Source organism: Nematostella vectensis, chromosome 9, assembly GCF_932526225.1.
Source record: "Nematostella vectensis chromosome 9, jaNemVect1.1, whole genome shotgun sequence".
Lineage (NCBI taxonomy): Eukaryota > Metazoa > Cnidaria > Anthozoa > Actiniaria > Edwardsiidae > Nematostella > Nematostella vectensis.
Genome location: NC_064042.1, coordinates 3,033,782 through 3,278,472, shown reverse-complemented (window position 1 = coordinate 3,278,472; position 244,691 = coordinate 3,033,782). Strand labels below are relative to the sequence as shown.

Below are 244,691 nucleotides of genomic sequence, written 5' to 3'. Positions count from 1 at the left end.
CCCCTACCCTGGCGCTGTTTGTACAATGCTTTGCATTCGAGGACAATTGTAACTAGCAATGGATATCAAGAACACTAAAAAAAACGGAATATGTAAAAAAATACTTTTGATGAAAAAAAAAACGCTCCTGCTCGCGCTCTGTCATGGTATCCCTGTGGACTTCCATATATGGATCTAATTACAAATTAGCATATCACGTGTGTGATCTGTGTCGGGGTAGTCGTCTTGTTTCGCCGTTTTAGACACGTGTTTTTCCAGTCCTTCCAGTAGCTCAGGTTGATCTGAAAACCGAGTCTGTAAGGCTATAACACGCTCTGGAAAAACTATGTGACCCAGCAAAAACAAGAACATTAACTCTGTCGTCGAGAAAGATAAGCGAATGACGAAAGTCCATTCCCACTTTTAAATAGATACTTCTTTTACGTGAATTACTCCCTGCTTATCATTAATGATTCTAATGGATTTTGACAGTTGCTATTTCCTACTTCTTGATTTCTTACTTCATTTACACTCTCAGCTCTCAGACAGTTTTCCTTATTCGTATTTGCGAGACTTTCATTTCGCGATTCACCAACGAATTAAAAAAATCGCGAGATTTTTTCCATTATTGTTCGCCCTATTTTCGAGTGTTTGATATTGTTGGGCGGATAGCAGTCACTAGTGGACATGGAATTCCCTGAATCCATATTTATATTGCTTAGGGATTGTGAATACAAATGTTTCAGGTGCTGTTAGGAATTAAATATTGCTCTTTCTACAAAAAAAAAGAGCAGTGCGTCGCCATGACAGATTCACTAGTCTCGCTGAGAAACCAAAGACTTCAGCAACGACTTGTAGATGTTTTATAAGATCAGCAAGGATCCATCCCGATCCCTCATGAAAAGACACGCAGAAACAATAAAACAAATTAGAGTGTTTGCGTTTGCAATGTCTCATTCTTTCTCCGAACAATGCTTGGCACGCTTTGCCTTCTTCGGTTGTAAGCCAAGGAAGCATTGAAGTCTTCTAACACAACCCCCCTCCCACCCCCCCCCCCCTTCCCAGAGTGGAGGAAGGTGCCCCTCTCCTCATCACACAATAAGCTTGGCTAAGGTGTAATCATTTAGATTATAGATTTAAAAAAAGATCAAAAGACAAAGTTTATTTTAGTGAATGCTCTAATACTCTATTCGGACGAGACGTGACGATCTCTATATGGATGGGAGCACAAGCCACAACAAGCGCACACCAAGACACGCGGCTCAGCAGGGAGTTAGATTATTCACAACAAGGAATCATCCATCATTTATATCAAACTTGGATTTGATTTATAGTGTAGTCGAGGCTAACTTTTTAGAGTGTTTTGAACCATTTCCAACAAGTTCGAGGTGGGGGGGGGGGGGGGGGGGGTAGAAAAAGCCATGACACTTTGAATAGTGTTATGCTTGACAACTGGATCACCAAACATTAAGTAAGGTTATCATGTAATTTAGTTTAAATTAAGATGACGCAATCTTCTACCTACTTTGATTTTCTTAATAATCCTCATATAACATGTGAGCGTGCTTTCAGTTAGTGCGCAGTTGTTCATTCACCCCTTTGTTTTTGTTGCTCTTGTTGAATAGCTACTCCATTTAGCGCTGTATATAATATGCACCTTTTTTTCAAAAAAACTTCCGTGCAAATGGCAAATGGCAGTTCTGGGACTGGCAGTTGCTTTTTTTTATTTATTGGCAAGAATAAAGAGAGGACAGTAACTAGAGGAGGGGTGCGAAGTTAAGACATTTTTTTTAGTTAAGACTTTTTTGCGAGTCTAATATCAATACAGATAATATACATGTGGCTCTCGGAAAATTATGAAATTATTACAAATATACATAATGATATCATCATGATTTACAATTTTGAGGAGGAACAGTATTTTATGTTTATAAAGCCTTAGTTATTGCAATGTTTATCTAGTCCATCTTCATTGCCGTTGTGATTTTAGCAAGGAAAGAAATAAAAATATACTTTGTCCCATATTTTTGCTTGTAGAACACCCATTTGCTATTCGGCATTTGCACTGGCCTCCAGTATAAAATATTGGTGTATGTTATCCATAATGCAATGCGCGTAAGGACTTATAGATCAAAGTGCAAATGTATTTGAATTAGGAGTTTACTAGAAACAAGTCTCCAAGGGTCATCATTTATCATGCTGGAATGACTGAAATTTCACCCATGAAATTGAGGGTGATAATAATACCCATACCAATTTGCTGTCGTTGAATTTCCATTTCCATGCGGAAAATAAAGTAGAAACAAACAAAAACCAGATTCGCAGAAACAGTTAACAATAAGTATTCGCAATAGATCCCATTAGTCCATCCAAGCGGACGAAATTTGACTGCGGGGGTTATTGTTCTGCATGATATGCTTCCTGCTATGTAATACAAGAGGGAACAAGCAGCATTCAGTCATACTGCAGCTAATGCAAAGACAAAACCTCCGCTGTTGCAAGTAAGTTACCCATACTCCAAACTCCAACACTTTTAATTTTTTCTCATGGTGCAACACTCACGATAGATTAACTGACATTTTATTTACAAATGACACTTAGACTATACAAGTAGTGCTTTTACACTCCATAGAGTTAATTTTGTGATTTTAACAAGTACTGCTACACACAGTTCATCACAAAGTTTATTCATTGATTTGTTAAGTACTGAGGTTTTCAAGCAAATTAAGCTTGAGCTTTTGCTTAAAATTGAGCTTGAGAATTTTCTTAAGATTGAGCAATCTTAAAGCTGCAAAGACTTTCCTCCCCATTTATTGTGAAGTATTACTTCATATTTCTCTTCAATTCAGATTTTCTGTTCACAGACGCCTTTATTAATTGCATTTTTTTACAATCCAGCAATGTAAACATTTTCCATACATAGTGTAACGATGATATGGCCCAGCGAGGCGTGAGGGAAAACGAGTAATTTAGACATCACGGAACATCTCAGTATGTGTAGATGTGAATTGTTCTCTTAAAGCGGAATTTATTAAGGTCACACGAGCTAGATTCATTTGAGCGACAGCTTGACTCAATTGTATATAGGAATGCACGTAAATTTTGTTCTGCACAGAAACTGCTATTGCTGTAGCTTGCTTGTAGGCGGTGTTATCATCGCGGTGTTATCATCGCGGTGTTATCATCGCGGAAAACCCTCTCCGTTCGATGATCGGGCGCCGGTACTCGGTTATCATCGCGGAAAACCCTCTCCGGTCGGTGATCGGGCGCCGGTACTCGGTTATCATCGCGGAAAACACTCTCCCGTCGGTGATCGGGCGCCATCTTGTATTTTGTAAGAAGACTACTATTGCTGTAAATTACTGAAAATTTGACATTAACAAGCTAATTTGGTTATGTGGGTTACGCACTTGCGACATAGGCGCGCGCTGTGTTAAGATCTTTATGTTCAAGTGTGTACATCGGCGATAGAACAACATAACATCAATATAAGACATGGACATTATGACATAACATCGACATAACACATAGACATAATGACAAAACATGCTTGTTCTGTCGCCAGTGTGCACCGCGCTTGGCAAATTCACTCGCAAAATGACCCAAAATGTACGGATCGCTCGTCCGTGAATTTGTAAACAGGCATTATTTGTGTCGACTTTAGTTCAATGTACTTTAGCCTTTTAAAGGATTGAAATATGTTATGCAAAGGGGAAATAAGGCAATTGTTTCTTATTTATTCTTCAAGAATTTATGACAAGCGATTAATAAGTTGCTTATTGTTGTTGTTTAGCCGCTAAAAGCAAATACTGAATTATTATATGTCCTTCCAAGAACTCTGGAAACACTGTATGGTATTTCTTGCATATAACACTTCCCCAAGGCATCCCAAGAGGGGGATGTAAGCCCCTAAACCCTCCCCCTAGATCCGCTAGTGTTGTGGTATGCAAAAGGCTATGTGAACATTTTAGGCTTTGGCTAATAGAGCCATTTGATTCGTTTATTTCAGGTCCGCACGATGTTGCCGTCTCACCATGCGCGCGTACCCATTACCGTACACCCGAGGTTCGTCGTGAAATACGTAGGCTGCGAAAACGTCAGCGAAACCGACAGTGACGCCGCCTACCGCGACAAGCTGACGAAAATCCACCAGAAAAACGCCGCAAAAGTTCACCACTCGCGTAAAATGCTCCTTTGCGTAAAGGACGCAGGCGTGTCCCTTAAATGCGTGAAAACTGGAAGAGATCAGTTTTTCGCGGTTAGCAATATCAGCAATTGCGTAACCGATTCTCATTTTCCTAATTTTGTATTGATGACGTATAAGCGAATTGTTGAGGTCCCGGATCTGGAGTGTCACGTGTTCATGTGTGGTTCTGGCGCCAAGGCGAAGGAGCTCCGGGAGGCGATGTTTAGTCTGTTCTCTTCGGCAGAGTATACAGCGAGGCATTACCAAAAGAGTATGGAAAATCTGGAACAGATCGGGGACTCGGAAAATAAGCCAAAACGGACACTGTCACGATCATACTCGGCAAATGACTAGATTCGCGTTCTTGAGATATGAGGTAGTGTTAGAGAAGTACAGATGGCACTCAAAAGGCAGTGGTTGCAGATTCAAGAACCTTTGTCAGCCGGCATTTTGTCAGCAAAGTCCAAGTGAGAGAAAGCGTTTATCTCCATCAGCTGAGGAGAGGTTGCGATATTTTCGTTTGAATTCGGTAAATAAAGCATAAGATTTTATTTAGTGATGATATAATTATAATAAATAAAAAAATGGTACCCAATTGAGGCTCATCCCACTCTAACTTTCCTTTATTGTAAGCAGCGACCGCAGAAAATGGAGGAATGGGGCAGCCGCCCCCAAAAAAGTTATGGCAATTTTAGACAAGATTTTGGTTTTATGGTGTGAATAAGCCAAGACCTTTAAATTTAAGTCATTTTTTGGGGCTCTAAACTTTACATTGTCCATAGTTGTCCAACATGGTTCCAGGCATCTGGTGGATAAAACAAGGCTCTTGGCCATGCATCATGGGAAGACTGGGATGGTCTTGTAAGTCTATCATTTTTTCCAACTGTGCTCTTCATGGGCATCATTGTAGAGATGGCTTTCACGCACGCAATGGATAAGATAGAGAGTGGGGAGGGAGCGGGGGTACTCAGTCATAGGTATCATATGGAAAAAGTATAGTATTTGAAGATTTCTTGTAGTCCGTGAATCCGACTTGCGTGACACTGTTGTTTTGTTTTTGTTTTGAATGTTTAGAACTCCCACCATTTTGAAAAATATAACTTACCCAGCATTGTTTGATATCGTAGAAATATAATCGAGTCGATTTTATTGTAGGATGGATTGAATTTCAGCATGATTCAAACGGATTTAATTCATCTGCATGGGGTTTTCATAGCCTACAAAACCACGCGTCACACAAATCGGATCGACTGGCTTTAATAAGAAATGGCCCACTTTTTGGCCGCCAAGGGGTAGAGGTGTATGCCCCCATGTTTATGCGGCTAAGACGTTGAGTACGCATTTTATTGTGATTGGGGGATTTGGGTCATGTGACGAAATTATGGAGTCTCAAATATTGTCCATAAATCTGGTTAATCCTGATCCTCAAGGAAAACAATCTTAAAAATTCGTTAGCTCCCGTTTAAAAAGAAAAAAAAAATAAACACACATATGTACATATATACATGGCTTTATTTATACACGGTATATCTACAGTTATTCACAAATAAGTAATTGCAACAAATTATTTATTTTGAGATACATTGTAGCACTTATTGGCTATATAATTTATAAACATCAGCAGTGCAGGGGGCCACTTTTGATGGCCGACTTGATATTAAACACCTAGAGGGATTTGGCACTTGCTATTTCTGAATTTCTTGACAATTTCGAGGTTGTTTCGCCTCAATTTATCTCAGACTGTTCAACATTATTTTTCTCCTTGTAAGAACCTGTAAGAACATATCACTATATCGTGGAATTTTCACAAAAAAGTGTTTAGGCTGTAAAGTCTTTCAGTATTTTATTATACTTTTTTACTCTAAACCCCCTAGAGACTAAATCTCTTCGCTGTTAGTTGGCAGTCATCTTATTTATTCTTTGCAAGGACACCAAGATGATTTAGGGCAGTTCTGAAAATAGCTTTTGCGTTATTTACAATCACATATACCAAAAAAGTATTTCGCATGATATTTGCATTGGTCTTGGCAGTAGGAATCATCGTATCCTAGGGATTTCCCCTGCTCATTTGTAGTACACTCGGCTTCCCAGAATATCGCTGGCATCCCCATGCCAGGGATGGAGCAATCGCACTCGCTCAAGTAACAATGTTTCATACTTGTTACTCCGTCAGCACTGCACATCCTCTTGCAATACTCATCGCTTTCGATTCCTCCAGGCTTAGCAGTGCAGACGATGTTATCGCTGATTGTTGCAAGTGACGACGTCTGAATAGGGCCTTGGGAGAAGGTAGATGGTTCAATGGGTGATTCGATGGAAGAGACGTCGCTTGTTGTCGAGATCGGAAGAGAAGGCAAAATAGTTGTCGATGTAATATCTTCTTCGTCTGATTTTTTTGCGTAGTGTTTATTCACATTTTCCATCTCTTTCCAACCAGCAAAATTGAACTCGTTTTTACCAATGCTGTAGTGCTCTGTTCCGGGGAAGTCTTCATTTTCGGCGCAGAAGCAGTAATGAGAGATGGAGTCGCCGTCGTTTCTCTGTCCGATGTACGGACAGTAGAAAGTCTTACACGGTCCGCTGCACAAAATTCGCAAAGCTCCTGTCTTGACGTCTTCGCATCGAACTAATCTTTCGTCAGCAGCAGCACAGGAAAGCACGAGAAAATTTAAAACGATGGTAACACGCAAACATCGCTTTGCTCTTGGTACAGGCATGTTCATGGCTTAAGTATTCTAGCTCTGGAGCCTTGCTTAACTGTTTTCAAAATGGGCAGATGTTACACGTGCCTCTGTTTATATATAATTAATATTTAATATTATTCGTTAAATCTTATTTTTATTTGGCTTTTTTATTAACTACACAGCAAGTCTTGTTGCCCAATGTATTATTGTTTTAATTTAATGATTACAAGACAACATTGTTTGATGCAAAAATTTCAGTATTTAATGTGTTTCACTGCATGGTCAAAAGTCAATTAGTTTTTTTTATAAGAAGTTATAAGGTGTGTTCAAAATATAAAACAATAATAAGATAACATCGAGTCTATTTCAGCTGCGTACACAGCACCAGTTTTAAAAAGTTTATTAAAAATTCTCGATAGTTCTCCCCAAAATTTAACTATAATATAATGAAAGCCAATAATAAATATATCGAGTCCATTCCAACTATGTGCACAGCACCAGTTCATGCTTATTGAAAATTATTGGCGAATCTCTACAATTAAAATGTTATTATAAAAATATTAATTTTCACCTGATTTTATTCCTTCAAACCTCAATGTTCTATAATCAAGGGCACAAAATGGACCTGTTCCGCAAAATTTCTGTTCCACAGCCCGTTTTTTTTTGCTGGCTGGCAAGATGTTAGACCCCTCGGATGCTGGGATAAATATCGTCCCGAATGGTTCTGCTGGCAAATTTGTGGAGTCGAACTAGTTGTGCTGGGAATAATTTTTAGGGCGCTGAAGCAGTTTCTTGGGGGAAAAAATCGTTGATACGGGCAATTATTGATGTGTTAAAATGCCTAAGCACTGCGGGCTGGGAAAAAAAAATCCTAAACAATGCTGGCTGGGAATGGTCCCTCCTGGAAAAAAGGAACAGATATATTTCCCAGCAACTCAGAACGTATTCAAACGACGAAATGCCATTTTAACGTGTTTCGGGAAGGGGGGTTCGTTGTATGCCCTTGTATTGCTCATCTCTCCCTTCTCCACATTCTCCAAATCAAAGACTTGAACTATTGAACTACTTTGATTGGAAAGCATGTAAGTGGAAAGGTCCACGTATCGAGCAAAAAGAATTAAAATTTTAAACGACTGCGTGCTCCCTGGGCATCTTTTTTGAAGAAATATGGCTTCCACGCGACGGATAAGATAATATGGATAAAAGAGAGTGTTTGGAAAAGTAGCACATCAAGTATTCATATTGTCGTAAAAGACAGTAAAATTTATTTGGGTCATGCTACGTGAAAAAAGGTTCGAAGGCGGAGGTTGAGACACAAATATTGTCCACAAATTTTGTTAACTTCAGACTTAACCTGTTAACTGCCGTAAAGACAGTTTCTCCGCTGGTAAGATCCGTCAACAGCTCCGAAAGGTGAAAAAAACCGATCCAGCGAAAACAATGCACGAAATCTCTTTGAAGTCCCACCATGGCCGACTGACAAACAATAACCTCAAACGTGACGTCATTGCAGACGTTATACAAAAGAGCATCAAAGCTGTAGGCGGGAAAAATTAGAATTTTACACAAATTTATTCTGGCTGGCAGAAACCAAAACGAACCTAGTTGGGCGCCAAGCTTTTATGTGTTCATTTTTTGTTTAAAGAGTAGACGCGCCGTAGGAGGTGAGAAATAATGCTGATTGGGCCCTCAGGCCAGGCGATCACGCGGGCGCGCGCAAAGAGTGAGTATTAATAGAAGCTGTTTATTTTTCGATGGCGCTTTTGATTTAAAAAATAATGACCTATCGAACAAAATCGTGCTTAAATCCAAAATACGCTAGCTTGAAACCGCATTACCTAAAATACGCTAAGAATTTATGTATTACATCTGCCATGGTATTTCAATACCATTTGGTCTTTTTGTCGTTATCCCAATCTTAATCGAACCCTGAGTTCTAATGGATAATTTAAAAAGAGCGAATTATTGAGTGTATAGGTGCTCTAGGTGTTTGCTTTACTGACTTTGTTGTTCTTGTTGATAATAGCTGTTGTTGATGGCGATTTTCTCATCATGGATTGTGCTGCAACCATTGTTCTAAGTGATCGCTTTTTTTGGTCAACGGTATAGAGAAAAATATAGATGATCTTGAAATAAGAGGTTGAACGAGACTTTTAAAAATTATCCCTCTCTATTATTAATAAGATGATGTTGGTGATGATGATAATGATGATGATGTTGCTTCTACTGTTTTGTTGGTGGGATGAATGGTTGGGATGATGTTGTTGTTATAATGTTGGTGATAATGGCGATGTGGTATTGCTGCTCAATTATTGCTCATAGATAACAGTTGAAAAAATAACCTTCAACGGGACCTTGCGTAAATATTGATTTTAATCAAAATAATCCCACCCACTCAATTGCTCACATTTCAAGAATCCTCCCTTGCTGTGCTAGTTTTTGCGATAGGGCTCGTTGCGTGACAATCTACACGCGCTAATAGTCGTTAATCGGTTATTGTTCAAGAACATGCTTCAGTTTATTTTCCCACGATCAGGCTTGCTGTGTTCACGAAAAGGCGTATATCAAAGGCTACAGTAAGGGTATTAAGTTTTACAATAACCGTACACTTTGTTTAAATTATTGTAATCCTTTGAATGGACTACTCTCACTTACGATAGTGTTCTATAAGTTTAACACCTTACCAATGAATTAACTTGCTGGCATCTAAACTATCTTTTCGTTAACTATTTAATAAATGATGTTTGTTAATCGTACACGACCTAATTTATGAGCATACCAAAAACAATGCATGCCAATTTCGCTCAGTTGCCTAGCAACGGTGTATGTCATGCACGGCACGCAGCTATGGGTCAGCGGTTTTAGGGGCTTGCTTGATAAGTTCTTTTGTCTTTGTGTGACGTGTTTTGTATTAGTAGAAAGAATGGAGTCTTCTGGAAGTCACGAATGGTTGCAATTATAGGCCTGGGCGAAGATTAGTGCCGGCAGTACATTTTTGTCTCTCGTCTTTGCACCTATCAAGATACACTTATAACACAGCGTTAGAATAGTCATACCGGCAAAGGATCCAACTCAAAAAGGTATGTTGTGGTTATGTTACTGTATACACAAGAGTTAGGGTTTTTTCATGGGTGTTCACATAACACCAGTGGACAATCGAGATATGAACAACTTAAACACCAGTGAATAACTTCATATTCTTTGTTCTAGTCCTTCAAAATCCTCTAAAATAAATAAGCTTGGTACTAAATTGTTTGAGGTAGTTTTAGCAGTTGTTTAAGTTTATAGGAATCGGATTTTAGGCGACCAATGTAGGGTATAATGGCACGGTATCAGGGGTCTGGGCACGAGAGCTCTCGCCGCCACCCATATGGGAACTTCATTGTCACGCACTCGAAATTGTCACCAAAATCAGCCAGAAATAGACTTAATTCGTAGTGGCTGAAAGGACTACAATAACCAGAACAATGTCCTCTTGTGGTTTAAAACAACTTTACTTTTATACCTACCCTGGGTACCAGAGGCTCCGAGCTTTGCGGCGAATCGTTCTCGCCGCGAAGCTCGTATTTTATACCCTAAAATAATGCAAATCATTTCCTCATGCTATTAAAAGAATATAGTACTACAGGTTAATATATGCAATATATACTAACAGATCGAATGGGGTACTACTCGGCCCTTTTTATATCATTACTCCTATTTGGTCTGGGGTATTCGTTACAAAAAGCAGCAGACCTGTTTACAATCTTTTGAGTATTTTAAAATAATTTCAAATATATGCGTCCCATTTTTCATTTCTCCATACTTCCCGCTGTGATGAAATTACGTCAACTGTAGAGAATATATGGAAACATTTTATGTTAGGGAATTCATGGAATTTATCAATAGCACTGCAAAGCAGAATGTAAAGTTTTCTTCATCCATAAACTTTTTTAGAACAATCATTTACTAACCAATAAAAGATTATATTTGTTTAAATGTACCCTGATATTGTAGATAAGTCCTTGATGATATTTTGATTAAATAAAACAACCTGCCGCACTTTGACATAATTACAGTGACACTGTTTTTAATGTAGCATTAGTCACGCAATTTGTGTGACAACAGTCTCATTGCGTGACATCCTATTATGGTAATCATAACATAGCGAAGTGGGTCAATAGTGCTTTAGAACTATCGAAGCAAAGAAATAAATGGAGCGAGTTAGATGGCTCGTATCTTCCCAAGCTTTAAATTTACATTCTAATGTGCTTTCCACTTGGTCAAAAATGCATAGGGGTGTGTTCGCTTGGAGCCAAGACGACTTGAGAATCTAGGATAAACTCACGGGCACCGAAGAGGGACAGTAGTTACACGAAATGTCTGTTCAGATGCGAGAGCGGACACACAGTGGAGGTTCTAGCTCCTCTGTGAAAAGATCGAGTATCAACCTTCGCAGTTCTCAGTATATTGCCCACGAAGAGAAAGACTGGATTGAAATCCAGAAAAATACCTTCACAAATTGGTGCAACGAGCAAATCCGTGAGTCAGGAATTGTGATCACCGATCTCGCAATTGCGTTTAATGATGGAGTTACTATCGTCTATTTGGTTGAGTCCGTGGCTGAGAAAAAGTGTAAAAACTGCAAGATGAATCCGAAATTTGTACAGGACAAGTTAGAAAATACAACACAAGCTCTCAAGCTACTGGAAAATGATGGGATTCAACTTGTGAATATTGGTGAGTTTTAGTACTTGTGAAAGTGTGGATTGATTAAGGGCTAATCTTTCGAGTTATTAACATGTTGATCTACTCAATCGACAGAGGACTCAACCTCCATTTATCGCCAAAAGCGAATAAATACCACCGACGTCTCTGTTTATAATATCCCTATCTCAAAACCTCCCTTAGCAGTAAATTCATAACGCGAAATTTACAGTTGAGAACTGAGTAGTTTACACATACGTTATCAAAGTTTACATAAGAATTTGATCCAAATATTAGATCAAGTAGTTCTGTAAACTTTACAATGAAATACATTGCAAATATTGATTATACTAGTGCTACTCTCGATCAACGCTTATTTGCTATCATTAGATAAAGACTCCCGCTTTTTGTGAGGTTAAAAGAATAAAAAATAAGCGAATTTGTCATTTACGATAATAATACTATTTAAGTTCCTTTACATTCAACATTTTGTCCTGAAATCATTTTTCCCACCTAGGAAACCCTTGCGATTATTGGTAGAATTTTATTCATTTCATAGAACGCTCTGCTATGCATTTTTTATTAACATAGAGTTTAAACGGCCAAAATGCTTTCATAATTTTCAATTTTCACATTCCTCAAAGCAGGCTCAAACAAAGCGCAAATATAAAACGGAGGTTATCTGGTAGAATACTTGAATACTCTTACTCTATACTCTAATACTCTATACTCTGATAGAATACTATGAGAGTGTTTTATTTACAGCCAGAAACGGTTCTCTTCATAAACTATGAAAATAGACCTTAAGTGGGCAATTTTTGTCTAGTGATATCATTTCTCAATTTAGATTTGAGTTTTGAAAATTTCATGAAGATCGTATTCAAGAACCTTTCGAGGACTCGCTTAATCATTTAAATTAGGGTAAAGTTGTAAAGCTAATAATTAAAAAAATGTTTTAGTCGACGTTTTTTTTTTACATAACTCCTTCTTGGCCATAGCCGTCGAAATACATTGTTATTCAAACGCTTCAGTGCATTCTAAAAATTATACTATAAATATATTATATTGATCTAAAGATCAATTAGCGTCAATTATGACAAAATGGCTGTCCGAGCCAGTCAAATGATTAATGTTCTGTCAGTTCCGACAAACTGCAAAATCAATATTTTTAGTGTAATTGCAACAAACCCCATTAAATACATTGGATATTTGTGTTTCGTGCAATCCTGTGTTTCGTTTACCGAAATCCAGCTAAAAGCTTGCGCGAGTTATATTTATCGATGACACAAGAAAGCCCTTCTTTTTAGTTGTTGCTGTCTTATTTATATTTTTATGTGTATTATTTATGTTTTTGTTTTCATATTTTTTTTGGTTTTAATTTATGCATTTTATTTATCATTATTTGATATTATTCTTTTCTTTTTTGTTTTTGCATTTGTCTTTTATTTGTCTGATTATAACTTGTATTCTCTTGACGTCCTATCCAGAAACACCCTTAACACAGGGTTCCCGGTCTTATGCTTAACGCACTGTTTCGGATCTTCCTTATTAGATAATCAAGACATCGTGAATGGTAACTTAAAGCTGATCATGGGTCTGATTTGGCGCCTTATCCTGCACTATCAAATCAGCTCAAGCGCTAGTGCATCTGGAAAGCAGCTACTTCTGCTATGGCTAAAGAACGCACTACCTGAGCTAAAGATTGGGGTAAGGCCAATTTCGATTATTCAGGGAGGCAAAGGTCCTTAACTTTTGGGGGCACAATCCTGGGCTGCGGAGTGGGGTAAGATATAGGTCCTTAAGTGAGGGTGGGATGAGGAGAGGAGGGCCTAAAGAAAGTAATCTGCGGATGTTGTTTGTGTAAGGAGCATTTCAGGGAAGATGAGGTCTTGCTGTGGTAGGTGCGCGTAATGAGTGGACTACTCGAATTTTAATTAGGGTGAGGCTGGGTTAGGAAAGCCGAAAATAATTTTTTACAATCCACTTGATGAGCAAACCACAACACTTTATCTGTTTGAAAGGATTACATTAATATAATCTCACTCATTCTGAGTTTTCCAAAATAACGCTAAGAACCCTTTTTCACAGTGCGCGTGAGTCAGCTCTTTATATTAAATCCTTCCGTTTTTCTTAGAATGTGACAACAGACCTTTCGTTTTTCTTAAAATGTGACAACGGACCTTTCGTTTTTATTAAAATTTGACAACGGACCTTTCGTTTTTCTTAGAATGTGACAACGGATTGGAACAGCGGTATCGCACTTGCTGCCCTCATCAACTTCTGCGATCCGCGATTGATGACCGACTGGCGGGAAATGAACCCGGATAATAGCATTGCCAACGTGAAAAAGGCCATGAAATGTGCAGAGGATAACTTCCGCATCCCTCAGATTCTTTCTCCCGAGTTGTTTGCCAGCCCCTACGTGGATGAGCTTAGTATGATGACGTACTTGTCGTTTTTCACCCAACCCGGGTCCCCTGGGGAGAGGAAGACCCTTGAGATTGTGAACAAGAGCGCACCAGGAATACACGTCAGGAATTTCAACACTGACTGGAATGACGGCCGTGCTATTGTAAAGTACTTGGAAGAGCAGTGTCCAGGAATGATTTCAGAAAATGTCGATGAGATGACACCAGTAGAAAGAGGTCAGTTTAAATACTAGTGGGGGGGGGGGGGGGGTGAAGATTACTGAGATTACATTGCCAGACACTGATGATCATCTTGCACCAATATAAAGAACTTTCAAAACTAAAAAACTACTAATGAGAGTTGAGTTGAAAAGCTACTGGAAAATTATACAATAAAATAGTTCAGGTACAAGTTTGTATAGTATGTAGCACATTTATCAGGGACCTGAAGATTTAAAAGGTTGGCTCAATTTTTGAAACTATGCCAAAGTTTCCCAAGTTCCCAAGCCCTTTAGCACACAATAATCATTTAGCTTAAAAATTATGGTTCTGTCAAAGCCCCAGATCCTCCCTCTGAGTACGCTGTACGCAGCGCTTGTTTCCATGTTTCTCTTAGCGCGTGGATAATCTACTCTAAACCAATCACTTGTTAAATCCTTTATATCGATTGTGCTTGGTCTGTTTTAACTCTAAATTGATGTGAACAATGTTTTCAGTTGAGGTCGCTGTAACAAATGCTGAGGAAAAGCTTGGTGTCAAGAAAGTCGTCACCGCCAAGGAGATGACGAGCCCTGATGTCGATGAACTTAGCGTCATGGCCTACATGCTATCTTTCCAAAACTGCGAGAAGCTTCGCAGCCACGCCAGCTCCTTCACCGCCGAGGGGACTGGTATCCGGCGTGCATTGCGCGGGAGGAGTTCGGACTTTCAAGTGTTCGGGCGACGTGACTTGGGAATCGAAAATGCGCGAGTTGAGGTACAGGGACCTCACGGTGAGAAGATCCCAGTCACCGTCAAACAGACATTAGGTGAGTTGGTTAAAGGAACTTGGACGTTAACATAAGACGATCTTAAATATATTGTATGCCATGTCCCTTATTAGGTATATGACCATTTGAATTGGAAAATTAAAAAGATGGTGATTCTAACTAGATAAACATATAAAATATATAACAAAATAATATAAATATAACAAAATAAATACGTAATCATATCAAGCGATGTACTTAATCAATAGTACACCCTAGAGCTCAAAACCGGGTTACGATCACTTCTGTTTAAATTTTGTACTCCTCATTGACCATTAAAACAATTATCGAAAGAGGTACTTAAAGGATAACCATAGTTAAAGCCTGGTCTTTTATCCTCAGAATCGATGTATTTTAACAATGGTATACCCTAGAGCTCAACCCTTGCTCCTTCCGATCATGTATTTTATCAATGATTCTATTTACCACTCAAACCAAGCAACTGGCTAAGGTGTTACCCTTGGTTCAGAACTTGGTCCTCATTTATTTCATGTTTGTACAGATGGCCTGAAGTGCTCGTGGACCCCTCAAACAGCGGGTCGACACAAGGTAAGCATTACCCATGTTGGAGAACACTTGCCAGACAGCCCATTCTACGTGGACGTACTCGAGGATGTCAGCGATACACAGGTCAGCGGTCAAGGCTTGAAGAACGCCGTGATTTTGAAGCCAGCGGAGTTCATCATCAGAGTACACGGGTCAAGTGACGCCAATGTGACGGCCACAGCTGAAGGGCCGTCAAAGTAAGTAATTTAATATAACAAAAGCGAGGCAACAACGGTTGCGAAAGACCGCTCAGAATGGCGTCACCGTGTCGCGGCCCTATTTCCCACTAGAAAATATACAATCAAAGTTGAGGGATTCCGCGTTACTTGATACCTATAAAAAGACTTCTTTTTATTGGTATCAAGTAACGCGGAATCCCTCAACTGCTCAAGCGTTATAAATACCGCTTATTCTGAATAAATGCACATCACAAAGCAATTAGAGTTTATTGTGACCTTTATTTCTAGGATATAAGACAATTATAGGACAATTACAGGTGGTGATCAATCGTGAAAATGTTCGAGCTAGTTTCTGGGATTGACTGAAGACTGACTGAGAGGTTGGTAAGCCTGTGCTCCGCCTCGGCCTTTTTTCTCTGCAGCTCGTTATGCAAATATTTTTTAGTTCTAACAACTTCCGATGGACACATGTGATTCCGAAAGAAGAAGAGAATCAATAACAGCGAAGATAAGTTTGGATAAGTTTTGTGTTTTTTTTTTTTTTTTGTTTTGTATGCAATTTTGAAAAGTGTCCAGGGATGGTGTCTCATGCATTTTATCGCTCTATAGACAAAGCAAAAAAATGGCATGAAATTTTCCAATTCTCAATATATAAGCTCAAGATTGCACATACAAGGAGTTTCTATGACCAAAAGCTTAATTCCAAATTTTAAAGAAATTTAGAAGATATGAAATTTAGATATTAGCGAGCAAAGTTGGCTTAATTTTTGATCAGAGGCCGACTTCTCCCTAAAAATGAGGAGAATTTATACTTTGAACATATGAAAATTGAACTTCAAGCCTCATATCTCGAAGACGAATCTATTAGTAAAAAATACTTTTTAATATGTTGGTTTACATAGCATAAGAAACCTCTATGCAAAAATTCAAGCTTACAGAAGTTAACCAGACCTTATTTTGGGAAAACTTGTCATTTTTTTGCTCTGTCCGCTCGCTATCAGTAGCGAGCGTGTCTTATCCCAATAAAGAGTCATAAATAAGATGCCGGTCTCGTTATGCTAAATCACATACGTAAAGCCCCGTGCATACTGCGCCAGCACAAGCCAGCATTGCTGGCGAATTCTTGCTCGACTGACCACAAGACAAAGGAAATGTCAGAAAGTCAATTTCCCGTAAATTCGCCAGCAATGCTGGCTGGTGCTCGCGCAGTTTACACGGGGCTTTTAAGTGTACGAGCCCCCGAGAAAACAGCTCACCAGCAGGTACAAAATGCAGACTACATTTTTCGGTGATTCATTTTGTAGCCCGAGTTGACGCTAGTGCAGCGTCTAGTTTTATTTTAAAATATACTATAAACACTTAAAAAAATCGAAACCGAGTAGTTTTTTATGAATAGTGACATTTGGCAAAATACCACCACAGGCTGTTTGGAATTATCGGCCTTTTTCTATTTCTAAAGCATGCTTCCCCGCATCGCGTGGTAAGCAGGTCTTAACTGAAAAGTTACAAAAAAAGAAAAGAAAATAGTAGTTGCGCATCAATTGAGTTACAGAGCAGTGTAAATAACCACCTCCGATGCGTGCCCTCGTGCGAATACATTCGAATGTGCGCGCATGGCGGGAGGCACGTGTATACACACCTGGTTTTAAAGTATAGGTTGGATTGGTATCTCAAAATACATTCAGCCAGAAGTTGCTACCTCTTTGTCAGGTTGCTTTTAGGTATTGGAAGAGACCCCGAAATGTTTGTGAAATCGATCTGTTTTAGTGCTAATTACCAATTACATTTATTATATCACACTCCTGATACCATTTTATAATTATCAGAATTAACGTATATATACCTTATAATTGACCCAAACAAAGAGAAAGATTCCCTTGAGTGATCGATGGCTCGACCAATTTAAAACAATTCTTTTTTTAGCGCTGTCCCGGTCAATATTGTCCGCAACCGCTCAGATGGGAGTTATGTGGCTCGTTTCACGCCCAGGGAGGTAGGAGAGCACAGGATAACCGTGATGGTGGGTGCCACGCCCCTTCCCGGCACGCCTTTCGTCACCAAGGTCGGCGATCCCTCCAAAGTCATCGTGACACCAGCAGGTATGTATCATAAGTCATTTACTGGTGTATATTAGTTTTTTAACTGTTTTATATAAGTTATTGACCAGTGAATATCAGGGTGGTATTGATGTATTTAGTTATATATTAACTGATGTGTATCAGTTCAGTAGTGTATGTTGGTTATTTAATTGCATCTAACTTAATACTTGCACCGACAAATCGAGGATTTAAAGAGTTTACTTGGAATGAGGTCAAGTGACCATGTGACCATTTTCTAATAAAAGCCCCATATATTGAAATAGCATATCATTTTTATCTTATATCAATTTTTTAACTTGATAAAAAAATACTACTGTTTCTTAGTGAAAAGTAACACAGCATAATAATACCTCAACTGAACAGGCTGTTAAATACGCATCCCGTCACCAGTTCACTTCTGGAGGTCCAAGCAAACCTCAACCGTTAAAAGACAATAGAATCTATTAGAATCCGAGATATTTAACATGCCATCCGCTCTAAATTATCAATCACATCCTCGCAGAAACTTGCAATATACACACTGCTTTCAATATTTTGAAAGCAGTGTGTTTATTTTTCGCGTTTTCCGTTAAAAATCATCGGAGATTGTAACGTAATCGACCGGAAGTAAATGTTGACAATGCGGCTTTAAATGTTTATCCCTAGAGAGCATGCGCAGTCCTGTACTTGGCGAACCAGTCAAGTTTGAAGTTGACACAACAAGCGCTGGTCTCGGAGAACTCGCCATCAAATGCAAAGGACCGACGGGTGGGATCCCTGTGGATGTACGCGCAACAGCTCGTGGCAAGTACCAAGTGTCGTACCTACCCAACACTCCTGGGGATTATGTGACACACTGCACATTTAACGGGGAGGATGTTCCCGAAAGCCCTTTGAGGTCCGTGGCCGGGGATCCGGACAAGATCGTTGCCCATGGCGACGGGCTGTATCAGGTAAGCACGTGATATTACACAAGCAGTGTGGGAGTCATTGGTTACTACATCAGGTAGTGTTATCCAAGAGGCATGATGGTCGAGGGGAATAAAAGATGGCGTCCTTACCCGAAACATGTGTTGCGGTCTTACTTACAGGCAGACGCGGCGGCTAATATATGCAGCTAGGCGCTTCAGTGGTTTTTACCCATGCTCTCATGCGGGCCTGTCGCGTAGTCGCAAAGCCGGTTGACGAAAACGTTTTGTCAATTGACTGTATGTTTATCACACATCGCCTCTAGCTAAAACATAACAATTACTACACGCGTTTTAAAATAAGGATGACTACAGCTCTCAGACTTGGAAGGACTTAGTGTTACAATAAGTCGAACGCTACGGCGGAGCAAGCACAAGTGCAATGCAAGAAATTATTCATCACCTAAACACACACGCAAGAGCACACGCAAGAACACACGCAAGAACACACGCAATATCACACGCAAGAGCACACGCAAGAGCACACACATGAACACACGCAAAAGCACACGTAAGGGCCCACACATGAACGCACGCAAGATCACACGCAAGAGCACGCGCAAGGGCCCACGCAAGATCACACGCAAGAGCACACGCAAGAGCACACGCAAGAACACACGCATGGACACGCGAAAAAGCACACGCAAGAACACACGCAAGGGCCCACGCAAGAGCACACACTAGAATACACTCTAACTTTGTTTGCCTTGAGCTTGAAGGCTAGCTTGAACCCTACCGGGGTTATGTTTATTTTATTTTTTAATAATAATAATGATGGCGGCAGTGGGGGGTGATAATGATGATGATGCATAGTCTAGAATCGCTATGGCAAACAGGACATTCCTAAGACTGTTTTTCTATAAACAAAATCAAGGCCGGTGATTACTCCGTTGAGACTCCAATAGCCGCGAACTTTGCGAAGATAATAACATTCATTCTTACCTATTGTATGAACCTTAATGATTTTCTTGTCCTGCCAGGTGGAGGTTGGTAGCCCTGGCGAATTTTTCATCACCCTTCATGGCGCCGCACGAGGTGGCCTAGAAGTGTCCGGTGACGGGCCTAATGGACACTTCCCCGTAGAGCTGGTCGAGTCCTCCAGGGACAATGACACCTATACCGTCCGGTTTATGCCCCAAGGTGTCGGCATTCACAAGATACATATCCGGTATAATGGCCGCCCTGTCCGGGGTAGTCCATTCTTGGTCAAGGTGTCCGATGCATCCAAGGTTCGGCTTTCTAAGAACGTGCACACAAGTGGTAGAGGTGAGGCAGAAAAAAATGACAGCGTTTAACTCTTTTTTTTTTCACGGTTTACAGGTTCACAAAAAGGACATTAGTTTTTTATTTATTTATTATTCTTTTGCCATTCAATAACTACATGGAATAAGATAAAAAAACGTGTTTGAAAATGGCGAGGAAACCTAGAGAAATTTAAAAGCTAATTAATATCAGGTTTCCTCGTCTAGGGTTGTAAATATTTTCATAAAGCAAATATCACGAGATTACCTCGTACCAAGGGCCATTGTCCCCAATTGTTTTTTTCATTTCACCCATTACAGTTTGATAAAATTAATTGATTGATGAGAGCTCACGTTCCAAGTTAACGAGGGTCCCCATGTAGAGAACCAGGTTTTTAGACTGGAAAAAAAATCCTAGCCGACGAGATTATATAATGAACTCGAGTCCCCTGACTTGAGAGACGAAGCTTCGGTTGCTTATCATTTGAATAAAAAAAGAACAAACGTGACGTATGTCATGTGATTGACAGGTCACGTGATCCGTCATGAGGTGGATGTGCCCTTGGAGGTACCGCGGGAAGCTGGGGAGGGAGAGCTTAGTGCTACGTGTGTTGGTCCCGACATGGAGTCCGTGGCCACCTCCGTGACCAAAGAGCGGGATGGGAATCATCACATCAGATTCATGCCAAACCGCTCGGGTATCTATACACTGAGTGTGTTTTACGGAGGCAGGGAGGTCACTAACAGCCCATTGAGACTTAGGGTCGGGGACCCGTCAAGTGTTCGCCTGAGGGAGTCGGTGCGACAGAGCACTGTGTACAACACTATGACCGAGGTAAGACGAGCACTTATGCCGCATTCACACTAGCCACATTTCACCGTCTTACACCTAAAGCGTGTACAGTACTATGAATGAGGTAAGTCGAGCACTTATGCCGCATTCACACTAGCCACATTTCACCGTCTTACACCTAAAGCGTGTACAGTACTATGACCGAGGTAAGACGAGCACTTATGCCGCATTCACACTAGCCACATTTCACCGTCTTACACTTAAAGCGTGTACAGTACTATGAATGAGGTAAGACGAGCACTTATGCAACATTCACACTATGACCGAGTTAAGACGAGCACTTATTCCGCATTCACACACTAGCCACATGATACAGTCTTAATGCTAAAGCGTGTACAACACACTATGACCGAGTTAAGACGAGAACACTTATGCTGCATTCACACTAGCCACATGTCCCATTCCTAAATCCTACATCCTAATCCTGAAGCGTGTACAACACGTACACTTGACACTCATGTCGCTTTTACACAACGTGAAACGACGTGATAAAAAGCTCTTCACAAAAATACACTCGTAAACCTTCTTCATTGTCCAATCCTTTTTTATCATTATCGTAAGAAGAAAATGTTATACTGTAAATAGCTGTTCATAAAATACTCTAGTTTAGGGTGAATAATAATATGCTCAAAGAGCTGACTATATTCAAGAAGAAAAACGTGGAAGGCTTTTTTTAAATCTGCCTATCTCTCCTCTTTTACATCCATAACCATGACATTTAAAGGATCACATTTAAATCAATTGATATTACTTCGTGCCTCAGGTGGACGTGCCGATCACATTTAAATCAATCGATATTTCTTCGTGCCACAGGTGGACGTGCCGATTGACGTTGAAGATGATGTCGAGGAGATTACGGCTGCCGTTCATGGCCCGAATGATCAGTTCGTCAAGTCTACGCTGTCCAAGGAAAATGACGGGCTATACCATATAAGGTTCATGCCTGAGCAGCCAGGCCGGTACACCGTTGATGTTCTTTGTGAAGGGTATCACATTGCCAATAGTCCGCTGATCATGAGCATCGAGGACTCCAAGCCTGTACAGGTCAAGCTGAGGGAGTTTGAGAAACAGGTAACAGCTTTTGTGTCAACGTTGATTGAATCGTAAATTCTTCTTAGTGTGCAAGCTAAATACTCAGGATAAGAAATTTCATTCAGAAAAAGAAAGGATTTCATTATCGCATTTTCTGTCGCAATAATGACCCTTTTGATATACTGTGTGTAATGTGTCCGAGATTCCTTTTCTAATGACAAGCCAGGGAGGTCAGCTGCCTCAACTTGTCATGGTTTCGAGAGAGTAGAAATAAATCAAAATATGAACCTATCTCAAATAGGCTTTTGATTAAATCATCTTTCTAAGAGTCACATTGTTAACTATATCCCAACATTGCTTACTTGACCACAAGACGGGATAAATGGGTCGAACTAATTCACAGTAGTATCTATTATGGTGCACAAATAAGACTAAAATTGCTTGGCCCAGAAATGCTGGCTTATTTGAACTGCAATGCTGGCTTTGTCTTAGCGTGGTTTAACCCTTTTCGGTTGCCAGGAGACCATCCGCTACCGCGTTCGTCAAGAAGTTGATGTTCCCATGGAGATCCCTTCCCAAGTGACCGAGGTATCGGCGGAGGTCCGAGGTCCTTCCAATGAGCACGTTCTGTCCACGTTCCGTAAAGAGCCCGATGGCTACCACCACCTCCGATTTGTGCCCTACAGCAAGGGCACTTATAAGGTGGACGTGAGATGCAAGGGGAAGTCTGTAGAAGGGAGCCCATTCAGGTGAGCCCCTTTGAATTATGTACAATTGTTTTTTAGCTTCTTTGAATTATGTACCATGAACTATGTACCATGTACCATTGTTTTTGAGCCCCTTTGAATTATGTACACTTGGTTTTGCGCCCCTTTGAATAATGTACCATGCACCATGAATTATTTACCATGTACCATTATTTTTGAGCCCCTTTGAATTATGTACCATTGGTTTTGAACCCCTTTGAATTATGTACCATTATTTTTGAGCCCCTGAATCATGCATTGTTTTATAGCCATAAAATGCTACATGTTTCAAGTCTTTCCCGAGTCTCCGAGAAAATAAGTTGCCCAACTTCCCCATGATTTATTGTTCTAGTGACCAATTTAAGAAAAAAGTTGTAAACTTGCTCCCAACCAAATCAAACCATCTACGACCAAAGGAAGACTCTGTATTATACACATAACGGGGTAGGCAGAAGAGCTCAAGAGTTTTCTCCAATTATACACTGACAAAAAGGGATGATTGACACCACTTAGATTTGAGAATGGATGACGTGACACAACTTAAATTTGAGAATGAATGACGCGAATATAACTTGAATTTGAGAATTAATGAAGCGAACACCACTTAAATTTGTAAATGAATGACGCGAACACGTCTGGTAAACATGAGTGACCGACTGGCCGTTCTTTCTAGCATGAATGTTGGCGACCCCAGCAGCACCCTAGTTCGCCTGCGCGAGGCTGATCCAATCGAGAGCCAGTACATGGTCAGCCGTGAGCTCGATATTGCCATGGATATCCCGGATGATCACTGGGAAGTGACGTCAGAGGTCCGTGGCCCGGATGAAGAGATCTTCCCGTCAAGCATCGGGAAGGGAGAAGAGGGCTGTTATCACGTGAAGTTCATCCCGAACAGACCAGGAACGTACAAGGTAAGACGGAATGGCCTCAACGGTCTCCATCTATTTTCAATATCCGTTTTATCACCTTGTATCCCTGATGTCCCAGCACCTTTGGTTTCGGCTGTGAGTCTTTCTTAAAGTGAGTCATTCTTAATGTAGTATTTCTTGAAGTGAAAGTTTCTTTAAGTGAACATTTCGTTTAGAGAGTTTTTCTGAAAGTGTGTCTTTCTTGAAGTAAGTCTTTCTTTAAGTTAGTCTTTCTAAAAATGTGTTTTTCTTAAAGTGAGTTTTTGTATAAATAAATCTAATTTAAAATCCTTATACGATGTCTTGTTGGACTGGGGAACACAATTTTCTAGTAATCCCACATATCCAATCCCACACGTTCAACAACATAACAAATCCCACACGTTCAACAAGTCAAATTCAGATCAAGAAACAGAAGGAAACTCGCTATATCTGGACCGGTAATCGAACCCGTTTCAGCAAGGTGAAAGGCCCTCAATACTCCGTTAGTCCTCCGTCTTATTCCCCATACCATATCCCCATACATGATACATCATCTAGGCGACTATTTAAACCCTTCCTTCTTTGCCAAGGTCCACGTGAGGTGCGACGGTGAACCCGTGGAGAACAGTCCATTTCTCATCAAAGTGGGTGAACCGGAACCCGTGCAGGTGGCTCATGTGCGCAGCGAGGAGCTTTTCGCTGAGCGCATCATCCAGAATGAGGTCGATCTGACTGTGGAGACGACGTCCGGTGCAGAGGGGGGCTACTTCACGGCCAACGTGACAGGGCCTGACGAGAGTGACGTACCGTGTGAACTCAGTCGCGATTCACAGGGACATAACCACGTGAAATTCATGCCATATAGGCACGGGCAATACAAGGTGGGCACCCAGAAGACCTAAAGGGTACACCCCGTCCACCCCGAGAGGCTGGGGGGGGGGGGGGCGTGGGGCGGCCCTACCACTTTTTGCAGAAAGAAGTCAAATACAATGATTTATTCCTTTTTCGTTTTTCATTATAATAGTCTTCAATTGTCAGCCCACCCACTTTTAAACATGCTCCGCGGTCCCAGCCCTTCTTCCACCGATATTATCTTATCTACTGGTTGACTGCCTCTCCTGTACATCTATAGCCCGCTAAACGTATTATATGTAAGCGGGGACCCTGCTTCCACCCATCACCCTTCGAGAAATCCTTAATTACTGGAGCCCCTTGTGAGAATATATCATGCCCAATTTCCCTTTATTTTAGCATGTCTTTAATTAATAGCACAAACTGATAAAAGATTCTCCCTAGGTGTTCGTGCGTTACCAAAACCAATTAGTAGAAGGAGCGCCCTTCCTCGTAAACGTCACCGAGCAGACCAGGGCTGTCATGACCATCGACAGGAACGAGAAGTTCTACCAGTACAGCGAGGTCGAGTGCCCCATGGATGTTCCTGTAGGAACACATCCTAATGAGCTCAATGTGCAACTGTACGACCCTGAGAGCAAGCCCATGAAGTGCACAGTTGTACGAGGCCGAGACAGCTCTCAGTGCTTTATAAGGTATTGTGATGACAAGGGTGATGATGATGATGATGGTGATGATGGTGATGATGGTGATGATGGTGATGATGGTGATGATGGTGATGGTGATGATGATGATGATGATGATGATGATGATGATGATGATGATGATGATGATGATGATGATGATGAAGAGGATGATGAAGAGGATGCTGATGATGATGATGATGATGATGAGGATGATGATGATGATGAAGATAACGTTGATAATTATGATTTTGATGGTGATGGTGATAGTAGGTATGTACTTATTATGGTAAGAATTGTGGGGGAGGGGCTAGTGATGGTAGTATGGTGATTCTGCTGCTGGGGCGGTGATGGTGATGACGATGATTTGATGATAATTATGATAATGTTCATAACTAACTTATGATGCTGATGCTTATGGTAATGGTGGTGATAATGTTGATGATAATGATGATGATAGTGATGACGATGATAATGATGATGATGGTGATGACGATGATGATGATGACATAACACCACGTGAAACATAAACTAACATGACAGTGTCCCATTTTTTTTATTTATAAGTTCTTTAGTTGAGGCAGTATCCATTTAATAACTCTACTGACCCCATCTGTACGCTTTACAGGTTTGTGCCACATATGGTTGGCACCTATGAGATGTACGTTCATTACAACGAGGAGGCCGTCGAGGGTTCCCCTTTCCAAATCCATGTGTACGCCCCTGAGGAAAGAGTGGACCCGAGAAAGGTTTTCGCTTCAGGTCCCGGGCTTGTGGGAGGTAAGATGCCCGCTATATGAAAGTATGTGTATTTATGATATCTATAGAGTATAAACTTATTAGTCTTTTAGCATGAGAAAGGACATAGCTTTAGTATGAAGTGTGGTGTCGAGACTAAGGTGTTCGCTTTATCAAGGTTCAATAAAGTATTATCATTTTATACAAGCGGTCAATGGTGTCCAATCTAAAGAGGGTTAAAGGAGTGTATTAGTAATCGAAAGGGATAAACCAAAATCTTGAGACTATTTTCGCTTATATAAAGACTTTGTCAGTGCAGAAAGTAAAAATGGGCATAGCCATTGACCCAGGTCAAACGGTCACAATGCCCAGTTTATGAATCATCAAATGTATTAGCTATTAGTATATCACCCATGTAGACCCGATATATGACAACTTTTTTTAAATATGTTTGCTTGAATCTCGCAGTTCCCTAACACGCGCGTAGCCCGGAGATCATATATTAAAGTCTATGAGTAAGCTGTGCTTCGACAGGAAAGTGCAGTGAAGGAAAGACAGTGACGGGAGTGCGCCTAACCCTAGATATGTGTTTGCGTAATCCTCTCTTTTTAATCCTTAGGTCTGGTTAACGAGCGCACCGAGTTTAACGTGGACGCACGCAAGGGCGGCGATGGTGTGCTGACCGCCACTCTATCCGGCGTCAAACACAAGAGCGATGTGGAGATCCAGGAGCGGAACGATAGCCACTATAACTGCCACTACACAGCGCCCTATGCCGGCGCTTATATACTACACGTCAGATGGGATGGGAGAGACATTAAAGATAGGTAGGTGTAGCGGAGGGGACGTCGGATGGGATGGGAGAGACATTAAAGATAGGTAGGTGTGGCGGAGGGGACGTCAGATGGGATGGGAGAGACATTAAAGATAGGTAGGTGTAACGGGCGGGCGTCAGATGGGATGAGAGAGACATTAAAGATAGGTAGGTGTAGCGGAGGGGGGACCTCAGATGGGATGAGAGATACATTAAAGATAGGTAGGTGTAACGGGTGGGCGTCAAATGGGATGAGAGAGACATTAAAGATGGGTAGGTGTAGCGGAGGGTGGGACGTCAGATGGGATGGGAAAGACAATGAAGATAGGTAGGTGTAACGGGCGGGCGTCAGATGGGATGAGGGAAACATTAAAGATAGGTATGTGTAACGGAGGGGGGACCTCGGATGGGATAGGAAAAACATTAAAGATAGGTTGTTGTAACGGGGGGGACGTCAGATGGAATAGGAAAGACATTGAAGATAGTAAGTGCATAAGAGTGATGCTCTTATGCAAAACACGTCAATTATTATTATGGATCCATTAGTGGTAACAGGACGGTAGTTATGGGAATTCGATAGGGAGGAGGAGGTGAATTCGCAGTATGGAGACGATTGGTGGTTTTTTTGCTTGATGTACGCTATAGAATGGTACAGGCATTAGAGATAGTGCGTTTGGACTGGTGGCAAGTAGTGTCGTTCCAATGGGGTGGAGGTTTGGAGAAGGGGGGGGGGGGGGGCAGGAAAGGGGCCCGGTCTCCCCAGGTCTCGAAGAAATTTATTGAATTTGCCACTTTCAAAATGTTTTTATTTATTATACATGGATTTGCTTTTAGATATAGAAAAAAAAATATGCTTAGCAAATGTTGTAACATATTCAAAAATTTTATTTTAATCTTGTCGTTTGTAGTTTCTCTGAACATATACATACAACTCTCTTTTTTTCGGACCATATAGGTGACCTTTTCTTCAGCCCATTTAAGCTATCTCCCTCTATTTCAGCCCATATAAGGTCACCATCCGCGATCGTCAATCCGACCAGGTTGCTGTGGACGGACCGCTGACCAGGAGTGATTACGTCACCTACACAAACACCGTCACTACCTTCACCATCAGGGCTCTTGAAGGCAGTGGACCGCTGTACGTACGGTGTGCGGGCCCGACTCAAGACTGTGACGTCAATGTAAGTAGTCGATCTAGAAACTAGAGACCAAAGTTTTCGGATGATCTCAAGCCAATTTTCACATATAGTTATTTGACTAAAATGTGCCCTGGAAATGGTCCCTTTTTTACCAGGTGCAAGACAACCAGGATGGTACCTACGCAATAAAGGTCTACCCTACCGAGGTAGGCACTCATCTTGTGTACGTAGAGTGGGGAGGTCGGTCCGTGGAAGGAAGTCCCTTCATGTTCCGCGTGGGACAGACAGGAGACCCCAGCAAGGTGCGAGTGTATGGGCCAGGCATCGAGAATGGTCTCAGGTACAACTTCAAGGGACATTTCCTGGTCGATACCAAGGGTGCAGGACCAGGGACTCTCAAGATTCGCATCCACGGACCTAAAGGTAGCAGTCACAATGGAGTACTCTCTACATCTTTCCTACATTTTCGGTTAACGGGTTGGTGTTTTTACGAAGGCCGCTTATTTTATATATTACGTCTCGGGGCTCAAATTCAAGAGTGGGTGCTAATCTTAGCTGGGAAAGGAGGGCATAAACGAGTATTGATGACCTCAGAAATGTTTTGAGGAGATAAAAGACAATATGTGGAGTCCCCATGCTCAGTTCTTGGTCCTTACATTTATCTAATTATATGCGCTTCGTAACCCGATTTCACGTGGAACTTGTGGTGTTTGCAAAAGTGCGGTTTTCACCCTGTAAACTATTCTTTTATTTCTCTCTCAGGCGCATTTAAGGTCGAGATGTACCGAGACACGACCAAGGACCGAACAATTGGCGTCCGCTACAACCCAACAGAGGCCGGTCGCTACACCGTGAACATCCGATGGGGTGACGAGCCGATCCTCGGGAGTCCATTCGAGGTGAACATCGTAGAAACTCAACAGGAGCTGGACCAGTTGAACGAGCTGCAAGACAATCACGTGACCAATCGCCGTCTCTCAGACACGGCCCACCTTTAGAAAGGAATGACGTCATACAGGAAGCAGGGTCACAGTGGCAAGTGCCTGAGAACGGAAGTGACGTCATTCAGGTAGACTGGTGCAGACAGGTGTAGATTTCCAAAGGAATAAAGCGCGTAGGGTAATATCGTTAGAGACGTCACAGAGGCCGAAATGACGTCATTTATTAGAGTTTTATATTATTGGACAAATAATGATGAGGATTTTTTTAAAGAAATAATCACGCCTTAAGGATTAAAATATAAGCAAAGCTTCAGAAGGTAACGAATGGAAAAGAAATTCGATACTCAATAGCCAACTGAAAAACAGATGACATCCAAGGTCACAATTATTCAATTTAGTACAGTTTTGACGCGAATTAATGTGATGTCGTCTGTTTTGAAGGACTTTTAAGAGTCATTGTTGCATAAAATGTAAAAGGATGACCAAAGGATTAGATTTCATTTCGACACATTCGTCATGTGCACAATAATCAAAGCTATAGATTTGATTTGTAAACCAGTTGTGTTCACCACAAAAATATGCGTAGAGCTCAGGAAATTAGCTAGATATAACAAGGTAATAGATTGTCATAACTGCGATTTTAGCATTAACATACTAACAGGCTAACATACTAACAAATTGTACTAACATTGTAATGTAACCATGTAGTTTCATCATTTATTGTAAGACTGCAGCATATTATTAATACATGCATAACCAAACTAACCGTTCTGTGTGTTCTCTGTTCTTGTGAGGGGGGAGGGGGGGTCAACACACCGATACTTTTTTACGGGGCCAGCTTTTAAGGGAGATGTCCTAACGCATTGTACTATTACAATTTATATCCCAAGGAAGATCGCAACATAGATTAGTGTTCGACTCCTTTAATAACGTAATATGTGTTTTTTTATAATGAAAATCAACAAGCAAATGCTTCCATTAGGGCTTTTTTCATGCTATTTAATAGCGGTGTTTCAGCCCAAATGATATAGTTAATTTAACCACCTACTAACCATACCTATTTATTCGTATTTGTCTTCAAATGGGTATCTATTTAACGCATATTCTGTATTTATATACACTTATTGAGATTTGTATTAAAGTTTTAATACACAATATTTGCTGGGTTTGTCTATTTACAAATGGAAATTACAAAAATTAAGTATTCCATAAACTACATAAAGCTCTCTTTTTTGTTTATAATCAAAGCTCTCGTAAGGGGACAACTTTTAGTACGGAAATTTTAGACTACGAGAACAGTGACTTTTAAAGTAGAGTCAATAAGGATGTTATGTGCTACGTGGCTACCTTGTCAGTTTAGGAAGTGAGCCAATAAGGATGCGATGAATGTGATATCTGATTGACATGAACTTGTGGAAACCTAGTTGTAAAGTTTTTTCTTAACATGCTCATTTAGCATTTTTCAACAGATTTTGAGAGAATTTGCATGAAAATAAATGCGTGTGCGAAAAATCGTCAAACTGGACAAAGGGGTACTAGGGGAATGATCGTCTAGAAATTCTCCTAACCCATGCTCTTTTGGAGATGAACCATCTGGGCCTGACTACAATGCATTACGAGTTGTCCGATCACGGAAGATGCATAAGAGCTATAATCTAATCTAAGATTATACATTCATATAAAATCGCTGCATGTTGGTTCTCAGTATATCACCTTCCTAGGAAAGCTGAAAAATTGCCCCGTTCTATGTAAGGCATTTTACAAAAAAAAATGCCATGCAAAGAAACAAACGTTCGAAAATTTAACGTGTTTTTTTTTCACAGATTTCTTCCCTAAAAGGTTTCGTTTCTGTAAATAAGTCTCTTTTTCTGTAAAAGACTCGGCTGATATCATTAGTCTTTCTATGAATCTGTCGATAGCTTGACAGACGGTTTTGGCTTGATGCTCGGCTTTGGTCTCACCGAAGGTTTCACTGACTGACGACTTGTCGGTAATGTAAGCGACTGATATTCCGAGGGCCGCGGTGTATCTAGGGATTGGTACGTATCATCACTAGGTTTCTGAGAACCACTCGTATTATGTCCCTGCAATGATGCATAGTGGCACTCCTCCATTCCCGTCCCTGAAGATCCCTTCTCATCAGATTTACTTTCCTCTAAATCATACCCGCAATTTAAACTAGAAAGTCTTTTACAGTCGTCCTCTGTGTTGATATTTGCTCGCCTTCGCTCCTCAGCCGCCAAAATGTCCGAAACTTTCTTAGAGCCTAAATTCTGGATAATATACCGCTGGTCAAACGGCGGCTCTGTTGGGTTACCGTGCTGACCACATGCGGGCTCAGTTGGTGTGACTACAGGGCTATTTGCGTATATGACGTCATCGTTGTCGTTACTGTCTTTTTGAATTGTTATTTCTTGAGAGGCGGGGTTACACACTCCGTGAATGCTTTCCGATACGGGTCCCTCAAGTACGGCGTAAAACGGCTCCTCGGTAGATTGACCTGTGCAAAAAACAGAAGATGTATTAACAACATGTGGACATGTTGGACATTACCTTTCGTACCCTACAGACAGACAGACAGACAGACAGACATATTAATAAAAATATGCGGCCGGAACACTCACTTGGCTCAGATTGCATATTTGGGGATTCCTGTGGAACGAGGTTTTTTATATTCTCATATAACACTTCCGGTCTCATATCTACGAACATGCTGTTATCGCTGGTCAGCGTCGTTTGCTTGATGAAGCCAGGTAGGTCATTTAAACGAGGAGCAGTAGGGATCACGTGACCTGGTGACGAAATCTTGATGGACAAGTCTTTGCCACGCCCATATCCTGGATTGCTATGACCTGGGGATAGTAAGATGTTTAGAATATGTTAATTCAAAATTTAAAGAGCCCATGCCAGCCGTTATTTTGTCGCCGTCTTCGTCGTTGTAATGATCGTCTATTGTCTATTGATTGTGAACTTACTCATCATTGTGTCTGTCTTGCAGGCCTTCACACTTGGACCATTCGCCGTCTCGTAGATCCGCGCCTGACTGTCATCGCATTCCTGTAAGTCAATGAAGGTCAAGTTATGATACAATAAGAAAAGAGCGATAGAGAGAATAATACTCGCCTATGTGACAAAATACTCCTACAAAAATATCTAAGTCTTGTAAGACACAATAAAAAATTGAAATGATGCAAAAATCGATGCACAACTGAACTTCGCAATAGTCCTACAAAAATACACAGCCTCTTTTGTTCCGAAGAAGGGTTGCCGCTCGAAACAAAACTACTCTGAGGATGAAAAGATATCACACCAACCTTGTGTTGATGTAAACGTTATTGTAAGAAGTATGGCGCAGGTGCTGACCTCATATAGGGGGTGGGTGGGTTAGAGGGTCCGGACAAAGAAACATCACTATTACTACTCAAAGGGTATCTACACAAAGCATCCCCCTGTAGCAAGAGGGAAAACTTGCAAAAGCCTATCTTACCTCGTGTTCTGAGTTGTTATACAGAGACGAGCTGTATTTCACACCACCACGTCTGAAAAAAAATATTTTGATTTTGATTTGATAACAAAAATTTATCTGAATCTTTTGTATCTCCCAAATACAGATCAGTGCAGTGATCAGTTGACAAATTCGAATCCGGGGCATTTGGCGTTCCAAGGGTGTTCTTAGAAGGGGAATCCTCTTAGCCTTTCTCTTACTTTCCTATGACTAAAATGGGAGAAGCCCTGAATCTATAGCTAGGTACGACCCTGGCTTGTGCCACTAAACAATCCGTATTTTAATTACCTTTTTCTACGGCGTCTCCAGAACACCAGACATAAAATAAATATGACTAATACCAGTCCTCCTCCGCCTGAAGCGGCGGTGATTGCAATCATAGCAAGAGGACTTCCAAAACCTGCTTGGTCTCCCTGTGTCTTGTAAGGCGTTGGGGACTGGTCAGTCTGTCAACACACAACATACATTCAAGTGATGCTTTGGCAGATAGTTTTAAACGCTCAGCTGGATATTTACAACCATGGCCAGGGATTTGAATCCCAGCACTGTATTGCAGCACAATATAGCTGCACTGTATAGCAGAAACAAATCAAGCTAGTGGCCAGGGCAGGGGTTGAACTCGGCATCGCCGGATCGCAACTCCTACGCTCTAACCACTACGCTACACTGCCATCTTCAATGTTTGAAAAGTGCAGCCTGAAAAAAGATGGTTAATTTTTAACTGCGGTAAAGCTGGTACGACTTCAGGATTTAAAATCCATTTTGCTAACCATCGAGCTACAAGAGTCGACCTCGACCCCGAGACAAGCGAGCCGTTCTCGATCTGATATTGACAGAACAGTCTTTTTTGAAACAAATTGACCAATGAGAGATAATTGCTAATGGTGCATGCTTACCGCTAGTGGGATATGTGCAGGTTGTGTGGCTTGAGTGACAGTGGGTCCCGGATGTAACTTGAGGGTGGGCTCAATGGTGGCAAATTGATCAATAGACGATGACGTCGTGGGAGATGATGGGATAGCAGTGGTGGGGTCGGTTACAACACCTGGAATGTGATTAAGATCAGAAGTTGAGTAACATATCATGAAACCCTGATACATGAAAAAGCGCAATCGACAACAACTTTCCTTCAATATGAATTGACATACTTTATGGCGGCCAAGAGGCCTACCTATAACTAAAAAAGGGATCGGTGCATCACAAAAACACAGTGCGCGAGAACACGTTGAATAAAAGAAATACTTTACTCACTGGCTACTTACATTTTTCGGGATATGAGACGTATCTCTCTTTAAGCAGAAGGCAGCTTTTGATAGGTGGAGCCCCAGGTTTTGTACACTTGATATCGATGCGTATAAGTCGGCTTTCAAGAGGAGCCGCCCCTGTGTTGTCGACCTATAAGTAGATCAAAGCGTCAGAAACACGTTTCTCTCTGTTCTCAAGAGCAGCTGTAAGAGAATAACACATAGATACATGCGTGTCAGAGAACATGTTTCTATTTTTTCTCTACCATTGTAGAAAGGGTATATAGATAGAAAAAGAAATAGACAAGAAATTAAAAGCAGAGATAGAGAAGAATGAGAGTATTAAAAAGATATAACAAAAACTGTTCTTATGAACTGTCTGATTTTTAACAACATTTTAGAGCACGAGCACTAGCTACCAGACCCCCTCTCCCCTCCCATAGCGCCCAGCCTACGGGCTTGTATAGGGCTTTCTCTAAATACTGACTTCGAACCCGTGGTAGTACATCCGTTTCTGATAAAAAAAACTTGATGTGACGCAGTGTCAGCAAAGACAGAATCAAGAATAGACAAATAGAAGTAAAAGTAGAGAATAAGATATTAGAATAATAATAAAAGAAGAAAAAGGAATAAGAATGAAAAGAAAGAGAAAGGTAGGAATCAAAATATAGGAATAGCAGTAACATTATTAATAGCAATTATTAAATACTTACGCCTAACGCGTGATAGTAGGTCTGCCTTTCGTACGATTTATATCTATATCTCGGAGAAGGTCTAACAGAGCTCGCCCCTGACCAGGTCCCATTGCAGGCTCGTATAGAGGTATCCCGTGAATATGTGTACTCGCACGGCCTATCGTTGGGGAGGTCTAGGCGGTAGCTGACCCTAGATTTCACTATCTTGACTGGACTGGTTTGGGATTGATAGGCGAACAGGAAGTTACAGCCTGAGGAGAATAATGGAAATCAGTTTAATCGTGAGATAAGAAAGCCACGCGAAGTAGCGAGAATGTGGCATTAAGTGAACAATTATTACACAAAAATCTGAAGGAAAAATGGCCTCTAAAACGGGTTTTTCGTCAATATTTTAACATTTCCTATGTTAGTAGAATCACTCTCACTGCATTTACTTCGACAATTAATGAAAATAAATGACCGGTCAAACATGTCTAACCTGTTTGTTGGCGCAGGTCAGAGTTCCCAATACAGCGCCATTTGCCGCCATGAAAACCGAACGTCGCCTTGTCGATCGGACATGTGCATTTATAGCACGCGGTGGGACTGGCGAGAGCGCCAAAATCCGAGCAGCGCCAGCTAGACCCAGCTCTCTCGCACAACTCTCGAGGGGCCTGGGGAACATACAAGGTTATCAGTACACGCCATGTATTTCCGTCTGTCAACATTGCTCGGCGAGTCATTATGATTCCGTATCATTTCTGATGCGCAATGGTTGGTGATTGTTCAAGTGTCAATCATAACGTGTTCTGATGATTTCTTAAAACTGTTAATTTGACCGCGCGTCGCACTCTGGTCTAAGTGTTCATGTAAGGTGAGAGGCTAGAACAACTGAAATTAACAAGTTTGTTTTGTGGTTCGTGTTGTTTTTTACGAGTAAGGAGTGCCCTACTCCCCTCACCCCCGGCCCCCATACCCCCTCCCCCTTCTCAAGCACCCAACGAGGGCAAGGATCTATGAGCCTAGTGTCGTTTCTAGCTAGACTATCCCCATCCTACCCCACCAAAATCACATCATCTATTTCCATCCCTTTGTGTCGTCAAAAAGAAGCTTTTTTAAAATCCAATTCACCTGAAACCAATCCTGGGCCTTTCCATGCTCTCCGCGGAAAACATTGAACTCGTAGCCGCTGACCATTCGAGCTGTGACTCCCAGTAACCATAGTAACCAGATCACGTGGGGGCTGCCGTTGGACATTGTGTCTGTGCTTATGAGTGTGTGGCTAACAACACGATGCTGGTAGGATCAAAATGATTCAGTACTTCACGAGGAACTCACCAGAACTGAAACGATAAACAATGCGAGATAGTAATTTATTTTATTTTTTGTTTTTGTTTTTTATTATGAAAGAATTAATATATATCTAAAATGAGTATAAAACAATTGAAAGAAAGAAAAGAGAGGAGAAAATGTTTCTAATCTAGAAAGTATTATTCTTCCGCGAATTCATTTGGCTTTGGTGTAAACAGTTATATTAGCGATGTCGCTATTATTTTTTATCATGTAGTCCCCTTTTTCACTGATCTGGAGTGGAGAATGGCCATTTAGAGAAAAAAGAAGTAGGATTAAAAAACACATTGAAACCGCTGAGCTTGTAGAACTATACGAAAACATCGGTGAAACACATTTGAAATAAATAAAACTCGCTTTTCCTGGTCATTAGATTCTAATACTCTTGAGATTATTTCGCCACTTCTTTTCTTCTCTCCGTATAAATAACTAATTAGTAACACATTTCTTAACAGCCAGTCATTAAACTGAAACACGGTTAGGCTGTTTGAGCAAGGAGTGCAACATTTCAATAAAGAAATATATTACAAAAAAGGTTTAAGCTTTGAAAGAGTAATGGAATTTCATTTAGATTCTTTCGTCTCAGCACAGAATCTCTCGATAATTGAAAAAAAGAATTATTCCAGACCAAATTAAAATTTACCAAACTCTGACCTCTTTAGTATTTACCCTTTCAACCTACCTTTTTTGTACACAGTAATACAGCTTAGTTCTCGGTCAGAACTTCTTTGTAGCGGAAAAGATTTGCGAATCTGCCTCGATCTGTCTGAGGTTCAACAATCGACAACGTGTTATCAGTGAAAATACCAAATATATCTGCCAAAGCCTAGCCAACCAAAAAACGTGTCTCCGACAACCACGGAAAAATATATTCCTCTAAGTCTCAAGATCTTATTTGTAAGAATATACAAATGAGCTAACCGACCGTTTGTATTGTCATGTGTTGGCGCGTTTAGAGTGAAGATGTTTGAGGGCTTAGGTTTCACGATCGTGCCATTAATTCTCCTCCCCTCCCCCCACTGTGTGACGTATTTTGATACCTTCTGCTGACAGAATCTTTCGTTTTCGATGATTCTCGCTTCAACTGTGCAACCTCGGGAATTTTCTTGTCTGCTGAGATAAAATTCCGCGAAATAGTAAAGATGATCGAGTGTGAAGAGAGTTATTCCTTAATTTGCGTGCTTGCTTTATGACCAAGATTGCTTATGATTTTAAAATGCATCGCTTTTAATCACTGAACAGGAAAGCCCCACATCCCTCCGGTACGAAAGTGGCGAGAAACGCCTAGGATTTTGTAAACAAGCGCAGCCTGTGGAATGAGCTTTCGCAGCAAAGATATGAGCCGCGTGGGTCGAACAATAAAACACAGCTGAAAATTAAACTTCTGAGCTATATTGATAACAACTAAAATGTCAGTAAATAATATCAAACACTTTTAAGCCAAAACATAGGCATATATCTCACATGTCTGTAGAAAACGGGAGCTGTGTTTTATTTCCGGTAATGGCGCCGTCATTCCCGCCGGAAGTGGAGTGTAAGAATGCTGGGCCAATCGACGGGCGACATTCCTCCGATTGTTTGCTGTAGAATTTGTTTTTGTTTGTTTTAAGGCAAATTCCTTTACGTATTTAGGTTTGAACCATTTAAATTTTCGTGTGTGTGTTTTTGTGTCTGTGAAGGAGATTTTCTAAACGGTATTTTGTTCTGAGCGTATATCATCTTGCCAGGATCTGCCAAGACCAGTTTAGAAGGCCACCCATTCAAGTATTGATAGGCTTCCATGGGGGCTTGACTTGCTGCAAGACTAGTAGGTAGGACCGAACGCTCATAGCAAGGCATGTGTCCTAACAAAACAACTGCTAACCAAGATTTCCGGGTACAAGAGTGATTGGAGGTAAACTAAACATTGGGACCGGTGGTTAACGGGCGGGAGCGAAAAACAGGACGGGGCGAGACCTACCTTAGCCAGCATCAAGAGAGGTGACGAGAAAACAAAATACTACAGTCCAAAAACGTTGAAGCTTATCCCAGATAGATAAATGGAGCACTTTGAAGTCTCGTATATCATTTCAGATCCGGCGGGAGCTTCCTAACCCCCATCACGCCTCCAAGGGCATGCCCTCTCAAGCGTTGCTTAAATGTTCACGTATGGGCTCCCTTTGTGTCTTTGACGTCATTTGAAAAGCCCTTCCCAGTTCCCCGGATTGTCACGGTCACGTACTGATATTGGTTCGTCTGTTGTGCGTTTATACCTAGAGCTCATTTTGTGGTGAATACATAAGAGTATAACGGAGACAGTTTTCCTTAATTTGCCCCTGCCCGCTGCACTAATAACACATGATACACTATGGCCACAGGAAATCATGGGGTTTATAGTTTGTTGCTGTCACTTTGATGGCCGTTGGGCAATGCGCGATGACTTCATCAAAGGCTGTGAGGCAGACAGCGACTACGGGTCACTTAATGTCATTAAGCAAATTGACAATTCCGTTTTATTTCTCATCACATTGGATTTCTAGCTGTTATACATTCTGGTCAGATATACTTGTTGGATTTCATGATATACGTAAGACCCAATGTAGCATCTATTACACATAGTGTAACGCACATCTATCATACAAACAGATAGGAATCTGCATTCGTAACATAGCGGTCGTGATCGGTGATATAAAATGAGAGATTATTGGCTGTTTGTGTTACTCGAGCATTCTCGAATATTCTGACAAACGTCGAGGAATCCTCGACAAATCTTCGATGAATGTTTGAGCGCGATCTTTTAGGAACCCGAGAATGAGATCACATCTCTCTTATCAGCCGCCCTAAAGTCAAGATAGATAAGTAGATAAAAAATACTTAAGCTGATTCCTAAAAGCACACTTAAAAAAAAAATAAACTACTCGGAAGAATCGGACGCATCGCCAGTCTTTTTTTTCTCTTTCTTCTTTTTCTTCTTTTTTTTCTTTTCTTTCTTCTCTTCGCCGTCATCTTCCTCCTAAAAAAAAATAGTAAATGCTGTGAAATTGAAAAAGTTTGTCTCTTTTGCAAGCTGCATTTCTTTGTTTGTCTTTCTACGAAGCTTTTCCGAAAGCGATCTAAGCGAAAATTCTCCTTACTTTATCAACAAGTGACAAAGTGATGCATTTAAACAGTCAGGTGATAAGAATTCGCACAACATACAGTTTGGCAGATCAGCTGATGAGAATTTTTACACCTTTTGCCTGATCAGACAGACGCCTAAGTGAGAGGTGATAAAAAATGTTTCCAACATTATATTAAGAAAAGATAAAGTGAATGTCGGTGTCTACTTAGCGATAATAGGCGTTCATTTGGATGGCCGCCATCTTGGATTACAGTCGCACTTGTGTAATCAATAAAGAAGCTGATTTTCGGGCCAAACAACAGCCAGTAAACGCCTATAAGAAGGTTAGCGCGTGTACTCACCGTAGCTTCTTTAGCCTTTTTCTTGTCCTTTTTTGACTTTTTGAGCTTGGATGGCGTGGTCTCCTCTTTTTCACTTTCATCATCTGAGGTGCGCTTACGCTAAAAAAGATACATAAATCAGGGGGTGACCCGGGGCCATTTTCACTTGCCACCCAAATTTTGCTATTATATTTTTATTCTGGTGTATTTGGATACAATATCTCTTTCTCTTTTAAAAAGTTAAAAACTTGGTTAACTAGGCAGGTATGCTCATGGAATTTAAACAATGAAAAATGAAAGTCATCAATGTCATCATACCATGTTTTAGTAGCTTGGTGCTGTTTTTACGAGGATTGGGTTGTAACGAAGTAGGATTCAATCACAAAGCTTTAAACAAATAAATGATCGCCTTCTTCTTTTCTTTACTTAGTACCTTTTTCTTTTCAGATTTTGGTTCTTTCTCCTCTTCCTCTTCTGCTTCCTTTTTAATTTCTACGACGAGCGCTGGCTTCTTTGGTGTACTAAATGATGAAACATTGTCAGAATAAAATACTTTTTTAAGACTTTACATGTGAAATAATTCTACAGCCTGTTACCTTAAGTCTGGGTGTTCTTTGTTCCAGTCTTGAGGAGTGCTATCATTTGGTTTGCCAAACTTGTCAAGTTTGCCTTCAGATATTAGTTTCTTTTTCTTGAGAGCCTGGTATAACAATATGGATTTTAGCAAGATGCGTCTCTGTGTATACCGGTACTTGTTGTTATACTTGTTGGTATAATGTGTGTCCATGCAGAATTTTCCGTTGAAAGTCAATATAAAAATAAGGTTTGTCAGGTTATAAACAGGGAGAGACCCATGGGTCTCCTTTGAGGGGGGGGGGGGGGGAGGGGGTTCAAGAGGTCATGAAAGGAAAGAGGGAGATTCATTGTTCTTTCCTGAATTCCCTTATATTTCTTTATATTTTTTTACCAAAATCTCGGAGAAAAGCGAGGGTGTGGCCCATCCCCAGATCTGGCTACGCAAATCCACAAAATAGAGTATAATACCTTGGGTCCAAGCCCCCATTTCCTTGGGTACGTATCCCTCTCCATGATTACCCTCTTGATCTTAGCAACAATGCCGTGATCACAGGCTGCCATTACAGCTGTTGTCATCAGGGCAATACCTGTCAAGAGAGATATTAACTATGACTGCTGTGTAACTACAGTGGAATCGTGGTGTCAGTCTGGACAGCTTTGAGTAGACCATCCTCTACAGATGCAAGCGATAAAAAGGAATAGTTGATGGAAATTAATGGGAAGTTCACTGTGAAGAGGGACATACCTAGTGCAATAGCTTCCCCTTTAGTTGTCATGATGACAATCTGTTCATTAATCTCGATGCCTGATTCATATCTGAGTAGACCGGGGATCATCAACTTAGCCCCATAGCAGATGGCATTTACCTACGATAATAATACAGTGTAAAACAAAAAAAAGTTGATACAATCCAAAGAGGTAACAGTTCTTGCCCCTCTAGTGTTGAGTACTCACTGCACTGTCTTTGACAACAAGTCTCTTGTGGGAGGTGAGGAGAGCTTCTAGCGGTTTGATACATCTTCTCAGATATGTCTCTGCAAGAGAAGTATACGAAATTAGCCACATAGTACTAATCTCAGACACATTAATTAAATAGCACTATTGCAAAAAATATAATTTTAACCACATGAAAAGACTCAGAAAGAAACATATATTGCAATAACATCCCTTGTCCCCCCACCCTCAGATAAAAGACTTGTAGAGAGAATTAACTATTTTGAGAAAGACAGAGACACCGTACAAATCTCACCATCTTTAGAGTTGTCATAGACCCACTGGGCGTCTAACACATCATGCATAGTTGCCATATTATCCTGGGAAGATACATCAAAAAAATTAACTATTGATTTATCACTGAATAAAGCTGCATGACACAGACTGTGCAGTGAAAGAAACGTATAACAATCAGCTCAATTTAGGCCTTTCAGCATTGTTCAGTATTTTCAAACCTCCTAGCTGATAAACAACATAAATGTAATACAACCAAAAAATCATATAGCACCTTGAAATTCGAGCAATCAGCACCTATGTAGTTGAAATGGAAGCAACTGATCTTGAAGATGTGTAAAATAAAATTAATTCCTCTATTTCATTGCCAAAATATTCTTTTTCAAGAATGTACTCAGTACGGTGCCACTTTTCTCGGTTCCAAGAGTGGCTGTATATTTGAACTTGACTTACATTTTCAGACTGGATTCCAGACCGCACTCTTCTCAGCTCTTGCATGTGCGCACCAATACCCATCAGCAGCCCAATGTGGACACACAATGTCCGAATGTAGGTGCCAGCTTCGCAGCTCACCCAGAACACACCCAAGTGGCGTTCATCATCATACTCCAGCAGCTTGCTCTCATAGATGGTTCTGATACGAAGCTGCCTTTTGACGGCAGAGATGAGGGGTGGTCTTTGGAACAATGCTCCTGTCAAGGTCTCTATAGTCTGGATAATTAAAAGAATGGGTCTTCAGGGCTTGGGGTTTCCCATATGTTGTGGGCATACATAAATGCTGATCAATTTATTGCAATTGCTACAATGTAATTTGTATAGTTTTACAAAGATCAGGATAAATTATTGTATACACTTACCTTAGCTAGCTCAGCCTGGCCTTCAATAGCATTATGGAGTCGTACAATGCAAACATACTCTTTTCCTGTAAAAAAAGAGCAGAGTAGGATGAAAAAAATGGTAATCATAACAGTATGATAAAATTAAACCTTAGAATTGAGTTAAAGATAAACTGTGGTAAATATTACTGATAAAATCCAAGACAATAGTACCTGCTCCTTGCTGGGATTTAACCAGCCTAGTAGCTTTGTCAATACAGACGATAAGACAACCAGTGACCTTAGGATCCAAGGTACCGCTATGCCCAGTCTTCTCAACACGCAAGATTCTACGAAGCCATGCTACAACCTACGCAAACAAGTCAGAATAAAGGTTAAGAACCTTCCATACAACTAACATGAGCAAGATCATAAGTGAGTCACAAACCTCGTGAGAAGATGGATTTGCAGGTTTATCAAGATTGATAAATCCACTCCTAAACAGAAAATCAAAAGATCATGTTAGATCATATTAGTTTTGGGGCCTTAATAAGGGAATAGCATTACAGAAAGGCATGGATGAAACAGAGGGCAGGATCTGAGCAGATGGAACTTAGGGATTTTAGCTTTGCATTACATTTTAACAGGGATTTTATTAACTTTCAGAGTAGGTGGTGGAGATCGATAAGTAGGGGGTGGAAGTTATTTTATCTTTTTAGTTTAAATAAAACTATCTGGTAAATAAAAGTATCTGGTGCTCAGTGGAAAGTAGCTGGTACTTTCACAGGCTGCCGGGGCCTAATGAAACCCCTGTTTTAGCTCCACTATCACAACATAACGTACAATGCTTGGATATTTCTCTTTATGGGAGAACTTACGAGATATAGTCCTTGATTTCCCTCTTGAGAGGAGAGCAGCCATTAGGTAGAGGGGTGAAGTGTCCAGTTCTGATATTCAGCTTGTCATAGTTCTAGATGTAGACAACAAACAAAATACTGTAAGTGATCTAATAAATGCCTGGGGCTTGTCATAGTTTGTCATAGATGTGGACAACAAACAAAATATCATAAATGATCTAATAAACGCCCAGGGCGTTTATAAAATTTCAATGGTCCAAGAGGGGGGGTTCAATAGATAGGAGGCGTTTATTAGAGAGGGGTGTTCCTTACAAGCTATAAAAATATAACAAACCAAAGTGCAGTAGGGTTCTTGTTTCAGTCAGGATCAAGTTAAATGAAAGCCTGCATTTCTTGCCATTAATCAAGTCTCACCAAGTAGAAAACAACTTCAGATTAATTAAATTTGATTTATTTTACCAAAATTCCTATGTGGTTTGTTTTTTTAAGCTGGGAGGGAGGGTAGGGGTGTTTAATAGAGGGGGGCGCTTATTAGAGAGGAGTGTTCATTTTAAACTTGACCATTTTCAGAAGGCTGCCAGGGCCTACTTCAGAGCCTACAGAAAGCTCATAAGTGAACTCCAATCTCAAGTGCATTTTATAAGGGCTCTATATTTCTGAAGTATTGGGCTAAACTATGAAAAATAATTTGGTATTTCAAATAGTTCTTGACAATTGGAAGAAACCTGTAACATATACATTCTACTCCTGAAATTATACATCATTTTCTTTTTTATAAATCCTAAAAACCAGGGATTTACTTTTCAAAATTATGAATATGGTTTGCAACCCTATACAGTTCTTTAAAATATATGTAGGGCAGATCACTATTGCTGTTACCTTGAGCAATAATGGCCACTGAGAAGTGTCGAGAACTCCTGTCTCTTTTGTTGGCTTCAGATGAAAATCTCCATTCTCTTGACTTTCCTAAATAAAAGTTAGGGTAATTTTTATGAAGCTTCTAAGAAATACTTTATAACAACTTCATAGATGGCAAATTTCATATTGTAGTGCTCTAAACAATACAACAGTTTTGAATTCCACTGGAAAGATAGACAACCTCAACTTTGGAAACTCCATGCACATACCAACGAAAATCACCAGGAACTGAGAATAAATGAATGCAAAAACATTTTTATGATCTCACTGTTATTTTTGTGAACAGTTTCCATGAAAATAGGGCTTACATTGTATCCATGAATCCTTATAGCCTAATTCCAGCAGACAGTGGAATTCAAACTAAGATTATAGGCAAATAAATAAAATTTGAAATCAATGTAAGAGTGAGGTACAAGTCTGCAGCCCACTAACCCCGGGTTGACTTTCGCCTCCCTCACTCTTTCGCTTCTTGGATTTCTTTGAGGAGCCTGTCAATCAACACAAGATCGTTACATTTCATACCCACAGCACTGAACATATTCTACGAACTAATGCTGTGTCCATATTTTACAACATAGCAATAATAATTTATATCTTTTTAAATTGCTTATACAGCAAATACTTATCAGCCACAATTATAGTCAAACAGGGTAAGGTATTGCTACAATGACTAGTAGAGACGAAGCAGTATTACAAACAAATCCACATGGATTCAGATAAAAGAGCATAAAGCTATTGAAATCAGATTGAAAGCTTTTCAGGTTTTCAGCCAGAAAAACATCTAGACTTTACAATTCAGCATATATTTGGATTACAAGGGTTTGAATGAATGCTTTGGTTCCTCGAAAACATTCCCAAAACTTCTATAAGTAAATCAAACAATATCAATGTGCATTTTGTTTACAAGATAAAAAACAGAGTTTGTTTATGCCGAAAAAATGCAACATTCTAGGCTAGATTTGTGTGCCTAACAAACGAAGTTGGAAAAATATTATAAAAGCAAATAGAATATATTTATGTGTAAAAAAGGACGAATTGAAGGAGTATTATTGCGCAAAACAAAGTCTATTGCAGCGTGTTGTAACACGAACACTGAAGGTAGACGCGTTACCCTTTGCACATTTAGATCTATATTACCTGGTTCACTCTCGTCGGTCTTGGTCTTATCTTTCTTGTGTTTCTTCTTCGGTGTTATTTCTACAAAACAAAGCCATGTTGTGAGGAATTATAGGCGTATTTAGTTTGCAAGCGAGGTTTAATTTGAGCGTTGTGTTCCGTACCTACGTCCGCCATTTTTGGAAACACGTGCAGCGAGACCTTCGTGGACGCCGTACGCATGCGCGCGTTTACCACAGTCAAACCATAGGAGGAGGACTGTAGGAGGACCCTTGTAAAAGCAGAAAAAAAAACTCCTTGGTTGTTTGCGGCAGAATGAAGATTGTCAGTGGAAACGGGTTTTTAGAAGGCTGCAGCAACCCGATAATAAAGTCCAAAGTAACTGTGCTCAGATTCCATATTATTCACTGGTGCTTCACTAAAAGAAGTCATATCAAGTGTATGACGCTTCATGCCTCCTTTTTTTGTTGCAACTCCCGACTTTAGCCCCCGACGAAAAAACCCTGTATCACCTCAAGTCTAGAAGCCTCCCTCGCAGGCGATTTTAGGCGGGCGTCGCTCGCTCGTGAAGCCTAAAAACGCCCAGAGGGAGGCTACGGTTAGCGAAATTTTTTTTTCATCTTTCCGCAACTATCTCGAACCTTTGCGAATGATTTGAATGATATTTGGGATGATTTTATAAGCTTTTCTTCTTTTTATCGCTTATATCCTTATAGCTTTTTATTGAGCGAAGATTCGGGCACGTTTCGGAGTCTGTTCGCGCGGGGGTTACCAGCTCAGAATACGTAATTCGGCCAAATAAGAGAGGACTTCGTACTTTTATTATTCACAGCTAACGAGCATCATCTTTTTTTTTTCGGCAAAGGCACAGGACCCTGAGAAGCGAAAAAAGAGCCCATTTTTGCGCCTCACAGTTCAATAAACTCATTTGTATTTTCATTTTATGCAAACAATTTACGGCGTGACAACACAGTGTAATAACCAAGCTAATTTACATTTTGAACAAGACCCAAAAAAATGCTTTGAGACGACCGGTTTGTTTTCCTTCTTCCGCATTCTATTCCAATTCCAAGATTTTGTTCTCCCATATAAGGCAGTCGTTAATTGAACATGCTAATAAAGTAAGTTGCTTACAATAGGCACAGCTATCATCAATCTAAACGTTGCTACAAATCATGTGAAAGGAAACCCGATAAATGGGACACAAAAGAGATCGTATTAAGGAGCTCCAAATGGTTCTTTAACCTCTTAAATCTAACACCTCATGGGAGGTAAGAAATCCAAAGCTACCCAAGAACAAAATCAGACCTCTGGGCCAAAAATGAGATCGTTTCGACCAAGTTTAAAGCTGAGGTCTACTCAGAAAACCTACAATATCGAGCCGTTGAAGACGTTCTTCGTGAATTCTATTGGGACTGTAGAAAGGGAAAAACCTGGAGGAGAGGGGATGGATAAATGTCTGAAGGAACTTTACCGGAGTGCCAAGAAATTGGGTAAATTCTCGCGAGTTATGATGACAATTTCTTCTGACAGCGTGTCTCTACAGGGTGATGGCATCGAGAAAACTATACCAATTACACGGATCTCGTATGTTGTAGCTGACAAGAAGCATCAACTGTTTGCCTTCAACGATCACATTTCTAGTAGGCCCAAAAAAGTTGTATGCCATGCTTTTATTTGCAACGAATCAGAAAGTTCCGCTACGATAGCGAGTACACTATCAAGTGCCTTTCAAGAAACTTATCAAAAACGACCTTCTAGAAGTAGAACGATGTAGAGAAATAAAACAACGCGTTTACCAGAGAAATAACAAATCCTACAAAAAATCCTAACGTCGCGATCGACGCAGTGAAGTTTTCGTAGAACCAAATTATAAATTAATTATAGTTATTGCTTTTATCTTATCAAAACATAATCTTTAGGGGATTAATAATAAATTGAGTACATATTAAAATACATACAACATTATGAACGTTTTGTAATTTTGTCTCGGCCTACAGCGAATAGACCTTTTTGACCGTAATTTGTTTTTTATAAACGCGGAAACGTTTTGCTTTCTAAAACCCCCCTGCGGCCTTTGTTAATGAGGAATGGTAATTATTCGGCGATTGAATAATAGAAAGTAGAAAGAAAGATAGAAAGAAATTACCATAGCTTCACCTTTTTTCTCCATTAAATGCAGAGGAAATACCTTTATTTTAATTTTGAATAATCGCCTTAGTAACTTATCAATGTGTAGGTCCTTGATTAGACATTATTCCTTTGTACTTTTGCATTACGTTTATTGACTTATTCATCATAAGTAAACATTCCCTAGTTTTGGGGGTAACCCGGTGCCACTGGGGAGAAGAACCATTCTCTCGACGCTCGATATACACAAGTAACCTTAGAAACCGTAGTCCAGTAGCTTTCTAGGCTCTATTTCCAGCCGACGTCGAGCGTTGCGGTCCTCCGCCCCATGCCCCAGCAACAGCCGGTAATCGAGCATAGTAGTCCACGGCACGTTTAAGCCCTCTGGGCCCCTGTTACCTTCTGTTCTCGTCCCCTCCGATTTTAATGCGCCTCGTTTCCGCGCCACTCGCGCCTCCAAGCGGCGCTGGCTCGGCGTTGTCATGCATCTTGTTTTGTTACTGTCGAATCCGTTGTATCGCGACCCGCGTTTTCAAAACACCATTTGTTTTGGTTTTCTGTTCCGCCAGTCAAATTATTCTAAGCCAATCAGATTCTTCCATCTCTCGCCTAGTGCAGTTGCCCGGCTTTCTGTCGCGACACTGTCTGGTTTTCGTCCAGAGGATAGCCAGGGAAGTGCACAAAGCGAGACTCTGATTGGCTCAGAATGGTTTTACTGACGGAACAAAAAACCAAGAAAATCCCAAAAGACAAAAACAAATCTGCATTTCTCCCGGGAGAATTGCAGGAAAATTCAAGGGAATCTCCAGATTCCAACAGATTTGTGAAGTACCGGGGTTGACGTCCTTGTGAGCGTCTTGGGGCCACATGATAACGGTTGCTCGGCCATAGGACTATTCTAACCATTTGGTGTCTCTGAAGTGCTGAGCGCGTATTGCGTAGCGAATATATTGCTGTTCTACTTTCCAATAAAACCAAAAATCTTCGAGCTGTTTCTGGAATAAAGACTAGGGCATCTTACCAACGAAAAGAAAGGAGTGATAATGTTACAGAGAAGCGCTACTGAATGCAGAGTTCAACAAATTCCCGGGCTGTTACCATCTTTGCGCGCCCAGTTACTCAAATAAAACAGACACGCAGGGCAAATAATAACTATAGGAAACTGCATCTCATGACATAATGTGAACATTTATCTGTGCTTACATTATATTTTCGATTGTTCAATTGGTAAATTGGTGTAATTCCCGCATACCCTTCGGGACTTATAATTCTTCCTGCATCGTTTGGTCCAAAGAAAATTTCCACAAATCCGGTACGCCAATAACAATATGCTAAGAGCCCCCCTTCGCCCTATCAAAAGTAAAATGGTCTACATTTAAAAAATTTAAATCAAATTGATAATAGAAGAACGACAACTGTTATTATTCAATTCTCGATATTCCAAAAATATATATTGCTCAGGTTATTCAGTGCGTGCGACACATAAAACTCACAAGGCATGATAACAAAGGAGTTCTTAACACTTCACTCTCAGATGCTATACAACTCATCCCAGGCGAATATGGGCAGTTTAGTGGTATAAAGGAAAGTATGGGAAAATCTATGTTGATGAAAAAATATTTTTAGTAAAAAAAATAAAAGAGAACTTAAAATATTGTGTTTGAGTCTTTTTCTCATTTTATTTTTCCCTGATAGAATGCTTAAATAGCGATTTTGAAGTTTGTTGTGAGTTTTGTTTCTATCAGTTTTTATCGATACATTCCTTTATGGAACCACTCACCGAAGCCTTTGGCTGTGTATAAAGATGTTGTTTCTGGAAAACATGATTCTAAAGTGCCGTCGGATGATGGTTTTATGTCTGTACATCATGTTGCGTTATGCTATATAAGGTTAGCAAGTGCACTTGGATATTACAGGGGCGTGTCTAGAGAATAACGGATCAATTGAGTTCAAATGGGCATCCTTAGCTCTGGTCATAAGCCACTAGATATGCGCACAAAATTAACCATCTTCCAACTAACAACAAAGGTGTCAACCGGGGCGAACTCATCTCGTCACATTGGCAGGGTGGGGTCCGGGTCAGTATCTCATTAATTAATTTATTTTCTTTGTGGTTTTTCTGTCATATTAAAATTAAAAATCAAAACGGCCAAGGCAAGTCTAAGAAAACATATTTTCACACTTTTTGCACTAAGAAATCACGTGACTTCGGTGGCAAACAGGTAAATAACAGCACCAAAAAAAATGTTAAGCGCTAAGGAATCAGCCAGAAAGGTCTTATTTTTTAATTAAAGATTTTATCTTTTCGTCGCCTATAGAATCGGCGGCCGCAGCGATTTCTGAGAGTATTTAGGCGTGAGTTTGGCACCCAAATATTCATGTGATTTAGTGCTAGACTTATTCCGTAACTACATCGTGAATTGGCGGGTGTAGTCGTACTCTATTGTTGGAATAACGGCCTGTACGAACTTTAAAAAGATCAGCAGATACCTATTGAAGGTGTTAAGGTTTAACGATACCTCATTTAAACGTACATAACATCAACAATACAACCACCTTAAATGCAAATAAAGAATTTTGACGTAAATTGACATCTTTGATGTACTGGTATTTTTACCACCAACCCCATCGTTATCATCATTATTACCATAAAAAATATCATCATTTTCTTTGCAATATTGATTTTTACCAACACCATCACACACATAATAAAATCAACCAATTCATTATTTAAGATGATCATCGTCACCACAGTCACACTACAATCGCTAACATAACAATTACCACCACCACCAGCACCGTATGATCATCATCATTATCACTGACCACCAACCTTATCATTATCATAATCACTATGACCACCACATTATCATCATCATAATTATATAACCACCACTTTATCATCATCATAATCACTACGACCACCACATTATCATCATCATCATCATCGCTACGACCACCAACCTATCATCATCATCATAATCACTTTGAACACAACTGTATCATCATCATCATCATAATCGCTACGACCACCACCTTATCATCATCATCATCATAATCGCTACGACCACCACCTTATCATCATCATCATCATCATCATCGCTACGACCACCACCTTATCATCATCATCATCATAATCGCTACGACCACCACCTTATCATCATCATCATCATCATCATCATAATCACTACGACCACTAACCTTATCATCATCATACAACTACCATCTTATCATCATTATCATAATCACAATAAAAACCAACTGATCTCCATCAAAAACACTGCAACCACCTAGTAATCACCATCATCATTATCGCTATGATCACTACCTTCTCCTCACCATTATAAATCCCACCATCATCAACAAAATGAGAACTATTATGGCCATGTGTCAATACACCTAACCACCTTCCCACCATCATCAACAAAATGAGAACTATTATGGCCATGTGTCAATACACCTAAACACCTTCCCACCATCATCAACAAAATGAGAACTATTATGGCCATGTGTCAATACACCTAACCACCTTCCCACCAAAGCCTCGCTGTGACTGTATCAAAGGATACATATAAACACTCAGCTCTCCGCCTCCATCAGCCACTGTCTGGATAATTTTCTTCATCACATCAGCATGGCTAAAAGATTAAAACATAGGTTACTCAAATATGAGTCCTATTGTACAATGCATCACCGCATATGAAGCTTTAAGCTATGCGCATGACTCTTACTTAAAGCATTTAAAAATGGCATGGAAAGCAAAGCATACCCAGGCGCTAACAAAAATGTTTTTGTCACTTATTGTCTATTTTTTTCTGCTGTCTCAAAAGCAATGGGAGCACAACCAACCATCCCTTATGCTTTGCGTGCAAAGAGGAGGTCATAAGAGGAAAAGCAGTAAATTTGTGTATTCTAGCATGGACGATGAGCCATAAACATGATGGAGGATATTGCAATGTGCAGACAAGGGAGAGGGTGGAAAAACTCATATTCATTTGCTAGTAATATACACCTATTTCAATAAAGGTTGTCAGTGCGAATAGCAAATGGCAATTGCCAAATGGCAGTTCTACGACCGAAAGGTGTCTATGGGTAGTAATTGTTTGTAAAAATAAAGGTGATAAATTAACTCAAGCGATGTCAGAACCATAATTACATTGAATAGACAGTCGTATGTTTTATTTATATTTTTCTGAATCTGGAACAAACATTTTGGGATCCATGGGTCCTTTTGGTCGTAGAAGTGCCATTTAACAATCGCCATTTGCTGCTTGCAATGACAACGTTTTTTGAAATAGGTGTATATCTATACCCACCGACAAGGGTGAACAGAGGCCATAGTCATGGGAAGATGAGGATGAGCTTCTATTGTCACTGTCTTCTTTGCATGGTCCTGATACATAACAAAAAGCATCATTCAATTCGACGAAAACGCCATTCATAAAATCAAAGGCTAATTACTTTAAGTTTCCTATAGGTTAGGCCTGAAATTTTTCAATGGATCAGGCAAACAACAAAGAGAGCTATAAAGAGCCATGTGACATCAGTCAGCTTTTTACCTGACTCATATCTTCATACATCTCCTCCACCGATAATGGCTTTCTATTCTGCAAAAGACAAACAAACCAACAAGGTTAAAAGGATGTTCTTTTACATGTTATTGGTTTCTAGAATAGATATTTCTCTAAAAGATATTTTTGCATAAATCAGGGCTGGAAAATTCTCCTGTGAGAAATTTTATCTTTTAAAACTTATAAAACTTTATATACTAAATAAGCGAATAATTTTTTTATGCCTTGCAATTTGGAAATACAAGAGAACTTTGGAGTCTTGTTTTCCATTTTTATTTCATGCAATTCAGGTTATATATTAAACTTCTGATAGTACTTGTTGTTTAAGCTTGTTAGCCATAATCAGTGTCCGATAGTCAGTACTTGTTGCAAGTACTATGTAAGTCATATGTGCAGATCTATAGGATTACACCTTACCTCATTATATCCATACAGCCATAGTCTTGGGGTCTGATAGTACTTGTCGTAAGTGATATACATATCATATGTGCGGGTCTGTAGGATTCCCTCACCACTAGTTGCATCAGTACCACCATCTGATGACTCTGACTGACTCACTGGAGCAACTGGCACTGCAAGTGTTGCCTAAGATTACAATCAAAGATATCAACATAACTAGTGTCAACATTGAAAAATAAGATTTTAAAATAAAACCTCTTTCTACCCCTCCCCTCTCCCCTTCTCACTTAGAGAAAAAAAAAACACCCAGAGGCATATTAGAACTTTTGCGGTATTTCTCAAAATAAGAAGTGCCCATATGGCCACCCATTTTATCCTTGTGCATTAACACACACCAAAGGCTCATATCTACTGGTTTCTGGTGTTTTTTTTAGGTTTCCCGAAGTTAATACCTAAAATATATTCGAATTCTTTTTTACTTCTCACCTCATCATTTTCGAGCATTCCACTTTCTTCAAAAGCTATTTTGAAATAAAAAGGGCATTACTTTAAAGAAATAAAAATATTTCAAACAGCAAAGAATATTTCATTGTGTAAAACAGATGAAATTTACCTTCCATGTCTTCAGCTTCTTCTTCATCGTCTTCATCATCATCATCATTTTCCTGAGTGACAACTGGTGCACATGGCTTAGTGTTCTGCAGCAAATATGAATAATAAGGGAGTACAATCAATACAGTAGCCATCATGAATTTAGATCTTCTGCACTGTCATCAGTGCCAATTTTTTCAGCTTGAATATTGGGAACCCCATTGTGTTTACAAAAATAACAGATGAAAAGACACTTCCTGGCAAAGTAAAATTATATGACAGGGCCAGAGCAGCCCTTGAAATATTGGGGGACCACAATACACAGACAATAGATAAACAGTGGGGCCTTGAAATTTTGGTGTCGAGCTAGCCCCCATCCCCCAACCCCAGTCCTAGGCCTTCGTGGTTTAGCAAAGAATGCCTAGTCATTTTATTTGTTTTCAAAATTCAGTTCGAAATATCGCACTCTTACGAAGAATATCTGTCTCTTTTTTTTTACGAGAAATAGAGGTAAGAACCCTAAAAGAACACATCAGCTGTGCACTAAAATGTCTCTCAAAATTTAGCCGGATTACGCGGAGAAAGCCAAATTAAACGCTTCCTCACAAGCGCGTAATTCCAGAAGTCCTGTCTATGGCTTTCAAAATTATTAGGGGAGGGGATCCAATGCACCCAGTACCCCACCCCCTCCTTTGACCCTGATTAGAAAGTCATCCAGTGCAGGACAGTGTAGTAATGGTACCTTATCGGAGTCAAGCTTCATTTCTGAGAACTGTTCTTGTACACCTGCTGTGACCTTCTCTCCACTTGGGTCCACCTTGTGATGGGTGTCGACCCAACCTCCATCCTCATCTGGCTCGACGATGGCTTCATTCTCTTCTTGGTGTTCCATTTGCTTGCAGCGCTTGTAACAGGGGACTGTATGATTTAAAAGATAAGTAAGGAATCATAAAACAGCCTAATCTTTTCATGAATGAGTTCAACGCAGCCTTTGCTGAACTGGGTCTGGGTCTTCATAGACACCCAAGCTTCTTAAACTCTTCCGTAAATCAAATGTGTTGGCTTGAATATCAGCCAGGTAATATTGAAACTTAACGGACAAAATGCTGTCAGACCAGTGTCTCAAGTATAATATCAGCAAAATGTGCACAGAGTTGGTGCCTATTTGCGTAACACCTAGTGAAAATTGCCCTCAGGCCCTGAGCATTGCCCTAAGTGCTGACCTTAGCATTTCTTTCAGCTAATTTTGCTTGTATGGGAAACAACTATATATCAGATATCCAAACCCTTGACTCACACAATAAAATTTTGGCACATTTTTGAAAACACACATGAAGCTTACCATTCCTAGTGTACAAGTACTGCTTATCCTTTGGAAGATAAGGCTTGACTCTTGATTCTTCCCCCATTGACCTGTAAAAAAAAAATAATGTAGAGACTTCACAAGGCAATGTTAGATTGGAAAATGTGTTTGATAAATAATCAGCTACGTCAATGACAGAGAATTGTGCATCCAAAACAAAATTAAGGTATTTGTACAATTTATGAAGTTTGGGATCATTTTTATTCTTCAGAGAATCAGAGAGGTAGTCAACCACAGATCATGAGAAATTATTTGTCTCTTCTGTGCTTACGTGCTGGTTCATGAGGTTCCACTATAAAAGGGAAAGCTCCTCCCACCCCAGGCTCGATTTTGCAATTATAATCAGAACACTGCCACACTAGCAGTCACAAATTATAAGTCTCCTAAAAAGTTGCATATCTCTGAGCCTAAGTCGGTTGGGATAAAACTATTTTTGCACAGGTAACAAGATAATCTAATGTATCTGGAGGAATTATTCTCATGCTGTGATGGAAATGCTCGAATTTTAGAGTGCACACAGATAGAAACATTTTAGGTGGACAACTCTAGGAATAATATTTGATTTGGTTAAGAATTTAAATATTTGAATTTAGCGCCTAGAAGCATGTTGACTTATTGACAGCTAATTGATACTGATTGTTCTTGAGCCCGGGGGTGAGTGGACCTTTCCCTTTTATAGCGGAACCTTGTGTTTAAAAGGAGGGGGAATTTCATATTTATGATTAGAGGGGGTTTAAGTCTATCCCGTTTCCTGAATTTTGTCCTGACCATGTAGCAGGCCAGTAGTCGGTCTTTGGCAGAACTAACTCAACTGGAAGGTTGGCTATAGTGAAAAAAAATTAAGTACCAACTGCGAGTTAGAATGAGCTACACAAGAGATAATGGTCCACTAAATGGGTAACACCTATCCCCCTATTTGCTAAATACACTGGCAACAGGCCTGTGTAGAAAAACTATGTCAGGACCACCATGCCTACATAATGTTCCATAATTTCTGAATCCACCCCTTCATATTTGGAGTGAGATTTCCAATAGAGTATGTTACATGAAGTGCAATACACCATAAATCATCATACCATTGCCAGGTTGGACAATGATGAACTAAGTGATCACCAGCAGCAACAAACTAGAAAATAAGAAAATAAAAAAAGGTCATGCACAGAGTTAGATTGAGGGGGCATCCACTAAATACATTAATTTTATTTTGTGGATTTTTGCTCCAATTAATTTCTTCTAATTTTTTTTCATTAATCATGCTGTATCCGCCTGTGAAAAACGATATGGAGAGTATTCATTACATACTTCCAGGGTGGGGAGGAGCAGCAGGGAAGATATTGAGGGGTGGGAGCTCTGAAAATTTTTAACCACCCAAAGGAGGCTCCAGGAAAAAATGGGGACTCTAAGGGACTTATCAGAAATTAGCAGGGAGGAGGGAGGTGGAATCAGGGGGAGGGTCATATTTTTTTCAGCTATCAAAAAGGGGAGGGTCAGAAAAAAATAAGAACACTTAAGAGGGGGAGGGGGGGTCAGAAAAAAATGGACCAAATCTTTTTATATAACTCTATATAACTGTTATAGCAACCCTAGGGCACAGTTGAGGACATTTCACAAAGAGAAGGCAATTGATGTTAACGATGCTGCAAGTATTGAGACTTTCAGCAAGAAATATATTGTTGAAGAAAGTCATGTAAAGGATTACCTAACTCGTCTAAATCATATAGAAATGATAAGTACAAAAAAACAACAACAAGACAGAATGTCTTGCGACGACTTTAATTGGTACAAGATGCTTGAGGATGGAACATTAAAAAAAACAGCTTGTAGGGGCGTACACAGCCTATAGGCCTGCAGTCACTGGACTGCAAAATTTTTAATCATGGGTAGTCTACAGATGATTTCCAAACATATTGTTACGTCCTTCAGTGCCACGAGACGACTGAAGTCCTATTTCAGATCGAGTATGACAGAGGATCATGTAATATTCTCAAAAGTCTGACGTATTGATGCCAATTTCAAATCCAAAAGCGGGAGCTATGAAGTCTTCACGGGGATGCGGGATGAGGGGCCACACCCTTTTTCAGCTTCTGGATGCTTTGACTGAAACTTGTTAAAATCCTGCGTACGCTCCTGGCGTGTAGCTATACTAGATAAATACATTGACCACTATCAATTGCTGTCAGTACGGAACAAAAACAAACCAGAGAAATTGAGGGCTATCATCAAACACTTTACAGAACAGAGAAACAGTGAAGACGGAAGTGATAAACATAAAGTCCTAAATGAAATTGGAGAATCTTACATTGAACAATTGAGCTTTTTGAAGTAAATTTAGATTTTAAATAGGGGGTCATAATATTTCGGGAAGGAACCTGGGGGAGGGTCAAGAAATTTCAACCCTTTTGCTAGAGAAGGGTCATTAAATTTCCATCACTGCATTCAAAATTTGCACCCCCCTCCCCCCTACTAATTTCTAACAAGTCCCTAAGTAGGGGCTCTGATTTTTTATTAGTTCTAATGAAGTTCTGGGGTTTGTTTGAGAGGGGGATCTCCAGATTTTTATACAATGAAGGGGAGGAATCGGGGCTCTGACATTTTAAGGCATCAAATAATCACGAAAACAAATTTCAGACATATTGATGACCTGATCTCAGTTCCCCCTACCTATCGTTCTGGACAATTTAATGACCAATATAGTTAATAGGAAATAGGAAACAAGGGAAACACTTTAACATTCACAGAACAATTCCTTTTGATATAAAGCGACATCGGACTATAACTGACCTCCTCTGGTGTAATAACGCCCGTTTCTTGGAATTTAGACTCCTTGAAAAAAAAATAAGAATTAGTTAACCGCAAAAGATAAGAGGCAAAGACAAACAAAAGACTTACTTGCGTACGATAAAATAAACATTTGCAACAATAACATATAGATACGGAAATAGAAACTGACGCTCGTACGCAAAATCAGCTGTGGAAATCGAGACGATTTACCTTCAATACTGGCGTGAGATACTCTGCAACTCCTAATGCTGTGCCTTTGACTTTATTGAAGACGTCCTGCATCGCCATAACTGAAAATTTAAGTTATCAGTAACTACAAAATACCTGGTGTTTTCGATCCGATCATATGACTAGAAATTTCACTCAAAAAACGCATGTGTGATGTGCCGCTGAACGAAGATCGCAGGCTCGAGTAAAAATTAACTGCTGAAACATGGATACATAGAATTTCTTTGTAAATAAATTGTTTATAAATTTTTAAATCATGTTTAAAAAAGGAGTAATTGTATTTGGTAGTAAAAACCCTTAATTTCCTGGTGGTAGTAGAAGGAGACCCATAAAACATGGGAGCCCTGTGTATTAGGTCCTAGGCCCTCTCTATCCAGATATTCCAATATGGCGGCCGAAGAATCGTCTTTATGCAAAATTTCCACAGATTTGGGAAGTTATTATTTGCTAACTAAGCTACATAATGGGGGCAGAGATGGACTAGAAATGACAATATGCAATGGAGAGAACATTTGGCGTGGCAAGGGTAGGTAAATCCGCGATGAGGGATATATGTGGCAATTTTTTGGTTGTGAAAATTGAATTTCTGTCACAAAATAATTTAATGTAAGTACTTAATAGGTATATGTCCATGAGAACTATCGATTGAACCGCTATTCAATATCACTAAGTAGATAAGGTCAATTACAAACCAATAATATAGCCAATTACAATGTAGCCTTGACCTTTCAATGAAATTATTATGATACCGACCTTACAAACATATACTTAAATAAACTAACAGCCTTTTTGGTTGTGCAGTGTTTTGACAAATATGGTTAATGGATCAGTAGGTACTAAAGGTACTAAAGAAAAATTGAGCTCTAGGAGGCACGACCTCCTGGGGGGACTCTCCCTAAAAAATGTTCATATATGCTCGTCCTATCCCTTAGGGTATAAAATTTGCCCCAAGTGCTATCCCTTAGGGTCTTCTGTAAATCTGCTATCCCTTAGGGTGTCTACCAGGGGACCTGATCCCAAAAAATACAAATCACACTTCCTGTTATGGTTTGTAAGACTTTCTGTTTTATAAAATTTCAGTCAGTCGATCTCATGTCAACTGTCAACTAAAGACAACAAACATCAATTGGCAAATCAAAATGGCCATTATCCTTTAGATTGCTACAATAACAAACAGACTTCAAGAATAGATAACAGCGCCCTTTAAAGTCATCACAACAGAGGCGTACTTGATAGGAGAGCCAGTTAATAAAACTCAGAAACCTGATCATTCTTTTGTTTTCTCTGCTATCCCTTAGGGTTAAAAAATCCAGAAACCACACCCATTTTGCACAAGCATATGTACATATTTTAGGGAGAGTCCCCCCGGGCACGACTTTGCACCCCTATACAGCTGAGCAGGGCCCCAAAATGTTTGGCATGTAGGCATAATACAGAAACATAAAGAAAACCCGAGCTGCCTTGTATGGAACCTGGAAACCAGGCCTTGCCCCTACTTAGATCCTGATTTTGTGCCAATTTTAAACTTATATTTCAGTATTACATCAGCAGTTATGCCAAGCTATAAAAATTCATAAAATTTAAATATTTATTTTAGTTTCACCAGAAGAGATCAGTTCTATGGCAGAAGCAATTGACACAGAACTAGAATCGTACACACAGCAAATGGTGAAGGCTTTTACTGGCAAGAGGACGGATACTGAAAATTTTGTCTATCAGACAACAATAGAAAATAACAAACTGAAGGTATCACCCTATCCATGATGCATTTATTGTAGCAGTTTTTGTTGACAACAAGCTGATTAAGGAGGCTCATTAGTAATTCTTTAAAGCATTTTTTTTTAATTTGCTCATTATAAAATTGACATCTAGTGGTCTAAAATCTCGTCCGATTTCATTCCTGTTTTCTGAGGATCAAAAAAAGTTAGAAAATGGAGTATGCAAACAAAAAATATTTACATGGTCAGTTTAGAATTGACACTATGATCTCTATCATGCCTTAATATAGTTGTGTCTCTCCGCAGGCGCTTTCCCAGGATTGGCTGAGGGGTGAAAATTCAAAGAAAAAGCATCAGTTATTTTGGGAAATATATTGGATGGTTCATAAAATACTGGTCTTCCATATGTTAAATAACTTTAAATCGGTTACTGATAAATAAAATAAAACAATAGCACATCAAATATGGATGATTAAATATTATCCTCTGAAAACATGAATGAACTCTGTCGAGATTTCAGACTACTAATTTATAACGAGTAAATTATGGAAAATGCTATAAAGAATTACTAACTAGCTGCCTCAAACAACAATTTGCCAATATTGCCTTTTACAATGTACAAGATTGTCAAAGAAGCATACAACTATTTCTATTGTGTTACAGATTATACTAGATAGGGAAAGGTGTGAAGATCCCTGATCAGTGAATGAATTTTTGTGAAAACCTTTTTTTGCAGTTTTATTGGAAGAAGCAGCTTGCTGATGGGGTCAAGGTATGGGATATGTGTTTTAATTATTGGTTAAAAGGGCAATAGTGTAATCTGAGGGCCCTGTAGCAAATTTTTTCCTTTCCATATATTGATATTCAAAGTATTTTTTTAGTTTCAGCTAGGATGTGTTGACTTCTCCACTGTTGACACACCACGACCGATGAACATGATTCTTGACTTTGCCGTCAGTGAGATGACAACTCTTAAGGTGGGCTGTACTGTAGGGACTGGTATTTCAAATTAACTTTGTTATCAATCCTGACTGTTTATTGAAAGACAGAGTGACCATCCAAATGACTGATTGATACATTGATCTACCTAATTTTAATCCATTTATTTATTTATTGGGATATCTGACTGTTGCTACAAATATTTTATGCATGTAACATACTATGTAAAACATCTTTATGTGTTGTTTTGCCAGAGAGAAATAGTGCAAAAAACAGAAGACAATGGCAGACTTGCAAATGAAAGAAGAAAAGCTGTCAAGGTACACCTGTAATTACTGTGCCAACAATTTCCAACACTTAAATCATCCTCTGGCTCCAGTCATTCAAAGTGTTTCCATTGGTCAGCACTGAAATGGCTTCCAGTCACCTCATCTCACCACAAGGTGCTGACCAGTCAAAATGTACCAAATGGGATTCCATTAGTTTGAAGAATGGAAGCCACAAAGGGGTTCAGCAGTGTGAAATTATTAACAAGGGCTAGCAGAAGACTGAAAATCCCAGTTATTCAAATGTACAACGAAGCATTGTGTTTATTTTTTTTTTCATTTCCTAGCTTTTGGATGAGTGTGTAAAAGGCAAAGCGGAGCTAGAATCAGATCTATATCAGAAGGTAGAACTTTATTTAAAAAAAAAGATTATTGTATGAGGATACAATTTTAAGACCTTTGATTATTTCATGCTTATCACAAAGCATACACTTTTTCTGACATTTCAAAAAATACCCCAAGAAAGCATATATACTGTTAAGTGGCCATTCTTACATTGCATATGCTTGGACTATAATAGGGGCTACAATTAAACATGGAGTCATAAACATGTTGATGTGATACTAAATGAAAGCAAAAAAAATGGTAGGTTTTGGCAATTCTGCTTCAAGAATATCTTTGTTAGCCGGATTAACAACATCATCATTGGCATTGTTCAATGTCATGTTGAATTTCATCCCCTAAAAACATCCAGCATGTTCATCAATTTGACCCAATCCCCCACACAATGTAAGAGTGAGCAATAGAATCAGACACTGCTATTTATTAGATTGTAATTCGATTAAAAAAAGTTGAAAAATTTAAGTATTTGTTCCTAGATATCTGGAATGATCTGATTATTTTGTGTTTTAGTTTGCAATAGTACTGAATGAGAAAAAAGCAAAGATACGACAGTTGAAATCCCAAGGTACAGTACTCAACAATTTTTCTGTCCTCATTTATGGTTGGGCGCACCAAAACGCATCCAAAGAACCCCCCTCCCTCATTAAAGCTGCCCCTCCTGTCTCTGTTAAGCCATTACAGGGCCATAGCAGGGATTGGGGCACTGGGGATACATGCCCCCCCCCCCCAAATAGTTTTAAAAATTATAAGGAAATGACCATTAGGGGCATGGCTGTGCCCCCCCATTGTTTTCTTCATTTGAGGCCTGCTACAGCTTTGCATTACATTATCGCCCCTCCTCATCAAAAGCACAAAACATGTCATCAAAAATCAAATCAGTTGTCTCTTAGACTCTATTTCAAGCAAACGATAAGTGCTAATATGCCAGTAAAGGAGGGGTCATTCTAACACTCATACAATGTATATAAAATTCCTGCAGATTTTATAATAAGCAGCCTCCCTCTAGTCCCCTTCTTCATTTCCTATGAATAAATTGACTGTCCTTGAAATGTGGCTGGTAGCAAGATGATTACCTTCAATTCAAAGAGGGATGTTCTCTGTGTTTGTTTTGTCATTTTTTAGTTGAAGATTCCAGTTCTGGTGTAACCGGACATGACAGGTAGGGCTAGTGGGTTGGTCCATCAGTATAATATTCAAAAGCCCAATCACATTCAATTTCATTCTCAAAGGACCTCTTTGTTTGTTTCTGTAACCTGATTAAATTCACTTTTTACCTGCACCATGATGAGGCACCCCAAAGAGGCAACATAACAGGGATGCCCTGGGGGGGGACACTCCCTGAAATAATGTATAGTCGTTGTCATCAACTGGCTTTGCGACTACGCGACAAGCCCGCATGTAAGCATGGGTAAAAACCACTGAAGCGCCTAGTTGCATATGTTAGCCAATATCATCATAGTCAGTTCGCTGTGCAGTAAACGCCGCTCATTAAGAAAATCGCGTCAGAATAACGATACTTTCTGAACAAACCATTGGATAAAATAATCAGGATTTATATGTCAGGAACGGTTAATAGTTCTGTATCATTTAGGTAGTTTTGGATTGTGCAAATCTACAATATTCGAGGCAAAAATATGAAACCAAATTTTGAGTGATACTGGTTATCGTACTGTACGGTAAGACTGCCATGCTTACATGCGGGCTTGTCGCGTAGTCGCGAAGCCGGTTGAGGACAACCTTTTGTCAATCGACTGTGTGCTTAGGTCCCCTGGTAGACACCCTAAGGGACTGCAGATTTCCAGAAGACTCTAAGGGATGACATGACATGATGCTAAAAGATTTTTTCTCTATGCCCTGCCAGGCCTGCACAAAAATTTCTAATTAGAAATACTTATTTTCAGGCAAGAACAAGCTGAAGAAACTGGTTCAAATAAGTCATCTATGTGTAATGAGAATGCCACAACAGACATGACCGACTTTAGCCCGTCCTTGGCTGAGAAAGAGCCCATAAAGCCTGCCGCAAAAAGGTGAACATTTATATTTTTGTCTCAGCCATGCATTAGTGTGGCTACTCATCTCGCAGAGCTTTCCTTGTATCAGATGTAAATGACGTATAAGGTTTTTTTGGATGGCTATTTCTTCCAATCAATCATAGGTTAATTTTGTGCACATGTTATGATAGGAGAAAAAGACGAGAACCCAAACCCGTCGCTACTCCAAAAGGGAAAGTCGTTCTTCCTAATGTGCCTTTGACAAAAACGCCAAGCACCTCTTCCGAAGATAGGTAAAATCAAATTGCTGATATTTTTACGAAATTGGAATAGTTTTTTTTCCACTTTATGACCTTTCCCAATAACAATATTAGATTTGATTTTTATCAATAATTATTACTGTACACGGTTTTCAAACTATTTATAGATTTTTATTTTATTTTAGTGTCCACACTCCTCGACAACGAAGACTGCGATCAGAAAAGCCCTCCGTTGATTATGATGAATTGATGAATGATATGTGAGAAATAGAAGCCACATGATTTGAGATCTTATAAGAAGAAATTGTGTTGCTCTAAAAAACAAGAGAAAAGAAACAGAGGTTCCCGTGGCGATGCGACGAGTTGTATTGTCCCCTCCCCCCATGTCGTTCTAATTTGCTCACCACAGGAAGCTTTCATAATTATTTTAGGTAGTGTACGTAAAACCCATCGCTCACACACATCGCTGAATTCTCCCACCGCAACTTATGTGACCTGGAGACAATGTTGTTTTGTTTTTGGAAAATAAAGCTAACCTTAGAATGGCTTTGATTCCATAGTGGTAGCTAGTGATTGAGGTGGGTTGAGTTAGCTGCTGAGATGAGCATATAACTACACCCTTTTTACATATGAGCGTCTTATTTTAACTTGTCCTGTTTTTATTTGTTGATATGGAAGCCTAGAAGTTGGTCGCAGAGATAGTATACAAGGGTTTCTTTATTTTGTCATTGATGCTGGTAAGATGTATCTGTGAAAAGGGTTCTTTTAAAAGCAAACATTGTACTTCTTGCAGATTGTTAAAAATTCTAATTCTTACTACTTTGTTCTTTGTCAAACAGTTATTAAAGTTGAGCAACGAACTTATACTAAAACTATTACTCGATAGCTAGCCTGCGTAGCAATCGTAACCCGGGGGGATACTCCCTATAAATTGGGGATACGGGTGACCGTCGTATTTTTAGGGTCTACAAACGCGAGGCACTTTTTTTTCTAAAGTCGCGACCCTACAGTTTTGCTTTGTGATAATATTATTCTCTGGTATACGCACAAGCAATACGTTTGCGTAAATACAAAGACAGGATCCGGATGAACGGAATGAATGGAATGTGTCTAACAAGAATGATTGGTGATCTCAAGTCAATTATTTGCGTTTGTTATTCCTACGCATGAAATCACTTCCCACAAAAAAGTATTTCCGACCGATGACTCACCGCAGTCCTTTTGCGTTTCCGGCGCCTTGTAACCTACTTCCGGTCGTTGCCGGGCAACACTGGAGTGCCCGACGCTCCACCCACGTACCGCGCGGTCCTGGAAATGATTGTCGTTGGAATCTTTCTACAATCGAAGCGGAACGGGGTTCGTTTGTGGAGGCGATTCAACTGGCAACTGGACCAAGTCCAAAAGTTCGAAGAAACTTTGAAAAACCTCGATAACTTTGAACTTCTGGGGCCTTAAACATACAACTGGTAGCCATGAGGTTCCGATCGTGTCCATTGCTGTTAATTTTATTGACGATTTTCGTCAACAATGTTTGTAAGTAAGAATTTGAGGCGAGCTTGTTATCAAGGCGCTCTCCCCCAACTCACTAACTTGAAGACATCGTTTAGACTTTATGCAATCATACTAATTTGTTGTCCGTTTTGTAGCTGGTGTTTTATGGACAAAAGAACCTCCAAAGCCAACGATAGTCTTTCTAGGGCATAATAGCACTGGTGTAGAGCTAAGATGGGACTTCGATCTGCAATTAACAAACTTTGTATTTGGAAAGTTAGAGGTCTACAACGAGAAGGAGGGAGGTTCAGAAGTAATGATAAAAAATGCGATCCAGCCGGGGAATGCAGGGAGTATTCCGCTAAACACTAACTACTACTACGTTGATGCCAACATCCCAGCGACTGGTGCTTCAGACAAGAAGGGATATTTAAAACTCACGATAAAAAACGTCGTGGAGCAAGGAAATGATGGAGATGGACACAAAATCGACCCTGAGAAAGAGGACGTCTACGTGTACAGATTTGAATTTACTGACTCGGGTGGTACCGAATATAAAAGCGAAGTTCCCCTACGAACATACCGTAAGTACTTACTCTTATTACTTGCAAAATGCACGGGTGTGCTTATCGCTCGAATCCTTTCTCACAGCCTCTTACGCGCTTCAGTTAACCTTTTCTATCTATTCGATGATCTTAAGTTGAAGCGTCGGTTTGGTATTCTCACTATTTGGGGTTTGTTAACGGTCGAAAGATATTCCACAAAGCATAGTATTTGAAACGTTTTGTTTACCGCAAAGAGCCGAACTTCTAACGTATGTCTGACCAAAGAAGATTTGGGAATTGTAAACAACTAAGGCAAGCCAAGCGAAGACGCCATGTTATGCAAAGTTCTGACGATCCATTTGCAATCCGCAATTTCTATATACACTTAAGCTTAAATCCAAGACTCCGAATACAGATACATATTTTCATGAAAATTTCGTTATACTTAAATGGACTCCCCTAATGAAGTTTAGGAAATTAGATAAAATGTCGTTTATATCCTGTTTGCTTACAATTAAGCTAATACTAGCTGAACTAAGCTTTCCAGGGGATGATTTCACTGTTCGTCTTACTATTCAAGGTTTTTTGTTCGTTCCTCAAAGATATTCTATTAATTGTTGTTTTTGTTGGTCATATGTGCATGATTCCTTTTGTCCTCGTATAGCCATACGGAAAAATGTCAAATATTTTCAAATCCGATCCTGTTGGTAGTATATTGAACATGCAAAATATGCAAATGACTTACATAACAAATGTATTCTTTATTTTTAATTTCCCTACAGCACAGCCTTCCCACCCGCGTCAGTGAAGGATTTCTAAGGAAATACAAATTCACCCATTAAACATCTATGGGTTATATCTCCATGCTCTAATTCATGAAATAAACTTAGTTTGGAAGTAAATGTATCTGTTCCATCCCTCTCCCATCCTATACCAGTGTCAGTGTACACGATTTTCTGCAGGATTTTTACGAAAACATGGAGACTGGTATAGGATGGGAGAGGGATGGAACTATCCCGAATAAATTTTCAAAGCAATCCGCTTAAAAACCTGCAAGCGATGATTTTTTGAACATCAATTTTAGCTTTCCGTCGATGATCGGGACATAGCCCCACAGTACCCGAGTATTGACGTAAGCAAAAATTGACATTTAAAAAATCATTTCTCGCAGATTGCTTTAAAAATCGATTTGGGGACAGTTCCATCCCTCTCCCATCCTATACCAGTGTCAGTTTTTACGTAGTGGTTAAAATCCGCTGAAGCTGAAGTAATAATTAAGTTGCCAGCCTTGTATCATTAACATGCTTAGTATCGAAACAAAATACAAGACAAACTTTATCACTCTAAACTTGTAAAATTGAGCCTCTTGGAAAGAAAAAACACAACAGACAATACATTTACTTCCCAACTAAGTTTATTTCATGAATTGAAGCATGGTGATATAACTCATATTTGGGTGAATTAGTATGTCCTTAGAAATCTTTCACTGATGAGGGTGGGGAGCCTGTTCCTACAGTAGATGATTATTTCACCACCAACAACAAATAAATTCTATTATGGACTAGAAGTTCTCATGGAGAATTGAAATGCTCAAGTTTAAAGATTGGCTGGTCATTCAATCTCATTTCCAAAATGATGCCAATGAAAGAATTATATAAAGATATTCCAACATCAATATGTGTATGCCATTTTCCCCATTATTCAAATTATATAAAGGCCCTAGCAACCCAGGAAGATTTTTTAACCTATCCATTACTATTACGCCCCAGAAGCCAGTAAAATAAAGGCCCAACAAAAAAACGTCATAAGTGCAAATTAAACATCACCAGACCCAGATACTCAAGGATTCATCCAAGGCAGAGACAAACTTCAAAAGCGCATCCAAGGGTTTTGTCACTCCAAAGCTTCCTTTTCGTGTTCTCTACACCCATGAAAAATTTGCCTCTGCAGTTGGTATCACTTTTATAATTCTATTGTTCTATTTCTCACCAGGCACCCCTTCCTTTGTGTCATACCCTGCTAACTCCAGCGAGTCAGCTGGTGTGAGTGTGAAATTGACATGTGAGGTGATTGGGAAGCCAACACCAAGCGTCACTTGGACCAAACTTGGTGACCCAAACTGGCGCAGGGTAGAGGCCATCACCAGTATAAATAATTTCCAGATTGCTGATAGGGGTGTCTATATATGTACTGCATCAAATGGGTTTGGGTCGAATATCACCGCTGTCTCTGTTGTGCAGTATTCAGGATGTGAGTACAGTGTCATCAAGTCCCAAATACACATATATAATTTTTAAATTCTGTCACATCAAAATTCTTTTATTAACAAATAATTTATTAAATCAATTGAATTTTTTACTACAAAATGTATATGTTGTTTTTCACCATTATAAACCCCAAAGAAGAGCAGACGGTTTGGTTACTACATTAATGGGCCTCATTAATTGGCTATGCTGTTAGTGGTGTCCCAGTCTATTTTCATATTTTGTAAAAGTAAACAAAGCTAAATAAATAGGTAGTTGGTAGGCTTCATATCTGTTCTGAAGACAGTGCTTCCCCCTTGTCTTTTCTAAGATTATCTGCTCTCTTCACTGTACAACTTATCACTTTTGCATTAGTACTTGCAATATGAGAGTTTAAGGTGCCCAGTAACCTTCATAGGCTGTAGATCTGTGCCGAGTGTCCCCTGGCTATTACAGTAATCTATGCTAATGAATATAATTTCCACGTTATTTGATTATGCCCATTATAAAGATTGTTGCCTACTTTGATCTACTTAAATTTTTTTTTTTTAGTGTTACCATTTTAAATTTTCCTTGTCAGGTACTAGTGGGTGTGCTAAACAGACTGTGGGGATTCAGATGACAGACTTGACATGGACTGGAAGTTATCAAGTTAAACAAGTATACACCAAAGAAATAAAAGATCTAGAGAGCAGAATTGTGTATGAGGTATGTATATTATTTTTCTACAGAGCTCTTCTTCTGTAAGATCACAAAGACCTTCTAAAGGTTTTTGTACCTTTTATTTTTGAAGTTCATGGTATTCCATCATCAATCAGGTTTCCATTAATCATTAACCACTAAAATGAAGATCTCATTTGTTTATTGCTGTTAAAGATGTGTGTGATGCAAGACTTTCAGTCACTATGTTATTTTCTTTTTTGTTAGATTGCAGAGCAGTACCAAAAGCAAAATAAAAACCTCTATCTGGTTGAAGTTGAACGTTTCAGGTAAGGGCCATACTAACATCTCTTTAGAGAAGGAACAAATCCCCATCAGGGCTGAATAAGCTCATGACGAGAGGTGGCAAAGCCACTCCCCTACAGGTCATTTCCTTATCATTTAGAAGAAACAGGAAACACAGTCCCCAAGCCCCTAAAGGTGGGACATGACTGCTCGCCTGTATGCGTAAGGGCAGGCATTGATTTGAATTTGTGTCACAAGTGATTTGAAGTTTTTCTCCCATGTTTCCAGACTTCTCGGGTAAGGACGCCAAACTGAATGTCCTGTCTCTTTAAGCTGCACTACACTAACCCGACCAGAAGGGATGTAAAAGAACCACTGGGGACACAATAAACCCTCTGGCAGTGACCACCCCCAGTGACAGTGCTTACAATGCTTACTAACAATACACTCAAGAGGGTACTTGATTTGGAGCCTAGTTCCGTTGTACCTTCCGCACTAGTAAACTGGTGGAAATTGAATAGATATGCAATGTATTGTCAACTGGCTAGAGGGGTTGCCACTGAAATAATAACAAAAAAAAGGCAAGGAAGACAGGTTTTATAAGAATCTTGAAATAATCTAAAAGATTAATCTACCAATTTCAATAAAAAAATATTTCAAAATATTTGCTTCCTAAAAAAGCAATTTCTAAATGAACTTGATATTCCACAGACTTGATATTTTGTTGGAGGACTATATATATAGCAGCTTTTTTTATTTAACACTTCACACAAATAGATAATTGTTTAGGAGACTTCGTTGCTCTGACCTTTCCTTTGTCTATTTGCTTATTACAGGTCTGGCAGTGTTACTGCGATTGTTTCTCTTCAGCAGCCTGGAAACACTGTGGACTTAAAACCTCTTGAAGACATGATAGCAACAGGAAGCCTGGCTGGACAAACTGTAAATAGGAACTTTGTCAGCACAACAGATGGTAAGATTTGTTATAGTACCTTTGTCAGCACAACAGATGGTAAGATTTGTTATACAGTTGAAGCTCTCTGAGACCAGCTCTGATAACGACCACGATCACGAATCACTGATTGAATTGTCACACAAACTCTGTAATTCTTAGCTCTCGTAAGGGACCAACTTAATGGTGCAACTAGCTCCGTTAACGACCAAAATTTCAAACCACCAACTGAGATTTTCTTTTATTTTTAAGCTCTCGTAAGCGACCACAATTATTTTTGGCTTTACAACATCAGTCAACACCTGATAAACATCATATCCAATGCATGCTGAAATCACATATAAAGCGATAATGTTGTGATGTTTCACAAAAGCTCCCTTTCCAGTAGTCAACCATTAAAGAATTTCGTAACTACAATTTTCTAACTTTGATTTCAACCATGGGATTGACATTTCTTTGTCTCCAAAAAATGTATAAATGCACTAGTCCATTGCCAGCTCCACGATTTGTCCTTTTTCAAGTTACAATAGCCATCCCCTTGTTTGTTGCCACTTTAGAAATCGCTAACAAAATACGTTATGCTATCATCGTAGACGCAGAAGAAATTCTCATGACGAAATGTCGTCGATATAAACGAGCATAACGAGCTACTTTGCGTAGAACCAATTGCTAATAAAACAACTTACTCATAATAAGTTAAATACTTAGTTTTACGAACATTTTGCCAACATGGTTCAATGTTATTTTAAGTTTGTTTTGTTCACAGTTACAGTTATTAGGGATTGATAAATATTCGGAAAAAGAAAAAATGAATCGTAGAAAAGTGGTTGCGTGCCGTTGAAATGCACCTTTTTTGTAGATGTTTTCAGTCAAATTTTTTAAATTTATTTAAAATTAACAATAAACCAAAATATTACAGCGTTGTTATTATCACGACGATAACTTTTAGATTCCATTTTAATTAAGTTCCCGTAAGCGACCAACACCTATTGTTCAAGTTTTTGGCGCCCAGTGGTCGCTTATGAGAGCAACCTCTCGTAAAAGACCAGCTCCGTTAACAACCACAATTCTCAGTTCCAAAGGTGGTCGCTTACAAGAGCTTCAACTGTAGTACCTTTGTCAGCACAACAGATGGTTAGATTTGTTATAGTACCTTTGTCAGCACAACAGATGGTTAGATTTGTTATAGTACCTTTGTCAGCACAACAGATGGTAAGATTTGTTATAGTACCTTTGTCAGCACAACAGATGGTAAGATTTGTTATAGTACCTTTGTCAGCACAACAGATGGTAAGATTTGTTATAGTACCTTTGTCAGCACAACAGATGGAAAGATTTGTTATAGTACCTTTGTCAGCACAACAGATGGAAAGATTTGTTATAGTACCTTTGTCAGCACAACAGATGGAAAGATTTGCTGTAGTTTGCCGTACTCTGTATTTTGAATCTAGAAACTTTGTTACTAGCACAACAGACAATAAGATTCATATTTAGTTGTCCTACTCATAATTTGCTGGCTAGCTTCCTTGCTTACTTTATCTAGCATACTGTTGCTTGTTGTTATCATTACTTCATTTTTGGACCATTTTCTTGAATAGCACCATCACCCTCAACCTCACCAACACCAAGCCCGTCCTCTGAGACAACAACCAAGCCTGTCCCTCCGCCAGATACAGGTGGAATCTCAGACACTGCACTGTATGCTATTATTGGAGTAATTGCGGCAGTTGTGGTAATTGCCGTCATCATTCTTATAGTCTGCTTTGTGCAGAGGAAAAAAAGAGGAGGTATGAGAAACAGAATTTATCCACAGATATTTTGATATTATAGAGAAATTGATGGGTAAAGTCTATATTGAATTACTTTATATAATTATAGACAGATGATAGTTATTTTGAGCTTCAAAGAGCTTCAAATTATTATTATTATTTATTTCAATAAGTAGTTCCAGAAAATATCCATACCCTCCTTAATTTGCTTCTAATGAAGTAGGAGGTAAAGATAGGGAAAATATTTTGATGTGAATTCAGAAGAGGGGAGGAACAATTCATCCTCTTTTTCAAAAATATTTATTGGGAACGATTCTTCCTTTTTCCAAAATAGTACAGGGCTTTCATTAACTTTCAGAGTAGGCGGTGGAGATTGATAAGTAGGAGGTGGAAGATATTTTATCTTAAGTCTTAAGTCGACTTTAAAAAAAAGCTTGCGCTTCCGCCGGCCGCCGGGGCATAATAAAACCCCTGTAGTGAATGGTCTTATAAGGAGTTGTTTAATGAAATGTATTGGAGTTGATAAGAAATGTTGTTTTCTGTATGTTTTGGGTGTATATTTAGACACACGTAAAGGTGACAAATATCAGCAAGATGGGAAACAGTACAAACCACCCCCGCCTGCGAGCCAACCCCTCACCAAGCTAGATGACTACCCTTACGACGATGCTAATTCACAGGTACTTATATTTGTTAACCCCAAGCTGACCAGAATCTGTTAAATTTCGCACCCTTTGCTTTCTAAAAGGAATGGTGAAATACATTGCTTTTCAACTGTTTGTCATAAAGTATTCGTCCATTAGTTACGTTAAAATATATGGCTTTGTCTTCATAGGAATTTGAATTTAAAATAATAAACCCTACAGATAATTATTTTGCTTGCAAAGACTCCTTTTGCTCGTGTAAAAGCTTGTCATTAAAGAAAATCTAGCTTCTATCCTATAGCTAAAGACATTTGCGCCTATTCCGGTCACCTTGAAGGGACTTATATTTTATTTTATTTTATTTTACGATACAATTTGTGCTCAGACACCTAAAGAGTTGGATTATGCTGAACTGAATTTCCAGAACCGCTACCCGAACGGGGAAGAGCACTACCCGCCACCACAGTACGAACCTACAGCTTATGCAGAGGTCGGTCACGCAAAACCCAACAAGGACGACAGCGAAGTGGAATGGGACAAGTCAGTTAACGATGGAATGTGGATTTAAGTCTTCTTGCAACCCTGTAAGATATTACGATCTGCTGTTGATATACGCTAAAGCACCAGCTCCATTAATGTATCAGTGAATGAGCTCACGGGAACGAGTTTACATTCCTGGCAGCCATCTTGAATTAGTCAAGCAGCACTGAGATGGCAGTCATTAAGGTTATGACACACTAGAGATAAAGATAGAAAAATTCTAGAAACCCTTGTCAAAAAGGTTCAGTAGCAAAATTGATGTGTTTCTACGGTTGCCAAAAATATCATTAGCTCATAATGCTAACAAATCGTCCGTTCATAGAGCAAGGAAAGTATTTTCATAAGAAATAATGCAGGCTTGAACTTCGTCTAGACGACTTTTCACGCTAGATACACGCTGGAATACAAGTTAGGGTAGTATCTAATAATATAAGCTTATTCACTCGATGTAATATAATTTTATAGAAGCTTATATCTGCTGATTTTTTTGGTAAACGATTTTGTCCTCACCAAACAAGGAACTCATTTTGTACACTTGTGATAGGGTATCGCGTTTTATCCAATCAACGCACGAATTGCAAGTCAACAAACTTCGATGTCGGTATTTTAAGGCCTAGACTAGACGCCGTTCTTTTCATATACCGTCCAAAAAAAAAATTCAATTATCTTGTCTTTTTTGCATTCATTTGCATTTGGAACGAAACATAAAAATGACGACGTCTACATCTGAGACTCCCAGTCTCTTAAAATGCAAAAGTTCAAAGACGGACAAAAGCGTTATTTGCCAGTTGCAGTTTTAAGAATATTTTATTTTCAAAAAGGTAATCGTGGAATCGGTTGGATGATGTATTAAAACATGGTTCCCAGCCAACGAAAAGAACGAGTTTCTTTTTTTCATTTAGAAAAAAAAAATGCTGAAAATATTAAGAAAAAGTTATGGCATTGACAACAACAAAAAATCAACAAGATTTGTTTGTTTGTTTTTGCCACGAATATTCACGTCTCATAACCGTCGAGGACCTTCAAATTGCAAATAGTTAAAAAAAATTAAAAAAATATTTTGAGGCTGTGTACCCTTAAAAATTTCTGAACTTTGTTATGGTTGAAATTCTTCTCATGCCTGCATAGCGATAGCAAACGTTTCTGGGATGAGCGTGATGGGAGTAAAAAAATTTTCGCTCAGAAACGCTTGTTAGACAGGCTTTTCACGTGTACCGAAGCTCCTCGATAGTTTCTTTTCATTACCATGCACATATTTTGTACTGTAAAATAGTTCAAGCAATGTATACTTTTTTTTATTTCTAGTGTTTGAAGTCCTAATAAAGCTGATATAATCGATTTTTTATCGACTCCCTAAACCTATGTGGTTAGCACGAAGAAGGTGTGTGTGTGTGTGCGGGGGGGGGGGGGGGGTCGAGAGGAACCTTGGACAAGGGCGATGATGGGCGTAGTCTCCTGTGTGTGCAAATATGCAGTGGCCTACGATAACCCATTGCAAATAAGAGATTTGATCACGTGGTGTAGGGTCGTCGTGAGAATAATGTTATTGGCCCTAGTCTGCTTCCTGGCGTTCTTACCGGGTTTCCTGTGCTAGCGCGGGATCTGGGAAGCACTTCCACCACAGGGAGCTCGATAAGAACATCAGTCCATTCTCGTTCTCAGAGCCTTCGCTGTTTCTTATTTGTCAGCATGACCGATGACCTTTGAGAACGGTTAGGGGACTAGGCAGTTACCCCTAAATGAACGCCGCCTACGCTTGTTGCTTGAAACTCAATCAGAAGCAATGAAATAACCACGAACAGGGGATACATGATACCGAAAGAGTGTGGAGAACTGCTGAATTAATCAGACAGCGTCCTTCGCGCATGCGCAATTGGGTACAAGTCTGACACTTGAGTGTTTGTATCAAGCCATTACATAGCATTTGAACTTGTTCACTACCATCCCCTGTCTCACCCAGCCTTAACTCTTGTACCGGTAAGGTCGACTTGTCTGTCAGCCTTAACTCTTGTACCGGTAAGGTTGACTTGTCTGTCAGCCTTAACTCTTGTACCGGTAAGGTTGACTTGTCTGTCAGCCTTAACTCTTGTACCGGTAAGGTTGACTTGTCTGTCAGCAGACCGCTGTCTCTAGTTATTGTCGAACCTTTGTTTTTGTTGCTGCGGTTGCATACTTGCGCATCTTTGCACGTGTTCGTCAACCACAGGCATTTACCACTTCCAGGAATGGCCCCACCCCATTAGACTACATGTCACTACACGTGGCACCCACCAAACAGCATGGCCGTTAGACACCGGCCAATCGATGGAGGTGAGAAGAGTGCTACAACATTGGCACTTGATATTGTCGCTCCATTAAAGCGAACCACCCTTCGGTATGATCCTCGAGCCTCATATCAATTCGCCACGCTGTCATGACTGGCAACCGTCACCCCCACACCTCCCACCTCCCCTTTCAATCATATCACAGTAAACTCTGAAATTTGACAGACTGCAAGCCCCGTCTGGGTCGATGACGTAATGCTCCGAGGGTGTGGCAGGTTTATTGGTCTTCAAGTTGTGACACGGATGACTCAACACGTGTACCTGAATCGACGCTTTTATTTTAAGCTTTACGTTTCTGGCTATGCAAGTGTATGTCCCACTCTCTCTATGTGACGCATTGAGTATCAGTAGTGTTCCATTTTGTAGTGTGCGCGCATTTTTGGGCATTGCATCGTTCTCTCTTTGCCATGATGTGCAAATGCTTCCTTTGGCCTGGCAGTCAAGTTTAATCATTTCTAAATAACCAAATGTCTTCTGTTTAGGAATGCTTATAGTAAATGAAAGTCTGTCCCAAACGATGATAACAGCCCTCGTTGTAACCCGCTCCTAGGAGGTTACTTGCCCTGCACCGGTAGTCACCCCTTTCGTCTTTCCCGATATTTATGGCAAGTATACCGTCTCACCCAAAGTCATTGATTGCAGAGGGCCTCTGCTGGAGGTCCATGATATGACAGGGGCTGGTTTAGCAGAGGCCCTGCATTCCAGCGTTATATTGGTCCCTTGCTCTGCTATGATAGAACTTGGTGGTTTGTGCTAAAAGCGAGGGGGGAAGGCTGGAGAAAATCAATATATTTTCTGGATTTCATGGGAAGGGTAGGACGGTAGGAAGAAGGGGAACTTGAATGGAAATAGAATGACAACTTTGCATACCCCACCCATGATCACGTCACGTGACTATACGATGAGCTTCGCCCATGCTACCACCACCCCCACAATACTATTTGACTCGCATCCATACTCCCCCTGATCACCCGTCGTCACGTGGCTGATAGTGATGCCACTTATTTCAGCTTTGCCTCGTCTTGGTAAAAGAAAACCCTTCGCTGCCACGTGACCACAGGATGAAGGTTACCAATAGCAACACATGGTAGCCACGCCTTACCACTCACATTCACTCTTAGAACCTTTGGGGGTCCTCTTAGGTTCTGTGAGATGGGGGCCTGGTTCTCCTTTAACCCCTATCACCCTTTTGACCAACTGCCCTTTAAAGCCCTGGCGGGTCATGTTTGCCGACAGGTCCTCCGTACCCTGTGTGACATTTTGTTCCTCTTTTCCATGGGATCACTCCCTTCCCTCTAGGGCCTCTTCGGCCCCTGTCTCCCTTAGGCCCTTGGACGCACATCTTTCGGTTCTTGACGCAAACGTCTGTTTTGAGAATGTTCTGTAGTTCATCTTTTATAAGTTGTCGAGTTGCGTGTAGTGTAATACGTGTATAGTGCACGCTTTGTGTGCGTGTAGCGAATACGTGTATAGTGCACGCTTAGTGTGCGTGTAGTGTAATACGTGTAGTGCAGGCTTAGTGTGCGTGTAGTGTAATTCGTGTAGTGCACGCTTAGTGTGCGTGTAGTTTAATACTTGTAGTGCACGCTTAGTGTGCGTGTAGTGTAATACGTGTAGTGTACGCTTAGTGTGCGTGTAGTGTAATACGTGTAGTGCACGCTTAGTGTGCGTGTAGTGTAATACATGTAATGCACGCTTAGTGTGCGTGTAGTTTAATACTTGTAGTGCACGCTTAGTGTGCGTGTAGTGTAATACGTGTAGTGCACGCTAGGTGTGCGTGTACTGTAATTCGTGTAATGCACGCTTATTGTGCGTGTAGTGTAATACGTGAAGTGCACGCTTTTTGTGCGTGTAGTGTAATACGTGAAGTGCACGCTTAGTGTGTGTGTAGTGTAATACATGTAGTACACGCTTAGTGTGTGTGTAGTGTAATACGTGTAGTGCACGCTTAGTGTGCGTGTAGTGTTATACGTGTAATTTTCGCTTAGTGCGCGAGTAGTGTAGTACGTGTAATTCGCGCTTAGTGTGCGTGTAGTGTAATACGTGTAGTGTGGCGTAGTGAATACGTGAAGTGCACGGTTAGTGTGCGTGTAGTGTAATACGTGTATTGAACGCTTAGTGTGCGTGTAGTGTAATAGGTGTATAGTGCACGCTTAGTGTGCGTGTAGTTTAATACTTGTAGTGCACGCTTAGTGTGCGTGTTGTGTAATACGTGTAGTGCACGCTTAGTATGCGTGTAGTGTAATTCGTGTAATGCACGCTTAGTGTGCGTGTAGTGTAATACGTGTAGTGCACGCTTAGTGTGCGTGTAGTGTAATACGTGTAGTGTACGCTTAGTGTGCGTGTAGTGTAATACGTGTAGTGCACGCTTAGTGTGCGTGTAGTGTAATACATGTAATGCACGCTTAGTGTGCGTGTAGTTTAATACTTGTAGTGCACGCTTAGTGTGCGTGTAGTGTAATACGTGTAGTGCACGCTAGGTGTGCGTGTACTGTAATTCGTGTAATGCACGCTTATTGTGCGTGTAGTGTAATACGTGAAGTGCACGCTTTTTGTGCGTGTAGTGTAATACGTGAAGTGCACGCTTAGTGTGTGTGTAGTGTAATACATGTAGTACACGCTTAGTGTGTGTGTAGTGTAATACGTGTAGTGCACGCTTAGTGTGCGTGTAGTGTTATACGTGTAATTTTCGCTTAGTGCGCGAGTAGTGTAGTACGTGTAATTCGCGCTTAGTGTGCGTGTAGTGTAATACGTGTAGTGTGGCGTAGTGAATACGTGAAGTGCACGGTTAGTGTGCGTGTAGTGTAATACGTGTATTGAACGCTTAGTGTGCGTGTAGTGTAATAGGTGTATAGTGCACGCTTAGTGTGCGTGTAGTTTAATACTTGTAGTGCACGCTTAGTGTGCGTGTTGTGTAATACGTGTAGTGCACGCTTAGTATGCGTGTAGTGTAATTCGTGTAATGCACGCTTAGTGTGCGTGTAGTGTAATACGTGTAGTGCACGCTTAGTGTGTGTTAGTGTAATACGTGTAGTGCACGCTTAGTGTGCGTGTAGTGTTATACGTGTAGTGCACGCTTAGTGTGTGTTAGTGTAATACGTGTAGTGCACGCTTAGTGTGCGTGTAGTGTAATACGTGTAATTTGCGTTCAGTGTGCGTGTGGTGTAAAACGTGTTAGTGCACGCTTAGTGCGCGTGTAGTGTAATACGTGTAGTGCACGCTTAGTGTGTGTGTAGTGTAATACGTGTAGTGCACGCTTAGTGTGCGTGTAGTGTAATACGTATAGTGCACGCTTTTTGTGCGTGTAGTGTAATACGTGAAGTGCACGCTTAGTGTGTGTGTAGTGTAATACGTGTAGTGCACGCTTAGTGTGCGTGTAGTGCACGCTTAGTGTGCGTGTAGTGTAATACGTGTAGTGCACGCTTAGTGTGCGTGTAGTGTAATACGTATTGTGCACGCTTTTTGTGCGTGTAGTGTAATACGTGAAGTGCACGCTTAGTGTGCGTGAAGTTTAATACGCGTAGTGCACGCTTAGTGTGCGTTTAGTGTAATACGTGTAGTGCGCGCTTGGCGTGTGTGTAGTGTAATACGTGTAGTGCACGCTTAGTGTGCGTGTAGTGTAATACGTGTAGTGCACGCTTAGTGTGCGTGTAGTGTAATACGTATTGTGAACGCTTTTTGTGCGTGTAGTGTAATTTGTGAAGTGCACGCTTAGTGTGCGTGAAGTTTAATACGCGTAGTGCACGCTTAGTGTGCGTTTAGTGTAATACGTGTAGTGCGCGCTTGGCGTGTGTGTAGTGTAATACGTGTAGTGCACGCTTAGTGTGCGTGTAGTGTAGTACGTGTAGTGCACACTGGCGACGTGTAACGGAATAAGCTTAATGCACGTATAGTGTAATGTAATAGGTATATTATTTGTTCATTTTTAGTCGGCAAGTTTGTTAGCTAGGGCGCGCCACGGGGTACTAGCTAAAGATGACGCAACCTAACTTGTCGAGGTTTTTTAGGAGGACGTCGCAAAGTCGCAAAACAAGGCACAGAATTACAGCCAATTTAGAGAGTAATTAGTGTTTTTTGTTTGTTTATTTGTTGTTGTTTTTTTAAACAAATTCTGCTCCTCCTGCACTTGCTTATGGCTGCAAGCCTTGCATTCGGTCAATTTTCTTGGTGGTGGTGTGTATAGGGGGCAGGGCTTTTCTAGGCATTTTTTTTTATTCGCGCATTAGGCCTGGTAACGAGCAAAATGTGTTTGCGCGGTTTGGGTATCTCCGCTGGCATGAGCCTTCGGTATTATTTTCGACTTCTCTCAAGCAAAAATGGTACGATATCCCTTGTCTTTCTGCGGCTTTTACTACGGTTTGTTTCATCTTATCCTTTTTTCATATCTTTCAGTTTCAATTCATGCTCCTGTTCAGCCGACAAGGCAAAATTCGACTTCAAAAATGGTACACAGCTATCTCTCAGAAGGAAAAGAAGAAAATCACTCGAGACTTGGTGACCACAGTGTTGTCGAGAAAACCCAAGATGTGCAGCTTTTTAGAGTATAAAGATATGAAAGTCTGCTATAAACGGTAGGCGTACAGTCTTTGTAAGTGTTAGGGCTAAGGCTTTTCGTAGATATGTGAGTTCTAGATAGATTTTTCGATTGCGATTTGCCTAAACTGGGTTGCTATCTTTTGGGGTAAAGATTTTCTAAAGGGTTAACTAAGGGAGAAATTTTAAATTTCACAGTAGTCTCAAGTTTAGGAAAATTGACTAGCCCTTGGAAGATCTGTAATAAATAATGGAGTTTTGTTTGATTCTCAGCATAAAATTTACACTGTAAATGTATAACAAAGTATGATACATTATAAATTAAAATTGAGGTGGTGGTACCTATTATCGGACAGTGCCCTACTATCGGACACAAAAAAATCGTAGATATCTCAAACAATAGGAAAACACACCAAAAAATCGTGATGAAAGTCGCTCGGCGAGTCCACCATTTTGTTGTTGATCTCCCAGGATGCCATTTGGCCTCTGTTTCCGTAGAGGGATAGCTGGAATTGTTCGTACCTAACCTCGATGCCCTATTATCGGACAGTCGAGCCATCATCCAACGATTAAATGTAAATTTGAGCATGCACATGTCGCTGTACAGTTTGTCCGATGCGCGATGCATGTGTTTTGCTTGCTATAGAGAAGAAAGAGTCTCAAGCTAAAATCTATCGTGAGTTTTGCAAAGTACATATGTCAACAATTATTATCTGCATTATTTTTTGAAAATGAAGCATGATTTTCCCATTGTTTTTTTAAAAGAAATCTGCTGTTCGATAATAGGGCTAGGGTGTCCAAAACATGTTTTACGAACGATTGTTTTCTCCCAAATTTAACCATCGAATTATTGTTAAATTGGTCAAATTATTACATTTAATAGTCAGTGATTTCTAGCTGTAAAACCTAAGACTCAATTGTATTTTGTACACGAGATATTTTAGCATAAATCTAAAGTGTCCGATAATAGGTACCATTACCCTATAAACGATGTGAAGACATAGAAACAAAGATTCCAAAACCATAAATGTCAATTTTCCAATGTTTTTCTCCGTCTCCCAATTTATAAAGCAAGTCACTTAGTGTTTAATACAAATGAAAGACTTCGCAAGGACTTCTGCATGCAACTTATGCTGGCTTTAATATGTGTTTTTAAAGGGGGTTTTACTTTACTATCCCCTATATCCCCTAGATATGTTGGCTAGAAATATTAAGTTTGTTACTGCTGAGTATCTATTTCTATTTGTTGATAGTCAAACTGAGTTCACATCACTAACTAACACCTAAAGATTGTTACTGTTAGCAGCTGTTTCTGTTGGGAATGTCTTAGTGCCGTAAGAATGTTGACTGACACATTGTGTTTTTTCCAGTTATGCCAGTTTGTATTTCTGTGTTGGTATTGAAAATGATGACAATGAGCTGCTTACGCTCGAGGTCATCCATAGATATGTGGAATTATTGGACAAGTACTTTGGAAGTGTAAGTTTTTATGACTTTAGAGCTAGTGGTAGTCCATCATTTACTTCACTGATCTAACTAATGGGACGTTTTCAAGACTATAAAGTTTGAATGCAAAAGCCAGACTGTAGAAAATACAAAAGGAAATTTTAAGACATGTCTTCTCAGTTTTGATGGCACAAGAGTGTTTCTTGTTTCCCACTCTTTTGCAATAATTCAATAATCTAAAAGATTTTTGTGCATAAGAGAAAGTGACATACATTCCTACATTCAAGATCTCAGCCTGATAGACTCCCTGTATAAACTTGTGCTTGGTTAATTTTTAGATATTACTAAATACAAATCCATATATTCTTTTGTTTTAGGTATGCGAGCTAGATATCATTTTCAACTTTGAAAAGGCATACTTTATGCTGGATGAGCTACTTATAGGTGGAGAAGTGCAGGAGACTAGCAAAAAGAACGTACTTAAAGCTATATCAGCACAGGATTTGCTACAAGAGGTAAAAATCCCAGAAAGTGCTTCACAGTAAAACTTCACATGTGTATTGCAGGGGCCAATTGATTGTCAGAGTTGTTTTGTTCTTCATATTATAAAACTTAAAAGAAAAATGGCTGAAGCAAAGCCAAGCTAAGCTGTGCTAGGTTATAAGCCTTAGAACAGAGTATACATATTCAGTGCAAAATATAGCATACCTTTAAAAAGGATAAACATTTCTTAGTTGTTTGTGTTTCCAAATCAGTTACACTGGAAAGTCCATATTTATTTGTGTCAAGTAAATGAGCAAATATATAAAACTTAACAAATCCAGTTATTAAATTTTGAAGTATTTTTTTTAGTTTATGTGAATCGTAATACCATTGGTTTTCAAAGACTTGCATCTTGTCATTTATATATTACCCATGATGATACACATGTTATGACATTTGGATCCTCACATTGCAAGCTTACTTGGAATAGGAAGTGTATGTATATGTATTGAGAAATATAGACATTTTATTTATGGCTATGGATTAGTTTCAGATATCAATAACAGGTTTGCTAGCTAAGCCGCTAAGCTAGTTTTGCATCGGTTTGGTATAAGGCACCAAGACTATTACTTAAGGCTCCTAAGGGGAAGTTTGTGTTTTTCCACCCGTGATTATTAAATTTCTGTTACAGGAAGGAGAGCTGAGGACGGCCCTGGAAGAAATGGGACTTTCTTAATTCCCACTTGCCCTTTTTTCTGTCTCACTTTTTCTCTCTTGCTCTTCACCAAGTCCATATCGACCTTTTTTGGGTGTGGGGCATTTGACAGGGACCTTTCTCTCTCACCTTAAGTAGTGCACTTTACTTTTTTCTACAGGAGGGGGAATTACAACGAACTCTGGAGGAGATGGGGCTTGCTTAAGGAATCCATAGTCCCTATTGCACCAAGGCATTTAACCCTTAAACAAGCATGCATGCGCTTTGCTGATCTTTAAAACCTGTTAATTCCTTATCCTTGACTTCCTGATATTAGAGTGATTCTAATTCCTTCCAACCAAATTAAAACATCTTTCATCTTTTTTCTATGCCCACTTTTGCTCGCTCTTTATTTTCTATTTCATTTCTAATTGTTCTACAGCAACTGGAACTGCAACAGACTCTGGAAGAACTTGGCTTATCGTGAGGAGCCTTAACCTGGTTTTGCTGTAACTATAATACTAACAGCAGAAGCCTTAATACCATAGCCTTTCAATGATAATTACAAACCAGCTGTTAATCTTCTTAGCGAAACTAACAACAGTCCTTGAAATATATGGTCAGAAGAGTGCAGAGTAAATCGCATTAGTTTTAAGACTGATTATGTGCAACCGTTTTATAACTTGGATCTAATATAAGGAGACAAAAGGGTATAAAGAAGCATTGTGCATTATCATTTATTAGCATTTATTATACCTTCATTGTTACATTAAACTATTACAGCTATATTTGTAATTTTGAAAAACTGAGAATTTGACATCTGTGTGTGGCAGCTAGGATTTGTTTTACCATGAGAAATGTCTTATCTGTTAGACCATAAATCATTGACTGCTCAGAGGAAGGTTTTTTGTTATTGGTGATGCACTAGAAGAAATTATGAATTTGGCTGTAAGAACCACTAAGCTGAGCTGAAACAAGAATCCTAATAATGCCTTTCAAGTGCAAACTTGTTCAACAGAACTCACATCAGTGGGAATGATTTCTGCCAGAAATTCCTTATACACAAGTTTTATTGGAATTCTTAGAAGCAGAAACCATTACAAGTCCCTGGCGAGTTTTGCTGTAGTTTTGTACACACCTTCCCCCTTCTCTGCAATACTTTATTGCAAGCATTTAAACCTGTTCGGCCAGTTGCTAAGGCACCCTCATAACCTCCCAAGTACACAATGAGACTACCCCATCCCCTATATCTTGACCCTGCCCTAGGGAAGTTGTGATTATTATTAAATCATAATATTTTGTTCTTATTCTATTGCATGATCTGGGTATCGTCGCTATGTAGGCTAGACTACATGCATGTTCTCTATCATCTTTGTCTTGTTTTCAATGAACCCACACACCTATTGTTGGTTCGGGAGTCAAGTCTATGTAATCTGTTTAGGGGAATAGAGCACTTTCCATCAGGCATCGTCCAGACTTGTCCGGTTCTTATGTGATAAACACAAATACCTAAAAATTCAAGGAGTAAAAATCTACCTTTCTTGCAAAATGGGCATTGTTTATAACACAAACAGTAGACAGGTAGGCTAGAAGGAAAGTACCCTAAAAACCGATGGAGTAGATTTGAATTAAAGGATTCTAGACATTTGAAACACTAGCACCAAAACATTTTTATTTTAAACTCACATGTCACAAAGATAACAAAATTGAGTTAGATTACATTGACAAAGGACATACAACAATCAATCAGTAATTTATAACATTTTTAAATTTACAAAAATGTTTCGATGCTAGTGTGTACACAGCAAAAGTGATCCTATTAATTGTAGTGAAGTCGATAATTACACTATAATTTCATTTCTCGCTGAAATAAAAAAGTGAAATAGATACAAATGAAAATACGTGTGTTTTCTGGGTTGACGAAGATGGGGAACTGGGAAAAAGGCGCGCGCACCCCTTCTCAATCAAGGTGACTGTGGCAAATAAAATTCTATTTTAGCGTATTTCATGCCCACATCTCAAGGCCGTAGCATCCCAAGAATGATAACAAAATATAAGGGGGTTGCGGTCCTCCCACCCACGCTTTCCAGATAAAAAAACGGCAGTAGCTAACGTAGTTTTACGTCCTCGTTCTAAATTGACCGTGAAATTCTTCCTGGTTTGGTGTGAAAAGTTGAAATGTATCTATCAAAACGTATTTCCACATACCGCTTTTTGAATGCTCATCGTTCCCGTGGTTGTCATTACGTCAGATCCCTAATGACTGACGTCATCGATGACGTTATCTTGTTGTTTAACCCCCGACACGGGGCCGGGTTTACAAATAGGAGGTGGTCCGAAATGCCGACCGCCCACATAATTATTAATACTAATCCTAGTAAGTATTGTCTAATAATGGAAATGTCTCACCTGTCAACTATTAACCTGTAGACAGCGTGTTTATTATAAACCTGGTGACCGTTCTGTGTTGATTTTTTTTTTCTGAGAACGCTCAGCAGAAAGAAAGAAGAGTGGGGGGTATTACGCGATCGGATTACTAGTGAGATTTTGTGCGGTGTCCAACAAAACGTATGGAGTCGATCTTATGGCTATCTTCAGTCAGATACTCATATACTTTCACTGTTTAACTAATTTTTGGAACCTGAAGTCTGCTTATATTTATGACGTCATATACGCATGGTCGAGGTATTTATGAATGTGACACATTCCGGGAGAGGCGAACAGTATCACCAATGATCACATGAGACATTATTCTGAGATCGATCGACTGAGAACGAAACAAAACACAGAATTGTTGTATCGTTACTTATTTGGATTGCGTTTATAGTGAACTTCCACCCTTACCACGAACCAAATTACTCTTGGATGCTACTCATAGTTACTCATTATTTGCATTTCCGGTGTGGTTATAAATAGCACTAAGCAATATCAAGAGAACAAGCAGCACGTCATAAATATATTAGGGATTTATTAGACCATCTTGTAAAAAAGATACAACAAATCCGGTTAGAAAACTATGAGCGAAAAACGGCAATTTTATATAATTCAAGATTTTATCAGAATATTTTTTGATAATAGTAAAAAAGCCCTTATTAAATTCTCAATATCTCAAAAACTGTGAGACCCATTATTATTGTTTTCTGCTAACAAATACCTTTTTTTTTCTTTGTGTGTCACTGAGCTAGCCCTAGCAAGGAAAAAAAACTTGCAAATACTTGAAGGGATCTGTAAGTAGAGAGCAATTTAGCAAAATATTATTTTAATACACGACTGAGGTAAGCACCAAGACAAGCTTGGTATTGCCGGGGTACTAACATTTCGCAGATATCAAGTAGCAAACGTTTGAATTTCGTTTAAGACAATTAAACAATCGCGATAGCGAGTAAATGTTGCTGTGATTAGTCAAGTGTAATCAAGGAAAATAATTAGCACTCATAACAAAACACATTAACAATTCACATATCCAAACCCCTTCCTACGCAGAGTGGGTCAGATTTGCACTGTTGAGGTAATAAAAATCACGAGTCTGATAAGTAGATAATCAATAATGAAAGTATTTTACGAAACACAGCACTTTTGATAAAATTTTCGCATTCCTTACGACATTGCTCTTTGACGATTGTTAATCCTTCATACAATTATGCTATTTGCGCTATTGCTTTCAAGACGCACATGAGTAAGGGGAACGAGACCTCTTTCTTGGTCAGCTTAGGATTAGGCTTCAATTCATCTCGTGGATTTCCTTCATGCCCTCTTTGTGTGTTTCCATCTCTTTCAGCAACTTTAAGCGCTAATACGTAATCAATCTTTATATCAACCTGCTTTATTAAATATTTGCTCTCATGGAAAATTCCGGTATCGCTGTTTTGTTATCGCTTCTTTTTTCCTTTCTTTTTCTTGCCCTTTTTATTGGTATCTTCGCTGTCGGCTCTGAGTGCGTGGCCTTGTTCTTTAATGTGCTGGAAGAGCTTGTTTCTAGTGCCAAAGCCGGCATGGCACACATTACAAACGTGATCCCGTCCCAGGGGCTTATCGTCTTCGTTTTGTTTTGACTCCATCGTAACAAGACCGTCTTGCAAGCCATTCGCGTCAGCAGATTCACCCGCTACCAAGTCCTCGGCAGTAACCTCCACGAATCCGTCCTCGTTTTCCGCATTACCCTTCATTGTATCCTTGCCTTTATCCTTGTCATTAACTACGTCTTCTATGCTGTCTTGCCTGCATAACCTGCTATTGCTACGGCTACGGCCCCCTTCTATGCTGTCTCCACTATCATTAAGCGCGCTTTCGTCCAACTCTGTCAGACCAGAGAGCTTCCGTCTCTGCTTCTCTTTAACTTTGTACTTTTTCGTCGTCTTTATTCTCAACTCGTTCAAATCCAAAGAGTCCTGAAGTTCAAGCTCCCCGACACTCACAAAATCATTGTCTTGGTCTGACTTGTCCGGGTTCCCCTGAGGGTCTCGTTTATCGATGCTATTTTGCCTGTCCTTAAAGTAGCTCTGTTCCACATATTGTGCGTCATCAGCATTGGATATGACTTCTTCAACATCGCCAGTTGTGTCTTCGTCTCCAAGGTCCATCTTCGCGAGCTCCTCCTTGATCAGCGCTACGTTCTCTTTGTGTTTTCGCGATTTCTCGTGGTTAGCCAGTGCCTTGGTGGATTTAAATGACTTGTCACATGCTACACAGTAGAACTGTTCCACATCCTCCTCATCTGATTGGCTTCCGGTGACGTCATCGACGCGACCGAACTCACTATCAAGATGGTTATCCATCTCGTCCAAGTCCCTCTCCAGATCGGCTAGCGAGGCCCATTCCTGTTCTTGGTACTCCTGAAACATTTTCTCCCGCTCTTTCTTTGCCTCAAGTTTGAGCTGCTCGACCTGCCTCTTGCGCTCCTCTTCCTTCTCCTTCAATCTCTCCATGTATACCTTAACTCGTTTATCTCTCTTCTTCACGAATTTCACCAGTGCTCGAACCTCCTCGTTCCGTTCTTTCTTTGCCGCGTCTCGTAGCTTTTTGTTGTCTTTTTCCATCAATCTAAGCACTCGTCTGTTTGGGGCTTCGCGGATGTCGTATTTATCATGCCAAACGTAGCTCTTCTTAGTAAAATAACTCTGCCAGTACGCATAGAACTGTTCGACCCCTTCTTCGTAAATACAATCACTCTTACCAAACTCGGGTACTTCTTTTAAGAACTCTTCCTTATTATCGACAAACTCTGCGTCCTCCTCGGTTATAGTCTTAAAAACCCATGAATAAATACCATAAAATTCTTTATCGTCATCACCAAAGCCAGCGTACACAGAGGAGCTGAAATATTTCATGAGATTTAAACTGTTATCTACATAGTCGTCTCCACCACGAAGTATTTGCTCCCTGTGTTTATCGTAGAAAGCTCGTTCTTGAGGGTCCGATAAAACATCATAGGCTTGCTGGATTTCTCTGAAAACTCTTGTGCTTTCTTCCGCGTTGTCCAAGTTTTTGTCTGGGTGCCATTTGAGTGCAAGTTTTCGATAAGTCTTCTTCAAAGCAGAGTCGTCGACATCCCTTTCCACACCGAGAACTTCGTAATGGCATCGCCTCATGATGGAATAGCACTAAACTTACTTAGTTTAAGTAGGCTAAATGAAAGACTTTACATACTATCAAATTAATAACAATAAACAGCTAAATATTCTTTTACAGTTACGGGAATCGTGGTCAATAAAATAGATTTTTAAAATGGCGGCAAGCGTAACACCGCTGACTTGCAAAGAACGTCGTTCTGCGTTGTTATGGCAATGTCAAATAGAGGGATCAAATACTGCTGGTTTCGTGACGTCTGTTACCTAGCAACAAGTCACGCTAAGTTTGAAGAAGAAAGGAAACTCTTGAGTTGAAGTTGGTCTTGATTGAGCAAGGGTTAGTAAAAGACAGACAAAAATCTAAAATGCATCGGGCCTATCAACCAATTACCCCTGCTAACAACAAGCTTTTGAAGCAAAGATGGGACATGAGCCGATATGATACACACAGAAGAAAGGTGAGACCATTTTTGTGAAGGAATTCGCCTCAGTTGCGGCTCATTGCGGAATCCTATAAACACCATCCCGTCTAGAATTACTAATAGTTACTTTGATTTCTCTTTCTAATAATTTAGGTTCGATCGGCTGCAGCAGTGATAGATAATAAAGCCCCACAGACTTACATGCATCTTCACCTGAAGCTGAAGAAACTGCAGGTAAAAATTTGATCGCTAAGTGAGGTTCTTGCTGATTTGTTTAGCTACGGCTTTTGTTTGTTTGTGACTGTACTCGCGTTTATCGGTAAACATAAGTGAAGAACTTTCCTATTCCAGTAATTGAATGAGATAGAGCATAACAGCTCTTAATAATAAAAAAATAAACCTCTTTCTTCTTTAAAAAAAGTATATATTATTTTAGTCAATTTACCAGAAAACATATGTTAGAAACTTTCAAAATCTTCGTTTATAAATGTAAAATAAAAGCGAAATCGATTTCTGTACAAGTTGAGAATTCTAAGCCGCTATCCAAGTTTAAATGATTCAAATTTGCTGTTATCTATGAATTATTCTTGGCATCTTTGGCGTTAAACTCTGCAGGCCTCTTTAACATTTGTAAAATAAATCCAAACCTTAGACACTAAAAGGCATGTGTATATTTGGATATCGTCCAGGCAATAAAACAAATGTTACTTCTAAAGCCTTAGGCGATTTTTCAGGAATTAAAAGCAATTTTTTTCTCAATGTTTTGGGCAATTAACAGTTGGGCTCCTTGGCGACCGGGAGCCAGTCTAATGCAGATCTGTCACAGAAACCATTCTAGTGTCGGATGTGGCTGCGTCTTCTGATAAGACTATGATTGATGGGTAAAAACATCAAAATTAAATCTTCAGAGGGGTTTCTAGAAGAAGAAAAAAGGAACATAGGTATAAAACTCCTCTCTCCAAGTATATAAAAGTATAATAAATGTTTTATCACAATGAATTGCTAATTTTGTTTTAATAATTTAGTCTTTAGTCATTTAAATAAAGTTGATCACAGAAGCCAGTAATATTGAGTAATAAGTAGTGACAATATCAGTTTTACATCATACACTCTTGATGATCATAGCTGAATAAGAGTCATTAGTTGATAACTAAAACTATTCTAAAAATGTGCTCTGTAAAAACATTATACTTTACTTACCTTTGAAACTCTATTTGCAAACAGGTTGAGGAAGAGCGAAATGCAACAATTGAAAGAGATAACCGTATCCTTCTTGAGAAGATGTCTTACACAATGCGAACTAAGGGAAGAGTAGACAACAGGAATGACTATGAACACAAAAGTCTAAATAAAACCAAGAGGCAAAGAGAGCTGCTCAGAGTCACCCACGAAAATCAGGTACAGAGACAGAGAAAACTTATTCTCTACAGGTTCACATGTCAAAGAAAGTCAAATATCTAGAAAATCACATTGGTGACCATTGGCCAGGGGGTGGTCCAATTTATTAAAAACTATGCTGTGCTGTTTTCCCCTAAGGGGGGGGGGGGGGTGGTCAGGTAATAACATGAAAAGAAATCGTATTAAAGAAGAAAAAAGTTGTTCCAAAATGTAACACCTGGGTCTGCCACTGTTACCAGAAGATATTTTATTAATAATGTAACTTCCTGTTTTTTTCAGGCAATATTGAAAAGAATAGCTTCTAAAGAACCACATTACAACCATCTGCAATGGGTAAGTGACTTGAAATTTATATCAAGCACATGTTTTTAGTTGGCTAAGCAGTAATATATGTTTTATACAACATGAGTTTGCTCAGTTTTTTTCATTGTATTTGCATGGGAGAAGTGAAGTGACATCATAGGAATTTTGAACTTTTATTAGACAAAATCAGTACGCAAGTGTGCAAAATTTTGTTTGATAACTGTAGGGATTATCTCTTGGTGTTTCCTTTTATCAGAATGTTTAGGAGCTCATTTTATGATCCTCATATTTTTCTTAGCAATGATAAGAGGGTTTGGTGGGTGTACCTTCTACATGCATTGTTACTGATGACCATATTTTAATATTGTATCATAGGAGGATGAGTGGCAGATCAACGAGACTTACATGGATAACATTGCCAAGTACCCCAAGGACTGGTACAAACAAATGACCCGGAAACACAGGTCACGAACCCAGTCAGAACCAGCCAGGACAACCACAAGTGAGAATGAGAACTCAACTGGAACTAAGGAGGAACCTGCACCAGAAGAAGAGACAGCCGAAGTCCCGCCTACTGAGGAGCCAGAGGCCGAAGCCGAGTTATGATTAGGATTTGGATTCTACAAAAAATACAAATTAGAATTTATTGTGGATAATTAAACTGCTGTTAAGTGTGTGGTAATGGGACTCTTTCAGTTGCTATATTAGTTATGAAACAATTTGTAAAATATTTTTTAAAAGCTTTTTATTTTACCGAATGAGTTATTTGCAAGCATTTGTGTTTGCTCAGCAAACTTCTAAAAAAACTCATTACTTCTGGATAACGTGTGAGAACATTGTATTCTGTCAATTTTGACCATGTACTTGCCTCCAGTGCATGTAAATTATTATTTAACATATAAACAACAAATGAATAAAAAAGACTTCACTTTTACAAAGGCTGTTATTTTTGCTGTTTTTGAGTTTCATAAGATGAAGTTAGACAAAAAAGACAATTGAAAAATGATGAGAAGCAGTGTCTGTTCTCAGCAACTTAGGCTTTACTTATAGATTGTTCTGGTACACAGCAGCCAAGCAGACATTTGTAGGAAGGCACGGGAGGATCTATAAAGGGGGGGTTTGGCTCAGTGACAAATGATACATATGGCTTTCTGGCAGCCCAAAGGGGGGGGGGGGGTGGTTAAACCCCCTAAATCCTCCCCCTAGATCCGCTACTGGTAGGGATTCCAGACTGAGACTAAGGACGGCTGCGTAGCAGATTACCAAGCTACATTAGAAAAAAACATGCATCAATTGCATTTAATAGAGAGCTTGAATAATAACGCTTTTTGATTGAGGTCTTCACTGAACATCTAAAGACAAAAGTAAATGTGGCCACAATCCAGACAAAAAATTATCTCTTTTGTTTTAAATTGTTTATTTTCCGATAAAAGGTATGGCAATGCATATTTTAAGGTTAGTTGTTTGGCTTCAATGTCAATTCACCATCTTAAACTTGTGGGAAGACAACTGAAAAACACCAAATAACCTTGAATTATCATACACCTTGATTACCTTGTAATTTTTCCTTAAAATCTATGCAAAAAATATGATAGAATGTATGGAAAGTTACATAGAGTTAATACCTCACAATTAATTATAGACTGAATTTTCTTCCACAAAGCATATCTGAAACCAAGTTCCATAGTATTTGTTGTGTTTCCTGTTCCGGCCACCCCATTCTACCTCCAATGCATTCACTACCACTTAGCAGTCAACCCAACTTGGACAGAAATTGGGTGTGATACAGAAAATTTGTGGAAAAAACCCATGAGAGCCTAATGCAGGTTAATACAGAGATGAGTGGTGATATTAAAATAAAAACAGATTCCACCAGGTGGATTCACCACATTGGATATAGAAGATGCAGATACTTAATGTGTTTTCTGTTTGCTTCTTTGAGGTATCACATAAGAAGTAAAGCAAAATGGAAAGTTTAGCCTGCGCTATAGCTTTCTCATTCAGAATTTTGTTTTTCAATTGGATGATATAAAAAGTTAGTAAGGAACTTGGTAAAACAAATGAGAAATAAATAACTTCTAAATGTGCAAAATGTTAATTTTGTTGGTGCGTGGAATGGTTTATAATACACCAGTGTGTCCAGTCTGTATACTTTTGAAATCACAGGGGCTGGGCTCCTTGAAATGCATCTTTGGAGGTTTGAGATGGCCTCTTTAACTTCTACTGCAAAAGTGGAAATTTTAGGCTGCAGATTTTTGCACCTATAATTAACTTTTCATTCATTACTTCACATTTTGTACCACATTCAATTCGAGTCATCTTTATGCAATTCCATCAAGTACAAAAGTAATCAAAACTACCACGTTTACAGTGTCTCCAGAGAAGTATATGTACACTACTTACACTCTGAATTCAGCCTTATAAGACCACCCTTTTCTCTTTTTGTTAAAAAGATCTGACAAACTTAGTTTTTCGCAAATCAGCAAAATAAAATTATATTTATTATCTTTTGGATTTACCATTAAAAAACATAATACAAAGTTGCAAAACAAAAAAAAAATAAAAAGGTGGCCTTGTAGCTTTTTTGTGAAATGAAGAACTTTAGCCAAAAAAATGTTTTCATCATTCACTGACAAACAAAATGACTGGAACTTAAACACTAATTCCAAGAAACAAATATTAATATCTACAATATTAGTTTTAATTAAAAATAGTTCACAGCTTGATATATCTAAAAAAAACTGAAGATATATATATGATGCATATATTACATAGTTCTGCAATACCTGTTAACAAAATTATGTTTTCTTAGTCAGATATTGTAGTAAATTTACAATATTAAAATATATAATTTTGATGGATTTGTTGTATATGATGTTGGGTTGTAGATACAGAAAAATGTCACATTTCTGAAGTGTGCTTGCCATCTAATGACAAACAGAAAGCTTAATTCTTTTTTTCTCCAATCTACACACCAAAAGACTCGCTAAATGCTCCTAACAATTTTTTTCACAAACCAACATTTATGAAAAATAAAAGTTTTGTTATCGCTACAGCATTTATCCTCCATGATTAAAGAGTAAAATTTGAAGTTTTTTTTCTTCTTAGAAACAAAAAAAAAATTACCAGATGACAGATACATATAAAGGTAAATTGCTCTACCTTCCTACATGCTCAAAACTCTGAAGTACATACAACTCACACAAAGACCACCCTTTCAGACTCATTCAAAATCTTCCCATATTTTTCTCTCCAAGCCTGGTTTTCACTAGTGACGCAAGCACAGATGCAAGCAAAAACACAAGGGCTTTTTTAATGGGTTTGTTTCTAATTGAAAAGAGTTGCTAATAAGTGAACTACCTCACTAAACCTCTCCTAATGCTTAATTGCCATCTTGAAAGACGACAAGGCTTGAGGGCGGAATAATCTGAATGATCAGTCATGGTCACCTGACATAAATAACCAATCACTGCGTTGTTTTATCTTCATTGTGTTTCGTTTACACTTTGAACAACCAGACCCAAGCATGAGCACAAGGAAAATGAACATTGTTGATATCTTGCACTTTAGTACTTGTGTTGATATAAAGGGCACCCTCAGGCTGAAAAATTTGTTTGTTTTATGTAGGTTACAGCTCAATGGATGTTTTATTTAAAGAGTTTGTATAAAGTATACTAAGTTTCTGTTTGTTATAAAAAGGTTTTCCACACAACAGGAGTCTCTTATATGGAGGCTCCACTGGCCTTCATTTTGAGCCATTATTGAATGGCCTCATTTGAAAACTTTGTGTAGTACATTTAACTTATATTCTACATTACTGTGAGTATGTACAGGGGTTGCTTCTACAAGCTCGTGCCAGCAATATCTTGTTGCTTGGTTAGTGGGCGTGGCTTCTTGGCTGGTGATACATGGCACTAATAAAAGAACACACGACATTTAAATTAACATTACACAGGGAAAAAGCAGGCTAGAATCGCAGAGCTCCAAACAGTGTCAGGAAAGTGGACAAAAACCTCAAGCATAAAAGAAAGCTTAGTTATTGCTTATCTTAGGGATGTAATATTAAACAAAAGGGCACTTTATCATCTCATTTTATTTGTGGATAAGCATTTGTCCTATTTTTTTAATATTCTAACCATTGAATTTTCAGTGTGCTTTATTTTGAGAGGAGTAGGGATTCGACTCTCAGATAAAATAACCCATCCTATATGTCAGGACCGTGAACTAGTGATGATGGGTTATAAAGTCGTTTGACAAAAGGTTGTCATCGACCGGCTTGGCGACTCTGCGACAAGCCCACATGTAAGCATGGGTAAAGAATACTGCAGGGCCCAGCTGCATATATTAGCCACTGCTATCGGCACTATGTGCAGCTAAGCGCTTCAGTGGTTTTTACCCATGCATACATGCGGGCTTGTCACGTAGTCACAAAGCTGGTTGACGACAACAAAGCCCCCTCTCCAATATACTTGGGGCTTAAAGAGTTTTTACAGTAGTAGATATTACTTTAGGTTGAAAGTAATTACCTTTTCCCATCTCTCCAACATCTTGGCATACTCAATCTCATAAAATCTGAACACCTCATCACAGTCCTGAATGAATGAAAAAAGCAGTTCATAAGCAATCTTTTTATGCTCTAATGTCATAAATGTAGTTTTGAAGTTTTCATTATCTTTGTATTTGGTGTATTTTTTCTTCCCCCAAACAAAATCCTCAGTTTTCATACAGTGGCAGGATGAAAGTACACAAAGGATGTTTTATTAGTAAGTTAAGATACATAGGATTTGTTAATTGAAGCCCTTTGCAGCCTAGACCTGGGTTATATTTAGTGTACTTGGGAACAATGTTGGATAGCATGATTGTATTGCAATCTATAAGGTTAACTATATAATTATCAACTATATAATTATCCAAAGACAACACACCCTTGTGCAGCAGATGTTCTCCACTAGCATCAAGGGAATGCAAATCAAATCAATTCCAAGGCAGATTAATTCGAACTTCAAGCAGTATGTGCGAGCAGTGGTAAAACTGTTGCTACTTTAAAGTAAAAGCCTTTTCATTTGGCTTTGTTGTATTTTCGTACAAAGATAGGTGGAAAGATCAGTTCTGTACAACCTAACAGGGTCGGGCCCCCATACTTTTTTCCTAAAATGATAAGGAAATGTCCAGTAGGGGCGGCTGTGCAACTGCCTTAACCCTTTTTCGAAATATCATTGATTTTTCTTACGTTTCTGACATCATGTCCTTGAGGGTTGTAGCAGAAACAGTTGTTCTTCACCAGCATCATATCATCATGGAAAGCACTATAGTCGTCATACATGCCCGACTGAACACAAAACAAAAGTGCACACAGTAGCAGATTGAGACACATTTCATGACTTTAAATCAGGGTTAACTAGGACAAAAGATACCTGGTCTTTTAATATTTCTAATGAATGCAGGAGAATTTGAATAAATAACACAATTATTCTGTTTCCATATGGTACCTAGGACTGAGCACTCCCCTTAAGCAAATCCTGGGTACAAGCCTACACTCTGAGCAGAAAAAAAATGAGTGAGAATTTATTTTATCTTTCAAGTATAAAATTTGAAAAGAATTTAAATAGGAAACTGGAAATAAGGGAAGTGTCTGTTATATAGAGGTTATCCAGTCAATGAAAGTTATATGAAGGTTCCACACTAAAAGAAAATGATTGATTGTGTTCTTCAAAGAAAATTGGGACTGTCTCTAGCAGAAATACCATTTTCACATTAATTCTACATAACTTGTTTTCCAGCAGCAATACTATTCCACATTACCTCTAGCTTGTGCTTGACGGTCCCAAAGTCCATTGGTGTCCGTATAACTTTGTAGTACCCTGGCGCATCATTGGGGTCAACTGATTGGGGTCAAAAGAAAGGATGCACAGTTTGTATGATAGACTTGAAAAGTGATGGACAGAAATGTACCAAGGGAGTGTAGGGGTGTGCACACTCAATCCTGCCAACTCACCCGGTTTTTGTGGGAGACTCCTAGTTTTTAATCTCCTTGGGAAAACAATCAAAACATCCTATACATTTACTGTAATCTGCTGGGAAAATTCATCAAGAATTTCTTATGCAGCTCTTGTATTTAAAGCACAATCTCCCCGTTTTTAGCTTTCAAGGATGGCAAGTATGACGCATCCCCACATATGTGAATATGGCAGACAGCAATAAACATGCTTGGTAGCTACCCCACTAGTGGGTGGTTTAGTGTGAACAAATACATTCTGAAACTCCAGCACCCTTTTAATACTACTGTTTAGAATTCATTTTAATGAATTTGGGGACACTTGACATATCAAAGTAAAACATTGCCGAAACTAATGTAAATAAATGCATGCTGCAGTCTTGGTTAGTAGCAACATCCACGCTATTTTGAACCTATTTATTTCTGCTATTTGCTACCTGGTCTGAGGAACCATGATGCTGCACTAACATCTCCTTTTCTCCTGCCAATGCCCCGGTATCCACACACCTTCTGTAGGAGACTAAGAGTAATTGCAGATAAGTGAGCTTTATAAGTAAAGCATTTAATCTGTATAAGTTGTGGAACGAAATTTTGTAATCATTTTTGCTGCATAAGGCAGACAAAGCTAGGATGATGCATCGCAAAATGGTAATGTTATGCAATTTGGGGACAGTTGTAATGTAATAGTAAGGGGTGGCTGATCAACATACTTTAATATCAAGAACATTTCTTTAAAACTACGTCACACTTGTAAAAATCCTACGCTCTTATTCCTCACCTTAACGCCCCCCGCACCCAACCAGAGCTCTGTCTGGGTGGCGAAACATTTAGTGGCATGGGCGCCTTCCGCTTTCTTCCACTTGTCCTGACATTGGCTATCGCCTCAAGGGCAAGCCGCTCCCTCTCAGTCAACTCATCATCTGCAACATTGACTTCCAAAGTATCTGCCGCTTGTGTATGAAGTTCTTGAGAAGCTTCTAAGCTGTGTTCACTGCTAGAGGTGTTTGGATCTAGTGCAAAGGGTATATCTCCCAGCTCAGAACTACTTGAGCTGGTTATCCTTAGACTTTCCTGTGACTCCAGACTTTCTTGTGACTCTCTGTTCATCTCCAGAATGTTATCATCCTTTACAGCTGCATCATTCTCCTCAAATAAGTTATGGAATCCAAATGTGCTGATATTTGGGTTATTACCTTGTTTTTCTGTTTCAGGTGTTGTAACCTTTTGAAATTGTTCCGTGCCAAAGGATTGCAAAAATGAACTTACAACTGAGAGGTCTGGAGCATTATCTGTATCCTCAGTTAAATCATTCTTTATTTCTCCCGAGATGCCAATGTTTTCTTCCAATTTAGATCCTTCATTTAAATCTTTATTATCCTTGAAAGTCTCTTCATCAGAATTTTGAAGGCTGTCTGCTGAACATTGTGCTAAAGGGTGTTTGGAAGATTCTGAGTCACAAAGTGTTTGCACTATAACCTTTGGGGAATGATTCTTGTTGTGATTTAATGGGTTAGCAAATGCTTTGGTGTCTTCCCCATGTGCGGCACTCCTCTGATTCAAAACCCTACTACCAGTGGTAGAAACAACAGAGGCAGTTGGCTCAAAAGGAGGCTTTGTACTGATCAAGAGGTCTTCCTGAAAGGGGGGTGATTGATTTTGTGTGATTGGGGTATCAAGTGTTTCTGAGCACATCAAATCTATGCCATCTTCTTCAGATAACACTGCGTCTATGTTACCCACTTTTGACAGTGTCTTCTCCCCTCTTTTCTCTGTGGAACTTTGTGCTTTTGATCCTTGGCTTTCAACCTGTGTTTGCACTGCACTTCTAGCCACATCTTCAAGTGATTTGCCCTTCACCTCTTTTACTGTTTCTTTTACCAGATGTACATCTTTACTGGGCTGTGGCATAAGCAGAGGAGCTGCATTTGGAATAGACACCGCCACAGATGTCTCAGGCGTTGGAAGAGCTGCTACTGCTGTTGTCACCACAATGGGCTTGGAAGGCTTCAATGAGGCAGCTGAAGCAACTGCTGTTGTCACAACTGGCGATGACAAAGTTTTAACTGGCAGCACAACAGTTGAGGCTGGCAGGGTGACTTTAGACGGAGCTGGAAGGATCTGTGTGAGTCTACGAGTTCCTCCTGTAGTAATAGTTGTAAGAGGTGGGTTTGAAGTGTGCTTTGGTGGGGCAGGAAGGATTGTCGGCAGTGGCCGGGACCTCACTTGTGTGGTAGTAGTAGGAGCAGTTGCTGGTTTAGGTGTTATAGAAGCTTGAAGTACTGAGCTAGGCTCAGTGCATTCCAGAGGTGGATACACCTTCTTGGCACCAACAGGTGCTGTCTCGGACTTGCCTGGCAGGATCTTGGTAGGGGAAGAAGCTGCTAATGTTACGACAACTTTACTTAGACCTGTAGGCAAAGATGAATTGTTTGGATTGGATTCCCTTTTACCAAGTTTTCGTTGGACACTCAAGCAAATCACATGACAAAACCAAGAATAAAAATACATCACATGCCATTCTCACCTTGACATATAGGCACACTAGACAGCAGTGTGCAAATCACATGGCATTCTCACCTTGGCATATAGGCACACTAGACAGCAGTGTGCAAATCACATGCCATTCTCACCTTGGCATATACGCACACTAGACAGCAGTGTGCAAATCACATGGCATTCTCACCTTGGCATATAGGCACACTAGACAGCAGTGTGCAAATCACATGGCATTCTAACCTTGGCATATAGGCACACTAGACAGCAGTGTGCAAATCACATGCCATTCTCACCTTGGCATATACGCACACTAGACAGCTGTGTGCAAATCACATGGCATTCTCACCTTGACATATAGGCTCACTAGGCAGCTGTGCGCCACCAGCAGGTTTCCCTTGCAATGGTAGCACAGGGGCTGGCACTGTGAGAACAACCTTCTTGCTCCCTTCAACAACTGCAGTTGTCACAACAACTGTCTTGAGTGCTGTGGATGGTAGCTGCGGCGCTGTTGCAGCAGGCTTGGTTGGTTGTGTAGCCAGGGCAATAAGAGGAGGTACAGCAGTTGTTGCTGGTGTCAAGCTGGAAGCCACTTTTAGAGAAACCTGAAATGTGTGTAGAATGGTGTTAGGATCATTTTTTACATGTTATTTACAAATACAGTAACACCTAGACATTTATCATTAACTCTTTGAGACCTTTTTTTTTCCAAATAATGGATACATATACAGATGGGCATGCCTTATTTAACTAATTATTTAGCAGCCGATTAGACAAAAATAACAGTGGAGCCTGGATTTTAGGATACTTATGATAACCTCGATTTTACGATGACGTTCCTTTCTCCCGGCGGGAATACAGTTAAATTTATAAGAAATTAACTCGATCTTACGATATTGGGTACAACAATGTTCTTGATTTTACGATACAAATCTGTTCTCCCAAGCGTAATTTGACCTTGATACAACGATATTACTGATTCTGTCTATCAACAAAGAGTGAAAAACTCAAGACAGACTTGACAGATCTTATTTAATGCAGATTTACAGTCTTAAAAAGAGTAACTGTACATTCTTACACAGAGTAGAGTTACAATATTATTATTTTGTAAAAGCTGATAATTAACCCGACCTTTCTACAACGATATTTTCAATGGATTTTCCTTGATATCCTAAAATCAAGGACCACTTTGCAATGATACCTCAATTTTACGATACATTTTCTTTCTCCCGCGGCATAATGTAAAATCCAGGTTTCACTGTAATTTGTTTGTAATCTTTTCTATAAAAAGTGAAATTAATTCACTTTTAATGTATTATCAAAATTTCACATCCAGTTCATGATAATAAAAAACAATGACTCATGCTGTTCATCATTTTGTGGGAGAGGGGGCAAACATATGATAACCATGTGTGCCCTACATCAACTTACCCCTGGCTGAACCACAGGCTGACCAAACTTAGATGTGACATTGGTAGATAGCACACCAGGTACTGAAGGCTTGCTTGGTCCGGCAGTCATCACAACCACTGGTTTGGAGATGGAGAGACCAGCAGACCCAGGGACCTGAATGATCTTTACCACCGGCTGGTTGCTACTGACTGGTGCCGCCGCAGATGGTGTTGTCACTTTAAGATATAAAGATGATTATCATAGTTATTAATAAATATGCTAGAGAGTTTTCTGAAGAATTTTCCAACTTTGTCTCCAAGAAAAATCCAACTTACCTGGAGTGACATGGGGTCCAGGACTAGGAGAAACCATAGTAACAGTAGATGCTGTTCCCATGGTAACTGGTGTGACAGACTTGAATTTGACAGTTCCTGGGAGGGGCTTGAAACGGGCTGCTTGCTTGCCTCTCTGTTTGGCTAATAGTTGTGCAGTGGTAATGCCAGTCTTGGGTAGCGTCAGCCCTACTGCAGGTTTACCAGGGCTGGTTGATACATGAGTTTTAGGAACCATGAATGTCTTTGTTTGGGATGGACCTGGTGTAATGCCCACCTTTCCCTGGGTTTTGGGTGCAGTGTTACTCATGACCGTTTGCACCTTGACGGCAGCAGGGCTTGTCGCAGACACAGTCTTGTAGTTGAGCATGCTTTTTGATTGGCACACTGTTTGCGAGATAGCGACAGTCTTGGTCAGAAGCTTGACTTGTGATGCCGACGCAGGCAGCGACACCTTAGGTGGGGGTCTCATGATGACACCAGTTCCTGGCTTGTTCCCTTTGGTCATGGTACTCACAGAAGTTCCGGTTGTTTTCATGTTTGGTTTGTTAAGGGTTGGTGTTGCCGTTGTCACAATAATTTTCTGGACTGGCTTGGCATTAGGTAGGGTTTGACTGAGACGCCGCCTTTTCCGGGCCTTACTCTCCTCTCCCTCTGTATCTCCATCCATTTGGGAGTCGGGTGGGTTAGTTGGAAGCTTGAGCGCCATTGCTTTGGCTGCACCAGGGGAAACACTGGTGCTTGGTCCAGCAAGACCATTAGAAACACTAACAGAACTTGCTGCTGTGATGAATAACACAAATAAATAACTGTTAGGTATTTGTACAATAACATGTTTTCTACATTGCATAAAAGGTTACATGCACTTTTACTTCTATATACAGATTAACAAACTGTGTAGGGAGTACGGAGAGAAGGCAGGAACTATGGCTTACTATAGATACTATAAAAAACCAGTGCCATAGCAGACAGCTGGCTAAGTGAACAATATCCATTGCCTGTGTAGGTTTGTGTTGGTCAAGAACAGATCTAGAAATAACCTAAGGAATACATAAGCTTCTTCTTTATAGGCATGTTTTTCACTTTATATTTTGTTCAAATGTTTGTTTACAGCGCTAATAATGTTGTAAAAATACAGACGCTTCGAAGCCACTGCCTCTTTATCAGTTTCTTGCTTTTAGACACTGATGAAGAGGCAGTAGCCTCAAAAATGCTGTATTTTTACAACATTATTAGCGCTGTAAACAAACATTTGAACAAAATATAACGTGAATTTCCTAGCGCTACCAGCCCTAATCAACAACACGTTGAATTTTAACCATGTTGTACACTAGCTAATTTTTACTGGAAAATTGAGAAAAAACTACAGAACATATGCTTCAAAGACTTCAACTAAAAGTTTGATAGCATAATGAAACTAAAAACCCAATGAATGATTTAAATCATACCATACACCATTCGCACAAACCTTGAGAGGTTGCTGGTAGAACCTTGGCATTGAGAGCAGCAGCAGAGTTAGCTGCTGCCATTGCTGTAGCAGTAAGGACAGTTTGTGGTACAAGGCGTGGCATGAGAGGCACAAGCCTACGCCCCTCAGCGGCCCACTCAGCACACGTACTGGGCCCATAAATACTGAGAGGGAAAATTCCCTTATTAGTGTCTTTCTTGTATTGCAAACAGAGGGATTGCAAAATTAAGCTTACCAGTCAGCTACGGCTCCTAGTCTATCATCGCTATAAGCTCTTCTTATCTCAGCTCTATGGCGTTCAGTTGAAATGCTGCAAAAGAGTGTTTAATCAACTGAAGGAAAAGTGCTCTATGGGCATGTTGAGTGATTTACTGTATATGTACAAGAGTTGCCCAAAAACATCCTAGTGTCAGAGGAGTCAGATGGTATCAAAAAGGTTTTAGAAAAATGTGGTGAATCCTAGAAATAATTCTTGGATGCTTTTGGAAATGCTTGATTTCTCACTTTTTTCACTTTCTCATCTGTATCTCTTTTTTTCAACAATGTAAATGCAACAATGCAAATCAGAATAAAAAATACACTTTGGAAGAAGCATTTCTCTCTGTGTCCCTTTATGTGCTTTGAGTCAACCTGTGTACCTTATCAATTTATACTTAACACATAATTCAAGAAGGGTAATTGGATTAACATACCTAAGTTGCAATCCCAAATCAGTCAATATCTTCTTCTTGTCTCTATAAAAGATAACAATTAAATCAATAAGATTTATCTCTTTTTTTCACAGATATGCAGAACTCAGTTTTGGTCACAAAAATGTTTTCATAGAATGCAAAGTAACATACACTGTGTCATTTGTTTAGACTGTCTGACAGAAACTGAGTTTTAAAGTCGCATTGTCACCAGTTTACTTCCGGTCGATTACATAACAATCTTCGATGATTTTTAGCGGAAAACGCGAAAAATATTTCAAAATATTGAAAGCAGTGTGTCTATTGGTAGTTTCTTTGAGGATGTGATCGGTAATTTAGAGCGGATGGCCTGTTAAATATCTCGGATTTTAATAGATTCTTTTGTCTTTTAACGGTTGAGGTTTCCGTCGGATCTCCGGAAGTAAACTGGTGGCAATGCGGCTTTAAGTTCAACAATTTCACATTTTCTTTTTTTTGTTTTTGATATAGATTTTTCTTTTTGAACTCAAATTTTAATGTTGACCTAACAAAAGGAAAAGTTAAGACATGTGATATATCAGTTCAATACATTTTTATCTCACCTGCTAAGATCCCCTTGTGCCCGGAACACACTTACTATAGAGGAGTAAGCTTCAAGCTCTGCAAAATGATCAATCAAATATTATCAGCTTTGTTAACAATAAGAGAACTTAGATTTGGGGAAAAAGATAAGGGGACTTTAGGTGTAGCTCTTAAACAAAACTCTGGAGACATCATATCATCATCTTTATTGGCAGTTTTAAATTTAAGCATAAGCTCAAAGATTATACTTTTTTCATTATTGCCATACCTAAAGCAACTTATGATCCTGGAAGAATTTATCCTTATCCTTGCATAAAAGTGTGCTTGTCATTATGATAACAAAGTTAGTTATCCCTTACCAAGTCTCCTAAGAATGCGCTTTGCCTCATCTCGACTGACTTCCATCTTCTTGGAACACATTACCTTTCCATGGTTAAACAGCTGGGGAATCAAGCACATCTATCAGATCTTATTTTCTTTTAGTATCAGTTTCCTGGGGTGACTTAGACAATAAATTCTAAAAATAGTTGATGATATTTTATGGCTTTTTTTCTGTTTTTATTATTTTGACTAAAAATAACATGATTACTTTTTGGTCTTAATAAAGCAGTCACAATAATTTGTTTTTAGACACAAGTTTTCTGAAAAATAACAAATATATTTTTACATTCACTTTGACTAAAGATAATGAAACAAATTTAGAATTGATGAGCAAGAAATGACATTTAAAAGCAGCATTTGAAAAACACTTGAATTACAGGTAGACTTTTGTAGACTATATTCAATCTCGGTCAGACTTCGACACATTAAAGTGCATTTATAAAATTCGCGCATCGTAGGTCTACACATGACCCACAAAGAATGTTACGTAAAATTTTGCAATCAAAATTTATTTGTGAGACAAAGATCCTGAAGTTACGAGATCGGCTGATTTGTTACCGTGTGCCCTCCTTAGCGCAAAATACGACGAACCAGAAAAGGGCGTTGAACGTGAAGCACGATTTAACAAAGACGGTAAACAAAACTCTATCGCTCTATCGGCTAACGGCGAACACTGTTTTTAAACACTCGGTGATCAATTGCAACAAATAAAACAGAAATACCGTTGCTCGTGTGCAAAAGAATTCATATACAGTTAAGGTAAAGCATAGTTGCAGCATGCGTGTTTTGAGCCATTCGCACGGGAAACTTCTTGCGAATTGGATCACAGTTTGTACACATATACTCGACACAAGAAACGCTTTACTATAAAAACGCCACCAAAATAAATAACGAGGATCCTTTGAGCTTATTAAAATCCTTAAAATCGTAGTATTCGTTGGTTTTGAAAAATCCTATTTGTTGACTTACTCGAAGAAGCAGAAATTTAGTTGTAAAGGACTTTCCAACACAGAATGCCCCCAAACGCTCGCTCGTCCGCCATCTTGGATTTGCTGACCCTTCATCTGCGCATGCGTTCTGTGTCATGGCGCTGGGTTGTGATGCGGACGCGGGCAAGTTTTCACTCCTCTTTTTGAGTCGCTTCTTATGAACCGTCTGAAGATTCCTATAAAACTGAGGTAAGAAAAACGACCACCAAAACCCTACATGAAACCAACAAATACTTGAAGTCATTTCCTTTGATCCTCCCCCCAAAACCTGCGTTCTTTTTTTGGCCGTGAAACCCCGTCGATCGCCAGGAATCCCTTATTATTTTTGTCCTAGTATTTGTCACAATGTCAATGACACTTGCTGTACGCGGTCCGCGATACTCCGAAAAGTTTGCTCTATTTTGTATTTTAACAATTTTGTTCTTGGTACCTTCCAACAGTATCGCACAGACAATGTCCAGTAAGAGTTCCTGGCCTCTGTTTTTCTTGCGATCGCACCAAAAAGAGATATATTTTCGGTAATTCGGGAACGTCTGAATTCTGCCTAGCTTACACTTCCATGCTTGGCGCGTTATTCTCAGCTCTGTGTTTACCTATCTTACTTTGATTCCCCAGCACTGTATCGTGAAGTATTTCTTTGACCTTTGCATCTTTGCCTACACTGGGGTTTATCACCCCCTCGTAGAACTAAAGAAATAATGGAAAAAAAAATGCTGCTTCGTGTAAGGAGCGTGCGAAAACGCCTCCTCGAATGTCGTAAAGTGATTCCTACTTTCGGCATTATTGATAGTAAAGCTTAATCTTATATCCAGTCGTTGGATTTCTTGGTTTGAAACCCAAGGATATCGTTATATTTTACGCGTTTAAACTGTTTATTCAAAATTTTAGTAGTAATTAATCAAAACTGTCTAGGTGTTGTTGCCAAAAAAAAAAGAGACCCGAAAAGAAGACTCATAAGTGGGGTTCGAGGTTTTCTAAATACCGTTTCCATTCGTCAGTATTTTTAACAATATCAGACATTTCCCCATAGTATAGATGTTATTGTTTCGATGTGAAATACCCAAGACTATTGCGATAATAAGATTGATGCAATGACCGAAATATTCATTCTAAGAGCTCTTTTGAAATACAGATTACATATAGGCGATAATACCGAGATAAAAATCCAAGTTACACCATATCCCATATTTTACATATCCCTATTCAAAGGAGCCAGACGTTATAACTCAGCTATTAAAGGCCATATAAACTGTTGACTTGTTATTGGTACGTTTGCTTTGATATACCTTCAGGCTTATTATGGCCCCAACTTCTGATAAATTTAGAGTAGGGCCTTGTATAGAATGTTATTTATTTTGACATCCCTAACAGTATTTCTCTAAAAGTCCTTAGAGATGCCTTGTTCAAGAGTTACGCTATCTCAAAAATAAGGATTGATGATTTGACTTATCATTCAAAATAATCCAAGTGTTGAAGCAAACCTTGACACTATTGTACTTTGTTGTTGTATATGTCTAAATCATTGAAACTGCATAGCTAAAAGCCTTTTTCATCCCTCAGGCTACAATCTGCAAATTCTTTTTACTGTTTAATTGAGTTTGTTTATATTTTCAATGGATGGATTAGAGATTCTTCAAAGTTTTCTTTTACAAAGAGAGAAGACAAAGACCTATAATTAATTATCATTTTATTTTCAGTTGTTTTTCGTGTTTATTTATTTCAGACTACTCTTTTTAGGAACCATGATTTTCATAATGATTTGCCTATTAAGTGTATTAAGCCTTTTTAATTTTTTTTGTGTGTATTTGTTGTTTTCCAAATTATTGGAAAATCTGTAATATGCTCTTTATATTAATACAAGATAATTACTGAGGGATTTTCAAAACATAATCTTAAAAGATTGGTGATCTGCCCTTTTGTGTTGTGACCTGCAATCAAGAACCCTAACTCTATGTCGGAACTGAGTTAGATTGATCTCTAAGTTGACCTTCATACTCTTTGGAGCTGTTTTACTGACTTTTACTGATCTAATCCTGATCATTAACACATTTCACATATCAGAAAAGTGAATGCTAAAAACCTAGAAAGTTGGCTTTGCTTTGGTTCTTGAAGCAAACCAGAAGATTTTCACACAAAATCTGCAATATATCTAGCCTTTCAGGCGCGTACCCAATTGGTTGAGGGGGGTGCCCAGTCGTAGGTATCATATGGAAAAGGCGTAGTATTTGAAGATTCCTTAATAAGAAATGGCCAACGTTTTGGCCGCCAAGGGGGGGGGGTGCGCACCCTGTGCACCCCCCCCCCCCCCCTGTATACCCACCTGATTTTTTTTGTTAATTTGTTTTTATTTCTTGACAGGCTTGGCTCAGCAGCCAACTGAGGTCATGGGCTCCTCTTCCTCTCAGCCCAAGAATGATTTCAACGTTATCATTGTGGGCGGGGGCTATGCCGGCATCACCCTTGCTGGAAAGCTAGATGATTACTGCAATGTCACACTCATAGACCCAAAAGACTGCTTTCACCATTCAATTGGTGCCTTGAGATGTGTTGTAGAGCCTGGGTTTATTAAGAAGACCCTTATTCCATACCAGGGGTTTCTCAAATATGGTACATTTATCCAAGCCAAGTGTGTATCTGTGCACGTGTCTCTAAGGACTGTGACGTTGTCAAATGGGCAGGAGTTGCGCTATGACTATCTGGTCTTTGCTTGTGGATCTTCAGTACCCTTTCCAGGTAATTACACTACAAGAATGTCATATTTATTTGTGTCGACTCCACCCTTTAATAGAGGCCGCATGGGTGAATCCATGGGTTGAGCTTATAGGATATCCACCTCTCATTTTGATGAATTTCTGATATGTATTTCGAATTATTATTCCGTGTAATCCTGTGTAATTTGGCTAAATTTTGAAAGACAAAACATTTAATTGCACAGCTGATGTGTTCTTTTAGGGTCCTTACCTCTATTTCTCATAAAAAAATAGAATCAAAAAGCCCAAACTGTCGCGATCTCGTACCAGAACAATGAATACAATACACCAAAAACTAGAAATCGACTCTGCCAAATTTCCGTCTTTAATAAGACTTCTTCAGGGCTTCAGGTCTGCCCTGAAGAAGTCTTATTAAAGACGAAAATTTGGCAGAGTCGATTCCCAGTTTTTGGTGTCTTGTAAAAAAAAGATATTCTTCGTAAGAGTGCGATATTTCGAACTAAATTTCGAAAACAAATAAAATGACTAGGCGTTCTTTGCTAAACCGCGAAGGCCTAGGACTAATAATAAAATACCTTTTTTAATTGTCTGGTGGCTAGGAGCCAATGAAAACTTGCCTAAGATATTTTCACGCAAAAAAATAACCATTTCAAGTTATTTGGTGCTTTCCTTCGGTACAAAATGTAGTTTGAACATAACAGTTGATATTCCGTGTAATTTAGAGCGTAATTTAGCAAAGAATCCCATGTAATTTTGAGTTTTTTTCCGCATAATTCCAGAAGCCCTGCCTTGTCGTGTTTATTTTGTAGTTTTTCTACCCTACTTTATTCATTCTAGATCCCAGAGACCCATCCACTGATATACCAGATCAGACAACAGATCCTCAATATTATTTTTCTAGTTCAAAATCTGGTTTGATTTTTTTAGTCAAGGTTCTCCATGCAGACATCTTTATTTTTTGTGCAATATTGTACTCAAGAGAGTTATTATAACTATATTACATCTGTTATAGGAAAAGTTCCACAGGGAGTTACCAGAGAGGATGCACATAAATTGTATGAGGAACTGGCTCTGCAGGTGAGTCCATCTCTACCCATTTGTGTCCATCAATTAATCTTGAACATTGTTTGCGCTAGTTTATGATTAAAACATGCATGTTTGTTGAGAATTATTTACAGGTAATAAACCTGAAACAGTAAGTTCTTTCAAAAATGTTTCAAACATAGACTAGCATGATAAAGTGTTTCTGGTTAATATATTAATGGTTATAATGGTTATAAAAAGGTCAAATATATATTCTTAAAAGGGTTATGTTTCTGAAGGCCTGCCCTCTTCTCCTTACTGCTAACAGGTTAAGAACAGTGAAAAGATAGTGATCATTGGTGGAGGTCCTGTTGGCGTGGAGCTTGCTGGCGAGATCGCAAATGACTACCCAAGCAAGAAGGTCACCATTGTAAATGCAAAAGAACAGCTGATCAGCAATAAAATGTCAGAGAAATTTCAGAAAAAGATCAACAAGGGATTGAAGGATTTGAAAGTCAACCTTGTTCTTGGAGAGAAAATTGCTATGGATGAGTTGGATGTAAGTTGATGTTTGTTATGGCTGCTATTATAATTGTCTATTCTCTGTTTTTATTTTTCACTTACTGTACAGTACATTTCAATAATTAATGGTGCAAATAAAGCCCACATTACAACAACAACAAAATACCCAAACTAAAAATTTATACTTAAACAACTGACTGTAACACTTTTCTTTGTAAGAGTGCGATATTTCGAACTGAATTTCGAAAACAAATAAAATGACTAGGCATTCTTTGCTAAACTGCCAAGGCCTAGGACTAATAATAAAATACCTTTTTTAATTGGCTGGTGGCTAGTAGCCAATGAAAACTCGCCTAAGATATTTTCGCGCAAAAAATAAACCCCTTCAAGTTATTTGTGCTTTACCCTGGGTTCCAGAGGCTGAATATCGGCTTTTCCCAGCATGCTAGGGAGCAGGGGTTCCAATGGGCTGGCGGCGTCAGCCTCTGGTGTAATGCGGTCGTCTATTGTTTAGTTAATCCCTTTCGAGTCAGATCTTGACCCTAGCACTCTGATTGGCTATCAAAATAACAAATTGTTTGTTTAGGCATTTTTCTCACGTGATACAGAAACCGGTTTCTTCAGTTAGGGGAAACGGGAGAGACTCGGTCTTGTTTTGAGTTCACTGCAACAATCCAAATATATTTTTACTACAGATCGCTATTGCTTTGGCAGAAACTCTTTGAAGCAAGTTCCTGGACCTCCTTTCCTTCATTCTGAGTGTAAACATGTAATTTTGGCAGCTCGATGTGCCAAGTGACGAGAAACCGTTGTGACCGGGATTATAAATTTAAATTGTAACTGACATATTAATCGATTAGTGAACCCTGAATAGGACCGCGTTCGCCCAGAGGCTCCTTGCTTCGCTCGTCTCCAAAAATCTCTCGCTTCAATCAAAAAATCTCTCTTTTCGCTCGAAAAATCTCGGTTCGCTTGAAAAACTCTCGGAGCCTCTGGTCTCCAGGGTATTTGTGCTTTCCTTCAGTACAAAATGTAGTTTGGGGGTAATGATTGATTTCCGTGTAATTTAGCGCGCAATGATTGATTTTCCACATAATTTTGAGTTTTTTCCGCGGAATTCCAGAAGCCCTGTTATTAGAGCTACAGTTGTTTCTCAACAAGCATGTCATGGGGGAGATACCCCCTCTTTCCCACTCTACCAGAAACTTTGAATTCTGCATTTTTAGGCAGAAATAAATTCACAAAAATGAGAAGGTTGAGATGTAGCATGACTTTCAAATCAAGTAGTGCCATTTGATTATCAATATGTATCGGCATGACGGAAAAACCTGGAAAACGTGCAATTCCAGATAGAGAGAGAAGACACAATTTTTCACAATGGCTATAGGTTCCTTGTATTACAGACTGATTTTTAAAACAAATAATGTGAGGCCGAAGTACTCATAACCAGATTTTGGCTTTTTAAGATAATTTTTCTTTGATCATCTTAGCTCTATGTTAAGCTTATGGACGAAAAGCTCAAATTTCAAGGACACTTTACAAAAAGTTGCATCAATTTAAAAAAGTCCCACTTGATATTTTGATTGCTATAAGTTACTAAGCACTCAGAAAAATTTTCCGCCTTATTCGATATGAAATGGGCTTTTTTGAAGTGCCATGTCATGTTTTTCAGTCATGTCATATGTATCATTTATCTTTTGCAGTTAGGTGGAGAGAAGCCTTGGGTACAAGGACCAATCACGATCACAACAGATAAAGGCACCTCCATTGAAGCAGATCTTGTCTTCAGATGCACTGGTTTTAAAGTTAATGCTGATGCCTATCGCTCAAAATTGTCCGACAAAATGGACCACAATACAGGCAGTCTTAAAGTGGATGCCTTTCTCCAGGTTGAAGAAATGAGAGATGTATTTGCCATTGGTGACTGCAATAATACTCCAGAGATAAAGCTTGCATATGGGGCAACTTTACAAGCAGGTAAGTTAGATTCTTAAGATAAACAATTTACATTAATATTCCCAGTAACTCAAACCTTCTAAGGAAAATCAGAAATAGTAAAGGTACCAGGAGGGTGAGGTATTAGAGGATTACTAATGCATTACTTTTATTACATGTATTATGCATTACAATACCTTCTAAGAAAAATCCAAAAAAGGTACCAGAAGTGTGAGGTACTGTATCAGAGGAATACTAATGCATTACTGGTGGTACTGTCCTGACCCCTTATGAAATGACAGCGTGCCTAAATATTTTTTAGTTCATAGAGTGTGGAAAATGCTGCAAGGTAATTTGATTTTGGTGTGAGTAAGCTGTGAATTATTGATGGCTTGTTTTTGTGATTCAACTGTATCCATGCACTAGATTTTTAGCAAGTTTCTATATATGCAAAACCAGTGTGTGTTTTTAGCTAAAACTTTTAAGTTTTAAAAAACTTTAGGATATAGCCTTGGGAGGCAAAACAGGCTGTAAGAAAATATAATTTGGCTTGTGATAATGTCTGATAATAGAGAAAGGACCATTAACTTATCATTTTATTTTGTAGAAACTGTGGCATTCAATATAAAGCAACTGAATGAGAGCAAGCGAATGAAGGAATACAAATTGCTGAATGCACTCATGGTGGTTCCTATGGGAAGGAATCGTGGTGCTGCTCAACTCCCAAATGGAATGGTGTTTGGTAACATGTTCGCCAAGGGAATCAAAGGCAAAGATATGATGACAGGAAAAATCTGGAAACAGATGAACCAGAAAAAGCCATCATAGTTACTTAATGTATTATATTTTTAGGAAAAGGTTGTTTGAGCATTCTTAAAGAGCTTGGTTTTGTTGATTTGGTGTCCAGGTAGCCCCAAAGAGAGGGTCAAAATATTAACTTAAGAAAAATTATTTTCTCTTTATAATCTAAGTTATCTTTAGTAAAGCTTATCCAGTCTAAATTACATTTTGAATTGTTGGACAAGCCTTTCCCATGAGTAACTTGTTCTTCTAAGGCCTTTCTTAGTCTAAAGGGAAAGTAGCCAAAACCCCTTTTCATGTGTGCAACGCCTAAGACGGCAGTTCGATGTACTGCAACAAACCTTAAAAATGAGGTGAGAGAAGAGGTCTACATCAATTCCATTATTGAATTGTTTGTAACCCCTTGTGTGAAAGTACTCCTATACATTTGGAGCGGCACATCTGTATGTGGTTTTGCTATGACAACTGTTAGTGGTATTTGATTAATGAAGTGAATTTACCATACAGAGGATTTGTCATTTCGTATTTGCCAGCATGTTCCATTTATTTTAGTAGTTTATCTGCCATATATAATAGAATACTATTATATTGTCAAAAGACATAATATATAGTCTGGAGAGTGATCTTTTAATTAAGAGTGTTAAAGTAAGAATTACGAAAAAGATATAGTGACATTTTTCAATGGCTGCAAGATCATCGTCGTGCTTGGTGTCTGTAGTCATCTCAGTATGTTTTAGTGTGCAGTAGAGCTGTAAGCTGGGACTTATATTTTTATTTTTTATTTTATAGGAAACCCCTACATGTGTGGTAATTTAATTATGTGTTTATAGAAGTAGGGACTTGAAGGTCAGCCCTATACATAGCTGTTTTTTGAGTTCTTATAGCCTACCTGTAGGCTTTGATAGTCGAAAACCGGCACGAAAACCCCGAAAACACGGAGTTCGCGGTAGGCTAGAGTTCTTATATATTTGTGGGTCTCTTTTAGGCAGGCTCTTCTACGTTTTGATCTCCTTAAAACATAATTTTATTTTAGACGTTTTCAAGGAACTATAGATGGCTTCTCCATTAACCGTTCTCTAAACTTCAAGGTATAACAATTCGGTATAACATCACAAATATATATGGTGTGATTTTTTTAGTTAATATGATTTTATTTTTATTGAATTTTACAGAATCATGATTCCATCAGCTAATGGTGTAGGTTTTTCTATCAAGTTATTGTAGTTAAGAATACAAACTATAAGGAAGTGTGATTTCCCCGTGTTGTTATAGCGAAAAAACAGCTTCGAGCGATTCGTAGCTGCCATCTTGGATTTTGAGCAAAAATGAAAAACGCGTTTTTTTGCTATAAAAGCACCGGGTAAAAGCCTGCATTGTAGGCTAGAAGTGTGACTAATATTGAGTTGTGTTTTTACGAACTCAAAGATATAATATCATAAAGGTTTTTATTAGGTGATGTTACGTGATAACTTATCTTGAGGATACTGAGATAATTATCCTCTCGTCATTTTTGCGTTTTATTGTGACAATCAAATAAACAGTTGATACACAATTCAACCCCTTTCCCATTCAACCCAGCAGTCCTATAGTATACTCTAGTATCTGTATCTGAACACTCCTACGACCTGTGGTCTCATAGGTTGACCGAGCCGCGTAGAAGACTTCAGACATTGCGGGCTGATCAACTACAAGCACGGGACGTTGTAACCGAAATAATCTCTTCATCTTATCCACATTACAAAACTTAACGGAAAACCTGTATATCGTGGACGCTTTGGCCAACGTTATATTTGTTTGCCAGTCAATTATATCTCACTGGACGGAGGCGGATGTGCATTTTCACAGTCGAGAGGTTTTTAATTCCCTTCCCCCACCCTCATGGACGCATTTTATGTTAGCGCCAGCTCCATCCTCGGGGACCCAGGGCGTCGCGGAGATCGGGCACACAGGGAGCGCGGCGCGAGAAAGAAACTTTCTTTCTCGCACCGCGCTCCCTGTGTGCCCGATCTCCGCGACGCCCTGGGTCCCCGGGGATGCGCCAGCTCTTGCGTACGGTGTGCCTCTACGCGCATATATTCGCACGTGGGCACGCATCGGAGGTGATTATTTAAACTGCTTTGTAACTCAATTGAATACTAACGAAGTTCTATATGCGCAATAACTGTCTTTTTTTCTAACGTTACCGCGTACCGTATGATTTCTACAGGTAATGCAATATTGTCTAGCTTGCGCGCGCGTCCCCTTCATATTCGGCGAAGCTCGCGCTAGAAACAAAAAGATTCCTGGAAATTAAATTGTCGATAATTCAAAACAGACTCTGGTGTAATGTTATACAGTGTGACTGCACTTAAGAAACTACTCGGTTTGGAATTTTTTTTGATATGTTTTATTTATGTTATTTCTAAATGAAATCCTGTAATTGAGTAATTCTGGTGAGAGCTCGAGGATGATTACGTATTGTTTGACGTCATAATCAGCATTCCCCCAAACTGATCAAAACGTTCATGAAGCGAAACGATAAACAAGTATTCATGGAGCGTACCAAGTTTTCAAAATGATAGAGTTTTTTAAGGACCACCCCGTCCTCACCGGACTAGCAGTCTGCACAGCAGGAGCCGCAGCGTTCTGCTATTGCAGAAGTAAATCGAGTGCCGAGGTACGTAGCGTCGTTTTGTGAGAAGAAGTGCGTGCGGTGGCGTGTTACTGTCAGTGTACAGCATGGTGTTTCTTTAACACTTTTATTTCCTTCGGCTTATTATTTGTTTTGTTGTGATTTTCTAGAGTGATGGTCAAGGAGAAGAGACCAAAGAAGAAGTACCCGTCGCGGTACAAGACGCCGTCGAAGATGATTCCGGTGAGTCCCGCCTTTTCGGGTGTTATAGGAATGCAACAAAATAGTAATAGTTAAAAATGATAATAACTTTGTTCACAAATATCTGCTACAAATTAACAAATGTTTTGTTTGTATTTTTCTAAATACAGTTCGTTTCTGAATTTAATTTTATCAGCTTCTTATGTATAAGGGCGTTTTATTTTTGTTATACAGCCGACCTTGTGCAAGCGGAGAAGTCTTCACAATGTCGAGAGTTGGTTATTCACCAAGGTATGTGGTTGACTTAATTTATCGATAACATGTAAACGGAGCTAGAGCACAATTTATTGATTTTTTGGGGGTAGGGGCTTAAGTACATCCATGAATCTTTGTATATTCCAGGAATATTTCCTAACAGACGTACTATGCGTGCTATTATTTGGCTTTTTTTTATTGTTATAATCTTTATAATCACTTATAGAGATGATGCTTCACTGTTTTCTCGAATTTGTAGCCCGTTCTTGGGAGCTTTTGCTGCCCAGCTACAAGCAAGTGTACTCAGAGCTTCACCCCCGGAACCTGCTTAAGATCTTCATCAAGCCACGACTGCTGATGCCAAGTAAGTGCAATAATGATTATACACTCAATTATTTTAAAACATTTAGCCATCGAACGATAAAGCCTTACTAAAATGATAAATAAATACCTACTCATATGATAAATGCATTTATCATTTTACGCCAGACTATATAAATGGTTCTTTTTCTTTGTCTCTTTAGTTGTAGTCTTTCCCGTGGCTGCTCCAAGGCAAGCAATCGTTGTCTTTGAGTGTCCCGCTCCCACCGTCGTGCTGGGGGATATCCTGTACCTGGTGTCAGCGGTTACCTTCGCCGCTCTTATATGCTTCGTTGTTAACTTCGTCATGAAGATGCATATCCAGTCGAAGGTCAAATCACTCCAGGTGAGCGTTTATTAAAGTAGGAAAATCTAAGAACCACACCCCTACACCAACACGACGGGCAGAACAGCATCTCCATGTGTATTGTTATACTTGACTATTTTTATAACATTCTATTTCCATGAAAAGCTGATGGATTTTAGGGCTGCTTCCGGCATCTGTATTTATTGTGTTGTATACCATTAGACCATTTGTATGGACCTAAAACGTGTATACTTACCCCTACACTATTCACAGTTGCGTTTATTGTTCTCTTCTTTCATAGGGATGCCGTCTTGCCAGCATCACAGAGGTGCACCAGATCCAAGAGGAGACTAGCGCTTGTCCATCTATTGCGTCAACAGACCGCCGAGAGAGTGATGCTCTCGTAACCACCGAGGTGAACGTCCAGCCGTCCTCATCCGTAAAGTCGATTGTGACTGCATCCTCTACAGGACTCAAGGAGCTCCGCCCTTTTGATCTGCGTGCATCATGGGACACACAAAACCTCGAGAGCCTAGCAGCTTGTGCATCGCGCCAGGGGCGTCAGGTCACACCCCATCCCCTACTCGCCGAGTTTCTGAATACGCTAATGAGACCCCTCAGCTTAGAGCTTGAGCAAATGGAGCCTCCGTCATCAGCTACAAGACCTGTGCTTGTTACCATGCATGGTAGACATGCAATCATTCGACATCGCGTCAAGGTTCATCTGATGGATTACTGCGCAACAGAACCAGACAACATGTCTACCCTCCTATCTTCTGTCAGCCAGGTGTCACATGATGAGCATGAGTGGATGGTGGCAGAGATGTCTGAGCACCTTAAAGCTAACACAGTCAGTGTAACCACTCTGCAACTAGGCCTTGAGGGAATTGGCATGGGCTTCATTGATACAACAGCCCGCCCTCTTTCAGTGTCTGTATTTGGATGCTTGGAGGGGGAAGCTCAGGTCGAGACTAAACAAGACCAAGCTTGCATCATGGCGATTGAAGAAATGTTCAAGCCGTCCTCGCGAGTGAAACAGATGGTGACGGAATTGCTTTCCGGTTTCAAGAAGCCTTACCGTCCTCACATTTGTGGATCATTGAAAACTCAAAGTATTGAGGTGAGTATTTATTTAATTGGTAAAATTTAAGAAATACCACACCCTTACACAAACACGACGGACTAGCATCGCCATAAGTAAGGATTAAAAACGTTTTACTCGTATATTTTCATCTTTTCGAGTTTCCATAAAATCTGTTGGATTTAAGTGCAACCAATCGAACACTTTTAGTCTTCGGATTAGGTGCGCTAAACAAACCATTTCCTATGTTTACATCACACAAATGCCACGATATATTTAAAACGTATTCACAATTTTTTTATTGTTCTTATCTTTCAAAGGAATGCCGTCTTGCCAGCATCACCGAGGTGCACCATTTCCAAGAGAAGACTAGCGCTTGTCCATCTATTGCGTCGACAGACCGCCAAGAGAGTGATGCTATCGTAACCACCGAGGTGAACGTCCAGCCGTCCTCATCCGTAAAGTCGATTGTGACTGCATCCTCTGCAGGACTCAAGGAGCTCCGCCCTTTTGATCTGAGTGCATCATGGGACACACAAAGCCTCGAGAGACTTGCCGCTTGTGCATCGCGCCAGGGGCGTCAGGTCACACTCCATCCCCTACTCGCCGAGTTTCTAAATACGCTGATGAGACCCCTCAGCTTAAAGTTTGAGCTAATTGAGCCTCGGTCATCAGCTAAAAGACCTGTGCTTGTTACCATGCATGGTAGACATGCAATCATTCGACGTTGCGTCAAGGTTCATCTGATGGATTACTGCGCAACAAATCCAGACAACATGTCTACTCTCCTATCTTCTGTCAGCCAGGTGTCACATGATGAGCATGAGTGGATGGTGGCAGAGATGTCTGAGCACCTTAAAGCTAACACAGTCAGTGTAACCACTCTGCAACTAGGCCTTGAGGGAATTGGCATGGGTTTCATTGATACAACAGCCCGCCCTCTATCAGTGTCTGTATTTGGATGCTTGGAGGGGGAAGCTCAGGTCGAGACTAAACAAGACCAAGCTTGCATCATGGCGATTGAAGAAATGTTCAAGCCGTCCTCGCGAGTGAAACAGATGGTGACGGAATTACTTTCCGGTTTCAAGAAGCCTTACCGTCCTCACATTTGTGGATCATTGAAAACTCAAAGTGTTGAGGTAAGTGTTTATTTAATTGGGAAGATTGAATACCACATCCATAAACAAACACGGCGGACAAAATAGCATCTCCATTAGTATAGATTCAAACAGTTATACTCGAATATTTTCATGTTATCATGTTTCCGCTAAAGCCTGTTGGAATTTATAGTAACTAATCGAACATTATAAGTCTTTGGACTAGGAGCGCTAAATAAACTATTAATTATTTTTACATCAAACAAACGATGCCACGAAAGCGGTTTAAAACGTATTCACAGTTGCGTTTATTGCTCGTACCTTTATCAGGGAGGCCGTCTTGCCAGCATCACAGAGGTGCACCAGTTCCAAGAGAAGACTGGTGCTTGTCCATCTATTGCGTCGACAGATCGCCGAGAGAGCGATGCTCTCGTAACCACCGAGGTGAACGTCCAGCCGTCCTCATCCGTAAAGTCGATTGTGACTGCATCCTCTATAGGACTCAAGGAGCTCCGCCCTTTTGATCTGAGTGTATCATGGGACACACAAAGCCTCGAGAGACTTGCAGCTTGTGCATCGCGCCAGGGGCGTCAGGTCAGACTCCATCCCTCACTTGCCGAGTCTTTGACCAGGTTGATGAGACCTCTAAGTTTAGAGTATGAGCTAATTGAGCCTCTGTCATCGTCAGCTAAACGATCTGTGTTGGTTAGCTTTAATGGAAGATACGCGACCATTCGACGTCGCGTTAAGGTTCATCTGATGGATTACTGCGCAACAGAACAAGACCACATGTCAGCGATCCTATCTTCCCTCAGCCAGGTGTCACATAATGAGCATGAGTGGATGGCGGCAGAGATATCTGAGCACCTTAAAGCTAACACAATCAGAGTTACAACTCTGCAACTAGGCCTTGAAGGATTTGGCATGGGTTTCATGGATAGAGCAGCCCGTCCTCTATCAGTGTCTGTATTTGGTTGCGTGAAGGAGGAAGCTCAGGACGAGGAGACAAAACAAGACCAAGCTTGCATCATGGCGATTGAAGACATGTTCAAGCCGTCCTCGCCAGTAAGACAGATGGTGACGGAATTGCCTTTCGGTCTCAAGGAGCCTTACCTTCCGCACATTTGTGGATCATGGAAAACTCAAAGTGTTGAGGTGAGTATTTATTTAGTTGGTAAAATTTAAGAAATACCACACCCTTACACAAACACGGCGGACTAGCATCGCCATAAGTATGGATTCAAAAAGTTTTACTCGTATATTTTCATCTTTTCAAGTTTCCATAAAATCTGTTGTATTTAAGTGCAACCAATCGAACACTTTTAGTCTTCGGATTAGGTGCGCTAAACAAACCATTTCCTATGTTTACATCACACAAATGCCACGATATATTTAAAACGTATTCACAATTGTTTCTATTGTTCTTATCTTTCAAAGGAATGCCGTCTTGCCAGCATCACCGAGGTGCACCATTTCCAAGAGAAGACTGGTGCTTGTTCCTCTATTGCGTCGACAGACCGCCAAGAGAATGATGCTATCGTAACCACCGAGGTAAACGTCCAGCCGTCCTCGCCCGTAAAGTCGATTGTGACTGCATCCTCTACAGGACTCAAGGAGCTCCGCCCTTTTGACCTGCGTGCATCATGGGACACACAAAGCCTCGAGAGACTTGCCGCTTGTGCATCGCGCCAGGGGCGTCAGGTCACACTCCATCCCTCACTCGCCGAGTTTCTGAATACGCTGATGAGACCCCTCAGCTTAGAGCTTGAGCAAATGGAGCCTCCGTCATCAGCTAAAAGACCTGTGCTTGTTACCATGCATGGTAGACATGCAATCATTCGACATCGCGTCAAGGTTCATCTGATGGATTACTGCGCAACAAATCCAGACAACATGTCTACTCTCCTATCTTCTGTCAGCCAGGTGTCACATGATGAGCATGAGTGGATGGTGGCAGAGATGTCTGAGCACCTTAAGGCTAACACAGTCAGTGTATCCACACTGCAAATAGACCTTGAGGGAATTGGCATGGGTTTCATGGATACAACAGCCCGCCCTCTATCAGTGTCTGTATTTGGTTTCGTGAAGGAGGAAGCTCAGGACGAGGAGACAAAACAAGACCAAGCTTGCATCATGGCGATTGAAGAGATGTTCTCGCTGTTGAGACAAATGGTTGTTGAATTACCTTCGGGTTTCATGGAGCCCTACCTTCCTGGCATTCGTGGATCACGGAAAACTCATCTAATCGATGACTTTGCCACAGCGCCAGAGCATATGGCAGCGCTTCCATCGTCTGCCATCCAGCTGTCACAGGATGAGCATCAGGATTGCCTCGATGCAAACAAAATCCGTGCTACCAGTGTGCAAGTACATCTTGAGGTACTCGACTTGGTTTTACCGAATACATCAGTCCCTGATCCAGTGTCTGTGTCCAAGTCAGCTTCGTTGGGAGAGGAAAGTCAAAGCGAAGATATTGATCTAAAGCAACATGGATGTTGTTTAGAAAAGCCTCAGTGTCGAATCACAGAGACGTTATCCGAAGGTTACACAGACGGTGTTACTACTCTGGCTACAGACTTTGCAGGAGGTTTACCCAATACACCAGTTCCTGATCCAGTGTATGAGTCTAAGTCGGCTTCGCTGGGAAAGAAAAGTCAAGACGAAGACACTGTGCTAAAGCAGCATGAATCTTGTGAAGAAGAGCCTCAGTGCTTAAAGTCAGAAACGTTACCCAAAGGTAGCACTGACGGTGTTACAACTATGACAACAGACCCTGATCCAGTGGCTGAGTCTGAGACAGCTCACCTTGAAGAAGAAGGTGAGCCACATGAATATTGTTCAGTAGATGGTGGCAAACAATTGGCTTCGACATTCATATATGTGGAACAAACACAAATAATCCACAGGGACGCAACACGAATGTATCTCAAAAAAGACGAAGATTCATCAAGTGTAGAAGAACCACAGCTGGAGATCAGGGGCGGAGATGATCGAGTATCAAAGAATGACAACGATGCTAACCTAGCAACTGATGCAGGTGTTGTGCATACTCCTAATGAAGGCGTTGATCGGGAGCTTCCCTCGGATCGCACAACTCCGATGTCTACTAATGATGGGGACACTAGCAAAGAAAACCAGCAGCTCCTTCATAAATGCGCCCAAGCACAGAAGAAGAAGGCGAAGCGCAAAAACCAAAGACCGAAAACATCTAAACGCAGATCACGGAAAGACAAAAATGACTGCCCACAGGAAGAAAACGATCAGGAATTATCGGTAATAGGAAAGGAATCCATCCTTTATAAATTAAAGACAGAAGCTATAGTCGAACAAGACGTTGTACCTCCTAAGCACTACCCCGTGACAGAGTCATCAGACGTGAGACGTGATGAAATCGGCCATCAGGCTGAAGAGATGACTCCTCATAAGACAGCTTCCGAACTTGCCGCAAGTATTACCGATGCACAAGAAGGAAAGCTCAAGGGGAGTAATAAGCTCAACGTGCAGACAAAGCAGAACAAGTCGAGAAAGACGGCAAACAAAATGGACGTAGAGGCTGAACAATTGTCTGTGCAAGGAGCTAAAATCAATCTCCGAGAGAGCAAAAAACAAAAGAGCAAGGAAAGCGTGTCCGTCAAGAAGCCAGTTACTCCAAAAGGACAAGAAGATGCATCGAAGAAGGAGCCTCGTGTAGAGTCGCGCGATGACGCGCATGTGACGAAACATCACAGTCAGAGTAAGATCGAAGCAGAAAAAAGTAAGTCATTCCTTACATATCGTTAGTTAAGTTGTCTTACGAGAAGGTAGTTTAATCATATCGTTCTCTAGGATCAACCAAAAAAGGAAAGCATCTGAACAATCATGGAGTTGATTACCCCAGAAAGGGCCACGCCTGTGGAGTAATGGGTAGACCTTCCACGCCTTCCACCACCAAGAGGAGTTCATACGACACAGCGACCCAAAAGGGAAACAGCATAGGGAGAGAAAACCACAGAGAATCATACCAGACGAATGGTATGGTACAAGATGGCGCAAGATCAAATAGTAGGTAAGAGGCTAAGCAAGTTGAAAATGCTAAGAAAGTAACGGAAAATTGATCGGTGGAAGACGGGTGGAGGTTGTCTTTGAAATGTTGCTCTTTCATCCTGTATTGCCGTTTTGGAACTTCTTGCGCTATAAAGGTTAAATTGGTTAAGTGGGGAGGGGGGGGGGGCTAGGGGTATATAAAGAAGATGCTAAATTGTTCAAAGGTGGTAAACTAGATGTGTTTTTTTTTGTGTATTTCTGTTCATAGTTACGATTCACGTGATAGCAAGAGCAGCTCGCGTCTTCTCGTCAAGGCAAATATGCACCAAGGGGACGGAAGACTTATCATCCCAGGAGTACAGTGTTGTTCTATTGCTCTCTGCGCAATCCTCAGAGCGACTAGCAAAAGTCCATTGCTCTGGACGCCTGCAGATATGGATGATATAATCTTCACCGGGGACAGAAAACACAGGGAGACTCAAGAGAAAATGAATCGCCCTAAAACCGCCTTTCTCCACATTGATGAGATAGAGCTAGATATCAAACTACGGGGTCGGCACTTCCACTTAAAGAGAAGTGATGTAATGTGTGGTGACATTATGAACGATGGCACAGACAAGAACAACCCACTACCAGGCTTTGAGAGTAGTGTAGATTCTCTAAACGAATATGACATGTTCATTGTTAGATATCTACTTTATACAATCGCTTTATTTAAGACATCTCAAACCTGGTTGTTGTTTGATTCGCATAATCGCGATCAGAATGGATTTAGACATCCTGACGGGAAGGCCGTTCTTCTAGAGTTCAAGACCCTGCGAAGTGTTGGCTGTTACATCAGGCGGTTTGTGAGTTTCAACGGCTTCAGTGACGAGACGAGTCCACGCCCGCTAGATGATTCGCAATTGAGCTATGAACTGGCCGGCGTAAAGGTAGCAGTCCTTAGCTGAGCTAGGATCCTTTGCGCGTGACATTGATAATACATCGCTGGCGAACCTTTGCTTATCTTTCGAAATTTAATTTTGAAAATATTGTATATTTTGTATATAGCTAATAAATTACGTTCAATATCATCTGTTCTTCCTTTTTACTCCGTCTGCGGAAAAACCGGAGGCTCGCTGGGTAACAAAAGGGTAACTTTTCGCCTCTTATTGCATCCCCTCCCCCTGTTTTTGAAACCAGTCATTTCGCCCCTACAAGTACAGAATTCCTCAATTATAAAAGTATCCAAAATGTATGGACGGACTCTTACAAAATGAAGGCGAGGGGGTGGATAAGGAAAAAAAATCATATTCGATAAGAAAACGTTTTGAAGACAAGAAAAATAACATACACGACGGAAACCTCCACCCCCCTCCACGTTTGCAATGTTCCTTTCGTCCCTTGATTGTTCTAGCCTTATATTTGTTGACGACTTCGTGGGTTGTCTGTGGTTTCTCGGTCCACGCTACCTCTGAAGCTGCAAGGAACGCCTGGAAGTTTAGTAGCAAAACACCGAAAAACATAACAGGAATGAGTTTTACTTACCGCTCATTTGGAACTTGCGTAAAAAAAATGGCCGATCTTGTCCCTTATGTCCCCCCGTCATGGGTTCGTAATCTAAGAAAAATTCCCTCGCATTACGTAGAGGTACGTTTCTGAAGAGTAAATGAAGATAAATGGGCAGCGTCATGGTACTGCGCATGTCTGGAGTCAGTGTTTATTGTAGGCTTTTAATTGTCTGCAAACAGTTGAACTTTAAGTTGTTAATGCCTTGTTTAAATTATATGCAATATTTTATTGAAAACTATGTTTATTGCTTATTTCCTTTGAATTTTAAGTCTCCCACATGCATACCTGTCACCCTCAGAAAATCTCAAGGCTTGAGAATTTTTTGGGAGAGCGGTGGGGTATACCCTCAAAGGGGCGAGCAAGCTAAAGCAGATAAATGGCTTTCCTGCTTTTACTGAGCCAGTCAGCAGACGTTTGCCCTTCAGAAAGCTCTCAAGCACAAAATAGATCTCACATGTTTGGTGCTACAAAAAATAGAAAAAAAAGGAAAAATGTCGATTTTCTATTAAAGGATTTTTCTTAGCAATTAAAATGGCTAAAAAGTGGGGGGTTGGTGCTCCACGCAGAAAAGCGGGAGAAGAGGTCCAAAATTTTGAGACTCCTGCCTAATGCGGGAGAGTCGACAGGTATGCATATGTACCAAAGGCTCATAAAGTCAATATTAGAATTTGACAGAAATCCATTGTGTCGGGCCGGATAGCTATTGCAAAGCTGTTACCATGACACTGCCCCTAAGCCATCAACTTCAGTTACACGGTGTATATATCCTTCAATGAATTATCAGACAGAACAATAAATCAATATCAGTCAATACAATAGAACCTTGTTTTATCAATATCGATTGGTATTTGCCAATCAATTAATAATCAAAATACCATACCAAAATACCAAAAGAGAACTGTCAGCTAGTGACATCGATTGGTATCGATACTTATCTAAATATATAATTAATCAATATATGAAAGCTACATTCCATTATTGATTACCATTCAACTATTTATCAACCAATTGAATGTTATTGGTTGCTACTGACTGGTATTGATTGTGATTGATTATTAATTGATTATTTAAAGATTATGTCTTGTATTTCTAACCCTTCTATAGTTAGCAAGGAGAAACACCCCTATTCATCCCTGGCATCCACCTGGACTTCCTGGTGACTTTAAGCTGTGCATTAAACGAGATGATCTTACTGGTTCTACACTTTCTGGTAACAAGGTAAACCGGCCCATTAAATGATGTAGTTGTTGCTGTTGTATTTTTATTGTTGATAGCCAAGTTTTTGCCACAAAGTTGTACAACCCTTAATAAATGATTCAGTATATACTAATCTGCCAACCTTGAGATATAAAAAATCATGAGAAAGTACAAAATATTAAGAAATTTAACTGGAAGAGTACAGTAAATATTAGTAAACATAAAGGAAGTTTGGAGTAAAGGGTAAAAAGGGTGTCTTCTGCCAAACCAGTAGATTTGGCAGTGACGAGTAAACCAATATTCCTCTCTTGTCAGATAAGTATATCCTCCCTAAGAATATCCTTCACTGCTATGTGAAAACACACCATCTATTGACCACAGTTCATAGTTTTACTTTTAATGGGGAGCCCTAATAAAGCAAATCAAAATCAAATCCACCTAACAAGCCTGTAGGCATTGATAGTGGAGCAAACCAAATAAAAATGGATAATACTAATGGATAAAGGATAATACTTAACATTTAGATGGAAGACAAGGTTGGAAACTGAAAACCTTTTGAAACATTTTCGATGTAGGATCCAGTCAAGTTTCCCTTACTCATTTCAGGTTCGCAAACTAGAGTTTCTTATGGCAGATGCAATAAAAAAGAAATGTGATACAGTCATTACTTGTGGAGGAATTCAGTCTAATCACTGCAGAGCAACAGCTGTTGCTGCAAGAGAACTGAATATGGATTGTTACCTGCTTCTTAGACACAAAGATAAGGTGCGTATGACTTGGTATCAGGGTTAGGTGTTGAAGGAGAGATGGATGTATTCATCTAAATACCAGAAAGCAACACGTTTAAGATGACTGGACATTGACTTTCTTCCTTCCCTCTACACATTCAAATCAAAAGTTTAACATTTACATTGGTATAAAAGCACCATGCACTGATTGCAGATTTTCTATTATGCAAATTGTCTTGTCTTCTAGAGACTGGGTTGGAAAATCATCTATAACACAACTTTTTTTATTCCTTAGAAAGATATTGCTCTAAAACTTTTTTATCCAGGACCCCCCTGCTGGTTACCATGGCAACTTATTGTTGAATCGACTGGTAGGCAGTCATCTGATGCTGGTGCCGTATGAGGGATATGAATCAGGGCTCAAAATGAGAATGGAAAATCTGGCAGAAAAACTCAGGTTTATGCTCATTCATTACACCAAGTTTTAACAACATTCTTTGAAGTGCAATTCCAAATGGAAATACCCTGGGTACCAGTGCCTCCAGACTTCTCTTGCCCAGTGACGCATGGAATTTTAAAAAAATGGCTTCGTTCATTTTGTATTTGCGCACCAAAAGAGTGGCAAACTTTTACCAAGCTTTTGGGGGCCGTGACTAGGAGCGTAGCCAGGGGGGTGGCCCAGGGGGCCCGGGCCCCCCCTTCTAGCAGCCAAAAATACAGTAAATGTATGAGACATTATCTAAAATACAGAAGAAAATGCCTTGAAAGTCCCTTTTGGGCCCCCTCCTGATAAAAATCCTGGCCACGCCGCTGGTGACAAGGGGTGGGGCACTGGGGGTATGTACCTTCTACCCCCCTCAAGTGTTACGAGCCTCATATTATTTCATTCCACCAAAAGCAAACAATGGTTTACCGCTCTCCAATGATAATTACTGTGTTATGGCACTACTTTGCCAGTGCATGTTTAAAGACAGATTGTTATAGAAGTGTAAAGTCACAGAGGGAGGTGGGGACTCCCATGAATAATTTTATACCCTAAAAGATAGGATGACCCTTTCTACTTTTATATAGAGTTATGTCCTGGGTGTGGAGTGTTTGAACACCTTAAAAGGTACATATTCTCTTCTATTCACAGGCAACAGGGGAAGTCACCATATGTCATCCCTTTGGGTGGATCTAATGAGATTGGTTTGTTTGGTTACATCACAGCTTTTCATGAACTGACCAAACAGGTATTGTTATATGGCTTATGTAAGGGAGCTTCATAATAAAAACAACGTAATACTGGCCATTACACTTTTATATTTTCTTTTTGGATGAACCAGCTAACAGCAGTATGTATCTCTGGATCCTGGGAGATTTATACTTGTTGAACAGTGGCGAATGCAGAGGAATATATACTTTGCCCCCTGTGGCATAGCCAAAGAGAGGGCCCTGGGCCCCCCTCCTTCTAGCAGTCAAAAATACGTATGAGACATTACTTACAATAGAGGAGAAAATGTCTTAAATGGGACTTTTATATGAAGGAGTTTTATATGAAGTTTAAAGGTGGCAAATGCAGGGGTGGTTTCCTATGTCCAATTATCTTTTTTACCCAATAAAGCTAAGGGAAGCTAAGATATTGTTTCCATAAGTTGGCCCACCCTTTCAAAGATCCTTGGTGCACCACAGTTAAAAAATTTAGTATAAGAAACAAATAAAGAAAACTGCCAACGATTTACAATTTGATAAAAGAAGCTTTCTGTTTCTCTTTCTAGAATGTCCTGGATGAGTTTGATGATATGGTTATGTGTGTTGGCAGTTCTGGTACAGCAGCAGGTATAGCTATCGGGAACTACTTGACTGGTAACAAACTTAAGTGAGTATTAAATGAGGCCTTGCGTCAGATGGTTTGATGATTAAGGTGCAGTGAAGGTGTTGGAAAATCAATGGGACCTGACCCATTGCAGCATAATAGATTGGTTATTAAATTAATTATAACGATTAAAGTAATGCGTGTTGGCTAATCATGCTGCCATTGTACACTCCTGCGCAATGTGAGCCATCCATTTCCAACATCTAAATTCCATCAAGTAACTTAGGCACTCATCAAATGTTGTTACTCAGGTAACAAACTTCAATCGTGGATGATTGATTATTTTTTAAATGTAAATAATAACAAAGAGCAACTGATTGATATCCTATATAAATGCACAAATACACCATTAGTAGGATGAGCCATGGGGAAGACTCTCCCTAAAAAACTGTACAAATGCTTGTCCTATCCCTTAGGGTATTAATTTCGCCCCAAGTGCTATCCCTTAGGGTATGAATTTCGCCCTAAGTGCTATCCTCTAGGGTATTAATTTCGCCCCAAGTGCTATCCCTTAGGGTATTAATTTCGCCCCAAGTGCTATCCCTTAGGGTATTAATTTCGCCCCAAGTGCTATCCCTTAGGGTATTAATTTCGCCCCAAGTGCTATCCTTTAGGGTATTAATTTCGCCCCAAGTGCTATCCCTTAGGGTATTAATTTCGCCCCAAGTGCTATCCTCTAGGGTATTAATTTCGCCCCAAGTGCTATCCCTTAGGGTATTAATTTCGCCCCAAGTGCTATCCTCTAGGGTATTAATTTCGCCCCAAGTGCTATCCCTTAGGGTATTAATTTCGCCCCAAGTGCTATCCCTTAGGGTATTAATTTCGCCCCAAGTGCTATCCTTTAGGGTATTAATTTCGCCCCAAGTGCTATCCTTTAGGGTATTAATTTCGCCCCAAGTGCTATCCTTTAGGGTATTAATTTCGCCCCAAGTGCTATCCCTTAGGGTATTAATTTCGCCCCAAGTGCTATCCTTTAGGGTATTAATTTCGCCCCAAGTGCTATCCTTTAGGGTATTAATTTCGCCCCAAGTGCTATCCCTTAGGGTATTAATTTCGCCCCAAGTGCTATCCTCTAGGGTATTAATTTCGCCCCAAGTGCTATCCCTTAGGGTATTAATTTCGCCCCAAGTGCTATCCCTTAGGGTATTAATTTCGCCCCAAGTGCTATCCTCTAGGGTATTTATTTCGCCCCAAGTGCTATCCCTTAGGGTATTAATTTCGCCCCAAGTGCTATCCTCTAGGGTATTAATTTCGCCCCAAGTGCTATCCTCTAGGGTATTAATTTCGCCCCAAGTGCTATCCTCTAGGGTATTAATTTTGCCCCAAGTGCTATCCCTTAGGGTATTAATTTCGCCCCAAGTGCTATCCCTTAGGGTATTAATTTCGCCCCAAGTGCTATCCTTTAGGGTATTAATTTCGCCCCAAGTGCTATCCCTTAGGGTATTAATTTCGCCCCAAGTGCTATCCCTTAGGGTATTAATTTCGCCCCAAGTGCTATCCTTTAGGGTATTAATTTCGCCCCAAGTGCTATCCCTTAGGGTATTAATTTTGCCCCAAGTGCTATCCTCTAGGGTATTAATTTCGCCCCAAGTGCTATCCCTTAGGGTATTAATTTCGCCCCAAGTGCTATCCTCTAGGGTATTAATTTCGCCCCAAGTGCTATCCCTTAGGGTATTAATTTCGCCCCAAGTGCTATCCTCTAGGGTATTAATTTCGCCCCAAGTGCTATCCCTTAGGGTATTAATTTCGCCCCAAGTGCTATCCCTTAGGGTATTAATTTCGCCCCAAGTGCTATCCTTTAGGGTATTAATTTCGCCCCAAGTGCTATCCCTTAGGGTATTAATTTCGCCCCAAGTGCTATCCTCTAGGGTATTAATTTCGCCCCAAGTGCTATCCCTTAGGGTATTAATTTCGCCCCAAGTGCTATCCCTTAGGGTATTAATTTCGCCCCAAGTGCTATCCCTTAGGGTATTAATTTCGCCCCAAGTGCTATCCTTTAGGTTCTTCTGGTTCCGGGAGGATGAGCTGACCTGTACAGGCCCGCAAATGACCCTCCAAAAAGCACAGCAGGCCCGCAAATGACCCTCCAAAAAGCACAGCAGGCCCGCAAATGACCCTCCAAAAAGCACAGCAGGCCCGCATATGATCCCCGGCCCGCAAATGACCCTCCAAAAAGCACAGCAGGCCCGCAAATGATCCCGGCCCGCAAATGACCCCAAAACAATTAATCTTGTGATAGAAGTCTAATCTTTCCACATAAATACTGAGAGTTAAGAGAAAATATATTGCTTTATTTTTTTAATTTCTTTTTATTTTTTTAATTAGATGTATAATTTCCTTTAACAGAAAGAAAGTGTTCTTTTTATATCTAGTATAGAGTCGAGCACTTTATTCCACGTTCCATTCCGTAAATTATTACGGGATCATTTGCGGGCCTGGATCATTTGCGGGCCACCGTATGCTTTTTTGGGGTTCGTTTGCGGGCCTGGATCATTTGCGGGCCACCGTATGCTTTTTGGTGGTTCGTTTGCGGGCCGGGGATCATTTGCGGGCCACCGTATGCTTTTTGGGGGTTCGTTTGCGGGCCGGCGATCATTTGCGGGCCACCGTATGCTTTTTGGTGGTTCGTTTGCGGGCAGGGGATCATTTGCGGGCCACCGTATGCTTTTTGGGGGTTCGTTTGCGGGCCGGGGATCATTTGCGGGCCTGTACAGTCCTCATAAAGCATAAATATCCAGATTTGTATTTGTTACATTCTTGTGCAGATGTCACGCGGTAAACGTATGCGATGATGCGGCGTTCTTCTACAAGTGTGTGAATGAGGAGCTTGTATCTGTCGGTCTTACGGACGTACATGCGGAAGATATCTTAGACATCATAGAGGGCTACAAGGGAAAGGGTTATGCTGTTTCTACAACCGAGGAGCTAGGTCAGTACATTGTGCTCCCTGACTTTCTAGGCGGGACCCAGCTTATTTCTTAGAAAGGATTTGGGCTACATGAAAAAGGGTGGATAAATATATTATATATAAGTTTTACTTTCAAGCAGACTTAAATTCCTCTCTTTTAGGATCCGTCCATTTAAGGGGGGGAGGGTTTTTTTAAGCGCTACTTTACGGTTCATCTCCAAGCACAGGATACCACAAGCAAGGTCTGGGACTAAGCTGGAAGATCGGCTACTGGGTTTTGTGAGTTTGTCTAACTAGCAGTTTAGCTCGAAAAGTTGGAGGAGGAATTACATTTCAATTGACATGTCATCTCTCAATTTTAGGGTCACAGATAAATTTTCTGCAACTCTTTGTCTCAATCAAGAATTCAATCGCTTCTTAAACAATTCTTTAAATTTGCAAGAATAACGATATTCAACCCAAAGCAAGGAATTTACCGGTTCACCGTTGAAAATTGCTTTTATTCTCTTTGCAGAGGATATTGTCCGAATTTCATCAACCACGGGAATAATGCTTGACCCAGTTTATACGATCAAGTCAGTCCGTGGAATGCTGGCGGAGATGAAAAATAATCCTTCGCGATTCAAGGGCAAACGCGTACTTTACATTCACACCGGTAAGTGCATGGGATATCTCTGCCCGCCGCCATTTTGTCGTGATAGCAACAAACAACTTGTGAGAAAGCCTCCATTTTTATCCGCTGATTTCTAAAAGCTGCTGCGATATTTTGTTATTATTTATTATTGATATTTTGGATTTAGTAAATAAAGTGTAATGCTTATTTTATACTTTATTGGTTAATTTTAGATGATTATTTGGATTCTTTAGTATCTTGTCTTCCTAACACTGAACGTAAACAAAAAGAGAGGTGTGGCCGTCTAGGGCTTTTTAAGGAAATCACGAAGACTGACTCGAATTGTTCCAAAAATGTACCAATCTAAAGGCTAAACAGACAAATGTGCATTGCCCTTGACGTGTGTATGTCATCATTCCAATTCGGATTTCTGCTCTCATAGGTGGTGTCTTTGGTTTGTTTGATGGAAGAATAGAGCCGGTCTTGGAAGCTATGGGCGTTAGCAATCACGTGACTATGTGGAAGGACGCAGCCAACCATGTGCCCGCGTTATGACGTGTGATCATGTGAAAGGAAGCAGTGCCAAGCTATAAATCAACACATCATTAAAAAAGTATGTTGAACGCCCCTGTGGAACAGAGTAGTTGAGCTGACGTTTCGGGCGTTAGCCCTTCGTCGGAGCAAAAAGACAGTTTCTTGCTCGCGTTGCTGTTGATTCCTAGCTTGTCTACACCACGCCTTCACAGGCCATTTATTTTTTTTACAGCTTATCTGTAAGTCTTTCTAGTTATACCAATCATATGCCAGCCATATGACGAGCGCAAGGATCACGTGGCAAAATCCATGAGCTGGTGTGAACTTTCCACGTGCTTTATCTAACTGGTCACGTGAGAGCGAGTATACCAGTACATGCATCGCCGTAGCACTGGGAGCACGTGGCCCCTCCCCCCATTATTTTCAAAAAATTAAAAGGAACTGGCCAGTAGGGGCGTGGCTTTGCCCCCATTGTTTTCAAAAATTAAAAGGAACTGGCCAGTAGGGGCGTGACTGTGCCCCGATTGTTTTGAAAAATTAAAAGGAATTGGCCAGTAGGGGCGTGACTGTGCCCCCATTGTTTTCTTTTTGTTATCGTGCCCCTCCAATAATTCGAGGCCTGCTACGACTATGACGTGCTCTCGTTGAGGAGCATGGTGGAGCATGGTCATGTCAATCATGACAATAAAAATAACCACGTTATCAAGAAATAGTTATTTTCAAATACTCTCTAGGACTGCCAGGAATTTAATTTTCTGGTTTACATTCATCTAATTTTATGATCAATTAATTACTTTAGCATGCTACGCGGGCAGTACGGGTAGTTAACTGGTCATTTCAATATCCAGGTGTCGGCGTAGTCATACGGCGCCATTATCTGATAGTCCCCTCCACGTGTTGCCCATGTGAGACGAGTCACGTGACCAAGCCATGCGGCGCTTTTATCTGATAATCCCCTCCACGTATTACCCATGTGACTAGCCACGTGACCAAGTCATGCGGCGCCTTTATCTGATAATCCCCTCCACGTATTACCCATGTGACTAGCCACGTGACCAAGTCATGCGGCGCCTTTATCTGATAGTCCTCTCCACGTGTTACCCGGATGTACCGGCTGACGCCAGCTTTCCCCGTACCAATCCCTTAGCTCGGTTTCCGCGTCCTTTACCGTCACGTACTCGCGCCCGTTGATCGTCACCTTAGACGCGTTTTTCCACCATACCTCGGGGCCAAGATTAAAGTCCATATAGCCTCTCGCTCGCCAGTCCGTATCCAGCTTCAGTTTCCTTACTGCACCCATTACATTCGCACTAAAAAACTTCTCTCCCTCAAGGTCCTCAGGGCCATAAAATAATGAGCGGTTAAAGGTCGCGTAAGGCGGGTATAAGGCGATTGCTCGTCTCATATGCGCGTGAAACCCGATATAGTATCTCCCTCTGAAATGTCTTTGTAAAGTCACAAAGATCGTCTTGTTGTCATAGTCGCGTTTGCGAATGGCAAGGTCAAGGTCGTGGGTCCAGGGAATGATTGCCCCGCTCCGGACCGCCCCAAGGAGGGTACCAAATACCACCCTGTATTCAAGCCCTATGGCATTTAGTCCCTTCACAATGTCCCTAAGCATGATCGCTAGCATGGAGCTACAGCATATTGGCATGGCAACGACCGGGAAGTCCTGGGACGGGGTGTACGGCTGCTCCTTGCATAGCTCGCCATGCGCGGCGCAAACAGTCCATTCCACTCGATTCTCCTGAATAATTCTAAGGACTCCATGGACCAAACCAAGTTCGGCATAATCCGGGAAGTCCCCAAGTCCCTCGTTCATTCCACGGTCTGCGATGTAAAGCTGTTCGCTCATGAAGCATCCGGTTACTTTGGCAATGTTAAGTTTGCCTTTTGATCGGAGGAAAAAGTCTAACACTGCGGCTCTGCCAAAGTTTGAGCGCCATCCCTTCAATTGCAAGAACTTCTCTTTCTTCATTAAAAATGGCCCCTCGACGATATTACACCTTTGTGCTGCCACTGCATGCTCGATCAGATCACTACCAGGAACATTCCTCACGCTTATTGACTCGATTGGTCCAGTATTGCGAATAATCAAACTCCAGCCTCGTCTTTTAAATCGACACCAGGATTTACTAACTGCACTTTCGAGCCTCCGCTTTGTCTCCCCCTCACCTGCCTGCATTTGCGAGGAGTCCGGTTTCTCAGAAAACAATTCTTGTAATGAGTACGAGAGACAGGACGCGCCGTCTAGCCCAGGGGTCGTTTCCAATATCTTTTTCAGATACTGAATACTCTTTAAATCCGTCTTTTCAAAGAAATGAAGCCCTAGTCTTTGCTGACTTTGTGAAAGACCTTGCGATAACACTACCACAAACTTGATTAAGTCAGATCTCGGGATGTCGCCTGTGTAGCGCGAATGGACGAGAAATGTGTCCGACGGTTTGTTTCGTCTTCTGGGTAGGTGTAATGGTCTCAAGGTGTACAGCACATCTTCATCTTCAGGTGAAAAAGAAAGGAATACGATTATCTGGACACATAGTAGGAACACAGTTGAGGCGGCAATTAGCCACACAAACTTCTTAGCCAATCTCCCACAGCACGTGGCGCATCTTCCAAAACATGCGACTGGCACTTGACGCATCCTCCGTAGCACGTGTTGCGTCTTCCGTAGCACGTGTTGCGTCTTCTGTAGCACGTGGCACATCTCCCGTATCACGTGTTGTCTTCTATATCACGTGTTATGTCTTATGTCTTATGTAGCACGTGACTATTACGTGTTGTCTTCTGTAGCACGTGACTAGCATGTGTTGTGTCTTCCGTAGCACGTAACTAGCACGCGTTGTGTCTTCTAAAGCACGTGACTAGCACATGGCACATCTACCGTTGAACGTGATTATCTTGTTGTCTCTCTGTGTCGTCTGGTCTTGCTAGTTTTTGTTGGTAGAAGAGTGTCTCGGTGTTCTGTGTGATAACAAACACAATTTAACTATTTTTTAGGGCAAATCATTATCTCGAGACATGCCCAAAGCGTGTCCTGAAAAGTACGCACGAGACGCTATAGACTAATGTTTGAGTGTATATATGTTTTCTAACGTGAGCTAAGCCAAAGAAGATGGTTCCACGGGCCAGTGATCCAAGTCGTTCTTTTACTTCCCCGATAATACAAGCTAATACTAGCTAATGAAGCTCGGTAAGAGACGCTAACGACCTTATCCAAAAAGACGGTATACACGGCCCTTATTATGGCGGGCTAGGTTTTAACATATCTTTTTTTATTCGAATTTTGAAAATAGAGCTAAAGTTTAATGTTGAGTGATTATCTAGGGGTTTCTTCTAATAAATTGTCTTCTAATATTGATGGAAACAATAACAAAAGTGTGGCTGAAAAGGGCTCTTTCACATTTTCCCAAACATCTGAGTGTTGTCGCATCCAGCAATATCTTTGTAGTCATATGATCGACATCATGAGAACCAAGCCCGTGCTCTTTGACTTACTAAGTATTTGGTTCAGTAAGACTCTAGTAAACGCATTATTCTCGAACACTTACCTAGCAAGTCAGCGGATACAAGATGTCAAGCATGCGCAGAGAAGCGTAACAAAATATGTTATTTTTGAATGTTTTAAAGTTACTCAAAATAAAATCAACTAACTTCATTTCATCTACAAAGGCCACAACCATAGAAACAATCATACTTGGCTTTACTAAAAGTTTTGATAATTTAATAAAGACTTTGAGACTTAACTAGTTTATAAATTAGACTATGAATACATTATCTATATAATTGTGTTTGAAAATAACTTTCACGAAATGTTCATTTCCTTCATTCGTAGAAACCGTAAGAGTGAATTTTCAAAATCTGAGTGACTTGAAAATCCACGATTCAACTTAAGCCAATTCATATCCCTTTGCATCAAGCTGTATCATCAACTCACATCAATTAATTTTGGCTCAAAATATAATCCTGCAAAATGAACATGACTTTAGCTGATAGTTGTTAGCCCAAATTTGGCGAGACAAGCGAGATGTGTACCTACGAACTCGGTATCATTGTCATCTTCTGATGGCAGCGTTATGTTGTGACATGGTGGTTCATCTCGATTTCATGGTCCATGTGTTTATGTGTGCATTTGTTGTGTGACGACAGTTTTGCAGCTTGCGTGACATGATTGACAGTACACAATTAGAAGAGACAATAAACAGGTTAGGGGGTGGTGTGCGCATATATCGCAAAGAGATATCATATGCAAAGTGTCTAAGATTTTGCGATTCTTTGATAAGAAAACACGAAATTTAGCGGTCGATGGCTAAGTAAGCAACGCGCCCAAAATGCTCATGGGAACCCAAGAACAGTTGGGATAATTAACGAATTAAAAAGGCAGACATGATCTAGCTTGAATTGCGTAATAAGATTTATAATTTTAGGCACATTTTTTTTCAGAATCAATAGCATATTCTATTACTCCGTGATTTGCATATCTGGATTTGCCCAGTTATGGCTTTATCTCCTGGGTAATGGTAATATAAAGGCTGACGGCTTTTCGTTATCAGGATCAGATGGCATAATAGCTTACATTTTTCGCGCATAAGTTTAAATCATTTCGGCTTTTTGGCATATACATACATTATATTTTAAAAGGCAGATTTGATCTTTTTGCAGTTAGAAGTAAAACTCAGTTAACTGCCTGGATCGAAATTTCTGCGTGTTGGTTAAACAAGTGAACCATTGTTTGTTAAGCTGATAGGCTGTTATCAAAAGTTATACAAGCATGACTGTTTACGGCAAGATTCTATAGACTTATACCTTTGTTTATTTATTTTGATCGTGACATAAAATACGAAATTCGTTTATGTCTGGAGAGTGATTTGCCATTTTTTTCTGTAAACAAGATGCAACGGCACAACCACTGCTTATGTCTTCCCCTTCTCCATTTGCACCTGGAAAATCTAACATAACCATCGCCTTTTGTAAAATGGATTGACTACCCTCTTATGTATCGTTGATTTTCTACTTGTTTTTCCAAAGAGATCTTGGCGTACAAATAAGTCGTTTCTTCTGAGGCTTTTAAACTCAAGGAAACTTTTGGGCCAAAGATACGGGACCCTACAAGTGTCAAGTCCGGACCTCGGTAGAACCAGTCTACATCTGAACATCATAGACGCAACAAGACCAGAGTTCAAGGAAAAGTTGACCAAGGTCGAAGTTACCGAAGGTGACCGCGCGAAGTTCGAGTGGCGAGTTGAGGGCTACCTATACTCGTAGAATGGTACCACGGAAGCAACCTCGAACCATCTTCAAATAGCAGTTGCTGACTCTTTTCTACTCAAAAGTTTGACAAGCGACCGTTTACTTTCTCGTATAAGTGTCATAGGTTTCATTTGCGAACCATTGTCGTCAGTATCTTGTTCTTCGCTTTGAATATTCTTGTTGACATCCAAATCTTCCTCGCTTTCTGCTCCAACCGATTCTCGGCTGCATGAAAATTCACAAAACAACAGCATGATAATAAGACCAGATAGAAGCCCAAGCATCAAGTAAAACATAGGAAGAAGCAACATTCTGGTAAAACGTAGTTGTGATGAAAGCCAGAGCCTTGAGTTTCTTACATCATAAAGAAGGCTTCGGAGCGCCCCTTTAGCTAACTATGCAACATGTTCATGTCTGGTAATGGTAGCATGTGTTTTGCGTGAATGTACTTAGAAGCCTTTGTTCTTGCTCCTTGTATTGTGCTGTAATGATGTGTAGTAAAATTTTAGCATATAGGAACCATTAGCACTTTTTGAATGGCCAAAGCAATCGACATGAAAATAGAAAGAGGTAATATTTCATATAACGATTGCTACATTTTCGATTATTTCATCATTTGCCCTTAGAAAAAAGGGTTTATGCTTGCTAAATCCTGTCGAAACCGGGCTTAACAGGTATTTGAAAACGCTTATAACATATTTGCTTTAATAAAGTGATATCCTTTCCACAAAAAGTATTTTTTAAGAATGCAAAATTTGCTGCATCATATGGACAACAATTGATAAAAAAATCTTCAAAGACTGTAGGTGCTTTTAGACTACAAGCAGGCGACAACATTCCAAACCTAGACTTTTTTCAATGGGCGGGTAAATACTAGAGTCAAAATCTCCAACTTGTCGCCAATCATGTCCGGTACATCTATGTTGCTCGTTTTTCACCCCGCGCTACAACTTGTCACGCTACAAAAACATTTGTTCAAGGTTTTGAGAATTCTGCATGCTGATTGGTCAAGCTTTTTCAAGATGGCGTCCGCTGTTGCAAAACAAACGACGGATGCTTCCATATCAATTCAAAATTTTTCTTATGGGTAACCCTGTGGTATGCGTTGCCATGTTAACGTCAAGACTACATACATGGCACACCCCGTGGGCAAATCCTGGCTATGCGCTGCAATATAGTTACTGCGTAAAGGCGACAATAAAAAATGATAACGCCATAAAAAGTGATGATAGTAAATGTAAAAAAAAATCGAGGACATGGCCGAGAATCGAACCTCGTCCATATTCGGTAAAATGAGAAAAAAATAGACCATACTTCCAGACAAGCGCTAAAACACCGTATGGCAGCATAAAGCTTTACGGCTAAGCTTAAGATTTCGGCCCCAGCGCCGCTTACTAGCGAACTGTACAACACAAAGGAACCCGAGGTACCCGCGCATTAATGGGGATGCAATAACCAGGATCCCAGGCCTGTCTTAGTCGGTTACGCCACGCACAGCTCGCTGAGATGTACACTAAAAAAATATCGGGATCTGTGTTGCTATAGTAATGTAGTGATGTTGTCATCATGTGCAGCACACTACGACCTAGGTCTACATTGCTTCCTTTACCCTTTGTTATTTTTTTGTCCAGTCATGCACGTGCATATGAAATATTTTGTGCCCAGAACAACAAAAGCAAGCTACATTGAAATGCATTCAATCTAAAAATAATTTGTGTTCTAAGGTTTTATAAAATACTGTGATTAAATCTCTCGTAAGCTACTCTTCTTCAATTTCTTTGGAGCAGTTCAGATTCTAGAGTTCATATTTTCTTTTGTAAATCCATCGGGTGTGGAGGTATCAAACAAAAATATAGAATCCAAAAATCATAAATTATGCGACTCGAAGTGTTGAGTATCACACTGAAGCTTTGATTAAACGGAAATTCTAGTTCATTACAAAGTCTGTCAGACATTTTACGTTGTCAGTTTTCGGTCAAGTTCATATTCTTTGCTAACCCTCGCTCCCCATTGCTCATCCCTTTTCGGATATCCTAATTTAATCAATACAGGTATAACGTTTACTACGATATTCTTGAGAATTCTAAAGGAATATAGTGAAATACCGAGCACAGGCTAACCGTTTTAAACCATAGGTGCACCCCCCCCCCCCCCCCCCGAAAGTAAAAAAATGCAACCCCGTTCCTATTCCAGGCAGCTTATGAAGAGGAAGCAGAGGATTTTGGATACTAAGATGTCTCGTTAAAACGAATATGACTGAAAATCATGCGAGAAAATGATTTTAAAAATATAACTCCCTAGCAAAATTATATGTAATTCTTTTTACCTTTTTGATAATGGGCGAAAGGTGAAATTGGAGGACGACCCTAACCCTACACTTTTGTCTCTAGGCAACTTCCACTGATTGAACCAATGTTTATGTCCCTAAAGAAGACGATTGATGCCCCATATGATGAAACTGTTCTCCGCCAAAATACGCATTTATCGCTCCAATGTCCCCGCGTAGCTTCTTAAAGTGCATTAAATTCCAATCACATGGGACATCAGAATAAAACCTTCGCAACATTAAACCCAAGTATGGCAGCTCTTCATTCCGAAAGAATTTCCCTATGAAACCCCAAAAACTAAATTGCAAGAAAGTCCATTTGAATTGCTTGTTTCTCTCAATAACTCTCTTTATGGTGGCGATAAATCGGGGTTCAGATTCGACATCGTCTTCCAATTGCATGTAGTACCGCGACATTCCCTCGCAGTACCCTAATAGAAACACGTAATCAATACTCTGCTTAGAGCGCCAGAACATTCTCTCCGGTTTATCATTGAAGGTGCGAATCAGACCGTTTAGCCTTGGATAGAACTCTCGTGGTGCCTCTATGACGTGGATGAGGTTAGACTCGATGTGCTTCTTGTATTGAGTCTCAAGCTTATGGAGGATGCGATGCCGAGAGGCGGGATTAAAGTCAGCGAGAAAAATTACGAGAAGGACTTCTTTCATTTCTTCCTCCGTCATGTGGGAGATGAGGGAGTTCAGAGTGCCTTCGATGTAAGAGACAGACATGTTTTTGTAGACTCGTTCCACCGTTGGGATCCCTATAGTTAAGAATCCTGGGTGAAAAAGAGACACGAACTCGTTAATTCATTCATCTATAACAACACATATATTCACATATATATCTAATTAGCAAGTGGGTTTAGTACCTAGCAAAGGATAGTGCGTCGTGCGCAACTCTGGTGCACAAAATGTATGCAAAAATGCATAAAAAGTACAAAAAAAATGCACGCATTGTAAAAACCGCTACAAAATACTGTAGTCACGCATTGTAAAACCCGCTACAAAATACTGTAGTCACGCATTGTAAAACCCGCTACAAAATACTGTAGTCACGCATTGTAAAACCCGCTACAAAATACTGTAGTCACGTGATTATGTTGTTTATGCTGCTGCTGCTGCTGATGATGATGATGATGATGATGATGATGATAGTGGTGGTGGTGGTGGTGGTGGTGGTGGTGGTGGGGATGATGATGATGATGATAGTGATGACGATAGTGATGATGATGATGTTGATGACGTTTTTCCATACAAAATGTCTTACTTGTTGAATCGAGAGGTCGCCCAAGCAGCCTGACATCCTTCTTATAGATAATCTCACTGCTGTCCGATGTGCACCCGACAACAGAAGCGTCGTCTGCTACCGGTGTCTGTACTCTGGTGGCATTGCCGCAGGAGTAGCTCGGCGCTTTCGTAAGGTGAACCCCAGTGTCTGACTCAGTGTCTTTGTCGTACACACACAGGTCTTCCCCTAAAAGAAGGAGAATGTTGATTCTGTTGCTGATTTTGGGTGCTACAAAGACACTACCATCACCGTCTAGGTTTCATAAGATGATGACATTAGTCAGGCCCATACCCAGGATTTTTCTTAGGGGGTGCGAAATCCAAAAGGTGAATCCAATTTTCCGGGGGAGGGGAAAAGTTCTGGGTAGGGTTTCTGATTTATGATCTGACCTCCCCAGAAAGAACAAAAAGGGATTTTTTTTTATGCCATTGCAGTATCTCCATGGAACGTTATCGGATTTGGCTGCAAAAATGTCTGACTTATAGATTTATGACATACCAGAGTTATCTAGAATGCCTTTTCTATTTTATTCGCTTATGTTTGATAGATTTGTCTACAAATAGCCCGTCTATTGCGAACCGAAAGAGACTTTCGGCCGTTGTGGGGGGGGGGGGGGGGAGAGCAAACGCACCCCTTGTACCCCATCTGTTGATCATGACCATCTGATAAATGGGTTATCATCATAATAATGGTGATTGTGATTATGAGAAAGATGACGAAAAACCGCTAATAATGCTGATGGTGATGATGATGGTGATGGTGATGGTGATGGTGATGGTGATGGTGATGGTGATGGTGATGGTGATGGTGATGGTGATGGTGATGGTGGTGGTGGTGGTGATGGTGATGGTGATGGTGATGGTGATGGTGATGGTGATGGTGATGGTGATGGTGGTGGTGGTGATGGTGGTGATGGTGATGGTGATGGTGGTGGTGATGGTGATGGTGATGGTGATGGTGATGGTAATAGTGGTGGTGGTGGTGATGGTGGTGGTGGTGGTGATGGTGATGGTGATGGTGATGGTGATGGTGATGGTGATGGTGATGGTGGTGGTGATGGTGATGGTGATGGTGATGGTGATGGTGATGGTGATGGTAATAGTGGTGGTGGTGGTGATGATGGTGGTGGTGATGGTGATGGTAATAGTGGTGGTGGTGGTGATGATGGTGGTGGTGATGGTGATGGTGATGGTGATGATGGTGGTGGTGATGGTGATGGTGATGGTGATGATGGTGGTGGTGATGGTGATGGTGATGGTGATGATGGTGGTGGTGGTGATGATGGTGGTGGTGATGATGGTGGTGGTGATGGTGATGGTGATGGTGATGGTGATGGTGATGGTGATGGTGATGGTGGTGGTGATGGTGATGGTGATGGTGATGGTGATGGTAATAGTGGTGGTGGTGGTGATGATGCTGATGATGATGCTGATGCTGATGATGCTGCTGCTGACGACGACGACGATGATGATGATGATACTGCTGATAATAATAATGATGCAATAGCGGTGATACTTCTGCTGCTTTGATGTGCTTACCCCCGTTTCTGGTGAGATTCCAGTGTAGGCTGGTCGATAAACATGCAATAAGAAACAGAAGAAGAACTCTTCTCTGTCCACGACCACGGCATATAGCAGTCGTTAGCTAAAAATAGAACACATACTAGTTTCTAGCTAAAACATACGGTATATCGCACGTATCACTTCCTATCTAAGACACATCACTAATATACTATCGCTCTCTAGAACAAATAAACTCAAAGGGCAGTCGCCAGTTAGAGAATAATACATAGAAGTCACTAACTAAGCAAATTAGAAACAAAAACATTCAGCAGTCGCAAACAAAGGGGCATCATCCATATACGAATCTCTATCTAGTCTACTCCATAACACTGACAGCGTGGTCGCCACATAGAGAAATATACAAAGTCAATAAGAAGATTGGACACAGCTGTATAGTATAACGCATATGACAATCATTATCTAGTAGTCGCTATTCACTTTGGAAATGTATAATAGAACAAGGGAGATAAACAATATGAAAATACTTACATAACGTAAGTATAAACGTATCGAAAAGAATTAATCGTATAAATAAGGTATAAATTCGTTTGAAACTCGTTTGAGACACAAACAAGATATTTCTTGGAGTTTGTGAGGCTTACGATTTTTGCTTTCACTCTCCGCATAATAAATTTGAGTCGGTAAAGGCAACAATATTGACAAATAAAAACAATTTTGAATCCCTTTAGATCAAGCAAAGTGCTGAAGTGAGCGATTCCTCCAAGAAAACGTTTCGCTACGTGTGCTTCATCCAGCCCTTCAATAATTACACAGTATATAAATATCTCATACATTAACCCGTTTAATTATTTCTCCCTTTTGTAGTCTCGTTGAATGCCTTGAAGGCTGCAAACGTTTAAATCTTACCATTTCTTTTTCGACTGTGCCCACAGCAGTCCTTTAAAACGTTTTGCATATTGACATGCGGACAATAACTTTTTTCTCATAGATCCAAAGACGGGGGCGGATACTATGGTAACGAGGCGACGAGAGCCACGTGGGGCACACAGGTAGCCCACCTAAAAAGTTTAAATTGCTTCCAAGCTTTGCAGTATTGTAGACTTACAGCTCCCTGTGTGGGGTGCTAGATATTTTTCTCTCTTCTTAAATGATCCACCAAGACTCTTTAACGACTTAAAGGGGCTTGCGTTTAGTGACGTCCCTGTCAGCCGACATTTCACCCTAGCAAAATAACAAGTGGAGAAAGCATCCATTTCCATCGGCTGATTTGGAAAAGCTAATTGCTTTTTTTGTTTCGATTAAATTTGATGAATAAAGCATATTCATTGTTTTAAGATATAATCAGTCACATAGGTTATGTATTATAAAACGCTCCTTAATTTCTCCATATTTATCCATTTGATAATACTCAAGACGCACTCAATTTGTCAGATTGAATGAAACTTTATTTAGAGAGTGACATTTTAACGTAATAATTTTTTTGTAGCAAATGGCCATCTGCATAAGTTTAAGAACATCTCATATATTTCAAGCCACAATTATTTCAACCTTCTTCCCAAAGTCCCGAATTATTGGTCATTCATACTTCAGTGACCGGATGGCGCCAATAAATAAAATAGAATTTGTAGAATTTAAAAGAATTTGTAAAATAGAATTTGTACAATTTAGCTCCCATACATTTCTTCTAATAATCCACCCTAACGGGTGCAATTCCTGCCTTCCCCTGGATCACTGCCCCCCTGGATCGCAGCAACTGACGGACATGGTTATTTCGAACGTCTTTTGGTGCAATCTGGAACGCATAAAAGGTCCTATACGCCATGTAATACCCAAGGGTCAGTACTTCATGTAGGGGAAGAGGTTGAAAGAGTGCCAGGTCATACTTTCCCGCATAAAAAAACTAATTCAGAACTGCACTGCACTTACATGGCAGCCCGACGGGAAAAGAAAAGTAGGAAGACCTAAGACAACTTGGGGGCGGTCGGTTGAAAAGGAGAGAGCAGAGGCAGGATGGAACTCTTGGGAGGAGGCAAGGGTGGTAGCTCGAGATTGGCGCAAATGGAGGGGAAGTATTAAGGTCTTATGCGCAACTGAGCGCAAAGAGGATAGGTAGATAGACAAGTGCGATCTAATTTGCATAGCGTGCTTATCGCCTAACACTCCGACTTTACGCCCAACACTCGGACGACGAGATATCAGAAGTTATTCTTATTGATTTAAATTCCGTCAAAAAAGTCAAAACAAAAAGCAAAAACGCCGCGGAATAGGACCACTCTGACAAATTACTAATCACGTGACTGACATATCCGGGATCTTCAGGTCCCCAATGCAGCTTGGCGAGAAAATGATAATTAGGACGCACTCGGTCCCAGTCCCAATGTGACTTTGCTTGGAATCCAAGAAATATTATAAATGTCAAGGTCATAATTGTTGAGAGCATGGTCCTAGTGTGGCAGACCGCTGTACTGTTGATGACACCGTGGTCGCGTAGCCTGTAGGACATGAGTGTCTGGAGCCAGCAGTAGACGAGAGCTCCTGAGAAACCGCTGACCGCGCCAACATCGTGAAAGGAGACAGTCTGTGTGGATATGAAACCTATCCATATTAGTGTTCTTCTGTCATGGCTTTTTGCTGTGGTGATGGAGAGGGGAAGGGGGGACTTTCTGTGGTGAAAGGGGAGGGGCAAGGGGATATTTGGTAACCGGACCAATTCAAAAAAGGGGACAGTTTCAGTAGAGCCTGTTTAGGCTGCTAAAAACTGTCTTATTGAAAGTGTTTCCTTTTCAAACAAGAATAGGGCGAGGCTCAATGGACAACATGATGTTCGAGAATAAGACAATATCCCAAATAAGAGCCGACTAGTCAAGTTAAAAGCTCAACATGTTTCGGTGCTGATGTAAATAGGCATTTTTCTCACTCATCACTCACCTTTTGAATCTCAAAATTGGCCACAAATGTCATAGACACACCAGACAATGTCCCTATACCAAAAGTCAACTTGTTCAAACGCGATAACTTGACGCTCTCTTCTCTACACTGCTCTGCCACTATTTGATATTGCATATACCGCACGAAGCAAGTCGCAATGAATAGAAATGAAGCCAAATTATTCAGCTCCCGGAAAATGTACTTCTCGGGTGACAGCACGCCTGTATCGCTAACGGCAGGCATGAACGGGTACACGTGACCATGGATGAAAGCTACAATGTATGACGTCAACATGCTGCCGAGTGTAAGCACTACAAATAGAAGGCAGACCCAACCCAGACCCAGGTTAGGTAGCATGACAGAGCATGCGCGTGAAAGATGACCGCTGAGCAATGGAATTTTGGGACACATTCAATGATGGCGATATGTCGGGTGAGCACCGAATCGCCTTTGCTATGCTCTTGTGTTGGACAGAGCATGCGCCTTGCAAAATACCGCTGTGTAGTGAATATCCAGGACTAGTAGAATGTCAGCTTGTAACTAACATCTTGCTGTTTCACCAAGTAGCTGGTTTACTGATTGATTATCTTCATAAGGTGACTTGTCACAAGACATCGACTAGCATGCAGACATTGCGCTGGTATGCAAAGCATGGACACGCATGCGCTATGAGATCAGCCGCTGTACCGTGTTGCCGGTTTTATGTATCAAGGGTCAGCACCACCAGCAGAATGACGAAACAGTGTTCTAATCTAGTGAAAGTCTTGATTTAGGACGATTTGTTCCACAAATAAAACCTGGAAATAAAGGACAAGAAATTCAGTTCTTTCATTTGTAATCAGACTTACGAAGACTTGACCGTCGGTGAATCGTTACAGTGGAACCTTCATATAGAGGGGCAGCCCCAGGAACACAAATGGTGTCCCTTATAAGTAGGTCACCACTTGATGGATGTTTTTACACGCAGAGTTGAAAAGTTTTAAATTAGGACTTTGGGAAGAGTACGTTATATGAAGGTTCCACTGGTATGTTCTACCCATACTCAATTCTAGCTCTCAACTTCAAATAAACTCCCTATTCCGAATAAGCGCCCTTTAAGTCACCAAATATTGAATAAGATTCACCCTCAAATAAGCGTCTGCACTCCATATGAAAAAAAATATAGAGTGTTTACAATGAAATAGTCGTTTGTTGTTGGACTTATCGTGTTGGAAGACTGAATCTGTAACATTTTCGCTCTGTGACTTTAATTGTGATAAGCGTCGCACTCTGACAGATGTAAAATGGCAGTTCAATGACCAAAAGAAACTTAAGGCATCCGTACGAAAGAATAAAATGATGAATCTAAGCCATACATCGATGGCCTTTAATGGATTATCGTGAATGATTTATCCATACTCCCCTGCATTCGTTAGAAGTATAATGAAACCCATAAAACTTTTCTGTCGTAAAACTGTCATTTGCCAAACAACAGTTGCTGTTTGCGCTTTCATCGCTTTGAGCCAGATGTATAGCAAAAATGTGATCAGAAATAAAGAACCGGTCGTCTGGCTACTAAACGAAGATTACGGTAATCTGTCGACTTTCAACACGACCAACAATTTCGAGGCTGCTCATCTTAAACCAATCAATAATGATATATATGAAACAAAGTGTCCGTTATTGACTTATACCTAACTATACGCAAAGCTCCACAATGAAATTAGCGAATTATTTTATTTTAATTAGCGTTTTCATTTACATACCTGAATTTTGTGAAAGCCAATGTAACACCATGTAAGCGTCTGGTATTTCTAACACAACTATTGTTTTCTTTTTTTGTTTTTCAAATGTGAATCGTAATTGTTCTTAATTGTGAGTTAGCCACTCCAACAAGCACATAGCCGTCTGACTACCCCTAAAATTTCGGAATTTCTTTGATCAACGGTCTATTGACAGTTCGCGTCTGGCTAACGTTATTCGGTCACAATACTGTTGTGCTTGAATAATTCACCCGGTACCAGCTATGTTTGTAATACACGCTAATGACCACTGTCAGTAAATGTCACCATGGCAACCACCCCTAAAGCCATCCTTAATGGTCTCCACGGCAACCAAAGCAGACCTGCAACAATTTTTCAACTACATATAATCCTTTTCTATTGTAATTTCTATTCCCTCAATTATTAATTTTATTTACTTTTTTTTTCTATCAGTGTTTTATTTGTCCTTGTTTATTATCCATGTGGGTTTTTTTTATTTGTGTAGGCTAACTGCGTCAGGGACATTCATATTATTTTTTTTAACCTCTGCATGATATCTAGTCTGATTCGATATCGTGTTTCGATAACATTATGATAACGCTGTGCAGATAAATCAGAAATGAAATAAAATTCTTATCTTTTTTAGATATACTTATCGTATATTTTGTTATATTCTATGCATATCTAACCATTTCTAGCCACTGTAAGAAGTTAGAAAAATGCCTGTGATATAAGATTAACGTTTGCCATTATCAAAATATATAGCTGATGATTTGTATAATGTTTCAAACACGTAGCTTTGTTTGAAAAGTTTACCAAATCATGCTATTTTTAGAAAATAAATTAGATCCATTAAAAACAATTATTTCTAAGTTTCTTTTCCTCTCACAAGTCTAAGGAGACATGAACCAAACATTATGCCTTCATTTTTTATTTTTTTTATTATTGTTTTTATCATTTTTCAATATACGAGCCTCTGCGATCCAATTGGCTCTTCAAATTTTTTGAACCTGCCTTCTCTTCCATTCACACAAAACCCCCGGGGCAAAAATGTATAGATAATTTCTGAGAGCCTATTAAAACACAGCAGATCCCCACAGTTTATAAAACGTGTTTCCCGACGAATGAAGAGTGGTTTCTAGAATGGAAATTGCATTTATCGTCGTTTATCATATTCGTGAGTTCTGCGTCTCTTAACGCTAGAATAATTTTGCGTCTTTGTGAAAGCGTCATAAAAGTAAGAGAAGATCAAACAAGATATGAAGTCAGTTAGGAGAAAACTGGGATTAGAAGGTGCTTCAAAAGAACTAGAGAAAGACAATGCTCTCCCAGTTCGTTATATAGGATGTGTTTTAAACACACACGGAGTGAGAGGAATTGACGATTCCATAGCGAAAATTATGAATTTGCAACATAGCGAAAGCGGGAAAAAGAACTCGCGTAATGTTCGCCTCAAGATATCAGAAGAAAGAATTTCTTTGCTTTCGGAAGGAAAAAAAGACCGTTTCCGGGAAATTGTTCGAATTTCCCTGGCGAGCACTTCGTATGCTGTCTTTCCACGAAACGGATGTAATGTTTTTGTTTTTAATAATCATCTTTCGAAAGAGGAAATTCACTGCCATGCTGTTATTTGTGACTCGGTTGTGAGAACAGAAGCGATCAATGAGGCATTGTTCGCTGCTTTTCGCAGCGCATATTTCTCTACGCTACGTCAAAAAAGAGCAAAACATTCGACAAGATTTGAGCATGAAAGAGAGTCAACGATCTAGACGGAATTCACAGAGAACTCAGGCATTGTCTAGTAGTTCTACGCAGACTGATAATACTGAAACGGTTGCTAGAACCGTTGTGGAAATTCACCATTCATCAAAGCATCCTACAGTGCCGATAGCAACAACAAACGGCAGGCCAACCGCGCAAAGTATTACGGACGTCAAACATGACTTGGTACCAGACAAAGCAAAAAACAACGTGCAGAACTACACGGGCGGTATTATACATCATAGGGTATTGATGGCAAGAACTCAAGGCAGGCCAACCGCGCAAAGAATCATGGATGGTAACAGAAACCACGAAGTGCCGATGACAGAAACAAACAGCAGGCCACCCGCGCAAAGTATCATGGATGGCAACATGCAACAGAGAGCGCAGATAACAGCAACGGACTACAGGGCTCCATCGCAGAGCATCATGGATGTCAACAGAAACAACGAGGTGCCGATAATAGAAACAAACAGCAGGCCAGTCGCGCAAAGCATCATGGATGGCAACAGACAACAGAGAGCGCAGATAACAGCAACGGACTACAAGGCTCCATTGCAGAGCATCATGGATGTCAACAGAAACAACGAGGTGCCGATGATAGAAACAAACAGCAGGCCAGCCGCGCAAAGCATCATGGATGGTGACAGGCATTTCGCAGAGCCAGCAATAACATCAAACGACAAACCACCCGCGCAGAGCACCATGGATGATAACAGATACCACAGAGTAACGAAAGCAACATCAAACGACAAACAACCCGCGCAGAGCATCATGGATGATGGCAGATACCACAGAGTAACGAAAGCAACATCAAATGACAAACCACCCGCGCAGGGCATCATGGACGCTAACAGCTTAGCTGGTGGTAAACGCACCCGGAGAGCGAACAAGTCGCAAATTTTTGAAGAAATTATGAAAGACGAGACCTTGGTGGCTTACGATGTTTAGGTGTTGGACAATCATAACCATAAACGGAAGATAAGAAGGACACTAAGAATTAAATCAGTAAAAAGAAATAAAAAGTGATAACTAATTAAGATAAGCATAAACCTATTTTATATAAGGCTGTACTCGAGAATCTGTGTCGTAACCCGCAGTGTAAATAAAAACAAACACAGGGTTATAAAGCTTTGGCATTCTTGTTTATTTACCTCTAAACGTTCATACGGCGTCAAGAGACCAAGATTCATCCATTTATACCTTACCCATGGACCACTGTGGGTAACGATACACTGATTCGCGGGTGCAACCTTATTTGGAATAGATGTACTCCTTTTTTGCTCGTTACTCTTGCTTGACGCCTTGCTTTCAGGAGATGGCGTGGCAACGACGAGGAGAAAGTGAAAGATGATAACGATAATGATAAAAGTGATGGTACTATTGTTGCTCATTTTAGTGTTTGTTGAATTAAAAGCCGTTTTAAAAATAATAACATACCAATGGACTTGGGACATTACTCTAAAAAAAACAACAACCGGAAAAAGTCTTTTCCGCCTATGTAAATCTGATCAGGGAGTTGAAGTCGTGAGAGTTCTCTCACATTCTGATCTGATTAGCGTCTCTTTTTGGCTTATATAGGACCTTCAGTATTTAAAAAAAAGAGCAGTATCATAGGATTTATGCCTAAAGACCATAATTTGTCTTTATCATTTTGCGATGAACACTTTGATCCACATTTTGACGTTTCTGGTAAATCCCACACCTAAATCGGCTTTTATAATCTTTGGCCAGCACTGAAATGGCTTCCAATCACGCGAGGCGCTGACCAATCAAATCAGTTTGAAAGACGGAAGCCATAGAAAGCGGTTTCGCAGCCGTAGAGAGCGGTTTCGCAGTTGGAAATTATTGGCAAGGAGTTCGCAGAAAATTGTAAATTTGCAGTAAAGCATTACGTGATTCTATTTCTAGGGATAATCCATCAATTGCTTGCGGGGCTTTATTAAGATCTATAGAACACGATAAAATCAAAGGGACCCGCTCTATCGCAAAATTATCAAATCCCTATATATCGGAGAAATTATCACAAACGTTCCTTAAGTGCTAGTGAATTAACTGCAATAGCCTTCTATTCGCGTCACTAAGTCACGATAAACAAGTTAATAAAAATGCGTTATCAATAATTCATCTGGCGGTAGCGATTATGTGGCTTTTAGTCACGCGAGCCCGCGATTTGGTTTGTGTGGTAACAGGTGGATCGCCGCTTTCAAGTTGTCAATATCTCTCGGTCGACCAATCAAAAACGACCTCAGACAATTGGTTCAGCATATAAATGGCTTCCATAAAGTTAAACTATGCTTCTACAAAAAGAAAGAAGTTAGAATGACAATATGGAAAGGTGATGAAACTGTGGTTTCCTAACTTTCGTATTACTGAAATATTGTATGAATTATAAGCCAGCGATTTATTTATGATAGGAAAGATGATCAAGGTAAAGCATCGTAAAGCAGATTTGGCCGCTGAGAAGATTTTCCAAGCGAAGTATTTGGGTTTTGTGAGCACAAATGAACCAGGGGTAGCTGGAATTGAACAAGCGGTGCGTAAAATCTACGACAATGTCAAGCTGGAGGAAAAGTCATGCCCGAAAATCACTCTCGAAGTCTGCAAAGAAGGCTTAAAGATAACCGAAGCAAAACGCCATCAAGACTGTCGATTCTATCCTATTAAAGACATGTCTTATTGCACTTTGAACCGCTACGAGACTTGTATTTTTGCTTTTAATCATCACGTCTCTAAATCACCAAGGAAAGTTGAGTGTCACGCTGTTATGTGCAACTCAGAAGAGAAGGCGAAAGACATCGCTCTCGCCTTGTACTCGGCATTTCGCGAGGGACATTTCGAAGAGCTCCGTAAAGAGAGGAAAAGTGGTACTTTGCCAAGGAAAGAGGATACGGGGAGCGAGGGAAAAGACGTCTGCGAAACGTATTCCTCAAATGGAGACACGACTAGCGTGGAGACTACCAAAGTCGGGGTGATCGATGGAGAGGAGAAAGAACTTGATAACATAGTTAAGGATATGTTAGCGACTGTTGAACGTGAGTCGGCCACTTTGAAAAACAAAACGTAATGCCAGACGGCAGACGCACTTGAGTTTCAATAAAAACCGCTATATACCGGTAACTGGTGTAAAATATAATTAAAAAGTAATTGTCAGAGATTTATTTTATTTCTTTTTGTATTTGACTTTTTATTCAAGGGTAGCTGAAAGCAAGACCTTAGTTTTTAAAACCTTGAAAACATAATGAAAACTTAATTTCAAGTTGTGATAAACAAGAGAGTCGCTCAACAGAGATTCCTTATTTTAGGTTGATGTTTAATAATGAGGGATGTACAAATTAGAAGGAAAATAAAAATAACGGTTTCATATTACAGGTAATTGAAATATGAAGTTTTCGCATCACTTTCGTCACGCGAATCCAGTATAGCTTTGACATGAAAATTGTGCCATTCATATCACTAGACTCCTCGACATTGACATAACATTTTTGAAATTATAGTAGCATTATTTAATAACGATCATTTGATGTAATTAAATTTTACCAGTGAATCCATTAAAAGCAAATCGAATATCATGCAAAGAAAATAGAAGAAGTCTTCCAGTAAGATATTAAATGGTATAATGTTACTGAAACTCGAAAATTCTTTCAATATATCAAGCGGATGATCAAGACCTAGTTTAGACGCCGTTCTTTTCATGTACCGTTCCAAATGCAGATGACCCAATTCGATAATTCTTGTTCATTTGCATTTGAAACGGCACATGAAAAGAACGGCGCTTGTGCTAGGCCTAAGAGAGCCAAGAAGCCTTACATAGGATTGTGTAGTTCCAGAAAATATCCATACCCTTCCCCCCATGGATGTATGGATATTTTCTGGAACTACACATTCCCCAGGCTAGTTGCCGTTTCTCCTCTCGTGTGAGGCTGGTGAGTAAATAGTGGCACACGGAAAATTTGTGACAGAACCCTTTACTTTACACCCGAGCAGACGTCACGTACAGGAGGCGGTTCCTAGAAAGCAGGTTAGCGCTAAAGCAGGGATATAGACGGCTATCTTTACCTTTGATTGGATAAAAAGAGCATTTATCCCTGGGTTAGCGTAAACCTGCTTTCTAGGAACCCGGCCCAGATGTTTCCGAGATAGGAGCGCCGAGAAGGGTGAAGCTGGGGCGAGAGATTTTTTTAATATACCGAGTGTTAACCTGCGTTTTGGGTAAGGAAGCACTGCGCTTGTTTAGAGGGTGAGGCAGGTGAGGCAAAGAAAAGGTGATCCCCGCGCATATAGGGGAATGGTTCGCTAATCATCCAATGAGAGCGCGCGTAGTATTATCGTAGCTGTACAATCAAGACGGGAATGTACAGTGCGCTAACCAACCAATGAGAGCGCACGTTTTATAGTAGCTGTATACTCAAGACGGGAATGTACATTGCACTGATCAACCAATAAGAGCGCGAGTGGAATCGTAGCTATATAAGTTAAGTGGTATAACTGGAAAGACTACAGGCAAGCTGTAGAAAAACTAGATGGTCTGCGTAGGCGTGGTGTAGGCAAGGTTTGAATCAACACAAGGTTGAAAAGGTATGTTAAACGCCTCGGTGGAACCGAGTGGTTGCGCTGACGTTTCGACGTTAGCCCTTTGTCGGAGCAAAAGAGAACAATACAATCAAGGCGGGAATGTACAGTGCGCTAATAAGCCAATAAGAGCGCGCGTAGTATCGAAGAAGGAAGGTACGGTGCGCTGATCAGCCAATGAGAGCGCGTGTAGTATCGTAGTGATATCACAAAGTGTAAGCCTTTGGAACTGCTATTTTGTAACCACGAGCTTCATAAACCTAAATCATAACCTTATAAGCAATTGACTTTACACATACATGCAGTATTTTTTTTTTTAATTTACCAAAATCTACATACACTTTGGTACTCAAAACAGGCTAAATGTGACTGAAACTTATGTACAACGGTCTCAAGGAACGCGAGCGTTCAGAACTTACTAAAACAAAGTGGTCACCCATGGATTCACCCCATCCCCTCGAGTAAAAATTTAAAAGCTATCTCATCCCAGTCTCTCCAGAACCTTACACGCCGTGAGAGACAAGGGCGAGTTATTGCTTACCGTGCAATTAGCATCGACTAAAAAATTAAAGGTAGATACTTTATGTATGATAAAGACTATCGACATCAACGTAGATACAAAAAGGTCGATTGCAAAATACTTTCATAAAGTAACTACCGAAATAATGTGCGCAGTAGTCCAACGAGTCTCGACTGCCAACGGGAGCGCGCGTAACGCAATTTCATACTGCGTAACGCAATGTCACGACTGCGTAACGTAATGTCACGACGAACAGCCGAGACTGAAAGATACTACGCTTTTCCTTAACATTTAAAAATGAGACCGATTTACCGGTTTTAATAATAACCCTTAAAATTTATGGGAAAATGACGTCGATACGTAGGCGAGCGCTCAAGCCGCATTTATTAAAAATTTGCCGTTACATCTAAAGGTGAAAATGCTCTACTAAGTCGGGTTCACACTTTAAGAATGAACATTACCATTAGAAAAGAAAAAGAAATAAAGAAATCTAATTTAAAAGCTAAATCAGTGTTCCTTCCCCATTAAGTAAGTTGACCTATTTAGTTCAAATTTGAAAACTGAGTTCTTGGGAAAACGTAAAAAAAAAGACAAAGTCAACAGGATTATCAAATCGAAATAAAAACAGACCAAAGTGGATCCAAAAGATAAAATACTTAGGGAGAGATGATTAAAAAGAACAATATAGACTAAATATAAAAGCAAATATTAAAAACGAAAGTTAAAAAAGGATAACTAAATAGTTAAAACGAGATAATACATATATTCCATGCAGGTTTTTGAAGATTAAATTCTAAATTGCATAAAGCCTAGGAGTGTTTAAGGAGAAACATTGCAAGCAAGGGAAAGCAAACGATAAATAAAATACCGAACAAAAAGCACTCCTTTTCCCCAGATTTTTTCTTTCGGACAAATGCATAGCGAATAAATATTCGAGACAAATCTTTCAATTTTACAACTGCCTCCTGTAATTCTCTGGTACTTTCTCTCTAATCTTTGCATTCCCTTTTAGCGTAGCGCAATGCGAAGTTAAAGAGAGCAAGTCAGTGGAAGAAAGTGTAATCTAGTAGATCCCTTTTATATTTTTCGCCTTCGCCGTGGAATTTTGACAATAAAAAGTAATGCAATATTTGGAAATACATAAAAATATAAACGCTTCCGAACAAAATAATAATAAAATAAAAATAATAATGATGTAAAACAGGGTGACAGACGCTTGCCACAAAATACTTAATTGAAGGAGAGTAAACAAGATGAAGGGTGGTATAGGTGACTAACACTCTACGTGACTTGTCAAGAAAAGAAGGGATATATTGTACACTTTCTCTCAGTGACTTCAGCTAATTAATGGCTGCATTGAAGCTAACAGTAAAGAGAAGGCGCTGCTGCAATAACTAGCTAAACCATACTAACCAAATTCAATGTTGAAAACAACTCGAATCTCCCTTGTACGCCTCCTTCTATATCTCTTCTCTATTGAGTCAAGGAAGCGGAAAGGCGCACTAGATACCATATTTGGCACTGGATACCATATTTGGTACTAGGATCCTAAGCACGTCGCACTGCTCGATTTCCACTGACAAGAGGGACTTGACAGTAGCAGACATTTAGATCAAGTGGCAGAGTCACGGACACTTCATGTGTTACACCATAGATACGGGATACTGTCTAACATTGCGTCTTGTGACGTCACACTTTGTAGCAAAACACAACAGCATGACAAAATGGATCACGCAACGCAATCGTGATGTTTCGATGGACAACATCCACATCTTGACTTCATGACCAAGTCACGAAACGCCGTCGTTAAAGCGTGTCAATTGTATACCATCCCGTGTAACACAAATCTTCGCGTAACGCAATCTTCTCGTGACACAATATAACGCCGTCCTTTGGCGCAATGCCTCCCGGGATCGCTTTCTCCCGCTCCGAATAAAGACACCTGTGGGGCAGCTCCCCACATGGCGCAAAAATAATCACTCCCAACCAACATGTTATGGCGCACGGTAACCAACACAATACAAACTGCACCCATCTTTTGAATCCTTTTTACACTTCTTTTGAATCCTAATAACTTAGGTTTTTTTTAAGCCCTCAATGTGTGAAATAATAGCGTTAAAAGGGTGGTTAATATACTGTGGTAACTAGCGTCCAAAAGGTGAATATGCAGTGGGTGTATTCTAGTGGTGACCGTACGCCAATGTGCGGTTAGTTGCTGACGACTGGGTTTTGCTGTACGCATACTCCAACCATGGGCGAGTCTTCCCCGGTAGAGTGTTGTTGTACGATGTCCCGTCGGTGCGTAGTAGCGCCTATTGAGCGCGGGTGCTGCGGATTCGAGCCAGCATTATAATACTCATAACTATTATTGCCCGTGTAATTTGCGTCCGGGGGTGCCGCAGCGCTCAAGATCGGCCCTGCATAATTCGCATTAGTAGCCACGTCAGCCGCGTTTACGGCGTTAGCAGGCTGATCCATGTTCATTGAGTTACACGAGCTTGAAGACGAGTAATTCGACATAGTCTCGGAGCTGTAATAGACCCCAGGCGCGTGCGCGAAGCCGCGGCCTTGCCCGCGACTAGCCTCGCTACTGTGCAAAGAAGTTGACGCAGAGCTATAAGACGAAGAGCCTTCACTACACGTGTGAGGCGCGTTGATGTGAATAGCCTGTGCGGCAACGCGAGAGTCCGATTCATTAGAAGGAGTCCGTTCCACACTGCGTTTGTAGCTGCTAGCAGAGTTCCCCCATTGCGTCTTGTTCCCAGGGCTGTCGCATTCCATGGCTGATGACGTCACGTGGGCTGTAGGATCTGAGCATGCGCGAGTATTAGAAACCGTGCTATTGGTTGTGCTAGTGGTAGAGTTCGTTGTGCTCCCCATTGCGGGGGAATTCGTCGCTGAATGTGTGGTGTTGGTGCCTTCCTCTGCGGTCTTTTTAAAAAAGCAGTGATGGAGAGCAGCGTATGGCACAATGCGCGTCTTGCGATCGTAGTCAAGCATGCGCAGTATTAGGTCTTTGAATTTGAGGTAGTCTTGTAGCGTGTGGCCGGCCTCGCCTAGCCTTCGCCCGCCCGGGCCGCCAGTCTCGCAGCCTAGAATGTCGTGAAGCTTACGGCTCCCAGGTGAGAGATACTCCTGCAGACGTAAAGAAAGTATAATTATCATATCACAAAGCCATTATGCTAGCTCAACATGGAAGATTGAGGGGTAGTGGTGGTTGGGTGGGGGACTCACCCAGTAGGCGACTCGCACTAACAAATTACGTGACTTTTTGGGTGACAAACACGAACACTCCAGCTTTTGGCGGCAAAATAATAAACAACAAAAAGCAAAATATTCAGAAGTTACGGTTTTATTTTTAAAAGGTTTCATTATTGCGTCGCTCTCTGGCGTAAAACACGAAAAATAACTTCTCCACTATGATAACTTATTACTTATAACTTAATAAATTTTTCAGCAGATTCCTCACCTTGACCTTCACTCCATCCTTGACCTTGAGACATTGGTACGATCCGTCCGGTAACCGGTCAAAGAATTTTCTGGCCTTAGGTGCGTTGTCCAAAATATCTTTTGGTGGCATCCCTAGAACTTCAACTATCTTCATCATCTGGTCGAACTGAAAATTCCAATATTATTAAGATTAAATATAAATAACTTCTCATCACCATGCTTCACCGATTTTAAAATTTGTTGCAGTTCACTCTGATAACAAAGCATAAACCCGTATTGTACCCACCTCGTTAGCCCCACTGAACAGAGGTTCTCCCGTGTGCATCTCCACCAGTATACACCCCAGACTCCACATGTCTATAGCCAGGTTATATGGGATACCAAGTAAGACTTCCGGCGATCTGTAAAACCTACTCTGGATGTACTGGTAAATCTGGAATGCAAAAGTGGTTGGCAGAGCATAAGTATGACTCGTAAAAGGATATTCTTATGTTTTATTGGTATTTTATTGGTATTATATACTTTGCGGGCAAAATATACCTCGAAATGTTCTAAGTGAAGCACACAGGAGTACCAACCCGCTATACGGGACCTAAAAAAGGGTGCTATTCCAGCCTTTGAATATATATATTTTTATATTTAATGATAACGTTTGATGACAACATCTTAGCACGGGTCGCCCTCATATTCAATCATGTGTAACCAGTTATGTACGTATTGCTAAGATATCACTGAAAACTTGCGAATTGCGTTGCGTATTTCAGCGGTTCTACATAATGAGCGTGCGCAGAAAATAAAAACATGGCGTGGGAACACTTTCGCCACTTTTTAGAGCGTTGTTTCGCGACCTCGGTCAATCCAAAATCCTTGTCTCGTTGGGATAACGCGTCAATCAACCGTCTAAACCAATCGATGGCCCTCATGTTTTCACTGTCGCGTCATAAACCATTTGACTGCACACAGCGAGAGAAATTAATTGATCACGGTGTTATGACTGACTTCGCGCTATTACCAGACGAGCAAAGGATCTGAATTCGGTGGTCGCGCAACAACAAATTCGGCTATAATCTGTTTTACTTGTATTCTTCGAGGGTTTTTTTTGATGGAGCGACAGGAAATGGAAGAAGTGGCAGTCTTTTTGGGGCGGATAATCAATTAAAATGTATTACTCTTTGTATAGCCATGAATTAGTTTTGTGGTATGTTGTATTGTTTTTATTGGACATGACTTAAGCTGGTGTGCAGTATTGGCCATTATCCCCAGGAGACCCCAGTGAAACGTCATGTTTTGTCAAAAAATGCGACAAGTTGCAAAAGTTTACGAGCATGTTTGAAATGTAAAAGACATCGCACGAGAAAAATTACAGCAGATCGCGCGAATTTGCACCTAGTTTATAACTACTGATTGTGTGCTAGCGCGTACGCTAGCACATAATCTCACTACGCAACATAATACGAAACAGGCCTGTACCCAGGATTTTTCTTGGGGGGGGGGGGGGGGGGGGTTGCGAAATCCGAAAAACTGGACCTAATTTTTTCCGAGTGGGGGAGGGGAATGGAGGGAGTTCTCTGATAAAAATCTAACCACCTCCGAAAAAACAAAAAGGGATTTTTTTATGCCTTTGCAGTATCTGCACGGGACGTTTGCACCCCCTTCACCGCCCCTGTGAAACGCAATTCGCACGTTTTCAGCGAGAAAAACCGCCATCATTCGCGCGAAAAAATTTGAAGCAAACCTGAAAGTGTAAAGGGGCCTTACGCAGCAGGTTAATATTTGGTAATAGAAATTTGGCATATCTGCAACAAGGCCTCAGACAAAGATATTTGAGCACATTCTCAAAGTGGTAGACTAAATGTTTAATTAAAACAATATAAAATGGTCCGTTTGTCTTTTTTGTTTAGTCTTGGAAAATTTGAGAATTGTCCGAGCGCCAAAATAACACTTGAAACTTGAAAAGAAATCACTTTTTTAACCAGTCATATTTCTCGTGACAGCAACCTTATTAATTTTCAGACCGAATGCAGGAATAAGCGGTCAGAAACTTGATACGAATTATGGACCAAAACACTAACTAAAACAATTGGATATCAAGCGAAGTGCTGGAAAACTAGCACGTCTGATAAATTATTCAAAATAACTGCTCCAACTTCTCAAAACGCTGTAAATTTGCATGAATTGTAGACGGCATTGAATTGACAGCGTAGGTCTCAGCTGTCACTATGAGTCAGACTCATGTTGTGTGACGGGGGCGGTATTTACTCGCTTATGATTGGTCGAGGGAGACAAACTGTCATTTCAAGTCCCTTGAGGTCCCGTATGATTGATCGCGCCGACCTTCGCCCACGCATGACGGGGCTGTACGGAGAATTTTTACTTTGATAGTTGTTTAAATCGACCGCGTAAAAGAACAACCATTATTTTCAAGACATTTCGAGAATCTTTTAAGCTAAAGCAACATGAACGCAATTTAATACTAAAATTAAAGACAACAATACCGATAAGAGTCCAGTTTTAGCGTCTTTTGTTCTGATTCAGGCAAAATATATATTATAAACAAAATAAGCTCGAATTAATAAGAATTGTAGACATGTTTAATCTGTAGGCTGCTTGAAAACTTTTAAACATCTAACTCAAATAAATCGCTTGATGTCCTTTGACCTCAATAAAACCCACTTAAACATGCATTCAATTCAACTAACATCGTAATAAACTCGACCCGGTAAACAGTAAGCCAACCGAATGATTGCCGACTAAAAACGAAGAGTCATTGATTGGTGAAGCGTAAAAAGGCGCCAAAGTTTCGCGCTACTTTCCAAATCACGCGGATCATGGTAAACAACTAGTAGTCATTTTTGGTATCAAATTACCCTTGGCAATGCGGTAAGCAATAGTGATAAAAGTAAAAAAACCCACGGTGTCTGTGTATAGCACCAGGTCTACCACCAAGGATAACTCGAGCTCGAAAGTCACAGCAACCCAGTTAACTCAAACTCAGAGGTCACAGCAACCCAGTTAACTCGAACTCGAATGTCACAGCAACCCAGTTAACTCGAACTCAGAGGTCACAGCAACCCAGTTAACTCGAACTCAAAGGTCACAGCAACCCAGTTAACTCGAACTCGAAGGTCACAGCAACCCAGTTAACTCGAAAGTCATAGCAACTCGGATAACTCGAAAGTCACAGCAACCCAGTTAACTCGAACTCGGAGGTCACAGCAATCCAGTTAACTCGAAAGTCACAGCAACTCGGAAGGAAGTATATTGGCGCCGAGGTAATTCGAAGCATCAAGGAAAACGAACATAAATTTTAGTTATCAGCGAGTTCGAGTTATCGAGTAGATATGACTCATAAATATAATAAAGGAAATTCATGTTCAAGTTAGCAAGTTGCTCGGGTAGCTTGAATTCGAGTTTTTGGTGCTTCATTGTTTTATTTCTGTTGACTATATTAGGAATTAAATATTCACTTACCCTTTGGCCAATTTGACAAGAACTCCCAAAGTCCACAATTTTGATAGCGCTGCGTTTAGGATTGCATAACAAAATGTTCTCCGGTTTCAAATCACAGTGAATAATGCTCAGCTCGGGCGAACACAAGAACAGCAGCGCTGTGCACATTTGCTGAGCGAATTTGCGAGTGAGATTCAAGGAAACCCCGCGAAAGTTTGTATTCCGTAACAGATCATATAAGTTGTAAGAAAGGAGCTCGAAGACTAGGCAGAGATGGTTTCGCCACATAAAGTGTCTTTTTAGCCGCACTGAAAAAAAAAATGAATAGGTTATTATTATTATTATTATTATATTTTTTGCTTTGGTGTGTCTCTTTGGTGTGTCTCTTCGATGAAAAAGATGAAAAAGAAAAGTAAAGAGATTCAAGGAAACCCCGCGAAAGTTTGTATTCCGTAACAGATCATATAAAAAAAAAATGAATAGGTTATTATTATTATTATTATATTTTTTGCTTTGGTGTGTCTCTTTGGTGTGTCTCTTCGATGAAAAAGATGAAAAAGAAAAGTAAGAGATTCAAGGAAACCCCGCGAAAGTTTGTATTCCGTAACAGATCATATAAGTTGTAAGAAAGGAGCTCGAAGACTAGGCAGAGATGGTTTCGCCACATAAAGTGTCTTTTTATTTTTTGCTTTGGTGTGTCTCTTTGGTGTGTCTCTTCGATGAAAAAGATGAAAAAGAAAAGTAAAATTGGTTTCTACTTTTAAGGTTCTACTTTTAAAACCTACCTATGTAGTATTTGCCGTCAGGGTCATTTTTGTTCATAAGTTCTAATAGCTTGACTTCTATCTGAGCTTGGTTAAGGAAAGGTTTCTTGTTTTTGATAATTTTGACTGCTATATGTTCTTTCTCCTGGTGGTCGTAGGCTTTACAAACCTGTGAACGAGCGAAAAAAAAATACGAAGAGTAAGAATGTGAAGAATACAATTGTACAAACACAAAACGCATGTCGACATTTAATAATTTCTACGTTTTTTTTTTCGTTGTTGCTTGGTTTGCTATGACGAATATTTTTGTCTGCTAAGTACCGAACAACGTTTACCAAAAGAGGAGCAAAACCATAGAAAGCGATCGAGTGGCCCAATCGGTATCCCTGTGGTCTTGGTTGGACATAACGGTACAAACGGCCAGCGTATCACGAAACATGAGCGAAAAAGTAAGAGGAGTCAGGTAGGTTTTATATTATGTCTGTGGTCTGGGCGCGAAATAATGAGTAACAGGTGAATGGCACATACCTGGCCAAACGAGCCCTTTCCAATGAGGGATTCAATCTCATATCGGTCAAACCACTTTTCTCCTGCTTTTACGATGTAATCATAATTCTCATCATCATATCCATCGTTGTACTGAGGCGGTCGTTTCTTCGGCCGGACAGGGTCTGGTTCTTCGGGCTTGGGTCTTTTCTTATTGGCGTAGTAAACCTAGAGGAATGAACAAAAAAACTGGATTAAGGTACAGGAACATTGAAGATAAGTGGGTTGGGGAGTTATCATTAATTAATGGGGGAGGGACATTTTTGAAATCCAGCAGGCGCACAAAAAGGCAAACTTTAATTACAAATGCAACAGAAAAATCTGGCAAGTATACTAAAGGACAACCAATCGCATTTGAAAAATAACAGTAAGCAAATACCAAGTACCAAATTATAGTATGATGATGCATTGGGTTGATATTTTCCCTTTTTTAGGAAAAGTAAAAATTGTAACTGAATTCTCAAACAGGCCTGGACCCCGTGGCCGCCGTTAAAAAATCATGGATACCGTAATGAGTAGAATAAGCGCCTGGGGCACTTATTTAATTTGTCGGGTCTTTGGGGGGTGCTTATCAGGAAGGGATGCTTATTTTATTTTGGCAGTAAATACCAGCTTTAAAATGGACTGAAACAAAAAATTGTGCACATAGGTATAAATAAGGGAAGATAAGTAGACCGTGTTGTAATGTGATGTCAATGCAAGCTAAATGAAATTAAGATATTGGGGAGAGGGCACTTATTCGAATCATTACGGTATGCCACTCATTTCTGCTGTTACCTCATTAATGTGCTTATAAGTCTTGATCAAATCTACACTCAGCTTGCGAAGCGGGGCACCACAAGGGTCACGAAACTTAGTAGGAATTCTGCTATAAAAATTCTGTGCTCCAACATAGTCTACTTCATCAGCCTGTTCGTCTGACCCACTATTTTGTATCACACAGTTCATGATGGGGAGTGTGGAGGGGACTGGTGCTGCACCTTCATATTTCCCTAAAAGATAAATATCATCATGTAATCACGGCAGTTGAAGGACTAAAAGTACATTTTTGCATAATTATTTGGCTGTTACGGCAGTTAATTAAGATGCAGTTATGTTTAATATGATAACAAGAAACGTGTTTTGCTATTTGTGCAAGTGCAAATGAGATTTAGATTTAGTATGACTTAGTATAATGTGTTTATCAAGGTGAGAAAAAGTGACATTGTGCAATTGAAATAATAACATTGTCACCAAGTTGCAATGATTTAGCATGTTAGCTTAGGTATTTCAAACTGTTACAAGCCTAAGAACTGATAAAGCTTCATCCTTATAAGTAGAGATATCACTTCCATTTTTTTCTTTTTTCTTTTCTTTAACAACAAATTAGGTTATAAGAGATTTAAATGCACATGTGGAGAGCGTCGTATGTACACAGTTGAGAACAAGGGGTTTTACTGCAATTTTTGAAAATTCTGAAAGCTCACATTCCAAGGGACAAAAAAAATTTTTGGCTTCCACAAGTCAAAAGCCTTGAACTGTTCTTATTGGCATACACTTATATTGGCTTCCAGTTATGCCACCTGAGAGCCATTTTTGGACCAAGCATACAAAATGTGTTTTGTGAGAAGCAGTATTAGCATTCAAAAATCTCAGTGGGGGTTTTCAGAATACTTAAAAACACAGCAAAGAGTAAAACAATTAGAAGAAAGACACTCCTTTGCAACAGTGTTCACAGAGACTGGGCTAGGTGTTTGTTTAGGGCTAGGATTCTAGATGGGTATTTAACATGAACCAGTTCCAATTCAACCATTAGTACTACGGCTTCAATGAAATTCAGTTTTTCTCCTAAGGAAGACAAACACCAAGCCCAGTTGGACGCGGCATGTGTTGTTATAGCAATTATTAAGTTAAATTTAAATCATTTTTTATCATTTATGCCTGTGATTTACAGCGAAGGCAATTGTCTTTTAAATTACTTGCAGTTACGTGTCCAGAGATTTAATATGAGTGCATCTGAAGTGTTAAACATGCATAAGGACATCTGGGATGTCAAGAATAAATGGCCACTCAACTCCATCTTGTCGACATAGTGTGATATCATCCATGCATCTGTAACAAAACAGATGCCCTGTTACATACAGTACAGTAACACAACAAAGATGTTCATTGTCAACACGATTTATAAAAGTCATGTACAAGTCAGTTCTTAGTTCAATCAAATTAATTATAACTCGACAAGTTTCACTGACAAATATTAGTAATTGTTTAGACTTACAGTGAAAATTATTATAAAATTATAACTATGGTCATTTTATTTATCAACTTCTTTTGTAATTAAAAATAATCAAATGATTTATTGCAGTCAGTCAATGCACTTATGGCACTTCGTTATGCAACAATGAACAGAATGACAAAATGAGAACAAAATCAGACCAACTCTAAGTTTTATGATATCTTTGAAAGATTATGTGATATCATTTGAAATTTGTAAACGTATTTACAGCTTCAGGACATTATTTAAAGCACCAGTCGTTTAAGTGGTAATTAATTAAATTAAGTAGTACAGTATGGCTCTTAGGATCTAAGGCTTATATATCTACAGTTAATATAAAATTAACTCAATGATAACAATTGTAGAATAAGGTGATTGATATGCTTTAGTTATGGGTGGTTTTCCCTCCTAAAACCCCTGTGTCTATAGGCTTGGGTTGTAAGGTTGGGCTCATTCCTCTTGCCTCTCCAAAATTACAAATCAAATAAAAATGTGGAAGTATTCAGACTTGCTATTTCTTGATGACCATGTGGTCTTACATCGGGACAAGAATAAAAAAGTAAAAAAAAATTGTCAGGTTACGCTCGGTACCAAACACAACTGAGCAGGATTTGATTTTTGTACTTGTGGACTAACCCAAGGTTACTTTGAATGCTGTTGGGTAAGTAGAAACAAGCAATTTGGAAAACACCCCTAAGTTACCTGTTTTTGAGAAAAAAAAGACAGTTTTTCTTCTTATTTTTTAATTTTATTTGAACTTGGGTAAGTTTGCATAAATTTTAATATCAAGCCCTGCTGATATTTGATTGAAATTTGGAGAGCTTTGATGTTCAGTGATCATTACGCTTTATTGAATGGTGGAATAATCTTTACCTTGTCCAATACTGCCACTCCCAGCTCCTGACTTGTCCATCATGTTATAAAAAGCATCTTAGCAGCTGAAAAGATGTAAACAAGCTTAAAAACAAACAAACAAGCAAACAAACAAACAAAAGTAAAACAAGCAAACAAATGAAAAACAAGCAAGTAAACAATAGAAAAACAAGCAAACAAACATGGGAAAACACCAAGCAAACTAATGAGCAAGCAAACAAAAGTAAAACAAGCAAACAAAATAAAAACAAGCAAGTAAACAAGAGAAAAACAAGCAAACAAACAAGCAAGCAAAAAAAACACACATTGCAAGCACCCTGGGCCAAATTCCTAACACATTTTCCTAGTATGCAAAAAACATTTTTGTAACTTTTCAAGACTATTTTTTCACTAAAAGTATAAAAGTAAAAGCCAAAGTTTTGCTGGCATAAAAAAATGAGAGACTATACCAGAGTTTGCTTTTTTCAGGAAAGGGTATTAAAATCATGAAAATACAGCTATATTTTGTTTGCTATAAAACATATGTATATAGTGACTTTTATCATGAATTGGAACCTGGTTATGGTTTATAGAAGAAAGCTATTCATTTGGTGGTCACAGGAATCAAGATCTAGTCTACTTTATAAAACTGAAACTGTAGAAACGTTATTGGAGTTGTTGCTATCGTAACACAATGAGTTACGATCCCTATATGGTGCGTCAGGATGACCTTATTGGAAGAAAGCGATAACCCTTGCCAGCAGATGTACAGGGACAAGAGAGTTTTGAATGTTTTATTTAAAATAACTTTTAAAATTGGAGTGCTGCTCAAACACCTTAGAAGTTCCAGATACATCTTACACAGAGTAGCGTATAAAATATGGTAAAAAAAAATTGCAAAAAGAAATAAAAAAAGGTTAAAAAGTCCAATAACTGGAATCATTCGAACTACAACTCATATTTAATTGTTGAAATAGTGATGAATATTTATTCAGGTTTCTAAAGTATCTCATATCAAAGACTTCAAAAATAAACATTCTATTATAAAAATAGAATACTGAAAAGGATCTGCAATCTTTAAAATTGCAAGAAAGTGTTATTGAACAGTTGTTCACCATCACATTTTTTACCTAAAGGAAACCAAATGGAATTTTTTTCTTGGAAACACTTTAAAACTGTCAGTGCAGACAGTCTAAATTTCTATTAAGATCAAGACCCTATTTACTACAGCAGAAGGTTGCGCATAAATGCTCAATATATTCCGCTATAAATTAGCTGGCCAGGGGGCTACTTAAATTCTGCTAAAAATACCATTCATAATATGTCTGACCCATATGTGGTGTCTGCAACCTTCATAAACTCAACAGTTATTAAAATCTAGAGGGTTGGTTAATTATGGTATTTATGAGTCCTACACAGTTATAATAAACTTTTTTCTAAATATATCAATCAAAACAAAATAGGCTACAATCGTGATGACCTTGACATAGGCAGAAAGGAAGAATCACTAAGTATTAAAAAATATTTATGGGACTGTTTTCTTAATATAGTCTATTTGATATACATGGAATTAAAAAAAAATTTTTAGCAATTTAAGCTTGCCAATTATCCATCAATACTTTAGAAAATACATTATAAAAAGAATGTATGTTAGTTAAATCATAATTCATTAGACAGTCTAGACAGGAAATTCAGGTTGATATAAAGGAAGTGAGGAAATTAATAATATTCTTTTTATAATTCGACTGCAAGTTCAGTCTTTTTTAATTATTTTTGACATATGGTTTCAGTAAATATTGAGATTACAGAAGGTTTCCACACGGTAGAGTGAAACAAAAAGAGATAATACTAACTCGACTAGAGAAATGTGGGTACTATTCGCATTTTCGCAAAGTTAATTCGAGTTTACCTTTGAATCCACTTGGTGCTCAAAGTGCCTCATTCCCACTTGGATTTTTGGTTCAACGTCATGAATTTGATAAATTTTAATGTCTTTTCACAAGCTGGCATGCAAGAATTACCAACGATTTTGATTAGAACAAGTGATCAGAAATCTTATGAACATTTTAAACGCGTCTATGACAAGGAGCTCACAGTTAACCGCTGAAAACGACAGGATACTCAACTTGAAATGGACACACTAAACAAGAATATAGGCAGGGAATTTCGCCCGATGCTAAGCTGCATTTGATCTAAAAATTGATCAGCTAAAGCCAATAAGGCCACAGTTCTAGCTAATCAACATTATATACGCTTCTCTAGACCACAAACTCAATAAATATACTACATGAATATGGAACAAACGGGGGACGAAAATATCGAAGAATGAATGAAATTTTAGCTGTACCATTGGCACCGCGGATGGATTTATTTGATCTATAGACTGTTTTAGTAAATTTAGATTATATACAAACATCTAAGGCTAGTGAGATTTAAAAACGTGCTATTCGTGAATTTCTCTGAGAAAAATCGTACTGATTACATGCATTAAAAGGAAGCGAGCACGATTGTATGGCCGTGGTTTCTGCAACCGTGAGCAAATTACGCAAGAAATGTCACGGATTGTGTTAAGTTTCTCTGTAGAATATACAAACGTATTATAAACTGGCGGCTTCTGACTATATAATGTCCATTCAGTAAGTAGATCGCGGATATTGCGTTCAAACAAAAAAACTTAAAAAATAGAACCGAAAAGTTGAATTTAATTTCGACAGCAAGCACACGAGTTTGTAGCCAAGATAAACCAAGCGATCGCAGGATAAAACCAATTTGGAGGGATTTCCAACGTTGAAGGAGATACCACACATAGGTAAACCTTCTATAGAAGAGAAAATTTTATACTTTTAGAACGCTAAAAGGATTCTAGAATACATGATCGAACGTTATTTGGGAAGCCACCATTTTGGACGGATTGCCATGAAATCGAAATCCAAGCTCCGTGCTAGAAAACGATTGCCCAAGACTAAAACTTTGACGATTGATTCCTAATTTCACGCTTCTATCAAGAAGTTTGTCTTGAAACCCTTTAACAAGAATGAATTATAAGAGTAGAAACTTTGCAAACAAGGCAGACAATGCGATTTCTCGGGTCGCTCTGACATTCACTTGCTCATTAACATTTCAGGAAAAATAAACCGCACGATGTTTTGACAGATTTCGCGTTCAATTTTCTCTGCATCCACACAGTCTAAACAGAAACCAAACCCACCAAGAAGCAGTTCAGAAGATCAAGGTATAATATCAGTTTAGTTTCTGGTATTATTAGGCGATCAAGCGGGGAAAACTTGGCCTTCTATTCGCGCGCCAAAAGGAACGATCAATCACAAAGCGAAGGTTGTTGTGAAGATATAAACTTTTCATATCAATCCTTACTTACCGGCGCATGGCAAATCTCGCTATCCCTTCCACTGACATTACAAATCGCGTAAATCCATTCCTTGGTTATCTGTGTGGAGCTGTGGCCCAAATCAATGCGTGTTCCGGCAAACTTGACAAGCCAGGAAAATTTTTCTTCGCACAAAAAAACAAAACTCGCGCGCTGATTCAGCAATCACGTTGCAGTTGAATAAAACGAACCGCTCCCCTCGCAATATTCCAAGTTTCCTGCCCGTTCTCGCATCAATTATTCAACCCAGAGCCCCTCCAGAAGTCGAAGAATTGCTTTTCCAAGCCAAGGGATGCCTTCCGCTACCAGATCGCTTTACCCGCTTTAAAAAATTCAAAATTCGAACGAAATATGGCCGAAGAAAACCGTTGAAAGGATGACGGTCGTGAGAAAATCGATGACGCGACGCCCTGTTGCTATGACGATGTCAATTATATCGAGCCGTCGCTAGTGAGAATTGATACATCGATCAAGTTTTTCACGGAATATGGCGCGCTTTTTTGTTGCTCAATTCGAAATCAAAACAAATCGACATTTTTTCAGCGAAACGCATTTAAAAGTGGTATGGTATTTATAGGAAACATAATAACTAATTTTTTTGGCATTATTTTCTTATAAAAACGAAGAACAATAGGACAAAAAGTAACCCCAAAGAAACAAGGAAAAGCTTGCGAACAGGAAGCAGAATAAAGTTTACACAAGAGGCGGGAAAGACAATTCAAAACAAACCACAAATACGGAAATTCAAGCAAGTTATTCAAGCAGTAATTTTGCAGTCTGACGTTAGAACGCCAGAAAAAGGGGGTTATTGCGTGGTTAAGTAAATGGAAGGTTTTATTTTTTTTCGCGTGGGACGAGTGTTTGTTTTTGTTATGGAAGTCTGCACTTAGGAAGAAACGGAGTCCCTGAGAGGGGGGGAGGGAGGGGAGGGGAGGGCAAGGGAAGAAAACAAATATCACAGAAACACTCAAATTTATTCAAAATTTATATATACAAGTTTCCCTATTTTTGAATTTTCTCCTGACCAAAAAAAAAAAAAAAAGCCACACACACAAATCTACTTTATTGACAACCAACGCGTATATTTGTCTGGAGTGGAAGTGGGTCTGTAACATCCCACTTGTAGAACTTTCTGTTTACTTATATTAACAACGGAAAGTAGAAACAAAGAAAGGAAGTCGAAACGTTCAGAAGACAGAAAAAAAAACTAAAAAAAATTGTAGCGATGAAGCAGTTAAGATGTCCGTGTTACGAATTAAAGCTAAAAGAGAGGGGGCGTAAGGTTTGCGGTGATGTGGTTTTGTCTCAAATCTGGCGCGGTTTTTGATATTTTATTTCGCGGTTTGCGGTTTTCTCTAGACTGCGCGGTTTACGGTTATTGACTTATTTTGACGGTTTTTGTGCGGTTTTCGCACCCCCTCACGCCCCCTCCTAAAACTGTAGGATGTTCTCTGTAAAGCACCGACCATTCAATTAAATAAAAATGTCTGACAGAAAGGGGGTATTTTCTTAGCAGGTTAATGTTTGGATTTTTTGCTCAATATTTATTCGTATTTGCGGATAACTGGCTTGTTAAATGTTTTTTTTATGGAATGTCGATATGCCAGGGATTGCTCTGTCGATATTTTTCTCTTCTTTTACGGAATGGATTAGTAAAGTTATGTTTATGAAAATCAGCTAGAACGTTCCTCGCAATCCTCTAGCTCTCAAATTATCAAGGTGGCCACGGTAACGTGCGTCTCATTGTAACAGGGCCTTTTTTCTTCTAAAAAATCACGTAAAATTGTTCTTACAAATCAGTTTGTGCTGCAAGGTTAACATACCCATAGTACACCCTCAACTAAAACATCGATCTATTTTATCAAATAAAAACTGCAAATAACTCGAGACTATTTTCTATGATGAACAGATGCTGTGTATGTCGTCCAACCCCGGAGAAAATAGCCCCATTCCTAAACCGTCGCCTCGTTCTCAGGTTCTACAGATCTGTGGACGTTGTTGCTATGTCGCTTTTATACAGGCTTCACCTGTTTGGGACACTATATCTACACTGAAGGCATATCAGAAAGGCAGCCATGTTCGGTTGAGGAGTTTAACATCCAAGAGTCTCGAGCACTGCCAAAGCCCTGCTATGCTAGCAGCAAACAGCAAGGTCGACAAAGTACGGTGTAGTATCTACAAGAAAGGAGATGAGATTAATAGTACATTAAATACAGTAAATAATAGTTTAAGGTTAGTGTCTTTTATACTGGTCATTCCTCCAAAAATTTTAGAAAAAAAATGCTATTGACGACCAAGTTCCACTTACATTATCTTGTAACTTTGATCTCTTTATCACAGTATGATAGGGAATTCGTGAGAATGTCACCTGTAAGCAAAGCATGCATCAAACTCAGTTCCTATTTTAAGAATAGAAATATTCTAACCAAGCAACATACCATTGTGTAAAGTGGAATAACTGTTTTTGGCATCAACCAATGGAGAAAACTGAAGAAATATTTCTTGACCAGAAATAGAGTAGAGTTGACAGAGGAACGCATCTGGAACCAGACGAACGTAAATAATGACTTAACAACTGTATTGATTTAACGACAACAACAACAACAATAATATTGTCATCGCCGTTGTCGTCATCGTCATCATCATCACCACCATTGTCATTGTCCTTCCCACTTTTTAAATTGTTCAAAAACAGCATGTTAAACAAGGAGCCGCACCATTAAAGGGCTTAGCTCAGCCCCCTTTCAGCTGAATAAAATTCAAACTTCAAGATGACAACACGCTGTAACATTGCGTCGGTGGTAAGATATTTTAGTTATGTTTAGGGAAAACAAACCGAGCAGACGAAAGGAAAAGTGCTTCAAAAGTTGATTTTGGGTTTCGCTCCTTGTGAGCAAACAAGACACGCTTGACTGAACTCCGGAGCTCTGCACCGCATGGCAGTTTACTGACAACTGAGCCTTTCGTGGACCTGGTCCAGGCCCTTTTATAGTGCGGGTCCTTGTTTAATCATCATCAACATTATACTTACCTCTATATAGTTGTACATGGCAAGATCACACATGGCCTCAGCATCAGGGTTACGCACCATGGAGTATTCCTCTAAAGCAGCACCTAGAGAAAGCAAGTCTGAATTGAGATAGCCTGAGATGAGATAAGGATGAACTTACTTCCTCAGACTTGTTACACTTATTGTCTTAAAACACTTACCCAAGTTGTCATTGTGCTTATCTAGTATCTCATTTAACACAAGACAGTCTTCAAAGCCCTAAAAACAATACAAAAGTCTTTGTGTTAGATGGGACAAGATGCTTAAGAGGACACATTTATAGGGTGATGAACGCTACCAGGGCAACCTAACAATGACATGATGTAAAAACTTGCACATGAGCACTGCAAAGCCAATATTTTGTACAATGGCTGAAATGCAAATTTGATACTGAGGCAGAAATGCACATTTTCATGATTTTGGCCCCTCTTGCCCTAGTCAATTATTGTTTTCTTTGAATATTGAATGAAACATTTTGTGAAGAATCTAACCATAGAAAAAAAAAACATCTAAAACCTTTTTTTTACCCAATTCAATACTGCAATAGCCTCGCAAATAAGCTGATGGAAATGGATACTTTCTTGCACTTGGTATTTTGATTACAGAACGGCGTCTGACAGACACTACTTACACAGTTCATTCCTTGTCCATAAAAGGGCACCATAGCATGCGCAGCATCGCCAAGTATCACCACTTTGTCAGCCACATGGTAGGGCTTGCACTGTAAGGAGAAATGAAAATGAATCAGACTGTTCAGGGCATGGTAGGGCTTGCACTGTAAGGAGAAATGAAAATGAATCAGACTGTTCAGGGCATGGTAGGGCTTGCATTGTAAGGAGAAATGAAAATGAATCAGACTGTTCAGGGCATGGTAGGGATTGCACTGTAAGGAGAAATGAAAATGAATCAGACTGTTCAGGGCATGGTAGGGCTTGCACTGTAAGGAGAAATGAAAATGAATCAGACTGTTCAGGGCATGGTAGGGCTTGCACTGTAAGGAGAAATGAAAATGAATCAGACTGTTCAGGGCATGGTAGCGGGCTTGCACTGTAAGAAGAAATGAAAATGAATCAGACTGTTCAGGGCATGGTAGGGCTTGCACTGTAAGAAGAAATGAAAATGAATCAGACTGTTCAGGGCATGGTAGGGCTTGCACTGTAAGGAGAAATGAAAATGAATCAGACTGTTCAGGGCATGGTAGGGCTTGCACTGTAAGCAGAAATGAAAATGAATCAGACTGTTCAGGGCATGGTAGGGCTTGCACTGTAAGAAGAAATGAAAATGAATCAGACTGTTCAGGGCATGGTAAGGCTTGCACTGTAAGGAGAAATGAAAATGAATCAGACTGTTCAGGGCAAACATCAAATAAAAAATCATAAACTTACTGTGCCTGAACATGTAAAAATAAGTTGTAAAAGTCTTATCAATATTTTTTTAAATACAGTCGGCAGCATCAGCAATGCTTAACAGAGCAGAAATACAGTCACACAGCCTCTGGCACTTAGTATGTGATGAGCCTGTCTATATTGGCGAGTTGTTCTGAAAACTTTGCTTACATAAAAAAAATGTTTGGTTGAGCTAGCTACATCAAAAGCATTTTGCTAGTCAAAAAGAGCCTTCGTAAGCCACAGGTTTGTTGTTGTTTTATCCAAATATAGAAGACAAATGATTCTAAGAAATCTCAAGATTACCACTTAAAATTAAAGTTTTTCCCCTTCTTAGAGCAGTTCCACCTTAAAGGTGCCAATTGTTTTTTTCGTTTTTTTTTTTGGGGGGGGGGGGAGGGGGAGTTTGGTGGCAGAGAAATTTTCGTTTTCATTGAGGCAAAGAAACTTCTCTCTTAGCCAAACATACAAGCAGTGTCTCTTGGATTTTGTTGTTGTTGTCACAGTTGGGGAATTAATTATATCATAAACCAATTTGGATAAGCCAATAAAAAAAAAATAAATGCTGTCTGACACAGACAGTTTTAGTTACCATGTTCCTACCTTGACAGATACCATTGCTCCTACAGGGTTTGTAAACCAGTCAGAGAGTAGCTTCTCCCTTTGAAAACAAAAATAAGTCAGCAATGTTATGAGTAGTCCTTATATGGTAGTCACGCCATCACTTGACTAACAAGCAACCCTGTAAGCCTGCCATGTGATTTGAATAAATTAGTCTGAATGTGATCTTGTCGTAGCCTGTAGTCCTGTTACTATTACAGCCATAACTCAAATTATTACATGGTACCAGGAGTCGGAGGTCCAGGGCGACAATAATCATAGATATGGAGAAAATCAAGCCACCGCCAGAACTAGACATGGATAGTCGGAATTTAGCGGAAGCATGGAGAGAGTTTGAAGAGAGCTGGGAGCTGTACGAGATATCGAGTGGGCTAACAACAAAGGAGGAGAAGGTCCAAGTGGCCACACTTTACAGTATAGTGGGGCTGAAAGCCCGAAGAGTTTTAAAGACGCTACCAGGAATACCAGAGGCGATAGCAGAGAGAAAGGTCAAAGACACCCTGAAGGTCCTAAAGGATTATTGTATGCCGCGCACGAATGTAACCTATGAGAGGTACATTTTCCGAAAAACCACTCAAGGGTAACGGCAGTTCGATACATTTCTAACCGAGTTGAGACGCAAGGCCGCGCTGTGCGACTTTGGTGTAATAAAGGACTCGCTCATACGTGATCAAATCGTTATTGGAACCAACAGCCCTACGCTGAGGGAGCAACTCCTCCGTGAACCGGATTTAACCCTCACGACAGCCATAAATCTGTGCCGAGCTTCAGAGCAGGCGATTGAGCAATCGAAGTTGATCACGAGGCCAGAGCAGTCACAGGAAATCAAGGAAATTGATTCGCTAAACGCAAGAGCTCCGACACAGAATCAGAACAAGGGACAGAGCTTCAAATGCAGATTTTGTGGGCTGCAACACGATCGGGGGAATTGCACAGCATACAACGCAACCTGCCATCGGTGCAAGGAGAAAAAATCACTTCGTCCGCTGTTGCACGAGGAAACTCCCCCAACCGCAAGCACATCAACAACAGCGTGGTGCTTCTAGAGCTATCCGCGAGGTCGAGTTACAAGAGCAGCAAGACCCATATTTTTATATTAATTTGTTTTGTTATTTATTTATATGTTGCTAGTTTGTTTGTTTGTTTGTTCTTGTGTCTATTTGTATACACATGTCTGTTTACTTGTATCTACGCCTGTGATAGTTCGTCTATATAGTGTTTGTGTGTATATAATATATTATATTAATATGTATAATACGTTTAGTTTTCTATAATATTTTTAATATTTTAAATATAGCTAGATTAGATTCTAAATCATATTATTTACTAATTATCTGATTATTTATTTTTTATAGTGTCCACAATTAGCTTTTTTAGCTAAACACTTTTGACACTTAAATAAAGTTTATGTATGTATGTATGTAAACAACCTGTACAAAGAAATCGAGAGCCTTTACATCGAAGAGATCAAAAGTAGCAACAAGATAAAGTGTGTGGAACAGTGCCTGAGTTTGAATGGGAAGAACGTGACTTTCAAATTAGACAGCGGCGCAGAATGTAACGTGATCCCGGAAGCGGTTGCGAAAGAACTTGACTGCACGATCGAACAAACAGCACTCAAACTACGAGCTTTCGGAGGAAACCCCCTAAAAACTGTAGGCAAATGCTATATAGACACACTTGTCCAAGGGCAAGAGAGCCCAATCGCAGTTGAGTATTATATAGTAGAGCACAATGTTAGACCCATTTTAGGCGTAGAAACGTGTCTGAAGTTAGGTTTAATCACATTTAGTGGTGGTGCGCGAGCGCAAGGTCTTAGCATAGATGCGCTAGAGCAGCCACGCAACCTCCTGGATCAGTTTGAGGATGTTTTCACAGGTCTGGGATGTGTTGAGGGTGAGTATGATATCTGCCTCAAAGAGGGCGCAAGACCTACAATTCAGCACCAACGAAATGTTCCACTGCGTTTGATAGAGCAGTTAAAAACCACCATCAATGACCTTGAGCAACGGGAGGTAATCAAAAAGGTCAACGAGCCAGTTGAATGGGTGAGTAACCTTGTTATTGTGGAGAAGAAAGATAAATCCCTTAGACTATGCCTAGACCCCTGATTTAAATGAAGCCATTGTAAGGGAAGATTATAAACCGCCTTCAATCGAGAAAATATCAAGCACCCTTAATGGGTGTACGGTATTTACAGTTGTAGATATGTCCAGTTGCTATTGGCATAAGAAGCTGAGTGATGCAGCATCATTACTCTGCACATTTAACACGCCCTTTGGTAGGTTCCGGTTTTGTAGAATGCCATTTGGAATTTCATGTGCTAGTGAAGTGGCACAAAAAATGGTATAGGAGCATTTTGGTGACATAGAAGGTGTGCTTCCTGTTTATGATGACATTATTATTGCAGGAAAAACGACAGCCGAGCATGACAGAGCCCTACACAAGGTGCTTGAGAGAGCCAGGGAACGCAACATCAGATTCAACAAATCCAAGATACAGTACCGGCTAGACAAGGTAAGCTATATGGGGGAGGTGGTCAGTAATAACGGGTTCACACCAGATCCTGCTAAAGTATCAGCCATTTTGAAGATGCCTGTCCCACAGTGCAAAAAGGATTTACAGAGATTGCTGGGAATGATCAACTATTTATCAAAGTACATAACCAGCATGGCTGAATTGACTGCCCCATTGAGAATGCTACTGAGGAAGGAGGCAGCCTGGGCCTGGCACCCAGAGCATGATGCAGCATTAGCTAAGCTAAAGACAGCACTCACAAGCAAACCAGTACTTAGATTCTATGATATACACTTACCTACCACCTTGCAGGTTGACGCCTCAAAGAGTGGACTTGGAGCCTGTTTGCTCCAGAATGGTCAACCTGTAGCATATGCCTCCAGGGCCCTGACTAGTGCAGAGCAAAACTATGCACAAATAGAGAAGGAGTTGCTGGCAATTGTATTTGGATGCGAGAGATTCAATATGTATACCTATGGGGCAGATATTGATGTTATGACTGACCATAAACCTTTAGAGTCCATCTTTAGGAAACCGCTGCACAAAGTGCCTCCCCGTCTACAGCGAATGAGGCTGAGACTCCAAAAATACCACACTTCTGTCCGTTACGTGCCAGGCAAGTACCTATACATAGCCGACACCTTATCCAGAGCATATGACACAGAAGCCCAAACCCAGACTAATGACATGCATGACGAAATGGAGCACATGGTCCATTGTATTATGACAGACCTGCCTGTCTCAGACACGAAGCTCTCACAGCTCCAAGAAATAACAGGCAAGGACCAAGACATGTTACTTCTTGGTAAGTATATAAGGGAAGGGTGGCCGCAAAACAGACAAAGTGTTCCAGTGCAACTTAGACCCTACTGGAATGTGCATCATGACCTACACCTGTTAGATGGGCTTGTCATGAAGGACCAGCGAATAGTTATTCCAGTCACATGGAGACCGCAAATTCTCCAACAAATACACAAGGGCCATTTTGGTATAGAGAAAAGTAAGGCTAGAGCACGGGCCGCGGTATACTGGCCGGGTCTTAGTGCCGACATCTCCGAAATGATAACAAAATGTGACAAGTGTTTAAGTTTACAGAGAAAACAGCAGAAAGAGCCAATGCAGCTCAGGGAGGTACCACTGTTGCCATGGCAACACATTGCATCAGACATTGGTGAGTATCAAGGGAAGCTCTACCTAGTGGTCATTGACTACTATTCCAAGTATATAGAAGCAGTGAACATGAGTGGGAAAAAAGCTGGACATGTTATCAAGGCGCTGACCGAAATTTTTTCTAGACATGGATACCCTGAAACGCTCACAGCTGATAACAACCCTTTTAATGCAGAAGAAATGCACGAATACGCCAGTCGATGTGGATTTAGAGTTATTCCTACTAATCCTTTATACAGCCAGTCCAATGGCCTGGCAGAGAAAGCAGTAGGGATTGTAAAGGGAATCCTAGGTAAGGGATGCAATCTACATGAAGGTCTAATGGTCTATCGCAACACTCAGGTAAGTAATTTTCCATACTCTCCTAACCAGATGCTTTTCAGTCGTCAGGTACGTACAACCCTCCCCATGCACCCTAGAGCACTTCTCCCCACTGTGCATGATGACATCCGCATACAGCTACAGGATCGGCAATTGAAAACAAAAGAGTACTATGATAAGGGATCAAAGCCCATACCCCCATCGAAGGAGGGGGATATGATAAGGTTTCAGAAACCTGGGGAGAAGAATTACAGTCCTGGTTGTGTCAGTGGAGTTCACAACACTCCCAGGTCCTATGTGATAACAGATCAAACTGGGAGGGAGTATCGCAGAAATAGGCGCGCACTTAATGCATCTAGGGAACCACCACTGTATGTCAGTAAGGATGATATGCTAGATAGCACCTTCGAAAGTGAAAATGTAGTAATCACTCCAGAAGAGCCACGTAGATCTAGCCGTGCCAAATCTGCACCAGTCTGGCACAAGGACTATATCATGGACTCATAGCACATCATATCTTATCCTTATTATGCTATTGATTAATTATGATTATTCATAGATTATTAATTATTGTATAGCTTAACTTGAGAGGGGGATGTTATGAGTAGTCCTTATATGGTAGTCACGCCATCACGTGACTAACAAGCAACCCTGTAAGCCTGCGATGTGATTTGAATAAATTAGTCTGAATGTGATCTTGTCGTAGCCTGTAGTCCTGTTACTATTACAGCCATAACTCAAATCATTACAAGCAACATAGCATTGTTAGACATGACAAAATACATTAGGGATAGTCAAATGTTTGTTTATCATGGAAATTAAAAAAACAGTTTAATTATCAAATTATGGGGATCTTTTCAAGTCCCTATTTTAACTTCTATAACATCATCTAAATACTCTTATCTAATGTATCAATCAGCAAACAAATTCTGCTAACAAAACGTTTTGGTTACTAGAAAATAGTTAACTATGTAACAATGTTTGGAAGCAATCCCAATAACATCAGATGGGTCCAATCATTGTCAACAACTTGGCCTTTTTTTAATGAAAATGTTGAACACTTACTCGCCAATCAATGGTATGAAATCCAGAAACTCCTTGTTGAAAAAGTTTAGGACATCATCCTAAAAAAGAAGGGCATCAAAAATTTAAGGTGATTCCTCATGTAAGGGATCGACATAGTGGTGTCAGAGTTATATTACTGAATGTCATGTATGTGGGGGAACTTTTACTGCATGCACAAGTTTAAGGACCAACACCTAGAAATGAACTTTAAATTAGACTAGTAATACCCAAATGCCTAGGCATATATTTTCTCATCCATGAAGCTTTCTTGAGTTAATTAATTAAAAAAGGTTAGAGGAGCTTTAAATACCTACTTACATTTGTTTTTATTTCATCAAATGTATCAAATGGTGCAAACAGAGTACAAGTGAATGTACCATCCTAGAACATCAAAATAGAAAGAAATAATCAGTATTTAAATAAAATGACATTATCATGTCCAAAAATAATCAAAACTAATTGCACACATGCATCTAGAAAAATTGACAAACTTTGAGATCTGTCCGTCATGATGTGATAATCTGTAGGAAACCCCATACAATTGCAAACACTTTTATTTTAATTTTCATTTTTTTTTATGGAAAATCCTAAGCTGAACGTATCCTGCATTGAAGGCAGGTCCACTGGCTTAAGGAATAAATTCTTTGCGACTTGGTTTTTGCAGCTGTCTTTTGGGGGCTAAGAGTTTGTCAGTGATGTACCTGGTTTGGTAATGCAATCATCATGAATGTGTTGCGGGGCCATATGTGAAGGTAGTTTAGCTCCATGATGTGCTGAAAAAGTGATATAAACAACTTGAAGATAGACCAGTGCAAAAAAAAACCCAAAAGATATGGGCAAAATCATAAAGTAGGGAATAGGGTCACATACATTCATTAGTGCAGAAGTATGAATGAGCATTTTGAATTGTGAATTATTGAATACTTTCTTCAGCTTGCAATTAAAATGGAGAGTCACAGGTAGCAGGGTTTGGATTTTACTAAAAATGTGGGGACCCAATGGGATGGAAGGGTGCATACATGCTCCCCCCATTTTTCTTTCATTACACAGCCAAGGGGGAGGATGAAGAGACGCAGGGGATCACAACAGCTCACCTTGCCGTTAGCATCAGGTGGCAGACAAATCTCTTTGTATCCATGTGGGATGTACTCTTGACTGTAGTCAAACCTGACCAAGGGAGAGATAGGGTAACATAGATATGCAGAGTGGGGAGAGGGTAACATAGATAAGCAGAGTGGGGAGAAACTGTTTAGCCCTGAATAGGGGAGTACTTTTCAAGCATTTCTGTAGATTTTGTGTTAAATGGACAATAGAAAGACGTATGATATACTTGGAAGCAGGGAGTAGATGGGGTAAAAAGAAACAGAAAAGACTGTTTGAGAATGAAATATTTACCGTGGTCTTCGCATGATCTCTTTTCTGACAGCAGAGTATGCTCCATCACAACCAACTAAAAGATCTGCATCAACATCCACCACTTCACCAGCAGAGCTGAAACATAGGAACCGAAGGTCACAGAGTAAGCAGTCATACTAATGAAATCAGAGTAAACTTCCCCTTTTCTGATGGGTTCTTGTCAGCATACAAGCTCCATGCTTTTAGCATTTTAGTTTTAACATTTGAGCAGCAAGCTCATTGTTTTTTTCTCTTGGCCAGCAATAAAAGATTCTTAAGGGTTTGAGCAACAATGATGGGTGTAGTTGGGGTTACTGAGCCCTTAGCACTTGTGGGTGTGGCAGGGGCGACTAAGTCCCTTGGCCCTGATGGGTGTGGCAGCGGCGACTAAGTATCTTAGCCCTATTGAGTGTGGTGGGGGTTACTGAGTCTCTTAGCCCTGATGGGTGTGGTGGGGGTAACTAAGTTCCTTAGCCCTGATGGGTGTGGTGGGGGTAACTAAATTCCTTAGCCCTGATGTGTGTGGTGGGGGTTACTGAACTCCTTAGCCCTGATGTGTGTGGTGGTGTTACTAAGTCCCATAGCCCTGATGGGCATGGAAGGCTCACCTTGTTTTGTAGGTCATGTGAGCCTTCTCCACATCAACCTTTTTCAGCTTGTGCCCAAAGTGAAGGGTGACGTTGGGGTGACTTTCAGCGACTACATAATGATAACAGTTGAACGAATTCGAAATAGCCTATAATCAAGATGTGGCCAAGGGCCCAAATGTCCTCATTTATTAAACATAGATGTGGATTCTGGTTATGTTATCTAGGCTGATGTATTGTTCAATCACATCCTGTGTTTCCAGAAAGCTTTGTACTCAAAACATCAAGGGTGGATGCAAGATTGGGGCGGTGGGATTGGGTGGATATCCATCCACCCTTTTTGAGTCAAAAGTAAAATGTCATGTCTTTTTGTCCATATAAAAAAAACAAATAGGGTCTAAACTCATGCCCCGTCTAAACTCATGCCCCAACCATGTAACCACCCCCCCCCCCTTTATAAAATTTTGATTCCGCTTCTGAACAGAATATTAATTAAGTTGGGTCTATTATCTTACAGACTTGTAACAATTTTACCTGTCAGGAGATGTTCATTCATCTTACGTCTCTCGACAGACATGATGTACTAATAATGCAAGTTATCGTGTGTTAGTACGATGCTTATACAAAGCAATAAGAGAAACACAGACATGTAAACAAAGAGCTCAAAGCAAAGGTGGAACCATTACTAATGTTCCCTAAAGCCTGCCAACCTGTTTTTTTAAAAGTAAAAAAAAATCTAAGGTTGGTTACAGGACTAAGAAATCTGTAAGCACTGCGATTGCTTATAATAAGAGTAAGTGTTTATCACTTTTTTTCCTGCTCAATGCAAGGGGACTATTCAATATAAAATGCAAATATCATGCATGGATGTTGCCTGCTTGGACATGCTCACATGGCATAGGGGACAAGGGGTATAGAGGGGGGGGAGGTTGCATGCAGGCGCGTACCCAGGATTGGCTGAGGGGGGATGCGCAGTCATCATATGGAAAAAGCATAGTATTTGAAGATTCCCTTATAAGGAATGACCCACTTTTTGGCCACCAAGTTGGAGTGCTCGTGCAGCCTGGCACCCCCCTGTGTACATGCCTGGTAAGTGCACATACATACCTGCCCTTTTTTGCCATAAGGTATTGCATACTTGGACCCTTTTAGAGTGTGAATCATGCGGGCGTGCATGGGGATACCACTTTCCACCATCTGAAAGACCAAAGAAACAACATACATGTAATATCATAGTAGAGCTGTTTGTCTGGTGGACAACTATTAATTCAAAAAATAGATGGTGGATTCTGAAAGCTACCAAACACATTTTATGCTAATGACCAAAATATACAATATCTCTTGAGAGCTGAGAGATTCCCACCAAAGCAGTTGTGTGTAGTCCAACAATGACCATCCATAAAGGACTTTAGATTCAAAATTCAGCTAGGTAAATATCTCATTTCTTCCTCCCTTAGAGACAACTTTTCAGCTCTTCTGCTGCAATTTAGATTGGGATCTAAATTCTCAACAAGTGTTTCTTATAAGATATGTAGGTTGTATTTTTCAGAATACAATACTAATGTTTGGTTATTTTAGCAGCATGGATCCCACTATCACCACAGTAAAACAAAACAGTAGAGCTGTAAATAGCTGAGTTCCACATCACTCACAGGTCGCTCACAACCAACAGCTGCTAAAGCGGAGATGCCACGGACAGAAAGGGCCAAATTGATGCTCCTTAGACTGACAAACTGCAGCTTTCTGGGATCTAAAACATGAGACAATCAGCTGTTTATGCCCAGTTATTTTTGCATCACTTTACCTCCTAAAGCCTGCTAGAAACAGGCTGAGTACATCTGATGAATGAAGATTGAAGGGTTTGCCCATCGTGGTACTTGAGGCTTGATATCATGGAGGTGGCTACCATCTTGTTTTTTCTATCAACTGGATATTTTGCATTTATGGATTTTTTGGCTCGTGGGGACTTCTCATACAGGCTGGTTAAGAGGGGTCAATGGGTTGAATCATAGTGAATGCCTTTATGAATTCATTCAGTCAAAGTCTTCACTCTGACAAACACTCCCCTAAAACCAAAGGAGATACTAGCTAAGCAAGCTATGATAGGCAGATATAACCTTGTCTTGATTCATAGAGGTCCACTTTGTAACCGCGCTTTGCAAAGAACACTGCACTTAGAGCACCAACCTATGAATCAACAAAAGACATAAACACATTAATAAACTGATTAATAATTCACCTAATGGGCTTTTGCCAAAGTTACATCTTGATTGGCTGATCTACAAGCATGATCATTATAATTTATAGTGTAAAGAAAAAGAAACAAGTTTCTTCATAGCTAACCATATGGGTATTTCAAATACCCATTCAATGCTTATTTTGTATCAGCTATTTACAAGTTTGTTTTAGCTTGATTAGGGAGTGTTCATTATTTATGCCCGAGGGGGGTCGGTATTCAGCGCCACTGCACTTGCGTTTTCTGTACAACTCCCCCCTTTGTAAACATCAAAACTTTGTTAAACCCCCCAGGAGAAACCCAAAACCTTTTTTTACCCCCCTCCTCTTTAAAAATCCACAAAACTACATCTATAACACGAAATATAGATACATATAAACAAATCATGCATTAAAAAACAACCAAGAAATAATATTTCTTATTGTAATAAGTCAAATGTGATCTTGTTGCGTTTTGAAACAGTAAAACATATAGTATGTATAACTATATTTAACTTTGCATACCATATCATTAGTCCATATCACGCAGGACAATTTTATATTTTACTGCATGGGACTGTCCTAATAAAAGATAAAATCATCCTGTGCCCTTGGTCTGATTGATCTCCCAGATCTGGTACTTGCAGGGGTGTCCAAAGGAAAGGTATCCGAGTCAGACTTTTTACACATTGACATTATCTAATAACCTGCCGTACTGCATTCTAAGTATATTTTACAAATGCATATATTTTGGGTTTTTTTATTAATCCTATAGGTCAAGCTTAAATGAACTGCTACCGAGTAATAAATATTGTTGAATTTGTCATTTGTGGGAAAGCGTTCATGGCTCAACAGCACTAAATGTAGCCTAAATTATTGGCAACTCTAGGAAACATGCTTTTCTTGCATTTTGATTACTCATTTCAATAACAATAAATAAAAAAAGTTTTCTTCTTTTAAGGGATGAAACTTTTTTGACCCCCCCTTCAACCACATTGAAACTTTTATGACCTCCCCATCAAGTTACCCAAAACTTGTTTAGCCCCCCCCATGTGGGAACTGACCCCCCCTTGGCCATAAATAATGAACACTCCCTTAATTACTATGAAATTATTTATTATGTTTCTAATAATTACCATTATCCTCATTTTAAGCCCCGAGATACACCCAACTATCCAAACCACCCACTCTCCCTCTGGACTGGACAAACATAAAGATCAGTAAAAAACATTACATGAAAGTCAGATTATTTGCAAGGAGTGTCAGTTGCATACCTGTCAACCTCCGAAAATCTCAAGGCTTGAGAATTTTTGGGAGGAGGGTGGGGTATATTCATTTTTTAGAGGGAGGGGTGGGTTTAACCTTGCCGGCGTTTGCCGTATAGAAAGCTCTCGTGATCAAATCCACATTTAGATCATGAGGGTGTTAGATAAATTGCAAGGAAATTACTGTTTCAAATATTTTAATAGAAAATATGCAAAATAACGATTTTCTATAGAATAATTTTTTGGAAGCGATAAAAATCGCTATAAAGCGGGAGATTTGGTGCTCAACGCGTGAGAAGGGGTACAAAATCTTGAGACTCCCGCCTAATGCGGGAGAGTTGACAGGTATGCAGTTGTGTTATTTCGACTAGGCACTTCAAAATAAACGGGCTCTCAAACAAATATATCAGACGAACAGTGCTGTCTGGGAAAAACGGCGCAAGAAAATCGCACGTGTAACAAGCTTGCATAACAACCAACATCCCGAGCTCTCTTTCCAGTCAACGATCAAAAAACTGCTTCTAAAAGTTTATGAGCATTAAGGCAAGATTGATACAAATAAAAACTTACCAGTCCACCACCAACAATAGCGACTTCTCGCCTGGATTTCTCGTCTTCGCTCATGTTTGCCATGTCCTTTTTACAGCAAAGGTCTGAAAACTACAGTGGGACCCAGTCTACCCCGACTACTTCTTAAGCTCCAGCCCCACCCCACCCCTGACCGAAACAAATACAAAGAAATAGAAAAAAAATTACAAAAAGAACCAAACAAAATGTACAAAGCTTGAATAGAAACTAATTATTAGTATGTAAATATAAGGCATAGCATCTTGCAAGCTATCTTTAGACCCGGTCTGAATATTTAAGATCAGCCACCAGTAACATCTCCTACGTCATCACGCGCCACGCATATTAAAACAGTAAGGGGTCTAGGATATGAAAGGAGCGCACCGAATCATGACCAGATAAATCATAGGATTTCTAGCACTATAAAACGCAACAAGGGTGAAATATTTACGATCACTGATTTTCCTTGGATCCGCTATGATCATCTATAGGAATCGCTTGATTCATTTTTGATGACGGATCACTAAATGGGATCTAAGATTACTGAGAATTGCAGGGCATAGGGTCACTACCCCCCACCGACACACACACATAAAAAAGGAAACGCAAAACACAATTCATTTAATTCCATTACGCAAGTATTAAAAATAGATATTTTACAAATTTTAAAAATTGCGAATAGTACTTCGCACAAGATGCCATGCTTGTGAAAACAGGATTGAACACAACGCTAAAATAGGGATTATTTACGTCTGTGACATTCGCATTAAGCGTTTCAAATATTTGATTTATAGTTCACTGTGGTTAGAGGCCGCTTGATTACATTAAAAAGAAACGCTGGATGGTTCTTGGTCTCCCCGCAAACTCAGGGACCCTGGTCGCGAGGTTGTTGGGAAGTTCACAGAATTCGGGCCATTTAGAAAGCCTGGGTTTCCAAACAGAGAAACTTTCCCACTTAATTGTGTGTGCTTTTGACGTTATTTTCAAACAACACACATTTATTAACTGTCATGTGCATTTTTACAAAATTTTAATATATCTAACCTAATATTAACAGCATTTTCTGGTACCAGAAGAGGAGGGGCAAGGGAGGGAGGTGAGGGTAAGTCGTCCATCCTCTCTTCGAGCCCCGCCCTTTTACCCTTGTGGGCCGGAGTCCTCCCCCGGAGTCCTCCCCCACCCCCCCTCCCACCTTCCCCAAGATGTAAGATGGGGGTGGATGGGGGCGGAGTTGTTGGGGGGAGAACACTCGCACGCAAGGACGCTATCTTTTACTAAGAAAAGTGATACCAGGTGCTTCCTAGTGCACGCTTATTGCATTTGTTATAATATTTTCCTTTTGATCGAATTGGTTTTATAGTTCCCTGGGTACCAGAGGCTCGTCGTTCCTAGGCTCCATATAATAGGCCTAGCGTTAAGTCGAAACAAGCATTCGTTCGTAGCGCTCTCGGCAGTGCGAGGACTCTTGGAACCCAGGGCATCTGAACGGTCCCCTTCATAAAGGAATGTTTCGTATGCGTGTTAGTAAAAAAAAACGGTCCGCTTTTGATTCGAAACACAGCCGTGATTATCCTAACTAGACTACTTGGCGTAGCGCTGTTGACTGACCGGCCGAAACAGCACTGCTCACGTGATCGTACATTCCACTTCCTATTGGCTTGCAGATCCTTTCATGGAAGGTACTCGACAAGTCAGAATCCATGTGTCTGTCAAGGAACGTCACGTGGAGCCCGTCAATCAATCGCATTAGCCGATACCTCGTCGCCTGACTCGTCGAATGAAAACTGTAAAAAAAAATACCTATCCCCTCCCCTGACAGTTATCCAGGTGCTGAGCCAGGCGACGTGCGCACATGGTCACGTGATACTAGCCTAGTGCACAGGCCTCACACTAAGAACCCGCTACTGACATAGCCGACTTCGTGATTTCTATCGTCTGGAACTCCGGGACTCGCTCGGCGAGGTTCCGGCTCGGGTTCGGGCTCGTTGCGGTTGAGGTCAGATCCTTGGGAACCTGGCCGCACCAGTTGACCGTGGATATTGACGTAAGGCTGTGGAAGGAATGAGTACGAGTGTCGTATTAGCCGAGTGCAGTAATTTTATTTTTGGATGATTACGTACGGTTGGCTTATTCTCTTATTTGCTAGTGCAGATTATCTAGTGCAGTTTATCTATTACAGCAAGCTCTCAAAGTGCTGGGAGATTAAAAACATTAGAGAACCTCGGCTAGAAACGGATTGGGTTTGCACGCTACAATGTTTATTGCACCTAAAAAAATATCAGGGAACTGGGTCGACTTTGTAATTTTTTTTTTGTAGTAAAACCTTTATTTATTTTTATATTCAAGCACATGCAGGACAGAAAAGGGGAAACAATATGACTAACAACAATAGCAACTAAAGACATGCCAAAGGTTAGAAATAATGAGCCCGGTATTGTGCGAGTGCTCCAAAGGGTTGAAACGTTAGTTACAAAATTCGCTGTATTAGATAGGGTAAGTGATTCAGCTTCATGTTTATTTTAGAATAAAGCTAGACAAAATATTTTCAAATACGAAGTTGAATTTATTTTTTATTGGGAAAAGCAAGTTTACTGGGCATTATATTAGCGATTTTTACGATGACATATATAACGGGAAACATTAAACAATTTTAAGAGCTTGGCAATGCGGGTGTTTAACGGGGTACTAAGCAGAACTGGGGCCATCAGTTCCATGCAACAGATTTTCCTTTTACAGGAGGACCAGCGTGTTAGGGCGTCAGCGTATGGGAACTCTCACTTCTGATAAAATGGGTTCGATTCCCGGTCGAGAAATGGAGAGTATTTTTCAGTCTCTCGGCCCTATAGGTTAAACTTCTTCGATTCCTAGATGGGTCATTTTTAACACGCATTAGGATTTTAAATATGGAGCGCTAAAAACATAGTGTTTAGGGTTAGAAGATATCATGCTCAGAACATTCAACGGTTAGCCCCCTGGAAGCCATCGCAACAAGAACTTTTACTATTTGGCATGGCAGCGTTTAGTCACCTGTCTACTGCGACCGGTCGGAGTACGCGGTTCGGTGAAAGATCGAGACGACGGTGGGACATATTCATCGTCGGATTCTACGAAGTCTCGTAAAAACGAGGGCGGTTCTGGCAGCGGGCTGTCGTTAACTACGGGAGTGAATAGCATTTATTTGTTTATTCCGGTGCTTATTTGTGACGATCTAACGGGACACTAAGCATGTGCAGTTTCATCTAGCAATAATACACGTAAGATTCCTCCTAAATTAGTAAAGCGCAACTTATTTATACATTTCTGGCTTGTTTAAACCAGTAAATTCACGGACGGCACGTCATTAGATGAAATTGACCGTTGTACAGTGAAGATCAAGGTGCAGTGTTTTTCAGTGCGTGTTTAGCGGTATATTGAGCTGCTCAACGAAGTTCAGTTTTAGGTCAAGCGATAATTTTAATGTGGTTAGTTAGCAATTAGTTCGGTTAGTATATTAGTAATGTTCATGATGATTACGGGTGATGATGATGATAATGATAATGGCGATGATTATGACGGTTGATGATGATGATGATAATTGATGGCGATGATGAAGATTTACGATAATGATGATAATGGTTACAGGTATGAGATCAGGTAAGAGTAATGATAAGGATGATGATGATGACGGTTGATGATGATGATAATTGATGGCGATGATGATGATTGACGATAATGATGATAATGGTTACAAGTATAGATCAGGTAAGAATAATTATAATGATGATGATAATGGCAATGATGATGATGCTTATGATAATGGCGATGATGATGACGGTTGATGATGATAATGATGATAATAACGGCAATGATGATGACGGTTGATGATGATGATAATGATAATGATGATGACAGTTGATGATGATGATATTGATAATGGCAATGATGATGACGGTTGATGATGATGATAATGGCGATTATGATGACGGTTGATGATAATGATGATGGCGATAATGATGATTTACGATAATGATGATAATGGCTACAGGTATGAGATCAGGTAAGACTTATGATGAGGATGATGATGAGGGTGATGATGATAATGACGACCAGAATGATGATTATGATGATAATAATTACGGTGACGGGTATAAGATCATGATTTTTAAGGCCAGAGTAATAATGATGATAACAATGATGATGACGATAGTGATAACACTGCGAAAGATAATTTTGGTGATGACAATGGTAATGGAGTCAAAAATAACAAGTATAATGCTATGTCAACTTCATAACATGCAATTTATTTTATTCTTTTAGATTATTGGATCACTAACAATCGCGATAGCTTGGTGGCGACTGCCAAGCCGTGCTTAGAAGAGCCCGCCGACTCGCTAATTAAAACCATAAAATATGTCATTCGTCGAATGCCACCATGAACACGCGGCCATTATGGAAAAGGGCCTATACAGCGTGGCCATTAGGGAAAAGGGGCCTATACAGCGTGGTCATTAGGGAAAAGGGCCTATACAGCGTGGTCATTATGGAAAAGGGGCCTATACAGCGTGGTCATTATGGAAAAGGGCCTATACAGCCCGGCCATTATGGAAAAGGGGCCTATACAGCGTGGCCATTATGGAAAAGGGCCTATACAGCGTGGTCATTAGGGAAAAGGGCCTATACAGCGTGGTCATTAGGGAAAAGGGGCCTATACAGCGTGGTCATTAGGGAAAAGGGCCTATACAGCGTGGTCATTATGGAAAAGGGGCCTATACAGCGTGGTCATTATGGAAAAGGGCCTATACAGCCCAGCCATTATGGAAAAGGGGCCTATACAGCGTGGCCATTATGGAAAAGGGCCTACACAGCGTGGTCATTAGGGAAAAGGGGCCTATACAGCGTGGTCATTAGGGAAAAGGGCCTATACAGCGTGGTCATTATGGAAAAGGGGCCTATACAGCGTGGTCATTATGGAAAAGGGCCTATACAGCCCGGCCATTATGGAAAAGGGGCCTATACAGCGTGGCCATTATGGAAAAGGGCCTATACAGCGTGGTCATTAGGGAAAAGGGCCTATACAGCGTGGTCATTAGGGAAAAGGGGCCTATACAGCCCGGCCATTATGGAAAAGGGGCCTATACAGCGTGGTCATTAGGGAAAAGGGCCTATACAGCGTGGTCATTAGGGAAAAGGGGCCTATACAGCGTGGTCATTAGGGAAAAGGGCCTATAAAGCGTGGTCATTATGGAAAAGGGCCTATACAGCGTGGTCATTAGGGAAAAGGGGCCTATACAGCCCGGCCATTAGGGAAAAGGGGCCTATACAGCGTGGCCATTATGGAAAAGGGGCCTATACAGCGTGGTCATTAGGGAAAAGGGGCCTATACAGCGTGGCCATTATGGAAAAGGGGCCTATACAGCGTGGCCATTATGGAAAAGGGGCCTATACAGCGTGGCCATTATGGAAAAGGGGCCTATACAGCGTGGCCATTATGGAAAAGGGGCCTATACAGCGTGGCCATTATGGAAAAGGGGCCTATACAGCGTGGTCATTAGGGAAAAGGGCCTATACAGCGTGGTCATTAGGGAAAAGGGCCTATACAGCCCGGCCATTATGGAAAAGGGGCCTATACAGCCCGGCCATTATGGAAAAGGGCCTATACAGCATGGCCATTATGGAAAAGGGCCTATACAGCGTGGTCATTAGGGAAAAGGGCCTATACAGCGTGGCCATTATGGAAGAGGGGCCTATACAGCGTGGTCATTAGGGAAAAGGGCCTATACAGCGTGGCCATTATGGAAAAGGGGCCTATACAGCACGGCCATTATGGAAAAGGGGCCTATACAGCACGGCCATTATGGAAAAGGGCCTATACAGCGTGGTCATTAGGGAAAAGGGGCCTATACAGCACGGCCATTATGGAAAAGGGCCTATACAGCGTGGTCATTAGGGAAAAGGGCCTATACAGCGTGGTCATTATGGAAAAGGGCCTATACAGCGTGGCCATTAGGGAAAAGGGGCCTATACAGCGTGGCCATTAGGGAAAAGGGCCTATACAGCGTGGCCATTAGGGAAAAGGGCCTATACAGCGTGGTCATTAGGGAAAAGGGCCTATACAGCGTGGTCATTATGGAAAAGGGCCTATACAGCGTGGTCATTATGGAAAAGGGCCTATACAGCGTGGTCATTAGGGAAAAGGGCCTATACAGCGTGGTCATTAGGGAAAAGGGCCTATACAGCGTGGTCATTAGGGAAAAGGGCCTATACAGCGTGGTCATTAGGGAAAAGGGCCTATACAGCGTGGTCATTATGGAAAAGGGCCTATACAGCGTGGTCATTATGGAAAAGGGCCTATACAGCGTGGTCATTATGGAAAAGGGCCTATACAGCGTGGTCATTATGGAAAAGGGCCTATACAGCGTGGTCATTATGGAAAAGGGCCTATACAGCGTGGTCATTATGGAAAAGGGCCTATACAGCGTGGTCATTATGGAAAAGGGCCTATACAGCGTGGCCATTAGGGAAAAGGGCCTATACAGCGTGGTCATTAGGGAAAAGGGCCTATACAGCACGGCCATTATGGAAAAGGGCCTATACAACGTGGCCATTAGGGAAAAGGGCCTATACAGCGTGGTCATTAGGGAAAAGGGCCTATACAGCACGGCCATTATGGAAAAGGGCCTATACAGCGTGGTCATTAGGGAAAAGGGCCTATACAGCGTGGTCATTAGGGAAAAGGGCCTATACAGCGTGGTCATTAGGGAAAAGGGGCCTATACAGCGTGGCCATTAGGGAAAAGGGCCTATACAGCGTGGCCATTAGGGAAAAGGGCCTATACAGCGTGGCCATTATGGAAAAGGGGCCTATACAGCGTGGTCATTATGGAAAAGGGCCTATACAGCGTGGCCATTAGGGAAAAGGGGCCTATACAGCACGGCCATTATGGAAAAGGGCCTATAAAGAGCGACCATTATGGAGACGGTTCTATGAAGCGCGGCCATTATAGAAAAGGGCCTATACAACGCGGCCATTATAGGAAAGGGCCTATACAACGCGGCCATTATAGGAAAGGGCCTATACAACGCGGCCAATATGGAAAAGGGCCTATACAACGCGGCCAATATGGAAAAGGGCCTATACAACGCGGCCAATATGGAAAAGGGCCTATACAACGCGGCCAATATGGAGAAGGGCCTACACAGCGCGGCAATTACTATGTTAAATGGTTTATTCCCGCGCGGACACTATTGATTCACACGACCAAAATAGGTTATTCATTAGTCGCTGAATATAACTTACGTGGTTCCTTCATAAGGCCTCTGCTACCGTGAAGCTCGGGCATGCGCGGTGGGAGATCAGGGAGACGGTCGTTACGGTAATCTGGCTCAAGCTCCAGCATGTTACCGCTGATCGGGCGTCGTCGAGAGTCGCGCGGCTCATAGTCATCCTCGATCCCAGGAATGGACGCGCGGTCTTCAGCAGTGTACTGTGGGGGTGGCCCTGGGGGGGAGAGGAACAGTGCAAAGGTCTCTTTCTGGATTATTGATAGAATTTCGCAAACGACGGGACAAAGAGAAAGTGCGAGTGGGAGAGGAGAGATTCACAGAGAGACAGACAGACACACAGACAGAAAAAAGATTGATAAACGGACGGACGGACAGTTATACAAAAGGAGGGAGTGTTAGAAAGATGTAATAGTTATTCATTCAAACAGACAATCAAACAGAAAAACTGGATGTGGAGAGTTAAACGAACGGAAAGGTAGACATTAGGCAGAAAGATAAGATGGACAGTCAGATGGACGCTTGGAAAGACAAACACAATGATTGGACAGTTAGAAAGAGACACGATGGACGGATATACTAAGATAACGAGACATGTGCACCTGTGCATTTTTCATGTGGTTATAACAAGTTATCAATGTCGGCTACACGACTTTACCTTCACGTTTGTGCAACATTACATTATCATGATTCACCACTTTTATTTATTTACCAACATTAAAGAAACGCCATTGTAGTGGAACCTCATAAAAGCATCAATTTCAAAAGGTCAACAGAGTTTAACAGACTGCATTCTGATACAAATGCTAGTTCATAGTACCTAAGTGCCTTGACTTAAACGTTCGACATGGGTCAGGGCAGGGTTGGATTTAGCACTCGCCCGCTTACCCCCAGGTAGCATAAAAAACTTAATCAGTATTAGAAGGAAAAAAAAAACACAAAACAGGTTCAGGTTTAGCTTACAGGTTGAGAAATGACTTTTTACTTGTCTACTCAAAGAGGGGTGGATATCCACCCAATCTGCCCCTGAGGTTATTAAAAATGATATTATGTTTTTAATGTGCAATTGTTGTTTGCAATCGGGTAAGTTAAAAAAAAAAACGTTTAAATAGCGGCCTGTAGAGGTTCCATTACAAGGAATTTTACCTTGCGTTTATGAAAAGTTGTTTAATTGAGTTTACTCGGTTTACTAACATGAGTCGTATTCATCGTGATAGCCACCCGGCCATGCTGGCTCATCAACGAACGGGTCAGCGGGCGGAGGTCGATAATCTGTAAACATTACAATAACCTCAATAACAACACAGTCAACTCTTGTCTTGCGGACCACCACACTATGACGAAAACCTTGTTACAATCAACTCTCGCCTTACGGACAATCCGATATTACGGAAACCTCGTTATTCTGGACATACGATCCCTGACAAGAACGAAATACAAAGAAATGACTGACAGACCGTTATCACGGACTTTCGTATAACGGACACAAAGCTACGGACCGGAAACTGTCTGTTACAGAGAGAGTTGACAGTACCCTCACAAATAAGCCACATAAAGACAGTAGAGCAACAATGGACAAAGGACAGCGGACGGGTGCTCGCAATCACACTAGACCAGCCCTTAGTTTTACTTGGTAAATCAACCAATAAGAACTTGTAGGCGGAGCTCTTCCTTGAGCAAGGTACTCTAAGAAGATGAGACAATATACACATCACCATGCCACATAAGACAGTATACCCATAACGATCCCATAAACGCTGTCCATTGAAGAGATAGAAGAATTCATGCATTAAAAGCTCGTTTTATGGCTCGGATTATGGCACCTCTGTGCAGAAATGAGGTACGCGAATTTCGTTTTTTTTCCTTGGACAACGACCATGGGACCGACTGCATATAACCTAGGAAGGACATCTTTCAACAAGACCCTAGCCTAATAACCACACAAGGCAATTCAATAGACATATTAGACAGGTTAGGTGTTAGAGGGCATGTGGCGTCTGGTCACAAAAATGCAATAATTTACCTCAACAAGGCATAACGTTAAGCTGGTTATAGTTTACCTCAACAAGGAATAACGTTAAACTGGATATAATTTACCTCAACAAGGCATAACGTTAAGCTGGGTATAGAGATTCACACCATTTAGCAGCAGTGAACGCTATTTTAGTAGCTTTTAAAAGCAGAATTTCGCATAAACGTTTTTATTATAACAACACCGAGATGTTTACAAAGTAACTACACAGATGCAGATGGTTATGATGACAATGATGTATAATTTTTATTTTGTGCGCGTTAAGTTGATACTTTATTTCTTACTTTTATTCTTTATATCAAAGTCAGTGCTCGAGAAAGACCGGCAATAGTAAAGCTGTATCTTCTTCTGAATTTTTGTGTGATGCTTTTTGTGTATTGATATGCTCGGCGACTTTTTAGGCGACTTTTTTCAATTACTTTTTGTATTTTTTAAAAATGTTTAATTATCTCAAAACAGCTCTGAAGGCAGAGGAGAGAAAATACACCATGAGAGAGAAAATACACAATGTTTTAAAAAGAAACGTGTAAGTTTAAGAACACACGAGAACTCTTTTAACTTTACTGTTGTTATTGAATTTGAATATTTTATAGCATAGGCCTTTTTTTATCGCATTACAGATTTACTGCATTTTACAAGCTTGAGGCATAAACAACAAGATCAGAGACACATAAAACCTGGCACAGCCTACCCCTGACAGAATCGCTCGTCGTGGATGAAGGAGGGCCACGTTTGCCTTTGGGCGGCTTCATGGGACGAGCATAGGGCCCTGACCGATCCAGGAGTCCTTGATCTGCTAGCCTGGCAGCGTCCGGGACAGAGCGGCGATTCCCGTTACTGAGCACATCCACGGATGAGTACCCTGGGTCTTCATCCGAGCTCGGTGGGCGGAGCTTGAGCTTGGACGGGGGACGGTAATAACGGTCCGTATCACTAGACTCATCAGAGTCATCCATTAGTCTGCCAGGAGGGTCCATCAAATCCCCCGTTGAGCGGTTCTTGTTCTTGGATTTCCGCCCCGACTGCCGGATGGCTTCCTCAAAGGAGGGCGGCTCGTGGTAGGCCGGGAGGGTGGTGGCGCCGTCCCGTTGGGGCCCGGCGGCAGAGTAGCTGGAGCGGGGTGAGCCCTCCAGCTGCCCCATGCTACGGCTCATGCCTCGCAGACCTGCACGGGATCCAGGGTTAAGAAGCATTTCTTGTGGCCGGAAAGAGTCTAGTCAAAAGCACCACAAACCGGGTTGGTGAATGGATCAGCCAATCATGGCACGTCTCTTACACCATAAGACGTAACGGCCGATGTGATTGGTCCAAAACAGATACCAAACGAAAACATGACACGTAATAAAACGAGTGATGTGATTGGTGATTTTAGTACGTTAGTGCTGACAGATTTGTGGAAAGACACATGTGCAGCATGCCGAACGGAACATGCGGTCTGACACGACGAAACAAAAGGCGTCACGCGATGATGCATGCGAATCACGTGATCGTACATGCGGTATCACGTGATAATACATTCAGTGCCACGTGGTGATACATGCAGCATCACGTGATAATACGTGCAGTGCCACGCGATGATACCTGCCGTATCACGTGATAATACATGCAGTACCACGTGATGATACACGTGATAATACATGCAGTGCCACGTGACGATGCATGTGGCTTCATTGGACAAATAAAGCGATCTCATGTGAGCATGCATATGACGTTACACAAGACGTCACGTGACGATACGTGTAGGCCACGTTTCATGACATGTAACATCACGCAGCAATGACCAATTTCGTGGTGGTTGATTGGTGGTGATTGGTTAGTCTGCCGGGTTAGTATTTGTCTTTCGATTAAGTGTTAGTGAGACAAAATACATCAACATCAAAATAATAACAGTGATAAGCCAAATTATTTCGGATAAGAGGCATGTCATATCACAGTAACCTGTTAAATTCTGCGCTAGTTAGCTAGAGGAAATCGGTGACTGTTTTGATGTTATCCGTCTCTAGCCATGTATCTTTCCATTCAAATCTCCCACGCATTTTTTCAGATCCATTCACGTAATAATGCTTTTTCATTTATCTTTCCATTCAATCTCTCACCCATGTATTTAGATCCATCAACGTACAAATTCTCTTTCATTTCGGCAAGGCTTTACACAACAATGGAATTTGTGAGCAGCAATAAATGGAGAATCGAACAAACAAAAATCAACAGTAGTTGCTACAAATAGTAATATTGTGACTTGAATGGGGAAATGCTAGGGCTGACTCAAAATACCGTTCTTTTTATGTGACGTTAATGAACGTGCAATGACACCTAAGGGTACCCCTTAGTCTGGGGTGGTCAAAAGGGACACGCCCTATCTCGTTAATAGACGAGCAATGACACCACAGGGTACCACTATATTTTGGGGGTGGTCAAAAGGGACAAGCCCTATCTCGTTAATAGACGAGCAATGACACCACAGGGTACCCCTATATATTGGGGTGGTTAAAAGGGACACGCCCTAATAGACGAGCAATGACACCACAGGGTACCACTATATTCTGGGGGTGGTCAAAAGGGACACGCCCTATCTCGTTAATAGACGAGCAATGACACCACAGGGTACCACTATATTCTGGGGGTGGTCAAAAGGGACACGCCCTATTTCGTTAATAGACGAGCAATGACACCACAGGGTACCACTATATTCTGGGGTGGTCAAAAGGGACACGCCCTATCTAGTCACCTTGTGAAGCGTAGCCGTAATTCACCGGGGGTTCGGGCTTTTTCTTCTTTTTGCCGTCCACAGCTTGCAGAGTTGCGATGTGCGCCTCGATGAATGGGTCGTCTTCTACGTCCTCACCAGCGTAGCTACGATGGATATCGTTATTGACTCGGGCGATGTCCGGGCCACCCGCCGCATAGCTCGGGTATGCGTTCAACCCGCTGATAGGCAATAGATATGGTATGAGTTTATATAAATACAAAAGGTATATGGACTGGGATTTAAGGAAAGATTTGTTCGCTCAGTCCGTAAATAGCGACAGGCTCGGCGTAATGTGAGAAATATGGGAGAGTTGTGTAATTAATGTCTGGACTAGAGCTAAGGCTAGACGAGAACTTACCTGGCCTGAGACATTTCCACAGAGCCAGCTGAGGAGATAACAGAGCACGAGTTAGAATTACAAAGAGCAGATGTGTCGTGACGTCTGTCACGTAGAGCGGCCGTGTCATGATATGTGTCACGCAAAAAGCGGCCGTGTCGTGACATCTGTCACGCAAAGAGCGGCCGTATCGTGACATTTGTCACGTAAAGAGCGGCGAGCGGCAAGGTCGTCTGTCACGAAACAAGCGGACGTGAGGTGACACTTGTCACGCAACGAGCGGCTACGAGACTGGATAGTTAAATGCTCACCTCCATAAGGCTTCTTGCGCCTCTTGATGCAGCAGAGCCCCAAGATAACGAGAAGGATGAGCAGTACCCCTCCGCACCCGCCAATGATGGCGATCAGCTCATCCGTGGACAGCCCGCCTGACCGCTTACCTGGCACCGGTAATGGCACAACTACAACAAAACAAGGCTATTAGCAGGCGCGAACATGTATATCCTCCCACGAAACGATAATGCATAACACTGAAAAAGTCATGATTTTGAACCAGAATAATGAACGTGAAAAACTTGTCAGCGACAGATGTCTTTCCATTTGACCGCGACTGGAAAATACTCATGTTTTCTGAGCGTAAATTCAAAGTACCGAATCTCAAGGTAAATGGTTTTGACTCACTGGAACGCAGGTGCATTGTGTTGCTGGCGTTTGTGCTTGGATTCTAGTGAGACATTTCTGTGTCCATCCGCATAATGAGAAAAAAAAAACACATATACTGTATCTTTTCCTTGGTTCTCACAAGGAAGCAAGTACTGACGCAAACGCAAAGCAAGTGTAAACTGGTCAAACACAAGCGCAAAAAATTCAGTTGCGTTCTCTTGCGCTTGCCCCATCGAAAATCGGAAAATAACCTGCGTTGCACTAGCGTTTTAGTGAGAAGCAGTCTAATGGATGTTTGATTCAGCGGGTACTTACTTTTCGGAGACTCAAGCCACATCTCATCTGTGATATCTGCCATGGTCTCACCGGGGTACAGGAAGATGACACGGAACTGGTAGACCTTAGAAGCGTCCAGGTTGACCACCGTAAACTCAGTGTCGTTCGGTGACAAGCCCTGAGCCCCTTGTACGTCGACCCAGCGGCCATAGCTAACCTGCGCATCATCCGCTCGCCGCTGGCGGGAGATGGGAAGATCGCTGAGGAGGTCGAAATCGCTGAACTGGTCATCGTAGAGAAAGTCGTCTGGGTCTGGCACAAAGTCGAGGTTTTCGCGGTTAGACGCGTCCAGGTCGCGGCGTCTGCGTGCGTTCGCTGGGACCTCCTCGCGGTACTGGATGTAGGTCGCAGTGACGTTCTCGTTAACCGTCCACGAAAGGAACACTTGGGTGGCATCGTCAGGATTACGGACAACTGTGACTACAAATAGCAAGATTATGAGATTGTGGGGAGGCAGAGGACTCAACATTTAACTTTAAGTTATTGTTACAGTATTATCACGCACAATTGAAAAAGGAAAATACTTACATGTCCCTCGAGCGGGTGGTAACGTCGACCCTGTAAAAAACAATAATGAATAAATACAATACACAGACTGAGGGAACTCTTGTGGAAAAGAGGCAAGGACAGCATATTTAAAGCCGCACTGTCACCAGTTTACTTCCGAGTGATTACGCAACAATCTCCGATGATTTTTAACGGAAAACGCGAAAGATATTTCGAAATTGTAAAAGCAGTGTGTTTTTTGGTAGTTTTTTTTGAGGATGTGACTATGTCGATTACGCAACAATCTCCGATGATTTTTAACGGAAAACGCGAAAGATATTTCGAAATTGTAAAAGCAGTGTGTTTTTTGGTAGTTTTTTTTGAGGATGTGACTATGTCGATTACGCGGATGGCCTGTTTAATAGCGTAGATTCTAATAGATTCTTTTGTCTCTTGTCGGTTGAGGTTTCCGTCGGCCCTCCGGAAGTAAACTGGTGACAATGCCGCTGAGTGAGCTTAACTCACCCCCCCCCACCCCCCCACCCCCAACGCAAACAAACACTGCACCTCCCCCCCCCCCCCACCCCATACTGTGTACACTGCTCCCCTACCCTATTTCACGTCTACCCATTATACACTCACGTGGCGTGATGTAGGTGAGTACGGCAGAATTAGGGCTGAGACCACGCACATTCTGCGACTGCACCATGAAGTTGTATGCTGTAAAAGGCTGCAGGTTGCTGACTGTCCAGCTGTTCCCCGGGTCGGGAACAGTGCTGATGTACTCCCCTGCAGTAGCCCGCTTGTGGTGGACGGTGAACTGCTGGGGGAAGCCACCACTGTAGCCTGGGGTCCATGTGATGTTAACATCCACCGTCCTCATATTTGGGACTTGTACACCAACCACTCGGATGTCTATGGGTGCGTCTGGTGGCCCTGTAGGGGTGTGACGTGACGGAAAAACATGACGTGACGCTTCAAATAAGCCCATTTCACATCGAATAAGGCGGAGAATTTCTCTGAGTACTTAGTAACTTATAGCAAACAAAATATCAAGTGCGACTTTTTTTAAATTAATGACTTTTTGTAAAATATCATTGAAATTTGAGCTTTTCGTCCCTGAACTGATACACAGAGCAATGATGATCAAGGAAAAATTATCATAAAAAGCCAAAAACTGGTTAGGTGCACTTCGGCCTCACGTTATTTGTGTTTTGAAAATAAGTCCGTAATACAAGGAACCTATAGCCATTGTAAGAAATTGTGTCTTCTCTCTCTATCTGCAATTGCGCGTTTTCCAGGGTTTTAGGTATAGGTATGGGGTATAGGTATGGGAATTAGGAAATAAGTTACTGCGAAATAAGTGCAGCTAAGTGATGAATATTTTGAATATTCTATGTCCTCTGTGGCACAACTTTGATAATAAAACTGACTTCCTGGCTCCCGCTAATTAACTTTACGAATACCTTCCCAACATTTTAGGGAGTGTTTATCAAATACACCGAGGCGGGGAGGGGGGGGGGGGAAGAAGATTTCTACTCAAGACACCTTAAAATTTCGGAGCCTCCTTTCACTGTAAGATTTTTTTCGGGGCCCCCCCTTTCAGAACCCCAAAATTTTTGGACCCCCCCCCCTCACAACCTTAATAAACAAAAAAGGCCTTAAATCTGGAAAATGAATACTGCAAAGTCGCCCTCCTTGTCTGAGTTGATGATCCAGTCAGGTTCATCATTATTTTAGAGTCTAACACAGGGACAGATGTAGCTTTTTACCCTCGTAACGATTTTGGAATGAACAGACATGAAAAGTATGGCTCCTAAAAAATTCAGAGCCCACCCTTTAGAGGGCCGTTTTTTATCGGAGCCCCCCCCCCCCCCCCTTTTGGTGGCTAACATCTTCCCTCCCCCCTCGGTGTAGAATAAAAAAAGCATACGCGGTCCATTATTCCTGAATCATTATTACATTTTTGGAGACAAGTTATCAACATGAGCGTGTCAATCTTGATATTTGTTCAAAATTCAGGATTGTAGGCGCCCAACGACCATTTAAATCTGTGCTATGATACAGAGCTCTAGATTTCAGCCACAAACATGTATCATAACTGAGTCCCAAATCACTAACCTTTTTCCCTGATGACATACTTCTGGATATCTCTGCCCATGATGTTCCTAGCATGACAGTAGTACGTCTCCCCAAAAGACGCCACCTCAATCATCAGGGTGCGCGAGTTGCCCTCGTCGTTAATGGACCTGACCCGGGGGGAGCTACCCGTGAGGGGGATCCTGTCGCTACCCCGCGTCCACCAGTACTCAGCTGGTGGCTCTGATCTTGCTGAGCAGCGGATGGACGAGACCTTGCCCGCCTCTCCTGCGATATCTGTGTCTGTGGGCTTGTCGGTGGTAATGACAGGTACAACTAGATGGGAATGAGTTCAGGTGTGAGCACTGATAGAACCAATATTTCTTGGAATTAGATGAATATACATCAGTAGGAATCATGGGTGGATCGAGTGGGCCATGGCAACCTTATTTTCAGTGCCCCCCCCCCCCCCCTCTAAAAAAGTTTTGGCCCCCTCTTATATTGAAACTCCTGGAAAACAGTTTACCAGCAAACTTGTTGCCGTCATACATTAGAACTTTAGACTTTTTTGCCTTTGATCACTATTATATTCTTTAGTCATTTAGCTACAGGATGAAATAGGCAAAATCCTTGATACATACCTTGGACAACCAATTCTAATGTTGCTCTATCCGTAGCTTCAGAATTAACTGCTTGGCAAATGTAATTTCCACTATCTTGGTAAGTCAGGTTACCAACCAAGAATTCCTTGCCGGTATGTAACAGAGTGGCATTCCCCTCCTTGTACCATGTGACCACAGGTTCGGGAACTCCTGTGACACGGCAGTAGAGCAGGGCTGATCCAGTTTCATTAGCACGGGTGACTTTAGGGTAGAATGTTATCCTGGGGCCAGCTATAGAAGGAAAAAACAAGCAAAATAAACACAACCTTACCATGAATCCTTAAAAATGAACTACTATAATTGTACATTGCTTAGGCTATATTATCACTATTGCCATTATATCAAGACTTTTATTTAGCTTTTTAGGTACTTGGGTTTATTTCAAAAAGAACTACCCTACTTGAAATAACATAGAACTTACTCTTGATGAACAAGTGTGCTCCAAAGAGAGGCCCTCCCCTATTGCAAAGGGTGCTGAAGCCACGGCATGAGTACAGGCCTGCGTCACGTCCACCTACATTACGACGAGTGAAGGAGTTCCCACGGCTGTCAGGTATCTTAACCTCATTAAAGTACCACTCTACGTAGTCCGTGACTGGGTTGCCAATGGTTCTGCAGGAAAATGTAGCATCACCACCTTCATCGAGGGTCACATTCTTTGGGTGATCAGCATAAGTCTTAACAACAGGGCAGTCTGCCAAAAAAAAGAGGAATGACATTGGTGAGCAGTGAACCATGATCAAATGGGGAAAATATTTGGGAATAGTATGTGTTGACCCTACAACAGGTAGTTACTTACTTAAACAGGTCAGATACCCCTGTTATACTATCTATGTTATTTGACTGCTTTTTATGCTTTTAAGTTTTGGAGTAAGAGTTTTCTTTCTTTGAGAAAGTATAAACTGTTTTCTCATCAGACTTCAGACATCTGGCTTGTAGTAGCATAGCATTTTATTGTAATGAGGCCGGTTATCCAATGGCTCTAATGTACATACATCCGACCTGTAGTAGCATAACATGTTGTAATGGGTGACTGTTACATAATGACTTTACTATACTTACATCTGACTTGTAGTAGCGTAGTCTGTTGTACTGAGCCAGCAGGATTCCTAGCAACACAGCTGATGTTCCCGTCATGAAGCCATGAATACATGACATGCAGCACACTCTCTACACGAATCAGCTTGACATTAGCAGGGCTCACAGATCCCTGTGCAGTCACTCTGCCAAGCTCTGGGGAGTCAACTGTGACATTGCGGCCATTGACAAACCAGAGTATGTCTGGTGCTGGTTTGCCATCCGCGGTACATGTGTAGTTACTTGTTTCGTTCTCTGTTTTGGTGCCATCATTTGGAGGAAGACTTGTAACAAATGCAGGACCCACTAAAAATGAGAAAAGCCTAACATAAGAGTAACCAAAGTATCTAGTTCACTCCTGTGGACTAACTTGACTGAATGCTGATAGTTTTGGATAGCCTACTGCACTGTGAATGTGTGGTAGACAGATTTTAAGAATACTCAAAACTATTTCTTAAAAGGTGTTTTTTTCCTTTCCTATTTTCCTTTTCTATTTCTAAAGATAGTTTTGCAATCCTAGATGCACCACAACCCGTGATATTTTGGTGTCAACTTCAGAAAAAACATCACTGTGGCCATCAACATGAATCTGATTCAGATTTAGGGTACTGTATGTTGCCTGAAGATTTTGTTGCTTTATGCTTGCTTTTGTTTTTCACATAATTTAGGTATAATGGTACAGGCTCATTCTTACCTTGGACAGTGATCCGTATCCTTTTGGTAGGTCCCTGCCCTTTCTCATTCTTGGGGATGCATGACCATTCAGCATCTTCATCTACATAATTCACAGAGTTGATGACATAGACGCCATTTCCACCTGGCCCATGAACAGTGGTGGCATCCTTCTTGATCTCATAGGTAGGAGTGGGGTACCCATCTGCGCTACAGGTGAGCGTAGCCCTCTGATTCAGCACGACACCATTGTCAAACGCACCAGTGGATAGAGTGGTGATGGTCGGAGCATCTAAAGAACAAAACAAAGGTTAAGCTGGAGGCTGTGAACTCCAAAAAGAGATGCTCTCTTATTTATGTGTTACCAGAAAATGACTATGCACAAGTCAATCATACATTTCAAGAAAATCAACAGAAAAGATAGCTTATTTGCATCAATCATGAACACACTTAGACATACGTTTAACATAGAGCAGCTCTGAGTGCTGGTTGACGCCCTGCGAGTTAGTTGCAACACATGTGTAGTTGCCAGCATCGTCCTTCTTTGCCCGGCTCACCACCAAGTCCCTTCCTCTGTCCCCTGATCCTTGAATTACCTAAGAGACAAAAACCGGTAACTTAGCACTCCCAAAAGCCAAGAAGCTCAATCTTAAGCTGCTTTCGAAAAAATATAAAAATAGTTGAAGACTATTTTGTGTAAAATCTACAAATAATCTCCCCCTAGTCTCTGCTACCCACCACATCTTGTACATGTATATTAGCACACATCCACATAACCCAAATAGAAGATCAGGGCTGTAGCAGGGGGTGGGGCACTGGGGGCACATGCCCCCCCCCCAATATTTTCAAGGAAGTTATAAGGAAATGACCAGTAGGGGCATGGCTGTGCCCCCCAAATGTTTTCTAAATGTTTCTGTGTCATGCCGCCCCCCAATCATTCCAGGCCTGCTACAGCTATAGAAATTACCACCACCCCTCTTCCCCCACCCAACTGCCACTAAAAAAGAATAGCATAATATAAAACAGAGAAAGATTCCAAACCTTGTTTTCATTTTTGAATCTCCAGGTGAAAAAGGGTATTGGTCCACCATCTGATATGCATCTCAGGGTCACATCATCATACTCATCTACCGTCACACTTGGAATGAAAGTAATGTCCATCACTTCTGGTGCATCTGAAATCAGAAAACTAGTATTAAAACTAGGAATATCTTTCAGATAGGGAAATGCTCAAAGTGGCGGTAGAGACATGAGTGTTTCATGATTACAACTTGAGAGGTTTCAAGAGAGTTTACTGTTAAAAAAAACATGAATTTTCTTTTTTTTCTTTCAATTATGGACGGTTTCAAGAACATAGTTTTCGAGCATAAGTGATTCTGGTCATCGATTGTAAAATGTAACATATTATTTGAAAGAGAGAGATTAAGTTGACTATTGTTTAAATAACATGAATGCAAATAGCGGTCACTCTGGTCACAAGAATGGACATGATAAATGGACTCCCATCTAGTTCACGAATCAATCTCAATAGACTTGCTAACATACCTTAAATGGTGTTAAGCATAGACAGATAAGATAGTTGCCAAATAGATAACATTTTTTATAACCAGTGACGGAAAAATTAATCTGGAGAAATTTCCAAATAAAATATAAATTGTTGCAAATACAGCCAATTCCGATGCATTCAATGTGGTTTTGGGTAACCATGGCTTACTGTTTTGAAACTGTGAATAATCAACTAAAATGTACAAAAATAAATAATTCCATTAACCATGAAAACAATTCATAGGTTAAAAAATTGGTAATTTTTGTGGCTTGGCTCAGACCTTTTTGTTAAATGCTCTCCATATAGTACTGTATCTATATGTATATATCCCTTATAGCAGTAAGAACAACCATAATTATAGTAACTCACAAAGCACAGTAAGATAGGTGGAGCTCCCAAGTCCAAGCCCTCTTGAATTACGTGCAGCACAGGTGTACCAGCCAGCATCGTCTTTCAGTAGGGTGTTAACCCGCAGTCGCTTCTCACCATTGCTGCCATCAGATATAAAATACTTGCTATTGTCATTGGCTATTGGCGACACTGCAGTGGTTTGACCTTTAAACCAGGAGTAGCTTGATACTGCCGGTTCACCCTCAGCCTTGCAGAAAAACTCCACAAACGAAGCGCTCTTGGCCACAGATTGGTTTGCTGTGAGTTCTATAACAACTGGTTTGTCTACAAATTAAACACATGTTAGCCTTAAATATGTCTAATATCACATCCCTTCAGAGGGAGGGGGGTACTCAGCTATAAACATGATGGGGATTCTGAAAGAGCTAAAAATTAGAAACATACAGTATCAAGAAGAACAATACCATATCTTGAATTCTATAAACAGATCCTGAATTCTATACCCCTACAAATATAAGGTAAAGCTTTCAACCTAAAGAAATACTAAGGACAATAAGTTCAAAACACAAATGTACTTGCTGGTTCACATAAGCATTCAAAGAAATGCCCCAGTATTAAACAGAGTACGCCAAAAAAACTCAAGCATTGTATTTTGTTTCAATTATAGCTGAGATTCTTGCAAAGTGATTCTCTAACTTTTTTGAACTTTGTCTTAGTGATCAGCAAACTGTTAGTGATACAATCTACCTTGACCTTGAGTTCAGGGGTATCACCAAGCAAGGGCAACATTTATAAAGTGCAAGGGACATTTCCTTCAAGCTACTTTGCATGAAAAGGAATTACTATTTAAGGAACAAAAATTATACCTTTTTAAAAAAGGTAAAATTATACCTTTTTTAAAAACTATAGTTTTACATCCTCGGGGACCCAGGGCCTACTGAGAGTAAACAAGCGTAACACCAGACGAGTGCCACGGGGGGAGAAAGAGGAAGAATGAAAAGAGGGGAAAAGACGCCCTGGGCAGCTGCTCTGTAAAAACTGGTATCAAAACTGTTCTCTAATCCGTTTCCCTATTGGCCTCATTTTAATTTAATTAAAACAAGGCCAATAGAATGCCGTTATCCATTTCTTGATTATCCGGCAGACACGACCAACCTTTGCGCGGCTGTCACGAGTGTCATTGACACAGAGCACATGCACAGTTGTGTTGTTGTGTAATAGACTAACTGGCGCGGTTCCTCAAAGACAAAATGACCGCCGACTTATAGGAGGCTGTCTCTGAAGCGCTTAAAAGCTTTCCTAACGTCAAAGATATAAAAAAAAGCAGCTAATTACAGCAGAAAAGGTCCTAGAGAAAAGAGGAGTCTTTGCAGAACTTCCCACGGGGTTTGGAAAGAGCCTCACTTATCAAACAACGCCAACAACATTCAAGTGATAAACAAGTAATTTGCATTTTCTAGGGTATCCAAGCCTCAAATGACGATACCGTATGAATAATTGGATTAGAGAACAGTTTTAATACCAGCTTTTACAGAGCAGTTACCCAGGGCGTTTTTTTCTTCTTTCCTTTTCTCCTTTCTCCCCCGTGGCGCGCTCGTCCACTTCAGGCTCGCGTTCGTTACGCTCAGCACTTGCTTCCCCGAGGATGATAGTTCTATTGTTCTTTATTTTTTTCATTCTAAAATTCAATAACAAATTATACAGAGTGCTACAAAAAGTGGTACTCACATTCAACTTTAACTTCAATACTGCCAGAAGCCACAAAATCAAAGCTTCCTGCAATAACTCTAGCTTCACATCGATAGGTTCCTTTCTTGTCACGGCCAGCATTAGTGATTTCATAGTTGGAGGTAGTAACTGAGGCTGTCTGTTGAACTTGTATATTATTATGGTACCATGTTATGGTTGGAGTTGGATTTCCAGAGGCAACACAGTTTAACGTTTTGCTTTGTCCCTCCTCCAGGGAGACAGGTGATGGTGTTGATGAGGTGATCTGGGGCCTTACTGTTGGACAGAACGAGAATGAGATTGTTGAGAGAATACTGATAGTGGCCTTAAGGCATAGGGGTGGACGTTTCAATGAGTAGTTGGACAAGTTTTATTTTGGAGTAATAGCCTCATCCCCCAAACAAAATGCCTTATTCATGAGTAAAAATAAAAGAACAGAAAAGATAGACAGACAATGAACAGGTTGTAGGGGACAGACTTTACAAAAAGACAGACGGACAGACAGACAGACAGACAGACAGACAGATGGGTGAATGGAAGGGACAGGCGGATGGACATGCTATAAAAGGTACTTACCAACAACAACAAGATTTGCTGTGTCAGTCAGGAAGCCTCCATCAGCAAAGTGCAAATTACACATGTATCGGCCATTATCAGCAGCTTGCAAGGAGTCTAATCGAAAGCCAACTTGGTTTCCTGATTCAAAAGTTACACGGCCATTGTATGCTGAGGCTACTTGCACTGGTCCATTTTCTCCAGTCTTTGTTGCAATATTTGTAGCAACATAATTAGGGGGTTTTGTAACTTGCCATTGACTGAAACTTCTTGTGGAAGTGCTACTAAACCTCCAGTCAAAGGTGTAACTAGTGCCTTCTTGCGCATACACTGTATTACCATTGTATGGATTACTGACCCAGCTTAAAGCAGCATCTAGGAATAACAATAGACACATATTTAGCATAATAAGGATTGTAATGTCCCAGTCTCTACAGAAGTTACTTCAGAAAAATAAATGGTCTGACTTTGCAAATTTATTTAATTTTATGATAGATTCAAGAATGTTAATATCATATATCAAGGAAAATGTTGTATGAGAAAAGCCATAACAAGTAATTACAATAAAAATAAGGCATTCAAATTTGAAATTTTGAATTTCAAAATCAGTTTACATTTCAGATCTTACTTGTTTCACATGAGGTTGACTAAATTTTTGATTCAGCCCAAAGTGAGGTGTTATTTAATCATACTTTTAAAATTTTATTATACACTTGGTGCCCTGACCCTATGTGGGGTAGCAAATGTGTTTAGGGTTGCATGTAAGAACAAGAACCATCTGTTGTATTTAATGTAGCATCTGTGTGCTGGGCTGGCTTGGGGTACACTTGACACTCTGACAATGATGGTTGTTTTACAGGTGAAGACATGTTTAGAGCAAATTACTGGACAGACACAATAATGTCATACCATATGTTTAGTATTTTTTTTAAAACCCTGACAACACCTTTAAGCAAATCACACTTTGAAACAATTTTATAATTCTTTTGACATCCTCTGGTTTACATTACTATTACACCCTGAAAATTTACATTTAAATTTTAATTGTTCGCAGGAAAACCAACTAGTATGAAAGTATGGTATCAGATCACATAAACTTCAAAATCACTCACTGTATAAAATTACAATTTCTCTTTAATATTATCCCATAATCGAGCATTATATATGTTGTGGTTTGAAATGCTTCTTGGTTTGAAATTGTTAAAACTGGTTTGAAAAGGGGATATTTGCATAATCTTTTATCTTGTTCTTTTAGTTACACCTCCCAACCCCCAAAAAATCCAAGCCCCTGTTTTATTAATGACTCCCCAAAAATAAAATCCCTTTTAGAATGCTAAGTATCCAAAAATGAGCTAGTTTGAAAAATTCAAACCAGTTTGAAAAAAATTCAAACCATGCCACATTTGAAACCACAACATATATATTTACAATTTTAATATTTATAATACATTATCAATTTATTGTATTTCTACCTGTGTTAGGGGGAGTTGTCCCTGGGATGCTTTTAGATAACTTTATGAGAGCTAAATAAATTCATCTTATACACCGTTTTTTTTACCTTAGTACCTTTTGGTACTTAAGATTCACAAGTATCACCAAAACAATAACCAATAAAACGATTATGAATGCTAATAAGAACTTGCTCATTTTAAACTGACACAAGTTATATCACATAATCGAAACACAAATATAAATCACTGCTCCTCAAACATCAAACTCCGAAAATGCATTTGTAGGTAGCTTCGCTTTCGATCCAGCTCAATTGGAATTTTGAGAATTGGTGTTGTTATTTTATGAATCTTGAATAAAATTTGAGTCCAATATTCGCGTTGTCTGGGGAAGTACCAAAGACGGACATAGTTTCGCTATTTCAGGCTCAGAAATAACAGGTAACGAGCTTAAAAGCGAAGGAATCTATCCTTACATTGGAATCATCGGTTAGGTCGACGAAAATTTAATGAAGCTGAACTTTTTGACAATAGGGATTAAAATAATAACAATGAAACATTAGGCATTGCGCGCAAAACTCACATAAGATTCGACACGCAAATTCAACAAAAAATTTTGATTGCTATAAAGTGATTAATTCATGTCTATATTATCAATCTATTACTCTTAGCCGATGTCATAAGGGATTAAAAAAATTCTAAAGAAAGAAACAAATGCGACATTTTTTTCCTTCCAGTTGGCGCCATTTACGTACAATAGTCGAAAAGTTTTCTTTGTTTTTATTGCAAGTTTGGCACCACCAAGTTGGTGTTCTATGTAATTAAAAAATGCACCAAATAAGCGTGAGCTATAGATACAGAACGGTAAATTTTGAGCAATTCATGAATTCTTAAAAGCGAGGAAAACCTATCTGAAAAATAATGAACCGCAAGATTCCTTGCGGAGAAATTTAGAAGTGGTTTCGCAGCAATAAACTACTATCTCATCAAACGGAGTTTACATCGCAGTTTGCATTAAGTAAACAAGTTGATAACTTCATATTACACCTAAGACTTACAATATCACTGTTTAGTGAGACTGTAGGGGTTTAAATGAGCGAAAGAATTCTGCTAAATTACTCACAACAAGTTTGAAAGTTCGTAATTTAGAGCATTACTTACCTACGAACCGCAAGCCACAAATAGATAAGAAAAGAATAGACCTATATGCGTTCAAATCCATATTGTTGCTCAGAGCAACTGCCTTAATATCCTGCTATAAGTCTGTGTTTCCAGGCATCAATTTAAGGCTCTAGTTTTCAAGTTATTATGGCTTAAATGTGAGGCAACAAAGACATGGAACCATTTGGAAAACATCGAAACATGCTCAACGGCAAGCGAGCGCTGCCGCTAGGAAATAGATTTGACCAATCACAGGCGAGATAATATACCATGTGATGAAGCTCACGCAGAGATTAGACACAAAACATTAAAGGAGACAGCTTTCGAATGGATGAATTTTTTAGCTTTAAAAAATTACCAAATGTACATTGAAAATATTTTTTACTCAATTTTTGCTGACCTGAATACTTTTCTCTATTAATACTTTACTTAAACGTACTGCTTAATTTTACTATAACGAGAATGACATTTCCAAGTGCATATCTGTTATAGAATAGGAACAATAAATAACCAATCACATTTCAGGATCGAGCGATGTTATAAAAAGAAAGACAAAAGACATCTTATTATTCTAAAGCTCAAAATAACCATGAAACCCAAATTCCAAGCATATTTTTGAGATGTTAGCTTTTTTGCCGGGCGGTTTTGCGCGCGCAATTATTGTTGATATATAAGTAGACCAAAATTCAAGAACACTTGAATGCTATATATAAGAAGTTTTTCATGTTCTATCCCTAAAAGCTCAGTTTTGGAGTTAAGCTTATTTTTATCCGATTTTTTTGCGAGAGCGTTATCTTATGATAAATCGCCGCGTTGCTTCCGCTTTCGTGACGGAACTGGGATAAATAAGTCAACTCATTTCTCATCGTACTGTGGAATTACCGGAAGGAAAAGGTGTGCATATTACACACATAAGTCAACTGCCATTTGTTATTTTATGGACTGGTAAAAAATTACCAAACATATAGAGCAAGCCACCTGGAAAAAATTAAGACCCTAAAAACTCGAGCTACCAATAAAATCGAGAAAACATATGTAGTTCCTTCTTTATTCAAAACATTGAAGGACTTTGCATTAATTTCCAATGAAGTGTCAGAAAAGGCACGTATTAGAAAATCAACCTTTTTTTCTCTCTCTACCACATAAGGGTTCACCCCTCTTATCAAAGGGCAAGGACGGAAGAGGGACGCAAGCACATCGCGTGACAGAGGTGAGAACGACTTCGTGTACCATCAACGATAAATAAAAATATATAGAGAGGGCAAAATGCGAAAGAGTTGTGTCCAAAGGGAGCGGGATAGCCTGCCCCAAAAATCATAATAAATAATTTCGATTAGGGGTGTGGCTGTACCCCCTCCACCCACCTATAACTTGTCTCTTTCCCCGTGTCCCCCATTCCTAGCAACGCGCCATGCGTGTTTGTTTTGTAAGGGGAGTCATCACTTGCGCTCTTAGGGGCGCGTGCCTCGGATTATGACGTGGATTGTTTCTGTCAACAGGAGCGCAATACGCAACATCTACCAACTCGACGAACTGCTATCCGGGTGTTTAGCGTTTTCCGATTCTGTCATTTCTTAGGGTATAAAATTCGACCAATTGCTATTCCTAGGGGAGTGTTTAACGTTATTTTTTTCGATTCTGCTATCCCTTTGGATTACAACTTACTTCGACCACACCCAATTTCCTATCTCTTAAAGGGCAAGAATTTCTGTAGACCACTCCCAAAGTGCCATCCCTTAGAGTTAAAATCGATTTTGCCGACTATCACCCCCGTCTGTTTTTATCGGAGTCCCCCCCCGGGATTACGCTAGTAGGAGCGCAATACGCAACATCTACCAACTGAAATCTCCCCCGCCCATCACATGCCCACAAGTTTTCTTTCCTTGTGCGCTCCGTGCTTGTGTGGGAGCGACCGCAAAGTACGCTGAATCTTCGAGCATGCTACTCAGCCTGTTTTTACCAAGGCCGTAAAAGGGGATAGGCACATGCCCTCATAATATTTTTTAAAATTAAAAGGGAATGACAAGTAGGGGCGTGGTTGTGTCAAGGTCTATTTTTACTGTTTCTGTATCGTGTCACCCCTATTATATATTGAGGCCTGCTTCAACTTTGTTTATTGAAAGTATCTTGGTTTGAATTCTAGTTTGTACAGTAAAGCCTGCCAAACAGGAACAGCTCGTTTATATGGGGATGTTAGACGAGGACACGGGGGAATGTTTCATGGACATAGTTGCGTATTTACATATTTGATAAAACCATCGCTAATAATCAAGTTTAAAATAGCACATATATCCGCGAAACACAAAATGATATGTCTAGAGCCGAAGATCAGGGACATTAAAGCACAAAACGATATAATATTTACAATCCGTTTATTCTCATTTAAATAACGTAAACGCAACGTCTTTTCCCTCCCCCCCTACCAGCCCTCTCGCAGGTGAACATTTGGTACGTCCCTGATTGCTCTTACGAATCAAGGGGATCATTCGATCATAAGATCCAAAACTTTCGATTATAAGAGTTATATTAGTAAAACTAAAGCATGTCAGGCCCACAACCAGGATTTGTATCTTTGTTTTTTTCACACATTTTTTTTCTTTTGGTAAATCGCCGTGGTACTCTAATCTTTTTTTTTTTAAGTTTGAGAGATAAAACCAAACACCCCCTCCTTCTGTTACAGGCCTAACTTGAAAGCCGCATTGTCACCAGTTTACTTCCGGTCGATTACTTAACAATCTCCGATGATTTTTAACGGAAAATGCGAAAAATATTAAAATTATAATAGCATTGAGTCTAATGAAAGTTTCTTCGAGGATGTAACTGATAATTTAGAGCATATGGTTTATTAGCGCGGATTCTAATAGATTCTTCTATCTTTTGAGGTTTCTGTCCGCCCTCCAGAAGTAAACTGGTTATAATGCAGCTTCAAATCATGCTAACTAGACTGACGAAGTTACATGTTCGAAACTTAGCAGTATTTGCCAAATGCTCCTTAAGGTATCTGTCCTCAAGCATGTTATGAGCCATAAACTATCTTTCTAAAATATTTTGCTTTATATTTGGTTGATTTATTTACAAGTGTTTCTAATTTCCAAAATTAAAACTGCCAAGTATGAATACAATAACACTTGCTACTGTGGTATAACCTGGACCACTATCTTTGTATGCTAATTTAATCTCATCCTCGGGAACCCAGGGCGTGGCGGAGGTCAGAGGCAAGCGCTACTCTAAACTCCAAGCTACCATGGGTCCCCGAGGACGATTTTATGTTGGCAAAATCCTACAAAATCCTGCAAAATCTTGTAGTCCTCCTTCAGAGCCTTTAGGGGGACAGCCTCAGTCATGGTGGACCCAAGGGCCTGTAGACAGCCTTTTGTAAAAGCACACAAACTAATCAGTACCATAGAAATATTATGACAACAGGGACATCCCATTTGTTGGGAACATAACGTGCAACATAAATGGTAATGTAAGTGGCAACATAATACGCAAAATTAAAAATTGGGTCAACCTGCAACTTAAAAACAAAATTGTGCCCTTCTCATAGCTTACCTGCCATATGACAGGATGCTGTTCTGATTGGGGTGATGACTGAGATACTACATGTTGGTGAAGCTGTGGTGGTTGCAGAAACATTTGTGGTGTTGGAAGATGACACAGTTGATGATGTTGTGGTGCCATCTATACAGCGAAATATTAAAAACAGTTATACATGTGAAGCACTTTATTTGACTTCATAGGATATTAATGAAATAAAGCAAGTGTTACAAGATTGGTACGATCATTATCTGTGGAGAGGAGGTGAGGGTTCGAATAAGCTCCTCCTCTCTAGCCCCCCCCCCCCCAAAAAAAAAAAGTACTGCAGACCCTTCCAAACATACTAATATCTGAGATCCACCCTTGTGCCAACTTTTATTGTTGCTGTTCTTTAAATGAGTATAGTGCTGTTGGCGCAAAGAGCATTATGGTTCGAAAGGGTTAAAGCCGCAATGTCACCAGTTTACTTCCGGTCAATTACGTAACAATCTCCGATAAATTTTTAACGGAAAACGCGAAAAATATTTCAAAATATTGAAAGCAGTGTGTTTATTGGAAGTTTCTTTGAGGATGTGATTGATAATTTAGAGCGGATGGCCTGTTTAATATCTCGGATTTTAATAGATTCTTTTGTCTTTTAACGGTTGAGGTTTCGTCGGACCTCCGGAAGTAAACTTGTGACAATTCGGCTTTAAATGGGATTACATTACCATGTGTTGGATATGTGAGGCTTGTTGAGCTTGTGGCAAAATCTGCTTGGGTGGCCAATCTACCTGGGCATACCCCCCTAAAGAAGAAGTTTATTTATTTAATAAAGAAAAATGCACAGAACTATTAAGAAAAAGCATAGCTAAAGAACTTCTGGCTGGGAAAGCTTCCCAAGGACTGATCCGATTACCCTAATCTCTGTTTCGTCCCTCCCATCTCTTGTTTTAATGCATTATCCAAAAAGAAAAACTAGAACGCGAAAAAACAAAGACCAGGGATATGGGCGGGGGTGGGCCGAGCCGGCCGTGACCCCCCTTATTTTCAGATATTTGTCTTAAAAATAACAAAAAATATAGTGTAATCCAAGGATGAACAATGAATCCAGCACCCCTTTCTCGAAACCCTTGCTTTGAAACTCCTGGAACTGCCCCTGAGATGCGACACAGATAATAAGTGAACATCCCATGAGAAACCCAGGGCGCCTAGGCAACAGGCCCCTCCCCTCCGACGGATTTTTATCGCGCCTGGTTATGCTGACCTCAATGCCCTGGGTACGTGAGAATGATAAGTGAATTGCTAGAAAAAACCATTGAAAAACTCTGTTAGCAAAGCAGGGTAAGGGTAATTTATGTTGGTGGTGATGATAATCGGAAAAAATATCAAATTGTAACCAAATTGGAAAAATTAAAATAAGAGTCGTAAAAATAAAGAGCCATAGCAGGCCACTTAAGATTGGGGCGGCACAACACGGAAACATTATGAAAATATTGGGGAGACGGCCACGCCCCTACTTGTCAATTCCTTTTTTTTAATATTGGGGGGGGGGAACATGCCTCCAGCAGTGCCCCACGTGCTACGGCCCTGAAATATCAGAGTTTTGACTCGGTACATACCATAACTACAATACAAATCAGGGACATGCCCAAAGCTCTGCAATAAAAATAAACCCAATCATGCACTTGCTTCGTGGTTATGTTGTCAAAATAACTGCGCTAACCAAGCGTTTAAAAACGGAATTATCACTTTTTGTCCTGTCATACTAGGAATTTTTTTCATTTAAAAATCCTGGCAATTTGTCTTTCCTTGCTGTTTAAAAAAGTAACAATGCAATATTGCGTAAAAATGCAATACGCACTTTTTTATAATAATGTCTTATTTTTTTGTTGAGGCTTGATCGTTTTTATTTTTGGGACATTTTAAGGCTGAATATGTTCTTAACGATGTTCTTAAATTTAAGTGTTTATAAGAATATAAAACCCAATGAATCATGAGGAAGATAATTAACTAATGATCAATAGCAATAATAAGGTTGTTACAATGAGCAAAATTTGATTCTGCATTTTATAACGCATCAGGACTAAAAAAAAATGCTATCTAAACCTCGGCATGTTCTTAGCATGTTCTTAAAATTTGGCAAATTCTCAAGCTGGAAGTTTTATAGAAAAGTTCTTATAAAAAAAGAGTGAATGTGTAAAAAAAGCAGCAGTGTTTCAGATTGGCTTCAAGTTCCGAGCGTGAGAAGGGCTACTCGTGATTGGCTAATTTGGTAATCTAGTACATATGGCTGGGACAACAACAATAGTTAGTGTGCCTTCCCTTCTCGCATTTCATTGAAGGTTTCTTTTTCTTCAGAATTCCCTGTCTACCAGAGGCTCGAACTTCACTCGCTAACTGTTTACTGTTAACTGTCACAACGGTCTTGACCCGCTTCGCTCTTCGTAGCCAAGACCGTCGTAAACGAACGAGTGAAGCTTGAGCCCCTAGTGCCCATGGTATCAAGTGTTTGGGGAAGTAATAGAAGACAGTAGTAGAAAGGATTAATCTGTCAAATAGATATAAACGTTTCTATCATTTTTTCCTCACAACTGTCACAAGCTGTTATTCATCCTGGCTTTCGCCCATATCGTAGACAAGTTAAATGTTTTCATCGTAAAAGACAACTAACGACAGGCTTCTAAAGGTTCGGAAACTATGGGCACAGGAGAAATACTCACCAGTTTTCGATATGCTTCGCCAATCACAAGCCTTTTTCCTTTGTAAAAAACCGTACCCTAAAACACAAAGGACCAGTCCTAAAATTATTAATTTACTTTGATATTTTCAATAACAAAAGAATTATTTTTAATACCAATTTGAAGACTTTCTTCGCATCGTCATCACGAAAAAACGTCACAAATCCATACCTAAATAGGTAAATAAGTTAGTAAAAATAAATTATTTTTCCCAAATTCCATTACATACCCACGGCTAACTCCTTCTCCATCTCTTGCAATTTTCACATCTCTCACCGCCCCATAGCTCTCAAACAGTTCTCTGAGTTCAATTGCCGTAGTCTTAAAATAAAAAAGAAGCTTGCTAAGGTGTCAAGTGAAGTTATAGCAGCACTATGAACAGATAATGGGCTTCTCATACACAAGTTACCCTAAGCATTGCTGACCAAAAGACATGATATTTGATTACCATGTTTGATTCTTTCATACCTGGAAGGCTACTCCACCAACAAAAATCCTATTGGGGTACCTTAGCACTGGTACATCCTAGAATCAAAGTATGAGGCATTGATAAAAATCCATTCAGACAAAATATAACGCAATTTATCACAAATATACGTAAAGGGAACAAGCTAGAGCTTGTTAAAGAAAGAATAGCCTTTCTAGGAGCCCCTTTCTAGACACAGAATAAATCGACCAAATATCGAATGCGTAAGGGAATTATAAAACATGGAATTTCCTGCGACAGCGGGCTCTCAATAATAATTTCTAATTTCTAACTAAAAATATCCTCTTACCATTTCTTTAATCCATTAGTGCGCTCTCTCCTCTACAAGTCAACTGTCACCCACTCGGTCTACATTTGGACAGCGGCCAAGGTAGCCTGGCTCAACATTGCACTTATAGTACACGCACGAAAAAGCTCATATTTCCAGGTTTTATAAAGGCAGTGTCATTTTGTAAAGTAGAAGTATTTTAGCTGGTAGCATTTTTAAAAAATTAACTTCACTGAAATTCAAAGAATCACGTAGTGTCTTCTGTCAAGTTTGCCGTGGTTGAGTGATCCTACTGGGGTGTGGCCATGGGGTACCCTAGCTAGCACACAAGGGTGCCCCCCGGCTTCCCACACGCGTCAGTGAATGATTTCTAAGGGCATACGAATTCACGCAAATAAACATCTATGAGTTATATCTTTATGATCTAATTCATGAAATAAACTTAGTTGGGGTGTGAATTTATTCGTTTGTTGTGTTTTTTTCTTCCCAAGAAGCTCAATTTTAGATTTTGAGTCGATAATAAGTATGTTAATGAGACAAGGCTTGAAACTTTATTCTTACTACCTCAGCTTCAGCCAGATTTTCTGCCCGGATTTTAATCAGTAGGACAACACTGACACTGGACTATCACTGACTATCACCGAATTGGCCTTTTCAAGCAATCGGCTGAAATCCTGCGAAATGATTTTTTTAACGTCAATTTCCGTTGATGATCGGGGCATAGCAGCTGGTCAAATGGCATCCTTGGAATGTAATTTGCGTAGACAGCTTAGCCACGCACACCATACCGCACCACCCTAGACCCTTCTTGTCTTTCTCTCAGTTTCCGCACTAACTTCCAAATGGTGAGCTGTTGTGTGAGACGTAACTTAGACGTAACTAAGGCTAAGGGAAGTACATGCGGACTGTCAATGTTTGCGACCTGTCGATAGAGGTCTAGGGTGGTGTGGGACTACGCTGTCTATGCAAATTACATTCCGAGTCGTAACCGAATATGACATGACAGGACTGGGATCCTGACTATTGCCTCCTAATTAATGCACGGGTAGCTCAGGTTCCTTTGTGTTGCACAGTTCGCTAGATCAGTACCCTCGGTACTAGAGGCTCAAGCTCAACTCCGACAACACGAGCCGCGAAGCGAGTCAGTAAAAGGGTGCATAGTAAACGAACAAAGCTAGAGACTCTCGTACCTAGGGTAGCAATATAGTGGTGCTGATTTCGAAATCTCCAGCCTAGAGCCAATTACAATACGGCGTTTCAGCGTATGTCTGGAAGTTTGGTCTATTTTTTCGCTCGTTTATTTTATCTAAGGACGTTCGATCCTCGGACAATTGGTTTATCATTTCTTCCTTCTAAGTCTTCTCTCCGTTATATCCCACGCTAGAGAGAATTTATCAACCAATCGATTTAAACGTGTACCACTTTTAACAATATAAAAAGAATTAAAAACAGAAAGAAGAGGGGCCCCTCCCCCTGGCCCTCTCAGTTCGCTGGAACTCCGCCCCTGTTAAAAAGAGGGAGGCATAGAATGGTCCCCCGAAATTTCGATGTGCTCGCAGTTTTCTGCTAATGCTCGCCTGCTCGCGCAATTTTTCCGCCGTGCCCGCATTGTATTTTTCGACGTGGTCGCTGCTCGGTTTAAAACTAAAATTGCTTGTTCTTGCATAAAAAACGGGGTGCTCGCCAAAGACCATTCGAGGGCCCAAAAATGAGATGAGATCCACAAAGCCGCCTCTACATATTTCATAAAATCACCCCTCCCCCATACGAGAAACTCTAGAAACCTGCTCCATCTGAACATTACCCCCTCCCCCCCCCCCTTCCTTGCACCGCTCTTTTTTGATAGGGGACTGGTACCTGTTTTCCTCCCCTCCATGGAATCATGGGAAGGTTCCGGCGCCAAGTTCCAAGATGGCGGAAAACTCGAGAAACTCTAGAAACCTGCTCCATCTGAACATTACCCCCTCCCCCCACCCTTCCTTGCACCGCTCTTTTTTGATAGGGGACTGGTACCTGTTTTCCTCCCCTCCATGGAATCATGGGAAGGTTCCGGCGCCAAGTTCCAAGATGGCGGAAAAACATCAAACAACAAAACACAAAACGATCTACAAAAGAAATGCATTGAGCATATTTTTGTAGTATTTAAATTATATCAGGTTATAAATCGCAAAAATATGGCTGGAGCGGGTCGAGATCTCTTTAAATGGAATAGGCAAACCAAGCCTTCTCCGGTAAGAAATGGTTGTTGATTTGACTCTTTAGTACACCTCTTTAATCGTATAACTCAGACTTCGAATGACTTTTTTATTCCCTGAAATAAAGTCACAACAAAAGATCATACCTTTAAACATTCCCTGTTTGATGGCTAAGTGCCTTTTCCTTATTATAATATAAGCCTTTTGCTAGTGCAGGCAAACATTGCTAGCTTAGTTTTTTTTTTACCCATGAATAATTATAATTTCAGAACTACAACAAGAATAGTAGTGTCCAGAGTTGGATAAAGGTAAATCCTTAGGTTATTATTATGCTGTAGTTAAACTGGATTATTTTTAAGCCTTACTTATATATTTTAACACGAATAAGCTATTGATTTGTTACATGATTTCTTTTTTTAAAGAATGTACAAAGAGCATCTGATAATGCAGCACGAGAGATGTTTGGAAATGATTTTCACAGAGTGCTTGATCAAGTTCATGTTGATGAAGATGCCTTGATGGAAGGTGACCTCAAATAAGTTGTTTGCTATTATCATTGACAGTGCATGACATTTAGGCTGGTTGTAACTAGGACGCAAGCACAACAGACATAATGTTTCAATTCTCACTCAGAACACGGGCCTAAGGGAACACAAGTGTTGGGCTTGAATTTTTTTTTTTTTTTTTTTTTTGGTTTGGATCGGGTATTCGTACCAAGACGTAGGGGCCTAAAGTGGTGTGGTAGTGAGGTGGGTGTGATCATATGGTATGGTGATGTTGGAGGGTGGTGGTGAAGGATGACTAGTAAGGTAGTGTAGATCGGAGATGTTAGTAATGTAACTACGGCGAAAAGGTGGATAGGATCGACTAGTAGGTGGTGGAGGGTGGTGAAAAGATAAAGTGGGACTATAGAATAGGTTGTGGTAGTGTGTGGCGGGTAGGTGAAAAAGAAAAAAAAAAAGAAAAAATAAAAAATAATAATAATAATATGGTGTGGTATGGAGATGGCTTATGGCTGTGTTGGTGAGGGAAAATTGGTACGGTGCACAGGCAAGAGCGGCGGTGAGGGAGATGTGGAGTAGATAAGGCTTATAATTTAGCGTGATGGGTCTGTGTGTTTTAAAATGGTAGTGGTGCGGAGGTCGATTTAAAATTTGTGAGGTTATGGTGTAAATGTGGGTGATAATGTATCTTTATGATGTTAGGTGATTGTAAGGTGTTGGTTTGTGGGTAGGTAGGGTGGGTCATAGGGTGTGGTCGTTTGTAGTTGGATTTTGTGTTGTGGGGTAAATGTTTGTATGGTTGGGGAGGGGGCTGTATGTAGGTGTTTGTAGGGGGGGGGGAGATTGGTTGTGGGGTAGTGTCTGGTGTAGGGTGTGGCTGGTTGGTGTTTTGTGGGTTGGTTGATATAGTCGTGGGATGCTATGGTGTGTATGTAGTAGGCTATGTGTGGAGGGGTAGATGTGTGTGTGGTGGGAGGGGGGTTGGGCTGTATGTAGGGTGTGGTGTTGGAGGGAGCGCTGGTTGTAGGACTAGTGGCTGCTGTAGGGTGTGGTTGGTTTAGTGTGTTGTAGGGTGATTAGTGTTGTGGCCATGGGGGGGGTGTGTGGTTTTGGTGTTGGCAGGGGTCTGGCTTGTGTAGGGTGTGTTAGGTGTGTATATTTTAGGTGAGAATGTAGGAGAGTGTGAGGGGGGGGGAAGGAAGTGTATGTGTGGGTGTGTGGGGCATAGGTGGATGTTGGTGTTGTGTTGGGGCTTGGAATAATCGTGGTGGGTTGCATGATGGCGTGGTTTGGGTAAAGTGGGTATGGGGGTGTTTGTGGGGTGAGGGATGAGGGGGTGCTTGTTGTGGGGTAGGTGGGTGGTTGGGTGCGGGTTATTTGAGTATGGCGGTACTTGAGTGGTTAGCTAGGTATGAGGGGGGAGAGAAAGTGGGTTGTGACATGAATAGAGCTGGGTGGTAGTAGTGGGTAGGTATGTTGTGTGGTAAGGATAGAATAAGATTTAATTTGTGAGAGGGATATGGGTATGTATGTGTATGTACTATGTGTAGGAGGGAAGGTGGTTGTAGGTGGGGTGGTTGTGTGTTTTTTGGGTGTGTGGTGTTGGGGGAGTGGGATAGTGTGGGGGTCTGTATGCCTAGGGGTGGTGGTAGTGGCATGTTGGGGTGTAGTTGAGGTGTGTAGGTGGGGTAAGGGGTGTGGGGTACAGGTGAGGAGTGGTGTGAGGTGGGTATGGGAGGGTGTGGGTAGTAGGGCGCGTTTAGTGGTAGGTGTGGGGAGGAGGGCTGGGCGGTGAGGTGTGGTGGGAGGGGGTGCAGTGTGGTGCAGTGGGGGTGTGGGTAGTAGGGGGTTTGGGGGGTGAGGTGTGTTAGTGTGGCTAGGTGTGGGAGTAGGTGGGAAGTGTGGCGGTGTGGTGGAGGGGATCGGGGAGCTCGGGGGGAACTGTAGTGTATTATGAGGTTGGTGGCTAGGGCTGGGTGGGGGGGAGATAGATAGTAGGGCAACGAGTTGCATAGGGGAGAGGTCGTCAAGAGAATTATGGTTAGGAGATGTTGTGTGAGGGGGTGAGGCATGTTGGAGTGAAATATCATGTTCAATGTGGGAGGGGTCTGTATGAAAAGGGGTGTTGGGTGTTGAGGTGTTAGAGTAAAGTGTGGGTGGATTGGGTTGTGGCAGTAGTGGTTAACACGTGTGGGCGTACAATAGGTACTGTTGTGCCATAGCGACGGCGGGTGGAGGCTGTGGAGAGATTATAATGATGAGTGTAAGCAATGTGGGAGGGAGGGGGGTTGTGTGTTGTTATCAGAGGAAAAGTGGAAAGGAGGTAAGGTGTGGGAGGGGGTACGTCTTGGGATCACAGATTGAGATACAGCACTTTCCCCGTATGGTACATAACGTTTTGGTTTGGATCGGGTATTCGTACCAAGACGTAGGGGCCTAAAGTGGTGTGGTAGTGAGGTGGGTGTAATCGTATGGTATGGTGATGTTGGAGGGTGATGGTGAGGGATGGCTAGTAAGGTAATGTGGAGTGGAGATGGTAGTAATGTAATTACGGTGGGGAGGTGGATAGGTTAGACTAGTAGGTGGTGGAGGGTGGTTAAAAGATAAAGTGGGACTTTAGAATAGGTTGTGGTAGTGTGGTTGGTAGGTGAAATAATAATAATAATAGTAATAATAATATGGTGTGGTAGGGAGATGGTTAATGGCTGTGTTGGTGGTGAAAAAAAATTTTTGGTACGGTGTATAGGTGAGAGTGGTGGTGAGGGGGATGTGGAGTAGATAAGGCTTTTAATTTAGCTTGATGGGTCTATGTGATTTGAAATTGTGGTGGTGCGGAGGACGGTTTAAAATATATGAGGTTATGGTGTACATGTGGGTGATGATGTATCGTTATGATGTTAGGTGATCGTAAGGTGTTGGACTTTTTGGTTTGGGTCGGGTATTTGTACCAAGACGAAGGGGCCTAAAGTGGTGTGGCAGCGAGATGGGTGTGATCATGTGGTATGGCAATGTTGGAGGGTGATGGTGAAGGATGGCCAGCAAGGCAATGCAGAGCGGAGACGGCAGCAATGCAATCACGGTGAAGAGGTGGATAGGTTAGACCAGCAGGTGGTGGGGGGTGGTGAAATGATAAAGTGGGACTATAGAATAGGCCGTGGTAGTGTGTGGTGGGTAGGTGAAAAAGAAAAAATTAGTAATAATATGGTGTGGTATGGAGATGGCCAATGGCCGTGCCGGTGGGGGAAAATTGGTATGGTGCACAGGTAAGAGTGGCGGCGGGGGAGACGCGGAGCAGGCGTAGTTGTGGGAACCATAAGGCACGAAACAGTATATCATGACCATTACTATGACAATATGGAGTATGAATCTAATGCCTAAATGATGTAAAAAATGAACAGGAAATATGTCCAAAAGGTGTACAAAAAACCACCAAAAACAACAGAACAGCCTCCACCACAGCGAAAGTAATTGTAAAATAAATTGTAGCGCAGAAATATTATAAGAAATAATATTATGAGACTAAAGAAAACAAAGAAAACTAACTTTTCACGGTAAAGAATAGAACGGAAGTGACGTAGCACTTATGCATACCCGGTAAGTTAAAGCCGCATTGTCAGCAGTTTACTTCCGGTCGATTACGTAACAATTACCTGGTCCGACGGAAACCTCAAACGCCGCCATTGTAAAGGGGAGACAAAAGAATCTATTAGAATCGACGCTATTTAAGAGCCCATCTGATCTAAATTATCAGTCACAACCTCGAAGAAACTTCCAATTGACACATTGCTATTACCATTTTAAAATTATTTGCGCGTTTTTCGTAAAAAATCATGGCTTCAAGGAGCCCGGGTGCTCGCAGGAGACTCGGCGGTCGACCAATGCTTTCGCCAGAGCATCCAATGAAAAGAAAAAAAACATGGGAGCAGCAACACATACGCGTTCGATTGCTGAAAGATGTTTATAGCACATGGCAGGAGTTAAGAAAAGCGTCTGTTTACGCGAGCGACTCTGCTTTTGCCAGCCATTTGTTGTCCTTAGAGCTTCGGCGCCGGGAGAGGTGAGACAATCAGAGACAAAACTATATATCGCATTCTTTTCGAGAGGTTTTAGGTCGTTACTTTGCTTTGCTAAAGATGTTGTTTTCCTACTTCTTGTGTCTATTCTAGGTTTACAAAAACAACAACTGGCGGACTAAAACAAAAGGCAGCAGCCATACGAGTTGAGACTTTTACCGCGTTCTTGTCCTCCTAATGAGACTCTCTGAATCGATACCAGATGCTCATCTTAGTTTCTTACTTTTATTTGAAATATTTACTAATCATTTGTCTCTATGCTGTTCTATCAGAACCGCAAACTTCAACCCCAGTAGGAAAGCACCACAACAGAATGGCAGACCCAGAGATATCTCTTAGTGAAGCTGGCAGTGACCAGGGGGACAAGTAAGTTAATACACACTCTGTTAATGAAACTTACTCAAACGTGGATAAATCCCTATTCACTCACTATTTTAGAAATCATTTCCAATAGAAAAAATCACTAATTTCAATATATATCTTGAATTTCCTACTATCTGGAACTGCAGTGGTTTTTGCTTCATCATTTGTCATGACACATGACTTTCAATGACACTAAATGGCATTCAGCATCATGTTTAATAAGCCATTCTAATAAGTCCTTTGTGCAGTATTGTAGATATAACAGGCAGCACAATCTGCCGCCTTGGATATTCCATTGTGGATGGGGAAGTGGTGGTGGATCAGGAGCAAGAGGCAGAAGAGAGTGAGGAGAGCTACTCGAGTCAGAGTGACGATGACCTTGAGTAAGCATGATCTTACACACACTGCTGTTTCCTTTACACACACTGCTACTTATTTTACACACCCTGCTGCTTCCTTTACACACACTGCTTCTTACCTTACACACCCTGCTACTTCCTTTACACACCCTGCTACTTCCTTTACACACCCTGCTACTTCCATTACACAGATCCTGTATATACCCATCCAGATCCTCTATGATGTGTTGAAATTTTTTTCTATTTTTGCAGTGAATCAATAAAGACTGCTCTTGAACTATTGAATACTGATTTGGATATGTCTGATGATGAGAGTGAAATGTAAGTATTTCAGAAGAAACATACAGTACTTGCTTCTATTACAGCCATCAAAACACTATTTAAAAGTGTAATAGTGTCATAAGAAAGTACTTAAGTGCAATTGAGTGATGTGAGTGATAAGAAAAAGGGTGCTTGAAGGTCAAATTGTGTTCCCCAGTTAAAGGGTTTATTGCAAAATTACTATAATATTATTAACAATATGTTGCATGTGCTTGTTCAACAGTGATGATATCTCAGAAATGTGTATAGAGGAGGATGAGTTAGAAATTGAGTCACCCACAACCACATCAATGCTATCTGTATCAGAGATAGCAACACCAGATCAACCAAAGGCCATTCAACCTGAGACACCAAAGGACACCCCATCAATGCTACCTGTACCAGAGATTGCAACACCAGCACAGCAACCTGAGACACCAAAGGACATCCCATCAATGGTACCTGTACCAGAGATTGCAACATCACAGCAACCTGAGACCATCCAACCTGAGACACCAAAGGACATCCCATCAATGGTACCTGTACCAGAGATTGCAACACCACAGCAACCTGAGACCATCCAACCTGAGACACCAAAGGACATCCCATCAATGGCACCTGTACCAGAGATTGCAACATCACAGCAACCTGAGACCATCCAACCTGACGAACCTGAGCAACCTGGCATCCACCTGAAACCAGAATGTTTTCTCAGGGAGAAGCAGATAAATTTTTTCAGGGAGGAATTAAGGATGGTGCAAAGCACAAAAGTGTTGTGTTCCCTGGATCTCCTGGCTGACGAATTCAGAAAGAGATGTGGACAGCCAGGGTGCACTGAGAAACCAACAGTGAAACATGTGATTAATGGAGTAGGCGCCACCTTTATTTCAGTCTGCAGTATGGGCCACCAGGGGCGTTTTACTACAACAGAGTTTGATGGAAATGGAATGTCAGTAAATAATTTACAGGTTAGTAGGCATATATATTTTCTTTTAATGTTAGACCTTGTTTATATGCCTCATTTCCCAGATCATAGAGTAAACTTGTATTCCAAAGTTGTCCCCAATATCCTTTGGCTGGTGGTTGGTTTAGCTTGCTAAATAAAGTAGAATGTAAATTTTGATATAGAAGTACAAGGAATGTTGGATTTACAGGCTGTTATCCAAGTGTAAACTTAACATCACATGCCTCTCATTGGTGCATTTCATTACTTAATATACGATTCTCATTTTAAGGTTGCAGCAGCTTTACTTCTCTCTGGCAACAACTTCGCGAAAATTGAAAAATTTTCCAAATTCCTTGGCCTTTCCTTCATCTCAGCAAGCACGTTCTACAGGGTCCAGCGCCTGTATGCTATTCCCACCATCAATGAATGGTGGGAATGGATGAGGGAAACAATAATCAACACCTTGCAAGAACAGGATGTTGTCCTCGCCGGGGATGGACAATGCGACTCGCAGGGATTTTCCGCGAAGAACCTGTGCTATTTTCTTATGGAAATAGTGACTGGTTACATTCTTGAAGTGGAAATAATGGACAAGCGCCATGTAAATATGAAATCTGCAACCATGGAGAGGAAGGCATTAGATAATGCTCTCTCTAGGGTGAAGAAAGTGCTGTCAGTGACAGAAGTCTGCACGGATGCCTCATCTTCAATCAAGAAAATGATAGGTATACACATGTTTTATTTTAAAAGGTGTCTTAGATAATTGGTAAAAATATAATAATTACATTTTGTTTTGGTTATTTTCACCAAAACTGTTACGTGTTCCCCTGCCATTTTGAAGCTGAAAACCAACAATATGTTTACCCAATAGTATTTTTTTTACTTATTTTTTTTTACTTATGAGTAACTTTTTGTTTTCCTTGATGCATTTTATTGAGTAAGAATTACAACATTTATATTGACCTATTGCCCTGATACCAAGTGGCAATGGAATGCTTACATGGGTGGTTGTGAAATATCTTACTGGAGCTTTTTTTTAGCTGAGGAATTCAAGGGGATGTGTGGCACAAGGCAAAAAGTATAAGGAAATGCCTTCTCAAGGTGCAGTAAATGATTATTATCTTTTGTACCTCAATAAATAAAATAAATATACATAAGCTAATATGGGAATTATTCAGCAACACCAGGGAGAATGGAAAGGTGGGTAAGTGGACGGACCATATCATCAGGCACTTTTGGCACTGCTGCAGCGTCTGCGGGGAAGGCACATCCACAGATGAGGAGGCTCTTGAGAGGCTTAAGGTAAGATAAAATAGCATGTTCTCATCTAACACAGAGCACACCCTTGTAGAAACATAAAATAATTCACTATACCTTCCAAGGCCCAAAAATATGGAACTCTCCCCCATTATCTGTTATGTCCCTGTTTAATAGAAGGCATAGACTTACAAACCTCTCAAGCAAATTATAAAATTAAATCATGTATCAAGTATCAATATTTTTAAATTACAGAACCAATGGATCAGTCTTCTTCACCATGTGTGCAACACCCATGAATGGCCAACTGGCAAATGCCACCATGGAGATTTGCCTGATGAGCATGAACTCCCTTGGTTTGACAGGCGTGACAAAGACTTCCAAGCTCTCCAGAAAGTCATCCTTGAACCATCGTTGCTTGACAGTTTCAAGTCATATGTTCGTTTCAGGTAACACTTATTTTCTATAATCAGAGACAATACATGGAATAGTCAAGATCTATTTTTGTCTAGGTTTACAGATTTTCCTATTCAATATTTCTGTATAGATTGTTTACAGGCTAGAGCTGCAATACAAACAGTAGTTTGTAGTCATTATAATCTTTTCTTCATAATAGTTTTTTTTTTATTCTACAGACACACCGGTGCCCTAGAATGTGCAAACAGCCTATCACTGGCATATGCTCCCAAACGGTGTGCTTTCTCGTAAGTATACTTGATCTGTTTTATTTTCCTTAAATTTTTTGTCAAGATTAGTGGCCATAAAGTCTGTAGAAACAACATACTGTGAAGCAGTTATCTAAATACCATGTGGATCAATCAGAAAATAATAATAATAATAATGATAATAATAATAATAATAATAATAATATACCAAAATCATTAGAGTAAATAAACTTTGTATTCTGAATAGATATTACATCTAGAAGATTCAAATTCATACCTATAATTTTAAAAGGGATTTAGTCACAGTTACATTAAAAATTTGTTTTATCTGTTATAGGTATGAAGCATATAAGGCCCGAAAGCAGCCTTCTGCAATTGATTGGAACTTCCACCAAGGTAGAGAGAAAGCAGTCAATAATGAGGGGGAGCAGATGGTATCAAGAAAATACAATAGACGCACTAAAGAGTGGAATTTGAGAATAATCAAAGTAGGCAAGACTTATGACTACATCCCAATGCTGATGGCCATGATTCTCCGAAAACGATTCACTGACATTGATGGAATTACCCGGCATGTTAGTTTAGCTGAAGATGACCCTGCCCGAATCCAACCAACCCTTGCAATGGCCAAGCCTGTTAGCTCTCGTGAACTGTTTCAAGCACACCAGTCGAGGTTCAGACCTCCTAGCACGGAAAATGAGTGATGGAAACCAACTCATACACCACTTAAGGTTATTTTATTTGGTATTATATATATACATATATTCCATTTTTACAAGAGACATAATTTGTGATATATAAATAAACACTTTTGAACTGAAACCTTCAAAGTTTGTTTTGTTCTGACCAGAGCTGCTTAAAAACAATTGCCAAGCAATTCAGAGAAATTTTCAATAAAATGTTTTTTTTATTACCACTCAGTATACTCATTGTGGCAAATTATTTAAATTAGCTCTATTCCACTGTGTTGCATGGTGAAAACTAAAAGGCAGCTTAACCCAACAATTACTTTATATAACCCTGATGTTGAAGCATCAAAAATATATCTTGTTTAAATAACAGCTCTCAAATAGTCCGATTTATGTACTTTCTATTATATGGGCGAATTTCAATCAGCATAATTGCATACACCTAATAAAAAAAAACATTGTCAGTGCAAATGACAATTGGAGAATGGAAGTTTAAATCAAATGTACCATGGTCTAGTTATATTTCTACCACAGTCGAATACCAGTTTTTACCAAATACAGTATATGGATAATCCGTATTAAGGTAATGTTTGGCTCTGGTATTGCCAGATTTTTTTATGGCCTTTAATTTTGTAAATAATCAGGACCGAAAAGCACCTTTCAGTCATAGAACTGTCATTCGTCATTTGCACTGACATCTGTTTATCTGGTTTATCAAAAAGGGACGTTTATGCTAAACCTCTCTAGTTCTCTCTGAACCCCATGTAGATCCCAGTTTTAGTAGGATAATGATGTCTTATTTGCCATACAATGCACGAGGGGGGCACTCTTCTTCTTCCCTTGCCAAGGTACCCATGCTTGTCAAGGATGTAGTTCCTGTAGCCTGCCTTTCGAAACGCCCTTGCACTGCTGTCGTGCCGATCATTCCTAATATCTGCTGATGACCTGATACCAAGCGATAATACCTCTACATCCAGGCAGAGCTTGCCAAACCTTGCTTTCGTGGACTCACAATTTCTTTTACCACAGCAAACATTTTCAATTTGCTGTGGCATTTCACGGCAATTACCACATTTGCACCAGTCTGGTAGTGGTTCCCCTGGTGGTCTTGGTGCTGGTGTAATGCCAACAGCAGTGGGGCCCTGTGGGTGAGTGCTTGGCCCTGCGACATCCATTGGTTCCATTGCAAGGCCAAAATTTTCCTCCTCTCTGTCATTGTCATCATCCTCCATGACCAGAAGGGAGTCAATGAAGTCCATGCTTCCAACTCATCTTTGCAGGCTTTTTACACATAGGCTTTTGATTGTTTCAAAATCCAGTGTGTCTATAAATTCCTAAGTTAAAGAAAGTAAAATCAGCATCATCATCCCTGGTGGGAGAGATACACCTAATATTTTTTTGGTTATCAATTTCCTTTACCTTTTTATTGATTTTTTTGATATGCTAGTTAATAACTTGTCAACAGAAATGGTAAAACATGGATAAATGGAGTGTAGTTCAGGAGGAGACTAAAGCTTACGGATGATGTGAGATGGTTTGTTAGGGTTATTACACTAAAACAGCATTAAACAGCAGTGCCGTAACAGGCCTTAAAATATTGGGTCCAAAATCTTGAGACTCCCGCCTAATGCGGAAGAGTTGACAGGTATGCGACATGAATGCAAAAAAGCGAAGGACTAAAGCAAAGATTGTTCTTATCTTGTGTCAAATATACTTCAGTGGTTTATATCACGAGTATGAAAGTTGTGGTTGTTGTCCTAAACAGGACTTATTTTTGCAGAAATTTTGTCCAAGACAAAGTCTGGGTAACAGATCCTAGGTGGTACCCCTATACCCAAACAGGGGCTGCGTAATCCCCCCCCCTCGAGGAGAATTTTCAAGTATGGTCTCAGCTCACATTATATTATAATACAGTGATTGTATATAATTTCAGGTTGTAACATTTCTTCGCGAAGAAAGTCAAGCTGACGATTCTATAATCCAAAAATTTCTGTTGGAAAAGGTATGTTTACATTTTGTATAATAATGTGTAAAATTTTGATACAAAATATAATATATTCATATATATATAGCCTATTTCAGAAATTCTGTCCCAACTATATAAGTATATTGAGTTTCAATAATATGGTGCACTACACCCTGCAGTTATATTATTTCTATCTTTGTGAACTTTCATTAACCATTTCTAGCCATCTTGACTTAGCCAAAGTTGTTACTTTGCACAGAAAAATCAATTCTAAGTTGGCCAGGAAACGCAGCCAGCCATACTTATTTTTAAAGTTTGCTCCCAACAATTATAAAATAAAATCTTGCCTTCAACAAAAGCTTTTAACCGCACTTGTTTAAATATCACTGTAAAAGATTATCATTGTGACTATTTCTAGCTATTTCCAGCTATAGTTTGTCTTGATTCTCTAGGTAATATTTATTAGAAACAACAACGTTGTTTACAAGGTCCGAGCTGTGTCAGCCATTCTTTCATGAGTGCCTCCTATTCTAAGTGACGTCAAGTAAAACTACAAGAGACTGTCAATCAACTATCGTGACATAGTTTGTTGTTTTGTTGCAGCAGTAAAACCGTGTACTTTATCAGTCATAAAATGATGTTGACCATGTGGCTCAAAGCTTGTTCATTCATGAATTATTTGACAAATATCCATGGGTATTATTATTGGGTATCTTTTTTGTTAACGAGCAGCCGGCTGCCGGTGAAGTCGTCTGTTTTCATGTCTTTGCCGGCTCTTTTTTTCTGTATTTTCCTTTCATAATTTGGGGATGAAGGCTTTTTTTCGCCACCAAAATCTGGAAAGCCGGCAAAATCTAGCAGATTTAAAAAAGTTATTTTGAACCCTGGAATGTATAAAACTCCGTGCATTTTCGTAGATCCACTGCATGGATCCACTCCTTAGTTAAACTATCTTACATTTACATCAAAGTTTACTACTACTACATATGGATCGATTTCGTGAGACGCAAAACCGTCACAGTCAATTGTGCGCACTTCATTACTTTTAGAACCTCTACAAGCCTGCCGAGTTGCCCACTTTAGAATTGCTAAATTTAAGAAGGAACTTACATCTATGCCTACACATGAAGACATCTCGTTTTGAACTCATTGTCCCTGTCTCTACTTTTGCTTGGTGAACTACCTCTTTTACAAGGCATTCACCAAAGGACATTCTTCCCTTTTCCTCCAATTACATCTTCTATCATTCTCTCCCTGTTCATTGGCACTTCTTTTCAAAATGGTTTTATTGTGCATGTAAATTATTTGTTTTACATTTGGCATACAGCTAAAGCTAAGTTGCTGACAGTAGGGACACATATCAACTAACTTAAGGAACTCTCCACCTATGTTAGTCCTGTCAAGTTGAGCACTGTTTTGGCCCCCGGTGAGAGCTTTTACCCAAATATATATTATTATTTATCTAATACAGCTGTTATCTGTGTAGATCAGCCCCTTTGTGGAAAATACAGCAATTGTTTCTATAGGCATTTAAGTTTATTTTAGCCCTTGGGGGAGGGGTGAAACATAATGTTTAAAAATGGCATATGTCTAATAGTTTTCCTTAACTTTAACTCTCTTTAATAACCTTATTTTTGTTTCAGGTTGATGACAAAACTGTTACATTGCTAAGCCACGAGGATCTTAAGACTTTAGGTATTGACTGTCTTGGGGACAGATTATTAATCATTAACCATTTCAAAAACTCTGTTCGTGAAGAAAAATTGGAACGTGTGCGGTCCCTCTTAGATGCAAGCAAAAAAAGAAAGCAGAAAAGTACTAATAATGCCTCAACAAGTAAGAATGCTCCCACTCTGACGTACTACTTTGGGTGGAAGCACTGGAATGAGTCTAGAAAGGAGTATATCCAGAAAAAGACAAATAATGGTGGGGGATCCAGAGAGTGCAAATTACCAAGGAATGCTTCCAAAGAAGAATGTTTGTCGAAAGCGAAAGAGATTTTCTTTCCTGAGGGTGAGAGTCCGGAAGGCCGTCAAGAGCTTATGACTTTTAAGCTCACAGGAATTGAGAAGGAAATTGATGATGATTTCAAGTACGAAGACTACAAGAGAGACACGGGTCTTTCAAGGCCAAGGCTGTTCTTGTGCAGTCGTCGACGTATCAGGTGTGGCCTACAGTTTGAGAATAAATTAAAGCGGTGTTACAACCACAAATGCCATTTTTCATTCTTTTTAGATAATGATAATCTTTTGGGGTCGCGTGGTTCGATGGGTGCTCGGAATGCTTATTAGTTGTCAATCAAACGAAAAATGTTTATTACAGTGTCGTTTGACAAATGTCACAATTGTTCTATCATTCAAACCACCCCCGATTGACAGACTTTCCTAGCCAATTTAAATGAATGCGTTAGTGTCGACGTTGTAAGTGATTATTTATCATTGGCCATTGAAACGTTTACGGGACGTCGAAGCATTTGATTGGGTAACACCCTATGTTTAAGTACACTTTCAAGTAGAGTCAATTATGTTTTGTGTTTATATGACATGTTGGTTCCAAAGTACATCGTTTGTCGCGGGTTAGAAATATTCTTATGAAAAACATTTTCTCTGATTTTATAGCTGCGGCAAAGCAAACAACCTAGAAGACAGTGACAGTGACAGTGATCTTCTTAAATCAGTATTTGATAGTGGCTATGCAGACTCTGAAGCAGGACCTTCTTTTGAATTTGACAAGGCAGCTCTCGCGGACATACTAGGGACAAGTAGAGAAGACAACCAAAGTGAATTGATCGGCACATCTGAGGAGAGAAAAGCCAATTTCAAGGAACAGCTAGAACAGTTAGAGGAATCAAGCAAAATAGACAAGGAAAAAGATCGTCTTCGTCTAGAAGAAGAGCAGGAACTAACCAAGCAAGAAGAAATACGCCAAAAAAGAAGACGGCGAGTGCTTGATGAACCCGCCCCTGGGGATCAGTCGGTAGAGGTACGTATACGACATCCTCGCATGGGAGTCTTAAAGAGAAGGTTTTACTTACGATCAAGTGTACAAGCCGTCTATGATTGGGCAGGGTCGGTTAGTGCAACGCCTTTGTACTTTCAGCTATGCAAGTATCCAAACACTGTTATTTATCCTTCCGATGAAATATCACAAGCATGCAATGAAATCCTTAATGTGGTTTCAAGAGGACAGCCCGTGCCTCTTTCGGTCGAAGAGGATTCTGTGACCATCAATGACGGGCGAAAGCTCTACATCGATATCGATATGGATGACACAATACCAGATGCTCTTCATATCGGGCTATCTGATACACCACCACAAATGCTGTTGGAAGACGACGAACCAATGACGGAAGAAGAAGCCATTGCCCTTACCCATTACAACGTCTTAAACAAAAAAAGACAAGAAGAATTGACCAAGTACCTCAAAACAAATATTGTGGAAATAGATAAAGATCACATTGTTGAAGAGATTCTGAAACTATACAAAGACACGTCGCTACTGCAAAACTACTTAGAAATTGAATGTGGACTGACTGCCACAGGCGATGGAGTGCTCAGAGAAATGCTCACGAGTTTTTGGGAGAAATTCCTGATGCGAAATGGCGAAGGAAGTAGAGAAATACCCCTTCCACTTGACCCAAGCATTGCACGCGAAACGTATGAAATACTTGGAAGAATTTATCATCATGGATTTATGCTAACGGGAAGCTTTCCTGTTACAATTCCCAGGGCGTCTATCCATTACGCCCTGTTTGATTGCGTTAAGGATGAATGCCTTGAAGAGTCGTTCCTGAACACTCTCCCTGCCAAGCAACGCGAAACACTTTCCGCTGCTCTTTCCAGCAAATCAGCTGCATCATTCCCTGATAAAATTGTGTGCGATATTCTTGAAGATTATGGCAACATGAGATGGCCGTCCCAAGAGAACATATGTTCTATTGTCAAGGATGTTGCCGTACATGAGTTGGTTGCTAAGCCTGCAATGGCTTTGCAGCAGTTTCGAAGTGGAATGGGAGAGTTTTGAAAGGATGTGCCACCGCAGGAAATTGATGCAGTGTACAAGCTGTCTCAGCCAACCTCACGTAGAGTCAAGGCAGACCTTAGAGGTAATCCTCTAACCAAGAAGGAAGAGTCTGTACTGAGATGGCTGAAGTTGTTCATTGATGAGTGTGGCGATAAGATGCTACGGAGGTTTCTGGTTTTTTGCACGGCATCAGATAGCCTAGCGCCCGATAAAACTATTCAAGTTCGCTTCGAGTCAATGCCAAGTGCAGCAATCAGACCGAAGGCGCAGATATGTTTCCGAATCCTGATCCTGCCAACCAATTTCTGTGGCTATGCAGCATTTCAGGCCAACATGGACATATACCTGACTTACAGAGACGCATGGGAAATGAAAGACTATTAAAGTTGAACGGAATTCATATATATTTCTTACAGTTCTGTTTAGTTTAGTTTAGTTTATTGGCTTTGTCACACAAAAAAAAATACTACGGTTTACAATAGGAAATAAACAAAATAAAGAAAATAAGAAACAATGTGACGGGAGAAGAAAACAGGGCGTAAGCCCCAATTGAAATTCTTTCCCAACAAATTACAAACAATAAGAATTCTAAAACGAAAATAAAAATTGAATTACATAAATTTAAGATCTATGAAATTATGGAGGTTGGTAAAAGGCAAGTTTCTCTAAATAGTGAGTTGTCAGCAGATACCTGAAAGACGAAAACGTAGTGCAAGATTTCATAAGTGAAGGAAGACTATTCCAAAGTTTGACAGTTCTAGGGAAATACGAATTCCTGTAATAATTTTGGTTGTGAGTGGAAAAAAGGCGGTAATTGTTAGGATGGTAATTTCGAGTATTGTATCGGGACGTGGCTGGAGAGAGAAGGCTAGCTAAACTAATGCTCACGTCACCATTTTTTATTTTAAATAATAGAACTAGATCGGTTATGTCTCTTCGATATTCTAATGGGAGGAGCTTAAGAGTTTTCAGCCTTTCTGTGTATGAAACATCGGCGGGATAGTTCAAAATAAACTTGGATGCTCGACGCTGGACGTTCTCAATCAGAGCTTTGTGCTTGCCTGTCGAAGGCGACCAAATGCAAGAAGCATACTCCAGGTGGGGCCTAACAAGGGAGCAGCTGTCTTGTAGTTGGGTCGAGGATGTCAGAACAGACCCGCTTCACTAGTCCAAGCACCCTGTTTGCTTTTGAGCACATAGGCTGATGGATGGATGATGATTATGATGATGATGATGATGATGGATGATGGATGATGCTTTTGAAGTAGTTTTTTTTTGTTGTTGTTGGAAAGTCTGCCAGCAGGCCAAATGTGAACGACCACGTTCACATGACTTTGAAATAGCTTCGTCTATTACCTACGTCTATTGCATGACAGACAACAAGAGGATTTGTTATATATATTTGTTACAGTTATGAATGCCTCTGCCGTTCATTGAAATAGCTACGCACATGTCAAATAGCTACGTGTATCGTATGACTTAAAAACAAAACAGTGGGTGTTACTGACAAAAGAGAAGCTTATGTGCGAGCTTTACATCGTTACTTTTTTTAATAAAAATTTCATACATCATATTGGTACCCGGTTATTAAACATTCTTGCCCCCCCTCCCCCACACCCACACACACACATCTCTGATTTTTCCTTGAAAAACAATTTTCGCTTTTCTTCTAAGGTTTTCGAAATCCTCATGACATGCACGTCTTTAATTATGGTGGTGCAGCCCCCTTGACGCTGAACAACGGATTCCAGGGCTGTAGCGGAGAAGCACGTCAACGTAGTTTTTTGTAAAACCCCTTTTTTTCACATATCAAGGAAAATAGGCATCTGCGCTCAAAAACAAGGAATACCCGAGGTGTATAACCTCGATTAAGATGACAATGACAAATTATCGAGCGGGTGAAAATAACTCATACAGTTTTGCAATGATAAAACGACATGTTGTGTAATAGCTGCGCCCCCTCCCCCACCAAAAAAAAATGTGTGCCCCAGGTCTTATGAAAACCCACTTTTCCTTAATAGTATCGCGAAATGCAAGGGTGTTATTAGTACCATCTTACATTTCACGCTAAAAGGTAGGATTAAATATCATCCATCTTCATGACCTGTTCCTGTTTGTCTGACTGATATATCTAACGTTCCCTAAGATGTCGAGCGATGTTTGTCTAACGACAAGTTTATAACGAAGCTTCCGTTAAATGTATAAGATTACGTACAAATCTTCAGCTTCAACGACATCATTCGGCATTTGTAAATTGTGCTCTTCCATGAGCATCTTGAACATATCAGAGAATTCCTCTGTGCACCCAAATGCGTTTGGCTTCTTGCACAACTTTTCTGCTATAAAAGTGGCATCATCCAAGTCAATGCAACTTTTGTAATCTTGTGTACCTAGAGAAAAAGAACGATTCAAACTATCAGTTAAAAAAACTATCGAAGTTGATTGGCGAACCAGAAAGTGAAATTAGGAAAAGGTAAGTTATCGTATAGACCGTTATACGGTTTGTTACTTCAACTTGGAGTGATGGAAGATTGTACAATACATCCGGCCTTCCGGGTGGGGTTTCCTGATTGTGATAAGGTCTTATTCTGTGAGTGTTCCAATGCTTTACAACTTTGTCTAACTCATCTTGAATTAAACCCTGGTAACAGAACTTGAGGCTAGAGCTGATAAAAAAAACCCATAGTCAACGATCCTCTACACATAGAAATAGAGGAATTAAATAAATGAATTCGACATAGATGAAGAAACATAAAATGATAACGAAATGGATGAATAAAATTAAAAGCGGAGTTAAACTCGTTTTTTTTTCAGTCCCGTTAGGTCTATACAACTTGTTGGAAGCAACAGAGTCAGATTTAGTAGTTACACTCGAGAAGCAAGATAAAAAATGAAAACGCTTGCAATACAAAGGTCGAGGTTTGTGAAGTGCTCGATATGTATGGGAGAGGGATTGTTCAGAGTAGGAGAACATAAATACTGGTAGAGCATTATTGAGTTCACTTATATAGGGTTCTGGTTTGTTCCAACATACAGTACTTACCACTGCACCAAGTCGTTATCATCAAAAAGGCCCTTATCCCTCAAGTCCTTGAAATAGGTTATCCAGAAATCTGAATTACTTTTTCTTAACTGAGACCACCAAGCTTCGATCTGCTGTAATAAAATGTATATATATATATATATATAAAATGATGGTTGGAGGCTTTCATAGAAAGTGCTCAATACTCGAAAGTAGAGCGGTGTATAGTGTTGGTTTGAGAAAAATACAAACTACATAGGTTTCCCTACAGGCCTGTTTCGTGGTTGCCCACTCATCAGGGGATTTAATGAGAATATTCCTACCATCGTATATATACTATTAACATTGAAATTTACATAATAATAGACTGATAGTTTTAGCTAAGGCGGTAAGAGGAACAATAGCAAGTTACATTAAATATGCGGGGCGAAAACTAACAGTGCGGAACGTGTGAAAAATTGATAGCGCGAAAATTTAACGGTGACGGGATTAACAGTTCTAATTGTTTCGTAGCAGGGCTTTGTTTCTGTGGCGGCACGAGGACACGAGTTCATTGCGTTTATTTAGAGTTGATAGTTTAGGTTGGTAGATGATCGTCAGCTTTTCCTTGAGGCAGAGGTTGCAACGCTTAGTGGTACTGTTGTAGGCGGAGTGGGAAGAAAGAATGCGCCATGAAATAAAGTACTCAATCATGCTGTCCTTGAGAGTCCAGACGTGTTTGCTGAGTTCGGTGGAGTTTCTGTGTTTGGCGTGTCGGAATGATGCGGTGTGATATATATATACATATATATATATATATATATATATATATATATATATATATATATATATATATATATATATATATATATATATATATATATATATATATGTATGCTTGTCAAGAAAATTACGAATTAACTATGCTTTTTAAAATACGTACCTGATTTGCAACCGATGTTCCGTACTGAAAATTGCTAACTGCTGCTTCGTCATTCAGACCAAAATGAAGGAATACTTGCATCACCTCAATGTTAACATTTTCTGTTCCATTATCAGCTCTAATGCGCCTCGGCACTCCTAACAAAGTGAAGTGATTTTAATAAGATAAGTTCTAATTTAGGGATATAAAGGGGCCTGATAAATAATGTCTAACTTTCCTTTAATCATTCTAATGCAACCAGCGAAGTAGTCGGCCACTATAGCGGGGTCGTTGTTAGATGATGCCACCCTCAACCACATAATTCGTCTGGAGTACCTAATATGAAAATAATTTTTACGATTACTAGAGGCTGCTGTCATACAGTACGAACAAACTTTCCTCAATCACCCCTGGTTTTTGTCTGTAAACTCAAAACTGGTAGGTCCCGACCGATCCACACTGGACACACCGGACACTTTCGCTCTTTCTCCTAGCCTTGTTTCGCCCCATGACAGGTAAACCGGAATCCGGAATCCATGAAAAAATGAGACTTGGAATCCGGAATCAATGCTACTGTAATCCAGAATCCACACACTAGGATCCGGAATACAAGACTTAAGCTATGAAATCCGGAATACAAGAATCCTGGACAACAAAAATGGAATCTTGAATCCACGGGAAAAAACCCACATGGAATCCGCAATCCTAGGATTCGGTATCCAGAACCCTATTGGAGAACCTGTCAGGGGCGACTTGTTTCAACTTACCCGTCAATGCAACCATGGATGCAAAATCCAAACGGCTTCAGCTTATCGTACCCATCTATATGCCAAGAGTAGTTCGGACCCTGAAATATTGAAAAAATATTTTTTAGTCTATTAACGTGTTCATATCATAGTGCTGGTTTATAAGAAAATTTTGAAAAGTCATTGCCGTTTGGGGCTCTGTCTATGGGCAGATTTGACAGATTTCGCCGGCAACTCGATGCATTGCCGCATAGAACCCTTTCCGATGACTAGTCACTCTGTTTTATGTTGTTCTTCTGAAACCCAAAAAGTCAATATCCTGAAATGTTGTAGAGCTTAGCAGTTTCAGGATCCCTGTTTTACAAGGTTTAATTATAGTGTATGATCTCGAATGATCGGAGATCGACCCGTTGTTATGATCGCGTTTCTATTTCGTACTTACTTGCGAGCGGTAGGTCCGTCTTAACAGTCTGTGAGATTTCCTGCGTTCTGTACCTTCTGGGTCAAGCGTTCTCAACGCAATCCGTACAGTTTCTCTGAAAGTGCATGGATAACATCTTTCAAATTTTGTTACTAATTTTAGTGCTTATTTTTACGGTGCGCAATTGCTGTACATACCTATTAATTTGTAGATGGTAATCATTTCGCAGTCTCTGGTGCATTTGTCTGTAACCAATGCAGTTTCCACTTCCGAATAGCTCATTCTGTATAGATAAATATATAATGTTATTAAACGAAGGATTCCATATTGCATTGTTCTTTGTACATGATCTCAGGTAGGTTTTAGCATTTGGATACGCAGACATATCTCAAAGGGTGCAAAATAGCTAATTTTAGATAAAAAAAAACATCAAGGCCAAGCTTAGAGGCTATATTTTTTTTTAGTTTTTGCATCTCCTTACCTCTATCATGCCTATGACTGTTGCGAGGTCAGGTACCCCTTCCCTCCTCTTAAGGTTCATCTTACGTAGAAGTCGTTTCAAATGTCGGAGGCTTAGCATTGTTAAAAAAAGTTTGCCAATCGCATTAGCAACTGTAGCAAGAGGCGTTCTTATAAATCACAATATTCACTATAACATTAAAAAGCATGAACTCACCTCAGGGTCTCGCCATGATGGACATACAATAGAGCTAACATTTCCTTGTATTCAAAACCTAAATGAAAGTACTTCTTAACAAGATCATTTCCTACCAACTGCTGTCAAGGAAAGCAATTTTCAGCGCCTATACAATGCAAAATATTAAAGAAAAACAATTACAAGACAAAAAGATACGGGAAAGTCCCTGTTCATTAGCAAATGCTGGCAGATAATACGACATGGCAATGACTCTTCTAGGGAAGGCTCCAAATGATCCACGTGTTCGTACACATATCATATCTGACATCTTGCATCTGACATCTTGCATCTGACATCGTGCATCTGACATCGTGCATCTGACATCTTGCATCTGACATCTTGCATCTGACATCTTGCATCTGACATCTTGCATCTGACATCTTGCATCTTACATGTGATAATATCTTGCATCTGACATGGCCCCTATGGGCTTCCGTACCGCTGACCAACACGACACGTGCTTTTATCTGATGTCATCTTGCACCTGACATCTTGCATCGGACATCTAATATCTTGCATCTGACATCTTGCATCTAACATCTTGCATCTAACATCTTGCTTCTGACATCTTGCTTGCATCTGACGTCTTGCATCTGACATGGCCCCTATGGGCTTCCGTATGAAACACAGGGGTAACGTATGGTTTTAGAATTTTCAATATCTTCCGACAAAATTAAAAGAGTAAATAAGTCAATGGAATGAATATGGTATGTATTGGAGTATTGTGCTTTCTATTTTGATCACCGACGTTGGAATCCAGCCAAGATAAAAGTGTATTTTTGTAAGAAGCGTGGCCTTGCAAAGTATCGAAAGGTCACAAGCGAAGCTGTCTACTCTCCTTAACTTTTCGAACAACAATTCCAGGGGAGGAAAATAGCAAAACTTTCGTCGTGTGTTTTAGTAAATAATAATTGCTTACCTTATTTTGGCACGGCTTTGATCGTGTACCGCACTTACAAGAGGAGTTGCAGTGTTTATTTGCGCCTTTACATGGGCAACCTCGAGCTCTCGCTCCGTCCTCAACACGCTTGCGAGAGCAAGTGCTCTTGCAATTACAAGATGTACGTGCCTGCAATATAGAATTATTATCATTAGAAAAACTAGTGATCCTACTTCTTTTACACGAAAACAAGAAATGCACTTTTACCGCTCTGCTCTCTGAACGTGAGAAATTCTCATTTCTTACCTGTACGCTTTGTCCATCAGAAGTCCTTCTTTCGATCTCCTCCTCTATGCTTTCCTCCATTTTCTAAGCCAACCTCTTTTTAGTTCAATAATTCCGTCTTATTTTAAAAACCTACGAAATAACGCGGGAAAACAGCCGGCGCCGTAACCTCTCAAGACCTCACGCATTGAGTGTTTTGATGGGTTTATTCATTGTTCTGGTCCAACGCACACACTTCGATTGTTATGCTAATTACTCAACGGTAGCCTCGACTGCGCATGCGGAACTGCTGACAATGCGGCTTTAATTATGCGACCAAATTTAGAAAGAACGAACTCTTTGACACAAGCCGATGCGTTACCATGAAAGAGATAAGTTCACGTAAATGATGCGAATCTGCACGGGAAATATGTGTATTGATGGAGTAACATGAAAGAAAAAGGGCTCTAACAGCGATGGCAAAAGGTTAGAGTGTTAAATGAGGTCGTACGTGTTATAGGAACGGAGACAACTGCTTGTTTAAACCCGAGCGACCTCGTGTCTGACCCGATGAGTAAACTGTTAGTGAAGCAATTCACAAAGCAGAAACTAGCTTGAAGTTGTGTATAAGAACAAAATCATTCTCCAGAAAAGAATGCAAAACAGATCTAACAGATCTCCCCCACTCATAATGAGGTCGTACGCGCCACAGGAACGGAGACAACTGCCTGCTATAACTCGAGTGTCCTCGTGCATGATCCGATGAATAAATTGTTAGTGAAGCAATTCACAAAGCGGAAACCAGCCTGAAGTTGTGTATCGGAACAAAATCATTCTACAGAAAAGAATGTAAAACAAATCTCAAATGATTGTAACAAACGGAGAAGTTATACTGTCAGGTTATGTTCTGGTGGTTAAGATTATGGGTTATGAGACGACGGGTTAAGGTTGTTATAAGAGATGGGGTTGATAATAAAACGACACGAGAGCTATGAATAAAGGGTTTTTTTTGTTTAGTGGAGAAGGTAGTTAGTAAATATGGTATTATGTGGAGATTGAAACAGCCAAAATCGGAAGCTTGTGGCGAGCGTCGTGCAGCGGATGCGAAGAGGTGATGGCGGCATTAGTAAAATCTGATAAAGGGGGATAATGTGAGTGTGAACAGAATGATAAGCAGGGATATTGTGAAAAGACTGTGTAGTGTTTTTGAGAAAGTGTGTTGTGTGTAGGGTGGGAAGGTAATGTGTAGGATAAGAGAAAGAAAAGTGTTTGGATTGTAGGGAGGAAATGGTGAGCGGTAATGGGGAGGGTGAGGTATGTGTGGAGGTATGTATCTAATGAAGTGTGTAAATGGTATGACTGACAGGCGAAATTAAACAATAACAGAGACCGAATGAGTGTTGCGGAAACGCCGAGAAAAGATAAAAAATACTGTAGCGGTGAAAGGGGGTATTGCGGACAATGGAAAATGATGCTAGTAAAACGGCGAGAAGAAGATGAAGTAGGGGCGCTGGAGGCGACAAAGGGAGCGCGGTGAGAGTGGAGATGACGCTGAAACGTTAACAAGACAGGAAGGATAGTTTTCCCCAGATGAAGCGATAATCGGTGGTAAGAGATAAGGGGAAAAGGCAAAGGCACGAAGAAAACAACCGGCATGTATATGCAAAATGGACATAACAAAATAAACCAATAAGACAAAAGTGTGTAGGTCATTTCAAAGAGCTCTGCGAAATGTAGAACTAAAGGCATATAACGCCAACCAAGACTTCTCATCAGGGGGCGAGGTCTATTGGTTGGTCATATACGAACCTGGAGATAAAAGCGGGGAGACTTAGGGGAAAGCTAGGGGAAAAGCGGCGATGATGGTGGGAGTAAAAAGGGGAAAAAACTAGGGAGATGATTCGTATATGAAGCGTGTTTCGAATGATAAGGCCCTCATCACCCGCCCCTACACGCTCGTTAGTAATGCCTCTAGTGTAGCGTGGTGCATGCAATGGCCAAACCTGTGTAGCGCCTGGCTCCGGCTGAGTGCATGGCTTGGTCTGAAAAGTAAAAGGTAGCGCGCCGGGGAATGAGGTAAAGAGAAAAAAGTGGATAGAGGCTAAGATAGGAGGGGGAAGTGTGTAGTGGACAAAATGGTGCATGTGATGGTCCTGGTTAGTGGCTGTATGTGGTGGACTAAATGATAAATAAGTGTGGGAACTTATGCATGTAGCTGGAAGGGGAGAGAATACGGATGTCGTGATGTGGTGTGTAGTATATAGGATGTGTGGAAAGGAGGGTGTACATACCCGAGATGTGTATTGGCGGAGCTTAGATTGCGTGTCTTGGAGGTATTCCGTATTCAGCGAAGTGGGGGGTTATGAGGGGATTGCGCTCGTGGTTATACGAGTATTAGATGAAAATAGATATCGCTGTTTCCGGTTCCGGTTATTGTACATCCGGGTATTTATAAACTAGGTTGCGGTTTGGTTTACAAAATTGGCAAAATATGGCGGATGAATACAATGAATGGCTATATTATTGTACGGGAATATTTTTGAAGTGTTCTAGGCTAGATAGGATGACGGGGTGGCATACGCTGAGAGGATAGAGTGTTGGTGAGGAGCCAGGTGAGGATATTCAGGGCAGTAGCGTGTGTTACGTAGGAGTCTCGTGGAAGTTTTCCTACGGCCATTGTTGGGAAACTGTTGTTTTTGGTGGTTTTTTGTACACCTTTTGGACATATTTCCTGTTCATTTTTTACATCATTTAGGCATTAGATTCATACTCCATATTGTCATAGTAATGGTCATGATATACTGTTTCGTGCCTTATGGTTCCCACAACTACGCCTGCTCCGCGTCTCCCCCGCCGCCACTCTTACCTGTGCACCATACCAATTTTCCCCCACCGGCACGGCCATTGGCCATCTCCATACCACACCATATTATTACTAATTTTTTCTTTTTCACCTACCCACCACACACTACCACGGCCTATTCTATAGTCCCACTTTATCGTTTCACCACCCCCCACCACCTGCTGGTCTAACCTATCCACCTCTTCACCGTGATTGCATTGCTGCCGTCTCCGCTCTGCATTGCCTTGCTGGCCATCCTTCACCATCACCCTCCAACATTGCCATACCACATGATCACACCCATCTCGCTGCCACACCACTTTAGGCCCCTTCGTCTTGGTACAAATACCCGACCCAAACCAAAAAGTCCAACACCTTACGATCACCTAACATTATAACGATACATCATCACCCACATGTACACCATAACCTCATATATTTTAAACCGTCCTCCGCACCACCACAATTTCAAATCACATAGACCCATCAAGCTAAATTAAAAGCCTTATCTACTCCACATCCCCCTCACCACCACTCTCACCTATACACCGTACCGAAAAAATGTTTTCACCACCAACACAGCCATTAACCATCTCCCTACCACACCATATTATTATTACTATTATTATTATTATTATTTCACCTACCAACCACACTACCACAACCTATTCTAAAGTCCCACTTTATCTTTTAACCACCCTCCACCACCTACTAGTCTTACCTATCCACCTCCCCACCGTAATTACATTACTACCATCTCGACTCCACATTACCTTACTAGCCATCCCTCACCATCACCCTCCAACATCACCATACCATACGATTACACCCACCTCACTACCACACCACTTTAGGCCCCTACGTCTTGGTACGAATACGCCACGCCACGCCACGCCATCATGCAACCCACCACGATTATTCCAAGCCCCAACACAACACCAACATCCACCTATGCCCCACACACCCACACATACACTTCCTTCCCCCCCCCTCACACTCTCCTACATTCTCACCTAAAATATACACACCTAACACACCCTACACAAGCCAGACCCCTGCCAACACCAAAACCACACCCCCCCCCCCCCCCATGGCCACAAAACTAATCACCCTACAACACACTAAACCAACCACACCCTACAGCAGCCACTAGTCCTACAACCAGCGCTCCCTCCAACACCACACCCTACATACAGCCCAACCCCCCTCCCACCACACACACATCTACCCCTCCACACATAGCCTACTACATACACACCATAGCATCCCACGACAGCCACACCCTACACCAGACACTACCCCACAACCAATCTCCCCCCCTACAAACACCTACATACAGCCCCCTCCCCAACCATACGAACATTTACCCCACAACACAAAATCCAACTACAAACGACCACACCCTATGACCCACCCTACCTACCCACAAACCAACACCTTACAATCACCTAACATCATAACGATACATTATCACCCACATTTACACCATAACCTCACAAATTTTAAATCGACCTCCGCACCACTACCATTTTAAAACACACACAGACCCATCACGCTAAATTATAAGCCTTATCTACTCCACATCTCCCCCACCACCACTCTTACCTATACACCGTACCAATTTTCCCCCACCAACACAGCCATTAGCCATCTCCATACCACACCATATTATTATTATTATTATTATTATTATTTTTTTTTTCTTTTTCACCTACCCGCCACACACTACCACAACCTATTCTATAGTCCCACTTTATCTTTTCACCACCCTCCACCACCTACTAGTCGATCCTATCCATCTTTTCGCCGTAGTTACATTACTAACATCTCCAATCTACACTACCTTACTAGTCATCCTTCACCACCACCCTCCAACATCACCATACCATATGATCACACCCACCTCACTACCACACCACTTTAGGCCCCTACGTCTTGGTACGAATACCCGATCCAAACCAAAAATTGAATTCTAGTTTGTACAGTAAAGCCTGCCCAACAGGAACAGCTCGTTTATATGGGGATGTTAGACGAGGACACGGGGGAATGTTTCATGGACATAGTTGCGTATTTACATATTTGATAAAACCATCCCTAATAATCAAGTTTAAAATAGCACATATATCCGCGAAACACAAAATGATATGTCTAGAGCCGAAGATCAGGGACATTAAACACAAAACGATATAATATTTACAATCCGTTTATTCTCATTTAAATAACGTAAACGCAACGTACTGTGATAGCAAAGTCTTTTCCCTCCCCCCCCTACCAGCCCTCTCGCAGGTGAACATTTGGTACGTCCCTGATTGCTCTTACGAATCAAGGGGATCATTCGATCATAAGATCCAAAACTTTCGATTATAAGAGTTATATTAGCAAAACTAAAGCATGTCAGGCCCATAACCAGGGTTTGTATCTTTGTTATTTTCACACATTTACCGGACCATTTTTTTTCTTTTGGTAAATCGCCGTGGTACTCTAATCTGTTTTTTTTTAAGTTTGAGAGATCAATCCTAACCCCCCCTCCTTCTGTTACAGGCCTAACTTGAAAGCCGCATTGTCACCAGTTTACTTCCGGTCGATTACGTTATGCTCCATTACGTTATGCGTAATGGAGCATAACGGCGTTGATATTGCCTGCATTACGGAAACGTGGCTGTCTGATGAGATCTCTGATCTCATATCAGATCCTGTCAGATGCGATCAACCAATTCCTGCCACTCAAGACGTTCCGCGTCCATTCCACGGACAAGCCTTGGATTTCGACAAAAATAAAATCCCTTGTCGCCCGAAGACAGCATGCCCTTGTGCGGTATGGAAAGGACTCTCCAGCATTCAAAATGTGGAGGAATAAAGTTCAAAAGGCTATTTCATCTGCCAAAAAGTCCTTTTATAATAGCAAGGTCAAAAATCTTAAGGAGTCCAGTGTAGGGAAGTGGTGGAAGGAGATAAAGAATCTTTCTGGAGTTTCTGATGATTCTGGGCAGTGGTACCTCCAACTGGTTGATGGTCTGATTATTGACTCCGTTGACTCCCTGTGTGACAAGATCAATGACTTTTTTGTAAGTCTCACCTCGGGTTTCACCCCCCTGGCACAGTCGGATGTTAAAGAAATTATTGTGGATTCTGTACCTCCAGTCCTGCTCGCAACGCCATGGGAAGCAGAATTAGCGCTCCGCGGGATCAAAGTAAAAAAAGCCCCTGGCCCGGACGGTCTCCCGAACATAATCTTAAAGGAGTTTGCTCATGAGCTTGGTCCCGTTGTTAGTGACATTTACAACGCGTCATTGGTTGAGGGATCGCTCCCTTCCCTGCTGAAAAGTGCAATTGTAAAACCCCTTCCCAAGCAGAAACCCGCTAAGTCTGTAGAAAAAGACATTAGACCAGTTTCTTTAACAAGTCAAGTTGCTAAAATAATGGAAAGTTTCACCTTGTCCCGGATTACGCCCTCATTAACTAGTAAACTTGACCCCAAACAGTTCGCCCTTGCAGGTAGATCAACTTCTCAAGCGTTAGTCTATTTATTACATCTCGCATTAGAAGCGCTGGATAATGGCAACTGTTCGCTAAGATTCTTTTTTGCAGACTTCAAAAAGGGCTTTGATATTATTGATCATCGTATCTTGCTAAGTAAGCTTTCTAGCTATGGGTTACACCCCTCCTTAGTCAGGTGGGTTGCCGCTTTTCTTCAAGGCAGGTCACAGAGTGTCCAAATTGCTAACTCGTCAT

General features: G+C 40.4%; 26 protein-coding genes and 1 long non-coding RNA gene across 53 annotated transcripts; 13 read left to right on the top strand and 14 right to left on the bottom strand.

The window, feature by feature from the left end:
• Positions 1-2,024: 2,024 nt before the first annotated feature.
• Positions 2,025-4,760, top strand: LOC116621494. The gene is made up of 2 exons (XR_004297380.2): positions 2,025-2,480; positions 3,989-4,760. It is a non-coding gene; the product is annotated as an uncharacterized LOC116621494 (long non-coding RNA).
• Positions 4,761-8,547: 3,787 nt separating this feature from the next.
• On the top strand, positions 8,548-29,436 carry LOC5517292 (filamin-A). The gene is made up of 21 exons (XM_048732164.1): positions 8,548-8,572; positions 9,812-9,929; positions 11,126-11,568; positions 13,088-13,242; positions 13,763-14,180; positions 14,660-14,971; positions 15,474-15,714; positions 17,620-17,795; positions 18,441-18,727; positions 19,723-20,008; positions 20,514-20,818; positions 21,650-21,907; positions 22,388-22,617; positions 23,288-23,525; positions 24,095-24,385; positions 24,801-25,051; positions 25,668-25,819; positions 26,397-26,604; positions 27,592-27,772; positions 27,886-28,153; positions 28,493-29,436. The coding sequence occupies exons 3-21, from the start codon at positions 11,208-11,210 to the stop codon at positions 28,726-28,728; spliced, it is 4,854 nt and encodes a 1,617-aa protein (XP_048588121.1). The 5' UTR covers positions 8,548-8,572; positions 9,812-9,929; positions 11,126-11,207; the 3' UTR covers positions 28,729-29,436.
• A 142-nt stretch (positions 29,437-29,578) lies between these two features.
• Positions 29,579-37,801, bottom strand: LOC116621517. Of its 2 annotated transcripts, XM_048732165.1 has the most exons (14): positions 37,405-37,801; positions 36,909-37,025; positions 36,485-36,554; positions 36,127-36,210; positions 35,226-35,437; positions 34,594-34,768; positions 34,134-34,366; positions 33,439-33,571; positions 33,073-33,221; positions 32,465-32,622; positions 32,159-32,210; positions 31,647-31,728; positions 31,296-31,523; positions 29,579-31,171 (listed from the first exon to the last, which is right to left on the bottom strand). In XM_048732165.1, exons 5-14 carry the CDS (start codon positions 35,349-35,351, stop codon positions 30,573-30,575), a joined length of 1,935 nt encoding a protein of 644 aa, XP_048588122.1. In that variant the 5' UTR covers positions 35,352-35,437; positions 36,127-36,210; positions 36,485-36,554; positions 36,909-37,025; positions 37,405-37,801; the 3' UTR covers positions 29,579-30,572. The 2 variants fall into 2 exon arrangements, with proteins under 2 accessions (XP_048588122.1, XP_032243224.2); XM_032387333.2 differs by lacking the exon at positions 36,909-37,025.
• Positions 37,802-37,922: 121 nt separating this feature from the next.
• On the bottom strand, positions 37,923-44,606 carry LOC5517243 (H/ACA ribonucleoprotein complex subunit cbf5). The gene is made up of 17 exons (XM_001637210.3): positions 44,538-44,606; positions 44,395-44,454; positions 43,690-43,745; positions 43,219-43,305; positions 42,361-42,452; positions 41,931-41,979; positions 41,717-41,852; positions 41,525-41,589; positions 41,121-41,378; positions 40,690-40,753; positions 40,395-40,474; positions 40,186-40,306; positions 39,909-40,027; positions 39,461-39,564; positions 39,298-39,385; positions 38,886-38,984; positions 37,923-38,436 (listed from the first exon to the last, which is right to left on the bottom strand). Exons 1-17 carry the CDS (start codon positions 44,593-44,595, stop codon positions 38,338-38,340), a joined length of 1,635 nt encoding a protein of 544 aa, XP_001637260.3. The 5' UTR covers positions 44,596-44,606; the 3' UTR covers positions 37,923-38,337.
• Positions 44,607-47,672: 3,066 nt separating this feature from the next.
• Positions 47,673-56,588, bottom strand: LOC5517291 (ubiquitin-like-conjugating enzyme ATG3). Of its 2 annotated transcripts, none has more exons than XM_032387331.2 (12): positions 56,419-56,587; positions 56,209-56,250; positions 54,504-54,553; positions 53,407-53,477; positions 52,807-52,982; positions 52,087-52,171; positions 51,960-51,994; positions 51,492-51,659; positions 51,063-51,110; positions 50,820-50,896; positions 50,073-50,141; positions 47,673-48,993 (listed from the first exon to the last, which is right to left on the bottom strand). In XM_032387331.2, exons 1-12 carry the CDS (start codon positions 56,494-56,496, stop codon positions 48,912-48,914), a joined length of 981 nt encoding a protein of 326 aa, XP_032243222.2. In that variant the 5' UTR covers positions 56,497-56,587; the 3' UTR covers positions 47,673-48,911. The 2 variants fall into 2 exon arrangements, with proteins under 2 accessions (XP_032243222.2, XP_048588536.1); XM_048732579.1 differs by lacking the exon at positions 47,673-48,993 and adding an exon at positions 49,731-49,963 and having other exon boundaries at positions 50,025-50,141; positions 56,419-56,588.
• A 214-nt stretch (positions 56,589-56,802) lies between these two features.
• LOC5517242 (DNA repair protein XRCC4) lies at positions 56,803-62,884 on the top strand. Of its 2 annotated transcripts, XM_032387330.2 has the most exons (11): positions 56,803-56,962; positions 58,034-58,182; positions 58,891-58,926; positions 59,036-59,131; positions 59,348-59,413; positions 59,707-59,763; positions 60,272-60,326; positions 60,884-60,920; positions 61,663-61,788; positions 61,944-62,045; positions 62,198-62,884. In XM_032387330.2, exons 1-11 carry the CDS (start codon positions 56,824-56,826, stop codon positions 62,274-62,276), a joined length of 942 nt encoding a protein of 313 aa, XP_032243221.2. In that variant the 5' UTR covers positions 56,803-56,823; the 3' UTR covers positions 62,277-62,884. The 2 variants fall into 2 exon arrangements, with proteins under 2 accessions (XP_032243221.2, XP_048588534.1); XM_048732577.1 differs by lacking the exon at positions 61,944-62,045.
• Positions 62,885-63,332: 448 nt separating this feature from the next.
• LOC5498091 (protein sax-3) lies at positions 63,333-72,479 on the top strand. Of its 2 annotated transcripts, none has more exons than XM_048732575.1 (9): positions 63,333-63,545; positions 63,659-64,087; positions 66,041-66,298; positions 66,872-66,999; positions 67,219-67,280; positions 68,073-68,209; positions 69,787-69,975; positions 70,522-70,637; positions 70,987-72,479. In XM_048732575.1, the coding sequence occupies exons 1-9, from the start codon at positions 63,485-63,487 to the stop codon at positions 71,167-71,169; spliced, it is 1,563 nt and encodes a 520-aa protein (XP_048588532.1). In that variant the 5' UTR covers positions 63,333-63,484; the 3' UTR covers positions 71,170-72,479. The 2 variants fall into 2 exon arrangements, with proteins under 2 accessions (XP_048588532.1, XP_048588533.1); XM_048732576.1 differs by having other exon boundaries at positions 63,334-63,545; positions 71,026-72,479.
• Positions 72,480-77,718: 5,239 nt separating this feature from the next.
• Positions 77,719-82,515, top strand: LOC5517290 (AP-1 complex subunit sigma-2). Of its 3 annotated transcripts, none has more exons than XM_032387394.2 (5): positions 77,719-77,784; positions 77,858-78,036; positions 79,369-79,477; positions 79,822-79,959; positions 81,064-82,515. In XM_032387394.2, the coding sequence occupies exons 1-5, from the start codon at positions 77,782-77,784 to the stop codon at positions 81,106-81,108; spliced, it is 474 nt and encodes a 157-aa protein (XP_032243285.1). In that variant the 5' UTR covers positions 77,719-77,781; the 3' UTR covers positions 81,109-82,515. The 3 variants fall into 3 exon arrangements, with proteins under 3 accessions (XP_032243285.1, XP_032243284.1, XP_001637315.2); XM_032387393.2 differs by having other exon boundaries at positions 80,803-82,515; XM_001637265.3 differs by having other exon boundaries at positions 80,619-82,515.
• A 1,054-nt stretch (positions 82,516-83,569) lies between these two features.
• LOC5517241 (dnaJ homolog subfamily C member 21) lies at positions 83,570-86,365 on the bottom strand. Its single transcript, XM_001637208.3, has one exon. The coding sequence runs from the start codon at positions 86,207-86,209 to the stop codon at positions 84,491-84,493; it is 1,719 nt and encodes a 572-aa protein (XP_001637258.3). The 5' UTR covers positions 86,210-86,365; the 3' UTR covers positions 83,570-84,490.
• Positions 86,366-86,453: 88 nt separating this feature from the next.
• Positions 86,454-89,249, top strand: LOC5517240 (sperm axonemal maintenance protein CFAP97D1). Its single transcript, XM_001637264.3, has 5 exons — positions 86,454-86,646; positions 86,764-86,844; positions 87,835-88,008; positions 88,288-88,341; positions 88,687-89,249. Exons 1-5 carry the CDS (start codon positions 86,554-86,556, stop codon positions 88,915-88,917), a joined length of 633 nt encoding a protein of 210 aa, XP_001637314.2. The 5' UTR covers positions 86,454-86,553; the 3' UTR covers positions 88,918-89,249.
• A 1,359-nt stretch (positions 89,250-90,608) lies between these two features.
• On the bottom strand, positions 90,609-102,723 carry LOC5517224 (BRCA2-interacting transcriptional repressor EMSY). Of its 2 annotated transcripts, none has more exons than XM_048732573.1 (15): positions 102,592-102,723; positions 101,601-101,682; positions 101,262-101,319; positions 100,684-100,725; positions 100,227-100,301; positions 99,992-100,155; positions 98,527-99,306; positions 98,231-98,427; positions 97,149-97,404; positions 95,085-96,714; positions 94,744-94,826; positions 94,114-94,193; positions 93,542-93,640; positions 92,838-92,903; positions 90,609-92,225 (listed from the first exon to the last, which is right to left on the bottom strand). In XM_048732573.1, the coding sequence occupies exons 1-15, from the start codon at positions 102,706-102,708 to the stop codon at positions 92,154-92,156; spliced, it is 3,801 nt and encodes a 1,266-aa protein (XP_048588530.1). In that variant the 5' UTR covers positions 102,709-102,723; the 3' UTR covers positions 90,609-92,153. The 2 variants fall into 2 exon arrangements, with proteins under 2 accessions (XP_048588530.1, XP_048588531.1); XM_048732574.1 differs by having other exon boundaries at positions 98,527-99,303.
• Positions 102,702-111,155, top strand: LOC5517237 (ferroptosis suppressor protein 1). The gene is made up of 6 exons (XM_032387392.2): positions 102,702-102,800; positions 104,970-105,344; positions 106,335-106,399; positions 106,674-106,904; positions 108,571-108,844; positions 109,410-111,155. The coding sequence occupies exons 2-6, from the start codon at positions 104,996-104,998 to the stop codon at positions 109,628-109,630; spliced, it is 1,140 nt and encodes a 379-aa protein (XP_032243283.2). The 5' UTR covers positions 102,702-102,800; positions 104,970-104,995; the 3' UTR covers positions 109,631-111,155.
• A 1,743-nt stretch (positions 111,156-112,898) lies between these two features.
• Positions 112,899-120,611, top strand: LOC116621551. Its single transcript, XM_048732366.1, has 8 exons — positions 112,899-113,034; positions 113,195-113,376; positions 113,639-114,457; positions 114,739-115,557; positions 115,846-116,670; positions 116,953-119,269; positions 119,341-119,560; positions 119,807-120,611. Exons 1-8 carry the CDS (start codon positions 112,899-112,901, stop codon positions 120,486-120,488), a joined length of 6,000 nt encoding a protein of 1,999 aa, XP_048588323.1. The 3' UTR covers positions 120,489-120,611.
• Positions 120,612-120,998: 387 nt separating this feature from the next.
• LOC5517239 (bifunctional D-cysteine desulfhydrase/1-aminocyclopropane-1-carboxylate deaminase, mitochondrial) lies at positions 120,999-129,630 on the top strand. Of its 2 annotated transcripts, XM_001637262.3 has the most exons (9): positions 121,000-121,167; positions 122,194-122,307; positions 122,893-123,051; positions 123,341-123,471; positions 124,150-124,246; positions 124,772-124,872; positions 127,635-127,798; positions 128,292-128,432; positions 128,833-129,630. In XM_001637262.3, exons 1-9 carry the CDS (start codon positions 121,051-121,053, stop codon positions 128,943-128,945), a joined length of 1,137 nt encoding a protein of 378 aa, XP_001637312.2. In that variant the 5' UTR covers positions 121,000-121,050; the 3' UTR covers positions 128,946-129,630. The 2 variants fall into 2 exon arrangements, 1 of the variants encoding a protein (XP_001637312.2); XR_007313788.1 differs by lacking the exon at positions 128,833-129,630 and having other exon boundaries at positions 120,999-121,167; positions 127,635-128,056; positions 128,292-128,426.
• Positions 128,571-135,548, bottom strand: LOC5497724. 2 transcript variants are annotated; one of them, XM_048732810.1, is made up of 3 exons: positions 134,534-135,548; positions 132,960-134,399; positions 128,571-131,888 (listed from the first exon to the last, which is right to left on the bottom strand). In XM_048732810.1, exon 3 carries the CDS (start codon positions 131,629-131,631, stop codon positions 129,985-129,987), a length of 1,647 nt encoding a protein of 548 aa, XP_048588767.1. In that variant the 5' UTR covers positions 131,632-131,888; positions 132,960-134,399; positions 134,534-135,548; the 3' UTR covers positions 128,571-129,984. The 2 variants fall into 2 exon arrangements, with proteins under 2 accessions (XP_048588767.1, XP_048588766.1); XM_048732809.1 differs by having other exon boundaries at positions 132,960-135,545.
• Positions 135,549-135,855: 307 nt separating this feature from the next.
• LOC5517229 (alpha-1,3-mannosyl-glycoprotein 4-beta-N-acetylglucosaminyltransferase C) lies at positions 135,856-140,513 on the bottom strand. 2 transcript variants are annotated; one of them, XM_001637205.3, is made up of 4 exons: positions 140,221-140,513; positions 139,330-139,435; positions 137,771-137,977; positions 135,856-137,279 (listed from the first exon to the last, which is right to left on the bottom strand). In XM_001637205.3, exons 1-4 carry the CDS (start codon positions 140,221-140,223, stop codon positions 136,591-136,593), a joined length of 1,005 nt encoding a protein of 334 aa, XP_001637255.2. In that variant the 5' UTR covers positions 140,224-140,513; the 3' UTR covers positions 135,856-136,590. The 2 variants fall into 2 exon arrangements, with proteins under 2 accessions (XP_001637255.2, XP_048588840.1); XM_048732883.1 differs by lacking the exon at positions 140,221-140,513 and adding an exon at positions 140,146-140,220.
• A 224-nt stretch (positions 140,514-140,737) lies between these two features.
• LOC5517225 (DNA damage-regulated autophagy modulator protein 1) lies at positions 140,738-144,261 on the bottom strand. The gene is made up of 3 exons (XM_001637201.3): positions 143,988-144,261; positions 142,243-143,039; positions 140,738-141,892 (listed from the first exon to the last, which is right to left on the bottom strand). Exons 2-3 carry the CDS (start codon positions 142,651-142,653, stop codon positions 141,482-141,484), a joined length of 822 nt encoding a protein of 273 aa, XP_001637251.2. The 5' UTR covers positions 142,654-143,039; positions 143,988-144,261; the 3' UTR covers positions 140,738-141,481.
• A 3,693-nt stretch (positions 144,262-147,954) lies between these two features.
• Positions 147,955-149,376, top strand: LOC5517228. The gene is made up of 2 exons (XM_001637260.3): positions 147,955-148,083; positions 148,163-149,376. The coding sequence occupies exons 1-2, from the start codon at positions 148,068-148,070 to the stop codon at positions 148,810-148,812; spliced, it is 666 nt and encodes a 221-aa protein (XP_001637310.2). The 5' UTR covers positions 147,955-148,067; the 3' UTR covers positions 148,813-149,376.
• Positions 149,377-150,617: 1,241 nt separating this feature from the next.
• On the bottom strand, positions 150,618-165,927 carry LOC5517238 (dual specificity tyrosine-phosphorylation-regulated kinase 1A). Of its 2 annotated transcripts, XM_032387344.2 has the most exons (10): positions 165,530-165,927; positions 162,175-162,239; positions 161,102-161,138; positions 159,825-160,039; positions 159,030-159,215; positions 158,523-158,670; positions 157,759-158,045; positions 154,574-154,720; positions 154,307-154,453; positions 150,618-153,972 (listed from the first exon to the last, which is right to left on the bottom strand). In XM_032387344.2, the coding sequence occupies exons 3-10, from the start codon at positions 161,115-161,117 to the stop codon at positions 153,046-153,048; spliced, it is 2,073 nt and encodes a 690-aa protein (XP_032243235.1). In that variant the 5' UTR covers positions 161,118-161,138; positions 162,175-162,239; positions 165,530-165,927; the 3' UTR covers positions 150,618-153,045. The 2 variants fall into 2 exon arrangements, with proteins under 2 accessions (XP_032243235.1, XP_032243234.1); XM_032387343.2 differs by lacking the exon at positions 161,102-161,138.
• Positions 165,928-166,493: 566 nt separating this feature from the next.
• LOC5517230 (kynurenine 3-monooxygenase) lies at positions 166,494-181,841 on the bottom strand. Of its 2 annotated transcripts, XM_048733143.1 has the most exons (18): positions 181,698-181,841; positions 179,766-179,835; positions 179,301-179,398; positions 178,756-178,845; positions 178,183-178,231; positions 177,670-177,760; positions 177,062-177,157; positions 176,761-176,833; positions 176,368-176,439; positions 175,985-176,047; positions 175,667-175,725; positions 170,576-170,633; positions 169,219-169,308; positions 168,749-168,806; positions 168,570-168,652; positions 167,977-168,078; positions 167,847-167,906; positions 166,494-167,713 (listed from the first exon to the last, which is right to left on the bottom strand). In XM_048733143.1, exons 1-18 carry the CDS (start codon positions 181,758-181,760, stop codon positions 167,600-167,602), a joined length of 1,389 nt encoding a protein of 462 aa, XP_048589100.1. In that variant the 5' UTR covers positions 181,761-181,841; the 3' UTR covers positions 166,494-167,599. The 2 variants fall into 2 exon arrangements, with proteins under 2 accessions (XP_048589100.1, XP_048589101.1); XM_048733144.1 differs by lacking the exons at positions 166,494-167,713; positions 167,847-167,906; positions 167,977-168,078; ... (1 more) ...; positions 168,749-168,806; positions 169,219-169,308 and adding an exon at positions 169,332-169,850.
• Positions 171,706-175,296, top strand: LOC125572540 (uncharacterized protein K02A2.6-like). The gene is made up of 3 exons (XM_048733142.1): positions 171,706-172,641; positions 173,004-173,110; positions 173,423-175,296. The coding sequence occupies exons 1-3, from the start codon at positions 172,638-172,640 to the stop codon at positions 175,106-175,108; spliced, it is 1,797 nt and encodes a 598-aa protein (XP_048589099.1). The 5' UTR covers positions 171,706-172,637; the 3' UTR covers positions 175,109-175,296.
• A 458-nt stretch (positions 181,842-182,299) lies between the features above and the next one.
• LOC116621497 (hemicentin-1) lies at positions 182,300-207,069 on the bottom strand. Of its 6 annotated transcripts, none has more exons than XM_032387292.2 (22): positions 206,836-207,069; positions 204,248-204,601; positions 203,672-203,947; positions 201,962-202,267; positions 201,088-201,221; positions 200,507-200,642; positions 200,069-200,338; positions 199,360-199,680; positions 198,719-198,991; positions 198,277-198,528; positions 197,678-197,971; positions 196,199-196,492; positions 195,599-195,628; positions 195,050-195,490; positions 194,383-194,532; positions 194,093-194,120; positions 193,714-193,913; positions 191,677-192,198; positions 190,148-190,225; positions 188,970-189,170; positions 184,722-184,849; positions 182,300-183,744 (listed from the first exon to the last, which is right to left on the bottom strand). In XM_032387292.2, exons 1-22 carry the CDS (start codon positions 206,894-206,896, stop codon positions 183,580-183,582), a joined length of 4,914 nt encoding a protein of 1,637 aa, XP_032243183.2. In that variant the 5' UTR covers positions 206,897-207,069; the 3' UTR covers positions 182,300-183,579. The 6 variants fall into 6 exon arrangements, with proteins under 6 accessions (XP_032243183.2, XP_032243184.2, XP_032243187.2 ...); XM_032387293.2 differs by having other exon boundaries at positions 191,677-192,150; XM_032387296.2 differs by lacking the exon at positions 184,722-184,849.
• Positions 207,070-209,432: 2,363 nt separating this feature from the next.
• LOC5517236 (protein boule-like) lies at positions 209,433-215,479 on the bottom strand. Its single transcript, XM_032387285.2, has 9 exons — positions 213,869-215,479; positions 213,561-213,617; positions 213,322-213,413; positions 213,209-213,263; positions 213,075-213,131; positions 211,974-212,010; positions 211,083-211,159; positions 210,388-210,516; positions 209,433-210,205 (listed from the first exon to the last, which is right to left on the bottom strand). Exons 1-9 carry the CDS (start codon positions 213,869-213,871, stop codon positions 210,176-210,178), a joined length of 537 nt encoding a protein of 178 aa, XP_032243176.2. The 5' UTR covers positions 213,872-215,479; the 3' UTR covers positions 209,433-210,175.
• Positions 215,480-215,879: 400 nt separating this feature from the next.
• LOC5512102 lies at positions 215,880-225,330 on the top strand. Its single transcript, XM_048732110.1, has 13 exons — positions 215,880-216,078; positions 216,312-216,350; positions 216,465-216,567; positions 220,891-220,984; positions 221,230-221,364; positions 221,593-221,661; positions 221,885-222,608; positions 222,876-223,338; positions 223,641-223,692; positions 223,765-223,888; positions 224,099-224,292; positions 224,479-224,547; positions 224,846-225,330. Exons 1-13 carry the CDS (start codon positions 216,022-216,024, stop codon positions 225,210-225,212), a joined length of 2,490 nt encoding a protein of 829 aa, XP_048588067.1. The 5' UTR covers positions 215,880-216,021; the 3' UTR covers positions 225,213-225,330.
• A 556-nt stretch (positions 225,331-225,886) lies between these two features.
• LOC5499447 (P2X purinoceptor 7) lies at positions 225,887-233,524 on the bottom strand. The gene is made up of 2 exons (XM_048732109.1): positions 233,402-233,524; positions 225,887-226,531 (listed from the first exon to the last, which is right to left on the bottom strand). Exon 2 carries the CDS (start codon positions 226,454-226,456, stop codon positions 225,941-225,943), a length of 516 nt encoding a protein of 171 aa, XP_048588066.1. The 5' UTR covers positions 226,457-226,531; positions 233,402-233,524; the 3' UTR covers positions 225,887-225,940.
• LOC116609178 lies at positions 226,517-231,806 on the top strand. Its single transcript, XM_048732096.1, has 3 exons — positions 226,517-227,199; positions 228,807-229,327; positions 229,782-231,806. The coding sequence occupies exons 2-3, from the start codon at positions 229,206-229,208 to the stop codon at positions 231,184-231,186; spliced, it is 1,527 nt and encodes a 508-aa protein (XP_048588053.1). The 5' UTR covers positions 226,517-227,199; positions 228,807-229,205; the 3' UTR covers positions 231,187-231,806.
• On the bottom strand, positions 232,572-240,471 carry LOC5497629. Of its 10 annotated transcripts, none has more exons than XM_048732098.1 (13): positions 240,409-240,471; positions 238,160-240,159; positions 237,130-238,042; positions 236,953-237,043; positions 236,758-236,848; positions 236,474-236,559; positions 236,298-236,397; positions 235,877-235,956; positions 235,348-235,445; positions 235,131-235,267; positions 234,230-234,342; positions 233,701-233,852; positions 232,572-233,576 (listed from the first exon to the last, which is right to left on the bottom strand). In XM_048732098.1, exons 3-13 carry the CDS (start codon positions 237,344-237,346, stop codon positions 233,380-233,382), a joined length of 1,362 nt encoding a protein of 453 aa, XP_048588055.1. In that variant the 5' UTR covers positions 237,347-238,042; positions 238,160-240,159; positions 240,409-240,471; the 3' UTR covers positions 232,572-233,379. The 10 variants fall into 10 exon arrangements, with proteins under 10 accessions (XP_048588055.1, XP_048588056.1, XP_048588057.1 ...); XM_048732099.1 differs by lacking the exon at positions 240,409-240,471 and having other exon boundaries at positions 237,130-237,585; positions 237,893-238,042; positions 238,160-240,348; XM_048732100.1 differs by lacking the exon at positions 240,409-240,471 and having other exon boundaries at positions 234,230-234,339; positions 238,160-240,350.
• Between the last annotated feature and the right edge of the window lie 4,220 nt (positions 240,472-244,691).

Excerpts from the sequence above, each read along its gene's own strand:
- LOC5517240 (XM_001637264.3), top strand. The coding sequence starts at position 86,554 with ATGCATCGGGCCTATCAACCAATTACCCCTGCTAACAACAAGCTTTTG. Across the intron at positions 88,009-88,287 it reads GAGTCACCCACGAAAATCAG|GCAATATTGAAAAGAATAGC; the intron begins GTACAGAGACAG and ends TGTTTTTTTCAG. Across the intron at positions 88,342-88,686 it reads ATTACAACCATCTGCAATGG|GAGGATGAGTGGCAGATCAA; the intron begins GTAAGTGACTTG and ends ATTGTATCATAG.
- LOC5517238 (XM_032387343.2), bottom strand. The coding sequence starts at position 162,217 with ATGATGGACAAGTCAGGAGCTGGGAGTGGCAGTATTGGACAAG. Across the intron at positions 160,040-162,174 it reads GAGTGGCAGTATTGGACAAG|GGAAATATGAAGGTGCAGCA; the intron begins GTAAAGATTATT and ends TTTATCTTTTAG. Across the intron at positions 158,046-158,522 it reads TGACGGCAAATACTACATAG|TGCGGCTAAAAAGACACTTT; the intron begins GTAGGTTTTAAA and ends TTTTTTTTTCAG.
- LOC5517242 (XM_032387330.2), top strand. The coding sequence starts at position 56,824 with ATGGCGGCCGAAGAATCGTCTTTATGCAAAATTTCCACAGATTTGGGA. Across the intron at positions 59,132-59,347 it reads GTGAGATGACAACTCTTAAG|AGAGAAATAGTGCAAAAAAC; the intron begins GTGGGCTGTACT and ends TTGTTTTGCCAG. Across the intron at positions 62,046-62,197 it reads AGCACCTCTTCCGAAGATAG|TGTCCACACTCCTCGACAAC; the intron begins GTAAAATCAAAT and ends ATTTTATTTTAG.
- LOC5498091 (XM_048732575.1), top strand. The coding sequence starts at position 63,485 with ATGAGGTTCCGATCGTGTCCATTGCTGTTAATTTTATTGACGATTTTC. Across the intron at positions 66,299-66,871 it reads TGTTGTGCAGTATTCAGGAT|GTACTAGTGGGTGTGCTAAA; the intron begins GTGAGTACAGTG and ends TTTCCTTGTCAG. Across the intron at positions 67,000-67,218 it reads AGAGCAGAATTGTGTATGAG|ATTGCAGAGCAGTACCAAAA; the intron begins GTATGTATATTA and ends CTTTTTTGTTAG.
- LOC5517243 (XM_001637210.3), bottom strand. The coding sequence starts at position 44,595 with ATGCGTACGGCGTCCACGAAGGTCTCGCTGCACGTGTTTCCAAAAATG. Across the intron at positions 41,853-41,930 it reads CAAATCCATCTTCTCACGAG|GTTGTAGCATGGCTTCGTAG; the intron begins GTTTGTGACTCA and ends TTGTTTGCGTAG. Across the intron at positions 39,386-39,460 it reads AAAGAACACCCAGACTTAAG|TACACCAAAGAAGCCAGCGC; the intron begins GTAACAGGCTGT and ends TTCATCATTTAG.
- LOC5497629 (XM_048732098.1), bottom strand. The coding sequence starts at position 237,346 with ATGCAAGATGTCAGATGCAAGATGTCAGATGCAAGATGTCAGATGCAA. Across the intron at positions 236,849-236,952 it reads CATCATGGCGAGACCCTGAG|CCTCCGACATTTGAAACGAC; the intron begins GTGAGTTCATGC and ends AACAATGCTAAG. Across the intron at positions 235,957-236,297 it reads GACGGACCTACCGCTCGCAA|GGTCCGAACTACTCTTGGCA; the intron begins GTAAGTACGAAA and ends TCAATATTTCAG.
- LOC5517239 (XM_001637262.3), top strand. The coding sequence starts at position 121,051 with ATGAGTTTTACTTACCGCTCATTTGGAACTTGCGTAAAAAAAATGGCC. Across the intron at positions 123,472-124,149 it reads AATCTGGCAGAAAAACTCAG|GCAACAGGGGAAGTCACCAT; the intron begins GTTTATGCTCAT and ends TTCTATTCACAG. Across the intron at positions 124,873-127,634 it reads TTGACTGGTAACAAACTTAA|ATGTCACGCGGTAAACGTAT; the intron begins GTGAGTATTAAA and ends ATTCTTGTGCAG.
- LOC5517224 (XM_048732573.1), bottom strand. The coding sequence starts at position 102,708 with ATGACACAGAACGCATGCGCAGATGAAGGGTCAGCAAATCCAAGATGG. Across the intron at positions 100,726-101,261 it reads GCACAAGGGGATCTTAGCAG|AGACAAGAAGAAGATATTGA; the intron begins GTGAGATAAAAA and ends TATCTTTTATAG. Across the intron at positions 94,194-94,743 it reads ATCATGGTTCCTCAGACCAG|TTGACCCCAATGATGCGCCA; the intron begins GTAGCAAATAGC and ends GACCCCAATCAG.
- LOC5499447 (XM_048732109.1), bottom strand. The coding sequence starts at position 226,456 with ATGGACTTCATTGACTCCCTTCTGGTCATGGAGGATGATGACAATGAC.
- LOC5517225 (XM_001637201.3), bottom strand. The coding sequence starts at position 142,653 with ATGTGTCCCAAAATTCCATTGCTCAGCGGTCATCTTTCACGCGCATGC. Across the intron at positions 141,893-142,242 it reads CCAATTTTGAGATTCAAAAG|ACTGTCTCCTTTCACGATGT; the intron begins GTGAGTGATGAG and ends ATATCCACACAG.
- LOC116621517 (XM_048732165.1), bottom strand. The coding sequence starts at position 35,351 with ATGTCCAACGGCAGCCCCCACGTGATCTGGTTACTATGGTTACTGGGA. Across the intron at positions 32,623-33,072 it reads CTGCACATATCCCACTAGCG|ACTGACCAGTCCCCAACGCC; the intron begins GTAAGCATGCAC and ends GTGTGTTGACAG. Across the intron at positions 31,729-32,158 it reads ATAACAACTCAGAACACGAG|GAATGCGATGACAGTCAGGC; the intron begins GTAAGATAGGCT and ends ATTGACTTACAG.
- LOC5517236 (XM_032387285.2), bottom strand. Across the intron at positions 213,414-213,560 it reads TTGGTGGAGTAGCCTTCCAG|ACTACGGCAATTGAACTCAG; the intron begins GTATGAAAGAAT and ends TTTTATTTTAAG. Across the intron at positions 210,517-211,082 it reads CCTCACATATCCAACACATG|ATGGCACCACAACATCATCA; the intron begins GTAATGTAATCC and ends TTCGCTGTATAG.
- LOC5517241 (XM_001637208.3), bottom strand. The coding sequence starts at position 86,209 with ATGAGGCGATGCCATTACGAAGTTCTCGGTGTGGAAAGGGATGTCGAC.
- LOC5517230 (XM_048733143.1), bottom strand. The coding sequence starts at position 181,760 with ATGGCAAACATGAGCGAAGACGAGAAATCCAGGCGAGAAGTCGCTATT. Across the intron at positions 176,440-176,760 it reads CACCTGATGCTAACGGCAAG|CACATCATGGAGCTAAACTA; the intron begins GTGAGCTGTTGT and ends TCACTTTTTCAG. Across the intron at positions 168,653-168,748 it reads TAAGCACAATGACAACTTGG|GTGCTGCTTTAGAGGAATAC; the intron begins GTAAGTGTTTTA and ends TGCTTTCTCTAG.
- LOC5512102 (XM_048732110.1), top strand. The coding sequence starts at position 216,022 with ATGGCTGGAGCGGGTCGAGATCTCTTTAAATGGAATAGGCAAACCAAG. Across the intron at positions 220,985-221,229 it reads GGCAGTGACCAGGGGGACAA|TATTGTAGATATAACAGGCA; the intron begins GTAAGTTAATAC and ends TCCTTTGTGCAG. Across the intron at positions 223,889-224,098 it reads AGGCTCTTGAGAGGCTTAAG|AACCAATGGATCAGTCTTCT; the intron begins GTAAGATAAAAT and ends TTTAAATTACAG.
- LOC5517292 (XM_048732164.1), top strand. The coding sequence starts at position 11,208 with ATGTCTGTTCAGATGCGAGAGCGGACACACAGTGGAGGTTCTAGCTCC. Across the intron at positions 11,569-13,087 it reads GATTCAACTTGTGAATATTG|ATAATCAAGACATCGTGAAT; the intron begins GTGAGTTTTAGT and ends CTTCCTTATTAG. Across the intron at positions 27,773-27,885 it reads CTCAAGACTGTGACGTCAAT|GTGCAAGACAACCAGGATGG; the intron begins GTAAGTAGTCGA and ends CTTTTTTACCAG.
- LOC116621551 (XM_048732366.1), top strand. The coding sequence starts at position 112,899 with ATGATGCTTCACTGTTTTCTCGAATTTGTAGCCCGTTCTTGGGAGCTT. Across the intron at positions 113,035-113,194 it reads GCCACGACTGCTGATGCCAA|TTGTAGTCTTTCCCGTGGCT; the intron begins GTAAGTGCAATA and ends TTGTCTCTTTAG. Across the intron at positions 119,270-119,340 it reads TAAGATCGAAGCAGAAAAAA|GATCAACCAAAAAAGGAAAG; the intron begins GTAAGTCATTCC and ends ATCGTTCTCTAG.
- LOC116621497 (XM_032387292.2), bottom strand. The coding sequence starts at position 206,896 with ATGGATTTGAACGCATATAGGTCTATTCTTTTCTTATCTATTTGTGGC. Across the intron at positions 204,602-206,835 it reads TTGTGGCTTGCGGTTCGTAG|ATGCTGCTTTAAGCTGGGTC; the intron begins GTAAGTAATGCT and ends TGTTATTCCTAG. Across the intron at positions 200,643-201,087 it reads GATTCAAAAATGAAAACAAG|GTAATTCAAGGATCAGGGGA; the intron begins GTTTGGAATCTT and ends TTTGTCTCTTAG.
- LOC5517290 (XM_032387394.2), top strand. Across the intron at positions 78,037-79,368 it reads ATGAAAGTCTGCTATAAACG|TTATGCCAGTTTGTATTTCT; the intron begins GTAGGCGTACAG and ends TGTTTTTTCCAG. Across the intron at positions 79,960-81,063 it reads CACAGGATTTGCTACAAGAG|CAACTGGAACTGCAACAGAC; the intron begins GTAAAAATCCCA and ends ATTGTTCTACAG.
- LOC5517291 (XM_032387331.2), bottom strand. The coding sequence starts at position 56,496 with ATGGCGATGCAGGACGTCTTCAATAAAGTCAAAGGCACAGCATTAGGA. Across the intron at positions 56,251-56,418 it reads ATCTCACGCCAGTATTGAAG|GAGTCTAAATTCCAAGAAAC; the intron begins GTAAATCGTCTC and ends TTTTTTTTCAAG. Across the intron at positions 53,478-54,503 it reads CATTGTCCAACCTGGCAATG|GTCAATGGGGGAAGAATCAA; the intron begins GTATGATGATTT and ends TTTTTTTTACAG.
- LOC116609178 (XM_048732096.1), top strand. The coding sequence starts at position 229,206 with ATGACTTTTAAGCTCACAGGAATTGAGAAGGAAATTGATGATGATTTC. Across the intron at positions 229,328-229,781 it reads TGCAGTCGTCGACGTATCAG|CTGCGGCAAAGCAAACAACC; the intron begins GTGTGGCCTACA and ends CTGATTTTATAG.
- LOC5517237 (XM_032387392.2), top strand. The coding sequence starts at position 104,996 with ATGGGCTCCTCTTCCTCTCAGCCCAAGAATGATTTCAACGTTATCATT. Across the intron at positions 105,345-106,334 it reads ATCTTCAGTACCCTTTCCAG|GAAAAGTTCCACAGGGAGTT; the intron begins GTAATTACACTA and ends CATCTGTTATAG. Across the intron at positions 108,845-109,409 it reads TGGGGCAACTTTACAAGCAG|AAACTGTGGCATTCAATATA; the intron begins GTAAGTTAGATT and ends TTTATTTTGTAG.
- LOC5497724 (XM_048732810.1), bottom strand. The coding sequence starts at position 131,631 with ATGTGCCACGTGCTACAGAAGACGCAACACGTGCTACGGAAGACGCAA.
- LOC5517229 (XM_001637205.3), bottom strand. Across the intron at positions 137,978-139,329 it reads GAATCTCACCAGAAACGGGG|GGGAAGACCTGTGTGTGTAC; the intron begins GTAAGCACATCA and ends TCCTTCTTTTAG. Across the intron at positions 137,280-137,770 it reads GCGACCTCTCGATTCAACAA|GATTCTTAACTATAGGGATC; the intron begins GTAAGACATTTT and ends TTTTTCACCCAG.
- LOC125572540 (XM_048733142.1), top strand. Across the intron at positions 173,111-173,422 it reads TACAGTACCGGCTAGACAAG|GTTGACGCCTCAAAGAGTGG; the intron begins GTAAGCTATATG and ends ACCACCTTGCAG.